Source organism: Pseudochaenichthys georgianus, chromosome 4, assembly GCF_902827115.2.
Source record: "Pseudochaenichthys georgianus chromosome 4, fPseGeo1.2, whole genome shotgun sequence".
Classification (NCBI taxonomy): Eukaryota; Metazoa; Chordata; class Actinopteri; order Perciformes; family Channichthyidae; genus Pseudochaenichthys; species Pseudochaenichthys georgianus.
This window is the reverse complement of record NC_047506.1, coordinates 36,382,619-36,670,976: the sequence shown is the minus strand read 5'-3', so window position 1 is coordinate 36,670,976 and position 288,358 is coordinate 36,382,619. Positions and strand designations below refer to the sequence as shown.

Sequence of the window (288,358 nt, the reverse complement as noted above, 5' to 3'; positions counted from 1 at the left end):
ACGATCATAAACGATGTGTTGGATGTGCAGCTAGGATAAGTAATAAGGGAGCTAGGAGTGATTTTTGGTGCAGTAATAGGTTAGCATTTTTTGCTCGGGGCTAATTCAGAGGCTCACTGTTAGCATTGTGCGTTTTTTTTGAAGAAAAAAATGAAAAAGATCAGTTAAATTAGTTTTTCCCCGTTATATGGATATAAAATATTCATAGTTTATTAAATATTAAGGTTCCTTAGACGTTGTTTCCTGAAAATAACGCGATTTCGGGTCCGTGGGGCCTAAGAGGATAACAGAGTATGTTTTTAATTTTTTTTACAGTGGTATTTGGATGGAATGAATACCTATAGTGATAATTCAAAGTAAGTCCGCCTGGACTTTATTTTTCTAAACTTCTTCCTCGGCTGACGAGTCCGAACTCAAATACTCCGCCATGTTTTCGTCGTGTGTTTACAAAGTGAACGCATAGATGATGTCACGACCTAGTTTTTCGGATCATGTGACTACTGAAAATGGCCAAAATGGCAGCTGCCTGATGGAATATACAGGTTTTGATTAAAAAAAAGAGCTATAAAATCATTATTTACCGGGGAATATCACTGATTTCTTCAGGGTATGGTTTAAACATAATGTTTCACTAAATACTGAAGTTTTGATTAACTATCTAATGACTGGAGCCTTCCTTTAATGATGCATACCAACTTAACGGGAAGAAACTCAGCTAACTAGAAGAAGAAACGTAACCTTAAATAAAAAATAAAACATTCACAAACTAAGGATTATCTAAATTAGTGTTGTCACGATATCAACATTTTGGTTTCGATACCGATACCAAGTCAAGAATTGCGATTCCGATTCTTTTTCGATACTTTTCTTAAAAAAAGGGAAACGCGGAATATCGGCTTTAAAATTAGGAATAACAGATGATTTTAGCAGTCAGAACAACTAAAGCAGCAGTGTTACTAAGAACAGAAACGCCAAAGAGTCACATCTAATATAAATATATATAAAAGCATTTATTTTAATTGTGTAGCAGTGAGTTTAACATTTTGGCAGCACTGTTGAGCATTTTGAAAATGTATTTGTATGCCTCTGTGCAAGGCTTAGTCTTTCTATCTTTATAGCCACTGGTGTAAAGTAACTAAATTCATAAACTCAAGTACTACTTGGGTACAATTTTGAGATACTTGTACTTTATTTAGGTATTTCAATGTTTATTTTGCTACTTTGTACTTCTAATCCACTACAGTTCAGAAATAATGGTGTACTTTTCCTCCCCTACATGTATTTAATCCCTTTAGTTACTTCACAGATCTGGATGAATGATGTGAAATATAATCAAGTGTTAAATCAGACTTTAGTTCCACCTGGAGTAAATCCTCAAGCTACCCTGCAGTATACAAAGTCATTCAAACTAGCTGCACATTTACCAGCTTTGAGAACACTTTCATGATCAATCATTATAAAACATAACATATATATTATTCTGAAATGGACCAATCTGCACAATGACTACTTTTACTGTCGCTACTTTAATACTTTTACTAGAGGAACATTTTGAATGCAGTACATTTACTGTAACAGAGTATTCCTACACTCTGGTGCTTCTAGTACAAGACCTGAGCACTTCTACTTTTACTGTCGCTACTTTAACTATATTTTGATGATAATACTTTTGTACTTTTATTTGAGGAACATTTTGATTGTTCCTACATTCTGGTACTTCTACTTTAACTCAAGTACAAGACCTGGGTACTTCTACTTTTACTCAAGTACAAGATACAATACTTATACCACCGCCGTTTATAGCCTATGAAAAAAACGAATAGAAAACGAAGGCTAAAGCTAACGTTAGCAGATAGTGATGCTAGTTTGCTAGTTAAGTTTGCTCAACGATAATATTGCGACAGAAAAACTTTTCAGTGCACATCACGCTCTGCTGCTCCGACAGGGAGCTCTGCTCTGAACACCTGAACGGCCCGTTCACAGACTTCTGGCGTCTTTTTTGTCAACAAGCCTAGGCGCAGCGGCAGTTGCACTCCCACTTGCAGCCATGCTTCTCGTTTTCTCACATGCTCTGGCAGCTAGCGCGTGGCCGCGTGCACGAGAGAGGGGAGGGACTTAGAACGTGCTTGAGAGGAGCGGGACTGCAGGCACGGCTGCAGTGCAGAGAGTGGAAGCAGAGCGCTGAACACACACGACTCTTATTAAAACGGCGCTTTTTCACGGGAGTAATTTTCCCTGTCATTCTTAAAGTACCGATAATAATGAAACGGAGGAATCGTACCGTTTTTAACGGCAGGGTATCGCGGTACCTTTCAAGTATCGGTACACCGTGCAACACTAATCTAAATACATGTTTAACTCCATTACAGTTGCAGGACTCACCAGATCTCAAGTCTTCTGTTCTTTGTTGACGTCCCGATGGTCCCGATGCTCATATTTAATGTGTAGATGTAAAACGATCCCGATATTAATCCATAAACTCCTGTAGCAGACATACAGACAGCTGTAGCTCCAGCAGGAGGAGACCCGCTCAAACTGACGTGAATGTTTCAAATGTGAACGACAGGCGCAGACAGTTCTCATTGGCGGGTTTCTTCGATTACGTTTATATTAACCAATCAGGAGTGTTGTGGACTCATTCCAAACATGCCTGACTTGTCTGCCATGTTTTGGCTGAATTCTATTTCAAGTGCCGTAGCTCTGGCTGTCGGCCAGAATCTGAAAACCATACATTATACTGTAAAACTAAGGTTAATTACTGTATACTGACCAATGGGGAAAAAAACACAGCAACATAAATAAAACAAGGATAACTGTGACTTATTGTTGAGTAAATAACAGTGTGTGTTTTAAACCTTGGTCCTCCCTGCAGAGATTTCTCCACTTTCTATGATTTTTATTTTTTTTAATGATATTGTCAACTGGAGATGTTTACAATATAGTAAGTTAGGAATTTCATGAAAACATATTTATTTACTTTTGTTTCAACATTGGATATTTTGTGTTTGTGGTGGATTCAATCGAATATTGAGAAAAATATTTTACTTACATTCTACGTTTTTTTTATTTGACACTTTTGTTACAGTTTTATGTTTACCTTAAAATTACAAAGAAAATCTTAAAGTCTTATAATGGTAATACACTTTTATATTACGAGTTACATATTTAATTACAGATAATACTTTTTATTTTACGTACATCTGCATGTATTTTCTGAAAGTGCAAAAATACTGTAAATATTATATAGTAAATTTACTGTAAAAAAAAGGAAATAAACGTTATTTGTTGTTGTCAAAATACTTAAAATAATGTTTTGGGTTGTTAATTTATAGTTAATATCTGTCATTTTACAGGATTTTGCAAGTTATTTAAAAAAACATGAAAAAAAACAGTTATTTCCTGTAAAATTACGATCTTTTTTACAGTGTATTCTCCAGGCTAATGAAGGAGGTTGAGAGGCTTTTTAGTTTCAGGACTCTAGAGAGGATGGACCAATCAGTGGGTGTTTCTCAATGTCGAGGAGAATTGCTTGGTAGCACATGTACCTCCGAGTCAGTTGCTTCAGAAACGAGGCAAGAATCCTTCCTAGCCTCGGAAAACGAATAATTGTGGGACAGGCTAACAGGTATGCAGGTGTGCATCATATGCGAGGCCCCGCCTTAAATGGAGCGTGATTTCCGCCAAAGATTTGGAAATTGGTCCGTGCGCAAAGTATTGTGGGGATTTTAAGACCGCGGAGTCTACTCATGTGCAGCCTCGAAATTTCCCGCAACGAAGTACGCCGGCCTGGGTAGAATTCCAAGTATCCTGGACATTGGAACAGTCCTTCGGCGGGACTCGATGACGTAGTATCCTTGAAATAGTGGCTCTGAGCAGCTTTCCTCGACATTGAGAAACACACAGGCCGTTTCTCAATGTCGAGTATACCTGCTGCAGAGCCACTATTGCAAGTATACTACGTCGTCGAGTGGCGCAGAATGCTGGGCATTTAACATGCATTTAAACAGTCCTTCGGCGCCACTCGATGACGTAGTATACTTGAAATAGTGGCTCTGCAGCAGCTTTACTCGACATTGAGAAACGGCCCCAGAGTTCATTACTTCCCCTGGTGTGTGTGTGTGTGTGTGTGTGTGTGTGTGTGTGTGTGTGTGTGTGTGTGTGTGTGTGTGTGTGTGTGTGTGTGTGTGTGTGTGTGTGTGTGTGTGTGTGTGTGTGTGTGTGTGTGTGTGTGTGTGTGTGTGTGTGTGTGTGTGTGTGTGTGTGTGTGTGTGTGTGTGTGTGTGTGTGTGTGTGTGTGTGGCCTAGCATTACTATACTTGTGGGGACCTAAATCTGTTTACACAGTCACGTGTGGGGACTCGCCTCCCTTATGCGGACAAATTGGAGGTCCCCATGAGGGGAATCATTAATTTTAGGGTGAAGACTTGGTTAGGTTTAGGGTACAGGTAAGGGTTAGGGTTAGGCATGTGTTGGTTATGGTTATGGTTAGGATAAGTCTCCAGGAAATGCATGTAAGTCAATGTAATGTCCCCTGAAGTGATGTATACATGGTGTGTGTGTGTGTGTGTGTGTGTGTGTGTGTGTGTGTGTGTGTGTGTGTGTGTGTGTGTGTGTGTGTGTGTGTGTGTGTGTGTGTGTGTGTGTGTGTGTGTGTGTGTGTGTGTGTGTGTGTGTGTGTGTGTGTGTGTGTGTGTGTGTGTGTGTGTGTGTGTGTGTGTGTGTGAAGAAAGCATTAACGGATTTGTTTGTTTTTATGCGCTTATCTTCATGCTATTGATCTATGATTTTAATAATGTCATCCAGTGTTGCTTGTTCATCATACTTTTAAAATAATTTTAGCAGGAATGGATTTGAAAAAAACAACAAGTTGAGCATTAAATTGGCAAGAATAGATTGAGCAGGTGATTCAGGTTTTAATTAAATTATTATCATCAATTAGTCATAACATTAGACCTAATTATCATCAATTATATTCAATCTGACAATTTAATGAAAAGAAAGCTTGTTCCATTTCCCTCTTTAAAGTAGAGACTATGCAAATACTTAGAAATAAAACATGTTTTATTTTAATGTTGCACAGAACAGGAACTGTTCATGAGATTTAAAATGATTAGAGTAAAAATTAACCACTCAGTGGGTGTTCAAAGACAGAATCAGGCCATGGGCTTAACATGTACAGTCCCACTGCTACAGAATATCTACAGGTTCATATTTAGATTTTATCACTCTACTGTGAAATGTTTCCATGCTTTAAGGTTGAAAAAGGTCTTTATTTTTCTCATACTGCCTGTGCTGCAGCAGCTCTTTTCACCCTCTGTCTGAAACCAGATGCTATAAATAGCTATGCTACTTTATTTTATTAAGTTAAAATGGCTTTATTGACATGATGTACATATTGCGATACCATATGGTATATGGAACAATACCAAGTTGACTGTCTTTCACTGTCACTCGGTTTTTATCAGCAATTTGTGTTTATTTAGCAAACCTTTGGTTTTTAAATATATGCTTTGAAATATTTCCAGCACATTTGATGAGTGAAATGCAGCTCTGTTTTAGTGTCACGAAAAAAACACTGCCAGGGAACATCAACCAGGCAGAAATGTTTCTTTTGTTTTCTAAATAGTATCTAAAATTCAAAAATCAAGATTGTTCCAAGTTATTGCATCACATTTATTTCCATTTATATTTCGGTCATTCTTCCCCTTACTTGTGTTCTCTCGCTCTCTATTCAATCTCCTCTCCTCTGCTACAACAGTTAGGTCAGCTAATATTTTTCTCTCTAAATAGGATTACAGATTCCACAGCAGCTTCCATCTGCAGCAGCCGCTTTTGATGCACCAGGTTCAGCCAAGGGTAATGATGTAAGAGTGCAAACATGCACTCACAGCAACACAAAAACTTGAATCATAAATACTGAACACGCTCAGTCCGTGCTGTTTGTGCGTCATACACTTTCCAGGCAGAGTGTTGTAATGTGTCCCTGTTGCAGATAGTCCTTGCTTTCCGGCTGTGGAACAGTTCAGAGGCTGTAAAAGGTCATAATGGTCCTGCTTGTTGAGGGTAAAAGAAATATCTCACCTTAAAAAAGACAGTTCTTTAAACTATTTTAACATTGGCACACTTTTGGGTCAATCATTTCCATGTCAATGCTATACAGAAACAATGCACCGACTGTAAAGTAAAGTGTCAACACTTCAAAGTTTCCTTGGGCAAGATACTCAACCCCACATTTCTGCTTTTGGCATGGCCAATGGTGACTGGGTGAATGCTGACTTGTACATTTATTTTATACTATTTAACTTCTATTCGACCAGGAAAGTCTCATTGATTAGAAATTTATTTTTGCAAAAGAGTCAGGGCCAAGATAGGCAGCAGCACAGTTACAGAACACAAATTAAAAACAATAACAGAGAACATAGATGATCAGAGCATCATCATAAGAATGATCTACAGACAGAGTTGTCTTCTTCTCTGTCATTAAGAAGTACTTTTTAGAGGAAGCGACTCCCTGAGTTTCAGTTTGTGTTGTAGCTGGTTCCGAGCAAATGGAGCAGTGTAACTGAATGCCCTTTTCCCCAGCTCAGTGTGGACAGTTAGCAGAAACAAGTCCTCAGATGTATATGTGAAAACTCTTTGAGGGGTAGCAAAGATTGACAAGTAGTAATTCAATTCAACACGTTTAGATTCAACTCTATTGTCATTGCAGAGAGAACAACGAAATGCAGCAATTTTTTGCAAATGCTCTTTTTATGACACATAGAAACTTCGGACATTCACCAGTTGGGTAATGACTGAAGCAATTGTACCTTGTAAAACAAAACGTGTACAGTCTCTTAAGCTTGTGTTAACCACAGACCTTATTTCAGGCTTCTGTATTTAGGACTCCTATACCACTTTATTATGCTTGAAACATTGTCCTGTACTTGGTAGCATAATATGTAATGATAATTGGCCACACTCTCCTAATTTGACAGTTGTAGGACGTTTTGCAAGAAATAAACTTCATTGCAAGAAAATGACATTAAATCTGGCAGAGTTTGCGTTACTTATAAGGAGAGCCATTTCAGGGAGGGAAACGCAGCAGAGGGGGTTTTGGGTATTCATCCTTTATGAACCCCCAGCTGGCATTCAGCCTCCTGCTCACAGAACGTATGGAGAGCTGCTACAGTGTGTTAGTCATCCACTTCTGTGGAAGGAGACAGTATTCATCTCCTAGCAAGCTCAGCCTTCTTCCCCTCATCTCATCCTATCTTACCTTTCCGTCAAATCCAAACACCTGACACCACTGACAGGAGAGAAGAGGAGAAATGTTCAGTTATTTTAAAAGTTAATTTGCAGTTTGGTGCGTCCATAGCTCTTTTTATCTGCTGTTGGCTTATATTTGTTTCATTGTTTGAGTTTTGTGTCAGGGTTTGGGAAAAATAGGACCCAAATGCAGTAAGAGGACTAAAAAAGGTCAAGTAACAAAAAGCGAGCTTTATTAAAAAGCTGAAAACGGGAAAAACAAGAAACTACTTAACATAAACAAAACCGTCCCGTAGCATAACTACGGCCAAAAGGGTGGGTGGAGGGGGTCTGGAGGACGGGTTTGTGGCGGACGGCCTGGGGACAAGGCAAATTTCGAGGAGGGGCGAACTCAGGGGGCCGGGCACGAGGGCGAAGGCAGCGGCTGGGAGAGTCAGGGGGCCGGGCTCGAGGACGAAAGCCGCGGCGGCGAAAGTCAGGGGTCCAGGCTCGAGGGCGAAAGCCACTTGGGAACTCAGGAGGCCGGGCAAAAGGACGGGAAAGAAGGCGGTGATGGGACAGATCCGGAGGACGGGCAGGACCCGGTGTCGGCCGGACGGGAACCGGAGCCGGCGGGACAGGCGTAGACGGGATCCTCGACAGAACATGGGCTGGTGTCAGTGGGATCCCCGACGGAACAGGACACGCTGTCAGCGGGGTAGTCACCGGTGTTGCCGGGACAGGTGTTCCTGACGAAACAAGGGCTGGTGTTGGCAGGAACCCCGGCAGAACAGGTGTCGACGGGACCTCCAACGGAACAGGACATGTTGTTGGCAGGACCCCCGACGAAACAGGTTTCTGTTTATGTTTATTAAGGATCCCAATTAGCTTTTGCTCTTGACAAAAGCTACTCTTCCTGGGGTCCGACACTTAAAACAATACAACAATAATACAACAACATTCAAGACATAATTCCTGACATCATTAACAACATCACCAATATCATCAACAATTTCCAACATCATCAACAATCTCATCCACTTTCAATATCAATCTCAGCCAAGGATGAGTGCACTAGACACCCACCAGTACAAAGCATGAGATCAAATTAAATTAGGGTTCACAGCTCACCAGGGTGCATGGTCATTAGTAGATGGCTCTTCAATCTCTTCTTGAAAGAGGCTCTGGACTCTATTTCAGCAAGGTAGTTTGGCAATGAGTTCCATTCCTTTATAGCTCTATAAGACACAGAAGATTTCAGAAGATTTGTCCTGGGTTTAGGTGCCAGTAGATGGCCTGATGTAGCTTGTCTAGTCTTACGGCCCGTCCACACAGTGGCGTGCGTTGACGCTTCCCCATTCAAAGTGAAAAGGTCACTTTTGTTAGGAATGGGTGAAGCAGGTAGGACTCAAATGCAGAATAACGAAAAGCGAGCTTTATTAAAATATATAAAGCTGTGGCCAAACAAGGCAGAATCCAAAATATCCAACACCAACGAGCAGCACAAGGAACACAGACCGTGGAATGACATGGAGGGGAAACAATGAACCGACATGGAACACAGGGGAAGACTAGACTAAATACACAGAAAGGTAATCACAGAACAAGACACAGCTGGGCAGGGGAGGAGAAACACAAGGAAAACAGGTGAACACAATCGGACAGAAAGCAGACAGGCAGGAAACGGGGGTGAACACTTTACACAATAAAACCCAAAGACAAGAAAAACACCAACACAGACAAAACTACAAACGTGACATAACATGAGAATCGTGACAGAACCCCCCCCTCAAGGGACGGATCCCAGACGTCCCAATAAAAGGTCCAGCAGGGTGGGTGGAGGGGGACCGGAGGGAGGACACATAACTAGGGCCAAGAAAGGGTGGGTGGAGGGGGTCTGGAGGACGGGTCTCGGGCGGACGGCCCGGGGGAAAGGCAGAGACCAAGGAGGGGGTCTCGGGCGGAAGGCCCGGGAGCAAGGCAGAGACCAAGGACGGGGTCTCGGGCGGAAGGCCCGGGGGGCAAGGCAGAGACCAAGGAGGAGGTCTCGGGTGGACGGCCTGGGGGCAAGGCAAAGTTCAAAAAGGGGCGAAGGCCACAGCGGGAAAACTCAAGGGGCCGAGCATGAGGGCAAAAGCAGCGGCAGGAAGCGTCAGGGGGCCGGGCCCGAGGACGAAGACCGCGGCACTCAGGGGGCCGGGCTCGAGGGAGAAGACCGTGGCTCTCAGGGGGCCGGGCTCGAGGGCGAAGACCAGACAGCTCCGGAGGCCGGGCAGGACCCGGTGTCGGCCGAACAGGAGAGCAGACGGCGGGACCTCCAACGGGACGGGACAAAGGGTTGGCAGGACCCCTGGCAGGAGAGTAGTCGGCGGGGCCTCCAACGGCACAGGACATAGGATTGGCAGGACCCCCGGCAGGAGAGTAGACGGCGGGACCTCCAACGAGACAGGACAAGAAGCTGGCAGGACCCCCGGCAGGAGAGTAGACGGCGGGACCTCCAACGGGACAGACATACGATTGGTAGGACCCCCGGCAGAGGAGTAGTCGACGGGGCCTCCGACGGGACAGGACATGGAGTTGGCAGGACCCCCAGCGGAACCCTCCAACGGACCAGGACATTGGGTAGGGACTTGAGACCTGACTCGAGAGGGGAACTAGAGACGGAACTCCAGAAGGGACTAGAGGAGAGACTAGAGGAGGAACAAGAGGAGGGACTAGAGGAGGAACTAGAGGAGGGAACTCGAGAGGGGACTTGAGAGGGGAACTAGAGAGGGGACTAGAGGAGGGACTAGAGAGGGGACTAGAGGAGGGACTAAAGGAGGGACTAGAGCAGGGACTAGAGGAGGGACCTTGAGAGGGAACTCGAGAGGGGACTGGAGAAGTGACTAGAGGAGGGACTACGGCAGCTGGGACCAGGACTGGGGCCGGAACCATGGCTGCTGGGACCGGCACTCGAGCCGGAGCCGCTGGAGTACGGGCTGGAATCCTGGCCTTGCATCTTCCAGAGACCTTTTGGAGGCTCCGTGGACCTCCAAACGGCAGACGGGTTCCTGAGAAAAGGTCTGAGGTTGGAACTGGAGCCGCTGGAACCGGAACAGAGGCCTGGACCATGGCTGTGTGGGCCAGGTAATCGAGCAAGGAAACATAGCTCTGCGGGCCGGTACTGGTGCATGGATCCATGGCTGTGGAAACCGGAACTGAAGCCGGGATCATGGCTGTTGGAGCACGGGCTGGAATCCTGGCCCTGCGTCTCCTAGAGGCTTTTTGGAGACTCTGTGGACCTTCAACAGGACAGTAGTTGGATCCCAGGAAAGGGTTAGAAGCTTGTGCCAATTCTTCAGGGCTACTTGAAAAGGTTTGTAGCCACTCCGGCAACAAGCTCCTGAGCCAGGGCTTGCGAGCAACCTCCCGGCGTGCCTCCTTCAAAGCAGCCTCTTTACCCCGTCTAGATGAGGCGTTCTTCCAGGTGTAAAAAATGTACTCCAGAGAATACCCAAGACATTCCGCCTGTGGGGCCAAAACATTGAAATCTGCTGAGTCCAAATTTGGTCGGTTCATTCTGTTAGGAATGGGTGAAGCAGGTAGGACTCAAATGCAGAATAACGAAAAGCGAGCTTTATTAAAATATATAAAGCTGTGGCCAAACAAGGCAGAATCCAAAATATCCAACACCAACGAGCAGCACAAGGAACACAGACCGTGGAATGACATGGAGGGGAAACAATGAACCGACATGGAACACAGGGGAAGACTAGACTAAATACACAGAAGGGTAATCACAGAACAAGACACAGCTGGGCAGGGGAGGAGAAACACAAGGAAAACAGGTGAACACAATCGGGTAATCAGGGAGGGAAACAGACAGAAAGCAGACAGGCAGGAAACGGGGGTGAACACTTTACACAATAAAACCCAAAGACAAGAAAAACACCAACACAGACAAAACTACAAACGTGACATAACATGAGAATCGTGACAACTTTTAGCCGAAATGCATCGTTGGAAGCGACGTGGAGCGTAGCTGGCGTGGCTCGCTGCAAAAGTTGAGCAATGTTCAACTTTTGACGCCAATCGAATCATATGCCAGTACAAGCTCTAGCCAATCAAACTGCTGCTTGTGTGTCAGGGGCGGGAGATTCATGTGATTGGTTGTTGGTCGAGTTTCAGACACGCCCGCCGGCAAGCGTCAGCGCACGCCGCTGTGTGGACGGGCCGTTATGGTCATGCTAGAGAAGGGGCTTGAGAGGGGACTAGAGAAGGGACTAGAGAAGGGACTTGAGAAGGGACTTGAGAAAGCCGGACCGCCAACAGGAGACAGGGAACTGTAGTCGGTCGGAACGCCGACAGGACACGGGGAACTGGTGTCGGTCGGGACACCGACAGGACACAAATCACAAATACTTGGTCGGCCTGAACGCTAACAGGACACGGGGAACTGGCATCGGTCGGAACGCCGACAGGACACGGGGGGCTGGCGTTGGCTGGAGAGCCAGTACTGGAGCCGAAACTGGAGCCGGAACCATGGCTGCTGGGGCCAGGACTGAGGCTGGAACCATGGCTGCTGGGGCTGAAACCATGGCTGCTGGGGCCAGAACTGGGGCTGGAACCATGGCTGCTGGGGCCAGAACTGGGCCTGGAACCACGACTGCTGGGGCCAGAACTGTGGCTGGAACCATGGCTGCTTGGGCTCGGGCTGGTTGCTTGGGTGGTGGGGCCGTAGCCGAAAGCTTGGCTGCTGGGGCACGGGGTTTGAGGCAGGCATGCAGACTGTCTGGGGAAGTCACAAATGTCCTCAACATTTCTGGCAGTGAGCTTCCCAGCCAGGGCTTATCTGCCACTTCCCGGCGTGCATGTGAAAGAGCGGCCTCCTGAGCCTCTTTACAAGGAGCCCTCCTCCATAATCCAAAAATATACAAAATCTTGTACGAAAGCTCATCAAGAGCATCCTCAAAATGTACTGCTGTGTCAATACTTGGTCTGTTCGTACTGTCAGGGTTGGGGGAAAATTAGGACCCAAATGCAGTAAGAGGATTAAAAAAGGTCAAGTAACAAAAGGCAAGCTTTATTAAAAAGCTGAAAACAGGAAAAACAAGAAACTACTTAAACAAAACCGGGGAGCATGACAAGAACAAACTTACAAGCAGCCAGGAACATGGACAAAAACGGGCAGTTAACATGGACTTCAAAAACAGCAGGTAACATGGACAAGCATAGACGATCAGGGAACAAGGACATGAAGAGACGACGAGCAGACAAGGAGCACAGGGTAAGACAAGACTAAATACACAGAAGGGTAATCACAGGACAATACACAGCTGGGCAAGGGAGGCAGAAACACAAGGGCAACAGGTGAACACAATCAGATACACCAGGGAAACTAAAGACAGGAAGGCAAACACAGGAAGTAGGATCAGACAAGACACAAGGAATACTACTTCCCTGATGGCTCCCACAGGATTGTTGACATCCTCGTGGATTCATCTTATTATTACAGACACATGCATTTCCTAACATTCGGTCTATATGCTGTAAAATGTATTATCTCTTCGATTTACACACAGCATCTATTGCACGTCTTTCCGTCCTGGGAGAGGGATCCCTCTTCTGTTGCTCTCCATGAGGTTTCTCCCATTTTCCCCTTTAAACTGTTTGTTTTTCTCTGGAAGTTTTTCCTTGTACGATGTGAGGGTTTAAGGACAGAGCGTGTCGTATTATGAAGGTAGATATGGTGCGAGAGCGAGTAAAACCTGATGTGAGCACTTGCAGAAAAGAAATCTGAGCTTGTGTACATACATTTACACTTGTATAAAATATCCACGTATCTGTGAACCAAATTTTAAGTCACAGAAGAAAAACAAAAGTTTTGTAGCTTGTAGAAAAAAAATGAACTTAGTGATGAAATGTTCACTTATTATTTTTAAAATATATTTTCCATTACAACTGCAACTTGGTTATTACAACCTCTCAAATCAGTCATTACAACTTCACAAATCTGCTCTGTGGCAGTATACATCAACGAATCTGCGGCCTTTGGACTGGCAGGGTTTCTTCATCAGGCCTGGTCCTCCTCCCAGAGAAAGACCTCTCCACCTCAGTCCTCTCCAGCCAAACCCACAGACAGGACATCCGTCACGCTGAGGTTTCTCCCAAAGTCTCTGCAGCTCTCTGGACTCCACGCTGTCTCAATTGATCCACACTGTGAATATGAGAGGGGAAAATGTGTGTAATAAATGCTTTAGACATTAAGAAGTTAACTGTTGAGTGGCTCATTATTTTTTAAATAGACAAAACTATTACTGTATTTCAATATCCCACGTCTGAAAGTTTAATTTAGAAGAAGAGGCCCCAAAAATAAAGATTGGTATATCAATAAATGTAGTTGATTTTGTCTTTTTAATTGTTTAAAGTAAAGTAGATAGAACTGGTGCTTAAGAGTTTGAATACAGTCTGGTCGCGGAGGAGGAACACAGGTAAGAGCACTAACTAGCTACCATCACATGTAACTAAGCTTGACTTGAATTTATTAAAAGTATAATTAAGTAACAGCAACAAATCAATAACTAAAATCATGCAAAAAATATGAATCTTTGCTGGATCCACTGTTGAATTTACCACATATTGTATATTTTAGAAACCTGAAGGCATTTATAGATAACGGTACGTCCACACAGCAGCTTTTCAAAGATCTTGAAAATCTTGAAGCTGGGCGTGTCTGAAAGCTTGGGGATTTTTTGCGAGCAACGCGACCAACAACCAATCACATGAATCTCCCGCCCCCGACATACAAAGCAAAAAACCCCGGGGATTTTAATGCGAGCAATATATATATATATATATAAACTCCCCAACCAGGCGAAAACCTACCAGTTTCACCCACTGTCTCTGCCACCTCCCTCCATGCCTGGTTCCTCCGGTTTGTATCCCGTTAATAGTTCTGGTCGTAAAGAACCGGGTGATTTTCTACCGTAATTTCTCGTTTGGAATATGAGGAAATGAACTGCGGTCTGGTTCTCCCTGCTTACACGCGGTTTTATTGGCTAGCGTTTGTACTGTCAGATTTGCATAAACGTGTTTGATTGGCTGACGCTTCCAGCTCAGCTTCAAAAGTTGAACATTGCTCAACTTTTGAATCCTGGAAATCCTGGAAATCTTCGCTTCGCTCCCCCACAATGCAGTTCGGCGAAAAGCGAGGCAAAGTGACATCATCCGCATTCAAATTCAATGGGCAGAGAAGCGGTGGAAGATTCGTCTAAAGCTGCTGTGTGGACGTACCGTAAGTATGCAAGTAATATCGAAAACTCAATACCTTAGATTATTATAGAAAGTTTTGCTTTGCGGCGGCGGGGGTGTCTACAGAAGGTCCAGTTGTGATAGACACGGTTCGCCACTGATTTCAGTAGTGTGTGTGCAAGGCCAGATGTTTTCAGTAGTGTGTGTGTGTGTGTGAGGTGTTCAGTAGTGAATGTGAGAGGATTTCAATAGTGTGTGTGTGAGGCTTAATTTTCAGTTGTGTGTATGTGCAACACGTTCTCACTCCCATCCCGTCACTCATTGACGGATGGTCAGGGCCCCTCCCCGTCGCTATATTACGTACAGGGTACCCCTTTCCCGTCATTTTTCTACGGGCAGGGCGTCCCATAGACCTTCATTGCGGACAGCGGACCCCTTTCCCGTCATTTTTCTACGGGCAGGGCGTCCCATAGACCTTCATTGCGGACACAGCGGACCCCTTGCCCGTCAGGCTTCTACGGGCAGGGCGTCCCATAGACCTTCATTGCGGACAGCGGACCCCTTGACCGTCAGGCTTCTACGGGCAGGGCGTCCCATAGACCTTCATAGACCACGTGATCAACAACGATGGCTGACCTTCGTGTTATTCTCGGTGGAAAATGCCTATTTTAAGGTTCATTTGGCCATTCAAATGTGTTTTGATGTCATTTTATGCAAGTAATGAGTTTTTTTATTTCTGATTAATTGTGCAGTACATGTACATGATGTTTAGTTTGCTAGTTATGACGAAGATTACTTCATGAATGTGTACACATTCATGGTTGCTAAGGTGGTTGCTATGGACGCTGCAACAGCTCCCAGACCACGTGATCAACAACAATGGCCGACCCTTCGTGTTATTCTCGGTGGAAAATGCCTATTTTAAGGTTCATTTGGCCATTAAAATGCGTTTTGATGTCATTTTATGCGAGTAATGAGTTTTTATTTCTGATTATTTGTGCAGTACATGTACATGATGTTTAGTTTGCTAGTTATGACGAAGATTACTTCATGAATGCTAACGTTTTTTTGGTGGAAATGTGTTTTTTCACAGCAAAGTCACCCTCTGTACTTGGACTTATTGGGAGAATCTAAAGGCAAGAACATCCCAAATATTCATTTAGGTCTTTATTTTAGACCTTTAGTGTTGTCGTCTGTGACGAAAATACATGGGGCTCAGAGCCTCGTATTTTTTAAATCTTTTTTTCCTTCTAATTTGTTATTCTTTTCAAAATAACACACTGTTATTTACTCACCAATAACACACAATTATCCTTGCTTTTATTTATTGGTTTAATTCCATAATCTCGGTCTTTTTTGGTGTTCGTCAGGAACTGAATTTCAAAATAAAAATAACCGGAAACAGACGTAGGCCTATAAGGGCCATTTCGAGCATCATTGCGATTGTCAACATTTTTGAGTTTAGGATGGCTGAAGACACTACACCACCCATAATCCCCAGCTATCGTTTAGGACTACAGTCCCCGTGATTACTCTTCAAGGTCTGGGATTGGATGTTGGAGTGGCAGTGCGCCAAGGTTACGCAGCGTCAAACAGCTGTTTGAAATGGAACGAAACCACGCCAGACTACCCAAAACTGGAATCGAACGCCCCCCAGAACTACACACTACACTATTGTGTTTCGCAAAATGTTCTATGGGACGTCTCTACTGAACGTTTTCGTTTTTCCCACAATTAGAAGTTGCCAGTATTAAACACATTGGTGTTATCAAATGTAAAACATATAATTAATACAGTAAATGGGTGAAAATCGCTGTCCATAATGCGCAGCATTAATATATAGCATTAATATTTACCCACATGACAGCTCATTGATACTTTGTAATTCTACTCCACTAAAATTCAGAGGTTAACCTGGTATTTTTACTCCACTACACTTATTTGAGTTACTTTGCAGATTCTGATTAATGATGTGAAATATAAACAACCCTTAAATCAGACTTTAGTTACACCTGAGTAAAATTAGATATTTGATAGTTGGTGCTTGAGAAGACTAAACATGTATCTGCAATTGACATTAATGGAAACGAGTAATAAAGTATATTAATTACTCGTTATTCTCTACTAATAGTTAATTAAAGACTATATATTATGGCTATTTTGCACATCCCTTTCAAGATTTCAAGATTTTAAAGGTTTATTGACATATCATATACACAACTACGGTGTAGTTATGCAATGAATGAACAACTTGGGTCACAGGTCCCTCAACAGTGCATTACAAGACATCTATCAATATGTGTGTACCTCCACCATTAAACTGTCATATTCTGCACATTTCTTATTCTATCTACATACATAAGAGTATAATCCATATGTATAATATCAGTTAAAATAAGTGCTTCAACATAGTTAACATTGCAGGAAAGCAAGACCTTAATCTGTTATTTAATGTTTAAATAAAGGTTAATTCGTTTTTCTGTTTTGCACCTCCTCCTATTAATATCTTTGTACATCATGCACTAAACTGTTTTATTTAAGAGATCACTTATAGTATCTTCTTGATTTTTTATATTCTATATTTCTATCACAGACCTTCTACTTTCCCCCTATGAAAGTATATGTACTCTTAATATTTTTTTAATCAAATATAACACATAAAAACAATAATCCAATAACGTGCTTTAACCACTAGGCTGTGCACACAAGGTACACACAGACACTTGTATATACAACATCTGAAGATGTGTAGTTTTATGCATGCTTTCACATAATTTTACAGCATATTGCTATACTATTTCAGACTCAGTATTTACATTCAAAATTCAATCCAATTCAAATCAGTAATATCTTTAAAAACTACAAGTCCTTTTATATCAGCTGTGCACCGTTATGGTGTAAATATAACCTATCTATGAATTATATCAAATGTAAAAGTCAGCCGAATTAGTGTTGATACTGCAAGGAGACGTATTGTGTGAAGAGAAATTGAAGATGTTTTTTAATTGTTGATATATTTATGATCCACGTCAAGTATTCAGTTTCGGCGGCATTTCTTCAGTTTTTCCAAAGGTCTTCTCATCAGGGCGCTATAAATAAAGAACTACGGCAGATCTGTAATATCTAATGCAGCCGAACCGTGTATTACAATGCCGTTATGTGATGACTTTCAAAGAGAAAAGCAAGAGCACTCGGAATTAAGTATTATTTTATTCTTTTAAAATGTTTTCCGGATTTCATATAATATAAACACCAAATCCCAGCATGCATTGCGGCTAAAAACATCCAATCAGCGAAGCTGAGAATCTTGGGTAATCGCTCGAAATGCTACGTCTATTTCCGGTTATTTTTATTTTGAAATTCAGTTCCTGACGAACACCAAAAAAGACCGAGATTATGGAATTAAACCAATAAATAAAAGCAAGGATAATTGTGTGTTATTGGTGAGTAAATAACAGTGTGTTATTTTGAAAAGAATAACAAATTAGAAGGAAAAAAATATTTTAAAAATACGAGGCTCTGAGCCCCATGTATTTTCGTCACAGACGGCAACACTAAAGGTCTACAATAAAGACCTAAATGAATATTTGGGATGTTCTTGCCTTTAGATTCTCCCAATAAGTCCAAGTACAGAGGGTGACTTTGCTGTGAAAAAACACATTTCCACCAAAAAAACGTTAGCATTCATGAAGTAATCTTCGTCATAACTAGCAAACTAAACATCATGTACATGTAGGCTACTGCACAAATAATCAGAAATAAAAACTCATTACTCGCATAAAATGATATCAAAACTCATTTTAATGGCCAAATGAACCTTAAAATAGGCATTTTCCACCGAGAATAACACGAAGGTCAGCCATCGTTGTTGATGACGTGGTCTATGAAGGTCTATGGAACGCCCTGCCCGTAGAAGCCCGACGGTCAAGGGGTCCTCTGTCCGCAATGAAGGTCTATGGGACGTCCTGCCCGTAGAAAAATGACGGGAAAGGGGTCCGCTGTCCGCAATGGAGGTCTATGGGACGCCCTGCCCGTAGAAGCGTGACGGGCAAGGGGTCCGCAGTCCGCAATGAAGGTCCATGGGACGCCCTGCCCGTAGAAGCCTGACGGGCAAGGGGTCCGCTGTGTCCGCAATGAAGGTCTATGGGACGCCCTGCCCGTAGAAAAATGACGGGAAAGGGGTACCCTGTACGTAATATAGCGACGGGGAGGGGCCCTGACCGTCCGTCAATATGTGACGGGATGGGAGTGAGAACGTGTTGTGTGAGGTGTTCAGTAGTGAATATGAGAGTATTTCAGTAGTGTGTGTGCAAGGCCAGATGTTTTCAGTAGTGTGTGTGAGAGGTGTTCAGTAGTGAATGTGAGAGGATTTCAATAGCATGTGTGTGAGGATAATTTTCAGTTGCGTGTGTGTGAGAGGTTAATTTTCAGTGGTGTATGTGTGATGCGTTCAGTAGTGTGTGTGCAAGGCCAGATGTTTTCAGTAGTGTGTGTGTGTAAGGTTGATTTTCAGTTGTGTGTGTGTGAGGTTAATTTTCAGTAATATGTGTGAGGTGTTCAGTAGTAAATGTGAGAGTATTTCAGTAGTGTATGTGCAAGGCCAGATGTTTTCAGTAGTGTGTGTGTGTGTGTGAGGTGTTCAGTAGTGAATGTGAGAGGATGTCAAGAGCATGTGTGTGAGGATAATTTTCAGTTGCGTGTGTGTGAGAGGTTAATTTTCAGTGGTGTGTGAGGTTAATTTTCAGTAGTGTGTGTGCGAGGTGTTCAGTAGTGTGTATGCAAGGCCAGATGTTTTCAGTAGTGTGAGTGTGTGTGAGGTTAATTTTCAGTTGTGTGTGTGTGAGGTTAATTTTCAGTAATATGTGTGAGGTGTTCAGTAGTGAATATGAGAGTATTTCAGTAGTGTATGTGCAAGGCCAGATGTTTTCAGTAGTGTGTGGGTGAGGTGTTCAGTAGTGAATGTGAGAGGATTTCAAGAACATGTGTGTGAGGATAATTTTCAGTTGCGTGTGTGTGAGAGGTTAATTTTCAGTGGTGTGTGTGTGAGGTGTTCAGTAGTGTGTGTGCAAGGCCAGATGTTTTCAGTAGTGTGTGTGAGGTTAATTTTCAGTTGTGTGTGTGTGAGGTGTTCAGTAGTGAATATGAGAGTATTTCAGTAGTGTGTGTGCAAGGCCAGATGTTTTCAGTTTTGTGTGTGTGAGGTATTCAGTAGTGAATGTGAGAGGATTTCAAGAGCATGTGTGTGAGGATAATTTTCAGTTGCGTGTGTGTGAGAGGTTAATTTTCAGTGGTGTGTGTGTGAGGTGTTCAGTAGTGTGTGTGCAAGGCCAGATGTTTTCAGTAGTGTGTGTGTGAGGTTAATTTTCAGTTGTGTGTGTGTGAGGTGTTCAGTAGTGAATATGAGAGTATTTCAGTAGTGTGTGTGCAAGGCCAGATGTTTTCAGTTTTGTGTGTGCGAGGTGCTCAGTAGTGAATGTGAGAGGATTTCAATAGCATGTGTGTGAGGATAATTTTCAGTTGCGTGTGTGTGAGAGGTTAATTTTCAGTGGTGTGTGTGTGAGGTGTTCAGTAGTGTGTGTGCAAGGCCAGATGTTGTCAGTAGTGTGTGTGTGTGTGTGTGTGTGTGTGTGTGTGTGTGTGTGTGTGTGTGTGTGTGTGTGTGTGTGTGTGTGTGTGTGTGTGTGTGTGTGTGTGTGTGTGTGTGTGTGTGTGTGTGTGTGTGTGTGTGTGTGTGTGTGTGTGTGTGTGTGTGTGTGTGTGTGTGTGTGTGTGTGTGTGTGTGTGTGTGTGTGTGTGTGTGTGTGTGTGTGTGTGTGTGTGTGTGTGTGTGTGTGTGGTTAATGTTCAGTTGTGTGTGTGTGAGGTTAATTTTCAGTAATATGTGTGAGGTGTTCAGTAGTAAATGTGAGAGTATTTCAGTAGTGTATGTGCAAGGCCAGATGTTTTCAGTAGTGTGTGCGTGAGGTGTTCAGTAGTGAATGTGAGAGGATTTCAAGAGCATGTGTGTGAGGATAATTTTCAGTTGCGTGTGTGTGCGAGGTTAATTTTTAGTGGTGTGTGTGTGAGGTTAATTTTCAGTAGTGTGTGTGCGAGGTGTTCAGTAGTGTGTGTGCAAGGCCAGATGTTTTCAGTAGTGTGTGTGAGGTTAATTTTAAGTTGTGTGTGTGTGAGGTTAATTTTCAGTAATATGTGTGAGGTGTTCAGTAGTACATGTGAGAGTATTTCAGTAGTGTGTGTGCAAGGCCAGATGTTTTCTATGAGGGGCCGTACAGGCCGTAATTCATACTGGTCCTCTCACGCACATATATTCTCCTTTCACACACATACATTTTCACTCTTACACACATACATTCTCCTTTCACATACATACATTTTCACTCTCACACATATATATATATATATATATATTTACACTCACACATTCATACATTTTGCTCTCATATTATCATATTTCAATGCACACATTCATATATTGTCACTCACACATTCATGCATTTTGTTCTCATATTCATATATTTTAATGCTCATATTTATACATTTTGCTCTCATGCACATTCATTCAATATTTACATTTAATATTATAAATAATATATGCATGTATGAAGACAATGTATGCATGCAAGAGAAGAATGTATGTATGTATGAAGACAATGTATGTATGCAAGAGAAGAATGTGTGTATGTATGAATGTTACAACCCGCTCCTGGGCTGCAAACAAAAAGCAGGAAGGCGAGACGAAAGGTAAGAAAATAACAATTTGTTTATTTCCTTATAAACAAATGAAGGAACAGGACCAGCCTCAGGTCCCCGAAGCTGGCACGGGGAGAGTGACCAGAGGAGTTCCCCCAACGTAACCGTCTGGCTCCTCCTATATCCTGTTTCAACAGGTGTAGCTCATCCGGCAGGTGCGCCTCATCAAACAGCTGCAACCTGCAATCACACACAAAACACACACACAACCAGACGGCACCCCACGCGGTGTGGAGGGGTCGTCACACTCCCCCCCATAAGTAAGGAGTTCCTCTAAGAACACCGTTAATTACCCAATTTGGCTCTTCTCTGATATTCCGGCGCAGATAGAAAACCACTCTGGCCAGTCCCTTGACCCAGCCCCTGGAGGAACCCGGAATGTCCCTCCAGAAACCGCAACCTAGCCCCCGGCAACAAACCCAAGACCTGACCCCCAGGTCGCTGCCAAACTGGCCCACCCGTCCGACACGCATGACATGACCCAACATGCCCGGACACATCTTTCCTCAACCCAGGCCAAAAGAAATACGGCAATAGGTAACCACATGTTCTACGGACACCCAGATGTCCCGACTGCCCATGCGCTTTTCTGAGGACCTTCTCGCGAAACCTGACAGGAACCACAATCTGATACACTGGCCCACCAATGAAGCCTTTCCCACGTGACCACCACTTTCTGACCAACACTCCCCCATGCAGCTGACAACCCCTGGTGACACCATTTCCATCCTCGGTGGAGAGAACCGCCTCAAAAAACGGACTGAGGGAGACATCCGCTTTCTGCTCCATCCCCAACTCACTGCGGGATACCGACAACAGCAAGTCAGGAATAACCACCAAATCTCTCGCACTGACCTCTTCACCCTGCTCAGATCCCTCCTGTGCACGGCTCACAGCCCGTGTCACAGAACAAGCCACCAACACTGCAGGAGAGCACTTGGCATTCTCCTCTGCCTTAACAATCACATTAGGTGAAGAGGACTGCATAGTAGGAGGTGGACCCTCAGCCCACACACAGCTGCCAGCCAGGCCGTTTCCCAGGATAACATCCACACCACCAATTGGCAGTACAGGACGGACCCCCATGGCGACCTCACCCTGCACCAGACCAGAGTTAAGCACAACAGAATGCAGAGGAACGGGCACAACATTCATTCCCATCCCTCGCATCCGGACAACATCCCCAGTTCCAGATTGGTCCGAAAACGGCAACACAGAGCTCAGAATGTATGAGTCATATGATGCAGTGTCTCTCAAAATCTTTACCGGCACGCTGATATCACTTCCCACCAATGACACGTATCCGGTTGACACAAATGCAGAAAACGGTGGGTCCTTCCACCCGCATGGCTCATTAAGCTGCTGACAGGGAGAGATGACACGTAACGGCACCACAGACACAGCACAAGCAGCAGAGTTAAACTGGCCTACACAGTTCCCCCTGCTAGCCTTAGCTTTGGGACAGTCAGCCTTCCAGTGCCCTCTCTCCCTGCAGTAATGACAGATTTCCGAATCACCCTGTGGCGGACCTCACATCTCACGCTCACCCTGTGGCTGACCTCGCATCTCACGCCCACCCCAGTGCGGATTAGCTTTCTCTTCCCATCTCCCTGCACGATACATACCCCCTTCATCCTGGACCCTGAAATCGCGACCGCCCCTGTGCGTTAGCACATAATCATCTGCCAGAACAGCAGCCTCTGCAGCAGTTTTCACCTTACGCTCGCTGATATAAACCGCAATGTGGCTGGGCACAGAATTTTTAAATTGCTCCAATACCATCAACTCACATAATGCGACATACGTATCCACTTTAAGAGTTACACCACCTACCGAAAGAGGTAACCAGCTCCCTGGCAAACTCAACATGTGTCTGCTTGTCAGACATCTCCCAGGACCGAAACCTCTGTCGATAGGCCTCAGGGACCAACTCGTAAGCCTTCAACACAGCAGTTTTAACCATCAGATACACTTTGCTGTCTGCCACCGTTAAAGCAGAATAAGCTTCCTGGGCCCTACCTGTTAGCACACACTGCAGCAATAAGGTGCTATTAGCATCTGACCACTCTCTGCTCTCAGCCACACGCTCAAACAGGGAGAAAAATGTATCTGGATCTCGTTCATTAAACTGAGGCACAACCCGCAAATTACTGCGAACGTCAAATGGAGTAGCTCTACCAGGGAAATTAGAGGTCTGACCTGCACCACCAGCAGGAAAACCCAACCTCCGCTCCTCTAACTCAAGCCTTTTAATTTCTACTCGTCTCTCTCGTTGTTCAAAAGTCAGGTCTGTATCACGGGAGCCAGACGTACTGACACCGTCTCTGCCCGGATCAACAGTATATTTTCCCCCTTTGAAAACACCTAACTCGAACAGATTTGCTCTAACAATTCCTCTTATGTTTTCCTTCATTCTCTTATCCCCAACATCTAAGCGAAAATGTTCAGCAACACTGGGGACTGCTCACGTGAGAAGCCCTCCAGTAGCTCCTCTGTAGGCGCTCTCACAAAGTCCTCCACACTCTCCATCATGCAAACACGGAGTGCACGTTCACGCTACCACACAACCTACACGCTACCGTGGCCTGTCCCTCTAACTGCTTTCAGAAACTAGCTAAACTCCCCGCTAGTCATCAGGTGCTAATTATGGCAGGTACTTATGCACTTTTCTACCGTAAGCTCGGCGAGGCGACCGGCAAACCGGCAACTCCACCTGCAGCCTCGGCGTGCTCCCGAGCTAATAGCTCTAACCACTTTCACACCGCACTAACAGCCCCCCCTACAACCTTCAAGGAAGACCGTACTATACCTAACAGGGACAGACACCACGGTAACCAACGATCTGCGCTCCCTTCGCTGCCAAACACTCACCCCCCGCAACACTACTGCAAAAACAACCAGCCGCACCCAGCGACAACAGCAGCTGCGCGAAACCCGTCCAGTTGCACACGCTTCTCAGATCCAAAACAACGAGCCCCCATCTGTTACAACCCGCTCCTGGGCTGCAAACAAAAAGCAGGGAGGCGAGACGAAAGGTAAGAAAATAACAATTTGTTTATTTCCTTATAAACAAATGAAGGAACAGGACCAGCCTCAGGTCCCCGAAGCTGGCACGGGGAGAGTGACCAGAGGAGTTCCCCCAACGTAACCGTCTGGCTCCTCCTATATCCTGTTTCAACAGGTGTAGCTCACCCGGCAGGTGCGCCTCATCAAACAGCTGCAACCTGCAATCACACACAAAACACACACACAACCAGACGGCACCCCACGCGGTGTGGAGGGGTCGTCACAATGAAGACAATATATGTATGTGTGAGAGAAAGTATAGTGGAAACGGAAAGAGTATGGTTGAAACGGAAGGCAGGTCATTATCGCGCTGTGATTGGCTCAGAAGGTCGAGCGGGGCGGGCTCATGTTCAGAACTTCGGATTCAAATCAACATGATGGAGGGAGATGAATCCGTGTATCTACGGACCATTTGTTTTTATTTATTAAACAAATAAACGGAAGAGCGTCTGAGAGGCGTTTTTGCCCTTTTGCTTTTTACCTTACTAAATGGTCTAATGGTCATTGGGGGAGGGGGCGCCGCGAAACTCGCGGAAGTGATTTCAAAAGAAAAAGCACTCGTTTGCTTGGAACGGTGATATTATAAACAAGGGGAAACTAGGGGAATTTAGCGATCACAACGAAAACGGCCAAGACACACATTGAGCCCAGAAAATGAATGTTATTAAGGGCTGTAAATATAATAAGCCTGTGTCTAAAATGGACAACATTGTTAGGAGATTTAAACTATACAGCGGTTCTGCACTGCGGTCACTCCCCAGATAACAAAGAGACACTGGGCCGGATCTGGGCCGCACCTAGCAGACGATCTGGCCCGGATCCGCCAAACGGACTCGGTCCGTTGTCGAAACGCACATCGGCCCGAAACTGGATCGGATCCGCAAAACGGATCTGCGTCAGATATGGGCCAGCACTGGTCCAGCTCCGTTTTAATATGGTTCTCCGCGTTCCAGATGCGATACGGATCCGCTTACCAGATCCGATACGGCTCTGTTTACCAGACTACTGCCAACTTAAATGTTTGCCTTATCTTCGGCATTTAAACCTTGCTAATATTGGCTATATTTAAGTCTTCATGGAAGTGTCGCCATTTTACTTTTCATCTAAAGTTAGTGGACCAGTCAAATGAAGGAGGTACATTCATAAACGTTAAGTACTTTTCAATAGCTTAGAGCTAGGCAAGCGAAATTAAGGAGGAACTGTGTAAATGATGAATAACATGTGATGGTGTTTAACACGTCTGCAGTTTACCAAGTACATCCTCAGATTATGTTTGGCATTAGGTAATGTGCTGTGACCATAGCAAACAAACTAACTATCATGGTGGTGGTATTTACTTCAGACACTGTTACTTTACTCAAGGTATCAGAAACATAAAATAACAATATACAAGTCGAGATGTTTGCTGTATACGTGAACATGAAACTTTATTAAAACATGAACTGTAAACTTAAAAACAAAAACAAAACAAAACAAAAACGATAAAATAATTAATATTGTCGATCGGGGACGGGCAGTGTATCCTGGCTTTGACGTCTCCTCTCCTGTCTCTCCTGGCGGCCCCCTTCCCTGTCGCTTGCCAAGTTAAACCAGCGAATGGTATGCTGGGATATGTCTGCATCCATCGCTGCACTCGTTATAGCGCATTTGCGCACTGCACCTATTGTAAAACAAACACACAAAATAAGTTCTTACACTGTTCTAATACTGCTAGACTGTAGTGCCATCTACAAAGAAAGGTGATTTAGCAATGGCCAACAGAGACCAGTGACAGCCAGTGGGTGAATGTAACCTTAAGACTTGCTGCACATGCAATGGGGACAGAGACCATAGAGGTGGCATTCAGAGTAGGCGTCAATGGCAGACAGTCAGGGGCCTGCTAAGCCAAAATTAAGACAAATATTGCATTCATACATAATATGTTAGTTTACTGTAAATGTCTGTTTTCCTTCTCATTATCCTTCCTTCCTCGTTTTCCTTCTCGCTTTGTTTGTTAAAAAAAATTAAATAATTAAAAATAAATAAAAATGTATGAATAGTTTTAAAATAAACAAATAGTTATTGAAAGAAATTAGCTTCCTGTTCATCCCCTCTCTTCTGGGGAGATAGAACATTTCCCAGTCAGTGCAGTAGAGCAGACAATTGCTGACCGTTGCAACACATGACACGCACAAATTAATTAATCATCTAATGTGATGCCAAAAAGGCACGAGCAGTTAATCAGTCAATCACAAGCAACCGCGAATTGTACAACAGAAAGGCTTGGCTACCTTGATACTGTCAGTCACGCACACATGGAGAATACGGCCAAGGCCTGCTAGGCAGAGTTAGCATCGAAGCGTAACTGGAGGAAGGCTACAGGATGGGTAAAGGATATGTCTTAAATAATTTACGACACGAACATTCAACATTATTATTCATATTAGCACCTGCCAATCATTTGAGTAACACTCGACGGCGAAATTAAACAAGAATACATGCAGCGTTCTGTCGAGCAGCGCATTTGTACTAAAGCTTATTGCTGCCACGCCAGGAAAAAAATATATCAGTATCACGTTATAACATACAAAGTGATGTTTTTCACGTTTTAACATTTTAAGTTTATAACGTGAAAAATATATTGTTATCACATGATAAACATCTTGTTATAACAATACACTTTTCATGTAATATTGTGATCCTGATCAGTGTTTCTTTCTGACTAGGCAGCAACAGGCTTCCGTACATTTGTATGTGCAACATGTTGCAAAATGTAAAACTTGGTTTGTGTTTAATTAAACTTGGTAGGGCTACCGAGTTTTAAATGTTGTGGCAAAATGCTTGAAAAGTGTGCGTTTAAATGCTAAAACGATACAATTGTTTTTTAGTCCTATAAAACATAAATCGTCATTGAAGGCCTAACCATAAAACCCCTGGCCCGCCAATGATGGGCATAGTGTAAAAAAAAATTGAAAAACTTTGCAGCACATGCAAACACATAGATGGAAAGTGAAAGACTTACAAGGTAGTGATTGACAGGCTAAGGGAGTCTTGTGAAACAAAGTGCTTACAAGATTAAGGTAATAGATTCAGTTCCAAGAGAACAAACTGTTGCTTAAACTGTACCTGTAGGATAGAAGTGTCTGTTAAATGAGAAGATGGAAATTGAGTGAATGCAATCTAATTCAACTAGGCCAATCTAATCTTTTTTTCATTTCATTTCATTTCAAACCTTTATTTAACCAGATTGGTCCCATTGAGATCATAGATCTCTTTTTCAAGGGAGACCTGCAGCATATAGGTTCCACATGAAACATAAAACAATAAAGGACATTATACATTATATTTACAGGATACATAGTTATAGACATTTACAAGTGCCCATTGTATCAGCAAGCATTTCATTTAGCCTAGCTTTAAAAACATGCAGAGGAATGAGATTGCTCAGTTTCAATTCTTGCTGAAGATTGTTCCAAGCAAGTGGAGCTGCGCACATAAAAGCTGTCTTACCTAAGACAGTCCTTGCTCTTGGCACATCTAACAAGACTACATCATGTGACCTCAGACAATAGCTGCTTGCAACTCTCTGTGTGATCAGAGAGCAGATATAATACGGGAGTTTACCCAACAAAGCTTTATAGATAAACGTGTACCAATGACTGAGCCTCCGTACAGAGAGTGATGGTAAACCTGCCTTGGTATACAGGGTACAGTGATGTGTAAGCGCTTTACAATTTGTGACAAATCTCAGAGCACTGTGATACGCAGCATCCAATTTGCTCAGGTAATTGGCAGGTGCATTCATATAGACCAGATCACCATAGCCCAGCACAGGTAAAAAGGTCACAGTGACTAGCCTTTTCCTGGCCTCAAGCGAGAAACAGGACTTGTTTCTGAAAAAGAACCCTAGCCTAACCCTCAGTTTTTTAAGCAGGTTATTGACATGAAGTTTAAAAGAGAGACAATCATCAAGCCAGATACCAAGGTATTTGTAACAGGCAACAACTTCAAGTTTTGTTCCTTGCGTAGTTACAATATCTAAAACAGGCTCTGGTGTCTTTTTAGCTTTTGAAAAGAGCATTACCTTGGTTTTATCCACATTTAAAAGAAGCTTTAATTCAGAGAGCTGAGTCTGAATAGTGTTAAAAACAGCTTGTAATTTAACAACAGCCTCTTTAATGGAAGGACCTGCACAATACATCACAGTATCATCCGCATAAAAATGTAAAGTAGCTTCATCCACATTATCACCTACACTGTTAATATATATGGAGAATAAAAGTGGTCCTAAAACAGAACCTTGTGGTACACCATTAGAAATGTTTAACCACTCAGAAGACAGCCCATCAAAGTGAACACATTGGGACCTTTCAGAGAGGTAGTTCACAAACCACCCCACTGCAAGGCTGGATAGGCCAATACTGAGTAGCCTCTGCTTTAAAATGCGATGATCAACGGTGTCAAATGCTTTGGAAAGGTTAATAAACAGAGCTGCACAACTCTGCTTATTATCTAAAATAGTAGTAATGTCATTTACCACTTTCATTGTCGCAGTGATGGTGCTGTGTTTCTTTCTGAATCCTGACTGATGTTTAGACAGGATATCATTTATACATAAAAACTCCTTTACTTGTTCACTCACTAAGCGTTCGAGCACCTTAGCCAGAACTGACAATTGAGAGATTGGCCTATAGTTATTTAAAATAGTTGCCTCCCCCCCTTTCAGTAAAGGCAAGAAATAAGCAGACTTCCATACTTTTGGAATTGTGTTCGTGCTGAGGGAGAGGTTAAAAAGAGAAGTAAGAGGTGGAGCAATAAAATCTGCAGCTATCTTTAAAAAGAAAGGTTCTACGTTGTCCGGGCCAGCCGGTTTCCTAGGATCTAACTTGGATAATGCTTCATGAACAATACCAATAGTTAAAGGAGTAAAACTGAAAGGGTTTTCCAGACCACATTGTTCAGAGTCAAGGATTGGAGCGTTCACAGGAGCCACACAGCCAAACAGAGAGCCACAAGACACAAAATGCTCATTAAAGCAATTTAGCATAGTAGCCCTGTCTGATATAGTGCCAGATGCTGTGGTAAGGCACGGAGGTAGCTCATTTGGGATATCACCAGTGGAAATCGATTTTATGGCTTTCCAAAATGTCCTAGGATTATTCAGGTTTTCTGTGGTAACCGACAAATAGTACTTTGATTTAGCACTTTTTATTTGAGATGTGAAGCTATTTCTTAGCTGCCTAAAATGTAGCCATTCTACCTCTGAGCCTGATTTCCTAGCCTTAGCCCAAGCATTATTTCTCTCATGAAGGAGACTGGACAGCTCAGCAGAAAACCAGGGATTGTTTCGTCCCTTCACTCTAAATTTACGCAGAGGTGCATGTCTATCTATAATTTTCATAAAACCAAGATAAAAATAAGACCATGCAGTTTCTACATCAGCACACAAATTGATTCTACCCCAATCAAAATCAAACAGATCATGTAAAAAACCCTGCTCCACAAAGTGTTTTTTGTCTCTCTTTGTGATGATACGTGGTTTAACCTTTTGGACCTTAGTGTCCCTAATTGTGGCTACAACACAGTGGTCACTCACATCATTAGCAAATACTCCCACAGATGAGTATTTATGTGGAACATTTGTTAAAATTAGATCAATTAAGTTGTGATAACAGTTTTGCCAATGACGATAAAGAGTCCTTGACAGCCGAAGGGGCTCTGTAGCAGCCCACCACCATGAGCTGTTGACCCTTTGTTACCTCAATATTCACGGCTAAAAATTCTAGCTGTTTACTAACAGATTTGGAAACCATATTAGTTACACAAAACTTATTTTTCACATAAATGGCAACGCCACCACCTTTTTTAGGCCGGTCAGTACGATATACACTGTAACCATTTATGTAAATGTCAGAGGCCAAAATGGATTATCTAGCCACGTTTCTGATAAGACAATGACATCAGCATCAGTCGAACTCGCCCAAATACGGACAAAATCTAATTTAGGTAACAGACTACGCACATTTAAATGAATTAAACCTAGCCCAGATCTAGATATAAAATCAGCAGGAGTAGCTATTTGACTAATACTGCTCGGTGGACCTGGATTTGGCTGTACATTTCCTGATAGTAACAACAATAAAAATACCAAGCACCTTTTCCTCTTAATCAACACACATACATTGTCAGCTGTTCTAGAGTCACCAGCAAACTTCGCGAAAGTGAGATTAGAGTTTCAAAAACAATTCTGAAGGACCATCGTGGCAGGCATGTGAGAAAGACAAACATTTTCCGAAATGAATGTCCGCGACAGTGCAACCAGCAATTGTTTGTGCAACACCTCCGAAACTGTACAGGGGATGTCCACTGCGGGCGGCAGAACATACCCGAATCCAGTAGATTGTTCAGGACGACTAGCGATCTTCTCCTTGTCCAGCACAGCCAAGAAAAGGCACAGCAGAAACACGACACCCGCCATTCTCCCAGTCCAGCACAACAGTATCCACGCTGTTCCCGGAGCAAGGTGGAACCAGGCCTCAGCTATAGTAGCACAGCAGAGTAGAGAAGGTAATCCCACTGCGTTACACCGGCTATTTAATCCACTTTACATCTCCGCCGGTAGGACAGGCGCGGAGAGGAGCGGCGATACGCGGTGTGAGGAGCGGCAAGAGGAGCGGCAAGAGGAGCGGCAAGAGGAGCGGCGTGAGGAGCGGCGTGAGGAGCGGCGTGAGGAGCGGCGTGAGGAGCGGCGAGAAGGGCGGCGAGAGGAGAGCCGGGACCACACTTCCGACTCTTTATCTCTGCAAGAGTTGCTCCCTCTCGTGCTAAATCCACTCGGCGGGCAAAAGTAGGATCCCAGAAGTGATTCACCCAGTGTGGAGTGGCTCCTGAAACCCTTCCCGGCGTGCCTTTAGTGGAACTCGGGTCCGCTGTGGTGGATGAGGTTGAACGTGGCTCTCATCCGGAACTCAGCAAAGGTGGATCACGTCTCAGCGCTGACGGCGTGTAACCTGTTCCTCAGGTGAGTTTCAGAGCACGAGCAGCAGCTGTGATGAGCAGCAGCTGTGATGAGCACCATTATGATGAAATAAACATTTGGAAAGACACTTACGGAAAAGAACGATTTTCATGGCCATTTTATTGAAGGCCCTTTTGCCGTTTACTCCCTTCCAATTGATCCTGCGTGCCACGGTGGAGGTAATCATTCTTGCCAGAATATTCCACACAACCCTCTTAGTGTCCACCCCTCCAACAGAGGAGAGCGAAGTCGCCTAGGTGGAGAATGGAAACTGAACTGAATATACATGTCAACCTTACTGCAACAAACTCAAAGACAAACAAGGCTAACATTTTGTATTGAGCATATGAAAACATGTCCCATAAAAATACTTACAAGATTTGTCTTCATTCTTTCATTTAGCAGGGTTGCGGAGCCCCTCTTTGAACCGCTCCAATTCCCCATCGCTGTCGAGGGGGAATTGGAACTCTTCGGGCATCTCGTAGGTTGGGGCATGCAGGCCTGATCCTACAGATGTAGCACTCCAGATCAGACTCAAATGGGTGTGTCCCAGTCAAAAGCCCAGCGGATGCCAGTGGCTGGGGGTGTTGCCAAATTGCTAGAGGGCGTTGCCCAATTTCCCCATTTGTTCTATTACAGGATTTAACCATGAGATGGCGCTTCATTCACAAAATACACAATGGGTGTTGTAGAAACATCAATATCTTAGATCAAATAAAGTATATAGTTTGCTTTATGCAGTATATTTCTTGTAATATTGTTCAGTAGATTGAAGTAAATCAACTTATACATTAAGATAAGATAAGATGGACCTTTATTAATCCCGTGGGGAAATTCAGTAGTTCAAACAGCAACAGGGTGAGAGTGAAAAACAGGACAGCACAGATTCACACAGATTAATAAAATCAAAAATAAGATGAGCGATAAAAATAATAATAATGAGAAACTATGAAATAAGAAATGAATAAAACTAAAATGTAATTATCATATCATATATTATAATGTATTGTATTATTAAGTAATATCATACATTAACCCCATTATAGCAGATGCCACATTAAATGGATGAACACATGTATGCATCAATAATTACAACAGAGTATTTCTAAATACAAGTTGTAAAAATACTTATATGTATTTAATATTAACCCTTTGGAGTCGACCGTCACGCCGGCGTGATCAGATCACATGACCTGTTCAAGCCGGTGCCGCATAAAAACAGTCCGGACAACATTGCCGTGTGTTTCTGTCGAAAGTACTGGCTTGAAACTATATCCCAGTCTTTGTTTCATGCAAAAAGACCCAGTAAACACGGACATATGATGATATAAAGTTAACACAGATATATTTCAGAAGTATGAATAATGGAAGCACATATTTGAATATCTTCGCCGTATTTTATCATTTTACGAAACGGAAAATACTGGAAACTGTAGATCCTGCTCAACAGGATGTATATGTGTATTTCTGTCGAAAGTACTGGCTTGAAACTATATTCCAGTCTTTGTTTCATGCAAAAATACCCAATAAACATGGACATACGATGATATAAAGTTAATACAGATATATTTCAGAAGTATGAATAATTGAAGCACATATTTTAATATCTTCGCCGCATTTTATCATTTTACGAAATGGAAAATACTGGAAACTGTAGATCCTGCTCAACAGGATGTATATGTGTATTTCTGTCGAAAGTACTGGCTTGAAACTATATGCCAGTCTTTGTTTCATGCAAAAATACCCAATAAACACGGACATACGATGATATAAAGTTAATACAGATATATACACATATTTTAATATCTTCGCCGTATTTTATCATTTTACGAAACGGAAAATACTGGAAACTGTAGATCCTGCTCAACAGGGTGTATTTACCATGGAGGGGGTGAGGTAATCAGGTAAACGGAGTGATACGAAACGAGACGAAGGGGGACGGCGGGAACCGAAGAGAGACGGCGGGAACCGAAGAGAGACGGCGGGAAATGGAGAGAGACGAAGATATACGAAGACAGGCGGCGGGAGACGAAGAGAGGCGGCGGGAGACTGCGATTGAAGTAAAGTGACAGATTTTGAGTTTTGAAGACTCAACTATGATGAAGAGAACTCTGAACGTGAGTCAAGCTTTAAGCTTGTTTTTTGACATGGAGGAGGAGGAATCTGTGATGTTGCCCTCTGTGTCGTAGTTGACAGAAACCGCTTTGAAGCGTGGCACAGATAAAGACAGAAAAAACTGATTTTTGTACATAATGTGTATATATTTGTATTATATTTATAATAACACTTTTGCCTTATCAGAATGAAATCCCATGCTACCTCAATCAAACTTTCACATTATCATAGTGACATCCCATGTATATATTTCCAGCTTTTAAATGGTTTCTTGTGTATGTTTGTGTTATGAAAAATGAAATCATTTTCAAAATCTGTTTTTACGTTTTTTTTTGTGATTTTGGGTCCAAAATGTTCATATAGTAGAAGATCACTGCTCTAAACAAAGTCAAAAATCCTACATCCAAACGAAATAAATATAATTAATTATGATGAATACGTTAAGTCTTGTTCATTGTTTTTCACTTTTATTAAATGTTTGATATTTCCGGTGGAAATGGTGGACTATCGGACATTCAAAATGCAGCATATTTTCACTCTTACACACATATATTTTCATTTGACATACATACATTTTCACTCTTACAGAAGAAGAGCGATCTCCCTGTGTCTCTCTGTGTGCGGGGGATCACAGGAGGGGGGGGGGGGAGAGCTGTGGAATGTGACTCCACACATTCCGATGGCCAATTAGTTTTAAACAAAGGGTCCCCAACATACAGTATAGGAAACATGGGGGGTTGCAACCAGGTGCAACAAGCAGTAAAGTGAAAAGTAATGTTCACAATCTACAGAATAAAATATATAATGAATTGAATGATGAATAAACAGTGAGGGGTATGAATACACTAGATATCAGCCTGTGAGCAGTATGAACAGTGTGTTAATCGTTAATGTCAGATATGTACTAAGTAAATAGCCTACATTCATTTCATGATGGATTAAACCACATTTATTTCGTTAAAAATAAACAAAATGATTAAATGTAGGGTGAATTGCCCTAATGTGGAACATTTTTGCATTTCAGACTTCGGGAATATATTGCGACAAGAAGCCGATACAATAAATCAAAATCCAGTAACATTCTGAAATCCCCAGGATGTGTCCTAATCAAACCAAAAGAGAACATGCAGATATTAAACTCATAAAAGAAAGGGTAGACATATTAGTACTCTTAGTTCCAAATTGTCTCAGACAATCTGTTTTCCTAATGTGGGACAGTTCTGTGCAAAATGTGGGACACTGAAAAGTCTATATTAAAAAGCCTCAGTCACCTTCATTCATGTAATAAAAAAATCTCAGGCCAGTAACACTCAAAGCTACAGTAAATGTTCAATACCATGCTATGTTACTATTTATAATGTTATTGTTGTTACAACAGAAGATGTTTTTATTTAAATTGAAGTTAAATGCATCAATCTGGTGCACTGAGGGAAAAATTAGGAGATTTGTGGATACGGCTCTCAACACTCATATGAAACAGAACTGTTCTTACAATGTGTGTTGGAAGGTATTAAATTACTATGCATATTTTATTGTGTAAACACACAGCTGATCACCTGAGAGCTGCCGTTTCATTCAGAGCGTTTAAAAAAAACGACGGTCTGATTTCAACAACTCAATGTGTGATTATTATAGCAGTAATATTAGACACTAATAATACAGTAAACTATGAACACTGTACATATTATTGTTTGCCCGTGGGATTAGGGTGATCGGTGAGAGCCGCTGCATTTTCCTCCGGTCGGATGTGATATAAAAACAAAGCGATTATTGTTGTTGTTGTAAACTCACGTGGATTACATTTAGTGCATTCATTTCAACTCGCGAACATAGATACATTAAATGAATGCGAGGATGACGATCGAAAATCGTTTGTTTGACCCTGGATGCATTTCCTGATCTAAAAACATAGCGATGGTTTTGTACTTACGCCAACGTGAATTAAACATTATTTTGTTAAATAAAAACATGGTGATGTTTAGTAAATGATTACATGTCTCTTACTTAGCACAGAATATGATCCTATCCGTGACATATGGATCTTAACAAATATCCCCTATATCAGATACCTGTAGATCAGCTGTTTATTTCACATGAGTTTCAGTGTGGCAGCTTTTCACGGCTCCCCCTGGTGGATCCATGATCCATTGCTGCTGGTTTCATTATAATTAAATGTATTTATCAAGGGGGCGTTTCAAGTCCTGCGGGGGGTTTTACTTTTCAGCAGGGGCCCACCCCGTGCCGATCACGGACCTGCACGGGTAGGCGTCTGAAACGAAGCGCTACATCTGTACTTTCGCCATCAAAATGTTTAAAGTTCCTGCTAACTGGTTGACCTGCTGCTTAATATGTTCTAGCAGCAACAGGCCATGCAGCTATATTTGTATATAAAATATACAAATTGAAACGTAAGATTTAATACGCATGTGGGGATGGAAACATACTCGCATAAGTCATTTATATCGACGTCTAAGTTTACTACAAGTTAAACATATTTTTGTGTGTTACCAAGTTTAATGCCGAATTGAGTCTTCAGCAAACCACTCTCCTGCCATCTGAGCCCGCCTTTAAAAGCACAATGCCTCCACTCACATTAACGTCACTATTCGAATAAAAGTTCAATATTAAAGTTATACGTTAATCCTGCTTTTTTTTTTTCGACATACTGTTCCACCGTTAAATTAATATTAACTCTTCAAGGCTGTAACTTGCTCGGCTATCCTATCCACTGGCTAACGCTAACGTTAGCTTATCTAAACTATGATCAACTAACAAGAGTTTTGACAAAAAAGTTCAGCATTTTGAGTCACTTGCGTATCAATCGACACATACATACACATATAATACATATATATACCAACCACAAATACAAAATTAGAACAAAAATGTTGGCTATACTTACTTGAGTTGATCATTCTTGAGTGAATTTGCCGCCTGTGAACGTTGGCTGTGAAAGCTCAGAGTAGGCTACTTGGATTGGATAGTGGGCATTAGCGTAATGAACAAATATTAATCTATCGTTTAATATTTAATTCAATCGTACAATGCCACATTACTGTAGGAGACTATTTTTGTGTTAAGTTTTTAGTTTTCAATGTTATATTTTATTTTATTTTAATGTTTCAATTCAATAATCAAAGAAATATATGAAGACGTTACATCCCCATATTATTTTTGATTTGTTCCATTCCAATGATTTCTGGCGCTTGCGGCTCAAATACGTATTACGGATCTGGGCCAAATCTGTAAACCAGCAAAAATACTGCACTGCTTGCAAATGGAATGTTTAGGCTGAAAGCTCTATCTGGTGCGGATCTGGCCCACAGTCAAAAAACGTGTGTGAGCTACAAACGGATCTAAAGGCTTTCGTGCGGATCCGGCCCAAAGGTAATTGCTATCTGGGTCAGCCATCTCTCGAGTTTTTTTATCAAATCAGCAGCTCTTTCCCTGCTATATTTGATGATCGATACAAATATTTGTTACCACAAGTTCTTAATAAAAGTGACACTGTTGGACTCGGTACTAGTTTGACTGCTACCAAAAAATAAAATTAATTACTTTTACTGTGTACTTTATGAGTAGCCTACCTGCCTACCAGGCCTACCTGCCTGTCAGCCTTCCATCTGTGCACAAACTTAATACTGTAAAAAGCACGACCAATCCGTTTAGCCGGCCCGGCTGTCTGCCTTCCATCTCGTGCACGCACAAATGTATCTCGTGCCCTCATTGTGCGTGCCGTAATTGGGCGTGTATTGCGCGTTCATGTGTGTTGGAGGAGGTGCTCTGTAAGCCCCTGTCACACTGTCCCGAAATTGACACCCGATGGACACACGATAAAGGAAATGTTAAAATTCGGCTGTGATCGTAGCAACATCGGGCCATTCGTGAGGGCATCTAAGCCATCGTATGACCGCCGGTGGAGTTTCTCAGGCTCCGGCAGCAACTTCGTGAGCGGCAACTTCGTAAGGCACTCGTGAGGGCATCTTGTCAAATCGTGTCATCTTCTTGTTATCATCGGTGCATTCAACCTCACTCTGATCGGGGCGAATGCCCGATGGCACCGATGATAACAAGATGCCCTCAAGATGGCCTTACGAAGGGCAAAATTGACACACGAATTTAACACGAAAATGAACCTTCGCAAGGTCCTTCGGCTATTTTTTGGCATGCCAAAGATTTTGCCACCGCTCACGAAGTTGCTGCCGGAGCCTGAGAAACTCCACCAGCGATCATACGATGGCTTAAGATGCCCTCACGAATGGCCCGATGTTGCCACGATCACAGCCGAATTTTAACATTTCCTTTATCGTGTGTCCATCGGGTTGTTTTATTGCACAACAAAATCATGTAAACATATTATGTAAATAACCCAATTTGTGTTCTGTGAAACTAAAAAGGATATAATATATTATTTTGAAGGAGAGTTGACAGGAAGTTGTTGTTTCTATGGAAACAACATTACAGAAAAAACGTAATATTTTCTACATATAAAGACGGATAAAGTAAAGAATAATATTCATTCAATAACATTCATTTTCTGGGCTCAATGTGTGTTTTGGCCGTTTTCGTTGTGATCGCTAAATTCCCCTAGTTTCCCCTTGTTTATAATATCACCGTTCCAAGCAAACGAGTGCTTTTTGTTTTGAAATCACTTCCGCGAGTGTGTGTGTAAATATATACGTGTGTGAGAGTGAAAATGTATGTATGTGAAAGGAGAATATATGTGTGTAAGAGTGAACATGTATGTATGTGAAAGGAGAATATATGTGTGTAAGACTGAAAATATATGTATGTATAAGGAGAATGTATGTGCGTGAGAGGACCAGTATGAATTACGGCCTGCACGGCCCCTCATAGTTTTCAGTAGTGTGTGTGCGAGGTGAGTTTGAATGTTGGCCTACACGGCCCCTCATAAGTCTCTGACAGTGTTACGTTATTATGAGAGTACTCTCATACTTGTTTGAATCTTAAATTGTATATATTTATTAGGGCTGTCAAGATAACGCGTTAATAACGTGTTAACGCCACTAATTTTTTTAACGTGCGATTAACGCATGTGTATTTGTCCTCGGCCCGCCCCGTAGTTTCAGAGCCCAAAGTCTTGACGTTGTTGTTGTTAGTTGGATGGTAAAAAAGGTAAAAAAGGTGTTTTAAACAGCAAGCCAAGCACACAGTTCCTGCCGCTCGCTTGCGGCAGAACACGCTTCAAAGTTTGCCGGGGAGACGCCTGGACACGGCGTCTACGAGCAGCAAGCTTTCAACAGCGATAGCTAAATGGGTGGCGGTAGCTACAGCTTGCAGGACAATTAACATTGTGGAGGACGAGGGACTGTGTGAGATAATTCGGATCGCATCCAACGTGTCGACTGCACATGATCACATCGCATTATTTTGACCCTAGGTGGGAACTTCAGTCTCATGCTTTGACTGTTATGAAGGCAGAGGAGCGGCATTTCGCCGACAACTGTAAACAGGCTTGTCTGTTTGAGCAACTGGCTCAGTGCAAAGAAGTAGACAGGGTTGGGAGAGAGTGTAAGAGAGAGAGAGGTTCCAGGTTGTTGTATTGAAAATATTCAGGAGAATATTTGTCATTATTCCAATGATGCAACCTGGCAGCCTTTTCGCTCTGGAACTTACATATCTGAACTGAGACCTAATCTGTATAGTTCCTATGCATGTGTGTGTGATAAATATCTTATCTTAAGTTTTATTTTCCAGACATATTTAATGTTCGCCCTAACCCAACCGACTCATTTATGCTTTAAATAACTCTACCTGTACAGGCTTGCATCTATCTTGTAGTCCAATACTAACTGCACAATATTTACTGACACTGAGCGGTGAACATATAACACTGTGCAGACGTGCAACATTCTACTGCAGTAGAATTCACTATTTGATATAACACTAACATTCCTGACAATAGACCTCAATAGTCGTCTTTTATGGTTTACATGCCTTTTAAATAACATTTTTGAATGTTATTTAAAAGGCATGTAAAAAATCAAAATAAATATAACTTAAATATACATGACCTCTTAAATTAAAATAAAGTGAACATTAACACCAATATTATCATTTATAAAATGCTATAACAAAAAAAATAACATAAGCAGTAGATTTTTTAATTAAATATACATACCAACTTCAAAATAAGCGGGTATTAAAGTGTAAACGGACAACAAAAGGGAAATGTAAATGAAAAGGCCTGATGGTGGTGCTAAATCAGAGCCTATTACCTGTTCTCAGTCTTTTTCTCATCATGCATCTTGTGTGTAGTGATCCAATATCGTTACCATAGCCTTGCCCTTTAACAGTTAAAGGCCGTTTTTGTTGTGATCGCTAAATTCCCCGAGTTTCCCCTTGTTTATAATATCACCGTTCCAAGCAAACGAGTGCTTTTTGTTTTGAAATCACTTCCGCGAGTTTCGCAGCTCATTGACCATTAGACCATTAGCAGTGAAATGAAAAACCTCAGAACTTTCTGTGAAGATATTAACAGTAACAGAAGATGTCTAACTTGCAGTGGCGACTGGTCATTAGGGGCAGGTGGGGCACAGCAGAAAGTATTAAAAATAATGATTACAAAAAAATGCAAAAAATAAAATATATTTAAAGATCATGTTTACTCATCTGATTCGTCTGTACATTGCTGTTTTAGTCTGTGTCCTTCTAATTAGTGTCTTCAGTGTGTGCCTATTGAGCTGTTTAGAGCCATGTGGGACAAAACCCGATCCTGCCCCTCCCTCTCACTGTCTAAGTGAACGGTGACTGTAAAAACTACACTGCGCATGCTCAGAGTATTATAATTATATAAAAAAATAATGACCATAGGGGCACTGAGCTGCCATCCCCACCATACGTCATCTCACATAATTCAGAGCTGATTGGCTGTAAGTATGTGTGCCGCGAAAAGTGTGGTGTGTGAAGAGGAGACGAGAGACGGGTCCTAAAACCCGGAAGTAAGCTGCGCATGGCTTCCGTCCACGAAAAAGCAATGAGATTTCTCCATAGGATTTTAGAAAATAGCTCAAAATAAGATCTGTGGGAAACGTACCTGTTAGATTAATGCACATTTTGTTCAGCCGGATAATATCCACATGACATGTCTACCCTAGTTTTATAATGTTCGAATCATAAATCTATCGATTACATTTATGATAGACTTTTGAAACTACAAGAAGATAAGGAGGACTTTTTCAAAAAGTAAGAGATTTTTGTCCAGAAGGATAGGCAAATGGACTTCATCTTCAAGTCAAGGTAAGACCACCATTTTATTGAAAATGGGATCTTACTAAGAGAGAACAATTCAATATTTAAATGACAAAATTAAATGTTTTGGGTATCCTTTTGTTGAACTGTCTGTTTAAAATTAATCGAAGCATCAGACAAAAAAAGCTCATGAAAATAATATTATATTTTGATTTAGATCAAAATATAATATTATATTTGTAAACCTGAAGAGTCAGTGCCAGTGACTCACCAGCCATGAACCTCACTGCAGAAGCTTATATATAGACATCTACATTTGTTGTGCCCCACCACTTTTGTACAAAACGCCACTGCTAACTTGTAACAGGGATTTCGCTTTAACCTGAGTGCGCTGCCTCCTGTCCAGCTCTGCGGTTTTAGTCTGAACTGTGAATTATTCAGTACTTTCCCAGCGAGCGGGTCACCGGGTTAAACTGGTTCTCTGAGTGATCTTCTGAAGGTGAGCTGCGGTTTTTAGCTCATCAAACACAGAGATTAACAGGGTGCCATCGGAGAGCTGTCCACACGGCTTTGTCGAAAGCTGTCTGCCGCTGTGTAGCTAACTGAACTGACTGAGTCTGAGTGAAACACCAGACTTCAAACCTGGTAATGGGATCAGTTCTGCCCTCTCGATCTGCCTCACCCATACATCTTTTACATGAAGCTCTTATTGGACAGTGACTCTAACTACAACATTTATAGTAAAATTGTTTGTATATGGAAGACATGTAAGATTATATTTGGCCTGAAGTAAACTGGTTTAAGATAGGATAATGGTTATGAAAATGAATCAGGCAAAACATTTTGACACCTTGACGTATGGCGGCCCACAGGGGCAAACGTGCTACGGTCATAGGCGGCGCGTGAGGCTCAGGTTTGGGAAGGCTAAATAACTTTTTTTACCTGACGCTGCCCTCCTCCGGTGTCTATAGAAAAGAGATCAACTCAGTGAAAGCACCGCCTGCTGACCAATCAGAGCTCAGTGTGCGGAGTTTAAAGCAATCAAGTCATATTACAGGATAAAGGAAATACAGTAGGGATGTCCCGATCACCTTTTTTTGCTCCCGATCCGATTTCGATCATTTGATTTTGACAATCTGCCGATACCGATTGTTCCCGATCCGATCTTTATGCAATGCATTAAGAGAAAAAAAAGGTAACAGGTAACGGTTGGTCATCCAACGCGATGAATTCAGCTATCTTGGCTGTTAGTTTGTTGGCCTTTTCACTGTTCTGGGGCAGTTTCTCTTTCCTTTTAAAAGTCTCTGAAAGTGTCGGTTGTTTCAGTGCCGTTACCTGAGTGGCCGCTGTGTACTCGTCGTGTTGTTGTTGGTGTTTGTTTCTCAGGTAGCGTATTAGATTGGTCGTGTTGAACGTAGCTCTGTTCTTTCCACCACGCGGAACCTCTGCCTTGCAAACATTGCATCTGGCTGTTACACTGCCTTCGCTTTCAATTTTATAATACTTCCAAACTCCTGACATTTTCTCTGTTCCGACTCCCGAGTCACCAGCTGAACGTAGCCTCTCGTTAGCGTGCTGCTACTATTAGACACTGCGCCCTGCCCACTCTGTTGCCAGATTTCAGAGAAATAAGCAACCAGGGGCCTATGCTACGAAGCTGGTTCAACCTAACCTGGATATGTTTGAGTTAGCCGGTTGGCCTAATCCAAAACATACGCGCTCTCGCTAAACTGTACTACGACGCTGGTTATCAAGTGGATCGCTCAAGCCAGCCGTGTCCTATCTAGTTTGGTGCGCGTTCACATGAAAGGGGTGGTATTTGGAGCATTCGACCAATCACAAACATGGAGAAGCGCACTGACAGCGCAGCGTCATACTTCCTGAATGAAAAGTGAACTTTAATACTAGTCAAAAATGAAGAAGTTAAACTTTAAACATCCATGAATTAAACACTTGATCCACCAGGATCAAAGCCACAGAGCTGCACCTGCAAGGTGAATACAGCTGGTAAAAGAAAAAGTGTTTGAATGCGTACATTAACAGGTTTATGATATCACTGCCCCGTCTAAAACACGATCTGACTTTAATTACATTTGTCTCGAGTGTTTCGTCAACTTAATGTGTTGCTTAAAATAATACTCCTGCATACAGTATGTGACACTGTGAGTGTTGCACGGCCAGATACGGCTCAGCTGACCCAGATCAGGAGATATATGATACATTATGAAGTGATATGCCGCGGACTGTACTTAATGTTACTCTGATCCGGTTACTTATGTTGTGGCCGATATTTAATTAAGCTTTCTTAACGCTAATGTTATAATAGTCAGATTGCTCTGAAGATGGGAGGTGATATTCTATTAATGTTCACGTTCACACAGTCGGTGATTTTTGCCGGCCGTCTTTCCTGCGACGGCAGCTTTTCTGTATTTCCTTTCTCCTGTAATATGACTCGATCGCTTTAAACTCCGCACACTGAGCTCTGATTGGGTCAGCAGGCAGTGCTTTCACTGAGTTGATCTCTTAGCCTGCAAACCTAACCTGGTCCCGACCAGGTTAGCTGCTTAGCATATATGTACCATGGAGATCTAGCCTGCTAAAAAGAGAACCAGCTTCGGATGACCGGAAAGCGGAGTTGCCCTGAATTTAGCCGGCTAAGCGAAATTCCTGCTTCGCAGTATACCCCCCTGGTCTATGAAAACAAGCCCAAAGAAAGCAACACATACATGATGTTGTGTAATTTTAAACCAAAACTAAGTCCTCAGGGATGACTTAAGACGTAACATGGTTCATTTTTGTTTTGTAACATTAAATAAAATAATAAAAATATTTATAAAAAAATAATTCCCGATCCCCCGATTTTGTTCTCCCGATTCCGATCTTTTGAAAATCACGTGATCGGCTTCCGATCCCCGATCACGTGATCGGATCGGGACATCTCTAAAATACAGTTTTAAACTGCCGTATACAAGAGAAGGACACCGGACGTGTCCGCACTTTCACTTCATATCACATCATCAATCAGATCATCGATATAATATCATAATATGTGACCCGCTCTAATCGAAATCAGGTCGGAAAGTCGCACGGCTCATTTCAGAATAAACGTGGATTTACGTAAAAAACCAATTTTTTCAGGGTTCGGGGGTGTTTGTTTGATTTTAAACAAACAAGTCTTGACTTTCAGAATATGAAAACTTGTATTTCCAAAATCACAACGATAAATACATTTTTTGAAGCTTGTAAAGGGACGAAGACAGGCACCTCTCACTCGCAATCTGCTCTTCCGCAGCGCCGTCCCCCCCCCTCCCTCCGGCTTGACATTATGAATGTAAGAGTATAGTAATCATAGATAACACGGCAGGGTCCCGTTACAGTTTGTTTTCATCTGATTTCAATTAAACAAAGTCTTGGCTTTCAGAATATTAAACTTGGTTTCGGCAAATTCAGATGATAAATACAACTTTGAAGCTTTTAACGGCACAATTACAAGCGGAGAACGGAGTAACTTGGACGTCACAAGCAGGCATAACAACAGCAGTGTTTCTCGTGAGTGTTTTCCCCGGGAAACAAACACAATACACACAAACACAAAATTACACAAACACATACCCACACGTGTACACACACACTCGCGAGCATCCCCTCCAAATGAAAATATCTTCCCTCCGTAGTATTTTGATCATTTGCTTTGGGCCTCGTCATGCTGCTTCCCTGATGGCTTCCACAGGATTGTAGCTGACATCCTTGTGGATTCATCTTCTTATTACAGACACATGCATTTCCTAACATTCGGTCTATATGCTGAAAAATGTATTATCTCTTCGATTTACACACAGCATCTATTGCACGTATGTCCGTCCTGGGAGAGGGATCCCTCCTCTGTTGCTCTCCCTGAGGTTTCTCCCCTTTTTTCCCCTTAAACTGTGGGTTTTCTCTGGAGGTTTTTCCTTGTACGATGTGAGGGTCTAAGGACAGAGGGTGTCGTTTTTCTCAAACTGATATTCTGAACAATCTGTGCTGTTGTATTTGCTGTAAAGTGTCTCTACAGTAGGCTATTTTATTTTATGTACAGCACTTTGGCTCGACCAAAAATCGTTTATAAATGTGCTATATAAATAAAACTTGATTTGATTTGGTCAAATGTAGCTAACCCCGCCCCTTTCACGTGAACGCGCTCTCAGCCGGACAGAGAAACCCTGGCTTGATTCACCGAGTTGATAACCAGCGTCGTAGGACCGCTTAGCGAGATCTCGTTTGTTAGGGTTAGTGAAGATAACTCAAACATATCCAGGATCTGTTGAACTGGCTTCATAGTACAGGGCACAGGTGGCTGCATAGCAGCGCTAATGTCAAAGACACAAACATTATAGGCTACATTATATTTTCATTTTACCAGGATGCAGTGACAAAAATATTTGGGAAGGCTTAGCCTTCCCTAGCCTACAGTACCCGCCGCCCCTGGCTACGGCCCTAAACACTAACAATAGAAGAAATGTGCCAAAACACATGCAAATGAAGTAACATCTTCATCATTTTCACAAAACTGTCACTGTTTGACAAGTCTGTTTCACAATTGTAAATGTTTTGTCAGTACATTTGCAATTAATAGTTTAGCTACGTTAGCTAGCTAGCTTACGGCAGATCTACATCGGAAAGAAGGATGGGATCACATTTATGCAGCGCTTTATGTAAACGCTGCTCATGTTTCATCAAGTTGGTGAAGATGCTTCTTCATTTGCATGTGTTGGCAAATCAGTGTTTTTATAATTGCATCCGTTTTGAAGCTGCAGTGTATTCCTCCTAATTAAAATGTTTTGGGCCATTATAGCACCTTTGCACCTGTCGGCCACCGTACAATCCCTCTGTTTCACACCATTAATCATGGTTAAGGATTATTTAGTTTGATCAGGGTTTTTGTGGCCTGCACCAACAAGTAATGAAACCAGAAGATCAAAAAAGGTTAAAATATTTAAAATATAACATTCAATACTATGTAATATTGCTCACACCAAACATAACTGCAAGATACCGTAGTTCTCCTCTTCTGGTCACACAATGATCAGTGTGTTTGTGTCCCGCCTTAGCTGACTATGACAGTGTACCCAGTGCTTACAAGAACCAACTGATCATTACAGAACTTTACAAAAGCAGGACAATCACAGCTATGATGCTGTGGACCCTTAAGGGGAGACAACAGTGTAGTATCATGAGATGGATTTAACAAGGTAGCTGCCTTCGTTACAGTGCCTGCAGCTGTCACACTACAAATAACAAGGGAAAAAGGTACAACACTCCCTGAGGTGTAAGCCTTCAATCTGCCTAGTTTCAGCAAGATGCCATTCACAGCAACACTCTGCGGTGGGAAAATGTGCTAATGAGGCATTTCAATATCTGAACACAGACCATCTAAGGGGCAGGGATGAAATGTTATGGGGGAACCTCTTTAAAGTGGTTTGGGCAATATGATTGCATGCCAACATAGTGCACCTCCCATTAAACTGGATTACAGTTTAATGGGAGGTGCAGTATTTAAAATAACCCTATATAGTCATAGTCAGACATTAGACAATTTAGATGCTGCAAAGCTAGCACACATGCAGATATGATATTTGCATCAATCTAAATTAATAGATTTTTCAAAATGTCTAACTTTATCATTGCTTCATTGTTGTGTTACGTTACTGAGTTTGTAAACCAATTTTACTTCTAGAGAATTGTATTGCTGTGTTGGTGTGGAGAGACAACTCCCTTCCATGAGCTCACAGGTTGGGGATAGTACATGATCCCCATATATTGAGGTCAGATGCAAATAACTAATAAACAGTGCCAGTGGGCATAGAGATGTAGCAATTACTTATGAGCGGTCCCCGATGATGTAGTGAATGCCTGTTTTACTTGTAACGCCCCTTTAGTGGATTATTTTGAAACCAACTATAACAGGTAGGTAATGGTTAATCTATCCACCACGTGAAGCAGTGATGGGAGCTGACGCAGTGCACCTCAAATCAAACACCTGCTTAGCCACCCTTGCTGCGGATACAGGGGAATCTGCGAGCAGTAGCGTAGCAGATGTACCTTTTCAGCGCATGAGTCAATTATCAACCAACAGTAATGATGTCATGGTGCTACATAAGATCCCACGATCAATAGCTAGGATAATTAAGTCCAGGAATAGGATTACTACCAGGAACCTAGATGTGGCGTGTGACGTTCATTATTTCATCTATCGCACAGATTTCTGGACTTCAGCCACACAGCGACCATGATGATAAGCATTAACCATGCTGGAGTTGTCACAGTAGTCACAGAGGCTGCTGTCCTGTTGCATGGTTAGGTATTTTGAAACAGATGTGCTCATCAGGAGCAGCTGTTTGCATGGGCGACATGTTAGCATATGCAGTTAGCGTGAACAGTCAAATCCTCATGGGCAGACATTTACATTCCACTGGCAGATTTGCAGCATCATTCCTCACTTAAAGGTGGGGTAGGTAAGTTTCAGAAACCGGCTCGAGATACACTTTTTGTTATATTCCATGGAATGCTCTTAACATCCCGATAGCAATGAATATCTGAAGTGCTTTGACAAAAAATCCATAACAAAATGTCAAAATGTCATCTGTGGAAGCCGTAATACTGTAAAAAGCATCTTGTGCATGCACAAATGTATCTCTTGCCGTTATTGGGCGTGCATTGCCGCAGTACTTCAATGACTCGCCAGAAACAGGCGGCCACTTTCACCAGTCTGCTGACGTCATGTGCGCGTTCATGTGTGTTGGAGGAGGTGCTCTGTAAGGAAGTCTGAAGGAAGGGGCGGATTCTTTTCGGCTGTGTACTTTCAAATTTTAGTGCACTTGAGCCGGTTTCTGAAACTTACCTACAGTACCCCACCTTTAACCATTTAAAGTGACTAATTGGGACACAATCCATAGTCCTTAATCTGAGTGAAAGTGTTTTCTAAAGTTTAACTCTGCTAATTTGAGGCTTCAGTGGTTACTTAGACAAATCAAGTGGAGGAAAATTTATTTTTTTATGCTAAAAGATCGGACTGCAAAAGCCAACCTGTTAAGCCCCGAGCCTGTTTTCCAGGTCTCAGGCTATAACTTCACTTATAAAAGGGGTAAATTAATAATCTTTTTTCTCAAAGCAATGATGAACCTGTGAGTTGGATGTAGAAAAGTCAGAGTCAATATAGATTTTTTTTATTTTAAAGTAAATTCAGATTGAACATAGTAAAAAAAACATAAATTATAGTGTCCGTCCAAAAAAAAAACATTACTTATAGTGAAAACCACCCTTGAATGATGGGATAGTAGACTAGAAGCTTTAGGGATCCAAACGATAACATATAAGAAGTACCCTGTATCAAGAAAGATTGATGCAAAACAAGTGACATTTGACCTTTTTAGAGAGGTTTAGCAAACATTTGCAATATGGTCTAGCTGCAGCCGCAGCAAGTACACGACACGCCCCCTACACGACACGCCCACCTGACACGACACTACGGTGGCTGAGAGACATTGATACCGTACATGGCAGATTAAAAACGAATTGCAAATGTTATTGTAGCATTTTAAGCAACTATTAGGCAAATTAATTAATATCCGTTTGAGACACAACAGTATTTGACTTTAAGCACAAATCATTTTGTCTAATTAATAAATTAAAACAAAAAGGTGGCTTAGAAAACTTTTTAGTACATTTTTTAGCACATATAAAATAGGTAATAATGAGATCATCTATTAATTATGGTTGTCTAAATGCTACACATGTATTTATACATAAATATAGATATTTATGAACATCCAAATATAGTTGTTAAAGGTTTTAAGATATACATAATCACATCATGGGGTCATTAAGGTTTCAAACAGGTGCATGTAAGGTAGGCCTACTATAACATGAAAAGGTGATTTCTAAAACTAATTTCTGAATTTCACATTAGCCTGTAGTTTGGTATGTTATTGATATGGGCTGACACCCCTTCACACCCCTTTTTTAGACCAAATTAGGAGGTATGTATTATGACTTTATAAATTAAGAGTACTAGGGGTCTATTACAAAACCTTTTAAGGAATCGTCATGCATTCTGAATGTTTCCGTACTTTAAAAACAGGCATCATGGTTCAAGATCCTGTTCTTGTTTAAGATTATTCATACTAATTTGTGAATTTAACATCCATATTCACTCTTCAAAACTGAAACACCAAAATATTTTTTTTAAAGCATTGCAGGCCTAAAGCTCCACATCAGTGACCTATATTTAATTTCTTCAATCAAACTTTAAAAATGTCAAACAGCATGTTTTTAAAGATTTAATCTTTTAAGAAACAAAATATCAACTTTGAACAGAAGGGTTTAAAAACATATTTTCAATGCAAATAAACTTGAAATATAAAGTTATTTGTCATTTAAAAATTCACTTTTATTGTCTGCGTGAAAGGCACTATGAGCGAATACATATAAACATTCAAAAATTACAAAGTCGTACATTATACCATGTGCTACTGTCTAGTATTAAGTATGGTGAGACTTTTCAGCCCGCGACCCCCAAAATAACAGTGCCAGAGACCGGCGACCCCCGACGGGATAGTGATCTCCAGTGTGCTGGGCAGTGTGGCGGCGGAGGGAGCCGAGGGCACCACCGGAGGAGAAGCGAGCGATGACAGCAGCATCACCGTGGTGCAGATAGGGCAGAACGGGGAGTACCTGGGCCACCTGTCCTCCCCGCACAGACTGAGGGGACTTGTTATACCTCATTCACACCAACGCAACTCCGGTTCAAGCTCCGTGCTAGAGCTTTTCAGGTTCAGAACCGGTTCTTCGGTTTAGCTCCGACTCTTTTCACACCGCCCAGAGTCCGACTGGTGCTGCGTCATTGCGTCATCGTTTGCGTCATGACGTAACCTGCTTCATAAAGCCAAACAGCGCGGAAACCCCTCACAGCTGACACCGACAACAACAACAATGGCTGATTGTGCTCCAGCTTCCTCTGTACCTCTTCGGAAGATCAGATTCCCAGTAGGTAGCTGGTCTCTTCAGTGGACCACTGCTGCTTGTTAAGTTTCTCCATCGTTGTGTACAAACTGGATAAAACGCGGGCTTCTTGTTGTTGTTCAGGAGTTTATCCCGCCCCTGCCCCCGCCTCGACGTAAGCGTGACGTATGCGGTGCTTTTGCTCTAGCCGGACAATTTTTTGGTGCTTGAAACAAACCGGATTCCGGAGCTAAGAGGCTGCTCCGCTGCGGTGTGAACAAGAAAACCCGGTGCTTTTCAAGCTCCAGCTCCGAACCGTTAATTACCTGTACTCGGCGCACCATATTGTCTGTTCTCTGTAAACCTCCATGTCTGATTAAATATCCTTGCGTCAGCCTCTCACGTGTTGGGCACGCTCACTTCTGACCATATTTGGAAGTACTACTTCACACCCCTAATAATCACCACCGGACAAGTTAGGAATCAGCTCTCGAAGATCAACGTGAGGAAGGCAAGGGGGCCAGACAACACCAACCCCCGAGTGCTCAAGGCGTCTGCAGGTCAATTAAAAGGAGTTTTTCAGCACCTCTCCAGTCTCTCCTACTGAAGCTGATGAAGGTGCTGGACATCTGGAAGACCTCCTGCATTGTCCCGGTGCCCAAAAAGACACGCCCCAGCACTCCAGGAGACTACAGGCCTGTTGCTCTGACTTCACACGTCATGAAGATCCTTGAGAGACTGATTCTGCAGCACCTCAAACCCTCGTGTGTGACTCCATGGACCCTACAGTTTGCCTACCAGGAAAACATTGGTGTAGAGCAGGGGTCGGCAACAGGCGGAACGCGGTCCGGATCCGGACGCCGACCTATACGTACCCGGACCTATAATCAATACATTAATAGGGGATTTCAATTTTGACGGGGCGATTCTATTTTAACCGCCGCCGACAGGGGGCGAAAGAGACGAGTGAGCGATACAGGGAGAGAAACACAGAAGAAGAGATGAGAGCGTGGCAGAGAGAAGCGGAGAGGAGAGTGAGTGAAGAGAAGAGTTAGTGATACAGGGAGAGAAGACGGAGAGGAGAGCGAACAGGTGTGTTAGCGGCAGACAGGGAGAGACAAATAATTACACATGGCGCTCTCCAAGAAGAGGAAAGTGGACAGTGAGAACAGCGCTTTTAACCCTGAGTGGACTCGTTCATGTTCATCCTGCCCACTGGGAGCACAGAACCAGTGTGTCTCATTTGTTCAGAGACCGTGGTGCTCATTAAAAGTGCCAAAACGCCACTATGAGACAAAACACAGTGTTTGACCAAACATTACCTCTCAAGTCAGAACTGAGGTCACAAAAAATAAGCAGTCTCAAAGCCCAATATGATCAGTCCACCAGGATCAAAATTAAAACTAAATATCGTTCCAGGGCAGGCTAACCGGGGCTAACCAATGAGCACCTGCATGTGTGTATGAGAATGGCCCTGACACCATTTCAGCCCAGATTTAAACTCCTGGCAGGACAAGCTCGAGCTCAATTCTCGCACTGAATTAAAAAAAAGTGAGTGAGGGACTGCAATATAAGAGGGAAAGAAAGAGAAACTTTAAAACTGTGCAATTGTTATGATGTGTAAACTAAGACTGATATTGTTCTATAATCGGCTCGAACTGTTAAGTCATGATGTGAAACGGTTAACAAAGAAAAAGGGAAACTCAAGTTGCTGCTACACTTTATTTTATTTATCTAAAATTAAGCACTTTTAAGATGCACACATTTTCAAAAGCTATTTTATTTATTTTCTCTATTTTATTTTTAGATGCAGCCAGAGAGGAACATTACACATATCCACAGTATTTACTATATATCTGTATAGTTCAATGTTAATTGACAATACATATTGTTGTTTTTGAATTGTACTTTCTTTATTTGATTGGCAGTCAGTTGTTGATTACATGTGTGGCATACAGAGCCATCAGTGGGTTGATATACCTACATTATTAGTTAACATGTTAACATGATTTGCATTTAGTATAGCTCATGTTCAGAGTGTGGTGAGAATTGTCTGTGTGTTTTCTGATAAGGAATGATTGGTTTATTGTTTGAAAAATGTAGTGTTATCTAGCAGTATGTAGTGTCTAACTCCGACCAGCAGAGGGCGCGTTCGCTACACTGTGTTGGGGACAAAGAGAAGTCTCGCGTGAATACGTTCAGAGAACGTAAACACACACTTGAGTGAAGTCACGGGCACTTTCTCATTTCATCAAATCCCCCTCCTCGACTCCTCGATCCCTCTGTCCTCTGGTAGTGACCCGGAAATGAATTTCAGTGCGCCATGTTTAAGGACATCTCATTTCTCTAAATCAGGGGTCTCCAACACGTCGATCACGAGCTACCGGTAGCTCGCGGGCAGCTTTTCAGTAGCTCGCCGCTCGATTATCGATTATAGCGTAGTAACGTTGCTGCTTGATTTTCGGCCGCGGCCGGACAATAAAGTGTTTTTATTTTAGAATTGTTTCTGTCACACAAATATAAAATTGGTCGGTGACGCAGAGATCAAGGAACATACGTGACAGCGGCACAGCGACACCACACACGGACCAGTCTGCTTTATCCAGCAGCACCAGTCAAACCAACGGCAGAATGACCCGCTCTGAATCAGTCCGCGTCGCTGCGGCTCAGAGACACACAGGGAGAGATTTGTGTTTTTTGAAAAACACTCGTTATCGTAATGTCAGGTTTTTGGTGGATTTAATCAAGTCTTGGATCGCAGAGTATGAATGTCCTCTTGCTATTTTCAGTTGATAAATACGCGTGTAAAGTTTGTGAAGGCAGGAGGAAAGCTTCCGCAATCACCGTCTCCTCTCTATTCCTCCAAGCCCCGCCCCCTCCTGAAAAATAACTACTAATAAGAGTGACAGGCTGATAGTGACCTGATAGAAACTTTATTATTCACTTAATCACTGATTGAGATGATGAAGCTAACTTAGTCTCATACATTCATGGGATTCATGTAACAGTAAGACAGAGAATGTAAGTGTGCACCCACATGCACTATTTTTGCTTTGATATGCTGTTGTAAATACTCCTGTTGTCTGCTGTGTTCAGACTCAAGTCATGTTTGTGTTGCCACATTCAGGACATTCAGTGTCCTTTTTTTAACAGAAGACCGTTGCTTGAAGCTGCAGCTAGACTGCAGAAGTATTAGTTTTTTGTTTTTGAGGATGGAAAAATGTCACACAGATATAGGGAGGCTAGACCTATAGAATTGATTAATCATGGTTTATAATTTCATGTCAATACGAAGAAGAAGAAAAGATGGCTGCACTGCAGTGTCAATCCTGTGGAGTTGGAGGTTATAAATCTCCAAAATAATGTTCAGCAAAACTCTCAACATTTCTGGAGCCTTGTAGACCCAGAAAACTATAAGAACATTCACCAAGCAGCACTGAACATGTCTGCTTTATTTGGTTCTGTATACATCCCTTTGTGAAGCAGCTTTTTCTGCATGTCATGAAATCTAAATACAGAACAAGACCGACTGATGAACATGTAAATGACTGTATTAGAGTGCACCTAAGTGGGTCCAGCATACACCTCTATGGTAGACTCCATGCAGCGCCAGTTATCTCACTAACTGTAAAAAAGAGTGAATGCACTTATTTTACACGTGCCATAAGATGCTTGCAAGGTGGTGATTAAGGCAATGTATTTACTATGTGGGCCATAATAATATGTGAGAAATTGTTGTTTTCTTGGACCTTGATGTGAAGTTAAGATTTTAGATAAGCTTTAGGTATTTCAATTTCACACAAAAGTAGCTTAATTCAACTGATGAGTGCTATGTGAATAAATGTAAGCGATGCGATGCAAGTAGCTCTTGGCCACTTTAATTTTTTCAAAGTAGCTCTCAGGTGGAGAAAGGTTGGAGACCCCTGCTCTAAATGCACTTCGAGGACCGAGGATCGAGCGTCGAGGAGGCTCTCTGGAGGAGCTATAACCGAGGATACACTGATGGGTCCTCCACGGCTCCTTCATGGATGCATTTCCGGGAACAGAGATGTGACGCACGGCCGGACTTATCTCAGCCAATGACAGCTCAGCATGCATCCCCTGGATATTATTTTATTAACTGCTTGTGAGGTCCGTGCAGAAAGCAGAGCAGTGTGTATAATATATATCACTCAGTATAACAGGCCTACTCTTTTTATTTGTTTTAGTTTAGTAGATATCTACAAAGAGTCGATATTTAAAAAAATTCTAAAACCATTTAGTGCTTCACATAATAAAATACACAACGGCTGTAGCCTGTTTTAGGAACTGTATGTGCGTGTGTGTGGTGTGTATGTGGTACAGTGTGTAGGTGTGTGTTGTACAGTGCGTGGATGCAGCGGACAGACAGGTCTCAGTTGGTTTGGTGTCCTCTGCTTACTTTTCATACTTGTAAATAAAACTTTTGGCCCGTAATTTATTTTCCTCATTGTAGCGACCAGAGAGAGGGGGGGGGGGGTATATCCAGTCTCCGATAGTGTTACGTTATTATTAGAGCCGGGACTCGATTAAAAAAATTAATCTAATTAATTAGAGGCTTTGTAATTAATTAATCGAAATTAATCGCATTTTTAAGCACAGGGCCATCTAAGCTAATTTACAGATGGCCCTGAGCCCAATAGAGATTGCCCTGAAAAATGCACGCGGACGAAATGGCACGAAGGGTTTGGGGGGCCTCCCCCTAGACATTTTTTAATTTTTGCAGGTCTTAGATGCTGTCTGGTGCATTCTCTAGACTGAATTATAAGATGAACCACCACAATATTATATTGTACAATTTCAATTTTATTCTTCATTTCACTTGTTTGTTTGTTCTTGTTTGTGTTTGCTCGCTTGTATGCCCTGCATAGCTTTAAGAAATACTTAAGTTGTTGGTCAAAACACTTTCCATCTGATGAAGGCAAATGCCTTCCCAGATGGAAAAAAGTAGAAAACATTACATTCAGTTATAACTGCCAAAACAAACATTATTTACACTATTATGGCCCCTGTTAAAAATGTTTGTAATGTTAACTACTGTAAATTGGTCGAACGAATGCCTCCTCATCCGGAAGCTGACAGAGCAGACCCGAGCAGCAGTCGAGAGGAGCCGAGCGCATCCGCGAAGCACACGTCAGAGTTCCCGTTCAAAATAATTTCCCTTTAGAGCAATACCGCTTCAGTTGCGCCACTTATGTGACAGACAAGAAGAGTATGTGACAGACAAGAATAGTCAACTCTAATGTCTAACACTTAATGTGGAGAAAGAGATGTCCTGTATGGGTTGATTGTGCGTTGATCTGTTGGTACTGCCTCGTGGCCCCCGTGGGCATGTAAACAAATGCATAATGCTGCGCTATACTTTGTGGCCTCATCCAGTTGCATAGCGACACTTATTGTGTAGTTGTCTTTTAATAAGCAGGTAGTCCTATCATTAGCTAGAACTAGCTGGATCTGATCGATATGGACATAAACGCGAGTGAAGTCTAATCTGACGGGAGAGACATCAGCTGCTGCTGCTGACGAGTCGAGACTCGACACGCAGCTCTGCATAAGCACATGCAGCCGTGAGCGGAACAAAACACACAGGTTAGAATATCACACGTAGCTATTTTAATTACCTCTCAAACTACCTAAACTAGTTATAGATATGTTTAGTTTTACTGTCGGGTCACTCATTACTAGATCCGCGAGCTGCATGATACTGGCATAATAGATTGCCCGATCGGGCAACCAGCAGGTGAGGCTTCATTGCCCGAGCTAAATGCTAGATGGCCCCGGGCCATCGGGCAGTCCTTAATGTCGAGCCCAGTGACAATCCAGTGAGCTGGTTATTTTCTCAGACGTGGACTTACTTATCCTGGCCCTGAAACCAGTCATCTGGTTGGGTCAGGGTGTGGTTCCTTGCACTCGGAGTCGGGCTAACGTCCACGCTAGCTGCTACATGCTTTGCATTTAGGTGATACTTTAGGCTTGATGTGCTGCTGTGATATGCAAATTCCTTTTTTGCATAATTTGCACACAACCGTGCTCTTATCGACGCTTCCATCCGTCCGTTTTTTAAAACAAAATGTCCCATCCACGGGGCCGACCAAAGCGGTCTCATCAGCTTGTTCGTTCATGTTTGACTATTGTTCACCGTGGTTTGTTGTTGTTTGAAGTCCCATGCTGAAGTCATGAACGTTAGTTGGTGCTCCAGTATAATCGGTACGCCTGAAACTCATCCAGTGAGAAACGTTCCGCTGTGCAAAAATAAGTGCGATTAAAATGCGTTAATTTTTTTAATGCGTTAATTTTTGTGTAATTAATTAATCTTAATTAACGCGTTAAAGTCCCGGCCCTAGTTATTATGAGAGTGCTCTGTTTGATTCTGAAATTGTATATATTTATATAAAAATATATGTGTGTGTGTGTCCGCATCTGTAGCCTGTTATTGTCTCATTATACCGCACTGTGAATGAATCAAAGTAAATATAGAAGTGGTCATGAACACATCTGTCCATCAGACAGAGGGCTGCTGTGCCTCCTGTCATCATTAATGGACGTCTCTTTAAAATGACCGCTCAGAGGAGAGGAGTTCTCATTTCTCTAACCGCCTGCTGCTTCCCCTCCTCTCTCCTCGGTTCCCCTCCTCGGCTCCTCCGCTCGCATCTCCTGTGGGCGGGACTAAGTATCGAGGATAGGAGTCGAGGAGGGGAGTTGTGGCGAACTGTGATAATAAGATATATATTTGTGCTCTTTGCAGGTAAGAACGGAGAGTTGGAATTGTGTGTGAATATGTTATGTGTGAGTTTATGATCCCGGTTGGACTTTATGTAGTGGTGTTTATGAACGTTACTTGTTCAGCAAACGTAACGTACTGAAAATGGCTAGTCAGTAGTTAGCACTGGTGGCCTAGTTAGCTTGAGCGAGCGTGAGGCGGGAGAGTAGAACTATGAGCCGGTCTAAAGAGCCCGGACTGCTCGTGTATAGTTAATAAATAAATAAATAACTTAAAAGAGATACATAATTGATTTGGTTAATGTGACAATATTCGAGACATGATTGGCTGACTGTGTATCGGAGCAACAAATTGATATTGAATGTACAAGATGAAACTGGTCTGCAATAGCAATGCAACAGACATGATTATTGTTTGGATGTTGATGCAGATGTTCATTATGTTTCTGTGTTAGTATAGTAAATACGTGCAGAGAGAACGTAAACACACACTTGAGTGAAGTGTGTGTGTGTGTGTGTGTGTGTGTGTGTGTGTGTGTGTGTGTGTGTGTGTGTGTGTGTGTGTGTGTGTGTGTGTGTGTGTGTGTGTGTGTGTGTGTGTGTGTGTGTGTGTGTGTGTGTGTGTGTGTGTGTGTGTGTGTGTGTGTGTGTGTGTGTGTGGCGAACTGTGATAATAAGATATATATTTCTGCTCTTTGCAGAACAAAATAAAAGACTTTCAAATGAAATGTGTAGTGGAGGGCTACTTCACTCTGTACCACGGTATATAGGATGGTTAGATTCAGCCCCACGCCCAGCCGCATAGAAGCATAGACGGACGAGCAGAGGAGGACCATGGAGGAAGCAAGGGATGAAGTAAGCAGGATACTGCTGACGCTGGAGGAGAGGGAGCTAATTTCCCTGTTGGGGGGTTTTCCAGCAAAACAAGACGCACCCTCAACAGGTTGGTGGAGACGACGTTAGTTGAAATCGAGGAGGATGAAGAGTCCGCAGAGTCGTATCAGCAGTATCTGCAGCATGTGCTGTCCTACCTGGCCTCTCTGAAGCCGACACCGGGGGAAACAGAGGCTGAGATTGTAATTCAGGAGACAAGTGAGTTAGAGAAGTTGAAAATGCAGTACCAGAAGTTACAGCAGCAGATGGAAGAGGAAATCGGGGCATTGGAGGAAAAGATCAAGCGGAAGACACAAGCAGCAGGAGGAGACACTTCGCCTGCCAGCGTGACCGCAAAGGTAGAGGACACAAGGACTGCCACCACAGCACCAATCAGACTGCCCGAGGTGACGCTGAGGCGGGAGTTCCGGATAATTGGACAGATTGGTGAAGCGGGGCAAAAGGACAAATTGTCCTACACAAGCCTCATCAACCAGATCGAGTCTGGACAGCGGAAAGGACATGGAGGAGCGGAGATCATTGAAGCAGTCACACGTGCTGTGAGCCCAGGTCTTCATCTGCGGGAGATGTTGGAAATAAAGCGAGAGCTGACGCTGCACACCCTCAAGACCATACTCAAGGGTCACTACAAAGTGGACTCCTCCTCCGACCTACTGCATCGCCTGATGAACATGACACAAGATCCAAAGGAGTCAGCGCATAATTTCTTATTCAGAGCAATAGAACTGAAAGAGAAGCTAATGAGAAAAGCCAGTGATGATGATGCAGGTGAGGAAGGTGAGCAGTTTAGCCCAGCTCTAATTCAGAAAAAATTCCTCCGCTCCATAGAGACTGGTCTTTACTGTGATGCGGTTACGTTCCAGTTCAAGCCGTATCTCAGTGACCATACTGTCACAGATGAGGTGTTAATTGAGCGAATCAGTGAGGCTGCAAACTTAGAACAAGAAAGACAAATAAAACTGAGAAAGTCAGTCATAAACAAGCCCCCAAAAGTCAGTGAAGTGCAGGCGGAGGTGTATCCACCTGACGCCTCAGCGGCAGCAGTTGACACTGTTACTCACCGTGAAGCAGGGGGGAAGAGTAATAAAAGTCAGGGACCCAAGACAGAGACAGACCCAATAGGAGCGCTCAGGGCAGAGGTTCTAGAAATTAAGAAGTTGATGTTACAGACAGTGGAGGCCCCACAAGCTAGACCGACAGAGAAAACGTTCACACCCAGCCGTAGTCGGCCCAGGGGTTGTAGGGCGTGTCAGGAAGCTCAGATAGTTGACTCCTGCAGACATTGCTTTAAGTGTGGGCAAGAGGGGCATCTCTCCAGAGGATGTCGACGGGCCAGAGAGCAGCAGGGAAACGAGACCGGGCTGCCGAGCCGGGACCCTCGGTAGCCCGTGAATCATCCAGTCTCAACATGCAGCAACCTGTCCCCCCTCCCGCACCGCCTCAAATCTCATCAGTCAACTACCTCCCATCACGACTCATCAACTTGATTGCGAAGAGACACATTGTCCACTGCACACTGGATACGGTTCCAGTAGTAGCATTATGGGACTCAGGCGCGCAGGCGACCATCATTAATGAAGAATGGAGAAAGCTGTACTTACCACACAGCACGGTGCGACCTCTCAGTGAATTGTTAGGCTCAGACATTTTGTTGGGAGTGGCAGCCAACCAGACTGAGATTCCCTTCATGGGCTGGGTGGAGGTAGAGTTTAGACTAGGGAAAGAATCCGCCAGGACAAAGCCACTTCTAGTACCTATTTTAGTGTCAAGTGACCCACACGTAGCAGCGGAGCCCATAATTGGCTACAACGTGATAGAGGAAATAACAGGAGAGGGTAGTCATACAACAAAGACAGAGACCATCCATACTGTGTGTCAAGCCTTCCAGATAACAGTCAAGACAGCACAAGCAGTGCTTCAGCTTATCCATGCCCCTATTAGTGAGGAAGATGTAGGAATGGTACATACAGGAAAAAGAACAATCACTCTGGGCGCTGAACAGATCACCACAGTGTATGTTAAAGGAATGGTATGCTCATGACACTCATTTTTAAATAATTATCATCCGATAAAACAGACCAGTCTCTGCCAGTCTCTCTTTTTTTTTTTTTAATCCGATGACATTATCAGTGATTTTAAACTGATTAATTACCGAAATAACATCAACACTGTGGGCGCCGCCATTTTCCGGACGTGACGTAAACCATGCGTTTGGTTTTCAAAGACACGTTGATCTCCATGTTATTTACTGTAGTTTCTCTCTTCAAATATGCCTCACTGTATCGCGAAATATTGCCACAATTCTGATAGGAACAATCCACGGAATGCTCGGTTCCATCTGTTAGGCGTAAGAAGTACATTCGGAGGCAGTGGCTAGCGAAATGTGGCCGGCCCGAACCGAAAGATTTACAGGCTCATGTATGCAGCCAACATTTCAAATTTCCGGACGACTACTCTGAGAGTATGATAAAACATAACATGGGATTTAAAGAACAACCATTACTCAATGGAGATGCAGTACCATCGGTCTTTCTGGTGTCATCACCGACCAGGACACCAGTTCGGCCAGTAGAGAAATCGCCCTCTGCAAGTGTGAAGCGACGGAGGAGCAGAAGTAGTGCTCGGAGTAAGAATAAGGTATGTTATAGCGCATTTCCATTGCAGCGGCTAGCCCCGTTTTAACGTCCTTTAGCGTCCAGGCCAGGACAGTTTTTGGTGGCCTTTCCATATAGCGTAGTACCGGCTAGTGTGTATTTTAACCCAGTTTTTTCCGGCCCCATAAAATCGTGATTCTATGGCCAGGGACAACGAAGCTGAGTATGCTAAACTAGAGAGGGAATCGCTAGCAAGGGTGGTACTACATGCATACATATAGTATCTTATATCATCTTCCTATTATACACACATGCATTTCCAAACATTTGGACTACCTATGTTGCAAATGTATTATCTTTTCAATTTACACACGGCATCTATTGCACGTCTGTCCGTCCTGGGAGAGGGATCCCTCCTCTGTTGCTCTCCCTGAGGTTTCTCCCATGTTCCCTTTAAACTGTGGGTTTTCTTCGGAAGTTTTTCCTTGTACGATGTGAGGGTCTTAGGACAGAGGGTGGCGTATTGTCATACTGATATGTATGGCTGAATTCCCCCATCCAATCTCTTCACATTGGTCAAAACTTGTTCCTCTGCTGACGAGTCCGAACTGAAATACTCCGTGTGTTGACAAAGTGAACGCATGGATGACGTCACGACCATCACGTGACTACTGAAAATGGCAAACATGGCGGCGGCCAGACGGAATATACAGGTCTTGATAAAAAAGAGCTATAAAATCATTATTTACCGGGGAATATCGCTGATTTCTTCAGGGTATGGTTTAAACATAACGTTTCACTAAATACTGAAGTTTTGATTAATTATCTAATGAGTGGACCATTCCTTTAATGTCAACACTGGGGCTCAGTATCATGGCCAAGACCTGCTTCTAGTCCCAAGTGAAGGGCCGACATTGCCAGAGGGGGTGGTGATTAGGGTTGGGTACCGAGAACCGGTTCCGGGTCGGAACCGGTTCCAACATTTCGATTCCAACGGCATCATTTAGAAATGTGAATTTCGGTTCCGCTTTTCGATGCCTGAGGAAATGTTTCTCGCTCTCCGTAGCCTAGACTGCGGCGGGGCGGGAAATGTAGCGTTGTACCTACACTTCCTACAGCATAACCTGAGACCAGGGCCGGCCCGTCGCACTGGCGTTATAGATGTTCGCCTAGGGCGCCAGATCTGTGGAGGCGCTGCGCTGACAGCTCTGGGAGGGAAAACAAATGTTTTGAACGTTGGTGCTCATCCTAATTTTCTACCTTGATGTAACAACATTCACAATTAAGTAAATGTAACACCCTTTTCACCCCGGTTACACGTTTCATTCGCCCTGTACGATGGGCGCTGCAAGTGATGAAAATGGGGGATGTTGGCTTATCTGGCGCCCGCAGCTCACAGCCAAAGTGCGAGTGAGCGAGGGAGAAAGGGAGGGTGCACTGGAACCGGCGCTGTTGTTATTAGCATCTGGTGCTAGCTGCTCTAACGGAAGAAGAAGATGTTTCTACAATGATGTGGAGGGAGAGTCCTCTCCAGTCAGACTGAGAGGCTGATAACTACAGCTCAGTGAGGTAAAGGACTCTTGAGTGTTTAGATAGTTCACTTTAGTTTAGTCCAAGTTATCTCAGTGGGTCTCAAACGTTTTGATCACAATTTATGGAAACACATTTCCAAGGCTATAGGACAGTAAACCATATCAACATATCGTTTTAAACTGGAGATAAAAAAATATGCATAAATAAAATAGTAAAATAAGATACGAATAAAATACTTTACATGTATTTGTTATTGGCTATTGGTTATGCTCACATACATATTTAATTATTCAAATGTCAACCGATCTTTTTCATATTGGTATTTAGAGTTGTACCCCCTAGATCGAGTCTCTAGTAATTCTACTTAAAGTGCACCAGATTGAAGCATTTTGCTTTAAAATGTTCAAACATTTCTTCCCAGTATGTCTGAGAAGGCAGATATGCTTGTTTTTCTCAACAAGAACATAATCATTTTTTTTACCCTGCCCCTCAAAGAATCGGAATTGAGAACCGTTAAGAACCGGAATCGAAAAGTAGAATCGGAATCAGAATCGTGGAAATTCAAACGATACCCAACCCTAGTGGTGATAGAGGAGGGTCTAGTCAGGGTCCCCAAAAAAAGGTCAAGTTATGTACCAGTCCCCATCGCCAACACAAACAAATATAGTGTAACCCTGACTCAGCGCACTGTTGTTGGTCACCTGCAAACAGTCAAAACCGCCTATGCGGCCAGTGTTGAGCAGATAACCGGAGAAGAGGGATTAAAATCACCAAACAACACCGCATCAGACCCAGGTGACAACTCAAAAAAACATAAACCCGCCTGGACCTTAGTCACTTAAACGAGGAGCAAAAGAGGATCACAAAACAGCTGCTGAGAGAGGAGTGTCACGCGTTCGCATACGACGATGACGACATCGGCTCAATCCCCTCACTGAAACTCCACATCACGCTGCACGACACTACCCCAGTAAGAAAAACGTACATGGCAGTCCCAAAGCCACTACACGAGGAGGTGAAAGAGTATATCCAGGATTTATTAAATCGGGGCTGGATTACTCCTTCACGCTCTCCGTACGCCTCACCGGTCGTGTGCGTACGGAAGAAGGATGGGACTTTAAGACTGTGTTGTGACTACAGAGAACTGAACAAAAAGTCAGTCCCTGATCGCCACCTGTGACGGAGTGGGTCACAGAGTGACTGACTCCGCCACTGAGAGCCGACACACACACCACACAAACACCAAACATGTCCTGCTCTCTTCCGTCAAATGAACCATGCAATTTCTTATTTATTTTTACTTTTGTTAATTATGGGGAATGATTGTGTTAAGAGGTAGTTAACCTGTTTATGTTTGGGTTGGATTTTTATGTTGAAATGTGGTTTTGAGTTGATTGTGTCACCTGTTGACGGTGAGCCTGTGGGAGGGGCCATGGGTTCAAAAGGGACGGTGTTGGTTCCTTGTTTGTTTTTTAGACTGTGTCACTCGGAAGAATGTTGCAGTAAAGGCAACAGCTGGGACATGTTTGGGAGTTTGTTGCAGAGAAGGCAACAACAGAACATGTTTTCTCTGAATGAGTGATGGACGGCCTGTTTTGGTCTTTTATTTTGTTTGTTTAAGGTGTGCTGTTTCGTTATCGGTTAATAACCTGCAGAGCTCGCGGCATTCCTCTGTCCGAGATACGCCTCCTACACACGGTCATAATAAACCCATGAGCGCCGTTATAACGACATGTGGGCAGCACTGCACACACCTCCATCCATCCCCTGAGCGTGTACGTGCCTCATGATGAGAGTCGGAGTGAGACGCAGCGTGTGGAGGCCCCGCGCAGCCCGTTCGGTCCCAGCCCACCTGGGGTTGCCTCACGCCTTGTGTAAACCAGCTGCCTATAACCTGTCGGTTAATAGCCAGCAGGGCTTGTTGCTAAAGCCATGAGCGCCGTTTTAACGCCTCATGTGGACAGCACTGCACACACACCTCCACTCATCCCCTGAGCGTGTACACGCCTCATGATGACAGCCGGAGTGAAACGCAGTGTGTGGAGCCTTCCTCGCAGCCCTTTCGCCTCACGGGCAGTGGCGGCGAGGGCAATGGTGTGGCTCGTCACCATGACGACCATTACGGCACATCACAGAGAAGCCAGAACGGGGGAAGGAGCAGTATTCCAGGCTGAGTGACCCAGCGGCAGCGCCACGGCGTCAGGGCTCGCTGCAGAATTCTGCTGGTTTTAACCTATCGGTTATTAAAATCAATGTTGATATGGCGTAATTTGAATTAAATACACTATTTAATTTAAATCAGTTTTATTCTGAAAAACCTGAAGTTCACTAACTATTAACTTAATACTTTTATTCTGAAAATGCTTCACTTCCAGTTAGCATTAGCATGTGGCGAAATGCTGCATTTTCAAACCATGAATCAACGGTGAAATGACATGTGATGTTGTACACTGAGCACACTGGGTTTAGCACTCATGTATTGCCGCTGAATAACGTTTATTAGGGAATGTTTAAATAACCACAGACACCAGAATGATGTAATTTAACAATACAACAAGGCAGGAATTGCATTGGACCCGCCCCCGACGACGTCGGCCAATAGGAGAAGACCTCAGATGACAACAGGAAGAGCAAGCCAAGGGCCCTTTCTCATTTCTCGAACTCCCCTCCTCGACTCCTATCCTCGATACTTAGTCCCGCCCACAGGAGATGCGAGCGGAGGAGCCGAGGAGGGGAACCGAGGAGAGAGGAGGGGAAGCAGCAGGCGGTTAGAGAAATGAGAACTCCTCTCCTCTGAGCGGTCATTTTAAAGAGACGTCCATTAATGATGACAGAAGGCACAGCAGCCTCTGTCTGATGGACAGATGTGTTCATGATGACTTATATATTTACTTTGATTAATTCACAGTGCGGTATAATGAGACAATAACAGGCTACAGATGCGGACACGCACACACACATATATATGTGTATATATTTATATAAATAAATACAATTTCAGAATCAAACAGAGCACTCTCATAACTCGTAACACTATCAGAGACTGGATATATCCCCCCCCCCCCCTCTCCCCTTTGGTCGCTACAATGAGGAAAATAAATTACGGGCCAAAAGTTGTATTTACAAGTATTAAAAGTAAGCAGAGGACACCAAACCAACAGACCTGTCTGTCCGCTGCATCTACGCACACACTGTACCACACACACCTACACACTGTACCACACGCACACACACACGCACGCACGCACATACAGCTCCTAAAACAGGCTACAGCCGTTGTGTATTTTATTGTGAAGCACTGAATGGTTTTAGAAAAATATCGACTCTTTGTTTGTAGATATCTACTACTAAACTAAAGCAAATAATGATGAGTGATATATATTATACACACTGCTCTGCTTTCTGCAAGGACCTCACAGCTGTTCTCTCTGTGAACATCGCGTCGCGATGAAAGCAGTTTCTAAAATAATATCCAGGGGATGCATGCAGAGCTGTCATTGGCTGAGATAAGTCCGGCCGTGCGTCACGACTCTTTGAAACATCTCTGTTCCCGGAAATGCATCCGCGAAGGAGCCGTGGAGGACCATGGAGGACCCATCAGTGTATCCTCGGTTAGAGCTCCTCCAGAGAGCCTCCTCGATGCTCGGTCCTCGACGTGCATTTAGAGAAATGGGATGTCCTTCAACATGGCGCGCTAAAATTCATTTCCGGGTCACTACCGGAGGACAGAGGAGTCGAGGAGAGGGATTTGATGAAATGAGAAAGGGCCAAGGATTGACTCTCCTCATCCGCCCGAGTTAGCATTAGCAGCATTAGTTAGCATTATTAGTGGTGAAATAGTTCGAGTAAAGATACAACCGGTAACTACTGATTGAATACACAGGGATGGTGTAGATTAACGTTGAGAGTAGATTGAGTTGTTTTGTTTTTCATGCTTTTCAAAGAAAGTAATTTGAACTTTATATTTTGAGGAAATAAACAGGAAGTAGGTTTATGAACCGGAAGTACTAGTTGATACATTTGAGAGGAGTTACAAATAAAACAGCTCCCCTAGCGGACATACTAAGTATTACAGTTAATACATTCTTCACCACACAGATAAAGATTACATGTGGTTTCTTTGAATTGAAGTATTGTAGTTAACACATTTTATGACATTTGCATAATTTCATAAACTTTAGTATACACTGTAGGCCTACACGGTTTATTTGGATTTGCACCATATTCCTATTTTCATATTACAAAGTAAAAACCATACACTGTTCATTTTCATTTATTTATTTAGATTTTAGAAATTTGCATAATTTTAATTTTGTCTAATTTTGATTTTCTAATCTCAGTTTTACAACATTTACATTTATTTTTCCAAATTCAAATAAAAAAATTAAAAATTACCAGATTTTAAAGTTAAGCTCAGATGACAACAGGAAGAGCATGCCAAAGATTGACCTCTTCCTCCGGCTGACTCGGAGTGAGCGGGCGGATGAGGAGAGAGCCTCCACTCGCACATTTCATGTTGTACACCACCGAATCTTTTGTGTAATTAAATGCTGTTAACTTTTATAAGCTTCCCTTGACTCTTTTCAGTCTCTCCTGCCTTCAGGGCTCTAGAATTCACTAACAGTTAATAAACTGCAGAGCTCGCTAATTAAGCCGGCTGCCACTAATCTGTTGATTAAGTAGACAGCAGGGCTCGCTGCAGAAGACTGCCGGTTTTAACCCCTGTTAATAACCTGCAGAGCTCGCAGCATTCCTCTGTCCGAAATACGCCTCGTACACACGGCCTTAATAAACCCATGAGCGCCGTTATAACGCCTCATGTGGGCAGCACTGCACACACCTCCATCCATCCCCTGAGCGTGTATGCGCCTCATGATGAGAGTCGGAGTGAGACGCAGCGTGTGGAAGCCCCCGCGCAGCCCTTTCGGTCCAAGCTCACCTTGGGTTGCCTCACGGGCAGCGGCAGCAGGGGCTCTGGCGTGGCTCGTCACCATGACGACCAAAAAAACACATCTCGAGCACGTGCGCCCGCTCTCAGAGGTTTTCTCAGAGTGGCAGCGCGTGGGTCTGATGGACAGATGGATGAGCAGGCTGATCAGCAAAGGATGCGCCCTGCAGTTCGCCTCCCCCCCCCCCACAGTTCAATGGGATACAGGAAACACTCCTGTCCTCCCAGAAGCTATGTCTTGCGCTCCAATCTGAGCCGCTGGAACTCCTGTTGAAAGAGGATATTTCCAGGGTTCCTCAAAGGGAGAAAAATCAGGGGTTTTCACTCCCATTATTTTTCTAATCCCGAAAAAGACTGGGGCAATGAGACATCCTCGATCTGTCAGTATTCCACATGCTGACGATCAAACAGGTGCTGGAATGTGTTCACCAGGACGACTGGTTCACTTCCACCTGAAGGATGCATATACTTCCACGTACCCATCATCCCGAAACACAGGAAATTCCTGCGTTTTCTCATTTCAGGGAATATCAGACCAGACAATCGTCTGCCGTTCGGATATTTCCTGGCTCCTCCCATTTTTGTGTAGAGAAGGCTGGAGCCACTACACAGAGGAGGGATGAGAGGGTGGTTTCCTCTGGACGACCTGCTATTTGCTGGCTCGCTCCAGGGAGGAAGTTGCTTTACAGACGGTACATCTCGTATCGCATCTGTCAAAGCCTGGGTTTCATAATAAATTGGAAGAAGAGCTGTCCTCTTCCCTCTCAGACAAATGTTTATCTGGAGTGGAATTCAACTCAGCCAGCAGAGCGCGGCTCTCGCGGGCAGCGAGTGGAGAAACTGACAGCTCTCCTCCGGCATGTCACAACCCACACAGCCCTCTCCGTGACGCAGCTGCTCGGCGTTGGCGTCAGCTGGTCACGTGGTGATCCCCCTGGGTCTCTTCCAACAGGGGGACACTCCAGAGGTGGTTCATTCGCTGCAGAAGCCTGCTGTTTTAACCTATGGTTTGTAAACTGCATTCCTCTGTCCCAGATATGCCTCCTACACATGGTCATAATAAATCCACGAGCACCGTTATAACGCCTCGTGTGGACAGCGTACACACACCTCTCATCCTCTGGGCGTGTACGCGCCTCATGATGAGAGACGGAGTGAAATGCAGCGTGTGGAAACTCCCTCGCAGCCCTTTTGCCTCACGGGCAGCGGTGGCAATGGCGTGGCTCGTCACCATGACGACCATTACGGCACATCACAGAGAAGCCTCTCCCCCCAGCAGTTCCATGGGATACAAGAAACACTCCCGTTATCCCAGGAACAGTGTCTTGCGCGGTTTACTCCCGCTATTTTTCTAAATCTCGGAAAAGAACGGGAGAGTCGCCCCGTTGCTGTACAATGAAACATGTGTTGATTCGCACAGACAACAGGCCACGGCTATGGAAGCAGCCTACCTCAATCGCCAGGGAGGAGTACGATCCGCGCAGCTTCTGAACGCAGCCAGGCGGCTGCTGTGCTGGGCGCGCACACACATTGCTCTCCATCAGAGCAATGTATATTCCAGGTGAACTTTACAGAGGGGCTCGCAGAACGCAGCAGCCGTTGTATGCGAGGAGTATGGAGACTCAGACCTGTGTCACGCACACTGGCGCCTCAGTGGGATTTGGCTTTGGTGTTACGCGCACTAAAGCAAAGCCCCATTTGAACCTGATCAGGTTCCCCTTAAACTGTTATCAGCCAAAGTAGTACTGCTTTTGGCTCCATCAGAGAAAAGGGTGAGTGATTTGTCTGCTCTCTCTGTGGCTCTCCGGATCCAAGGAGATGGCAGTTCAGCTGTTTTACGCCCTAACCCGGCTTCATGCCTAAGGTCATCACAACTCTTTTAGAGTCGAGAGTGATCACCCTGGCTGGCTTATTCCCCCCTCCTTACAGGAGTCTGTACCAGTGGGTCCGAATCCCGTTCGGGTTGAGTGCGGCGCCCGCGGAATTCCAGAGGAACATGGAAGATTGTTTGCGTGGCTTGAGAGATGAAATGTGTCAACCGTATCTGGACGACAATCTGGTCCATAGCCCCAGCTTTGAGGACCACATTGAGCACCTGAGAACTGTGTTACAGAGATATCAGGGGCACAGGGTTAAAGTCAGCCCCCGCAAGTGTGAGGTGTTGAAGAGGACGGTGAGATTTCTGGGACAGATGGTGTCTGGACAGGGCTACACTATGGACCCATCTGAGGTGGCTCCAGTCCAAGCCTTAAAGGAGAAAGCGCCTACAACAGTGAGAGAGTTGAGAAGAGTAATGGGATTCCTCTCATACTACCGAACATACATCCCAAACTTTTCCAGAATAGCCCAGCCTCTCTACCAGCTGCTCTCAACAACACCTGATCAAATGAACAGAGAGAAGGTCAGGGCCACTACCAGGAAGAAAGGGAACCTCCCACCTAACACTCCTATACAATGGACAGATAACCACCAAAGGACATTGAACTCTCTCATAGACAAGCTGGTAGAGCCTCCCCTTCTGGGGTACCAGAGATAACCCAACCATTCGTTCTCCACACAGACGCATCCCAGGAGGGATTGGGAGCAGTACTGTATCAGAGACAGAATGGTAAGATGGTAGTTATAGGCTATGGTTCCAGGACTCTAACACCACCGGAAAAGAACTATCACATGCACTCTGGAACATTTTTAGCACTAAAATGGGCAATATGTGAACGGTTTCGGGATTATCTTTATCATGCCCCACACTTTGTAGTATATACAGATAACAATCCCTTAACCTATATCCTCTCAACAGCTAAGCTTAATGCTACAGGTCATAGGTGGGTGGGGGAGATGTCCGAGTTTGACTTTTTCATTAAGTATAGGCCGGGAAAGAGTAACGCAGATGCGGATGGCCTATCCCGCATGCCATTAGACATTAATGCGTTGATGACACAGTGTACAGAGGAGGTGGGTCAGGAGGTGTTCAGTGCATCAGTGCAGGGAGTCAGTGTGCAGGGAGACACCCCCTCGATCTGGGTAGCAACAGTTCCCATAGAGACACTAGACTTAGTGAGAGATGCGAGTGCACACCCTCAATCCAAGTCCCTGACACCAGAACAGATACGAGACAGTCAGGAGAGAGATCCTGTCATAGGCCAAGTTCTGCATTATAAGAGGGACAATCAGCACCCGTCCAGGAGAGCTCTGAAAGCAGAACCGGCGGACGTCAGAGTATTAATGAGACAGTGGGCAAAGTTTAATGTCAATGAGGAGGGAATTCTCTTTAGGAAAGTAGGAGATAAACAACAGCTTATCCTCCCAAAAGAGCATCGTCAAACAGTATTCCACGAGCTTCATAGAGAAATGGGACACCTCGGGGTCGAGAGAACTTTGAACCTGATCCAAGATCGATTCTATTGGGCCCGTATGTACTCTGACATAGAACAGTTTGTCACCCAAGAGTGTGAGTGTCTCAAGGCAAAGCGACCTCACAAAGCAACCAGGGCTCCCATGACAACGATTGTCACAACACGCCCAGGTGAGCTAGTATGCATTGACTTTTTACACTTAGAGACATGCAAACAGGAGTTTGAGTACATTCTCATTGTGATCGATCATTTCACTGGTTTCGCCCAAGCCTACGCCACGAAAAACAAATCTGCTAAAACTGTTGTTGACAAGCTATTCAATGAGTTTGCACTCCGCGTCGGATTTCCAGAGAGAATTCACCACGACATGGGGAGAGAGTTTGACAACCAGTTGATGGACCAACTACAGAAGAGCTGTGACGTGCGGGGGTCCCACACAACATGTTACCACCCCCAAGGCAACGGGAAGTGTGAACGGTTCAATAGAACTATCTTATCAATGCTCCGCGCCCTCACAAGTGAACAGAAGGCTGATTGGAAGAGCTCATTGACAAAACTGGTGCAGGCGTACAACTGCACCCGCAGTGGGGTCACAGGGTTCTCTCCCTACTACTTGCTCTACGGAATGTCACCTCGTTTCCCAGTTGGACCTGCTTTTCAACCTACAGCCCAGAGAGGCAAAAGAGACTTACACTGAATATGTACAGAACTGGCAAAACCGAATGCGACAAGCCTATGAGATCGCATCGAAAACAGGGGACCGGGAAGCTCTACGGGGCAAGAAAGGCTATGACAAAAGAGCACATGGAGCCGACCTGCAACCTGGTGGACGGGTGCTCGTGCGTAACCTGTCAGAGAGAGGCGGCCCTGGTAAACTGCGGTCCTACTGGGAAACTAAAGTGCATGTGGTGGTGAAGAGAAGGAGCAGTGACAGCCCGGTGTATGAAGTAGCACCAGGGGGAGGAGGTAAGAGTTGCGTATTGCACAGGAACCTCCTACTCCCATGTGACAGTCTGCCCTTGGGGAAACCGGAACCCACCCCTGCAAACAAGAGAGGAAAATACAGACACGGACAAGAACAAGACAACACCAAACCGGCGAACCAGAGGAAGATTCAGACCGCGAAAGCAGTGATGAAGTTGAGCTGGTGTGCCGTTTCCCTTACGACCAAGAACTAAGTCAGAGAGCTGCAGAGTTGAATCCAGCTGCAGATTTGAATCCAGAGGCAGAGCCATTTGCACCAGCTCTGACGAGGCAAGACGGAGCTTCAGATCTGGAAGATGCAACGGTTGCTCAAGAGGAGACAGAGCTGATGGAGATGGTGAGAACCGCACGGCAGAGCCTGGGAAAAGTTTACAAGATTCATCAGAGGAAGATGATCCTGACCCTCCGCCAGCGACCAGCTACCCGCAGCGACACAGGCACCGTCCCCGAAAGCTGACCTACAACGCTTTGGGTGAGCCGACGTGGGAGGAAGCGGGGGCTGAGAGTCTGCACGTCGTGAGTATGTCACCAGCCTGCAACCCACCGGTCATGTGGCGACCGTGGGCATCACTAGATGTTGAGGTAATGGGTTGAACTCACATTACACGAACATTACCGTAGTTCGGAGAAAATGGACTCTGAAAAGTAGAATGGTGAAATGATATGGACTGTGAAGAAGAGACAATTCAGGTAAAACATATTGCACTGATACTGTACAAAAGAAGAGACTGGTAATAGACTAAAAGGACTGAGGCCGATATGAGTTCTGTTACATTTGAGAGTTGATCTGATTGGGATCCAGAGTACAGTAACTGATGTTTAGTGGTATAGGTCTAAATGGGTCAGATACTTGGATAAATGGGTACTAATTGAATTGAATGTCAAGTGCCACTTTAAAATAACTGAAATCTGAAATGTCTGGAGACATTTATTATTGGGGGGGGGAGTGTGGCATACAGAGCCATCAGTGGGTTGATATACCTACATTATTAGTTAACATGTTAACATGATTTTCATTTAGTATAGCTCATGTTCAGAGTGTGGTGAGAATTGTCTGTGTGTTTTCTGATAAGGAATGATTGGTTTATTGTTTGAAAAATGTAGTGTTATCTAACAGTATATCGTGTCTAACTCCGACCAGCAGAGGGCGCGTTCGCTACACTGTGCTGGGGACAAAGAGAAGTCTCATGTGAATACGTTCAGAGAACGTAAACACACACTTGAGTGAAGTCACGGGGTGTGTGTGTGTGTGTGTGTGTGTGTGTGTGTGTGTGTGTGTGTGTGTGTGTGTGTGTGTGTGTGTGTGTGTGTGTGTGTGTGTGTGTGTGTGTGTGTGTGTGTGTGTGTGTGTGTGTGTGTGTGTGTGTGTGTGTGTGTGTGTGTGTGTGTGTGTGTGTGTGTGTGTGTGTGTGTGTGTGTGTGTGTGTGTGTGTGTGCGTGCGTGCGTGCGTGCGGCGAACTGTGATAATAAGATATATATTTTTGCTCTTTGCAGGTAAGAACGGAGAGTTGGAATTGTGTAATTGATGAGTGAATATGTTATGTGTGAGTTTATGATCCCGGTTGGACTTTATGTAGTGGTGTTTATGAACGTTACTTGTTCAGCAAACGTAACGTACTGAAAATGGCTAGTCAGTAGTTAGCACTGGTGGCCTAGTTAGCTTGAGCGAGCGTGAGGCGGGAGAGTAGAACTATGAGCCGGTCTAAAGAGCCCGGACTGCTCGTGTATAGTTAATAGATAAATAAATAAGTTAAAAGAGATACATAATTGATTTGGTTAATGTGACAATATTCGGTAGACATGATTGGCTGACTGTGTATCGGAGCAACAAATTGATATTGAATGTACAAGATGAAACTGGTCTGGAATAGCAATGCAACAGACATGATTATTGTTTGGATGTTGATGCAGATGTTCATTATGTTTCTGTGTTAGTATAGTAAATACGTGCAGAGAGAACGTAAACACACACTTGAGTGAAGTCACGGTGTGTGTGTGTGTGTGTGTGTGTGTGTGTGTGTGTGTGTGTGTGTGTGTGTGTGTGTGTGTGTGTGTGTGTGTGTGTGTGTGTGTGTGTGTGTGTGTGTGTGTGTGTGTGTGTGTGTGTGTGTGTGTGTGTGTGTGTGTGTGTGTGTGTGTGTGTGTGTGTGTGTGTGTGTGTGTGTGTGTGTGTGGCGAACTGTGATAATAAGATATATATTTGTGCTCTTTGCAGAACAAAATAAAAGACTTTCAAATTAAATGTGTAGTGGAGGGCTACTTCACTCTGTACCACGGTACACATGCAGACGTTGATAAAGCTGCAGGCTACTTCAATATATATCACACTAATTCATAAAGCAAGTTAGACATTTTGATGTTCCGGACCTTTGCATTGGGAGATTTTCTCTAACTGGACCTCGTTGAATTTTAGTTGAATACCCCTGGTGGAGAGGATGCTATCATCTATGCTCCACAGAGCCTACTCACAGCTGGAGAAGCCGCACAGCTCACTAAGAATTCTGTTCTTCGACTTCTGCAGCGCCTTCAACACGATCCAGCCACACCTGCTAGCAGAGAAGCTGTCAAGCATGGTGGTCACACTTTTACATGCACAATCATACTCTCTTTCACACACTTTTGTCTGGGCCATAAATCAAACTTACTTACATACCAAACTGTATTTTCTTAGAAACACTATTATTCCCACTTACATACAACATCATACTACAATATAATACTCTAGTAGTAGTGTATGCAAGATGGGAAACTTTGTGTGTGAGTAAGAATGATAGTGTATGTGAGAGAGGAATTGTAGTATGTATGAGGGTATAGTAGTGTGTGTGTGAGAGAATGATAGTGTATGTGAGAGAGGAATTATAGTATGTATGAGGGACGGTATAGTAATGTGTGTGTGTGTGAGAGAGAATGATAGTGTCTGTGAAAGACAATGCAGGGTTGCGGTCGAATAGTCCGTTTCTCTTAGGAACCTTCCTAACGTAGTGAAATGACCCGGAAGTATCTCAGTGGCAGCCATGATAAGAGCCGTTCGAATTCTCTAGATCAGTCTTTCTCAAAGAGTGGTCCGCGAGTATATTAGTAAAATGCCACATTTGAAATTCATATGTATTATAAGTTTAAAGTGTTTCTCAAACTGTTAAAAAATTACTAGTATAGACTGTATCATAGATGTAGCGTATGTATGTAGGTACGTACGTTTGTTTTACGTCTTATGTCATAAATGATCTGCGCGGTCAATTTGAGCGGTCAACTAAAAAAAATAAACAAAAGAACGGTCAACTGACAAGATGGATCGATGGCTAAAGACAGGGTCAGTTAAAAGAAAATTAAATGAAAAATCTGATGCGACAGTCAAGGTGCATCGTCCTGATGCAGGTGATTCAGCAGCAACAAGTGCTTTTGTGTGCGTTACTGAGTCCCAGGAGAGTGGTTCACTGTCCACCCGGCTGAAAGCTGTGAAACTCGGCTTGAATGCAGAAAGTCCAGCGCTAAAGTGAAGAGAAAATATAACAGCGACTACATCAAATTTGGCTTTTTTTGGACTGGAGATGAAGAGGATCCCAATCCCCAATGTGTTTTGTGCTACGAGTCGTTGGCGAACGAGTCTATGAAACCTGCCAAGCTCAAGCGACATTTTGAAAATAAACACAAGGATTACATTGGGAAACCTTTGGGAGTTTTTGAGAGAAAACTTGATGAATTTAAGAAACACATGACGAAGGCGCCCTCACAGTTTTTTGTACCGGGGGAAAATGCGAAGGCTACAGAAGCATCCCTTCTAATTGCAAAATCAGGTAAATCTCATTCGATAGGTGAGAATTTAGTCAAACCAGCTGCCAAAGTTATGACTAACATATTGTTTGGGGAGACCGCAAGTGACAAAATTAACAGGGTCCCACTCTCTAATGACACTGTCCAGCGGCGAATAACAGCCATGGCTGAAGATGTGAAAAATCAGCTGATCACACGTTTACGCCAAAGCCAGTTTTTCACACTGCAGCTGGACGAGTCAACTGATATCGGGAATGAGGCAAACCTGCTGTGTTTTGTAAGGTATATTCATAATGGCGATGTGCACGATGAATTTCTTTTTTGTGGTTCCCTGCCGACCAACACCACAGGGGAAGCCATTTTTGACTCGGTCAACAATTTCATCGTGCAGAATCATATCGACTGGACACGATGTGTTGGTATTTGCACAGATGGTGCGACTGCAATGACTGGAAAACATAAGGGACTGGCAACGCGTATACGCGCAGTTGCACCTTGTGCCACAGCAACACACTGTTGCATTCACAGAGAACAGCTGGGTGTGAAGAAAATGCCACCATGCCTCAAATCAGTACTGGACCAGTCTGTGAAAATTGTGAATACAATAAAAACCAAAGCACTGAACACACGTCTTTTTAAAGCTCTGTGTGAAGAAATGGGAAGTGAACACACAAAACTGCTTTTTCATACTGAAGTTCGCTGGTTGTTGCGTGGGAAAGTTCTCACCCGTCTATTTGAACTGCGCGATGAGGTGATGTTATTCTTGCATCATACTGATTAACTGTATGACAGACTGCATGACTTCCAGTGGCTCTCAAAATTGGCATACCTGGCCGATGCCTTTAGCGTTCTCAATGCTCTGAACTTAGCGCTGCAGGGGAAAGCTGTTACTGTTTTCAATGTGCAGGACAAAATTAAAGCTGCACGCCTCAAGATGGAATTGTGGTGTGTCCGTCTGGATCGCCAGGAGTTTGACTGTTTTCCGACGCTGGCGGATTTTCTCCTCGCTGCAGAAGAAGAGCTGGACGGCGGCACAGTTGCAGCCTTCAAGGAACATCTGCAAGGCTTTCACTTTCAGCTGGGAAGATATTTCCCAGAACTAGATGCAGGCTTTGAGTGGATCAGGAATCCATTTGGGGACAAAACACACATTGAACACGTCAGTTCCAAGCTCCCACCGAGACAGGTTGACAGCCTTGTGGACATCGCATCTGATGGGACACTGAGGACGACTTTCAGAGAGAAAAGCTTGACAGACTTTTGGGTCCATGTCCAGCCTGAGCACCCAGAGCTGGCTGACGCTGCTCTGAAACAGTTGATGCCATTTCCAACCACCTACAACTGTGAAGCTGGTTTTTCTGCACTTGTTGGTCTGAAAACAAAGCAGCGTAACAGGATCAATGTGGACTGTGATATGAGACTAAAACTCTCCAGTTTGGATCCCGACATTGTTTCACTGATGTCTCAGCACAAGCAGCACCATTCCTCCCATTAGTTGGCAACAGAGACACGCAGTGTATGAGTGAGTAAACAATGCTATTTGTAAATGTAACAATTGTAATATTAACGGATTTTGACCATTTTTGTTGCATTTTTCTCCTCTCCTCTCACTGATCGAATGGCAAACGCGACCCACTGTCGGAGGGCCTCCGCGCCGGCCGATATGAAGCGTGACCAAGATGCACCGTCCAGGGGTCCCACGGGTCCCGCAGCGGGGTGGAGGTTCCCAGCTGGAACCTCCCCACCTCCGCCGCGGTGCACCCGGCAAACACGGTTGTTTCTCGAACCTTCCACTGTTGTCTAGCGGGTGTAACTAAAATACAAGATGTCGTATTTATATAGATATAAATATATCTATATAGATATATATCTATATAATAAGTGTCAGTGCTATTTTATGTTGTATTAGCGTGCATTTCCGGTTCGGAAAGTGGTGCTTTACTGAGAGTAAACAATACAAGGTGTCCCTATTTTTATATATATCTATATATACTTTATGTATATAATAAGTGTCAGTACGATTTTATTTTGTATTTGCGTGCATTTCCTGTTCGGAAAGTGGCGCTGCGGCTGTACTGATAGTAACTACAATACGAGGTGTCCGTATATATCTATATATATATATATATATATAGATATATACATATGTATATAATAAGTGTCACGATCCGTCACGATCCGATTTTATTTTGTATTTGCGTGCATTTCCTGTTTGGAAAGTGGCACTGTACTGATAGTGGTGATTTTATTTTGGAATTCTTAGCGTGCACTTCCTGTACTGACAGTGGAGGTGTCCTGCGAGTGGAGGTCTGCACCGGAACTGTCCTGAGAGTGGAGGTCTGCAGGCAGACCCCTCTCATGGATTTGGACATAAACACGAGTGAAGTATAACCGGACGCGAGAGAGAGAGAGATCAGCACCTGCAGCTCTGCCCGCTGTGAGGGACCGGTGAGCGGAGCAAAACACACCTTTAGACGTCAACTAACACATTTAGCTATGGCACTGTCGTATATATATATATACATTGAATTATTCAATTTGATAATATGTAATCAATTTAGGCATCCCTCCAAAAAAAAAAAATTCGAATTAGGGCTGTCAGACGATTATAATTTTTAATCAGATTAATCACAGCTTAAAAATTAATTAATCATGATTAATCACCATTCGAACTATGTCCAAAATATGCCATTTATTTATGTATATTGTTGTGGGAATGGAAAGATAAATGAAAGAAGGCGGATATATCCATTTAACATACAGTATCTATGTTAATTATAACATTTTTCTGCATGTCAAAATGAAAGACAACCCACACACCTATCAATCATCAAATCGTGGGGTCTTAATTCATTACGTGTTGATTTCTATCAACGGGGGAGTACTTCAGGAAAGTCACAGGGAGGGGGGGGCTAGTGGAGTACTTCGTGACCACAGAGTGTGCACGTTGTGATCAGCTGTTTTAGCGCAGTTCTCCAGGGGGGAGTCTCCCTCCGCAGCCTGGCGTAGTTTTGGCACAGTTCCGTTGTACAGACCGACGTTAACAGCAGCCTGTCTGTGCACACGGAGACCGACTCTGTCGTCCGGTGATCTAACCGCCTTCTGGAAAAGCTTCACAAGTACGTCGGTACGCAAATGGACTTTGTGACACAAGTGACGGTACGCATTTCAGATTACGCACATAACCTGCGTACCAGTTATGTGCACCCCTGTACCAGAGCCATATTATTACTATTATATGGCTCTGCCCTGTACTACAGCAAGAGTATTCTCCGTCGGGACTTCCTGCAACAACACCACGCCGTTATCAAAGATGTTCTATTGAGAAGACGATCACTACGTGACAAAAGTTTTCAAAACCGTGGCTACTGAAATCAATCTTACTAACTGCTGTCTGTGCAATTTACTCCGCGCGAGTTGGCAGACTTTATTTTGCTTACTTTAACATCATTTTTCATGGTGGGGCTAAGCCATTTCTTGGTATGGGTGTAGCCTACCCCAGCCATACCCTGGCGCTGCCACTGGTGGCACGTATGGGGCGGGCCATTCTGCACATGCGTTAAATGCGTTAAATATTTTAACGCAATTAATTCAAAAAATTAATTACCGCCGTTAACGCGATAATTTTGAGAGCACTAAGTCGAATACATGAATTCATGAATAATTATTTGAATACCTGAATAATTTCGAATATTCGAATATTCGATTAATCGTACCCATCCCTAGTTCAGACAAAAGCTACTGAATTCCATTAGAAAAAACATAATGCACCAGCTGTTTTACTCGCTATTAAAACATATTGGCATCTGTCTCAAACAACCCATATCTGTCAAACACACACACACACACACACACACACACACACACACACACACACACACACACACACACACACACACACACACACACACACACACACACACACACACACACACACACACACACACACGTACTGTGTATTTTTGTTGTCTAACAGCCCTTTTCTCTACAGCTGGATACAAATCCATGTCATGGGGATGTTAAAATGTCTTGTTTACCTTGATAGAAACCATTTGTTTTATTAGTGACTGCAGCTTGCTCTGTTGTCATGGTCACGGTGCATCTGTCGTCACATGACCTAAGTATAAATCACCAGATAACAGGTGGTTTATGGGTTTGTGTGAGCACAGTGTGTCTCTGAATGAATGTCAGATTTCTCCTTTGCCACACAGAGTTTCTATAGAAGAACATGCGTCAGAGTGAGGAATAATCTAAAAAAAAAATGATAACAGTATAAATCTATACTAAATGTACTTTAGAAAATAATATATTTTAAAGGGGCCCTATTATGCTTTTTGTAGTTTTTCATATCCTGTAGTATGTTATATACTGTAGGTTTTTGTGCATGTAAATGGTCTGCATAGGCTAACATCTCAAAGTTCCCTCCCACAAACCAAAACAATGAGCATAACAAAATGGGTTGCATACAGTCCTAATAGGTTTAACAGTATTTCTGGTGAAATTATTATTACTCGCCCAAAATATTAAGTTACAAATCCAGAACTGAGAATAATATGTTGTGTATTTTTTGATTAATGGATAGATTTTTGTATTAAATCTGAGTTAATATATGAAATTTAATTAGTGTATAATTTATTGTACGACACCAGCATTGTGTCCATTAAGAAACCTCAGAGTAGGCTCAACAAAATAAAACCTCAAAGACCAAAAATGCTCTTTGTTGAACACATCTCAGAGCCAGCAAAACAAGCCAGCAACTGTAGACTTTCTTCATGGAAAACTACTGTAGAACAAAAAAAAAATATATGTTATATATAAAATATATTTTGTTGCCGATCTACAGCAGTCAAATATGTAAGAAAATAAGTTGAAAAGGAAATATTGTGTGTAATAAACAACAACAAAACAACCTTTATTGTGAGAGAAAAATATACTTTTATTTTGAAAATGTGGAAAGCATACTGCAAGGATTTAGCTGCACTACCACTGTTATGTGAAATATTACTTTGTTTTACTACTTTAGTAATCCTGGCTGTTAAACCAATGTTGAGAAATACAAAAATATATTTTTTTTTACAAAGTATACATGTTATCACTGGCCGCTGCTTCACCTTCTTTTATATGTTCACCTTCATAATGCTGCTAACATTTTTATGACCAGGGATGTTCACTTAATTTTTTTTATTATTGTGTGCTTGCCTTTTTATGTAACATGTTTGTCTGGTAATTTTATTGTTGCCTTAGATCTGCACTGTGCCTCTGCTTTAACAATTTAAATGTTCCCTACTGTGGTAGGAATAAAGGATTTTCTCTGGTCCATGCAGTACAACCACATTTATGTGGAACAAATAGTTTAAACAGATGCAAAACCAGAATAAAACACAATTGTATAGTATGACTTAATGGCCTATTTAACATTTCTCACACCATTAAACACAGGTAATAATCTGACTGGGTATTTAACTGTTTTCATAAAACTTGCTGTTATACTGCCCAGTTCCCCATTTGTACGCACTGTTAATTTGGGTAGTTAGAGATCTTCTGCCAAGCATGTGGTCCTGCTGATTTAATTTCAATCAGAAAGGACTTTGAGTTTGTTTGGTGCGATACACATATTTCATATTCAACTTTAGCAATTAGACCCCATCATGCTGGGATGGATTTAGGGGGGGAGGCCGACAAGGGAAGGTGAAGCCCCCCGGGGTCTAGACACTGGTGGTGGTGAGGAGCTGGACGGAGTGATGAAGATCCAGAGTGATGAAGGGTGCTTGACTGGGCCCTGGATCGGATGAACTGGAGGTGAAAGGGGGAGGGAGGGCTGCGTCGATTCTCCTGAAATGACAGCTGACAGGGGAGAAGAGAGCAGACTTAAAAGTTTGCAGGATGTGCTTTGATTGGCTTGTGGGAGATAGGACTGGTCTGATTGGTTTAGCTGAGGGAGTGATACGCCCATGCTTATGGAAAGAAAGGGCGAGTGAGAGAGAGAGCGAATTTGTGAATGAGAGTGTACGAGACAGTCTTCCTAAAAGAAACTTGGCGAAGCTTCATGTGTTGTAATGCCTTCAAAAAGATCCTTCACTTCCCTAAACACTTTTTTTGAGTAGGTAACACCCCCCCTGAGTCATTATTTACGGTTGTCAACAAGTGAAAATGCGCTAATGTTTTCTAAATGCTGCACAAGTTAGTGAAGATGTTTTTTTCATTGCATGTGATTTAGCACATTTGTGTTTTAATATTTGCATTGTTTCTGAAGCTTCAGCATGTTGGGACATTGTAGCGTGTTTGCACCTGTTGGCCACCATAAATATCAGTGTGAGAATGGATCACTCATTTGGCCTAATGGTCTAAATTCAGAAGTAAAATAATTAAATCCTATTCCTTATGACTTCCAGTCACGTATTGTTTTATTCAGCAGCAGTCAGCACTTCAGCTTTGGACCTTTGTGTTTCTGCAATACATCTACAGACACACACACACACACACACACACACACACACACACACACACACACACACACACACACACACACACACACACACACACACACACACACACACACACACACACACACACACACACACACACACACACACACACACACACACACACACACACACACAGCAGGGCAGCAGACAGAATGTGATCTCAGGAGAGGGTCTGGGTTTTTCCTGTTTTCTCGGCCTGCTCTGCTGTTATTGTGCCTGTGTGGATGGCTGTCTGCTGGGCGAAGATACTGCTGACGTGCCCTCAGGCCTGGAAACCAAAGACACTCTTTGTGTGTCAAATTGGATCGGAGATAAAAGTCCAGAGCAGGAAGAAGAGGATTAATAGCTGCCATAGAGAAACAAGAAGCTGTGCCAGTGTTTAGCACGAGACCTCGTATAACCCATTCAAAAAATGCTTTCATAGTCTTATGTATATATTGTGAACTAGTCACTCATGCAATCATTTAAAAATACTGAAATTAGACCAGTTTATGGTCAGAGTTGGCCTAGGGCTGGTTCTAAAACCACTAGATACTCATACTCATACAAACACAGTTACACCTGAAGGCAATTTAAACAGTCGATTAGCTTTGAACAGTGGTTCAGAGAATTATCCCAAACCAAACCATCTTTTACCAAAGTCACAACACTTTGATTATTTCAGGTATTTCTGAATTCTCTGAGCTCTTCTCAGTGGTTGGAAGGGGACGGGGCTTAGTTTTGTCAAGCTGAATCGGGGCATCAATCGCAATTAAAGAATTGAATCAGATCAGTTGACAGTTGTTTTGATAGAGGTAATCAAATAATTGGTGTGTCATAATTTTTCGTTATTTTTCTTATTAAAAAAGCTAAAGCTGATTACTATCTGAGCTTAACCACTGATTGTTTTAATGACCATTCTAAGTTCTGGAAAACAATTAAATCACTTCAGAACAAGAAGGTTTCTAGTTTTCCACAAAAACTGAAGGTCAGTGATTCTTTTATTTCAGATTCAGATTACATTACATTGCATTTAGCTGACACTTTTATCCAAAGCGACTTACAATAGGTACATTCGACCAGGAAGACACAACCTTGAAGAAAACAGAATCATATAAGTACATCAGGTTTCATAGAGCCAAACATTTCAAGTGCTACTCAACTGGCTTTAGATAAGCCAGTCCTTTATTAGTATATAAGTGCTTTGTTAGCAGTTCTCTGTTAGTAATTATATCGCTCGAGGTGGAGTCGAAAGAGATGAGTTTTCAGTCTGCGCCGGAAGGTGTGTAAGCTTTCTGCTGTCCTGATTTCAATGGGGAGCTCATTCCACCATTTTGGAGCCAGGATAGCAAACCCACGTGTTTTTGCTGATGGGAACTTGGGTCCCCCTCGCAGCGAGGGTGCAGCGAGTCGTTTGGCTGATGCAGAGCGTAGTGCACGCGCTGGGGTGTACAGTTTAACCATGTCCTGGATGTAGGAAGGGCCAGATCCATTCGCAGCATGGTACGCAAGTACCATTGTCTTGAAGTGGATTCTAGCAGTTACCGGAAGCCAGTGGAGGGAGTGGAGGAGCGGCGTGGTGTGGGAAAATGTAGGAAGGTTGAAGACCAGACGAGCCGCTGCATTCTGAATGAGCTGCAGAGGTCGGATGGCACATGCAGGTAGACCAGCCAGGAGGGAGTTGCAGTAGTCTAGGCGTGAGATGACGAGAGCCTGGACCAGAACCTGCGTCGCTTTCTGGGTCAGCTGGGGACGTATCCTCCTGATGTTGTAAAGAGTGTATCTGCAGCAACGGGTTGTAGCAGCGATGTTTGCAGTGAAGGACAGGTTGTTATCTAGGATCACATTGGATAGGATTCCTTGCAGTCTGAGTCGGGGAAACAACAGAGGTGCCGATGTTGATAGTCAGGTCAAGAGATGGTATGTCTAATGCTTTCAATGCTCACTTCAAAAAGGCTGGTCACATTTTTGATGAGCAAAGTCATGACTCTCTAAATGGTCGTACTCACAGCCCTAGTCAAGAGATGAACTCCTCTGTTTTTGATTTAGCATATTTCTCGGTCAATCAATTGATCCTAAAAAGTCTGCCGGGCCTGACGGCCTTGGCCTGTTCTTTTTAAAAATTGCAGCTCAGATTATAGCACAACTGATATTTGTAATCTCTCCCTGTCCACTCACACACTGCCAGCTGTGTGGAAGCAAGCTCTGGTATCGCCCCTCTTGAAAGCTGGTGATCCCATGGAGTTGAATAACTATCGTCCTATCTCAAATCTTTCTGTGTTATCAAAGATTCTTGAATCCCTAGTTTCTACCCTATGCAATCTGGATTCAGATCAAAGCACAGTACTGTGACTGCCAGTCTGAAAGTCTTAGACCAGGGGTACTCAAATACAAATCTTAAAGGTCCAAAATAAATGTTTCAATAAGACAAAGGTCCGTTTATTACGGTCATTCAAACTTTTAAACAATTGCAACAAGATTCTTAACACGAGGTTGCAAAATCAAAAATAATCTGTATGCAGCAGTTTTCATTGTTGTTGTGTCTGTGCTTGACCCCTCAGAGTCGCAGTGTAAGAGCTGCAGTTATGAATAAAGGCAGCTGCACTCTCTTTCATTCAGCATTCCCATTATTGCTTTATAAATGTCTTGCCCCCTTGTGTGTCCACTGAGGTTCGTCAGGCCCAACACATCTTCAACAAACTCCCCCTTTGCCTCATCATAAAAACTCACAAAGACCAGCAACTGAGCATTGTCAGCAGTGTCAGTGGACTCATCCACAGCTAAGGAAATGCACTGTGCATTTTGTATTCCATCACAAAGCTGATTAATCAAATCACCAGCAAGTATTTATGTTCTTCTGGTTGCTGTGGAATCTGAGAGGGGGATTTGCTTGATTTGACCTGTTATTTCCTCTTTTTGTTTGCCTTCAAACATGGTCTCCATCACTTCAGTCCTGCATTCTTTTATACTTCAGTTGTTATCCAGTGGAAAGTCCTTACCTACTAACCTAGTTAAATCAAAGTGGTTACTTTTTTTTGGCTGGGCAGTGTAGTTTTACACAACGTCTTATTTGACTTTCTCAGGACTTAAAACTGTTTTTGGGGGGCAGACCCCCTCAAAGAAAAAAATATATTTACACACGTAAGGTCATCATCTTAATAGTTTTGTATGCTCATCCGTGAGCAGAGCATCAAGTTGACGTGTATTACAGCTGAATGCGGCGATTACCATTTTGTTCAGCAAAACGCCTCACAAACGTATTAAGATCAACAGCTTTAGTGCGTTTTGATTCAATGCTGAGTACAGCCAAACTGACAGTCTCTTCTCTGTCAGTGTAGACCGCAAATACCTCATTCCTTCAGTGCTTGGTCCGAATGCTTCTCGTTTTGCACCGTCCAGTTCAAATGAAATCGCCGCCAATCATATGTCCACGCTCGCGCTAGGACCGGGGGAGGGGTTACATGACGTGCATCTTGTGCTGCATTCACTTGCACTCGGACATTAGAGACTTTCTCTCATAAATGTCCGACGAGCGCTGTTTGCAGTCTATGGACATAGCGGATCATTTTGACTCGTTGCGTTGTGGCGATGTCTCGCAGATAACACGGATAATACATATGAAAAGTATAATTTGCTCAGAGTCCAGAGACAGTTGTGGTTCGGTCCGGATCCGGACCGGAGTCCGTACTTTGAGGATGCCTGTCTTAGACGATATTAAGGCTGCTTTGGATAAAAAATCTGTTTGTGTTGCATTGTTTATTGACCTAGCCTAAGCATTTGACACTGTAGATCACCACATTATGTATAATGTTATGTTGGTGTCTCGTTTCGGTCATAATGCCATTTGCCGGTTTCAGAGTTATCTAACCGACCGTACTCAATGCGTCAGGTTGGGTAGTACTGTCTCTGACCCTGTCACCTTGAAGAAGGGAGTTCCACAGTGCTCTATTTTGGGGCCTTTGCTCTTTTTATTATATGTAATCAATATTTGTAATCAGATGCAATTTTCTACCTATCATATGTATGCTGATGACACTATTGTATACTCATGTGCTCCTTCTCTGGATATGGCCGTTTCCAATTTAAAATCAGATTTTATCACGCTGCATCATGCACTTCTTGATTCCAAACTGCTTTTGAACAGTAAGAAAACCAAAGCAATGCTTTTTGCTCCCAAGTCAGCATCCTCTTGCCTCTACATTGACACCCTTGATGGCGTCTCTTTTGAGTTTGTCGATACCTACACATATCTTGGCTTTTGGTTGGACAGTAATCTGAACTTCAAACACCATATTGAAGTTCTAACACAGAATGTATTAATGTATAAAGCCATTTTAGGTAAGCTTCCACTCTATATATGTGCCAGATTTGCTCCAGTTTGTGACTCTTACAACCTCAGATCCAGTGCCTGGATACGGTTCCAGGTACCTGCCGTGCGGGCTGAGGCTGGAAAAAGGAGTCTTTTTTTATTATAGTCCTTGGTCTTGGAATGACCTTCAATCACGCCTCAAATTGACGGCACTTGTCTCAATAGCCTCTTTTAAATTGTAGTTGTCTGAAGTCCTTACCACTAGCTGCTCTTGCAGTAATAAGTAGTGCACCTTTCTTACTGTCCTAATGTGCACAATGTAGTGACTGCTTTTTTGTCTTTTGTTTTCTTAGTTATGTTCTCTGTATTTTATATGTTTGTGTTATGTGTTATGTGTAACGTTGCTGCCTTCTTGGCCAGGTCAGCATTGCAAATAAGATTCTATCTCAATGCTTTTATCTGGTTAAATTAAAAAAAAATATAAATATATATATATATAGTCACTCGTTAGCAACCGCCATTTTTAACATGATACACAGATGGGGTATTTACTGAAACATTTTATGTTGTAGAACATTAGGTTGAATCTCTTTAGCTTGTGTTAACGACAGACCTTATTTCAGGCAACTAACGAAAAATACATTAGAAAAAAACCTCTATGTCTCTGCTGCTTTGATAATGCGATTCTATTTAACTTTAAGGAAGTCGAATAATAGCCCTTATTTAGTTTGGGCTACTTAAGATACTTCTCCTACAGCTACCGTTTCATTTACTTTAATGATAAAAGTATGAACACATGTAAAGGTTTTTAAAGCTGCACTTATATTTTAACATTCAAAATGAATTAAATGACAATGTGTAATTTGGAAAAGCTCACTAGTAATGCTATACCTACAGAATTATCACCAACTTTGCATTTATTATTAAGATTTTGTTAATTAAGCTGATTGCACTGTTCGGGTTGAGTCTCACAGCTCTCATCAACCTGGTCTCTAGTAGCAGGTGCTGTTTTCAGAGGGATAAGATTGGATAAAGATCATTTAGCAGTTAGAGACAGATATTTTTCTCAGGAGTTGGTGGATTGTGCTCATGTGTTAGCAGTTATAACAGCATTTGAATGGGTTATTATGTCAATGTTGTTTACAGTGTGTTCTGCTGCCCCAAGTGGCCAAAAATCAATCAATGTTAACCCTTTTAAAATCCGAGGAGTTATTCGTTCTTATGGAAATTTATAAAGCTAGAGTCCAGATACTGATATCATACGAAACAAAACAAAAAAATTAGAGCTCTGTGTGATATATACTTTTGAATTTGTATCTCACCTGAAGGACCTTTGTCCCACACCCCTAACAAAGAGGTGGGGGAGTTAGACTGCTGAATGTTGTTGTGTGTGTGACTGGTGATGAAATAATTTGCAAAGGATCCGAAAAATACTGTTTTCTCAAAATAAAAAGATAAAAACATGCAAAATCGTTTTAATTTGTAATCCAAATTACACATATACAAGGATTCAGGATATTAGCATGTCATTTTCCGAGACAACAGCCAAAAGAACAACAAGAGAAAACAATACAATCTGTACATATTTTAGTTTACAGTGAATAGCCAGTTGGAGACTACCAGAGAACACTAAGGCAAACCATCAGCAGACAAAAGAAACATTGCCTTTTTTTGTATTTAATCCACCACAGCAGAGTAAGAACAATTTTTGCTACAAAAACAAGGACTGAAGTCTCCCTTTATTAGCGATCAGCTGCATAAGTTACATTGTGATAAAAGCAAAACAAAAAACAGAAGTTCTATCTAAAGTCTAGCATCACTGTACATGTCTTCTCACAAGCTTTTGAACACCAAACTGGCAAAAATATGTGGCTCTTCTGTACGGCTCTGGGTTTCACCAGTCTGCCTCAAAATCTAAATAAATGTCCATTACTTAAGGATGGTAAAAGAAAATATATCTGGCTTCAGGCCTCCACAGAGGACACACATACAGTCCCTCAATACTGTACGTCTGTGGGAAAAACGTCATAATTAAAGGATGCTGAGGTCAACGTCAAAGTAAACCGTTGTAATGTTAAAAGTCAAAGTAGTGAATGTAAATGCTGCATTAGCATTGCAAGTATGAAATACTGACAAGTAAAGCAAATCCCAAGTGTTTAAATGCTGCCTGCCACTGGTCCACTGGCAGACTGACAGGACATTGATCCCCTTTTGCTATTAATTTTACCATATTAATGCCAATGAACAATCCCAAATGACATTGTGTAATTGCCTGCCTCACCGTAGTTGTTGCTTGTTATGCAAATGATTTTGTATCTGACTGGTGGAAGTACTCAGCATCTTTATTTACCTCAAGTCAAATGTTAGCTGGTATTTGGTTAGCACCCCAACAGGGGCGTGGCCATAATGTAGAAGGAACGTACCAGGATGGGTTGCTCTCGTATAAATAAACCATTACCCCTGATCAAATACTCCTTGGCCAATTTGAAGACCAGTGCAGCTATAATGATGATGAGTTGATACTGTTTTTGTTACCTGCACATATTGCATGTTACAGCAGTAGGCTTTGGCAGACATGTGTTGTTTACATTTGGTAATATAGAGCTGGAGATGGAGTTGTGTGCTCGTTTATTCCTTAGGTGTATTGACTACAGAAATCAATGTAAACAAACCTTCCAGCTGTGTTGATCATGACACAGATGCTCTGTATTAGTCACTTGAAGTCGTTCTGTGAGATTACCTCACAATGTGTGCAACTCTGTGCTTTTGCGTGGCAACTTAACATGGATGTGTCTTTATGTGATATCGACAGCCATACCATGCTTGTGAGAAAAAGTCAGGGTTCATACTAACAGATTTAGAAGCACCTATAGTGGTTATTTGCACAGTACATGTATATGAAATCAATGTGATTCAACTTGTTGTGTATTTCTTTTATGGAAGTTGAGGTCGGCCAAACACTACTCTTACTCTCTTTCTGCAAAGAGAGGTTTGTCTTTCTTTTATCTGCACAACATAAATGGAAATCATATGTCATCACTTTATCTTGCACCACTTTGCTTTTCTACTTTATCATCTGGCAAATAGGCTCCAATACATCCTATTAACATTTCCCATTTGTGAAAGTGCTGCAAGGACATAACCACAATATTTAAACTGCACTAAAAATACCTTTCGCTGCTTGTAATAACCTCCTAGGTTTGTAAATAATTGAATTTGTTGTGCAACTAAATGTGCAGGATTATCTGAGAAGAGAGATATAAAAACAGGGGAGGCATTCTTCAGAGCACTTCCATCAAAGCTTAGACATGATGTTGGAGGAGGAACATCAGTGTGGGGGACGCGGAGAGGATATCAAATATTCAGATTTTGGCCGGCTTTGTTAACACGGGCAGTCAGTCACATTAACTCCAGGGCAGAACGCTGTTTATGCTGGCAGGAAAAGGTGGAAAGGTGTTCCATCGCGTTATACTTGGAACAGCCAAGATTAAGCTTCAGCGATCGTGAGTACGTAACTAAATGATGTAGAATATGTACACTTCATTGAGAGCTGCACACCCAGAGCTGTACAGTAGAGCCATGTTTTTGCTGGCAGGATCCTCCATTGTCTCATAACATAACCTTTTATAGTGTCCATCCAGTGTGTTTGTGGAAATGACTCACACACTCTTACACACATACAGGTAACGGGGTGCAATGCAAACACACACACGGTCATTATCATGGCAAAGTGCTCCTCCAGCTGCCGTCGCAAAACATCGGGAGCTTTAAAGCAGAGTCGAGACTGAACACAATCGAAAAAGAAAAAATGTACAAAAAGGCACATTTGACCCCAGTGCTCCTGTACTGTGAGATTCAAGTGTTAAGTGAGCGTCTGTAGCATGGCTGTTGTAGCTCTTTAGAGACAGCATCCCTCTCTGAGCGCACTCGTCTGGCTGCTCACATTGTGTTAGCATAAGGGATAACATCATACTGTCTGTTAGCCTGAATGCTATCCGGTGCCAGGCCTTGCTCGGCAAGGAGTCAGAATGGTCCCTAGTGTCGCCCACCTTCGTCAGCGAGCTGTCTCTTGGTAATACTGAAGTGCAGATCCATAACTCATGTTCACCGATTATCCTCTTTCCTTTAACCCCACCCACCCAACCTGAGCTTAGGATGGGGTGTGGAGGGTGCTTGTTTGGGGTGCTAATACTCCCCTCCGCCATAGAGGTCGGCCAGTTTGCGGAAGCGGGGCCCCCAGTCTCCGAGGTAGTCATAGTCCTGGTCGCTGCAGCTGGAGGAGGAGTGCAGGGAGCTGAGGGAGCCGGCGGTGGAGCCGCTGCCCTCGTAGTCAAACACCAGCAGGGAGTCGTATGGGGGGGCGGTGGGGTCGTTGTCTGCCGCCTTCAGGCCCTGGAGAGAAACAACAGGGTTAGGAGGGTTACTTTAAAACATGTATTGAATTGCAACGGCTCCCGCAGCGTCAGGTCTGAAAGCACCAGACTCAGGGACAGCTTCACCCCACAGGCCATGAGACTATTAAACACCTGGACTCTTTAAAGAACATCCATAAACATTCATCTGTTTGCATCTATCTAATACATCATATTCCATTTACTTATATAGACTCTTCTGCATGCTGGCTCTCATCTGTGTCACAAGTGATCAAGCCATCAGCCTGATGAGCCACACCTGGGTGGCTTGGATAAAGAGCCCAAAACCATCCCACACTGTGGCTCTCACTTTAGAACACAGCTGCTGTTTTGGTACACATATCCCACACCCCACAGTACATGCAAACACACCTGATGACTGACATCCACATTTGTTTTAGGTTTGCTAAGTGTTGTTATATTGTGAATAAATAAGTATTTTGTTACATGTAAACTGGTCTTCCATCTGTGTGCCGCCTATGAGCCGAGCTGAAACAAATGGGACGATCCCGGACGAGCGCCCATCTGTTACTTTTGGGTTACCTCAATATCAAATGCAATGCAAATAAATAAAAGAGATAAGAAATATCAATAGGATGGCTTTAACTCAGAATAATGTAACCTTAGAAAAGAAGAAACAACATATTCAAGACCAAAAATGTGTCCTCTGCTGAGAGATTGTATTGATAGGAAAAGGTGCCTTTCATTGAGCATATACTACAGTTGAAAAAAGCAGAAATAACATCTGAGCTGACAGAGAAAAGCTCTGTTTTAGTTTAATTCATACAGTTAAGCTCACCCACTTATTGTATGAACATATAGGTTCACCTACTGAATAAAAAAAGGACTAAGCAGATTCAAGCAGTAGGCTTATATATGTACACAAAGCATCAGCCTACAGAACAGTACAGTTTACAAAGAATACATTATACTTTTTTTTTTTAACTATAAGTAAAACTGTCACCCTGCTAGCAATGCACACTTTAGAAATATAACAGTAATCTGATAACGTCTTTTTTGCATGTAACTGTAAGGGAATACAGTAAATATTTTTGGCATCCTGATTATGTAATCCAGTTACATGTAATCTGATAATCCCTAGTTTGGAAAATAAGGCCACTGTTGGTTACGGTGACTGCACATCACCAGCTGTTCAAAGTGCTGCAGATGAAAGATTCACACACATCCTGCGTTTGATGTGTGATAGAGCATTCACAGCAGACTTCTGTTATTCTGTGAGTTCCATCCTCATCACTTCGTTTTTTTTTTTTTAAATCAATATGTGATTCTTCAAAAAATCACATACATAAAATGAAAACACAGAACCAAAAGCAATACATACATACACAGAGAACAACTACATTACATTAAAGAAAAATCACAATAATACATTAAATTGGTACATACATACAACAAGGGCACTTGAATACATCACCAACCATCCAGTTCTCCAGTAATAAGACCGTATTTCTGCAGAGGATATCAGTCATTTGAACATATTACCCTGCCCCAGGTTCGTTCAGTAATTGAGATAGGTTGTTGTTCTTGGTATAAAACGTCCCCAGACCTTCTGGAACAGCTTTTGTTTGTCTTTGAGAATGGAAGTAATCTTTTCTAAAGGCAGACATTCCGTAAAAAGTTCCGTAAACCACTGTGCAATAAATGTTAAAGTAATCACTCTTTTTTAGGGATGTCCCGATCACCTTTTTTTGCTCCCGATCCGATTCCGATCATTTGATTTTGACAATCTGCCGATACAGATTTTTCCCACTCTTGACCTGACCATCAACATCGGCACCTCTGTTGTTTCCCCGACTCAGACTGCAAGGAATCTGGGTGTGATCCTAGATAACAAACTGTCCTTCACTGCAAACATCGCTGCTACAACCCGCTGCTGCAGATACACGCTTTACAACATCAGGAGGATACGTCCCCAGCTGACCCAGAAAGTGATGCAGGTTCTGGTCCAGGCTCTCGTCACCTCACGCCTAGACTACTGCACCTCCCTCCTGGCTGGTCTACCTGCATGTGCCATCCGACCTCTGCAGCTCATCCAGAATGCAGCGGCTCGTCTGGTCTTCAACCTTCCTACATTTTCCCACACCACGCCGCTCCTCCGCTCCCTCCACTGGCTTCCGGTAACTGCTAGAATCCACTTCAAGACACTGGTACTTGCCTACCATTTTTTAACCTCCTGCCAGACACCAATCTTATTTTTAACCATAGGGTTGGATGTCTTTTTTTTAGGGTTTTTAGGGTTGTCAGAATATAGATAAGTGGGAAGTGGGAGCTTTAAGGAGCAAGATTCAACATCCCTCCACGCCGGAGGCCCCTCCTCTGTGTAGTAAAACATCAATGTTCTCAGTTGAGCTGCCCAGTAGAAGGTTTGACCATCTATCAACTGATTTGGAAATAGACGCTATAATCGGGTTGTAGTTAGAGTTCACAATATCTTCCAATTTGGGAACAGTCTGAATACCTAAATAAGTAAAAGTATTTACTGTTCTAAAATGACCAGCATGTTTGGGTGGGTTAGACCTTTCCTCCGAGTTAAGGAGCATTATGGAGGATTTTGAATTATTTACTTTGTAACCAGATATACGGTTAAACCCTTTAATCAGATCCATAAGGGCTGGTACAGAATTCTCCAGATTTCTAAGGAAGAGAATCGCGTCATCTGCGTAAAGAGCTATTCGATGGTCAAACCCTCTCACATTTATGCCTGTAATCATTGTATGCTCTCTCACAGCAATAGCAAATGGTTCAATTGCGATTAAAAATAGAAAGGGGGATAAAGGACAACCTTGTCTACAGCCCCTACCGATCCTTATCGGCTTTGATATGATGTTATTGGTAATTAGTTCTACATACGGGTCATTGTATACAAGTTTTACCCAGTTACAAAAATTCTCCCTAAAACCAAAACGGTCAAGAAGTTCAAACAAATAGGACCATTCCACCCTGTCGAAAGCTTTCTCAGCATCTAATGCCAAGAGAGCTGTATCTGGCGCCCCCTTTTGGTCATGTAAAATGTTCAAAACCCGTCTCACATTGTGAAATCCCTGACGTCCAGCGCCATATAGATAGAAGAGTTGCGACAGCGGAAGTCCAAAATACTTGATCGTCACATGGTTCATGGTCTCAATGTCGAGTAAAGCTGCTGCAGAGCCACTATTTCAAGTATACTACGTCATCGAGTGGCGCCGAAGGACTGTTTAAATGCCCAGTATTCGGCGCCACTCGATGACTTGAAATAGTGGCTCTGCAGCAGCTTTACTCGACATTAGGTGCATCTCACTTCGGTTAAATGGATTCCTTGCGTCCCTCACTTGCGTCGTTTCCCTGCAACTTCCTCCCACCAGGGAAGCATGGAGAGACGCAAGGAAACCACGAGAAGCAGGGAAATGAGTTTTAAGAGCAATGGGACGTTGTTTCCTCCGGAGTGTCACGTGAAGCGACGTCTGTTTGTGATGACGCCGCACAGCTGATGTCTGACAGCAGCCAGATCAGTGCACATCCTGCATCGTCCAATCAGTGAGCGATACGCAGTAAGGGGGCGGGGCGAGTGTCTGAGGATTTCACCGGAGGATGGTCTGGTAGTTCCTCGATTATCGCTCCTCCGTTATCACTCCTCGATCCTCCGGCAAAAATAAGGCCACTGGGACGGTACTCAAGATGGCGCAGACAAATACACTTCCGGTGATACAGAGCCCGAGGAGCGAGGAAATGAAAAATAACCGAAGTGAGACGCACCCATTGAGAAATGGCCCCTGATCGTTCCCGGAAGTTCATGGCGGGCCATTTGAATGCATTAATAACAGGAGATAGAACTGTGATTTTTTTTAGTGGTCAATAAAGGTTTTGATTTGCAATATTTATACAACATATCGATATGTGTATGTAGTTACATCAATAACTTTTTTTTTTTTAAATGTAAAAGTCGCTAATATTTGAGGTTTAAGATAAAATAAGAAGTACTTTATTGATACCATTTGGGGAAATGTTTGCATTGCAGCAGCAAAAGACAAGGCATTGTACATTAGAGAAGTTAAAAGACTAGAATTAAACAATCGAAAATGTAAACATCTTAAATAGAAATAAAATAGCATTAAAAAAGTAGAAAATATACATAGATAGTGTGAACAGCTATCTTACCTGCCTTGTTAACATATACATGTTAGGCTAAAGTTGCCTTGGTTAAAGAGCCTATTGCTGTTTATTGCTTTGAATTCTTTCAAACTAATATTTTCTTCTTAAACTTGTATGGTAGTCAGGAGCATCACATCCTAATGTTTATTGATATATTTAGAGGCAGGAGATGGGAAGGAATGTTTCAAAATTCAGATTAGATTCATTTCTACCATTTCTTTAATTCATGGTGGTTTCAGTAATCCCATGGTAATTGAGGACATAAGTAATCTAAATGACTAATGTAATCGTTATGACTTTCAGAAAGGAAAGGAGACCGACAGGCCAATCAATGATTGTCAACTGACAGCAGAATGAGTTAGCAGTTAGCTGCTGCTTTAGAGGCTGAGATTTCATTATATTGTGCTCTTAATAGTAACAATTATTGGTGTAATTTAGGACAGGGATTTCTAAAATTAATGTTTTCCATGACTTTAATTTTTGACTCTAATAAGAATATTTGTTGTTGTTTTTTTTTAGATTTGGCACTCATAAAATTAATAATCTGACCGCTAATATAAGCCTTAAACGCTTCCCACCTGGTGCTTGCAGAGGTTTCAGAAGTATTAAGCGTAAAATATAGATCAATTTGTTTTCCCAGAAAAGCTATTAGGTCTGAGTCCTGTCACCATTTGTGCCGACATTTCCATTTGGGGGGGATCCCTCAACAGCCCTGGATCTGCATAAACCATACTGTTCGGGGCATGATCCGAAATCAGAACATGCATACATGTATCATACATACAATCCTTAACTTTACAAACCCAACTTGCAGAAACTAAAAAGTAATCAATTCGGGAGTATGTTTTATGAGTATTAGAAAAACAGGAATACATTGACAATCCAGGGCATCCATCCCTCCATATGTCCCTCAAATGTAACTCTTCAATGGATTGGTGAATAATTTCTCTACTTTTGTTGAGAGTCTTGTCTATATGTGAAGATCTATCTTTACCAGGGTCTGAAGTACAATTAAAGTCTCCAGCTATAATGTATTGGCCTTCGAGAGATGCCAAGATAAAAAAACAAGTCATTGAAAACATGTGGGTCATCCTTATTTGGTGCATAAATATTAACCAGATTAAGACATTCTGTATAAAGAGTACCCTGAATTATCAAATACCTTCCCATTTTATCTGCGATTACCTTTGTGACATTTAGTGGAATGGACCTATGTATAAGAGTCATGACCCCTCTCGCTTGGGTAGTAAAAGGAGCTGATTACCTTGCTCAACTCAGATCAGAACGTAGCAGCTAAGAAAAGGATACCAAGAGTGGCCGTATTTTAATGTTCTGTTCCTTGTAGCCCCGTACGCTAATGGGAGCTGGCATGCTAGCCCGTTCTTCGGCCTCATGGCCCTGTTCAACCCGTCATCTCCTCCTCAATTCGCCTGATAAAGGCCTCCACGTCCGCTGGTTTCTCGAAAGTTTGTGTTTTGTCTTTATGTGTCACCAGCAATTTGGCAGGAAGAAGCATGCCGTATCGAATCCCCATGGAGTGAAGTTTCTGCCTCACGGCATCAAATTCCTTCTGCTTCTTGTGTATCCCGGTCGCCAGGTCTGGGTAGAACCGGACCGGCCTATCTTTGTAGAGTAGTTGCTTTTTGGCTCTGACCACTTTCAGCACCGTCATCTTGTCTCTGTCATTCAGAAATGTCATGATCAGTGTTCTCGGGGGAGCATTTGGATCGCTTCTCTGACCAATTGTGTGTGCGCGTATCAGGATTAGCTTGGAGTTTGGCGAGTAGATGTCAAGGGCCTCCGGGATCCACTTTTCCAGAATTAAGCAGGCGTTGTCTCCTTCCGCCTTCTCTGGCATATTTACCAGCCTTAAGTTAAAACTTCCGGACCTTGCTTCCAAGTCGATAACTTTGTCCTCCATTTCTTTGTTTTTACTTTCGAGGCTCTGTACCTTAGCCTGTAGGTGGACGATAGTGTCCTCGGTGCCAGAAATGCGCAACTCTGCACTGTTAACACGTTCCATACATTCTCCGACCTCCTTCCTCAGTCCAGCAATTGCAGCCAATACTCCATCCTGTCTGTTTTTAAGTCTTTGATAGCTTCGAGAATTGGCAAGTTACTTGCTGCTTCATCTCCGGCGTTCCCAACATTCCCTTCCGCCATTGTGTTAGCGTTAGCATTAGCTGTAGCTTCTTCACCCTGTTTGGACAGGCCAAAATCAATTTTCAAGCCATCAGGGTATTCTTAGCAAATGTATTGCTCTCTTTGTCGTAGTAGTTAGTTTGGTTTTATATCAGGATTAATAAGATTGTGCGGAGGAGAAAGAAACACGTCTGTCTAGCGCGCCGCCATACCGGAAGTCCCATCCTCATCACTTCTAAACCAGAGGACATTGTATCAAATATTTGCCAGGCAGGCCACTCGATTTAAAAATGGACACGGCGGGAGATTTTCCACATGACAGCGCAGGATCCAGCACTCTAAGAGTATGTCTGAGAAAAGCAGAATTTATGGTCGAGCGAGCTACAAGAGTCTGACGATATCTTGTGCAGGATTACAGTAATCCTATCATATTTCTATAGGAACTGTATAGTAAAGCTCAGGGTTTATAGAAACCTGTGTTCATGCTTTCATTCCAAAGCAGAGCAGAGTTAGACTTATGTTAAACCCTGAAAACCCGCCTGACCCATCAGAACTTCTGAAAGCAGTTCACTTCCCCAAAGGAACTCAAAATGTCAACCCTCCAATCGGAAGCCAGTCTCTGTAACCTTTACGTTTCTCCTTACTGCAGCCCTCCCTGCACAGGCACAAGTGTGCAGCGATGAGGTTTTTACAGGCTGGTTTAAAGTTCTGCATTTAAAGGACATATTATGCTCTTTTTTTCAGGTTCATACACTACATAAGAATAAATGGCAAAGAAAAAACTGTGTAGAATATGATGTATGCCTACGTGCAACTATAAATAAGAGTTAAGCAAAGAGGGTGTGTGTGTGTGTGTGTGTGTGTGTGTGTGTGTGTGTGTGTGTGTGTGTGTGTGTGTGTGTGTGTGTGTGTGTGTGTGTGTGTGTGTGTGTGTGTGTGTGTGTGTGTGTGTGTGTGTGTGTGTGTGTGTAGGAGTTAGATGGACAGTAGGGAGTTCTGGGGAGAAGGAGGATTATGGAGGAGCATACTGTGAAAGAGAAGAGGATTTGGGTCACATGCTGCCTCTCCAGGAGGAGATTCTGCAGATTACAGCAGAAAACCACTACCAACACACACCGACATACACACACACACACACACACACACATACTCCTTAAAAGTACTAACTCATTTTACAGACGCATACACACAGACGTTTAAGACAGGGTTACACAACAGCTGTGGCCTAGAATGTATAATGTTTTTCCACAATGGACAGGTCAGGGGCCCTGTGTGGGTGGCCCCTAATAAGGAATATTCTGCCACCAGTGTATATATTACAGAATATGTGCATGAATGGACTGCCTACTGATGGAAGTGCTTTGAGTTGTTTCAAAGACAAAAACAAAATCTTAAAAATCCTGCTGTGTGTGTTTTATGCCTCTCGTCTGTGCTGAAAATGGTAAACGGAAATGTTTTGTGGGCAGCGTCTCTTGTCAGAGTGAAGACACTCCTGTCACTCAGAGGGAGGAAGGAATTAACAAGGAGCATCAGCTTGTCATGTCTGCAGGATTAAGCTGTCTCGATCAGCATGCCATGTCTGACAGCTCCCACTCATTATTCATAGCTCTGCTTGGCAGATGTCTTTATGCAGCCTGACCAAAAGACACACACACACATGCATCGGCTGCATGTACAATAATAAGTGTAATGCTTTACACAAGCTTTGAACAGCACTGATGAAAAGCACTGACACGTATTCTAATACAGGCTGAACCCATGTGTGGGAGCATTACTGGAATTTTAGACACAATTATGTCAGTTTGGCCAATTTTCTACATGAACTTTCCCACAAACTCACCAACAGTACCAGCAACTGGACAGATGTGTGGAGTTTCTTTAATATCAGAAGCAGAATGATGAATACTTCATTTATACTATATTTATTTAATTTTAGAATGAAATAAAAAAATATATATACAAAAGAAGTAAGAATGTACAATAAAAGATAAAATAAAATATTCTATAAAAACATATGATTTAAATTAAATGTCCAATAATTGAACAAAGATTGTCCGCTGTTATTTTTATCTCTACAATGCACCGCATCAAAACCACAAAGAGCTGATGAGAAGAGATGAGAGCCAGGTGGAGGCCTCAGACGTGGTGTGATCACATGTCTTACAACATGTGAATGATCCTTAATGACCCCTGCTATGTAATCATTTTGGATATATTTTTTCTTTCAGGAATCTGCGCCCACTTGTTTAACAGCATTTCACAATATGCTTAAATGTAAAGACGTAAAACAATGCCAACAGATATCAGGTTTTGGCTGCCCATAATATTACAACAGCCAAAGTACTGACACTCCAAATAAACACTCATGTTCTCCCTAGAAAAATGATAGCAGCATTCCTGCATTCAAATGTCTGACTAGGACCTTTATTAACATGTTAAACAGAGCTGTTCCTGATAGTTCATTGTAAATCTCTGTTTCTGTTTATCTTTTTTATTTTGGTTCCGAACCTAAACGAAGTAGTTTGGTTAAAGAAAACAGAGGCCGTCCACCCAAACCCAATGTATCGAATAACTAATGTGAAAAGTGAAAAGATTTTTGGTAACCAACCTACATTTTAACCAACTCTGTGGTTCACCCAAGCCTTACAACTGATTTAAGTCCTCTCAACATGATCTTTACACAGGGCATGCCTATGTTCAGCACCAACAGACGACAAAGTAAGCAAGTAGCTTGTGAACTTACAAATGTTGCTAAAATGCATATAGTTAATAATGCTGTTTGCTAACACATTCAAAACATCAGTGAATGCAGCTTAGTTTTTCACCTCGATTGATTCTCGTCTGTTGGCACAAACTTTATATCATTTCCTGTTCCGGCACAACATGTTTTACTTTATTGGGACGGGTGGCGCAGTGGTCTGTGCATCTGATCATCAGATCAAGGGGGGTGCTGGGGAACTCCAGTTCGAAACCCGCCACTGCGTCAGGCCGTTGTGTCCTTGGGCAAGACACTTCACCCGGATTTGCTCCTGTGGGTATTGTCCACAGTACATGTATAATACCAATGTGTACTTGTAAAAGTGCCTCGATGACTTCGAGGCGTGAAGATGGACGGTGTGGCGCAGTGCGCTGTGCAATGATCATCAGATCAAGGGGTGAAACCCGCCGCTGCTGCGTCTGTAAAGCCGTTGTGTCCTTGGGCAAGACACTTCACCTGAACTTGCTCCTGTGGGTATTGTCCACAGTGACCATTGCATGTATAAAAAAATATGTGTAATGTGTATTTTTAAAGCGCTTTGAGCACTGGAAAAGCGCTATAATAAATGCAAGGAAGTATTATTAATTGTCTGTGCAATGTGAACCAACAACACTAGGAAATAGTATTTACTGTAAACTATCGCGTAAGACAAATGGAACACAGTGACACACTGTCCCTTTAAGGAGCTGGTGACTGTTGGATTAACTAAACTCAAAGGATTTACCTCCAGGCAGGTAGCCCGGCTGTGCCAAGCTAATCCTGACCGCTGGCAAAGCTAATTAAGAATTACAGACTCTGCCTCTCACTCCCTCATGTCAGTTTGTTAAACAAAATAGTGTCTGCTGTTAGCGGGCAACCCCCTACCAACCACACATATATCACTGATACCACCCTGATACTGTTTTATTTCATACCAGGGAAACATGTGCCAACAACAGAATGTAATCTGGGCCAACAGATTGTATCTCAGTTATTGAGGATAGACACCATCCTCTTTCCGGTTCAGAACAATGTTTTACTCAAATATATCACCACATAGGTTTAAATTAGGGCCGGGACTTTAACGCGTTAATTAAGATTAATTAATTACACAAAAATTAACGCGTTAAAAACGCATTTTAATCGCACTTTAATCGCACTTATTTTTGCACAGCGGAACGTTTCTCACTGGATGAGTTTCAGGCGTACCGATTATACTGGAGCACCAACTAACGTTCATGACTTAAGCATGGGACTTCAAACAACAACAAACCACGGTGATCAATAGTCAAACATGAACGAACAAGCTGATGAGAACGCTTTGGTCGGCCCCGTGGATGGGACATTTTGTTTTAAAAAACCCGGGGCCATCTAGTATTTAGCTCGGGCAATGAAGCCTCACCTGCTGGTTGCCCGATCGGGCAATCTATTATGCCAGTCTCATGCAGCTCGCGGATCTGGTAATGAGTGACCCGACAGTAAAACTAAACATATCTATAACTAGTTTAGGTAGTTTGAGAGGTCATTAAAATAGCTACGTGTGATATTCTAACCTGAAGTGTGTGTTTTGTTCCGCTCACCGCGGCATGTGATTATGCAGAGCTGCGTCTCGACTCGTCAGCAGCAGCTGATCTCTCTCTCCCGTCAGATTAGACTTCACTCGCGTTTATGTCCATATCGATCAGATCCAGCTAGTTCTAGCTAATGATAGGACTACCTGCTTATTAAAAGACAACTACACAATAAGTGTCGCTATGCAACCGGATGAGGCCACAAAGTATAGCACAGCATTATGCATTTGTTTACATGCCCACCGGAACCCCGAGGCATTACCAACAGATCAACGCACAATCAACCCATACAGGACATCTCTTTCTCCACATTAAGTGTTAGACATTAGAGTTGACTATTCTTGTCTGTCACATACTCTTCTTGTCTGTCACATAAGTGGCGCAACTGAAGCGGTATTGCTCTAAAGGGAAATTATTTTGACCGAAGATATTTAGATTTGCTGGCTAACGGGAACTCTGACGTGTGCTTCGCGGATGCGCTCGGCTCCTCTCGACTGCTGCTCGGGTCTGCTCGGTCAGCTTCCGGATGAGGAGGCATTCGTTCAACCAATTTACAGTAATTAACATTACAAACATTTTTAACAGGGGCCATAATAGTGTAAATAATGTTTGTTTTGGCAGTTATAACTGAATGTAATGTTTTCTACTTTTTTCCATCTGGGAAGGCATTTGCCTTCATCAGATGGAAAGTGTTTTGACCAACAACTTAAGTATTTCTTAAAGCTATGCAGGGCATGCAAGCGAGCAAACACAAACAAGAACAAACAAACAAGTGAAATGAAGAATACAATTGAAATTGTACAATATAATATTGTGGTGATTCATCTTATAATTCAGTCTAGAGAATGCACCAGACAGCATCTAAGACCTGCAAAAATTAAAAAATGTCTAGGGGGAGGCCCCCCAAACCCTTCGTGCCGTTTCGTCCGCATGCATTTTTCAGGGCAATCTCTATTGGGCTCAGGGCCATCTGTAAATTAGCTTAGATGACCCTGTGCTTAAAAATGCGATTTTTAAAAATGCGATTAATTTCGATTAATTAATTACAAAGCCTCTAATTAATTAGATACATTTTTTTAATCGAGTCCCGGCTCTAGTTTAAATTGAGATCAGTCCCACACAAACAGAGACAGTCTGGTCTTTACCTCATGGATGAAGTCTCCAATATCTCCTGGGTGGGGGGCAGCAGAGCGGATGGGGTACTGGTGGTCATGGTGGAGAGGCCTCTCATCCAGTCGTCTGATTCCCACCTTGATGCACTCTGGCTCCAGGGCATCAGGCTGCTGAAGCTGACTCAGGTCGTAGTCCTAAACACACACACAACCAATCATTTACATGTTTCTATTACAGTCAGCAAGTTAAGGTAATGTTATTTATACAGCCACATATCAAAAAGAGTATGTACAGCCCTTCAATTAAATATGAGGACATCTTTCTTGCCTTCCTGTTTGTTACTCAGTAGCAATGTTTTTCAGTGTAGCTGGAAAAAATATCATGATGGAAAACAACTGATTAATGGTAAGAAAAAACTCCTTCAAGGTGAAGCATACTAGCAACATTAAGAGTCTCCCGCATGGTTTAATAATGTGAGACTTCACTTCTATGCAGTGTTCTGAATGCCAATATCAGCCTGCTACCATGCTCACAATGAAACTGTAAGCAGCCTAACATGCACAAGATGACACTATTTGTATGCTTACACAACCCAGTCTCACGGCATTTCGTGTTCACCAACACGATTTTTAATCTATTGATTCGTGTTCACCAACACGATTTGCCCCTTTTTTTCGTGTTGCACAGCACGATTTTAAAAGCAATGTATTTCTACTGCCTGCAGCACGTCTTTTTGTCCGGTCGGGTCGAGGAAGACCGGAAGCTGTGTGGTTCATAAAAACATGTTCTTACTCAATATCAAGCCACAATTATTGATTTTATTTTAAATCATATAATTTCGGACTTTTGTTGCCGCCTGTGAGGAAAATAAATGGGGCTCAGACAATAAATGGGGCTCAGAGCCTCAGAATACGGAAATCTGTATTTTTAAATATTTTTTTCCTTCTAATTCGTTATTCTTTTCAAAATAACACACTGTTATTTACTCACCAATAACACACGCTTTTATTTATTGGTTTAATTCCATAATCTCGGGCTTTTTTGGTGTCCGTCAGGAACTGAATTTCAAAATAAAAATAACCGGAAACAGACGTAGGCCTATAAGGGACATTTCGAGCATCATTGCGATTGTCAACATTTCTGAGTTTAGGATGGCCGAAGACACTACACTACCCATAATCCCCAGCTATCGTTTAGGACTACAGTTCCCGTAAGGTTACGCAGAGCGTCAAACAGCTGTGTGAAATGGAACGAAACCACGCCAGACTATCCAAAACTGGAATCGAACGCCCCCCCAGAACTACACATGCTGGCTATTGTGTTTCGCAAAATGTTCTATGGGACGTCTCTACTGAACGTTTTCGTTTTTCCCACAATTCGAAGTTGCCAGTATTAAACACATTGGTGTTATCAAATGTAAAACATATAATTAATAAATGGGTGAAAATCACTGTCCATAATGCGCAGCATTAATATATAGCATTAATATATACCCACATGACAGCTCATTGATACTTTGTAATTCTACTCCACGACAATTCAGAGGTTAACCTGGTATTTTTACTCCACTGCATTTATTTGAGTTACTTTGCAGATTCTGATTAATGATGTGAAATATAAACAACCCTTAAATCAGACTTTAGTTACACCTGAGTAAAATTCAGGTAAGGTGATTGTCAAGTGCCAACAATCAGGAGAGATATTTGATAGTTGGTGCTTGAGAAGACTAAACATGTATCTGCAATTGACAGAAACGAGTAATAAAGTATATTCATTACTCGTTATTCTCTACTAATAGTTAATTAAAGACTATATATTATGGCTATTTTGCACATCCCTTTCAAGATTTTCAAAGGTTTATTGACATATCATACACAACTACGGTGTAGTTATGCAATGAATGAAACACTTGGGTCACAGGTTCCTCAACAGTGCATTACAAGACATCTATCAATATGTGTGTATACCTCCACCATTAAACTGTCATATTCTGCACATTTCTTATACTATCTACATACATAAGAGTATAATTAATGTGTATAATATCAGTTAAAATAAGTGCTTCAACATAGTTAACATTGCAGGAAAGCAATATATTAGACGTTAAGTACTTTGTCAGGCTTAATATTTATCTGTAGATAGATACCCCCTTTATTTAATGTTTAAATAAAGGTTAATTCGTTTTTCTGTTTTGCACATCCTCCTATTAATATCTTTGTACATCCTTCACTAAACTGTTTTATTGTAGAGATCACTTACAGTATCTTCTTGATTTTTTATATTCTATATTTCTATCACAGACCTTCTACTTTCCCCCTATGAAAGTATGTACTCTTCATATTTTTATTCAAATATTCAAATAATATTTGATGAAAAAAATATTAAGAGTACATTATTGTTTTTATGTGTTATATTATAACACATAAAAACAATAATTCAATAACGTGCTTTAACCACTAGGCGGTGCACACAAGGTACACACAGCCATAATAACTTTGTATTATTAGTGTAGGACACGTTTTATTCATGCTTTCACATAATTTTACAGCGTATTGCTATACTATTTCAGACTCAGTATTTACATTCTTACATTCAAAGAAAATCAGTAATATCTTTAAAAACTACAGTCCTATTCTATCAGCTGTGCACCGTTATGGTGTAAATATAACCTGTGAATTAGATCAAATGTAAAAGTCAGCCGAATTAGTGTTGATACTGCAAGGAGACTTATTGTGTGAAGAGAAATTGAAGATGTTGTTTAATTGTTGAATATATTTATGATCCACGTCAAGTATTCAGTTTCGGCGGCATTTTCTCAGTTCTTCCAAAGGTCTTCTCATCAGGGCTCTCTAAATAAAGAACTACGGCAGATCTGTAATATGTAATGCAGCCGAACCGTGTATTACAATGCCGTTATGTGATGACTTTCAAAGAGAAAAGCAAGAGCACTCGGAATTAAGTATTATTTTATTCTTTTAAAATGTTTTCCGGATTTCATATCATATAAACACCAAATCCCAGCATGCATTGCGGCTAACACATCCAATAAGCGAGCTTAAAACCATAGTTGAGGATCTTGGGTAATCGCTCGAAATGCCTACGTCTGTTTCCGGTTATTTTTATTTTGAAATTCAGTTCCTGACGGACGCCGAAAAAACGCCTAGATTATGGAATTAAACCAATAAATACAAGCAAGGATAATTGAGTGTTATTGGTGAGTAAATAACAGTGTGTTATTTTGAAAAGAATAACAAATTAGAAGGAAAAAAAGATTTAAAAAATACAGATTTCAGTATCCTGAGGCTCTGAGCCCCATTTATTTTCCTCACAGACGGCAACAAAAGTCCGAAATTATACGATTTAAAATAAAAGCAATAACTGTGGCTTGATATTGAGTAAGAACATGTTTTTATGAACCACACAGCTTCCGGTCTTCCTCGACCCGACCGGAGAAAAAGACGTGCTGCAGGCAGTAGACATACATTGCTTTTAAAATCGTGCTGTGCAACACGAAAAAAAGGGGCAAATCGTGATGGTGAACACGAATCAATAGATTAAAAATCGTGTTGGTGAACACGAAATGCCGTGAGACTGGGTTGGCTTACATGCACCGAATGACACTGTTAGCATCATTATGCTCTCACAATGACACCGTTAACATTGAAAGTATGCTAACATGCTGGCAATGACTGTATTAGCATGCTAACCTGCTCACAATGATGCGGAAAGCATGCTAACATGCTCACAATGACACTGAGAGTAGGCTAACATGCATAAAGTCATAAAGAAATGACCTGACTGTAGCGCAATAGGAAATGTCAGTGGATTGATTGATAATTGGAAACAACTGATAATAATCCTACATTCTTCATGACTTCCTATTAATAACGACAATTAATAGTTAACGGCAGGATTTACTAATTATTTGCCTTTATTTCTACATCTTACTGATTATAAATTCAATAATTACTTGATTAATAACAATAACTGAAAACGTAGATATTTCATGGACGATGTGAGTATTATGCACGGGGGCCCCGCACTTTCCTGAACCATTGCTTAAACTTCACACATTACAACATGAAAAAACATTGGGATGCTGTAAATTCAAATGTCAAGCTCAAATACAAATTAATAAAAGCTTTCCAAATCCGAAAAAACCTTTATACTGTAAAAATAACAGGACGGCACCAAAGCTCTTAACACAAAACGTAACTAGGACCACTTGGAACAACATACAAAGACTGACAGTAACTACGTATCCCCCTCTGCTGTAACAACTACCATTTCTCCAACACCTTCTGTTCTAGGAAAGGAATAAACCCCCTCAAATGCTTTTTATTTACCATCCACTTACACCACAGTGCCTCTTTCCCTTTCTCTCACAGTGAGCCTGCCGAGGGGAAGTGTGTGTGTCACGGCCTCTGATCTCTTTGTGTTGAATGAGTCTGGTAGCGTCTGAGTCATTGCAGCAACCATCCAGAAACCTTTTTCTTGCTCTCTGGTCTCCAGGGAAATCGACTAAAGCAGCCTTTTCAAGACATTAACAGCCTGCTGGGGACTGACCTTGGGCTTTGTTCACAACAATGGCGCCCAACAAAATACTTCTCTCACAAGAAAGGATGAGGGCCCTGCAGAGAAAATAAATGCTGCGTGTGTCTTCTTGTATTTCTATACTTACAAAGACCTGATAGAATGATGTTCTTTCAGTCAGGACTTTTTTTACTTCTTTAAGGACTTGATTTAAATAACTACACCAGGAGTAATGCATGTTTGGCCTTTAAAATATTGTTATGTTTGAGAGCATGTTGTAGCGTCTTGAAAAGTATTTCCTTCCACGAGGTAAAGCTATTCAATGAATTCAATTATTTTATTGTTAACTGTATATGATTAGACAAAAGTACTAATTGAATAAGTCTGCACTGCATTACCGTATGACTGTTTATTAACAGCTAAGTGGATGGATTACTAAAATCAGAATCTATTTTCTGCAAGTGGGGTTTCATTATTTATGGCAATTATTGGAAATTAAAGACTCAGGCATGTAGGAAAAGGCGGTTTCATAATTGAAAGCAATGTGGCATGACATGTTAAAGAGGAAATACAGTATCAATTGTCAGGTTCATATTTGTATTGTGTTCCTCTACTGTGACATGCTTAAATGTTCAAAAAAGTTCTTTATTTTTCTCAGCACCTCTTTTCACCCTCTGTCTGGAACCAGAGACCAGTCTAATTGGTCAGTTTGCCAGTTCTGCTGTTATTGGTCAACCACTTAGAGAGGTCCCCTTAGCCTATGACGTGTAATGTGTGTGTCAGCCAATAGTGCGAGTGTTACATTAGGATGTCACTAAGTAAAGGAGACCAACAGAGGCGTTTCAGGCAGGGGGGAGTGTGTAGGGAGAGAAACTCCAGGATTGTAGCCTTTGCAGATCATTTACATGCCCAAAAACCTACATAACACACTACAGGAGAGGGAAAACCCCAAAAAGCCTAATAGGGCCTATTTTGGTGTTCATAGTTGAACGTGCAAAGGACTGCTTTGAACGTTGGAGTTAAAGCACACAACTACTGGACCTCTGCAATACGACACTTGATGGACGCTTGTCTCTGATGGAAAACAATACTTTGAGAGACTTCCTTCTTATTTACATATAGAGATATTAAATGGCCGCCTGTCAGGTGTGTTCAGCTTTAAGCACCTCAGACTCGGCTCTGCTATATTAACACATTGCACAGGTGTGGAAGGTCTTACATTCTCTATGTCAGAGGTCGCGTTAACCGAATATCTTCCGTCTATGACGGATTTTTTTAAACAATGACGGAAAACTCTGAAAGCAGTCCGTCATTATGACGGATTAGAACAAACTCGGAACAGCGCCAAAGTTTCCCCGCAGCGAGTCTCCGGTGATATGCATGCCTGCCAACAAGGAAATTATACCGTTTCCAAACCCAACTTCGCCCTACAAATCATTGAAATGTCTGAGTTTTGGCTGAGTGTAAAGGCCGACGGGTAATACTGAAGTTTGACGGAAATTTTACGATCCTGTCCGTCAAAATGACGGGCAGTGAAAAAGTCTAGCGCAACCTCTGGTCTGATTAGATTTTCATGATTCTTCTACGGGTAGCCTGTCTGTGTTGGTCTGGATTCAAGCTTTAGGTTAAAGACAGACTCAGTTCTCAGACCTTCATTGACAGAAGTTGTTGCCTTGGTTTAATCATAACCTATAACTAATACTACTATATGCTTAGATGCTTATTATAGGTTACATAATGCAATGAAGGTTATGTGGTGGTTCTCCTGCAGCATAATATAGCTAATGAATATCACAAAGGTGTCTCATCTGTGGAGATCACCAGTGAACGCTACATTTCAAAGCAGAGGAGGGTGGGTCATACTAACCTTGATGTGCTACCTTGCAGCGTCATGTCATGTCACACTGATTGGTTCAATGAAAGTAAAAAAAAAATACATGCAATCGCAAATCAATGCAAATCTATGAATGCAACTTTAGCACAGTCTCAAATAAGCTTTTTCAAAAGTGGTGCTTAGTGTAGTATATTAATTTATTTTATCTATGTGTATTGCCAGTGTATTATGATTATGATGTGTACACAGTTTTACCTTGAATCTGGTAACATTATGTGGCCATATAACCACTTAGTTCAGCCTTCTTTGTATAGTAACACTAAATGGAGATTTGTGTATCAGCAGGTCGTCTTTCTGAATGTTTAACCTCAGTTTAACCTTAAATGTAATTTGGATAAGAGTATCAATACAAATGTGACTATATTTGGAGAAATCTTCATTTCTTACCAACTATTATAGGATATATGAGACAGATTAATTAAATCCTACATTACAAATTGAAGAAACACTGTCAAAGGTTAAATAATTTCTTGAAAGAAAAGTTTGTAATTCATGTTTTTGACTAACAATGTTTATTCTAAGTTTAACCAAGAAAATAGGTGCTTTTGGGTCCCCATTTGAGCTCCAAAATGTTAATCATTCCAAGCTAAGTAATAATCTTAGCCCATAAAATGTAATGACAAAAAGTTATTTGTGTACCTAGAACACAAATAACGAATTACAGACTCTGATGGTTGCAATTAAAATTCATAGAGGTTAACGGCGTCAGTACTTGCAGGAACAGTTGTGTATGGTTACAAATATACAGTCTAACTCCTTTCCTTTTTACAGCCACCGTAACAAGCAAAAGTAAACCATGTCGTCTAGTCTGCTGGAGATATGAGGGTTAAGCATTGTTCACGTTTGAAGCAGCTTATGTGCTTGGCACCCACCGAGGAGTTGAGTGGAGGGACACAGGAAATTGTTCTCCAACAGAAAGCAATTAATCCTGTTTCTAGGTCCTCTTTTGTAGTACACTTAATCTTAGCCGGAGGACATATGATTTAAAACTGAACAGAGGCAGAGTGTGTGTCTGTGTGGCAACATTATGTGTATTTACTGTTTGCATTGTTACTGCTTGAGGACAATTCCTGTAACAAACCTCACTGGCTTTAAAATAAACCCCAAAAACCCCAGCTGTTTTTAAAAATGTTTAGTGTGTGTGTTTTGTACCTGGTCCTCCTCTCCCCCTCCCTCCTCGTCATATTTCAGGATGTTGTCGCGGACGTCGTCCTCTGGGTCGATGAGGAGCTGCTTGGCCTGGCGCTCCTTATCCCTCCTCTTCATCCACATCACAAACATCAGCACCAGCACTGCAAGAAAAGACAAGCACAGTCTTTAATGCCAGCCTTACTCGACACAATCGACCCCCCGCTGGGTCTTGACAGGCTTCCAGAGGGGCCTGAGAAAGAACAAAACCAAACATCCCACAGCTCTAATAGCAACACAACAAAAAGCCAAATATGTTCTGTGCACGTCAACATAAGAGGAAACAACACTGGACTTCTCTTGGGGCTTTTTAGGAGTCCAGAATCTTCATCTGAGTTTAGATTATTAACAGCACACTGCAGTCAATGTGGCCATTACTCAGCAAGTTACCTGGTTCTACATTCAATGACTACACAGCTTAGTTAAATACTCAATTCTGATTGGTCAATTTGGACATACAGACGTCTGTTATTTTGGACATACAGAGGTCTGTTATTATATGAATGTGCATTCATATCAATCCACAAAAAGACGTCGGATCAATTAAATGTCAGTTGTGGCAAAAACACAATAGTTTTCATTCATGAAAAACACTTTGGAATACTTCTAATTTTTATATTTATGGATAGCATAAAACGTTGGATAAATTGTCCCTAATAAAGAAAAGAAAAAAATAAGAAGAACAAGAAAAAAGGAGAAGGAAAGAAGTTCAAGACACAGAGAGCGATGCCAAAGAAATCAGTAGAAGAAGACAGACAGGAAGTATACACCAACAAAAACACAGCATGGGCTCTGGTGGGGTTTTAAAGACTGGTTAATGGAAAAGAAAAAGTCAACAGACTTGGATGGTTACAGAAAGCCTCCATCAGTGATGCCGTTATGTTAAGTTATGTTGCTGTCCCCTCAGTTACAACCGTTGATAGTCATAAGTAGTGTAAGTAATATGATCAATATCACATAAAATAAAAACATTTAAAATATTTGTGTAAGTTATCGTGTAAAAAGCAGGATAATGTGTAGCGGACCGGACATTATGCTGAATGGATGAGACGGATTAATTGGTGGACAGCCATTGGTTGCCATTGCATTTTTCAAGATTAACCTGAAGAATTGACAGATGATTAAAGTGAAATAAATAAAGAACACTTTAACAATTCATGTTCATTCATTCTTTTTTTGGTTATTTGTCTTGAAAAGGGCTAGACCACTCCAATTCAGGTCCAAAAAAGTCGATTAAACAAGCTGAGGTTTGAAAATCCCACTTTGATGGAACCACTCCTAACTCGTCATGCCAAGTTAAACACCACCAAATGTAGCATTTCACTGTGTAATGGCAAACATATCTATACATTGTTCAACTTCTGAACACTTGAAACACTGCTCACTTATTAAATCACAACGTTGACCAATTTTGAATTCAGCAAAAATATTTTAAGAATATGCTCTACAATGATTAATGCTAAATCTGTATCACAACTTATATGCCACATTTATCCCCTCAACAGTAGACAGACATAGTTTGAAACGGAATAAAAACTTAAATCTTATGATATGGGATTGTGTATTTTAAAGAACGGAAACACACAGCTCTTCAAAGACAACTGGTGAATTTAATAACTTGAAATGCATCTTTGATGGCAATAACATGATTTATGAAAGACATAATCTGAGGGTGTGCATGTGTTTGGTATCTGTTGTACCTAAAGGACACAGTGTTACATTCTTAGTAAAACCAGTGAAACCAAAAGGGGAGTCAACAGTTAACTCATCTTTCTAAAATAACAGCGTGTGCCAGACACCATAACAGCCTGCTAATGAGCCTGGTCTGAGGGCTTCGGTTGTCTCTGTTCCTCCTCCTCTTTCTTCAAACTATCCATGAACTAACATTTCCAACATTTGACACGCCTGCTGATAGTGGTGACATAGCAACTGTCAAACATTTGAATAAAAAAGTCCCAGTAAATCATTTATTAACCTGTTAAGCCCCAAGCCTGTTTTTCAGGTCTCAGGCTCGAAAATGACATTCCCAGAACAAATGACCATAACTATACTTCTAAAAGGAGAAAATTAATAATCTTTTTTCTCAAAGTAATGATAAACCTGTGAGTTGGATGTAGAAGAGTCAGAATCAATACAGATGTTTTTTATTTTAAAGAAAATTCAGATTGAACATAGTAAAAAAATGTAGATTATAGTGTCCGTCCAAAGATTCTGAAAATGGGCGTTTTTGCCATTTCTCTGGAACCCATTGGTCGATTTTGATGATTGACATCTCTTTTGAACCGTTAGAGCCAATATAATCGAAGGGGAATTTCCACATACACACCAACGTTACCATTGAGAAGTGGGGGCTATGCGCACGCAGTTTGCCTAAAGCGAAATCTTACGCTCTGAAATCTGAAACTTAAAACTAGGTTTATTGCTGATGGATTTTCAGAAATCCTTTCAAAGTGACACAGACACATTGGATTAACCTATGGATTAACCTTCAGCAGCGTTTTTATCATTTTAATGCCATTGAAGACCACTTTTGACCAGACAACAACGAAGGTAAGACATATTGCCGAGTGATGATACATATACCTATCGATTCTGTATTCTTACGACTGAGTTATGTGCTAACGGTGTTAGCCTTTTTTCGCCCAGGGCTAATTTAGAGGCTCAGCGTTAGTCTTGTGTTGTTTTGCTAAAAATGGTTCATATCATCAGTTAGCTGAGTTTCTTCCCGTTACATGGATATGAAACATTCATAGTTTATTAAATATTAAGAAGCCCTCAGACGCTGTTTCCTGCAGATGATGCGTTTTTTACGCCCGCCAGCGGTCGGATGGGGTTCAACAGGTTAAAGAAACATGCTACTTTATAGATTTCAAGAAATGTGGACCAAACAAAGAAGAGTGTTCTGAACACTGCACGTTTCATACACATGAATCACTCAGAAATCTTTTTAAATCATTTTAAAACCTTTAAAAAAATGTCTTCCAATTGAAGGTAGGATCTGAACAACAAAAATGTTTCTGATCAGAATTGACACGGTAAGTGCCACTGTATAAGTTATCTTTCATTTTTAAAATAGTACTATGCCTAGCCTGTACAATTTCAACGGATACTTCAACTTCTGTAGGCACTCACTTTTTAACTGACAATTCAACTGCATCAGAAATTCCATTTAATCTACACTTGACCTCTTTAGCACAGTTGGACTTCATCACTATTCTACATTTTCATTCCTGAGTGTTGCCGAGCTTCTGGCACTGGGTCCGTTTTTAAAAAAGTTCAGTAACTAAAAGTGCTTTAATTGCAATAGACTTATCAAACATCTTTGATTTGATCTATAAAAACAACCCTGTATGAGTCAGAGCTCCATTCTGAGAGCTTTTCCTTGTTTTTAAGTATGTGATGCAATCCTTGCATGCATCCGGCTGAGGCTGTACTTCTTTTGGTACTTAACCACTCATCAAATCTCTAAGGACACAGGGTGCTGTCTGCTGTACAGATTGTGAAGCCCACTGCAGTACATTTGTAATAGTGACATTGGGCTATGAATACCACATTTGATTTGATTTCCTTTGTTAAACAGTCCCTTGCTGATGCACTTCGAATTAAATGTCTGATACAGTAACCCTAGTGCATGATTACTTTCTCCAAATGAACACTCAGAAGGAGCCGAGTTCCTCTGTTTGTCCACTCCGTTGTCACCTTGAAGCATTACAGTGAGGAAGCAACTTTAAAAGGCTCTGCACAGTGTCCAAACACATCAAGTGCGACTTGTTAACAGGCACACACTTCATGAAAAACTGCAACCGGCCAGACATTCACACTTGGGAGTAGAGCTGGGACCTCTGCCATGGCAAACCTATGCTTAACCAAACACTCAGTGACTGATGCTAGATGGAATGGAACACAATGTGCTGATTATTCGCCCTTAATACCAACTGCCAACAATGGCTTGAGTAAAAGTATTCCTCTTCTTTCCTGCGGCTACATTAAGGTATTCTGGGCAAGATTCACCGTAACGGAGCCTGCAGGCAACTGCTGTGTTAGGGTTCTCACTGAGTTCACACCCTCCCCTTTCGCACTTCCAGTGCGATTGCTCGTTCACATGGAGCCAGCAAACACATTAAGTGCTGTTCATAGCCAACTGGTGGGGGACTGGAAGTGGGTAACTGAACCCTCCAACTGCAAGTCTGCATCAACCAAGCCCTCAGGAAGTACGCCAGAAGTTGAAGCAACATTTGTGTAGTGGCCAAAAGGTGGTACTAAAATGTATCTATCAGTCCGTGACTTCATTAGGCCCAACAATACATTTTCCCATTGACTCACATTGGGAAGAGCCATCTTGACTTCATTTGCCACTGAACAAATGTCATAGGAATGAACGGGGTCGTCCCTTTCACTGACGGGAGACGGGAGTCTGCCCTGTCTTTATTTACACCCTCCACTTTAAAGGATCATAATTGGGTTGAGTCTAACTACAGACTGAGTTCACTTCATCAGAGAGTGTGGTAGGGCCATCATAATTGTTGACTCTGAATCAACTTTGTGCTCAATTTTGTGGCTACAGTGGTAATTTGAATTCTTGTACACCTCTTTTTACATTTAAAACCAGGCTCTAGCCCAGTGGGTTCCCACTTTACAATGATGCGGCGCCATGGAGCAGTTGGGCGTTTGGCTCCTTGGGTTAGGTTTAGGGGGTGGGGAGCATTTGGGGGTTTGGTTTCTTGCTCAAGGGCACATCAGCATTGCCCAGTTGGCGTACTGGCACCTCTCCATCTAAAAATCCATATTTTGGTCAAAAACTGTGGCCCTTTGGTTCCCAAGCCAATTCCCTACAGACTGATCCACTGATGTTGTGGGCAGCATGGAACCTGCTACACCCAGTATGTTTTATAATGTTAATATAGTCACCGAAGATGTCAGCTTTATAATTATAAACATGTTTTATTCATATGTTGTGCATGTTGGAGACTCACCTAACAGTATGATGATACAGATGAGGATGGCGATGATGGCACCGGTGCAAGACCAGCAGCGATGATTCGCTCCATGTCCACACAGTCTCCATGGAGATCGCACTGGCAGACCTTGACCCTCAGGTAGGTAGGACGTGTTGGACATGGGCAGGTTCCCAGAGTCTGTGATCATGATGGGAACCTCGTAGATCCCGCTGGCCAGAGTGCCGATCCTCAGTCGGAGCTGGGCGTACTCGCCTACATGATGGAAGGGTGGACAGACGGTTACCAGGTTTTTTCCTGGCTAACTTACATATTTCATCATTTGTATCCTCATCCCCTTCCAATACATTTTACTTGGAGCTGCCTTGGTCGTAACTGGAGAAATTGGGGTTACCTTACATTCCAAACATAATTCAATGATATCTACTCACGGATAGATGAGTCTTGAGATACTCACTAACATACAAACAGATATAGAAAGATAATTCTCAACCAAACTCTACACCAGGTAACTAAGGGGTAACATCCAAAACTACTGAAGTGACATTTCTATTTCCTAAATAGCTACTTCAACCAAATGCTACTTTTGCCCAGCATGTCCACCAGCCTCAGATGTACCTTATAACTTATCTTTGAAATAAAATAAGTCAATGGATCTTTTATTGGTCTTGAATACAAGTCCATGAAATCTATTGTTCCCAGACTTTTCTTAAAGAAACGGACACACTGTCTCATACTGACCGTTGATGCGGTGCAGCGTCCAGTTGCGGCGTACATCTGATGGACGACTGGCAAGCTCGAAGGCGAAGGGTCCGCCATTAGGGGCCAGGTCGGGGTCACTGGCTGTGATGTTGATGGCGTTGGGATGAGGCTTCTCACACATGTCCACCTCAGGGGGGAACACGTGGGGGGAGTTGTCATTTATGTCGATCAGGTACATCTGAAGGGTGCCTGTGCCACTGGCAGGCGGGATACCTGGAAATACAGAATTAACAGGTTCAAGAATAAACACTGACAAATACACAATCTTTTTTAAACCAGGTATAAGCTAATCACAATATGTGGTCTGTGCAGAAGCCATCAGTGATGCTAGTCAGCCCAAGTGAATTCAATCTATGAATAAATTCCACTTCACACCAAGATCTGGATGACACTGGCTCAGGGGATTAATGCACTGAACTACCATTCAGAGGATCATTAGTTCAATTCCACCCAATGCATTCAAAATGTTGGGCACGATACCTAACCCTAAACTTAGACATGTATCTGATGTAATGTAATGTAAAAGACCAGAATCCTGTTTTTGCATTTACAGGGAATTTGCTTTGATGTATATTGTGCATACATTAGTACAATAAGAGGAATTAAGTTGTACACATATCTTTTTTTAAAAAGCAAAACATCTATCAATCTAAAAAAAAAAAAATAATGTTATTAAGAAAGATACATGAACAATATAAAGACAATCTACTCTGATTCCACCGGGTCAGTCCGATCCGCAGGGATCGCGGTCACTCTAGTCAATGGGTGCTATTCCACCAGACGCGCCGCGTTACGGTTCTGAACGGCCCGTTCACACAGTGGCGTGCGTTGACGCTTCACCATTCACTTTCAATGGGGTGACGTCACTTTTCGCCGAATTGCATTGTGGGAAGCGACGCGGAGCGTTGCTAGCGTTGCTGGCGTTGCTACCGTTGCTGGCGTTGCTCGCTGCAAAAGTTGAGCAATGTTCAACTTTTGGCGTCAAAGCAGAAGCGTCAGCCAATCAAATCCCATTTATGCAAATCTACCAGTACAAGTGCTAGCCAATCAAACCGCGTGTATGCTGGGAGAGACTACGCAGGTCATTTCCGGAGAAATTAATTATATTATTATATTATTTTATATGATCAGTCTCTGTTCACCTACCGGGATACAAACCGGAGGAGCCAGGCATGGAGGGAGACAATGGGTGGAACTGGTAGGTTTTCGCCTGTTTGGGGAGTTTATATTATATTATATATGATTCTGAACAAACTGTGCTGTTTATTAGCTGTTAAGTGTCTCTACTGTAGGCTATTTTTATTATATGTGCAGCACTTTGGCTCGACCAAAAATCTTTATAAATGTGCTATATGAATAAAACTTGATTTGATTTGCACGGGAGAGTCATGTGATTGGTTGTTGGTCTCGTTGCTCGCATAAACTCCCCAAGCTTCAGATACGCCCACCGCCAACGCACGCCGCTGTGTGGACGGGCCGGGAGTGTCCCAGAAGCGTATCGCCGCTGGGCTCCGCTCGAAATAGGATTGAAGTCTATTTTTCGACGCGAGGCGTTGCAGGGGGGGCAGGAAGTGGACCGGTCAGAGCATCCAGCCCATCCCCAAAATAAACACATTTGCAGACCCTATCCCTCCGTAGTCTTTCAAGTAGCCGCGCCGCGTTACGGCTGCGCCGTGTTACGGCTGCGCCGTGACGGTCGTATAGATTGCGGCCACTCTAGTCAATGGGTGCTATTCCACCACACGCACCGCGTTACGGCTCAGACGCGTCCCGGCGCAGCGGCTCGGCCCCCCTCCTTCATCACAACACCTCCACTACGATATGCACAATGGACGACGAGGTTTTCATCATGGAAGTGGACTAGTACAATTATTATTAACTGTGTCTGTAGACTACAACACAACAAAATAGGAAATTTATAACAACAATAAACACAATTTAAACAGACACAAAAATAAAACATTTAACTACCTAGCCTACTTACTTTCTTGTAGAAATACAAATGTCCAGGATGCCCGAATCAATAACAAAACTGCGAGCCTGCACGCACGACGCTACGCTTCTAAAACGCTTCTGGGACAAGTCCGGTGGGTTATGGCGCTAGAGGAGGTCGGACCAAAACCGCGGCGCAGCCGTGACGCGGCGCAGCACGGCGCAGACGGACCCAGTGGAAACTGGGGCTAACGCGGCCGTAACGCGGCCGTAACGCGGCCGTAACGCGGCCGTAACGCGGCGCAGGCGGGCCCGGTGGAATCTAGGGGTTAGTATGCCGACGTTCGTGAACTGTCAACGGGGGGGGGGAGCCTCGCTGCGGGGAAGCTGTGGACCTATGTCGTCTGTCAGCGCAACTTACATGATGCAGTTTAAACAGTTAAATAAATAAAGGGTGGTTGCCGGTCGTCAACATCCCAGCATTGCATTGCGGCTAACACATCCAATAAGCGAGCTTAAAACCATAGTTGAGGATCTTGGGTAATCGCTCGAAATGCCTACGTCTGTTTCCGGTTATTTTTATTTTGAAATTCAGTTCCTGACGGACGCCGAAAAAACGCCTAGATTATGGAATTAAACCAATAAATACAAGCAAGGATAATTGAGTGTTATTGGTGAGTAAATAACAGTGTGTTATTTTGAAAAGAATAACAAATTAGAAGGAAAAAAAGATTTAAAAAATACAGATTTCAGTATCCTGAGGCTCTGAGCCCCATTTATTTTCCTCACAGACGGCAACAAAAGTCCGAAATTATACGATTTAAAATAAAAGCAATAACTGTGGCTTGATATTGAGTAAGAACATGTTTTTATGAACCACACAGCTTCCGGTCTTCCTCGACCCGACCGGAGAAAAAGACGTGCTGCAGGCAGTAGACATACATTGCTTTTAAAATCGTGCTGTGCAACACGAAAAAAAAGGGGCAAATCGTGTTGGTGAACACGAATCAATAGATTAAAAATCGTGTTGGTGAACACGAAATGCCGTGAGACTGGGTTGGCTTACATGCACCGAATGACACTGTTAGCATCATTATGCTCTCACAATGACACCGTTAACATTGAAAGTATGCTAACATGCTGGCAATGACTGTATTAGCATGCTAACCTGCTCACAATGATGCGGAAAGCATGCTAACATGCTCACAATGACACTGAGAGTAGGCTAACATGCATAAAGTCATAAAGAAATGACCTGACTGTAGCGCAATAGGAAATGTCAGTGGATTGATTGATAATTGGAAACAACTGATAATAATCCTACATTCTTCATGACTTCCTATTAATAACGACAATTAATAGTTAACGGCAGGATTTACTAATTATTTGCCTTTATTTCTACATCTTACTGATTATAAATTCAATAATTACTTGATTAATAACAATAACTGAAAACGTAGATATTTCATGGACGATGTGAGTATTATGCACGGGGGCCCCGCACTTTCCTGAACCATTGCTTAAACTTCACACATTACAACATGAAAAAACATTGGGATGCTGTAAATTCAAATGTCAAGCTCAAATACAAATTAATAAAAGCTTTCCAAATCCGAAAAAACCTTTATACTGTAAAAATAACAGGACGGCACCAAAGCTCTTAACACAAAACGTAACTAGGACCACTTGGAACAACATACAAAGACTGACAGTAACTACGTATCCCCCTCTGCTGTAACAACTACCATTTCTCCAACACCTTCTGTTCTAGGAAAGGATAAACCCCCTCAAATGCTTTTTATTTACCATCCACTTACACCACAGTGCCTCTTTCCCTTTCTCTCACAGTGAGCCTGCCGAGGGGAAGTGTGTGTGTCACGGCCTCTGATCTCTTTGTGTTGAATGAGTCTGGTAGCGTCTGAGTCATTGCAGCAACCATCCAGAAACCTTTTTCTTGCTCTCTGGTCTCCAGGGAAATCGACTAAAGCAGCCTTTTCAAGACATTAACAGCCTGCTGGGGACTGACCTTGGGCTTTGTTCACAACAATGGCCGCCCAACAAAATACTTCTCTCACAAGAAAGGATGAGGGCCCTGCAGAGAAAATAAATGCTGCGTGTGTCTTCTTGTATTTCTATACTTACAAAGACCTGATAGAATGATGTTCTTTCAGTCAGGACTTTTTTTACTTCTTTAAGGACTTGATTTAAATAACTACACCAGGAGTAATGCATGTTTGGCCTTTAAAATATTGTTATGTTTGAGAGCATGTTGTAGAGTCTTGAAAAGTATTTCCTTCCACGAGGTAAAGCTATTCAATGAATTCAATTATTTTATTGTTAACTGTATATGATTAGACAAAAGTACTAATTGAATAAGTCTGCACTGCATTACCGTATGACTGTTTATTAACAGCTAAGTGGATGGATTACTAAAATCAGAATCTTTTCTGCAAGTGGGTTTCATTATTTATGGCAATTATTGGAAATTAAAGACTCAGGCATGTAGGAAAAGGCGGTTTCATAATTGAAAGCAATGTGGCATGACATGTTAAAGAGGAAATACAGTATCAATTGTCAGGTTCATATTTGTATTGTGTTCCTCTACTGTGACATGCTTAAATGTTCAAAAAAGTTCTTTATTTTTCTCAGCACCTCTTTTCACCCTCTGTCTGGAACCAGAGACCAGTCTAATTGGTCAGTTTGCCAGTTCTGCTGTTATTGGTCAACCACTTAGAGAGGTCCCCTTAGCCTATGACGTGTAATGTGTGTGTCAGCCAATAGTGCGAGTGTTACATTAGGATGTCACTAAGTAAAGGAGACCAACAGAGGCGTTTCAGGCAGGGGGGTGTGTGTAGGGAGAGAAACTCCAGGATTGTAGCCTTTGCAGATCATTTACATGCCCAAAAACCTACATAACACACTACAGGAGAGGGAAAACCCCAAAAAGCCTAATAGGGCCTATTTTGGTGTTCATAGTTGAACGTGCAAAGGACTGCTTTGAACGTTGGAGTTAAAGCACACAACTACTGGACCTCTGCAATACGACACTTGATGGACGCTTGTCTCTGATGGAAAACAATACTTTGAGAGACTTCCTTCTTATTTACATATAGAGATATTAAATGGCCGCCTGTCAGGTGTGTTCAGCTTTAAGCACCTCAGACTCGGCTCTGCTATATTAACACATTGCACAGGTGTGGAAGGTCTTACATTCTCTATGTCAGAGGTCGCGTTAACCGAATATCTTCCGTCTATGACGGATTTTTTTAAACAATGACGGAAAACTCTGAAAGCAGTCCGTCATTATGACGGATTAGAACAAACTCGGAACAGCGCCAAAGTTTCCCCGCAGCGAGTCTCCGGTGATATGCATGCCTGCCAACAAGGAAATTATACCGTTTCCAAACCCAACTTCGCCCTACAAATCATTGAAATGTCTGAGTTTTGGCTGAGTGTAAAGGCCGACGGGTAATACTGAAGTTTGACGGAAATTTTACGATCCTGTCCGTCAAAATGACGGGCAGTGAAAAAGTCTAGCGCAACCTCTGGTCTGATTAGATTTCATGATTCTTCTACGGGTAGCCTGTCTGTGTTGGTCTGGATTCAAGCTTTAGGTTAAAGACAGACTCAGTTCTCAGACCTTCATTGACAGAAGTTGTTGCCTTGGTTTAATCATAACCTATAACTAATACTACTATATGCTTAGATGCTTATTATAGGTTACATAATGCAATGAAGGTTATGTGGTGGTTCTCCTGCAGCATAATATAGCTAATGAATATCACAAAGGTGTCTCATCTGTGGAGATCACCAGTGAACGCTACATTTCAAAGCAGAGGAGGGTGGGTCATACTAACCTTGATGTGCTACCTTGCAGCGTCATGTCATGTCACACTGATTGGTTCAATGAAAGTAAAAAAAAAATACATGCAATCGCAAATCAATGCAAATCTATGAATGCAACTTTAGCACAGTCTCAAATAAGCTTTTTCAAAAGTGGTGCTTAGTGTAGTATATTAATTTATTTTATCTATGTGTATTGCCAGTGTATTATGATTATGATGTGTACACAGTTTTACCTTGAATCTGGTAACATTATGTGGCCATATAACCACTTAGTTCAGCCTTCTTTGTATAGTAACACTAAATGGAGATTTGTGTATCAGCAGGTCGTCTTTCTGAATGTTTAACCTCAGTTTAACCTTAAATGTAATTTGGATAAGAGTATCAATACAAATGTGACTATTTTGGAGAAATCTTCATTTCTTACCAACTATTATAGGATATGAGACAGATTAATTAAATCCTACATTACAAATTGAAGAAACACTGTCAAAGGTTAAATAATTTCTTGAAAGAAAAGTTTGTAATTCATGTTTTTGACTAACAATGTTTATTCTAAGTTTAACCAAGAAAATAGGTGCTTTTGGGTCCCCATTTGAGCTCCAAAATGTTAATCATTCCAAGCTAAGTAATAATCTTAGCCCATAAAATGTAATGACAAAAAGTTATTTGTGTACCTAGAACACAAATAACGAATTACAGACTCTGATGGTTGCAATTAAAATTCATAGAGGTTAACGGCGTCAGTACTTGCAGGAACAGTTGTGTATGGTTACAAATATACAGTCTAACTCCTTTCCTTTTTACAGCCACCGTAACAAGCAAAAGTAAACCATGTCGTCTAGTCTGCTGGAGATTATGAGGGTTAAGCATTGTTCACGTTTGAAGCAGCTTATGTGCTTGGCACCCACCGAGGAGTTGAGTGGAGGGACACAGGAAATTGTTCTCCAACAGAAAGCAATTAATCCTGTTTCTAGGTCCTCTTTTGTAGTACACTTAATCTTAGCCGGAGGACATATGATTTAAAACTGAACAGAGGCAGAGTGTGTGTCTGTGTGGCAACATTATGTGTATTTACTGTTTGCATTGTTACTGCTTGAGGACAATTCCTGTAACAAACCTCACTGGGCTTTAAAATAAACCCCAAAAACCCCAGCTGTTTTTAAAAATGTTTAGTGTGTGTGTTTTGTACCTGGTCCTCCTCTCCCCCTCCCTCCTCGTCATATTTCAGGATGTTGTCGCGGACGTCGTCCTCTGGGTCGATGAGGAGCTGCTTGGCCTGGCGCTCCTTATCCCTCCTCTCATCCACATCACAAACATCAGCACCAGCACTGCAAGAAAAGACAAGCACAGTCTTTAATGCCAGCCTTACTCGACACAATCGACCCCCGCTGGGTCTTGACAGGCTTCCAGAGGGGCCTGAGAAAGAACAAAACCAAACATCCCACAGCTCTAATAGCAACACAACAAAAAGCCAAATATGTTCTGTGCACGTCAACATAAGAGGAAACAACACTGGACTTCTCTTGGGGCTTTTTAGGAGTCCAGAATCTTCATCTGAGTTTAGATTATTAACAGCACACTGCAGTCAATGTGGCCATTACTCAGCAAGTTACCTGGTTCTACATTCAATGACTACACAGCTTAGTTAAATACTCAATTCTGATTGGTCAATTTGGACATACAGACGTCTGTTATTTTGGACATACAGAGGTCTGTTATTATATGAATGTGCATTCATATCAATCCACAAAAAGACGTCGGATCAATTAAATGTCAGTTGTGGCAAAAACACAATAGTTTTCATTCATGAAAAACACTTTGGAATACTTCTAATTTTTATATTTATGGATAGCATAAAACGTTGGATAAATTGTCCCTAATAAAGAAAAGAAAAAAATAAGAAGAACAAGAAAAAAGGAGAAGGAAAGAAGTTCAAGACACAGAGAGCGATGCCAAAGAAATCAGTAGAAGAAGACAGACAGGAAGTATACACCAACAAAAAACACAGCATGGGCTCTGGTGGGGTTTAAAGACTGGTTAATGGAAAAGAAAAAGTCAACAGACTTGGATGGTTACAGAAAGCCTCCATCAGTGATGCCGTTATGTTAAGTTATGTTGCTGTCCCCTCAGTTACAACCGTTGATAGTCATAAGTAGTGTAAGTAATATGATCAATATCACATAAAATAAAAACATTTAAAATATTTGTGTAAGTTATCGTGTAAAAAGCAGGATAATGTGTAGCGGACCGGACATTATGCTGAATGGATGAGACGGATTAATTGGTGGACAGCCATTGGTTGCCATTGCATTTTTCAAGATTAACCTGAAGAATTGACAGATGATTAAAGTGAAATAAATAAAGAACACTTTAACAATTCATGTTCATTCATTCTTTTTTTGGTTATTTGTCTTGAAAAGGGCTAGACCACTCCAATTCAGGTCCAAAAAAGTCGATTAAACAAGCTGAGGTTTGAAAATCCCACTTTGATGGAACCACTCCTAACTCGTCATGCCAAGTTAAACACCACCAAATGTAGCATTTCACTGTGTAATGGCAAACATATCTATACATTGTTCAACTTCTGAACACTTGAAACACTGCTCACTTATTAAATCACAACGTTGACCAATTTTGAATTCAGCAAAAATATTTTAAGAATATGCTCTACAATGATTAATGCTAAATCTGTATCACAACTTATATGCCACATTTATCCCCTCAACAGTAGACAGACATAGTTTGAAACGGAATAAAAACTTAAATCTTATGATATGGGATTGTGTATTTTAAAGAACGGAAACACACAGCTCTTCAAAGACAACTGGTGAATTTAATAACTTGAAATGCATCTTTGATGGCAATAACATGATTTATGAAAGACATAATCTGAGGGTGTGCATGTGTTTGGTATCTGTTGTACCTAAAGGACACAGTGTTACATTCTTAGTAAAACCAGTGAAACCAAAAGGGGAGTCAACAGTTAACTCATCTTTCTAAAATAACAGCGTGTGCCAGACACCATAACAGCCTGCTAATGAGCCTGGTCTGAGGGCTTCGGTTGTCTCTGTTCCTCCTCCTCTTTCTTCAAACTATCCATGAACTAACATTTCCAACATTTGACACGCCTGCTGATAGTGGTGACATAGCAACTGTCAAACATTTGAATAAAAAAGTCCCAGTAAATCATTTATTAACCTGTTAAGCCCCAAGCCTGTTTTTCAGGTCTCAGGCTCGAAAATGACATTCCCAGAACAAATGACCATAACTATACTTCTAAAAGGAGAAAATTAATAATCTTTTTTCTCAAAGTAATGATAAACCTGTGAGTTGGATGTAGAAGAGTCAGAATCAATACAGATGTTTTTTATTTTAAAGAAAATTCAGATTGAACATAGTAAAAAAATGTAGATTATAGTGTCCGTCCAAAGATTCTGAAAATGGGCGTTTTTGCCATTTCTCTGGAACCCATTGGTCGATTTTGATGATTGACATCTCTTTTGAACCGTTAGAGCCAATATAATCGAAGGGGAATTTCCACATACACACCAACGTTACCATTGAGAAGTGGGGGCTATGCGCACGCAGTTTGCCTAAAGCGAAATCTTACGCTCTGAAATCTGAAAACTTAAAACTAGGTTTATTGCTGATGGATTTTCAGAAATCCTTTCAAAGTGACACAGACACATTGGATTAACCTATGGATTAACCTTCAGCAGCGTTTTTATCATTTTAATGCCATTGAAGACCACTTTTGACCAGACAACAACGAAGGTAAGACATATTGCCGAGTGATGATACATATACCTATCGATTCTGTATTCTTACGACTGAGTTATGTGCTAACGGTGTTAGCCTTTTTTCGCCCAGGGCTAATTTAGAGGCTCAGCGTTAGTCTTGTGTTGTTTTGCTAAAAATGGTTCATATCATCAGTTAGCTGAGTTTCTTCCCGTTACATGGATATGAAACATTCATAGTTTATTAAATATTAAGAAGCCCTCAGACGCTGTTTCCTGCAGATGATGCGTTTTTACGCCCGCCAGCGGTCGGATGGGGTTCAACAGGTTAAAGAAACATGCTACTTTATAGATTTCAAGAAATGTGGACCAAACAAAGAAGAGTGTTCTGAACACTGCACGTTTCATACACATGAATCACTCAGAAATCTTTTTAAATCATTTTAAAACCTTTAAAAAAATGTCTTCCAATTGAAGGTAGGATCTGAACAACAAAAATGTTTCTGATCAGAATTGACACGGTAAGTGCCACTGTATAAGTTATCTTTCATTTTTAAAATAGTACTATGCCTAGCCTGTACAATTTCAACGGATACTTCAACTTCTGTAGGCACTCACTTTTTAACTGACAATTCAACTGCATTCAGAAATTCCATTTAATCTACACTTGACCTCTTTAGCACAGTTGGACTTCATCACTATTCTACATTTTCATTCCTGAGTGTTGCCGAGCTCTGGCACTGGGTCCGTTTTTAAAAAAAGTTCAGTAACTAAAAGTGCTTTAATTGCAATAGACTTATCAAACATCTTTGATTTGATCTATAAAACAACCCTGTATGAGTCAGAGCTCCATTCTGAGAGCTTTTCCTTGTTTTAAGTATGTGATGCAATCCTTGCATGCATCCGGCTGAGGCTGTACTTCTTTTGTACTTAACCACTCATCAAATCTCTAAGGACACAGGGTGCTGTCTGCTGTACAGATTGTGAAGCCCACTGCAGTACATTTGTAATAGTGACATTGGGCTATGAATACCACATTTGATTTGATTTCCTTTGTTAAACAGTCCTTGCTGATGCACTTCGAATTAAATGTCTGATACAGTAAACCCTAGTGCATGATTACTTTCTCCAAATGAACACTCAGAAGGAGCCGAGTTCCTCTGTTTGTCCACTCCGTTGTCACCTTGAAGCATTACAGTGAGGAAGCAACTTTAAAAGGCTCTGCACAGTGTCCAAACACATCAAGTGCGACTTGTTAACAGGCACACACTTCATGAAAAACTGCAACCGGCCAGACATTCACACTTGGGAGTAGAGCTGGGACCTCTGCCATGGCAAACCTATGCTTAACCAAACACTCAGTGACTGATGCTAGATGGAATGGAACAAATGTGCTGATTTATTCGCCTTTAATACCAACTGCCAACAATGGCTTGAGTAAAAGTATTCCTCTTCTTTCCTGCGGCTACATTAAGGTATTCTGGGGCAAGATTTCACCGTAAGGAGCCTGCAGGCTGTGTTAGGGTTCTCACTGAGTTCACACCCTCCCCTTTCGCACTTCCAGTGCGATTGCTCGTTCACATGGAGCAGCAAACACATTAAGTGCTGTTCATAGCCAACTGGTGGGGACTGGAAGTGGGTAACTGAACCCTCCAACTGCAAGTCTGCATCAACCAAGCCCTCAGGAAGTACGCCAGAAGTTGAAGCAACATTTGTGTAGTGGCCAAAAGGTGGTACTAAAATGTATCTATCAGTCCGTGACTTCATTAGGCCCAACAATACATTTTCCCATTGACTCACATTGGGAAGAGCCATCTTGACTTCATTTGCCACTGAACAAATGTCATAGGAATGAACGGGGTCGTCCCTTTCACTGACGGGAGACGGGAGTCTGCCCTGTCTTTATTTACACCCTCCACTTTAAAGGATCATAATTGGGTTGAGTCTAACTACAGACTGAGTTCACTTCATCAGAGAGTGTGTGTAGGGCCATCATAATTGTTGACTCTGAATCAACTTTGTGCTCAATTTTGTGGCTACAGTGGTAATTTGAATTCTTGTACACCTCTTTTTACATTTAAAACCAGGCTCTAGCCCAGTGGGTTCCCACTTTACAATGATGCGGCGCCATGGAGCAGTTGGGCGTTTGGCTCCTTGGGTTAGGTTTAGGGGGTGGGGAGCATTTGGGGGTTTGGTTTCTTGCTCAAGGGCACATCAGCATTGCCCAGTTGGCGTACTGGCACCTCTCCATCTAAAAATCCATATTTTGGTCAAAAACTGTGGCCCTTTGGTTCCCAAGCCAATTCCCTACAGACTGATCCACTGATGTTGTGGGCAGCATGGAACCTGCTACACCCAGTATGTTTTATAATGTTAATATAGTCACCGAAGATGTCAGCTTTATAATTATAAACATGTTTTATTCATATGTTGTGCATGTTGGAGACTCACCTAACAGTATGATGATACAGATGAGGATGGCGATGATGGCACCGGTGCCAAGACCAGCAGCGATGATTCGCTCCATGTCCACACAGTCTCCATGGAGATCGCACTGGCAGACCTTGACCCTCAGGTAGGACGTGTTGGACATGGGCAGGTTCCCAGAGTCTGTGATCATGATGGGAACCTCGTAGATCCCGCTGGCCAGAGTGCCGATCCTCAGTCGGAGCTGGGCGTACTCGCCTACATGATGGAAGGGTGGACAGACGGTTACCAAGGTTTTTTCCTGGCTAACTTACATATTTCATCATTTGTATCCTCATCCCCTTCCAATACATTTTACTTGGAGCTGCCTTGGTCGTAACTGGAGAAATTGGGGTTACCTTACATTCCAAACATAATTCAATGATATCTACTCACGGATAGATGAGTCTTGAGATACTCACTAACATACAAACAGATATAGAAAGATAATTCTCAACCAAACTCTACACCAGGTAACTAAGGGGTAACATCCAAAACTACTGAAGTGACATTTCTATTTCCTAAATAGCTACTTCAACCAAATGCTACTTTTGCCCAGCATGTCCACCAGCCTCAGATGTACCTTATAACTTATCTTTGAAATAAAATAAGTCAATGGATCTTTTATTGGTCTTGAATACAAGTCCATGAAATCTATTGTTCCCAGACTTTTCTTAAAGAAACGGACACACTGTCTCATACTGACCGTTGATGCGGTGCAGCGTCCAGTTGCGGCGTACATCTGATGGACGACTGGCAAGCTCGAAGGCGAAGGGTCCGCCATTAGGGGCCAGGTCGGGGTCACTGGCTGTGATGTTGATGGCGTTGGGATGAGGCTTCTCACACATGTCCACCTCAGGGGGGAACACGTGGGGGGAGTTGTCATTTATGTCGATCAGGTACATCTGAAGGGTGCCTGTGCCACTGGCAGGCGGGATACCTGGAAATACAGAATTAACAGGTTCAAGAATAAACACTGACAAATACACAATCTTTTTTAAACCAGGTATAAGCTAATCACAATATGTGGTCTGTGCAGAAGCCATCAGTGATGCTAGTCAGCCCAAGTGAATTCAATCTATGAATAAATTCCACTTCACACCAAGATCTGGATGACACTGGCTCAGGGGATTAATGCACTGAACTACCATTCAGAGGATCATTAGTTCAATTCCACCCAATGCATTCAAAATGTTGGGCACGATACCTAACCCTAAACTTAGACATGTATCTGATGTAATGTAATGTAAAAGACCAGAATCCTGTTTTTGCATTTACAGGGAATTTGCTTTGATGTATATTGTGCATACATTAGTACAATAAGAGGAATTAAGTTGTACACATATCTTTTTTTAAAAAGCAAAACATCTATCAATCTAAAAAAAAAAAAATAATGTTATTAAGAAAGATACATGAACAATATAAAGACAATCTACTCTGATTCCACCGGGTCAGTCCGATCCGCAGGGATCGCGGTCACTCTAGTCAATGGGTGCTATTCCACCAGACGCGCCGCGTTACGGTTCTGAACGGCCCGTTCACACAGTGGCGTGCGTTGACGCTTCACCATTCACTTTCAATGGGGTGACGTCACTTTTCGCCGAATTGCATTGTGGGAAGCGACGCGGAGCGTTGCTAGCGTTGCTGGCGTTGCTACCGTTGCTGGCGTTGCTCGCTGCAAAAGTTGAGCAATGTTCAACTTTTGGCGTCAAAGCAGAAGCGTCAGCCAATCAAATCCCATTTATGCAAATCTACCAGTACAAGTGCTAGCCAATCAAACCGCGTGTATGCTGGGAGAGACTACGCAGGTCATTTCCGGAGAAATTAATTATATTATTATATTATTATTATATGATCAGTCTCTGTTCACCTACCGGGATACAAACCGGAGGAGCCAGGCATGGAGGGAGACAATGGGTGGAACTGGTAGGTTTTCGCCTGTTTGGGGAGTTTATATTATATTATATATGATATTCTGAACAAACTGTGCTGTTTATTAGCTGTTAAGTGTCTCTACTGTAGGCTATTTTTATTATATGTGCAGCACTTTGGCTCGACCAAAAATCTTTATAAATGTGCTATATGAATAAAACTTGATTTGATTTGCACGGGAGAGTCATGTGATTGGTTGTTGGTCTCGTTGCTCGCATAAACTCCCCAAGCTTCAGATACGCCCACCGCCAACGCACGCCGCTGTGTGGACGGGCCGGGAGTGTCCCAGAAGCGTATCGCCGCTGGGCTCCGCTCGAAATAGGATTGAAGTCTATTTTTCGACGCGAGGCGTTGCAGAGGCGGCGGGCAGGAAGTGGACCGGTCAGAGCATCCAGCCCATCCCCAAAATAAACACATTTGCAGACCCTATCCCTCCGTAGTCTTTCAAGTAGCCGCGCCGCGTTACGGCTGCGCCGTGTTACGGCTGCGCCGTGACGGTCGTATAGATTGCGGCCACTCTAGTCAATGGGTGCTATTCCACCACACGCACCGCGTTACGGCTCAGACGCGTCCCGGCGCAGCGGCTCGGCCCCCCTCCTTCATCACAACACCTCCACTACGATATGCACAATGGACGACGAGGTTTTCATCATGGAAGTGGACTAGTACAATTATTATTAACTGTGTCTGTAGACTACAACACAACAAAATAGGAAATTTATAACAACAATAAACACAATTTAAACAGACACAAAAATAAAACATTTAACTACCTAGCCTACTTACTTTCTTGTAGAAATACAAATGTCCAGGATGCCCGAATCAATAACAAAACTGCGAGCCTGCACGCACGACGCTACGCTTCTAAAACGCTTCTGGGACAAGTCCGGTGGGTTATGGCGCTAGAGGAGGTCGGACCAAAACCGCGGCGCAGCCGTGACGCGGCGCAGCACGGCGCAGACGGACCCAGTGGAAACTGGGGCTAACGCGGCCGTAACGCGGCCGTAACGCGGCCGTAACGCGGCCGTAACGCGGCCGTAACGCGGCGCAGGCGGGCCCGGTGGAATCTAGGGGTTAGTATGCCGACGTTCGTGAACTGTCAACGGGGGGGGGAGCCTCGCTGCGGGGAAGCTGTGGACCTATGTCGTCTGTCAGCGCAACTTACATGATGCAGTTTAAACAGTTAAATAAATAAAGGGTGGTGCCGGTCGTCAACGGCCCGGTTCGTTGACGGCCGGACGTACTGTGATTCTCCAGAACACGCAGTTGGCCAGTCTGCCCCTGTGTAGCATATTATATTCGATGACAGATGAGCAGATCGCCACTGGGCTTTCAACTAAAGACTAAAAAACTGCGGCATGTAAAGCTCCTTATGGGTACTGCAATGTGTGAAGTTACACCCGCTACACCCCTGGTCATTTCACCACGGAGGAAAGCAGCAAAAAGTCGACTGGAGTTAAAGAGAGCGGGGCCTAGAAGTTATCCTTCTGCGCTGCGTTGCTTACATGGCTTCCTTCTGCAGGAGGAGACGCGCTCTGCCGGCGGTCTCGTTCAGGATCCGAAAATACAATTTAAATATTTTGCACACTTATTCCTAGCGTGCTACTGGTTATGGTCCCGCGTGCCACCACTGGTTGCCGACCCCTGTTCTAAATGTAACCACATCTGCCTTTTCAGGTGATGCTTTTCTGGAGGTCTGTAAAGACATTCAAAATTCAAATGTTTCCCATTTTGAACAATTAAAATGTATAATTAAATGATATACTAAATCACAGCATCTGTAGGGAAGTCAGAGAACACACACACACACACACACACACACACACACACACACACACACACACACACACACACACACACACACACACACACACACACACACACACACACACACACACACACACACACACACACACACACACACACACACACACACACACACACACACACACACACACACACACACACACTGCTTTGGTTTGAATCTTTGTTGACAGTTAAAAACTGATTATCACCAAATCTATCCTTTAAGGGAATGTTTAATTTCAGTACGCCTTATGTCAGAATTATACAGCACAATCATTCTCAGTAGATTGTTGGATGCACCATATGCAGAATAATCAAGAGAGTAGTTACTGAAAATGAATGCATGGAGCTGACTAAAGAGTGTGCACATTCGTTCAGCTTGCATATTGTTACAGTGACGTGGATACTACATCACTTGGAAGTGAATGCTAATTCTCTGTATTGTTCATGGTCACAGAATAAAGTGAAGCATGCTCAGTAATAGTTAGTGACCGGTGCCCATATGGTCACGGCTGAGAAACTGCAGACTTGTAACCTTTAGCAAAAGCCTGCGTGTGTTTGTCCTCAGTGTGTTTTTTATCAGCAAGTATGTGTGTGCTGGACAGAAATGTGCAAAGACAGTCACTTAGGCACAGCGGGGTCACTATATGTAGAGGGTGCAGAGCGGATGGAGAGAGCCGCTGAATGACATTCCTCTTGAACAATTTCCCACTCTAAACAGAGAATCCTCTTTACCATGGCTATAAAGCACAAGTGTGACCAAGACAAGAGCAAGACTTTGGGAATGATTTACTCAATAGCCAGGAAAAAAGCTCAATTAGAAATCAATGGGTGTACTGTGTCTGCGTAATCCTCCCCGATCGAGACATTTGATTGCGGGAATAAAGAATTTAAATGTAATTAAAGGTAGACAGCACAATCTGTTGTCTAGAGAATAACTCTTCCTCTTTCTATTATGTGAAATAAGAGCTTTACTTCAGGCTTGATAAGTTGGAAAATAAACTAAGCCTAAAATGTTGTATTTAACTGGGTTGTGTGACACAGCATTGTTAATAATAATAATAATTCCTTACATTTATTATAGCGCATTATCAATGACTCAAAGCACTTTACATATACACACATTGCACATCATACATGCAATGGTCAGAAACTGTGGACAATACCCACAGGAGCAAGTTCAGGTGAAGGGTCTTGCCCAAGGACCCACCGGCTTTACAGACGCAGAGGCGGCGGGTTTCACCCCTTGATCTGATGATCACACCGTCCATCTTCACGCCTCGAGGTCATCGAGGCGCTTTTACAAGTATACATTGGTATTATACTGTACTGTGGACAACACCCACAGGAGCAAATCCGGGTGAAGTGTCTTGCCCAAGGACACAACGGCCTGACGCAGTGGCGGCGGGAGCGGGTTTCGAACTGGAGTTCCCCAGCACCCCCCCTTGATCTGATGATCGGATGCACAGACCACTGCGCCACCCGTCCCGGTATTGTTGTCCAACTACAGTGTTGTGACATCACGATGTAACTCTGCAATACTTAATTTAAACAATTTCAAAAATCATAATGGTCAATCTTAGTAAGGGTAGCTTTTTTCAAAGTCATGTTCAAAGCAGTGAACCTTTTAGGCAGATAAAGCGACTAAATACTACAAATGTAAATAACTATTTTATTTTCTCTTGGAAGGAGCCAAATGCTTGGAAATGAATATATCTATTATATAATTGTATAATAATAATAAATAATAAAATAGTGATGAGTTCAATTATTTATTATATTTCTAAATAACTAGCATTGTACCTTTTCACTTGTAGCTGCATTGCTGGTTAATGGTGTGATCGGAAAGTAGCATTTATTATTTATTTTCTGTAATTTATAAAACTGTGACAGGACAAATGAAACAATATGAAACACTGGGAAGGGGGGGGGGAGTGCACTGCTGTGAAGGAAAAGGGGGGCACAACACAAGAGCTTCATTGCAAATGCACAATAATCGTTTTCTCTTGAGTGTCTTCTTTCCATAATCATTGCAACGTTGGACTGAAAAAAAAGTGATGAATCACCAAGGCACTGTGTTTGTACTGATGACGCACTTATAGCTACAAGCTACAGTTTCCAAGTCACACTGCTCTCATCTGCAGAGGCTAGTGTGTGTGTGTGTGTGGTGTGTGTGTGTGTGTGTGTGTGTGTGTGTGTGTGTGTGTGTGTGTGTGTGTGTGTGTGTGTGTGTGTGTGTGTGTGTGTGTGTGTGTGTGTGTGTGTGTGTGTGTGTGTGTGTGTGTGTGTGTGTGGGGGGGGGGGTTACTGCACGACAATGTTGTCTCACCGTTATCAGAGGCCATGAAGGTAACGTTGTACAGGTTGTTTTTGACGTAAGGAGACTCTCGGTCGAGGATGGCGATGGTGGAAATCCGACCGTTAACGGGGTCGATCTCCAGCCAGTTGGCAGGGTCGTACATCTTGGAGTACCTGGATGCAGAGGGAGAGAGACGGCATGAGAAGGCAGCACAGAGAGGCTTCTTTATCTGCGTCCCTGGCCCCGGGCCAAGCAGCTACTGGGAAGCTGATATATGGAGGCTGCAGAACTCTCACCAGGCAAACACAATTCATCTGTTTATTCTCACTGGAAATGTTTCTACCTTTAACTTACATTCTAATATGTTTGTTGGTTAAAATATGTGTGTTTGAGACTTGTTAACAACCCATAAGCAGCATAAAGCTTTGCAAATCCCCTTGACTTGCTGATGAAATGTATTTGTCTAGCAGAATGTACTCGTACACAGTAAAATAGCACAAAGGCGAGCACATCTTTCAATACGCCACAATAAACTCTCATGAATAGGAAAGATTGTACATTTGTTTTATTTTTAATAGATGAGATAAAGAAAAGAAAGGCGCAGTTGTGAATAAATGTAGGAGCAGCCCCAACAACAGCGCACTACAGTGCACAATACACTCGCTTTATAGTGTGTGCAATTTTTTCTAATCAAAGTGTGCGTCCACCATTGGCTGTTGCTAGGAGACAAAGACTTGAGCTCCACATTTAGAAACAAATAGTGGGCTGTAAAATAAAAGAAGGCAGGGGACAAAAAAGCTGCCGTAATGCAGGCTCTGCGCTCAGTCTGGTTGTCGGTGGCTAAGTGCCGCAGTGGCAGGGAAAGACATACATTTGGCTGAATGAGAACAGCATGCTGCCATCGCTAAATGAGGAAGCAAAACTTTACCTTGCTGCAAATTAAACTGCGTAGTTTAATATGGTCACTGAAGGAGTATCTCAACAAAGAAAACCTAAAACTCCTGCTCATTATGAGAGGGAAACTTTCAAACACTGAAATAATTGTTAAGGTTCATAATAGGATTAAATGATTGGCATAGATCTTTAAGAATCTGAGCTGCCAATAGCAAACACTAACTCATGTTGCCTTCACCTTGCTAGTTATTCTCATATTGCCTTTGCTTATATTACCCTCCTCTACTATCAACAGGAACTGAATCATTCAGCTTCACTAAATATAAGCGTTTGTGCAACCAAGGCCGACATAGCGATGACCATTAAATGTTGTCGAAGCACTGACAGACTGCTTAGAGCATTTGCTTCTAAGACAGGGTTGACACCTTTCCCAACATCTTGCTACCAGTCTCAAACATTGCCTGGCGAACCAGACACACCACCAAATAATCCTCCAACCAATGAACAAATTAACCAAACTACCCACCAATCAACCCATATACCTTGCCAACCAGCTAACCAACAAACGAACCAACCCACCAAGCAAACTAAACAAAAAAATATACCTACCAATCAACCCCTTAACTAACCAATTAACCAATCTATCCACTAATCAACCCACAACCAACCAACCAAATTCAGGAATAATCCACAAATCAATCGACCGACCGACCGACCGACCGACCGACCAATCTACCAACCAACCAACCAACCAACCAACCAACCAACCAACCAACCAACCAACCAACCAACCAACCTACCCACCAACCAACCAACATTTGTCGATACCCCTTTATCCTTTGCAGGGTTGAGGGGAGTTGAAGCCTATCACAGTTCATATTTAAGTGAAAATATCACTGGACAACTTTCTAAAACATTCTTTAAGACAAACAAGTCGTTTTAGGGTCAAATAGACAAGGTTTTTCAGTCCACTATTGAACATTTATCTGAAGTCAAAAGCAAGTCAAGCAATAAGGCTGGCGTCACACTGTCCCGAAATTGACACCAGATGGACACACGAATATGGAATTGTGAATTTCGCACGAAGATGGCCCCGAACTTGGTCAACAGCCAAGCAACAGCCGAAGCAAGTATGAGGCCTACAGAAGGCCAACACGAAGATGTACATTTTTATAGTAGTTTATACCCGCAGGACACACGAAGGCCACACAATGGCTACACGACATCGTATTGAGAGTACGATGCGTTCAAACTAGCTCATGAAGGCGTAGATATTGAAACCCTAGAGGGGCTCATTATGGTCTAAAATCACTACCAATCATGATGTTCTTTTTTCTCAGATGTCAACACTATGCTCTTGATATGATCATTAGTAAAGTGGATGTATTATTCTATTATATTCTCTTATGAGTTTCCCAGTCTCTGCAAGGCCACAGCTGTTTCAGTGAGCTTCCTGCCGCGCTTTCAGATGTGCCATACTCACTCTGGGCAGCTCACAGATATGACGTAGGGTTAATGTCCACGTTCACGTACCGTACCCATTGAAACGTGAAGCTGTTGATGGCCAGTGTTTACCTCTCTGCTTAAACAAGGGGTCATTATTCCGTGTAACGATTCCAGTGTTTCCTGTCAAAAAGATCAGAGACAAACCTCCTGACGAGTGGAGATTTGTCCAGGATTTACGATGTAAATGCAGCTGTGCATGCACGCTCGTCCGGAATTCTTATCTGATTACTCCAAAAGTTCCAGCCTCTGCAACATATTTACTGCCATAGATGTCTCAAATGTTTTTTTCCAGTGTTCCGGTACACAAAGACAGTACATTTTTGTTCACATTTGAATATAATGGTAAACCTTACACATTCACACGTTTGTGTTAAGGCTAAATGTTAAAAAAGTCACTAAGCAACAGATGATGTCATTCTTGCGTATGTGTTCATAACACACGGCTGTCGTTATGCTTGCTGTGATGTTACCTCAGTCCGTTCTCTGCTTGTAATTATGCCGTTACAAGCTTCAAAGTTGTATTTATCATCTGAATTTGCCGAAACAAGTTTAATATTCTGAAAGCCAATACTTTGAAGATGTATAAGTGAGGTGTCTTGAGTAGTCAAAATTACCTACAAATCATTGTACACACGTGTACATATTATTCTATTTTTATGCAGCTCTGTGTGATTTTGTAGCTATAATTCAGACTAATACACTACCAGAAGTGGAATAAGTACTCAGATATTGTAGTGAAATTAGAAGTACTCAGATATTGTATTTGAGTAAAGGAATAAGTACTCAGATCTTGTACTTGAGTAAAAGTAGAAATACCAGAGTGTTACAGTAACAGTCCTGCATTCAAAATGTTCTTCAAGTAAAAGTAGAAAAGTATTATCAGAATATAGTGAAAGTAAAGACAGTAAAAGTAGTCGTTGTGCAGATTGGTCCATTTCAGAATAATATATGTGATATGTTTTATAATGATTGATCATGAAAGTGTTCTCAAAGCTGGTGAAGGTGCAGCTAGTCTGAAGTACTTTGTAGACTGCAGGGTAGCTTGTGGATTTACTCCAGGTGGAACTAAAGTCTGATTTAACACTTGATTATATTTCACATCATTCATCCACATCTGTGAAGTAACTAAAGGTATTAATACATGAAGTGAAGGAAAAGTACACCATGTACCTATGACTTATGTTCACTTCCAACCTAAAAGGACCTAAAAAATAGTAATCAATAATGTATTGAAAAGTTATTTGCTGATTGGTTTTTATATCGGCTCAGCCAGGTTATATGGGAGGCCCAGTCTACGTACACTCTAACAACAAATGCCTTGGCTAAACAAAGAAAATCAAGGCAATAGGTTGCATCGATGGTTATTGAGTTAAGACAACTTCTATTGAAATGTTGTTAAAGCAACAAAGTTATTTGGGTTAGGGGAGAAGGCTTTTCCTCTGCAATCAGAGATGTTTTCAATTACCACTCACTTAATAATTGGTAGCATAAACACACGTTTTTAAGTTGATTACTCCAAAGTTCCAACTTGTTTTACCGTATGATTTAAATCTAATCTTAAATTGTATGTACTTAATTACCACATGTTGAACATGAACACATGTTTTTAAGTTGACAACTATTTATAAATTAAGTTGCTCCAAATAATATTGTATCAATAGGGTTTTTCTCTTAGCTTTTTCATGTTTTTGCCTTTAAAGAAAGAAATTAATTGATTCCACAACAAAAATATTATTCATTTTGTTTTTTTTTGAACTGCAGGTGTTTATTTCAACACATGATGTTTCAAAAGGAGAGACTTCATTTAGTTTGCATATTGCCTGAAGACGGTTGACGTAATTTCCATTGTGTGCACACCTAGACCGGACTTAAAGACAGACAGGTTTTTATTGTTTGGACTTAAAAGACGTTCCTCTGACCAACGCTGACCTCATTTTGTATGTTGATGGGTCTGCCTCTCGCGACCAAGGGGGCACTAATTTATTTGTTTGTTTTTTTCTATTGTGTTTTTTTTGTTTTTGTTTTTTTCTGTTGTTTCAGATTCTGCTGTACTCCGTTCTGGACCGCTTCCATGTCACCTCTCAGCACAGGCAGCAGAGCTCATCGCACTAACTGAAGCCTGCACGTTTGCAGAAGGCAAAACCGTGACTATTTACACTGACTCATGCTTTCGGGGTAGTACACGATTTTGGGGCTATTTGGAAGTGTAGACAATTCCTGAAATCTGATGGCAAACCAGTACTTAACCATGCACTGGTTGCAGGCTTACTAGACGCCATTCTGCTCCCATCTGAGGTTGCAGTCTGTAAATGTGCCGCACACGCAAGCAGTACAGACCCAGTTTCCCTAGGAAATGCGTCTGCTGACTCAGCCGCAAAGGCAGCTGCCCTGATTCCTCTCGCACCTCACACACACTCATTTGTTAAAATCCCTGTCTCCTCCTTTACTGACAAAATGTCATCACTAACTTCCATGCAGCAGCTAGCTACGCCAGTTGAGAAAGCTCAATGGAAGGCTGCTGGGGCTGTTTTTTGGGTTGGCCCAAATTCCAATCCATGTCTTCCCAGACATTTTTTTTCCCTCATTTCGCTAAGTTGACACATGGGTGGGATCATGTGTCAAAAGGGGGGATGTTAGAGTCTATAAATCAGGAGTGGTTCACAAGGGGGTTCACAGTAACAGCTCAAAAGCACTGTGAAGAATGCTAATCTGCATTATGCAAAATTACAGACACAGGTCTGTCATGGACACAAGCTCTGCCCATTGTGCTGATGTACATGAGGATGCGGAAAAGAACACGGAGTCAACTCAGCCCATTTGAAATCCTATGCTAATCCAGATTGGACTCAAGGCGCCAGGATGTCCTCCTCCCTCCACAACTGTGTGTGAGGATGCTATGTTGTCATATTGTGTTAACCTATCATCCACTTTAGCGACTGCCACTGGTCCGCTTCACCGCCTTCAACCGGGCGACTTCGTGCTGGTCAAGGATTTCCGGAGAAAGAGCTGGAAATCCAATCGTTGGCAAGGTCCCTACCAGGTGCTTCTCGTCACCCAGACAGCGGTCAAGGTCGCCGAGAGAGCTACATGGGTCCACGCCAGCCACTGCAAGGTCGTGGTCACAGGAAAGGAGAAACGATAGAAACAGATGACAACAAGTGACATGTCCAAGTCACCAACAGATGACAACAAGTGACATGTCCAAGTCACCAACAGATGACAACAAGTGACATGTCCAAGTCACCAACAGATGACAACAAGTGATGTATCCAAGTCACCAACAGATGACAACAAGTGACATGTCCAAGTCACCAACAGATGACAACAAGTGACATGTCCAAGTAACCAACAGATGACAACAAGTGACATGTCCAAGTCACCAACAGATGACAACAAGTGACGTGTCCTAGTCACCACCAGCACCACACTTGCACTACATACACCAAAACACACTACACACAAGGTGTCACGAGCGAGTGCCAGCTGAGCGGTTCCATATGCTCTCTGGTTCCTCGTTTGTGTTATCAGTGTGCGAAGTCTGACGGTCCGTGTCACGAAATCGACCGAGAGAATACACTCACACACACCATGGAACATTTCCCCCTCGTGATGAGGGCTCGCCTGGAGAGACGACAACGCAACCGTGAGCAATGTGAATGCTACTGGAGAGCCTGGACAATCATAGAATGGTTCCTCTGCATACTTGCCATGATAGTTGTGTTAGGACTAGTCCTATATGTTATGTATCCATTTCAGCATACAGCATGTCAGCCAACATCGAGGTATCTAAGAGGTACATGGGGAAAGCAGGGCGAACCACATTTATTTTATTTTGTTGTCTGTATGTATGTATCCGGCGCCGACCCGTGTGGCACATTTTACATAGACATCGCGCCCAAAACTCAGACCCGGAAAAGCGTAAGCAACCTTTGACGCCACTGTTGACATCCATAGGTACATCTACATTTAATCTATACATAGGCGACCATAGCAACATTGATGTGGGTCAGACCAGTAATGGGATCACCGGTAACGTCTGGTGGCACACTCTGAGATCATTCTTGCAGGGCGCAGGACAACATGGGTCATGTTATGCATGCACTCTTTTCCCCCAGGACTCATCAATGTCCGTGCCAGTTCGTCCGCGCTCTCTGACCCAGGTTGAACACCTCTGCGCGTTTATGGCTCTGACAAGGCCCATCAAGGGTGAAGACAGCGTAACCGAGTGGCGTTATGCTAGGCAGCTTCCCCCACCATGCAGCAATCGGTCTGACTCCTCTTTGCGTGCATCCACGCTTGACACCACATACGCAAAGTACCAACCCGTCAGCCATGTGCACCCTAGTCATTTGAGAGGGATGAAACACAACCTCTGCATCCAGAGAGTTTACCACAAAACGTCTCTTACAACACCTTATCTTTCCCTAGGCACTACTACTGGTTGTACCCGTATCCTACGGAACACGTGCGGTGACGGTGCTTACAAAATTTCGTATTGTCACATATCTGGTGCCCCTGAGAGAATCCTTTCTAACGTAGCATTCCCTGATGTTAAACATATTTCCCTCCAACTGGCCTGGCCCAGTGATGCTGGGTTTAGCGCGCCAGAAGATTACGTTTGGTTGTGCGGCAACAAGCTCTATCAAGTTCTGGCTCCCCTTTGGATAGGGACATGCACTTTAGTGGATTTGAATCCAGCAGTCACTGTACTCACGTCCTTAATGCACACGACACATCATTACCCAGAGTTCCAACACCCCGACCACCACAAGGTAAAAATAGAGATGACGTCCGCTGGGGCTAAATTCATGGGTGGCCTGTTCCCATGGTGGGGTACAGTAAACAATGCCCATAAAATAGATACCTTACACGTCCGGCTAGAGAACCTCACTTAGGAGAGGACGCAAGGCTTCCAGGCTTTGACCCCATTCATAATAGCCTCTAGGAACATGCTCATGCAGCACCAATTCGCTCTTGACCTTTTGTTCGCCTCAAAGGGTGGCCTGTGTCATGTGATCGGTGACTCCTGTTGCACTTACATTCCCGACGCCACCAAGAACACCACTGACACCGTGCTGCATCTTAACAACCTGTTAGCTGACATGAAAGCTGATGACATATCCAACGCAGGGGGCTGGGACTGGTGGGCCTGGCTTACATCAGGCGGGTGGAAAGCATGGCTGGCTAGTATAGTTACACCCCTGGCGATCATTTTTGGCCTATTAATCAGTTGTACCTGTTTGATTATCCCAATACTGAAGAAATGCGTTTCCAGCATGGTGTCCTCAGCTTTCGTTCAGTATACTACTATTCCATTACAAGACAATCCTTTGCGCCACAGTGAGATAGACCAGCTAGAATCAGAAGAGTCTGGTTCCGACACTACAATATAATCATGCGTACCCTCTTCTCTTATTCTCTTATGCTTACATTATATTGGAGTCTGTCCTCCACAAAAACAGCCAGTTTTCTATGATATATGTGTGATGTGTTTACTTAAACCAGCGATGGAGTGTATTCATTGATGTGTTATATCAGTCTATCCTATCATTTGTTTTTTTCTATTGATCAAGTATGATCAAAAGGGGGGAATGTAGTGGGAATTTTTATTATTATCATCCTTATTATTATCCTTATTATGTCTTTCATATGTTTAAACCAAATGCTTCTTATTTCCTCTTGTTGTGCTTTTACCATTATTATTCTATTATATTCTCTTATGAGTTTCCCAGTCTCTGCAAGGCCACAGCTGTTTCAGCAGACTGGGAGACTCATACACAGTCAGACACATCACGAACTTCCCTGCTCTGAGAACCGTTATGCTATCTCCCTTTGAAGGCCAGGTGTCTAATAACAATATGTGACTGTGTGAACCCAGATTTCTCACGTTCCCACTGGGGTTCTATATAACCTTTGCTTTACCATTGTTCTGCGCACTCTCGCGCAGACTATCTTATACTCTGTGCGACTTGTGACATTATTCAATCATTATATCGTGTATTTGAAGCTTCAAATAAATAACCAAAAGACAGCTTTTCTCGATTCACCATTTATTTGTTATGATCATTTGACTTGTACTCTCCAGCTGTGTTGGGCCCTAGATTTCCATAACACGTCTCAGCAGGTAGATACAATAACTGCTTTCATTTAACACTGAGCTCAAGAACTTTGATTCTTTATAAAAAAAAAAATGTATTTTCAGATTTGGAACTTTCTCACACTTTCGACATTTCAAAAGAAGTTCCACAGGTTTTGACATCCAACTTAAACAAATATAAAAATGTAATGAAGATTTGAGATTCGGCCAGCACAAATGATTTCCTAATAAAAGTCAAGAATGGGCTATGACAAGTCTTGCAGCCTCAGAAAAGTCTTTATGCTAATTCTGACCTTTATCTAATCACAGTGTTCCAGCTACATGAATATGTGCACTGGTGTGAATAGAAAACAATATGGTGACTGAGTCAGAGGTGGCACTATACACATAATAAAACATTTAAAATTTCCTTTCAAGCATTCTATGTCGATAACAGTCATTGACAGGGACTTCAGAAATGATTTTAATAAGTGCAAGGCTAATTTCAAATATAAAGAGGCTACAGATATTCAAAGGCTCCTCTTATCAAAAGGTAGTGAAAGATCCATTCAGGACTCTACTTAGACCTGCTGAACCTTTCTATAGTTAAATTAAATGAATGCATTAAACATGTAATTAAATTACACCTTTTAATTTGACTCATTACTTAAATATAATTACATTTTGACCCACAGCTGGAACCCTGTATAACTTACTATCTAACTCAAATGAAAGCCATTAAAGTCAGAGCCTCCATCTGTGAACCTACCGGATAGTTTGTCTCAGGAAGCGGTCGGGGTCTTGAGCTGTGAAAGTGGTAAGCAGGGACCCCGCAGGCAGACCCTCCTCTAGTTTGATGGACTTCGGGTTGGGGCTGAACTCTGGACTCTCGTTGATGTCCAGGATTCGTACGGAGACGGTTGCCGTGGACTGACGAGGCAGGTGCATGCCACGGGCCAGCGGGACCTCGTTCTCTGCTTCCACCGTCAGCATGAAGGAGCGGGTCAGCTCGAAGTCGATTGGCTGGACAGAAGAAAGGAAGGATTGGATGATAGTGACATGAAAGTTGAAGCACAAATCACAATAACTGCTCTATTGTTTTATTCTCATAGTTTTTGCCCTAGGAGGCTAAGAGTTCCTACGGAGGTCAAGTATTGGTGTGCGTTGGTTTTAATGCATGAATGTGTGAATTCATATGCTTATGTACTTGCAGTTATACTTGCAAGTGTTTTAGATTTTCATTGTTCAAATCACACAAATGTGCTTCTATCTATGAACTTATTTACTGTAATTATTCGATTGCTCAAGGTCACTAGTTGCACTCTGAGTTTTCACTTTAGGAGCATAAATGAGTGGGTAAAAAAAAATGAAAAAATACATTAAAATGAGAAGAATATACATTTTAGTGGTCCCTGAGGCGGTGAAAACTGACCAATATAAAAGGTCAATAATTCACTTTTACACTCCAAATAATGCACATTTCTTCTAAATCGAAAACTAACTTTCCATTTAATTTCTCATGAGCTGTGATGACAATGACCAGCTTGGAGTGTACAATTAATTTCCATTAACGGCCATTTTAAAACAATATTTTCAAGCCTTGCAGGTATATCAGTATAAAATCAACGTCTGACATTCATTTATTTCTATACAAGCCAACACTGTTCTCAGTTTGAATTTTTTCCATTTTCTATCAACTGCAAAATTAAATGTGGTTCTCTCTGGTGGAAACTGTAGAGTTGTATGTCTTTCTGATATTATCACTCGGCCTGGGCTCACCTTTAGTTAGTTGTACAGTAAGTCTATAGAGATGACATCTCCCTGTAGACTCCCTTCAAATTCAAAAGTCCCTTTTATTGGTTTCTATAAATGATTGATTCATGGACTAGCACCAATTACTGTCTATGATCTGATCCTCACATCTTTCGCACAATTACTTCTCTCCACTCCATGGTTCATTTTAAAGTCTGCAGGGGGATTTTAGTATTTTTTCCTCCAAGGACAACTTAACCTGAATGTTAATGTTTACTATAACGTTTTTTCCATTCAGTTATTATTTGTTCGTATAGTAGAGTTCATTGTTACTGGAGGGATCTGTGACTCCCCTATCATATTGAAATGATCCCACTGATATCTGATTAATATTTACTGTTCACTCTCCTCCATCAGCATACTGTACGAAGATGCTGCTGTTGCAAACAATACAATAACTACCACTGCTGCTTCCCATTAATAGTATAAAACGTGCAGACCCCAGGATGTATTTTATTGTGAAGCAATCACAGGTGTGTCGAATAAATAAAATATTTTCTTGTGTTTTTCAGTTGAAAAATGGAAGTGGAGCTGAGGCTAACAGGCTCATGCTGCGGCCAGTGAGAGGCAGCACATCTCCCTGACTGTGAGCAACAGCCTTCTGTCAGTGTGATGGTAAACACTCAATGATTGTCTTTAACCTTTCTTAATACAATGTGACACTTTGTCAGTGCTGTCAACATGAACGCCCATTGTTGTTCTTGGTGATTCAGAGAAGCCACTGACAGTCATGACACAGCCCCCAGTGGTGGGTGTCTTTCCAACTGTAGTTATAAAACACCACCAGTAACCACTGGAACCACCACATCAAACACAACTGAAAGCGTTAAGGTACTTTTCAAAGTCATGTGTATATCAGCTAACCCTGTGACATTTCATTCTTAAAGAACACATTGTTTTCCTGCATGCTTAAAAAAGGAAAGTCTTGATGAATTGAAGTAAATGGTTGCCAACCTTTATTAAAACAGCCTCTAACAAACTCTCATACACCTAAAGGGCCTATATTATAATCCACGATTGTTGTGTGGGTTTGAGAACAGAGGTTTTCATTGTACTGCTATTGCTGAAGGGGGCCCTTCAATTCATTACGACTGTTCCAGTAAAATAAAGTATTTCCTGAATCACGGATACACAAACAGTTATTTTTGTGGGTGAAATATTTATTATGCTTCTCAAAATCACGTACTTCTGTACTTACACTTGCTGTTTTGAGTGCATAAGTGCATCCAAAGGCGAAATATGGCAAAATGCAAAGCTGGACAATTCTCACACTTAACAACCGCCTTCTTGGCTACGTAACGGAAGCTATGCCACCAGCTACGACAGCAATATATAATAAGAGTTATAGATGCAGGGGTTTTTTCACTTTTGAAGTAACATACCACTATACTGGTGTCAAAGAAAGGTATAGGGTTCATTCAAAAGTCTGTAATGATTTGGCTAGCTAGCTAATAGGAGCGATTGTCACTTTCAGCACACTAGCCATGTGAGATTTGTTCACAGTGCACAACACCGTGCACAACATGGCATTGTACTAAGGAAATTCCCAAATTGAGACACAGTTTTAGAGGCATTTTCAAACAGCACGTGAACCAAAGCAACAACATAATACAGGAGATGGTTTAATTCTCTCAGTCCACAGAGAGCAGTGACTCCTCAGTATTTGCTCATTCAGGTATGTGTGTGTTAGTGTGTGTGTGGAGACTAAATCCCACCTTGACCACAGTGAGCAGGCCTTCGTTGGTGGTGGGGTCAGTGGGGATGGAGAAGCGCCCGGTGGGGTCTCCGGCGATGATGCGGTACACAGCAGCCCATGCTGTGGTGTGAGGCTGGTCCTTATCTGTCACCGTCAGGTTCGCTACGATCACATTCACCCGGTTCTCATGAACTTCCCCAAAGAACTGGAAGACAGACAGAAATACATACATTGAACCCTTAGTAGAATGACCCTTAAGTTATGTGACCAAAGTGTCTTATTAGAGAACTAACTGGTCCACCTTTACTGAGGAGGCTAAACACGTTGGACGTTTCATTGGCTTTTGACTTTTCCGCCATCTGCCACTGCTAATCAAAGCTTGGAGGGCTTCAGGAAATATCAGTGTTGATGGCGTGCGTGGACCTACTGTGTCTGTGGTGAACTCGGGGGGGTTGTCGTTGACATCAGTGACCCTGATGACAGTGGTGGCGGTGTTGGACAGGCCGTAGGTGGGGTTTCCCTCCATGTCTGTCGCCTGGATGATCAGTGTGTACTGGGTGACTTTCTGGAAACAAACAGAGATAACAGCTGGACCTCAGATTCTTTCTACCTTCTTTATCATAATATTATTTATTATTATATTATTAAACATATATTAAAAATGTTGAGTATTATTGCGCACATTATAGTTATATGTCTAATTATTTGACAATAGTGGAATCTCTTTCTGCCAAAGCATCATTATTGCTTTATACTGCTAACAATTAACGTTCAGCTCCTTTAACAATTGAAGAAACCTATTATTTAATTGACGTCATGCGGTTCCCGGAACTAAACTGGACCAATCGGCGGAGCTCCTCACACACCAGGACCTTTAGCTTACATTTTCAACTAACAGGGAGTCCCCATTGACTGGCATAGAGCTCCCTGGTTGGTAATAGACAAGTTGGGATCGCGGAGAAATGCTCTGCAGACCCATTCTCACAGCGTTTAAAAACCTTTTTCTTACTCAATATCAAGCCACACTTATTGTTTTTACTTCGGCTGAGTGTTTGTGTGTGCTCAGGATGAGTTTCGCGCTGTCCCGCTGTATCGCCGACCCGGAAACCACACCAGTAAGCCAGCTCACTGAGCAGCGAGCCTCGCAATGTCCCGACCAATCAGAGCACACTGGGCCCAGTCCGTGAACTCGCCTCACAGGTGCACATGCCAGGATAGGGGACATCAGACTCCAGAGAAAACTTGCTCAAGTCCGAGTCAAAGTCGGAGCGTCAATGTACAAGTCGAGTCCGAGTCATCGTGGGGGAGAAAATGCACGAGTCCGAGTCCAAATCATTGTGCACGAGAATTCACGAGTCCAAGTCCGAGTCGCGTCAATCAGTGCGCGAGTCCGAGTCGAGTCACGAGTCCCGAAAATCGGCACTCGAGTCCGAGTCCAGGACTTGAGTAGGCCTACTCCATCTCTGGTTGTTAGTAAGGTTAAGTTTGGCTACATGACATGGCCTTCATCTTACTTTCATTCTGAGCTCTGTCTGGTTACAATCCTAACTTTAAAAAGCATGAAATGTTGAGCTTAACTGTTGGAGCCAACCAAAAGCCATTAATGTCCACCTGCTGTCGTGTTACCAAAGACCTAAAATAGCTACCATGACAAAAACGAATTGATATCCATGACAACTATCAAACTCTATCTGCAGAATAAGACCGTGGCATGTAGTTGACATCTCAAGCAAACAATGGTGAGTTGACTCAGTGTACTTAGCAAAAATACGAGGAAATTACTCCTTGTGGGTACAATGTTTGATGAATATATCAGGGTATACGCAGGAATCTTGAAGTCAAATGTAAGACCTATTAAGACCTTTTTAAGACCCTTTCCATACATTTGAAGACCTCCTCGCCACTTCGAGTTTTAACCGGTTACATTGGCGCAACATTTACTATCTACCGTATTGATTGTCCTTCCTCCTTATCTTCCAACCATTTGGACGCAGACTTGCATTTCCCCATAACGATGCTGTTTAACAACCGGCGTAAACGGACCTTCGCGCGCTATCAAGCAGTGAGTGTGCGATGTCCTGTTCTGATGACGTCAAATCCAACGGGATGCCATCAATAAACTACACAGAATCTCACTACACACCTACGCAATGACTACATTCAGGCAGTCTGTAGAATACACCTCTTTGGACAATTTATATACTTATTGAAAACAAGTTACAAAATGTAATACCTTGGAAAATGCCGTTTAATACTTTTTAATAGCCTTAATTTTCGCAAAATTGATTTATCAACTTTTAATACTTTTTAAGACCCCACGGACACCCTGTGTATACACATCTGACATGTTTCAAAGTGTGTCAGTATGTAAACATTTATTAGATTGAAGTTTAGGATCAGCTGATGCCAGAATATGTATCAACAACTCGAGCTGGGGTTTACACTGCAGGGACACACAGACTCAGGCTGAGAAGCAGCTGCTCCACCCACAAAACACACACACACACACACACACACACACACACACACACACACACACACACACACACACACACACACACACACACACACACACACACACACACACACACACACACACACACACACACACACACCACACACACACACACACACACACACACACACACACACACACACACACACACACACACACACACACACACACACACAACCTCACGATCAAGGCCTGCTGCCACAGTGATGATGTCACCGGTCTTGTTGTTAATGGTGAACATGTTGGTGGAGGGGCTCTGGGGATTCTGGGAGAGGATCTTATATCGCAGCATCCCATTGGCAGTTTTTGGATCATCCTTGTCCACAGATGTCACTGTCATCACAAAAGATCCTGCAGGGAAACACGCAGCAAGTCAACACAGATATATCAGGGGTGTGTGTGTGTGTGTGTGTGTGTGTGTTGTGTGTGTTGTGTGTGTGTGTGTGTGTGTGTGTGTGGTGTGGTGTGTGTGTGTGTGTGTGTGTGTGTGTGTGTGTGTGTGTGTGTGTGTGTGCGTGTGTGTGTACCAGGCTTGGATCCCTCTGGTACGGTGCCGTTGAAGATGGTGTGTGTGAACTCTGGTCTGTTGTCGTTCTGGTCGATGACGTTAATGACGATGTCAATGGGGTTCTCCACCTGATTCCCATTCAGGTCCACAGCGTGGGCTCGCAACTGTACGCACACACACACATAAAACAAACATAGAACTTGAATGAAGATAAGATTCCATCAATTAAGATCTATAACATAAGTACACATACGGTACTTAACAGAACCAGCACAACGGCGAGGCTGTGCTTACAATGCTAACGAAAATATGTAACGTTTACCATAGTTTTGCTGAATGTAGCATAATCAGCACCGTTACTTATGGGAATGTCAGTAACTGTGCAGGTATTGGCTCATCAAACAAAGTATTTGGACCTGCTGGTGTTAAATGCAATACAATCAAGCAGGAGTTGTCCTCTGGTAAACTTATATTTTAACATTTTAGAGCAGTGGTCGCCAACCAGTCGATCGCGAGTGTGGTGCGGGTAGATCGCGGACAGTTAAAAATAAAAGTAACAAAAGAAAGAAAAATAAAATAAAAATAATAATGTTTGAAAAATACGTTTTTAGATGTAAACCTATCATCCAGCAGGTGCCACTTGATTGACGTATATTTGAGAGTGAGACACCTCAATAATATAATACATTAACCGTGCTATACGTGAACCTCATCCTGACACAAGAGAGGACGGTAGGACTGCAATTTCCCGTGTTCAGTGAATGTAACAGAGGCAAGTCACCAGACCAATCAGAGAGTTGCATGGAAATACACGTGTGCTTGTGTCATTCAAGCTCGGCTCTGTGTGTGTGTGGCAATAGCGCATTTCGTGTGATAGAGAGAGGGAGGGAGAGAGGGAGAGAGGGAGAGAGGGAAAGAGAGGGGACCGGTGCTAGCGGGGACCGTGATGTTAGCATCTGGTTAGCTAGCTGCACTAATGGACAGAAGGAGCTGTTTCCACAACAGGCTGGAGGAGAGTCCTCCCCTGTCAGACTGAGGGGCTCAGGTGAGCTAAAGGACTCTGAGTGTTTAGAACGGTTTTGTCACAAATTATTCAAAAGATTATTTCCGCGGCACAACTTCAAATGATCATTATAGTTATACAAACAATAAGAGAATACATCAAAAACAGGTATGAAATACTATATGGCAGTAAAACAAGAATACAGTTTAAAAGGAGAGTGATTTGTAAAATATCCAAAAAGAAAAAGAAAATCTGTTTACAGTTCTGTTTCATATGGGTGCTGAGAGAGGTATCCATAGATCTCTTCACGTTGCTCTCAAAGTGCACCAGATTGATGCTTTCAACTTCAATATTTAAAAAAAAATCTTCTCGGGGGAGCATCCACCCGGACCCCCCTAGAGGAGGTGAGGTCCGCCCCCCACTCATAAAAAATAGCATTTTACCCCTGCCTATATGCCGTGAGCTGATTGTGGAGCCTTCATTGTAACAGTAATTCAGATGCAATTAGCATATAAAAGGCCTCAAATTGGAAGCACTGTCTGGGCCGTCTTTTTCACTCAATTCTGCAATAGGTAGATCTCGCCTTTCACCTAGGCCGAGGTCGGTGATCTTAGGCTTAAAAAGGTTGGTGATCACTGTTTTAGAGTAATGCAAAGAATATCTGAGTATTGTGGGTGAAAATAGAACTATATAAGAAGTAGTCCTTTCATGTAGTAGGTTTGGTATGGAAGCTCTATTTATTGTGATCAATGCAAAGCTTAATTGATCATATGCACAATAGCTTCAGTGTAGTTTTGGAAATTAAAATCTTAAGCCTTTTAAATCAACACAAATTGGATTATTACATTAATTCAAACGACTGCAAAAGAAAAAAACTAAAGAGTAATGAAAACTACACGGAACTACTAAAGGTCTTATTTTGATTATAGCTTATTTTGAGATTTTTGAAATAAAGCTTTGAATGTCTGTCATCGTGTTATGACGTCATCAACCTTAAATAAAAATGCTCAAAACAAAATCATTGATTTGCATAAGTGATTATTGGGTTTCAATGAGTTTGTCTTTTATCTCAATAAATAAACTTCCTCCAATTAATAAAACTCGGCAGTGCGTGCCTCGCTTTGTGTGATGATAGCTGGAGCAAACAACTTTTTGGGATGCAGTTTATATTTTGTCTTTCAAAGACTAAACAGCAACAAAAATGAATTGACGCAGAGTATTTTGTTAAATAAAAAAAAATGTTGAACAATTTTGTCCATAAATGATGTTCTTGGACTTTAGAACAGACTGGAGTTATTAGACTGGAGTTATTAGAAATGTTTTGAACAGAAGTCTTATTAGTAGTATATAAGTGTAGTTTAATCTATATCTGAAACGTCGAATGAATATTTAAAAAGAAATGAATTGACATGCAGAACATTTTAATGTGCAGCACTAACATTTTGAATTTGGAAATCAACGTTATAAAGTTTGAGAAGAGAGAACATGTTAAGAACATTCGCTATCATCAATTATTTATATTGTTCAAAATAATTTGAACAATAATTGTTCAAATTATTATTTTTTTCTTCTCCATGTCCCCTAGGGGGCTCCGTATGAGAAAGCTTCGGTGTAATTTAAAAAAATATATATTTTAATTTTTTTTAATTATTTTACTATTATTATAAAAAAATGTATTCACCCATTGAGAATATCCAAGCATTCAAAGTGAAATTCAAGTGAACAAATATCGAGTTTAATTAATGTTGTATGTGTTTTGTCCTCTGAACCGAACTCATTTACGGTAAAAACTGATTGCTGGTTCCGGCGCGCGCCATAATAACGTGAGAGAGGCAGAGAGCTGCCTGCAAAATAAATGATGGCTCAAAGTTCACTAATGAACTTTGTTTTTTTTTTAAAAAGCCAGACTCCAAGAAGACCCCCCACTGCCCTCATCTAGCAGCGATCTCTACGATCATTTTCTGATAACGATGAAATAGCTCTCTCCCTCTCCCCACCTCTCCTGCTGCTGGGCTGTCAGAAGAAAAAAAAATGTTAACGGAAACACTGCCGCACGGTTCCCTCGTCCCTGGGAAGAGGCGGAGAGGTGGGTGTTTTTCATCTGCTGGTGGACAGTCCGGAGAGATATACACAGGGTTGGGTTGTAACGGAATACATGTAACGGCGTTACGTAATCAGAATACAAAAATCAAGTGTATTCAGCTGGCGTTAGATTTGAAAAACGAGTAATCTGATTACAGTTACATTCGTAAACCTGAAGTGAATACATTTTGGAATACTTCTTGGAATTATTGGTGGAAAAGTTTCCTCACAACATGTAATATTCATTACCGGCAGACCTGTGTGCACACTACACAGCGCTGCAGCGTGTCTGTGAGGCCCCGCCCCCGCACGCAGATGAGAGAGAGAGATCTCTTTTTAAATATATTGAAAGTTAGAAACGGAGATGGTTAGATAAAATGTGCAAGATAACATTTATGTAGCATTTCTTTATTGTCGAAATGATTACATTTATAACGGGATAAAATCAAAGTGAGTGGCCTGCTGCTGCTGAATGCATGGGGCAAGTGACTGGAAAAAGTTTCAGATAATAATAATAAATAATAATTATGATAATTCATTCTCTTTAGGGGCGCCTTTCAAAGCACCCAAGGACACCTTACAATTCGTAACATATTCCAAGGAAAGGTTTTAAGACAGTACAAAGAATGCAGTCCGGGTGATGTTTTTTATGTGGGGTGCAGATGAGAGAGCTTTCCAGAATGACACCAAGATGTTGTGTTTGAGTTCTTGATAAGCCATTAAAACAGTTTATTACATGGCTTAGTTGAATACTCGATTCTGATTGGTCAATTCAGAACACAGACCGCTGTCAAGGACTTATTGACCGTTGTTAAGGACGCTCACATCTTCAGAAAGAAGTCCGGTCGATTTAACTGTATACAGTTGGGCAGTTTGCTTTTCGAACTGGGACATGAAAAACAGCGGGGTTAGAAACCCTCCTTTTTACATCAAACGGCGACACATATTCAGTTGCCAGTTACTTTGGCATTAGGGCAGGGATATCTAGATACTTTCCAAGGTTTGACATCATGAATTGTGCTACTTTTAAAGCAAGGAGCGATGTTTTCAAATCTGTAATCAAAAAGCTCCTCAAAAACGCTATCGAAGCAGTTCCTGCCGTTGGCTTTTCAAACTGACAAGAGACGCTCTAACTGTTTTTCAAATGTAACAGTTTGAAAAGCAAGCAAACTGTCTGATTGTCTTTAGTTTTCCGCTGGCGTGTGATAGCAACATGGAGGATTTTAACATTCATTTTAATATATTTGGAGAGCACAGTAATTTGGAGGAATTGTTAGTGGCTGATGAGTCCCCAGTGAAGAAAAGAAAAAGAAAACAGCGGAGAAGTAACGGGCAGAAACCCTCCTTTTTACGCAGCGGTCCAGACATATAGCGACACATATTCAGTGTGCAGTTCCTTTGGCATTAGGGCAGGGATATCTAGATACTTTCAAAGGTTTGACATCATGAATTGTGCTACTTTTAAAGCAAGCAGCGATGTTTTCAAATCTGTAATCAGAAAGCTCCTCAAAACCGCTATCGAAGCAGTTCCTGCCGCCCGTTGCTACGCTAGTTCAAACGGTAACAACGGACTATTTTTCTTAGCGGATGCATGTCAATTTAAATCAATACATACAACTATTTTTTAAATCAATAAAATCATTTTCTAAATCCATAAAAGCATTTCAATTAATATTGGGAGTCATTTCGTTACTTTGTTGAGAATGTGGCCATGTAATAAGCGGGATAATGTGCAGCGACTTGGTCATTATGGGGAAAAGAACACCCTCATGCCGATCTAGATCCCTCCGCTTCGCGTCGGGCTCCTGATCAGCCTGTCGGTGTTCTTTTCCCCATAATGACCGCGTCGCAGCACATTATCCCTTACAAAATACGTGTCTCCTGTTCACCAAAACATACCCATCTGTTATGGAAAAATAAAGTATTCCAAAAGTAATCTGCCACCGGTACCGGCGGGGATTGTTGTTGGCTTCTGATGCGCAGAAGAAAAATCTGGCCCACCCTATTTTTTACAGGCCCACCCTAAAGTACATTTCTGCCTACGCTACTGGTGTGTGTGTGCACTCAGGCTGAGCTCCGCGGTGTCTCGCTGTCTCGCAGCAACCAGGAAAAGACACCAGTAATCCAGCTCACACTGTCCGCTCCGAGCCTCAAAGGGCGGAGCAGCGAGCCCCGCAACGTCCCGCCAACACGGCACCCAGACCCCACGCAGCATTCTCATATGTTTGTCATTACTGGTGTCATTTTCTGGTTGCTAACAAATGCCATTGTAACACATAAACACGGATGTTCAGCTGTAACGGTGGTGGACTCATCAGAACAGAGTGGGCCAGCTGACCAATCAGAGCACAGGGGGCTCATAGGGAGGGGGGTCAGGAGCTCCAACAAGGCGTGTAGGACAGAGAGTGAATACACAGACTATACAGAGATGCTGTATGAGAAAACCAATGTGATTTTGGAGAATTGAACAATGTAAATCTATTCGAGTAGACCTGAACAATGGAATTATGCTCAGTAGAAATGGCCATGACATGGGAATTTTAATGTTTAAAGCAATAGGTGGCCAAAGTTGCTGAATAAAGCTATTGATTGGCCTTGGACCCTCGCTAAATCATTCCTTCACAGCCTACGTAGCATCTGTATGAGGCTCTCAGTGAGCCAAAGGCTCCCTCATGAATAAACATGCACCAATCCCAGCTCCCAGCTCTGACAACTACATCCAATCACATGAATATTCATCAGCTTAAATGCAAATCACCCTGCTGCGACTCCAGATTTCCACCCCTGAGTTGTGTGTGTGCATTCCTCCAGATCAAAAGGTTAGACTCTGCTCTGAGAGGTGTGTGTGACTATATTAGATATAGTGAGCAAACACCACAAGTCGTTTTTAAAGAACTTCCTCTTCATCTCTGTGCATGAGAGAGAATAAATCCAGATAGAGTGACAGCAAGGATGAAAATAAAAATGAGGGTGGGGTGGTGTTGCAAGCAGATTAACATCAAGTGAAGCACAAAGTAAATCATAGGAACAAGTAAATAGTCTGTATTAGTGTTACAGTTGGTGTTATTGCGTGCTTTAGCTGATTTGAACCAAATTCAAATTCCTTTTTTTACACAAATCTAGCTAGCATGCTAACTAACTAACTAGCCAAATGACTAAATAACTAACTAACTTACTAGCTACCAAGCTAACTAATTAAATGAATGTCTTGGGATGGGTATTTTACTTTGGACTGGGCCAGGCTAGCTACTTTCAGTCTTTGTTCCATGCTAGGCTAACAACATTGTGGCTCAAGCTAATACGTATGGTATCAATCTTTTCATTTAACTTAATGAAAAGTGATTTCCTTAAATGTTGACATTTTCAAGTCAAAAACTATAGCAGTTGTGTGAAGCTAGCATGCTGTGCCCCTTACGTGACTCCAAAGTCCCTGTTTTTTCCAACAAGATAATTTTTAGAATCACCTACTGTATAGGACATAGGATACATTTGATTGTTTAGCCATCAAGTACATATTTTAATTTATTTTCCTCAATGTGCTTTGCAAAAATTCAAATTCAAGCTTCTTTCCTGTTGTTCTGCCCTCCACCAAAGACTATGGTTCTTTGTGTTCTTTGTTTAAGGTGAAGAAAAAGAATGACTGAAAAAAACCAAAGTGAAGGTCTCTTTTAGTACAAATGTAATATTAAATGTGTCCCTGCTGTTGACCTTAGCTGTGTGTGAAAAGTCTTACATGGAAGTTGGAGATGTGCTCTCTGTCCAGAGGCTTGGTGACAGACAGCTCGCCTGAGATTGGGCTGATGATGAAGATGCCGGTCGGAGGCTGGTCAGCCCCGGGGCCCGTCACACTGTAACGCAGCATCCTGTTGTTATCTCTGTCTGAGCGAATCTGAAACACAGGCAAACGGGAGAAGAGCAGGGGAGGATTTACAATTAATTTCCTACACAGGGTGGAGTTGGAACAATGGATGTGGTTAATAATAGATAGTACAGTCATTGTAAAAGTCCCTGCTTTGACTGCTGTCAGAGTTGTGTGGGAGACTTTTCCTCCCAGTTAGAATGACTGCCTGTTTAATGGTAAGAATACAAATATACACGAGTGAAACTAAACTTTATGATTGTGGCCTGGATGTGTCTCATATGTCGGTATGATTTTAGGATTGTAAAAGCAACACTCGGCCAATGCTCGAGGCTGCTGCATCATAACTACAGAAAATCTGATTGGAGCTGAAGTCAAAGTAAACTATGATGCGTCCATTTATATCCTGCTCGCTGTCCATATGATCAGAACCACGAAGAGGAAGGCAGCTCTGCAAAGACAACGCTCAGCATAAACTCAAGCATGTTTACAAAACACAAAAAATACAGGTTTTACTGCAACGCCATTTAATCCACGAAAAAATCTGCAATGTTATTTGTACGATTATATAGAAATGGATGGGGAAGAATATATTATGTGGACATATTCCTCAACATACTACTGTACTCATAGTAACAAGATCACTCACACATTAGTCCCATGAGCTTATCAACACTTGTGACATGTAAAGGATAGGCTATACAGTAAGTGTTAAGTAAAATGTGCCATAACATCTCATCCAATAAAAAATCAATTGAAATATATAATTAGTATTTTCATAACAAATCAATCTGACACTGACAACACTTTCCCATTCCCAAACCGCCCCCTACACCCTACCCCTCTGTTTGCGCGTTCATGCGGAGGGTCCGCCATGTCGAGGGCTGTTCCAAACCAACGAGTGTGGAGCGGTGTGGAGGGGGAGTGGGCTATCGAGCCCTCAAACAGCGAGTCTGCAGCGGTGCTGACTGGAGACCGGTCTCTACCTGACCGGAGTCACGCTGTGTGTGTCCGTCAGGAAACAAGCTGTTTAAAAGTAGTTCCAGCAAACATCCACTGATACAGTGATGTTAACAACCTCATGATGACCTCATATGTTTTTAACTTAGGATCAAACCTGTGTTTAGTCTAGAAAAAGGTAAATGTGTGCATTTTATTATAAAGTTGTGTATATTTACAGACTGTTGCAAAAACTAAGAAGCTTATAAACATCAGGTTTAAAACTAAAAGAGAACACAATGAAAGATGTTTGGAGTTTTATTTGAGTTATTAATTTAAACTTTGTGTCTAAGAGATGCTGATTTGAAACCGTTGTTACACAGTTACGGCATTTCCTGTCTCTGCCGGAGAGAGGGGAGGCCGTCCCAAAGCTTGCTGCTGTGTTTACTCCCTCCATCTGACAGGAGGGAGCCTCGTTGAGCTGCGAGTGTGGCTACAGACGGAGTTCACTCCGTCACGGAGGGGTAGGGTCGAGGGAGTGGTTTGGGATTGGGCCTTAATCTTAATGGAGTGTTAGCCTTAGCTCGAGCTAGCTTTTAGCCGTAGAACCCAACATAAAGTGTTTGCAGCTGAGACTGCTTCAAAGGAGATAGTACAACTGATGTGAGTAAGTTTACTTAGCTTTTGGTGAAGTTTAGTTAACATAATGTAAACTGAAGAGTCTGATCTATTTGTGCACCCTTTTAACTTAGAAGTTAACCATAACTCAACATCAGAGACCATTGTTGTATATGTCACTCCCTCATTTACAGCCATCTCTCTCCGTCTCTGATGAAGGCTTACAAATGGCCCAAAACCTTACTAACTAGCTTTAGGAGCTTTCAGCAGAATCTTAAGTTCCAGACTGCGGTCAGGTGATGACACCTGAGCCAGCTCTATTTGCCAAATAAACGCTGTGACATGCAGTCAAAATCTTGGACAGCTGGTTGCATATTTTGTTACATATGCTGCTCGCCTTGGACCACAATGAGATTCCTTTCTCAAATATCACAAAGGTATTTCATGTGTAATGTATCAGTCCCAACTACATGGCTGGAAGCAAGTAAGAGAAGAAAGAAAAAATGCTGCTGTCGCTTTCACAAAGAAAGGTCTGAGAATCGAGATGTGTCTGGGTCAGGGCTTGCTTGTGTTATATTCGACCTAAAGATACAACATCAGGTATTTGTACAGCCTTTATATACTATATAACTTAAGAATTAAACATGATTTAAAAGGACTCCTCCAGGGCTAAATTCTGGGTCCTCTGCTTTATCTTTGTAATTTCTTCCTAAAAGTATTATTATTAATTAATCATAATTCCTATCTCATTGAAGCCAGAATTGACTGCATTAACATCATAAAAAACAGCAACATTATCAAATATATGTTGTTAATCGTCCATAAGGTGCATGTAAAGCAGCTGATAATGATCTTACTTTGTAGGCCTTATAATGCATCTAAATGAAGAGGCTTTTGTCCCAGCTGGATGAAAGTTAGTCTCTGCTTTTATCTCCAGTTGCTTATTGCAACGGCCTGACGCAGTGGGGCGGGAGCGGGTTTCGAACTGGAGTTCCCCAACGCCCCCTTGATCTGATGATCAAATGCACAGACCACTGCGCCACCACATTTGTTTTAATATGAATGTCCTATGTAACTGTTGTTTTCGTGTTTCCTTGCTACAGGGCTCGTCAGCGAAGAGTCCTCACTGCTACGGTTAGACAGGCCTTCTTCTTTGTGTGTGCAAGTGTGTGTGTGTGTATACGCGTATGTCTTACTCTGACGAGGTCCTCAGGGAACTGTCCTCGTGAGTTTTCGGCAACGTTGATAGGCGGAATGACCCAGTCCCTCTTCACCCGCCTCAGAGTGCCATCACCCCTGACAACCATGCTGCGCCATGGAAACACGATCTCTGGTACCCGCTGAGTCAGTGTTGCATCATCAAGCTTTACCTGCAGAGACAGTAAACAAGTGTCGTGTACTGGTGTACTGGGCTGCACACACACACACATACACACACATACACACACAGCTGAGCTTCAGGGGAGGATTGGTGACTCAGGGTATTTCTGACCTCGTTCCAGTAGCTTGGATTAATGCTCTCATTATAGTTTGTCTGATAAACGACCACCACCTGTCAGTGTGTGTGTGTGTGTGTGTGTGTGTGTGTGTGCGTGTGCGTGTGCGTGTGTGTGTGTGTGTGTGTGTGTGTGTGTGTGTGTGTGTGTGTGTGTGTGTGTGTGTGTGTGTGTGTGTTTGTGTGTGTAGCTACACTGCAGGATCTACAGTGGATAATAAGTCAAAGAAAAGCTTCTCATGGCCCCTCAGCCCAAAGATTACCTGCTGCTTATGTATTACATTGTAAAACCTACAAAAACAAAAGAAGATTAAAAACAATGTCATTACGTAAGAGCGAGGTTATCAAGTCAATTACTAACTCCAACAAAAAAACAAAACAAGAGAAGTAGAGAAGAAACAGTGCAGTTCAAAGAGTAAAGGAGTTTATATTTCTTTGTGATTGAATTATATTCATTATAGTTTTATCTACAGTGAACAAGAATGATCGGACTAGGAACTGCACGAGAATAAAAGAGTAGGTTATTAATGACAGTCTTGTCTCAAAGTAAGATGATTTGATCTGCATCTTCAGTTGTATCCGTCACATTCAGTGTTCCTTACAGTTCCTTGGAGCTTCTGTCTAAATCATTGCAATTCTTTCAAATGATCTTTTTTTTCCTGATTTCCGTTGGGCTAGAGTCAACGTAATGCAACACTATTTCAAATGAAAAGCCTTCCAGGAAAGTGGAAGACGTTGGAAGACTTTACAAAGAGAATATCATAACAGTAATTGAAAAATGGCAAAGTCCTATATGCTGAATGAAAACAATAACTCGGTAAATGGAGAAAGAGCAGGAAGAGAAGTAGAATGTGACAATTTGTGTAATAATACTTCACCCTATCAAAAGGGGGAATAAGAGGCAAAGGCTGTTGTAGTATGTTTATGATAAAAGCCTTTTTCCACTGCAGTTGAAGTTAATACATATTGGGGAATTACATATTTGAGAACAAAGAATTTAGATGTAGAGGACGGAGATGTAAAACTTGATATAACTAAATTGTTGTATTCTGATGTAATCTGTCAGGCATATACTAAATTGACTGACATATTGAGCATGCTGACTGCCATGGCTGCTCTCTGTGAGTTCTCCTCATAAAGGATTGTTGACAGCTGATTCTCTTCCTCCCTGATAGCAGCTACAGCGTATGGCAGCCGGCTATTTCTGGGCTTTGTTTAGAAGAATAGCCAATCAAGACAAGTGTCTGGTCTAAATACATGCAGAGGGCCTTATTATCGCTGTGGTACATGAGACAAACCAACAGATGGCTGTTTGACTCACTTTGTCTCTGCAATCAGCACTTGGCCAAAGTCGGACGCCTGCTGAGCTGGAGCGCTGCTATTATATGTGTACACTTCATTCAACATTACTGAGGCCCATAGCGCTCATTGTGCTTCACACATCCCCACACTGTGACTCAGGTACCATGTGTTAATGATTAGATCTGTATGTGCTGTATATTCACTGAGACACAGTGAGAGAGGAAAACAAGCATTGGATGAGCAGTGTTCTCCATTGAATATGATAGTGTATTGATAGCCTATATGCAAGCTTCATGAATGACTAAATAAGTTTGTGTGGGTTACATCCGACGTCAAGATACATCATTAGGTATTTCGACATCTATTAAGAACTTTGTATACACTGCAGGGACTTATATCTTATATACTTGGACCAGAATATATGTTGCAAAATGATATTGTTAAATATTCCTGTCCCGTTGAAACCTGCATTGAGTGCATTAACAGCATCATTTAGTGACCAGAATGTAGGCCTAAAAAAGTTTGGACACCCCTGATCTAAAGAAAAAATAGGCTTTTTTTTTAATAACTTGATGAAAAAGTATTAATGCTTTTATCTCCAGTTGCTTGTTGCACTGTACTCTCCACTTGGCCTCACTTTGCTCCATAGTACATCTCCCTGAAAGGCTCGTCAGACTTTGAAAATCATCTGGTACGGACCTTTTGTGTTGCAAAGGTTAAATGCAAAGTTGGTCAAGCTTCTTTTGGTTGATATGCACCCAGCTGCTGGAATATTGTGTAAGACTGAATAAGGTCTGCCTCGTGGTTAAATGTATAAGTAGACAAACAGCACTTTTAGGAGAAGAAACTATTTGTTTAGCAAACAGTTAAGTTGGACACATGTATCATGTTGGATGGTTAAGAAGCGATTAGAAATAAACATTTTTAAGCTCAACAGGGTCAAATAAAAATACATTTCTGGGCCTTGTGACATCTAAAAGAGGGTCGACATGCAAACACTGCTTCTGTTGTACCTGCAGAGGTCCCGTGCTGTTGGCCTGTGGATGAAGGTGGAGGTGCACTCTGGTCTTCCACACCTGTTTGGACTGCAGGTCTCGAGCGTAGATCACCTCCAGAGCTTCTTCATTCCCCCCCAGGCTGAGGCGGCGCAGGGCAAAGACAACACCGTCCCCGCTCACCCCGAAATCAGACGAATCTCCAACCTCCATCCACACCTTCCCTCGACCGCAGTCCATGAAGCTCACTAAGAGAGAAAAAGAGAGGGAAACAGTCGTCAGCATCAGGGGGAAAACAGCAATCAGCTGTGTGCTGCTCTGGGAGGAAAAACATCCACCAGTGGGGTCATGTTCATATATAGTCATTTATTTTTCTTAAAGATGACACTAAGCCCGTCACGATAATTAATTTTGTTGGACGATACATTTTCCTGGAAATTATTGCAATAAACGATAATATTGTCGGCACCGTTGTAAGACCATTTTAGACCACTGACATAATGATAATATATAATAATAATTCAAGTACATCCTTTCAAACAGAACCTTTTATTGAACATTCAACATTGCAAATGAAATGTGAAATAATATTCAAATATATAAATTATATATAAATAAAACAAATTTATTCAATTATAAAAAAAGTAAACTCCTCCCACAGCAGACTGGGGAAACCACTTCCTGTGGGTTTAGTTGTGTAGATGGGAGAATGTTGATACATGATGATGTCATTTTGAAATACTCTATGTTTTTATCTGGCTGTTAAATATTCAACCATCGTCGAACAAACAGATACAGATGATATGTGAAGCTGTCAAACAGAGCAGGATTTGAACCTTTAAACAGCCTAAGAGGACATTTAAGGAGGCTTATAAGAGGTTGAGGAAAAAAGAGTAGATGCTTGAGTAACAAAAGAAAGAAGTGATATAAAACCGGACTTAGAGGAAAGATCGATGGACCTGTCCAGGGAGAGTAGCCAGCCCGTAAACCCCAAATCTGAAGATGGGATTTGCCAAGGTAAAACCATAAATGGGCAGAAACAGGAGCAATTTTCAGCAGCAATAGCAGGCTTTTTCTATCCCAGCAATTTTCTCCTCTCTATTTGTACGCCAAGTTTAGCCTACTTCAGAGAGGAAACAGATTTGTGATGCCTGAGGGGGGAGGTGCGCGGCCCTGTGACTGCATTACCAGAAATCATTGCAAGTTTGTCCGTAGTGTGATGTGAGCAGACACAGCACACTCATGCAGAACAAAACTGTCAACGGCAAATGTCAGCTCATCACAGTCGGCATATTAACACCAAGCCAGTGCCTCCAGAACAGCTTCCTTCTCAGCGTGGGGACACACGGAGGATCAGAGCACGAAAGGCAGCATGGAAATGAGGAATAGATTTCCACAGAAATGTGAAATGTTTTGATGCTTACATTTTCAACACAGCCTCAGACAACTCTGCAGAAAAGTGGATTCTAGGACACAGCTAAGGTTATTTCATTATAAATAAATCTGTACATCAATTAAAATAGCCCATGGGACATCTATAAATGGCTTGTTTTGTCCATCTTTAACCAAATACATTACATTTACAGGAATACAAAACCAGCAATTGTTTGCTTTGACACTGAATGGATTATTAAAATAACTAATACAGGGTCCAAGCAGTAGGGTTAGGGTTCAAATTCATGGGCAAATCTGGCTTCTTTCCAATATCTGTTCAAACCTAAGTTCATGTATTTATGCTTAATTAAGCTTAAGGCCTTAACATTTGAAAGTAACCAAAGTTATGAAAGATTTACACTCAAAGAAGCCATTAAGATCTGCAATATATGTTGTATCCCTGAAAAAATACTGCAATTGTAAGTCTATTATGAGTTCAATTGTGTAGACAGCATATTGATGCCACATGTAGGCTATGACATGTGAAAGTGGACACAGCTCATCTTTAAAAGGAGGTCCCAGTTCCAGACTGTTATGATTAGAAGCTTAAAGTACTGATATTAGAAAGAAAAAAGGAGAGGTCTGCGAACATAACCTGAACAATAATGCACATTCTTTGCCAATAAACAGCCTAATGGTGGCTTTGTGATGCTGGACTTGCGCACTGTCCATAAATCATTGAAGCCTGTTGTTTCACTTAACCCAACCCCAGCAGACAGAGAGTCTTGAGAGGGTAATAATTCATGAATTTCAATTAAATTAAGATGACTCCAGGGCCAGCATGGTTATATAAGAAGAACAAAAATATAATTTCAACGACTGCGTTGGCCCTCATCATGGTCATTGTACTTCAGTAATGCATTCTGGCATATCACATCATCATCAACTAGCAGAGTTTTCCCCCACAGGATGGCTAGTGCTGTGTTCACACTTCATATAGAAGGGACGTTAGCGATTCCCCTGTATACTTTAGTGATTCCCCTGTATACTATACATATGAGTTAATTTACCTTGAAGAACATCCCTTTGTTTGCCTTTTTTAAAAAGCTGCCATATTACTTAGTAGCAGGTCAAGTTTTTATGTCACAAGAACAGTATGGATGCTAATAGAGTGCTTTAGTGATGAAGCCAGGCTTCCCTTGAACGAAAGAAGCATTGATTTTCTTATTCTGGAATGTTGGAAAAAAAATTATATTTGGCAAGCACACATTTACTTTTCACGTTTTGAAAAAAAAGTCATAAGCTAACGTTAGGCTTAAAGCTTAGCAAATAGATATTTTGCCTACAAGGGACGAGTCCCAAATGAAACAGGTTGTAACCCAACCCTAGTCTGCACTAGTTGTAAAACATAACAAAAAAAGGATAATGTCCATATTTTGTTTGGCGCTGTTACAACCCGCCTCCCTACTTAAGAGTAGTGGCTCGTGAGGCAGTCCGCAACATAAAACAAAAATACACAACACGTAGGCACTAAACTGTGATCGTACATTTATTGCCACAATCATAAAACATTACACTGGAGGACAGGTAAAACAAACAAAAAGACGGAGGGGACTTGGGCCAACCACACCACGGGCCGTAGGATCCAGAGCCTTCCTCCGCTACCCAAAATCACACAGAACGGGAGAAATAAAGCCGCGAAAACCTAACTCTAACACGTCCTCCAGGAAACCCAACAAAAAGCAAAAGAGCTCTGCCACAGCAGAGACATCCCGAGTAGTGATCGGCCTCCTCCTTCTCCTTCAGTCTCCTCTTTTATGCTCGGCTGATTGACAACTGGGAACACCTGGGGAAGGCGGAGCCAGGTGTTCCTGCACAGCAGAGAGAACAAAGAGGACAACAAAAGGGGGGGGAGTACGTAACAGGCGCTAAAAACTCACTTATTCATATGTTATGTCTTTAATGGCTATTTTCCCGTATTCAGAATGCTAATTTATGTCGGCTGGTAGAAACACACTTTATTCAGTTTATTTTTAGTTGGGTTGTGAAAGTCCATTTGGAATGTGTTTGACGGCTGGATGGAAATAGCACTTATGAGAAAAGACAGACAGGAAGAGGGAGAGGGAAACTAAGAGGGGGTGACCACGGAAAACTAACCACTAAGCACTGCAGAGATTCCCTGAAGTGTGTGTGTGTGTGTGTGTGTGTGTGTGTGTGTGTGTGTGTGTGTGTGTGTGTGTGTGTGTGTGTGTGTGTGTGTGTGTGTGTGTGTGTGTGTGTGTGTGTGTGTGTGTGTGTGTGTGTGTGTGTGTGTGTGTGTGTGTGTGTGTGTGTGTGTGTGTGTGTGTGTGTGTGTGTGTGTGTGTGTGTGTTGACTCTCCATATTCATGCTTTCCATATTTTATTGTATCCGAGTACAGTGTGAATCGAATTGTTTCAACACAATAATGCATGAGCAGCTTTTTATTACATGACTCCCATGAGTTCTCTTTGTGGCCCTAATCGATAACCCGATGAAACAAATGCAAAATGCATCTCTAACATTTTCAGGAAATGTGAAATAAATACCAAGATGAGGGAGAATGTTGCTGTGCTGAAAGATCCTTCTTAATTTCTGATTATTTCAGTCTGTGCTTAAAAATATAAAACTGCTGTCTGATGTCAGATTTTCTGTATGAATAAGATATTAAAGGGGACATATTATATTATGCTTATTTTCAGGTTTATATTTGTATTGTGTGCCTGTAATGTGACATGTCTCCATGCTTTAACTTTCAAAAAGCTCTTTATTTTCCTCATACTACTTCTTTTCACCCTCTGTCTGAAACCAGAGCCCAGTTTGCTCTGATTAGTTAGGTGGCCGGCTCTGTTGTGATTGGTCAACCACTTGGAGATGACCCGCCCCTTAGCCTATCACGTACAATGTGTTGGCATTTCCATAGACCCCCATGTTAAAATGCCCAACTTTACAGCAGAAAAAAACATGTTTCTACCTATGGATGCAATAAATATTATCATGAATATAGTTAGGTTCCACCTTCATGATTATGGATCTGTGAGTGAATTGTTTTCTAACACGACCCTTTTATTTTTATTAGGTCTTAAAGTGTTTGCATAAATTAGGGCGTGGTCACATTGAGTGACGGCTCTGTCAAGTGACTGCTGCTGCTAGCTTCTTGTCTCTCTGCTAGCTGCTCCGTGAAGCTACAGGGACTCTGCCTGCTCAGCTCATCCAGGGAACACAACTTGACCCCGGCCGTGTTTGTTTGTTCTTCATGCTTATATATCGGACTATTGTGACTCGCTCTGCGGTTAAAACAGACGGTGCATGCATGCGGTTTTGCGGTAAGTGAAAATCGAGTACTTATTTATGTGTTAATGATTTTAATCGGCTACGTAATGAATGTTAAGGCTTGGTTTAGTGTGTAAGCGAGTGGTAGCTACATTGGTGCTAACGATGTTAATCGTAGCCTATAAGTTAAAATCATAGACTGTATATATAAAGGTTAAAACGAAATAGACAAGTGTTAAGCGTTAATCTTGTGGACCCCATTATCTTCATCATATGAACACCAGACAATTAGGTGTTTGAGTAAACTTTCTGCTGCATTTGTTGAGGGATAAATAAGACCCAGAATTGGCCCATCAAGGCGCCAAAGCAATGAGGAAACACCATATTTCATTGCACTTCCGTAAAAGCATGGGACGTACATGTGAAATATTTTGAAAAGGATTGTTTAAATCAAAGCAGCAGTGTTGAAGGTATCCTGATTATATCCCAATCTAGCAATTCCTTTGCCCTTTGTGGAAAGGTTTTTGTTATAAAAAGGTAGGTTAAGCCCAAGCTGAAATATCCATAATGACATCAGGGCTATCATTTCTGGTTTTATTTCAGTTTACGTTTCCTTTAAACTGTCTTATATTTCTTTAAAATGTGTTTCTATTTTAGTTCTACTTTAACCTATTGCTATATTTTATTGGTTTTAACCACCAAATTGTTCTGTTTTCTTTAAAAATTGATGACTTATGAATCGCCATGACTTTGTAACTTGGATTTTGAAATGTTTTTGATAAATAAAGATTATTGTTACGGTTATTACTATAGTCTTAACTTGGAAATCTGTCCCCAGAGCCTCAGAATTTATAATTAAAAGGTCTCAAAATGTGTAGAGTGGCCCATAATTATGACATGTCAAGCAGCCCGCTTATTGTTCGCTGCTTAACATAGTTGATGGCCATGAAGAAGAAACACCAACAACATCCCATCGTGATCCGACCAACGATGCATTGCATTTATTGCAGAAAGTGAAGATGTATTGGCGCACCTGAATAAAAAAAGTGAGCCGCACCAATGAAACTCAAAAGTAGGTCTCAAGATAAATGAATGTAATCACATAAATGGGTCTGATAGAGTGAGACTGCTGGTGGAGGCGTGTTTTCCAAGAAACCCAAACCTGAATGTGCCACACAAGAGCAGCTGATCAATACAACACCGGGATCAGATCAATATCCTCACTGGGGGAAAAAGGGCCCGTAAGAGTGGACACACACACACACAGCACACACACACAGCACACCCACGCACACACACACACACGCTTCAGGCCTTATATCATGAAGGGGAAGATGGGATAGAGAAACAGGACAGGGCAATAGATACAAACAAGTGATATGAGCACAGTGTTTTCCTCAGTGTTGGTGAGAACATGGCACTAATGTAACATTAGCCGCGTTCACACTGCGGTACTTTTCCCACAAAGGTTCATGCGAACTTAGTTCATGATCGCGTTCACACCAAAAAGAGCCGGTACTAAAAGTAGTTCATGCGAACCTTTTTACTCCCTCGAAAGTCCCTGCTAGAGAGCAGGGACTTTCGAGCGGCTCTTTTTTGAGAAAAGAGCTATATTCCTGATTGGCTGGGCGAATTGCAAACCACGCCCCGTAAAACTCCCAAAACGTCTTGTGAAGCCGCCATTTTATTATCCTCGCATTAGCATTATTAGCATTAGCATTAGCCCAGCGCAGAAACGCAGAGAGACTAACTTATGGCAACACAAAATAAAACATGGGAGCGGTGGAGATGAGGAGGTGTCGGCGTTCTGGCGATTTACTCGGAAGGCTTCAGTAGAAGCTGCTGGGAGTCCCAGCAGCTTCTACTGAATCCAGTCCCCAACTCCGGGGACTTCCGGCCGGGGACTTTGGGCGGCAGTATACGCCGTGAAGTGGTTTGCGGCCTGCCAGTAAACCCAAAGCAGAAGAAGTGACGTCAGCGGCTTCATTTGCCTAATCCACCCCCAGGGACTTTTTCTGGTGTGAACGCGATCTGTACTTAGTTCATGAACTAAAGAGTTTGCATGAACTAAGTTCGCATGAACCTTTGTGGGAAAAGTACCGCAGTGTGAACGCGGCTGTAGTGTCAGAGCCTCAGGGTGTTTCACTGCTCCCACAGCACTGACATCTTTACACTGGTCAGAAGTTTGATAGGAAAACACATCTGAGCAAAAAATCCTAGCAAACTCACTAATCCTAGCAAAGTCACTAAGTACAATATGTGATTACATATTTATAATTAGATATATTATTTTTGGTTTACCAGAAACAATCATTTCTGTGAGTCATAGTTTGTGGTTTAACAAGCGGTCAGCTTCTCTCTATATGTGCTAAAAACAAGATACCAAGTAGAAGCTAAGCGCTAACAAGTTGAGTCCATGGCACTTTCCAAGGCCACGTCTAGGGTTGGGTACCGAGAACCGGTAACACCCTTTTCATCCCGGTTACACTTTTCATTTGCCCTGTACGATGGGTGCCGTAAGTGATGAAAATGGGGGATGTTGGCTTATCTGGCGCCCGCAGCTCACAGCCAAAGTGAGAGTGAGCGTGGGAGCGAGCGAGGGAGAAAGGGAGGGCGCTGTTGTTATTAGCATCTGCTGGTGCTAGCTGATCTAACGGAAGAAGAAGATGTTTCTACAATGATGTGGAGGGAGAGTCCTCTCCAGTCAGACTGAGAGGCTGATAACTACAGCTCAGTGAGGTAAAGGACTCTGAGAGTTTAGATAGTTCACTTTAGTCTAAGTTATCTCAGTGGGTCTCAAACGTTTTGATCACAATTCACAAACAGATTGAAGCATTTTACTTTAAAATGTTCAAACATTTCTTCCCGGTATGCCTGAGAAGGCAGATATGCTTGTTTTTCTCAACAAGAACTGTTCCTTTAAAAGTTCGACTGTTGCACTGTTGTAGCTTCAGTGGTTCTCAGGTTACAGTTACATAGCAGTGAATATAAACAGACTGATTAATGTGAATATTACTGTAAACTAACCTGTGTAAAAGTTTCTCGAATAAATTAAAAAAAATTGGTGGAAGAAGCATGTATAATTTGTTTACCCTGCCCCTCAAAGAATCGGAATTGAGAACCGTTAACAACCGGAATCGTAAAGTAGAATCAGAATCGGAATCAGAATCGTGGAAATTCAAACGATACCCAACCCTAGCCACGTCTAACAAAGCTACATCAACTCAGTCCTGCTTTTTTTTATCCAGTTGCGTCGGCCGTCTTTGTGCGGCCGCTCCGAGTGCTTCCAGTTAAAATATCTTGTCTTCAGGAAAAAGCATTGGTGATGTCACAGAAGACATAAGAGCAGATCTAGCTAGTTCTAGCTAATGATATGACTACCTGCTTATTAGGGGTGTAACGGTTCACAAACATTTCGGTTCGGTACGTACCTCGGTTTTTAGGTCACGGTTCGGTTCGGTACGTTTTCGGTACAGCAGAAAAAATTATCACAAAACATAACATATTTTTTAAAAATTATTATTAAACTGTGAATAATGTATTCACTCAAATAAATACAAAATATAATAAAATAAACATTAAGGTGCAGCATTTCGATGAACTGAAATAATCTGTATTTGAACTTTACTGTACTAGTACTCACAAAACAAACTATTAGTTTTGGGTTTTTAATTATTATTAAACTATGAATATTCACTCAAATAAATATAAAATATAATAAAATAAACATTAAGGTGCAGCTTTTCGATGAACTGAAATAATCTGTATTTGTACTGTACTGTACTAGTACCTAAGCAGCCAGTTTGACATTAGGACTTGCTTGTCATTTCATGTTTTTTTAAAGAAAGATGAACTTGTCCACATTGCTTGCCGAAAGGGCAGATCTGCTGGCACTAGCAATGTCTCCTGCCGTGGAGAACACCCTCTCGCTAGGGACAGAGGTAGTAGCAGATACAGCCAGGTAGCGCTTTGCTAACATGGCAACATAAGGATATTTGCCGTTTGTAATAGCTTTGGCTCGGTCTGAAGTTTTTGCGAGTGGTGGAGGCTTACATGCTAGTGGGAGTTGGGTTTGCACTTCAGTCTTTTGGTACCGGTGATATTCACGTTCGGGTGATGCCTTTTCAAACCAATGTTAGTTGAACAATGCCGACAAACAGTCGGTCCACCTATCCTTGTACGTAACTGCGAAACCAAAATGTTCCCCAACCGGAGACTTCAATGATGCTGGAGGATTTTCGAGCTCAACTTTATCTGCGTTCGCCATTTCGACAGTTCCTTAAATTACTGACTACATTTGAACGCATCCCTCTGACCAGCTCGTCCAATGAAATGACTTGCTCGCTCTATGACGCGTTGAACACAATGGGAGCAAATTACTCTGAATGCTGCGACGCAGCACCTGAGATTACTTCCAAGAAGTTGTTCACGTTCTCAATTTTTTACGTTTAAAGTTATATTTGTTCGGTACACACGTGTACCGAACCGAAGGGCCCGTACCGAATAATTTCGGTACGGGTACGTGTACCGTTACACCCCTACTGCTTATTAAAAGACACCTAAACAATAAATGTCGCTATGCAACTGGGTGAGGCCACAAAGTATAGTATATAGCATTATGCATTTGTTTACATGCCCACGGGAACCCCGAGGCATTACCAACAGATCAACGCACAATCAACCCATACAGGACATCTCTTTCTCCACATTAAGTGTTAGACATTATAATTGACTATTCTTGTCTGTCACATACTCTTCTTGTCTGTCACATAAGTGGCGCAACTGAAGCGGTATTGCGCTAAAGGGAAATTATTTTGACCGGACGTTTTGACCGAAGAGATTTAGATTTGCCGGCTAACGGGAACTCTGACGTCGCCATTTTGTGTGCTTCGCGGATGCGCTCGGCTCCTCTCGACTGCTGCTCGGGTCTGCTCGGTCAGCTTCCGGATGAGGAGGCATTCGTTCGACCAACTTACAGTAGATAACATTACAAACATTTTTGGCAGGGGTCATAATAGTGTAAATAATGTTTGTTTTGGCAGTTATAACTGAATGTGATGTTTTCTACTTTTCTACATCTGGGAAGGCATTTGCCTTCATCAGATGGAAAGTGTCTTGACCAACAACTTAAGTATTTCTTATAGTTATGCAGGGCATGAAGCAAGCAAACACAAACAAGAACAAACAAACGAAATGAAGAATACAATTGAAAAGTATAATATTGTGGTGGTTCATCTTATAATTCAGTCTAGAGAATGCACCAGACAGCATCTAAGACCTGCAAAAATCTAAATGTTCTAGGGGGAGGCCCCCCAAGTCCTTCGTGAGTCATTTCGTCCTCGCGCATTTTTCAGGGCAACCTCTAAATTAGCTTAGATGGCCAAAATCCTTAATGTCATGCACTGTAGATCTTTTTAATTTTAAAGTAAATTCAGATTGAACATAGTAAAAACAAATGTAAATTAGCGTCCGTCCAAAAAAAAAAAAAATACTTGAATACCACCCTTGAATGATGGAATAATAGACAAAAAGCTTTAGCAATACAAACTATAACATAAGTACCCTGTATCAAGATTGATGCAAAACAAGTGAAAGTTGACCTTTTTAGAGAGATTTAGAAGAAAAAAAACACTTCTGGGGTCATTTGGGTGCATTTTCCATATCTCTGGCCCCCCTTGTTTTATTTTGATGATTGACATCTCTTTTTAACTATTAGAGCCAATAGAATCGAGGGGAAGTTCCTAAAATCCATCTAAACATTACCCATTGGTGAATGAGTGATGCGCAGCCAGAATGCCCCGGAACTGGAAGCTGCGTTACACTCTGGTGGCTATCATTAGCAGCTAATATGAAATCTCCGTTTTTTACATAAAAATGGAAGGATGGATTATCAGTAATAATTTCAAAGTGACACAGACACATTGGATTAACCATTGGATTAACCTTCAGCAGTGTTTTTATCGTTGTAATGCCATTGAACACGACTTTTGATCAGAATAAAAGCTAAGGTGAGACGATCTCCCGTGAATGCTCCGTAATGCTACGTGTTGTGATGTCTGTGTTTGCTTCCCCTGTCCCGAGTTCTGATCGCTAAGTGATGATACTAATACCTATGGAATCTCAGCTTTAATCTGATATCCAAGGGTATTTTTTTACCTTGAGTTCTGTGCTAAGTGCATTAGCATCTTTTCGCTCAGGGGTCATTTAGACGCTTCTTTTGAGACTTGTGTTTTGTTTCGTAAAAATGGTTTGTATCGTCAGATAGCTGAGTTTCTTCCCGTTAAATGGGTATGACACATTAATAGGTTGTTAAATATTAAGAAGCCCTGACACACAGTTTCGTGAAAAAACACCCCGCTTGCCCCGGATTAGGGGCCTCTTGGGCTTAACAGGTTAAAAGTATATAGATATATATATCTATATATATATAGATATATATATAGATACACAAATAACACCATACTTTTTTTGCAAATACCCAAGTAGCAGGCCCTAGATGTTTGGATTTAAGGAGATCGATTGGCTGGATCTTCAATAAAGTGTACGACGTGATATCTCAAAGCAGTTGACCAATCACAACAGAGCCAGCCAGCAATCCAATCAGAACAGACTGGGTTCTGGTTTCAGACAGAGGGTAAAAAGAGGTGCTGCAGCACAGGCAGAATGAGAAAAATAAAGAGCCTTTTGAACATTGAAGCATCGAAACATGTCACAGTAGTTTTGAACATTAAAGGAATGGTCCACTCATTAGATAATTAATCAAAACTTCAGTATTTAGTGAAACGTTATGTTTAAACCATACCCTGAAGAAATCAGCGATATTCCCCGGTAAATAATGATTTTATAGCTCTTTTTTATCAAGACCTGTATATTCCGTCTGGCCGCCGCCATGTTTGCCATTTTCAGTAGTCACGTGATGGTCGTGACGTCATCCATGCGTTCACTTTGTCAACACACGGAAACATGGTGGAGTATTTCAGTTCGGACTTGTCAGCAGAGGAACAAGTTTTGACCAATGTGAAGAGATTGGATGGGGGAATTCAGCCATACATATGAGTATGACAATACGACACCCTCTGTCCTTAGACCCTCACATCGTACAAGGAAAAACTTCCGAAGAAAACCACAGTTTAAAGGGAACATGGGAGAAACCTCAGGGAGAGCAGCAGAGGAGGGATCCCTCTCCCAGGACGGACAGACGTGCAATAGATGCCGTGTGTAAATTGAAAAGATAATACATTTGCAACATAGGTAGTCCAAATGTTTGGAAATGCATGTGTGTATAATGGGAAGATGATATAAGATACTATATGTATGCATGTAGTACCACCCTTGCTAGCGATTCCCTCTCTAGTTTAGCATACTCAGCTTCGTTGTCCCTGGCCATAGAATCACGATTTTATGGGGCCGGAAAAACTGGGGGGAAATACACACTAGCCGGTACTACGCTATATGGAAAGGCCACCAAAAACTGTCCTGGCCTGGACGTTAAAACGGGGCTAGCCGCTGCAATGGAAATGCGCTATAACATACCTTATTCTTACTCCGAGCACTACTTCTGCTCCTCCGTCGCTTCACACTTGCAGAGGGCGATTTCTCTACTGGCCGAACTGGTGTCCTGGTCGGTGATGACACCAGAAAGACCGATGGTACTGCATCTCCATTGAGTAATGGTTGTTCTTTAAATCCCATGTTATGTTTGATCATACTCTCAGAGTAGTCGTCCGGAAATGTGAAATGTTCGCTGCATACATGAGCCTGTAAATCTCTCGGTTCGGGCCGGCCACATTTCGCTAGCCACTGCCTCCGAATGTACTTCTTATGCTTACCTTTTGGCAACAGATGGAACCGAGCATTCCGTGGATTGTTCCTATCCGAATTATGGCAATATTTCGCGATACAGTGAGGCATATTTGAATAGAGAAACTACAGTAAATAACATGGAGATCAACGTGTCTTCGAAAACCAAACGCATGGATTACGTCACGTCCGGGAAATGGCGGCGCCCACAGTGTTGATGTTATTTCGGTATATAATCAGTTTAAAATCACTGATAATGTCATCGGATTAAAAAAAAAAAAGAGAGACTGGCAGAGACTGGTCTGTTTTATCGGATGATAATTTTTAAAAAATGAGTGTCATGAGCATACCATTCCTTTAAATAAATAATTGGACACAAGTTTTGAACTGATGAAAAATAAAAGAGGATACTTAAATATAATTAATACATAAATGTTTCCCTCATGTTGAAATACTGTCTAAAAAGTACACATGTTTTGTTAGGCTTCATGTTTTCAGTGAGCTATTCAAGGATAAACATTGTGATTGTCCACACAGAGTGACAAACGTCAACTATGGCCATGAGAGTAAAGCAAACAGTGTTGATCCTGTGTGATTAAACTGTAGACTTTGACCTGAGGGATTTATCCTGTCTAATCTGAGAACAAGACACACAAGTCATCAAACATTCTGCCAGTCAATATGTGGGCTTTGGGAGACCAGTCTATATTTTAAACTCAATATCACCGCATTAGTGGAAACATGTTAAGCACTCCTGTGACATGGTGCAGCAGTGTTGTGATACATACAAGCAGGTAGAAAGACACACATCTACATAAATAAACACACATGGATGAAGTCAACCACATACACAAACAGAATCAAGCAAAGATTAAAAGTCGACAAAGAGAAACGAACAGGATTAAAGCCTCTCAAGGGATTCTTCTTAAACTATTTTCTGTCTGCTAAATACTCACAAACACTGCTGAACATGGCATTCTTAATTATCTGTGTGTGTGTGTACCTGTGTGTGTGTGTGAGAGAGTCTTGTGGTGACAGCTGGGTGTTGCTAGATAAACTGTGTCTAGGAGCAAAGCCAGAGGCCAACTTCTTCTTCGCTCTGTCAACCCAACCCCAGCAGACAGGGAGTTAAGGAGATGATAATATTTCATGAATTTAAATTAAATTAAGATGTTGCCAGAGCCAGTATGGTTAGAAGAACAACAACATGTCATTTGAATGACTGCGTTGGCCCTCATCTTGGTCATTGTACTTCAATAATGCAATCTGGCATATCATATCATCATCAACTAGCAGAGTGTTCCGCTCATGAGGGGAAAAGTGCTGTTTTCATATCATAAGGATGCATATGCATACAGTATGAAAGATTCACATATGTTGGGAACATTGAGAATATACACATACAATCCCATGTGGATGTATTTACCTGCAACAACATCTGTGTTTTCCTTTTCAAAAAAGTTCATATGGCTAATTGGCTGTATTATGAACCATTACAATGACAGCATGGATGTTTATAAAGAAGTCCAGTAATTACGTATTTTGTAGATAGACTGACTCGGAAATTAGGCAAATAATAATAAGGGCAAAGCAATGGGCTTTTTCCATTGCATTTTGGAATAATGACGACAAATAGGATCTGTGGCAAACTCATGTCTACGTTATTAACAGGTTTTGTTCGGCAGGATATATTCCACATATTAAACCTCACCATATGAGGAGACTATTTAAGTCAGAGACAAGTCACTTTGGTAACTTCCATATGAAAACCACTAAAGCACCACTGAGTTTACAATGTCAAGTCAAAACCCAACAGACTGATATGTGTAATGTGTAAATCCACACAACATCAGCACTGGAATGTAAATGGTCTGTCTTTAGTGTTCAATCCAGTCTTTACGTCCCCTGAAAGCACTTTACATTCTACAAGTCTGACTCATCCATTCATCATTCATACGGAACAATGTGCCACTTGCTTGAGGAAGCTAACATTCACACAAATGCACACATCGTAGGCAATCGGGAGCAACTCAGGGTTAAGTATCTTCCCCAAGGATATGTTGACATGTTGACTGCAAGGGCCAGGAGAGAACCCACAACCTTCCAATTGGAAGACGACCGCACTACCTGGCAGCCACAGTGTGTGTGAGCCTAGAACACACACTGCTGGGCACACTATAGCCTACATGTCAAAAATGATTAGCCAGCAAGTTGCCAACAAATCTCTGAGCGTAAAGACCTGCCAACACTATCAGGAGGACAGAAGTTTCAAGATACTGTGTAGAGTAACTGCAACGTAATAAAAGCCACGCCCAACACTAACTGCTCCTGAAGCTCGAACACGTTTTTATTTCTATATTAAATAAGATACAACAGCTGCCAGGCCAGCACTCTGTCTATCTTTCCAATTATATGTTTGTGTCTACTAAGGTAAAAGTTGTAGCTGAATGAACATCTTTGCTTTTCCTTGCAATTTGTATTTGTCTTCTGAATTAGTATTGAAACACCAGGAAAGGTCATTATATACCAAGATTTTCAAAACAAATGACCTAAAATATTAAGTATGTAGTGTTCCCCCACCCTAAACTTAAAACCTCTCGGTCAAAAATAATCCTCCCTCACTAGTGGAATGCACAGGGCTTTTATCGCTACTACGGTTCGCCCCTGGCAACTTTCCCCGCCATCACCTAGCAACTGCCCCCTGTTCAGAAAGTCCCTCAGTGAGCCAGCCTGTCCCCACCTCCTGAAAGAGATAACACTGTGAAGCATGCAAAATCAATCAGCGCGGCCCTGAAAGGCCAATATGTTGCTAATAAACACACACACGGCGGAGGGGGTGCTGAGCTGGCAGTCAGCTCTGCAGTCCATATCTGCATTTCACACAGCGTCAGGGTATTACCATGTGAAGATAGATGGATAAGAGCAAGGCCGCGGCTCCACCTCTATCATCGCTGCTGTTCACACATCTGTCCGTTTTCTGACACGCCCGGCCTTCCTGCTCAGCAGCCAGCAGCACTAATGCTCTGCCATATACAGTATGTTGCAGGGTAACACACTTGACACATGGCTGCAGTCCAGCACAGCTAGGAAAATAAACCAGCTTGTTTTTGTATGTATATACTTAAATCATTTTAGAGAACATTCAAGACTGCTGATGTTTCATTTGTGTTAGTTAAAAGGAAAGGAGGGGCTTTTTCTTCTCTTATTGGCACAAGTTGTAATGTGTTATTGCTTTAAACAGGGACATTATTTTGACAAATAAAAGTGTTTTAAAGTGTCAGAATTTCAGAGAAAAGTCTGACTTGTCATAAATGCCTTCTGCTTATTATATCATTCAAACCTTGAATTGTCTTATTGTGGATCAGGACAACCAACATATTATTGTGGAATATCGAGAGTTAACTTACTTAGTTTAGTAAGTTAAAGCAAATGTTGCCTCTGTATAATTTCAGGGTTCCATCATCCTAAACGCATGAATAGAAAAGGAAAGGAACATCTGTCACAATACCAAATTGTTTTTAGGCACTGGGCATCAGTAAGCAGCCATCACTACCTCAATGTATCGGCACAACTGATTGATGACAAAAGGCAACTGTGCTCTTTCATAAGTGTGTTGAAAACGGAGGAAAGGCATTTTGCTAAAAATGCTAAAAATTCAGAAAACTTGTTATTATTAAGTAAAACACCCTCTGATTTATTTGTTCAGTAATAAGCTGATTGCAACACCACACATATTCGCTTTATCTCCCCCCATAAAAACATGTAAATGCTAGTATTTTGAACATGCGATTAATCATCAGATTATAGCGTTTTCTATGGCTGTGCAGTGTATCTTTCTGCGTCATGTTGGTGCATCAACGTAAATGAACACAATCTCAGCAAATCGCTGACTCGCTCCGAGATATAAATCTGCTTTATGATTGTGATATAAATCTGCTTTATGAATGTGATATAAATCTGCTTTATGAATGTGATATAAATCTGCTTCTACAGTGGATTTTACATTTAACACACACACACACACACACACACACACACACACACACACACACACACACACACACACACACACACACACACACACACACACACACACACACACACACACACACACACACACACACACACACACACACACACACACACACACACACACACACACACACACACACACACACACACACACACACACACACACACACACACACACACACACACACACACACACACACACACACACACACACACACACACACACACACAGAGAGTGAGTGCTGGTGAGTTGGCAGCCAGAGTACACCGTGAAGTGGTTTAAGGAGAGCCTCATCTGTTTCTCCAACAGTGCTGGACAGACAATCGATATCTGTAGCGCAGATCTGCGACTACTGCTGATTGTCCTGCTGGTCTCTCACAGCTAAATGAGATTTACTTCATTATACTGCTTTATCTAATTGTAGCAGCGCCAGTACGGAACCACAAAATAGCCTCTGGAGAAATCAGACTGGCCACTGGACCTGCGCTCGCAAAGTATGTTTCCAATTCATTTTTAATAGAGCCATTCCACAAACTGTCCATGTATAACAGCACAGCAGAGATGGGCATATACTCTGATGGTCGAAAATACCTGTGAAATACTGTCTGGTATGACTAGGTGTTGGGACCGCAGTTATTTAGTTAAAGGCCCTGAGTCCCTAAACAATATTCTTCTTAGTGGATGTGACACAGCCTTCCACTGTATGCACTCCTAAGACCTATATCCATTTATTATCTATTAAACAAACAGCCAACATGACTCCTCACTAAAGCCTGTCACACTGTCCCGAAATTGACACCAGATGGACACACGAATATGGAATTGTGAATTTCGCACAAAGATGGTCCCGAACTTGGTCAACAGCCAAGCAACAACCGAAGTAAGTACGATGCCTACTGAAGGCCACGCGATGACACCCGAACCACACATGGAAATACACATATACATACTCTATACTTGGGGCGGCAGTAGGGAGTAGGAATGGGAACCGGAAGGTGAATTGTTACTGAATTGTTACTAAGTATTGACTTCCATTCATGTTGGAAAGATTTGCAGAAACACTTTCTTAAATTGGGTAATAATTCAAGTAGTCTGTTGTGCTGGATATCACATCTCTGTATTATTTGGTTCCTGAAAGAATGTGTCTGTAAGCCAGGGCTGCCCGATAAAGACATTTTATATTTATTGGCATAATATGCGGTATAAGTGGTATTCATTTAATTGTTGAATATTACTAAATGTTTTCTGACTAAGTGATATTTATAGAGGTTCATTGCTTCATTGTTAAAGGGGCCCTATTTTGCTTTTTGAGGTTTTCCACTACCTGTCGTGTGTTATATAGGTTGTTATATAGGTTTTTGGGCATGTAAATAGTCTGTAAAGGCTAAAGCCCAAAGTTCCCTCCAGAGGGAGTTTCTCGCGCTCCGACACATTGTACTATCTATCTATCGATCGATTAAGGGGTGGGACATCTCTAAGCAGTTGAACAATCACAACAGAGCCGGCCAGCTAACCAATCAGAGCAGACTGGGCTCTGGTTTCAGACAGAGGGTGAAAAGAGGTGCTGCAGCACAGGCAGTATGAGAGAAATAAAGAGCTTTTTGAACATTAAAACATGGAGACATGTCGCAGTAGAGGCACAAAATACAAATATGAACATGAAATGAGCATGTGTGAATTATGAAACGTAAAATATATGTTTTGGCCATGGTAACACTATTTTCTTGAAAATATAAAAAAGCCTGCATACTGTACTGCAGCCAGTCTTCTTCCCGTTCTGCAGGACCCTGCTTCAAGCCAAATACCAGTTAAAATTCGGCACACAATTATCTGTAGCCCCCATAATAGAGACAAAGAGTATTACACCGTAGAGCAAAAGAAAGGAGAGCAATAAGGCAAAACAAAATGAAAGAGAGGAGACACACAGACAGCTGCCAGGGGGACTGGGATCTCAAAGCCAATGAGACAGTGAAGATCTCCACTTTTAGATCTGAGCCTGAACAAACATGAGACTACTACCAATTATCACCTACTACAAACACACACACACACATACACACGCACGTTTGCCCCTCTACCGGTGGGGCTCTCCTCCCTGCAGGGCTGCTGGGTGTGAATTAACTCATCTCGTCCGTGGTAATGAAGCCATTCACAGGTCTGTGCCCTCCTCCTGCTCCTCTGATCCCTTCAAAATCATCCACAGCCACCTCCTGAATGTCTACATGGCCCTGTATAAAGAGCATCAATCTGTGGACTAAGAGGAGCTTTATGCGGAATAAGCCTTTTATCCAGTACATGAAGAGCCATTTACACTTGTCACACATATCTGCATGCATCAGACATCCCTAGGGGCAGCGCTGCAGGGACATATTTCAGGTAGAGATGATTATGCAACCTACCTTACATTGGGTTAAATGATGCAAACATAGATGTATAAAAATAACTGTTTACAACATTGGAGGTGGGGCTTCGTTCGTTACTATAAAAGTGATTTAAATGAGCCAAGTTAATTTTGGAAGTTAATTTGCAGTAAACTCAAACAATCTACTAAATAGAAATACTTGTTTTGTTTACATCACTTGCATTCTGCAGGTCTCCCTTGAAAAAGAGATCGATGATCTCAATGGGATTCACCTGGTTAAATAAAGGTTTGAAATGAAAATACTTTTCAAACCACATTTATTAGAACTGATATATGAAAAATTATAATGTAGTTAATCCCAAACTAAATGAGATTCCCAAATATAATTGCATGTGTTTTAATTGAATGTATCTGATTTAAAGTGTGTACTTTGTGCTGGCATGTCTTAAATCAAAGTAGATAGTCGTGTAAAGCAGATTCCCTTCCAAATCTAGGTTAGTGTGACACACTGTCTTCACTTATAATATCTGCCCCGAAACTCTGACTGAGATGGAGCTCAGTCACCCTCAACAAAATATAAGTTAACTTGCACACAACCCATTCAGCACTGAGCCAGCAAAAGCTTTAGGCTCAACTTCTACAACAGTGTCAGACACAATATTATAGACCACATGAGATACAAATGAGAACAGATAAAAAATGTAGTTTGGGTAAGACAATGCTCAGGTGTTCTGAGATGATAAACACGTCAGGGAGGCTTTGTTTTCAATGACTAGAAAATGTAGTTCCACAGGTGTATACAAAAATGGTTAAATTCTTCTTTTTACTCTTTAGCTAACTTTAATACAGCTGTCTTTCTTTAAAGAAGCCCTATTGTGCTTTATTTCCCTTTCCTGTAGTGTGTTGTATAGGTTTGTGTGTATGTAAATGGTCTGCAAAGGCTAAACCTTTTTTGAATAAATCCATCTATTAACTATTTGGCTAACTTTGACACCACTGAAAAAGGCAAGCTGTGACAGTGAACGCCACACATTCATTGATGCTGCCTATTTGGACATCAATCTAAAGGAAATACATGTACAGAAGCATGAGAGGAGAGCAGGAGGAATCCGAGTCAAAGTATGCTATGTATACAGAGTTAACCTCATCTGTACAGCCACCCACCATCACCAGAACATGCATTTAACTCTCCACCTCACTACTTTATGATTTCATCCAAGGTTGTTTCTATACTTGGCGCTATAGTTCTGCTTAAATGGCAGGTTGTGAGTCACACTTTATGAGTGTACTTGAGACTGTAAGGCTCGAGTGTTTAGGGTCAACATCTGAGTGAGTGCTTGTGAGTAATTATGACCCAAATCTGGAGGCTAAGATTAGAGAGTTAGTCTGTAGCTATGGAGTGTGTATATGTAGAGCGGACTAAAGTCAGGACATGCACAGTGCACTCTATAGACAGACACAGCCTAATCCTCAGAGGACAGCTGTCACCCTGTCCTGATTGATCTGACACACACACACACACACACACACACACACACACACACACACACACACACACACACACACACACACACACACACACACACACACACACACACACACACACACACACACACACACACACACACACACACACACACACACACACACACACACACACACACACACACACACACACACACACACACACACACACACACACACACACACACACACACACACACACACACACACACACACACACACAATGTGGGTGCGGCCTGTTTCCAGCCATATAGCATACAGTTGGATTATGTTTGTATTGAATGCTGGCTTTGAGATTGCATCATCTTAAGATCAACAACGACCCCAACCAGTCCCCACCAACTCACTTCTACACATCCCATAATCCTCCCTGAGCTAGGCCCCCCCACGGGAGCCCACCTCTCCGCATTGGGACAAAATATGTGCGTATTTGAAACTTGCAGCACTTTAACCTCCACTAGCATGTATTGCATCACATCAAATCAAAGCAGTTTGGTGGCTTTAGCTTTGGAGTTGGATTAGATATCCCTATTATTATATTTAGAGGTGCAGACAAATGAGTATGGCACTGAAAAGTCCCACACTGAAGCACATATTGATTTTACAAAATGCAGCACAGATGCCATGTCTACCAAAATGATTGAGGAGTGTGTGTTTGTGAGGCAGGACAGTGACTGGAATGGTGGCAGAAGAGCCATAATAGACCGTGACAGGTCCCACGATTACATTACCCCACTATTATACAGAAACACACTCACTTACACACAGGAGCGCACACACACACACAGTTGTATCGGGTTTACAAGGGAGCAAAGAATGCATACACACACATGGGTAAAAACAGTCAGAGCAAAGAGCAGTCTCAATACAAGTCTAATCAATTATTCCTCTCTTTCTAACACCATCCACCATATAAAGTCATACCGCTAAATGATCAGTACATTCAGGTGAGTCCATTACAGCAGCCAATACCTTTAGTGCAGCTATTTAAAGAGTTATTTGAAGCAAAACCACAAAAAAACAATACTTTTGTATAGGGATGCACGATATTGGGTTTTTGAAACCGATACCGATAACTTTCTGCTTCTCAAGACCGATACCGATAACCGATAATAAAAAATGATTTACGCCACTAATTATTTTAACGCGATTAACGCATGTGTATTTTTTTTCCTTGGCCGCCCCGTAGTTTCAGAGCGCATCGAGTTTAAAATACCATCTACAAGCTGATGCTGACAGCCCCCCTCCCGGCCATCTGGAGGACCGGGAGGGTGTGTGTATGTGTGGCCCGAGCGAACGAAAGAGAGACCTTACGTGCATTGTTGTTGTTAGCATCTGGTGCTAGCTAGCTGCGCTAACGGATATAAGGAGCTGTTTAAATGAAAACAGAGGAGCGACATTTCGCCACAACTGCGCCGAGCACTTGACTTTATGCAGGAAGCCAGACAGCAGGACATTGTACGAACAGTCAGCACGGATAGTGCAACATGATTGCAGCGTCCAGGCAGCTCCGGTTCGAGCATATGCCTTGAGTTGCACATAGCTCCAGCGCGCGCGCACACACACACACACACACACACACACACACACACACACACACACACACACACACACACACACACACACACACACACACACACACACACACACACACACACACACACACACACACACACACACACACACACACACACACACACACACACACACACACACACACACACACACACACACACACACACACACACACACACACACACACACACACTTTGTATTGCATTATTGTCTTCGTACGCTTTTAACACACCATCGTAGCGATGGCGATGTTTCAGGTGACTGATCAGGTTCGAAGTATTAGGGGGCGCTGGATTTGTGAAGAACTCCCCTTTTCCTAAACCACTAATACCACAGTACTGGCAAAACGGGAGGAGCCGAGTGAAAAACAAGCGCCCCTCATCCCAATCCACCCACACAGCAGTATTTTTTTCTTTTTTTTTTACCCAAAAAATATATTGTATATTATCGGGGCTATTAATACTGGTATCGGGTCTATCGGGATGACGTCATAATTCCTAATATCGGACCGATAATTATCGTGCATCCCTACTTTTGTACCTTAAAGTGGTTTAATGAGCCCTTTTTTTAATATTAAAGAAATAAATACCTGCACTTTTAGCCTTCATCTAGGATTGCTTTCGAAAGCTGTATTATGTAAGACACAATATATGAAAAATAAAACTTAAAATAAAACACTGCAGACAAACTGGCAGGGTTGGGTTGTAACGGAATACATGTAACGGCGTTACGTAATCAGAATACAAAAATCAAGTAACTGTATTCAGCTCGCGTTACATTTGAAAAACGAGTAATCTGATTACAGTTACTTTCGTAAACCTGAAGTGAATACATTTTGGAATACTTATTGGAATTATTGGTGGAATGATTTCCTCACAACATTTAATATTCATTACTAAAAGGTACAGCCAAATCATCACAGCCCACAAAACCTATTACCGCTGCAGATAGACCAGTGTGTGTGTGTGTGTGTGTGTGTGTGTGTGTGTGTGTGTGTGTGTGTGTGTGTGTGTGTGTGTGTGTGTGTGTGTGTGTGTGTGTGTGTGTGTGTGTGTGTGTGTGTTGTTAAAACACCCTGCGGTCGCTCTTTAGCCTTACTAATGATTCTGAAGGTAAACACAGTGAAGGCGGTGCGTGAAAGGCGGTGCGTGAAAGGCGGTGCGTGAAAGGCGGTGCGTGAAAGGCACTGCGCGCTCCTCTTCTCAGAGGCTGAGTTAACCCTCCCGCTGCCTCCTGGTGCTGCAGAGATGTCATGAAGTGAAGGAGGTTTTCCTTCTATAAAACAGCTGTGGGCAGCAGATACTGTGAGTGTCACGGACATGAATTCATAGATCAAGGCAGACCGGTGCACACTCTCCTGTTTTGCCAATCCGGTGCTTAAACAAATATAGCTCTAAACCCCTGGCCGAAATGTCCTTAAAATGAAGTCCGAGTTTGACATTTTAATTCATGTCCTGCCAACACTGGCAGGACAGAAGGCGACACGCCCGTTCTAAGCCGTGTCCCTCACTCCTCACATCTCAAGCTGCATCCCCAAAGAGTTTATTATGTTGTTACATCGTTTCAGATGTTATGTTTCAGTTGTGCTCTTGATACGCCATTAAAACGGTAATAACACGTTCAGTTTCCTTTTGCTTTTTGTGTCTCTTGTTCACCAAAACATACCCATCTGTGATGGAAAAAGAAAGTAATCCAAAAGTAATCTAAAAGTAATCTGATTAAGTTAACTGTAACTGTATTCGGATTACTTTCAGAGCCATGTATTCAGTAATCAGTAACTGATTACATTTACAAAGTAACCCTCCCAACCCTGTGAACTGGAAATACTGATGCTGCATTCTGTGTCAGACTGGCAGTTGTCTGACTATGACTAAGGGCAGGTGATATGATTTTATTTTTATATCGTAGTTTACTTTTTTTTTACTGTATTGACGGTATAATGTTTAAGGATTGAATCCTAAAACCTGCAAATGAGTCAGCATTTTAGTGCTTACTGTTCCCTCGTCTTGTAAGATATAGAATACATCAGTAAATACCCCACTGGTGAATGTCTGAAGCTTCTATGTGTCATAAAAACGGTGATTGCTAACATATGACTAAACAAAGCTGCTAAACAGCACGATGAACATTAGCCGCCTTTAGCTTAGCGGTGATAAAGTCAAGCCAGACTACAGTGTTGTAGTTTGTTTATAGCCTGATGTTAGCTTTCTACTTCTGGCGCTCAGTTATAAAAGTCAGTGCCAATTGTAGAGACTATCCTGCTGATCAAAAAATCGAGGTACATTTGTTTGCCACAATCCGCTATGATTCAAAAGCCAATGTCAAAATCCCATTGGCTTTTTGTCTAGGAAGTCCTTACAATGCTAACATCTAGGTCGGCGAACTACATTGAATCGAGTTATTGAAAAGGTATATTCAATTCAACAAACATTCCCAATTGTGTTTAGTACCAAACCATAGCCATGGATCTTAAGGCCCTGACACACCAAGCAGTCACCAGAGGACTAGCCGACGCTGAAGTCGGCTGTTGCCTGGCCGTGTTCTCCTGCGTTTTGGCCATGTGTCGCACGGGAACACACCGCACCGACTTCAGTGCATGAGTGGCAATAACTCTCCTTACCAGCAGGCGGCGGTAGTGTGTATTCGTCATTCAAAAGAGGCAACAACCAGAAGACAGAGAAGAAGAAGAGTATCTTTTCTCCGTAATATCATACAGAGCTGGCCTCTCCTGGATCAAGGTGATGAGCAGGTCTTCGTTTGCATCATTCCAGATCGCCATGATGAGATGAAAATGAATAGCAGTGTGTGCCTTCTTAAATCGTTTGTTTACGTCCCTCACTTCCGCTTCGCTTCTCATGCACTGATTTGCTAGCTGAACAGCCAATCAGAGTGATTATTTGGTCCGACTGCCAGACCCGATGCATGGCCGATTCAACATGTTGAATCGGCCATGCATCGGGTCTGGCAGTCCAAATAAGGCGTGTCACGGTCGACGGTGCGGGACACACCAACCTGACTACGGCGCCGCGAATGCCCGACAGCCTCTGACGGCCTCTGACTCCCAAAATCGGGTTGGTGTGTCAGGGCCTTAAGAGCCCTAACCCTAACACCACTTGTGAGGCTAAACACTGATAACATGTAGCCTTAGTGGCAGTGTTACATAGTGTTAACTGATACTGCAGTATACTGTACTGCTGCATGCTATTTGAATTCAGAACACACGAGTCGGTCATCAGTCAATGTTAGGAAGTTCTACTAAATCCTGTTATTCCACTAAAATGTTCAAGCGGTGGGAGACTCAACCCTTTCTGCAAACAGCTCCACAACTCATACGTGCACAGTCACACACCCATACACATACACTCACTCAAACACACACACACAGATTCATTAGTCAGATGTCTGGTCAGGCATGCAGCCATCATTCATTTACCAGAAAATGGCTGAGAGATAGAGATGGAGAGGGAGGGAGGCAGAGAGAGACGAATGGGAGGACAGGATTTAGTGGAACATGAAGAACCACAACTGGAAGAGCACCCGTGGGAGTACACACACAAACACACACACACACACACACACACACACACACACACACACACACACACACACACACACACACACATTCCAGCCATATCTGTGGGGCTGAGAGTGGCACTGCCTGGGTTTTGTCAGTTTATCATATGGACGTTATAATGAGAAGCAGAGCCGAAATCTCCTCCTCCACACACACAAACACAAGCAGGGCGAGTTTTTAGAGAAAGTAGGCCTCCCTCTGTCTACACAGCATGGTTAGTCTGTGGTCCAGAGCTGTCTCAAAGTGGCTTTTCAGACTTCTTATGCGAGTTATGATGAATAGAATTTGAAAAAGCAGCGAGAATGATCTGATCCGCAACATCAGCAAAAAATGCTGAGGAAAATCATTGAGGAAATCTGACTGGCAGTGGCAAGTAGATAGTGCCAGAGATGTAGTTTAGGAGGAAAAGCATAGTAAGTGGGTTGCCTGACATGTCTGTGAAAAATTGAAATGCAGAAATACCACAACTTTTCTCACGTCTCCACTACGATACAGGCATTTATTACAATGTTATAAATGAAGCAGCATTATTTTTCTATAGTTTTTTTTTCTCCAGCATTTATCCATTCAGCAGAAACAGAGCAACATTCGTCATGTTTGTGTCCTCCTGATGGATATAGAGCCAATATTATGTCTCCTTTTACCTCCGCGTTGGTCTCCACTAACTCTCGAAGAACAAACTTGGCCCCTAAGCTGTTTAATGTTCCACTTTTTTCACCAGCTAATGATGACTGAGCTGCAAAAGGCTAAGGAGCTCTGTGGGTGTCCCCTCTGTGACCCCTTTCACACCATATACAGTCACTCAATATTTCTCATGTAGAATTATGAGAAGCACATTTCAAATGTTTTGTTGCAACATCGAATCAGATCAACGGTTGTTAAGACTTTTACAAATTCCATATGTATATAGAGTATATGCTAGGGGTGTAACGGTTCACAGAAGTCACGGTTTGGTCCGTACCTCGGTTCGGTACGGGTTCGGTACAACAAGGAAAAGCAAAAAAAAGTCCCAAATGCATTTTTTTTTTGCTGTTATTTATTTTTAACAGTAGTGCAAGTTTTGGTATGAAAATAAGGAACTCTAACATTTGGAATCATTAACTGTATTACACAGTTAAAAACAAACCACAAACAGTAACACACTCTTATAATGGCTGATGTCAAACTAAAAGGTTAAATACGCTGTACAACTAAAAAGTGTCTTGAAAATATTAAAATCAATAATAAGAAAGTGTTTCAATCACAATCAATAAAAGGCAATACAGAACTGTATAACTTCTCCTGATGTCAAAATATAAAATAAATACAATGATAAATATACAATACAAAATACAATCTGTACCTTTAGGAGCAATGTCTAACATGTGCAATTAACTTGTGAGTGTGTGAGGCCATTATGCCTAAATAAAGGTACTCAAACTTTACTCTATTTTCAAGTTTTTCTTCAAAAAGATGCGTTTGTCTACGTTGTCAGTCGTGAGGGCAGATCTGTTGGCGGTAACTATGTCACCTGCCGTCGAGAAAACCCTCTCGCTGGGGACTGAGACTGAGACTGACTCGGATGTGATTGAGCATGTTTGACGTGTTACCACCAGCATACCGCACCGCACCGCTGTCGAACAACGCCGACACACCGTCCTCGTCCGATCCCATCATTGTTGTAGTCCACAGAGAACCCGAAATGTTCCCACACAGCTGATTTAAAAGAAGCAGGTGGGTCTTCTAGCTCCTGTGTGTTGTGTGAACTCGCCATAGCTACTAACTGTTCTTCTTCATGTATTGTGTTCGTTTTGTTCTTGTTCTTCATTTGTTATTTACGGGCGGCTGGCTTTTAGGCGCAATACCGCCCCCTGGATTATATCTAGTGTAATACTGCCCTGAGTGAGAGACTTTTTTCCCACTCGTAAAAAAAAGGTGTATTTGCCGTGTGACTGCATGTGCCGAACCGTGACGTCCGAACCGTGACGGTACGGGACGAATACGGATACCGTTACACCCCTAGTATATGCTAATAAAATGTAAAGATGATGTATTATGAAGCTAACTAATTTTAACCTAAAAAAATTCTGCATTTCAAAAATCTTTAATGTATCTCAGTACACACAAAAGGAATGAAATTATCCAGCGTCCTCCAACCACCAGGAGGACGCACACTTGAGAAGGCGGTGAAACTAAAGGTGTGTTGGACTGAGTGTGAGGAAAAAAGCCTTCATAGAGTTTTGTAGCAGCAGATGGTTGGACTAAAAAAGACAGATGGCAACTTCCAACAGGTTTATCCTCTGCCAGTGGGCGGGAAGAAATACATGCTTCAAGATAAAAACCTGCACTTTGGTCTCATTTGCTGGTGGTTAGTTCACCAAAGTCCATCTGACAGAGGTGTACTGATGTTAGCGGGAGGCTGTGGCGCAGTGGATTATTGCGTTGGTGTTCGGATCAGTGGAGGGCAGGTTCAAACCCCACTGCAGTCAGCATGTCGTTGTGTCCCTGGGCAAGACACTTCACTGCCCACAGTATTGAGTATGTAAGTGTCTTTGGATAAAAGCGTCTAACAAGAAACATGTAATGTTACAATTATACACAGAACTTCAAATATGTGTGTACTGGTACACACACACACACACACACACACACACACTCCTCCAGCTCCACCCCACACACATATTCTGCTCCTCTGACTCACTCCTCACACTGCGATTTTTAACAGCCAGTGAAATCAGAAGGGCATTTAACTCATTTAGACCCGCTCTCAGTAATTTCATCATGCTTTGGCAGAAGCGATTTATTGTGGCTCCATCTACACATTTTGGCTGAGAAACACACACAAATTAATGACGAACAGTGGTGACGAGCATGAAACAAGATGTCAGATTGTAGTTTCAACGGCCAGAGAACAAATAGAAGAATAATCCTCCTCATAAAAAATAGTTTAGTTTAAATCTACTACCCACACATGAACATATGGAAATGGGTTACTATTTAAAAAAATAAATGTATTTATAAATGTATTTAGGAACCTATCCATGTGATTTTTAGTGGGGGTCGATCTGAAATCCACTAGGGGGGTCCAGGGGCATGCTTTGAGGCAGCAGCAAAGACTAGTTTTCTCTCAACAAGTTTTAAAAGTGTATCTTACCTTTTTTCACCGAGTTAACTTTTTATTTATTTATGCATGCATATTTTACTAATCACATTACATTTCATTCCAAAGCGACTTATAATGACCGATTACATGGACATTCTCCCTGGAGTAACTATGGGCTAAGTTCCTTACTCAAGGGCACACTAGTGGTGGTGTTCCTGGCGGGATTTGAATTCACAGCCTTCCGATCTTCAGCCCACCTCACTATCCATTAGACCAGGGGTCTGCAACCTTTTTGACCAAAAGAGCCATTTTGCTCCTTTTTCCAAAACCTATTTTTGTTTGGAGCCGCAAAACATATTTCATAGTTTTTTATTGTTATATCAGACAAAAACTACAGTTTTTTTGCATTTATTAGGCTATTTATTACATGATATAAAACTGTTAACCTCTAATAAGAAACAAAGAACTCTTATAAGGAGAATTAAAAATAATACACAGGCCTACTTTAAAATAAATTAAACACAGCACTTGGGGAGTCCTCTGCACATTTGAAGGAAAAACATTTTTGTATTAAAATGGGCCCACTTTGAAATAAATAAAACATATAGCTGCACCCTAAAAAGAGTTAAAGGTAGGGTAGGTAAGAATGGAGAAACCAGCTCGAGTGCGCTAGAATTTGAAAGTACACAACCGGAAAAAATATGCCTCTTCCTTCAGACTTCCTTACAGAGCCCCTCCTCCAACACACACGAACGCGCACATGACCAATGAGGGCACGAGATAAGTTTGTGCACAGATGGAAGGCTGACAGGCAGGTAGGCCATCCAGTTACTTTAGCCGGGCCGGCTCAGATGATTGGTCGTGCTTTTTACAGTACTACGGCTTCCAGAGATTAATTTTTGTATGTATTTATTGTCAAAGCATTTAATATATTCATTGCTATCGGGACGTTAAGAGCATTCCATGGAATATAACAAAGTGTTTTCTGAAATAAATGAAATACCCCATTGAATTATGACTGAAGATCGTCAGCCGCCTTCCTCTCCCTTGTTGTTCCTCGATACGTAAAGGCTGCACCACCGTTGACAACTTCTCTCTACATATCAAACATACCGGTAAACCAGCATCGTTTGCTGTGAAAGCAGATAACTCTGTCCACACAGAATTAAATCCTGTGTTCCTGTGTACTTTTCTCTGATTTATCCATAGTTCGCTCATCGAGCCGGGGGTCAGGTTATTCGCCTCCAAGAAAAGGCGCTCGCGCGGGACCGTAGCAGGATGTGACGCATATTTTAGTTGACCTAATTAAAACCGTTTTGTTTTTTCTTTGTGTCACAGTATCACCTCAAAATACAAGATACGAAACATTTTCAACCATGCAACAAAATATAAATAGTCCAACAAATACTTTTATTTTATTTCCTTCTTATTTTTGTCTAAGCTCAAGGGAGCCAGAGCAGAGGGCTTAAAGGGCCGCGGGTTGCCGACCCCTGCATTAGACCAATCACTACCCTCTCAAATGGAAATATGTGTTTACATAAATGGTGACCACACCGTTTGAGACCCACTGAGAACTTAGACTAAGTTAACTATCTAAACACTCAGAGAGTCCTTTACCTCACCTGAGCTGAGCTTATCCCGAGCTTGAATGACACACAGAGACCAATCAAGGGCTTTGATTTATGATCTGTATGACAGTGGCCATGTCGGCAGGCCACATCATGTGGACAGCCAGTCACCCTGTGTGAGGCAGGCCACTTAACAGGCCAGAAGGAAGCGAGATCAGAGCAAGGGAACGAGGGATCATTGTCCACAAGTTAATCGATCGCAGATGGCGTCGTGGTCACGGATGAATAAAAAATAAAAAAAATTATAAAAAAATAACAAAAACACCTAAATGGGTCGCGAAATATACTTGGGCGGCCGTTAATATACCTGGGCGGCCCGCCCAAGTATAGTCTATGTGTGGGAAACCCTGTATTCCTATGAAATCTTTCAATTTCAGTTGGTTTATTACATGTTCAAGATATCAAATATATATGTTCTGGTCGATCCAGGTCTTAATTTATATACAACAAATCTGCATTAGTCTTGTTTGGAAAACGCAGATTCTGATGGATTTTAGTGGTAAGCTAACATTTTAAAGTTTCCAGTTTTTAACCACCATTATTCCACTTACATATAAACACCGTTCTGGTTCCCATGACCGATTGTAATTGATGATGATGATGGGAGACGACAGATTGCTTTTAGCCAGTAATGGCATGAATGAACCCTGATTGGCTGTGACAGGAGGCACCCTCCTCCCTCCTCCTTTCTTACTGACCACTGGTAGTGAAATAAAAGGCTCCTGATTGGTGCTGACAGCAGCCTCCCACCTCCCTGTCAGTGGCCCGCTCGTCTACATTTAGCAATCTAAGCGACTCTTTGATCCAGAGGAATTTTCCAGTGAGTGCACCAGTAGAAGAAGCTTTCTTCCTGGATCACCTGATGCCAAAATGATATGCCAAATTTGATGGAAGGTTAGTTAGAATTTAAACACATGATTGAATAAGGAATACATAAGCTAGCAAAACAGGTTACTGAATGCACCATAATGTAACAATACTACTCAAGGATGTTCAATATATAAAATGTAGTGTACTGATCACTTTGAAATGTACCGAATGTCCAAAAGCTCTTATTTGAACTCAAAGGAAAAAGATAATCTACAGATGGCTTGGTTGAAAAAGGTTGAAATTGACTAATTTCACTAGTATTGTAAACGGCAAAAATATTGTTGGTATTGTGACATCCCTATAATCAAACAATATAATTATTCCAACAAAAAGAAGATTGATTCGAGAAAACCCATACAGTTCCCATGTATTCAAAACCTTGACTTGATGAGGGTCATTGTAGTCAGTGACTTCATCACACTGGGCATATAGTCCTCAGATTTTTGTATAACCTTTGCACAATGTTGAAACATTTACCTCCAAGTAGTGCTTGAACTTCATCTTGGAAGGCAGTAAGGTACGGAAATACCACAGTATATAACAGTAATCTGTCAAATGGTGAAGATTTATTCTCTTTCTACTGAACTTGCTATCCGTGTAATATATTTAAGGACGTTGCAGGCAATGTCAGAAACCAATGAGATGGACTATTTCATGACACTGGATTTACAGCATCAGTTTGATTAAGTACCTATCGATCGGATATGATGTCCATCTGGTTATTGTATCTATAAATCAACAGAATATCCATACTATTTATGATGGCTTTCAGTCATGCTGCCCACCACCTATGTGTTAAGATATTGTAATGTGAAAGTGCTGCTGGTGTAGGGGAAAGTCAAGCTATATATTTAACATAAAATGAATAATTTATATCTTGGAGTGGTACAAATTGAGTACTTTCTATAACAAACTAAGTAAAAAACACTACATTAGATTGTATGCATAAGGAAAGCAATAAACATCCCATTGCTTTGACTCTAATATGCCTATTCAAGAAACAACTATGCAAGAGCAGTAGTCAAAATCAGAGGGGAAAAGACGCGTGGGACTGATTCAGATACAGAGAGCGCTCTCATTCTCTATCTCCAAGCCCTTCCTGAATCCGTCTGCGAGGGGAGACGGTGATATATGAGGCTGGAATAAAGTAGGGCAATCCCCTGCATGGAAAGAGAAGAGAAAGAATCGGGAAAAGAAAAGGGAGGAAAAACAAGAAAAGAGAGTGGGATTTAGAGGGAGGATGTGGAGGAGATAAATGTGCTCAGTGTGTGCTGGGGGGGTTTCCACGGCTGACCAGCAGAGCTATCGCTGACTAACACTCGCTGCCTTAATAGGGAGGATGGGTGGGAAAATGCGAAGGTCAGAGCAGTGAGCCCTGCTGCGCTCCACAGGAAGTACAGGACACACACGTACACATACTGTACACACATGCAGACACAGCAGAACCACTGGAGCGCTATTGTACACTCACACAGTATGCACAAAATCCAGCAACAAACATGGACACATGCAAACACACACATATTAAATATAACATTAACCATTTTATTGTTTGAACTCAAGTAATATTGCCTGGAAGGAACCTGAGTTTCAGTACTAAAGAGTTGTCAATTACACCCTCCAGAAAAACGCGATTCTGCGATCGCAGAATTTTCCGCATAATCAGCAAAATGGCGCAGATTTTTAAAAAGCCGCATATTTTTCAAAAGGCCGCATAATCCCCGCATTTTTCCACACAAAGTTGAAAAAAACAGTTAACTCATCTTGACGTGAAGTGATGATGATGCGCGACGTCATCAGCTTGCGCATCACAGAAGGTAAACAACACCGTAGAGTGAACGTGTGGAGCTCACACGATGAAAAAATCGAATCCATCTCATTTACCGACGAACATTTCTGCTAAAGACCGGGCAAAGCAGTACCCCGATGTCTTGCATGAAAGTGGGGGGAAACTATTCTGCACCCCGTGCAACTGTGTGTTGGAGCATAAGAGAACATCGACGGTGATGACCCACTTTGATTCATTCAAAGATTCGAAAATGCTTTCTGCTGCTGCGGACAAGAAAGCCAAACAACTCGCGTTCACCGAGGCATCAACTTCCAAAACCCTTTCGAGGGCTACAAGAAACGAAGTGAGTAGCCTACAAGATTGAAGCTGGTCGTATATAACGAACGAGTAGCCCAATTGCTTTTACAATAAATAAACATTGAATGTGTTTAATTGAATAGTAAAGGGGATTAACGTTAGTGGCAGGTTGTGTGTGAGAGAGAATAAATAAATAAGACAGCCCAATATTGATTTTTTCCGCATATTTCGCAACTTTCCCCATATTTTGCAACTTCCCGCAATTTCACCGCATAAAATCACATAAAACCCCGCATGTTTGATCGCATAATCAAGGATTTTAGCCGGCATAATCAAGGATTTTTGCCCGCGTTTTTCTGGAGGGTCTAGTCAATGCTTTGTCATAGAAATATAATGCAAATTAATATATTTGCTTCGATTTTTTAAGCAAAAACTTTAACTGTAATCATCTTAACATAAATTCCCCTTATGCTTTACCGGCTCTAGGGCGAATTCACATCGCCGTATAATGTCTCGACACTTCCAGTTAGAGATTAATTGCTATAACTTTGTATAGTGACGCCAGGTTTATCAAGCTTTACTTGCCAAAGAAGCTTATTTTAAGTAGTTGAAATAACCGTTATTCAGTAATAACACTTATTCAGGCGGGAAACAAATATTTCAACTACCAATATGTGATTACTTTATCCCCAAAAATGTTGGAGGTGTGAGGAGCTGATGGCTGTATGAGAGTGTCCGGTCTGCTAAAAAAAAAAAACACGTCAAAAAATGTTTTATAATTACTTTCACTGCTTGAACGGTAGACACTATAAATCCAACCATATCGTATTAAGGCGAGACACGGCAAGCAAAAACATTGTTTTTCATACACTGGTCAATTTTGAGATGTTGTGCTATTTTGATTCCATAACATGTTTTCTTTCAGGATTTTGGAAGTAAAACGTACAAAATACACCATTTAGGTGTTTATTTTACTATAGTGTGTTTATTTGCGTCTGTAGATTTCACCAAAAGTTAGCATTCTAATGTAACATAAAGTACTGCGACCACTGTTTGCACCATGTAATCAGAGGTATCGTTGGAAATCTCCGTCTCTCCTGCACAATCTCATCGGATCCAAATATGGTCATTTCCTTTGTATCAGCAACCAATCGTGAAAGTACAAAGGGGTCTTAAACCAAAAAACGAAATCTCATTGGCTGGTGTACATTTCTGACAACGTGATTCGTTCAGATGCGTCACGTGGTGTGCAAAAACACTTCCTGGTTAGCTTTCCGCTGGAAATTTTAATCTCAAAATGGCAAAAAAAGAGCGAAAAAAACGTTCACATAGATGACGACAACAATTGTCACTTGCACGAAGCAAGGCTAGACAAACAACAAATGACCCTGACCATGAAATGCCTTCTCGGAGTGCGTCGAGGCGCAAGCTATCATCCAAAGAACAAGAGAGTTTAAGTAGCGCCACACAGCAATCTTTAACCTCTTCTACACCGCACCCCCTATACCGGGGGGGGAAAACGCGTCATCTGCAGGAAACAGCGTCTGAGGGCATCTAAAATAATTATTAAATAAACTATGAATGTTTTATATCCATGTAACGGGAAGAAACTCAGCTAACTGATCTTTTTTTTTTTTTTAAACACAAAGCTAGCTTGCTCTTGCTACACTGATGGATATACTTATTGGATCTGCACAAACAAGCTTAGATAACATCCTGAGAGTCCACAGATTATAGAAATATAAGGATCATCACTGAGCGATCAGAACTCGTGACAGGGGAAGCAAATACACACAACACACGAGTAGCTTTAGGTAACAAAACACAGAGATATGCTCACCTTAGCTGTTATTCTGATAAAAAAAATGGTGTTCAATGGCATTAAAACGAGAAAAAACGCGGCTGAAGGTTAATTCATAGGTTATAGCAATGTGTCTGTCACTTTGAAAAAAGTATTGACAATCCATAAAACCATTTGTATGCAAAAATCGGAGAAGAAAAATTAGCTGCTAATGGTAGCGCAGCTTCCGGTTTTTCTATGCGTCTCTCTCTCCTTATTTGGTAAGCTGTGTGTGTATGGAGAACTTTCCCTCGATTCCATTGGCTCTGACGGTTAAAAAGAGATGTCAATCAGCAAAATTGACCAAGGGGGCCAGAGATACGGAAAATCCACCCAAATGACCCCAGTGTTTTTTTTTTGCTAAACCTCTCTAAAAAGGTCAAATGTCACTGGTTTTTCATCAATCTTGATACAGAGTACTTATTATATGTTGTACTTTGGATTCCTAAAGCTTTTAGTCTACCTTACCATCATCCAAGGGTAGTTTTCACTATAAGTAAAAAAGAATTTTTGGACGTACAATATAATTTACGGGTTTTTTACTATGTTCAATCTGAATTTTCTTTAAAATAGAAAACATCTATATTGATTCTGAGTTTTCGGCATCCAACTCACAGGTTTATCATTACTTTGAGAAAAAAGATTATTAAGCCCCGAGCCTGTTTTTTAGGTCTCAGGCTCGAAAATGACATTCCCAGAACAAATGACCATATCTTCCCTTCTAAAAAGGGTTAAATTAATAATATTTTTTCTCAAAGCAAGGTTACACCTGTGAGTTGGATGTAGAAAACTCAGAATCAATATAGATGTTTTTATTTTAAGGTAAATTCAGATTGAACACAAAAATGTAAATGATTGTGTCCGTCCAAAAAAAAAAGATTACTTATAGTGAAAACCACCCTTGAATGAAGGGATGGTAGACTAAAAGCTTCAGTACGGAGCCCTGGAGGGTTCATTGAGAGAAAAATAAATAAAACGTGGCCACGTTTTACTTTCTCGTTCGCACGAGTTAATAAAGCGTGGGCATGAGTTAATAAAGCGTGCGCACGAGTTAATAAAGCGTGCGCACGAGTTAGTAAAGCATGGCCTCGTTTTATTTAAATTGAGGGATTCCTGTCCGTGACTCACAGAATCTGCTGCCCACAGCTGTTTTATAGAAGGAAAACATCCTTCACTTTATGAAATCTCTGTGGCACCAGTGGCCTGTACTACGAAGCAGGATTTGCTATTTACACTATTCATTCATGAAGTATGACGCTGCGCTGTCAGCACGCGTCTCCATGTTTGTGATTGGTCAAATGTTGGTAACCCCGTCCCTTTCACGTGAACGCACTCTCAACCGGACAGAGAAACCCTGGTTGATTTGCTGAGTTGATAACCAGCTTCGTAGGACCGCTTAGCGACATCGCGTTTGTTAGGGTTAGTTAAGCCGGGTAAATCAAACATATCCAGGGTCTGTTGAACTGGCTTCGTCGTACAGGGCACTGGAGGCAGTAACGTGTAATTCAGCAGAATCTGAGAAGAGCAGCACCAGCTGCAAAGAGCGGTGCCTTTTACGAAGGAGATGTCCTGTCACCGGGGCGTGTGATGTGTGTGTGTGTGTGTGTGTGTGTGTGTTCAGCTCCGCTCTGTGTGTGCGTGTTCGGTGTGTTTGTGTGTCCCCGACACCCCCGACATTTGTTTTCAAATTACCACGAACAGTAATTTACACAAATCTGGTTCTCCATAGTTATATGTGTATTCCCAAGTGAAAGAAATTCGTTTAATCTTAATCTCGATGTGCTATAGTCCTGCCGGAGTGCACCGGAACGAACGATACTATCATAAACAAATGCCCACACACACACAAAACGAGGCCACGCTTTATTAACTCGTGCGCACGCTTTAGTAACTCGTGCGCACGCTTTAGTAACTCGTGCGCACGCTTTAGTAACTCGTGCGCACGCTTTATTAACTCGTGCGCACGCTTTAGTAACTCGTGCGCACGCTTTATTTATTTTTCTCTCTATGAACCCTCCAGGGCTCCGTACTCCAGGAATCCAAACTACAACATATAATATGTACCCTGTATCAAGATTGATGCAAAACAAGTTACATTTGACCTTTTTAGAGAGATTTAGCAAAAACAAACCACTTCTGGGGTCATTTGGGTGGATTTGACCTACCTCTGGCACCCCTTGCTCGATTTTGCTGATTGACATCTCTTTCTAACCGTCAGAGCCAATGAAATCGAGGGGAACTCCCACAAACTGCTTATTTGGTAATGTGTGTGTGTGTGTGATATTGCTGCATAGCCAAGACCGGAAGCTGCGATAACTCTGGTGGCTACCATTAGCAGCTAACTTTTACTCTCCGATTTTTACATAAAAATGGAATTATGGATTATAAATGAAAAAAATGATTACACAGAAACATTATCAACCTATGGATTAACCGATTCAGCAGCATTTTTTCTTGTTTTAATGTCATTGAACAAGTCTTTTGATCAGATTGACAGCTACGGTGAGACGATCTCCCGTAAAGGTACGTGTTGTGATGTCTGTGTTTGCTTACCCTGTCGCGAGTTCGGATCAGTTAGTGATGATACTATACATAAATCATCTTTGGAACCTCAGCTTTAATCGGATATCTTGTATGTGCAGCTACGATAAGTAATAAGGGTATCTTTTATCTTGAGTTCTGTGCCAAAGTGCGTTAGCATTTTTCGCTCAGGGGTCATTTAGATGCTTCTTATGAGACTTGTGTTTTGTTTTGGTAAAAATGGTTTGTAACGTCAGTTAGCTGAGATTATTCCCGTTAATCTGGTATAACACATTAATAGGTTCTTAAATATTAAGATCCCCTGAGACACAGTGTCGTTAAAAAAAAAAAAAAAAGGACCCGCCGAGGGGGACCTTGGGGCTTAACCGGTTAACAGGTTAAAGGTTGTTTTCTCAAAATGAGTTTTTTCTCATATTCTGAGTGAGAAATGTCCACTTCAGTAGCACTTGCATACACTAAACCTTCCAGTTATATTCCTATCAATATTCTGAAGGTTTTTACAGAAGGGTTTGTTCATATATCATTCATAGTCTGAATTATATAACATTTTATACCTAAAAACATGGCGAAAATTGATATGTTAGGGCTGTTGACAGTATTTTCTGATTTATGGAATGATAAAAAGAGATATCCAAAATCCCTTCAGTAAACACTTTAGATTCTAATATGACTACAAAATGAAACAAGAATGCTTTATCCAATGTTCAGAATTGTGTTCCTGAAATGTATTAAAGGTCATGTCATGCTTTTCCGGTTATGACCCGTCCCTTTGTGTGTTATAAAGGTTTTTATGCATGTAAACGGTCTGAGTCAAAAACCCTCAAAGTACACCCTGTTGCGAGTAAAACTCTAACACAGAAAATACATGTCTATGCTGCCCCAGAACGCCTCGTTGGAGATTTCTCTTTTTCCAAATGGACCAATCCGTGGAGCCCAGCTCACACTGTCCGCTCCTCGCAGCAGCGAGCCGCGCAACGTCCCGCCAACACGGCACCAAGACCCCACGCAGCATTCTCATCTGTTTGTCATTACTGGTGTAATTTTCTGGTCGCTTACGCCATTGTAACACATAATCACTGATGGTCCGCTGTAACGGTGGTGGACTCATCATACAGAGTGGGCGAGCTGACCAATCAGAGTGGGCTCACAGGGAGGGGGGACAGGAGCTCCAACAAGAATACACACACTATACAGAGATGCTGTATGAGAAAACCAATGTGAGTTTGGAAAATTGCACAATGTAAATCTATTCTAGTAGACACCAACAATGGAATTATGATCAGTAGAAATGGCCATGACAATGGACCTTTAAAATATGCGCATATTTAATGATATGATGGCTCATTTGCATATTTAAACTTTCTATTTCATAGAACTTGTAATACAAAAAACAATTGTTGTAATGTAAGTAATTAACTGAAGAAATGTCTAGCTGATATCTTTAAGTTAAACAAATGACCCTATTCACCTGTAGTGTCTCGCCTTAACTAATAATAACTAATTTGCGACCGTTAGCTAGCTACATGGATGAATGGATCGATTGAAGAAAGTACATTTTAAGATTCAGACACTTCACTCAAAAAGTAATGAGGTTCCATACCCAAAACTACATTTTTTGTGTTCGGCAAATTACTTTGAGCCAGATCCAGTGAACCGACTGACTTTTTTGGAGTTTTGTTCGAAGCAAGAGATGGATAGAGAAATACACTTTTTAAAGTACTGAAAACAACGGTCTTTGTAATATATAATCAATCAAAGCTACTATCTTTTTTTCCTGTCTCGCACTCTAACCTCCTTTCCTCCACGACCCATCCCCCAGACACTCTGTCTATCTGTAATGATCTATCTCCCCCTCCATCCTCTCATTAATAATGCAGCCTTCCTTTGCTCCAATTAAATAATTAACAGCGCCCAGAGCCATCAGATTGTACCCCAGCAAAGACCCCCTACACAGGTCCTCCAATGATCTTCCAAAGAGCCCCAGCTACAGAGAGAGCAACACTATCAAAACATAGGCTGAAAAAAAAGAAACCTTTTTCATTTGAAAACATGTATTAGAAAAAAAGCTAGTTTTCAGAACTGTCTAATAATTGATTATCATGCTCTAAGAACTGCAGACACTCATTCCTTACAGGGCTGTGAAACTTTGAAAAAAGAATTAAGTGTGATTCTTTTTTGACTGATATTGCAATGGCGATGTTGATTACGATATAAGAGGGAACGATAATTAAAAAACATTATTCACATTATAATTGGAAAATATGAATGAGGATCTTTTTTTATACAGTATACAACAGGCATGAAAACGGGTCAGGGGTGAAAAAGGTGAGAAGGATATTATCCCTCTAGGGGGGTCCGGGGGCATGCTCCCCCGGAAGAAAATGTTGAATATTCCATATTTTAAAGCATCAATCTGATGCATTTTGAGATGCATTTTTTTTGCCAACCTGGGGAGAGCTGGAGAAGCTTAACTTCAGCCATGAGTCAAAAATATTATGGCCTCCTTACTAAGTATTATCAGGGATGCAAACTCATCAGGTATGGAACAGGTGACAAGGACCCGAGCCCCCCGACCCCACGGAATATCGGCTTTAAAATGAGGAATAACAGAGAATGTTAGCAGTCAAAACAACTAAAGCAGCAGTGTTAATAATAACAGAAACGCTAAAGAGTCACATCTAATAGAAATATATAAAAGCATTTATTTGAATTGTGTAGCAGTCAGTTTATAATTTTGGCAGCACTGTTGAGCATTTTGAAAATCTATTGTCATGCCTCTGTGCAAGGCTGAGTATTTCTATCTTTATGGCATCTGGTGTAAAGTAACTAAATTCATAAACTCAAGTACTATACTTGGGTACAATTTTGAGATACTTGTACTTTATTTAAGTATTTCAATGTGTTGCAACTTTGTTCTTCTTCTCCTCTACAGTTCAGAGGTAAATGGTGTACTTTGACTCCACTACATGTATTAATACCTTTAGTTACTTTACAGATGTGGATGAATGATGTGAAATCTAATCAAGTGTTGAATCAGACTTTAGTTCCACCTGGAGTAAATCCACAAGCGACCCTGCAGTATACAAAGTCATTCAAACTAGCTGCACCTTTACCAGCTTTGAGAACACTTTCATGATCAATCATTATAAAACATATCATATATATTATTCTGAAATGGACCAATCTGCACAACGACTACTTTTACAGTGTGAGAAAAAGTTTTTAGAGAGTACTTGTCCATGGACAAGTGAGTTTGGCAATTTACTTGTCCGAATACATTCTTCACTTGTCCAGAATGGACAAAAATTGGGGCCACTGGAATCTTCTTCTTCGTCATCGTATTTTACACTTTCCCACGGTTTTTACAACACCGCTAACGTAAGTGAGCGGTAAGATGTTACTGCATCACACATAGGGATGGGTATCGTTTGGATTTTAACGATTCCGGTTCTGCTTTTCGATTCCGGTTATTTTCGGTTCTCGATTCCGGTTCTTTGAGAGGGTAAATAAGTCCCATGACAAACTGGGAGAAAAATATATTTATGAAAACATTAAGTCAAATCTGTATTCCTATTTACAAATCACTTCATACTGTTGAATTTCTTACGGTTATTGAATACAATTATATAAAAATAATCTCTGCATTATTTAGTTAGTTCTAAGTGGTGCAGTTTAAGAATGTACAATTGGCCCAGTCTCCTCTGATGTTACACTGCAACCTGCCTGTGAGACAGAGTCCAACCACACATCTCCAACACATAGGCCTAATAATAATAATAATAATAATAATAATAATAATAATAATAATAATAATAATAATAAATTATTATTATCTCAAAAAGAGAGATGCTAACAAATAATCTAGGAAGTTTAACCACTTGGATTAAACCGGAGGTGACAAGTCTCGGTGTCATCCTGGACTCAGATTTGAACTTTAACGCCCATTTAAACAAAGTGACCAAAATAGCTTTCTTTCATCTCAGAAACATAGCGAAGTTAAGACCATTCATAAATCACAATGATGCAGAGAAGATAATTCATGCTTTTATATCTAGCCGACTGCAATGCACTATTCACTGGTCTCCCCAAGAAAGCTAGACTCCAGCTCATTCAAAACTCTGCAGCTAGACTACTGACGAATACCAAAAGGAGGGAACACGTTAGTCCTGCAGTGTGCGAAAAAGTACACGTCCCACCGTCCGGGACGTGTTATTTACAATATCGGACAAGTAGATCTTTCAATTGACTTGTCCGGCGGACAAGTGACGTTTTTCGGCCTGATTTATTGACAAATTATTGATACATTCAGTTTACAAAAGGCAGAACTCATTCGCAAATGGTCCGTGTCCGCCATTGTTCGTTTAGAAGTGTTAGTTTCGGTTCTGCTTGTAGATTCCTAAGGAAATGCATCTCGCCGTTTTCTGTACAGTTAGACGGGGGTGGGGCGGGGCGGGGTGGGAAGTGTAGCACAGTGGCCGGGTTCAAACTAGGTTCCGAGTAGGAACAAATAACAATTGTCCGGTACCGGGATTAATAAGAGTTGTGAGGACAGGAGGCGAGGCCGAGCCCCGCGGACTGCAGCTCTCTCATATGCTCCGTATCAGCTGATCGCTGCACGGTGCAGCTCAGCGTCTCTCTCTCTTTCTACACACAGCGCATCCGCTGCCTATTTGACAGCCTCATCTTTGTCAAATTTTCTTATGTTCTTTCTCTAACACGTAATGAAGGTTATTAAGCGTTTTAGCTCCTATGTTGTTAATATTGACCGCCATTTCCTTTATGAAGTGAAGCAGCCTCCCTGTCTGTGTCCTCGCGCTGTCCTCACATCCCCGGACCCCCAGACTCGGAGGAGCACAGGGATGTCAGTATTGTTTATGAAGCAGGGTGTAGAAAGTACATTATTGAAATGGAAATTCTATTTATTTACTTTTACAAACAGTGAGCAGCTGGGCAGCTGCAGCATGTGTATTGCAGGACATGTGTAAGCGTGCAAGCGTCTTTGAGTTGTAGAAAAGCGCTAGGCCTATACTGTAGGCTATACATATAATGTATTATTATTATTAGGTTATGTCCTATGTGTTGGACATGTGTGGTTGGACTCTGTCTCACAGGCAGGTTGCAGTGTAACATCAGAGGAGACTGGGCCAATTGTACATTCTCAAACTGCACCACTTGGAACTAACTAAACAATGCAGTGATTATTTTTATAGAATTGTATTCAATAACCGTAAGAAATTCAACAGTATGAAGTGATTTGTAAATCGGAATACAGATTTGACTTAATGTTTTCATAAATATATTTTTCTCCCAGTTTGACTTATTTTTACCCTCTCAAAGAACCGGAATCGAGAACCGAAAATAACCGGAATCGAAAAGCAGAACCGGAATCGTTAAAATCCAAACGATACCCAACCCTATGTGTAATGCAGTAAAATCTTACCGCTTACTTACGTTGAGCGGTGTCGTAAAAACCGTGGGAAAATGTAAAATACGATGACGAAGAAGAAGATTCCAGTGGCCCCAATTTTTGTCCATTCTGGACAAGTGAAAAATGTATTCGGACAAGTAAATTGCCAAACTCACTTGTCCATGGACAAGTACTCTCTAAAAACTTTTTCTCACACTGTCCTGTCTCAGCTACTCTACACTGGCTTCCTGTAACTTTCAGAACTGATTTGAAGGTGCTTCTCCTTACATACAAAGCTCTAAATGGACAAGGACCCAGCTACATTGCTGACTCTCTAATAAACTACACACCCGCCAGAACACTGCGATCATCAGATGCAGGTCTATTAGAGGTCATCTCTTTACCAAAGCATTTTTACACTATTATACTGCACTATTCCCTGTGATTGACATTGCACTATTTCTCTATGTTTTATTCCCCATGTTTTTATTTTTAATTATTTTATCCCACTTTTTGCTCTTGCTGCTTGTTTTACACTGATTTGATGTCTTGTTTTTTACTGATGTAAAGCACTTTGAACTGCAATCCCCTGCATGAAAGGTGCTATAGAAATAAAGTTATTATTATTATTATATTTATAGCCTATAGGCCTAGCGCTTTTCTACAACTCAAAGCGCATACACATGTCCTGCAATACACATGCTGCAGCTGCCCAGCTAATCACTGTTTGTAAAAGTAAATAAATAGTATTTTCATTTCAATAATGTACTTTCTATACCCTGCTTCATAAACAATACTAACATGACATCCCTGTGCTCCTCCGAGTCTGGGGGTCCGGGGATGTGAGGACAGCGCGAGGACAGACAGGGAGGCTGCTTCACTTCATAAAGGAAATGGCGGTCAACATTAACGACACAGGAGCTAAAACGCTTAATAACCTTCATTACGTGTTAGAAAGAACATAAGAAAGTTTGACAACGATGAGGCTGTTAAACGGGCAGCGGATCCGCTGTGTGTAGAAAGAGAGAGATAGAGAGACGCTGAGCTGCAACGTGCAGTGATCAGCTGATACGGAGCATAGAGAGAGAGAGCTGCGGTCCGCGGGGCTCCGCCTCCTGTCCTCACAACTCTTATTAATCCCGGTACCGGACAATTGTTATTTGTTCCTACTCGAAACCGAATTTTGCTTCCCAACCCTGCCACTGTGCTACACTTCCCACCCCGCTCCGCCCCGCCCCCGTCTAACTGTACAGAAAACGGCGAGATGCATTTCCTTATGAATCGACAAGCAGAACCGAAACTAACATTTCTAAACGAACAATGGCGGACACAGACAATTTGCGAATGAGTTCTGCCTTTTGTAAACTGAATTTATCAATAATTTGTCAATAAATCGGGGCGAAAAACGTCACTTGTCCACCGGACAAGTCAATTAAAAGATCTACTTGTCCGATATTGTAAATAACACGTCCCGGACGGTGGGACGTGTACTTTTTCGCACACTGCTTTTACTGTCACTACTTTCACTATATTTTGATGAGAATACTATTCTACTTTTACTTGAGGAACATTTTGAATGCAGTACGTTTACTAACGGAGTATTCCTACACTCTGGTACTTCTACTTTTACTCAAGTACAAGACCTGAGTACTTCTACTCAAGTACAATATATGAGTATTTCTGCTTTTAATCAAGTACAAGATCTGAGTACATCTACTTCTACTCAAGGACAAGATCTGAGTACTTCTACTTTTAATCAAGTACAATATCTGAGTATTTCTGCTTTTAATCATGTACAAGATCTGAGTACTTCTACTTTTACTCTAGTACAAGATCTGAGTGCTTCTACTTTTACTCAAGTACAAGATCTATACTTATACCACCTCCGTTTATAGCCTATGAAAAAAAAACTATTAGAAAACTAAGGCTAAAGCTAACGTTAGCAGATAGTGACAATGTATGCTAGCTAGCTAGCTCAACGATAATATTGCGACAGAAAAACTTTTCAGTGCACATCACGCTCTGCGCTCCGACAGGGAGCTCTGCTCTGAACACCTGAACGGCCCGTTCTAACAGCTGTTCACCAGCGGTCCAGTCTGTACCACAGTGACTCCGGACCGCACAGTTAATATTAACGACCGCACCCGTAGGTAATGTGGCTGCTGAAGCTAGACCATCATCGCGGAGCAGCAGAGCTGACAGGCAGGAAGACTCGAGCACACAGCTCGCGCTGCATTATAATATATAAAAAAATAACACCATGCGTGTCATGATGGCACATAACAGCTCGCGGCCGCAGATTACTCCGGGTCCCAGACCCCCCCCCCATACCCCAAAAATATTTGTATTGCAGATCTATATGAATCACACAAACTACCTATTTTGGATTCAAAACGGCGAATTTCGCCGAAAGGTGAGTGATTTACATGCATGATACAAGGTTACTGTACTCCCAATAAGTTACATTAACCCTCTGGAGTCTAAGGGTATTTTCTCGATTTGTAGATGTTTCCTTAAATCACCTTTTAAATGTACTTCTAATAACATGGCACCCCATGTGTTAAGTATCAAAATGTGCAGGACAATCCATGGTATTGCTATACATGCAAATTACTCACCTTAGAGCACTGTGTGATGAGATAAGTAGCTCTAAAGCTTAACATTTGACAAAACTCTTGTGAAAACACAAATGTACTAATTCCATCCAATTGTTTTGGTGTTTTAGATTTGGTTACCAAAGTCTTAGGATCACAAAAGTAGTGAAATATTACACTGTATATAAATGTGTAATTCGTGTCTGAAATGAAAAAAAATGCATTCTAATTTTTAGTAAAATAGGTGTTTATCACTCTACTTTCACCACAGCAGGGACTGAGATACATTAGGACTGAATCATGACTTCATATTACATACCAAGGTTCATGTGTTGTGTACAAATACAAATTGAGCATTCAAACTTTTTTTTTCAACCAACAATTTATTATAAATATAAGAAACTAGAAAATCTCACTATTTACAATATTGAACATCAGAACATTCAACCAACTATTCATTATAAATGTCAAGACAGTGTCAAGGTCTTTGTCTGTCTTCCAAGACAGTGGGTCTGGCTGCTGTGAAGATGGGGGTGATGGTGCATGGGCTGCTGTGTAGATGGGGGGTACAAGTGCTATACGAGACCTCCACGAGACCTCCTTGCTGGCTGGGTTGATGGTGAAGGCTGTGGTGGAGCCTTTGTGCTGAGGTGTATCTTGACCTGGTGGCAGCCGCAGATGGAGGTGGAGGCAGCTGTAGTGAAGCTGGTCCTCTGGTCCTTCGTGGTGATGGCTCTGGTGAAGGCCCTTGAGCCACAGTAGATCTTGACCTGGGGGCCGGCACAGATGGATGTTCTGGCTGCTGAATAAACTGTGAAACATCCCTGTAAAACAAATTAAAATGTAGGACAATAATTACAACTAATTTCATTGAAATAAAGTTCAAGTAAAATGTTGCTCAAAGTTTGAGAGGTAGGACAGGAGTCACTCACTCACTCTCACACAGGTATTTCCAGTTACTTTACATTCAGTATAAAATCACAGACACACATATACATACATCTGATAACAAAGTCACATCTGTACAGTACGGTAAAATAATCACAGGCACACATATAAATAAATCTATGACAAAGTCTCATCTGTACAGAACAGTATGATAAAATAATCGATGGCAAAAACATGTCTATAGCCACTGTAAATGTGTCCGTTGTGGGACGAATAAATGATTAATTGAATCATCTACACATGTAATCTCACTTTTAGACACCAAAATAACGTTAACACAGAGTAAACGTTTGCTAAGGGAGAGTCTGTTTTGTGCCACGAATTACACATATGATGTTTGTCAATTTAAAAGATAATTTTGCAAGTTAAAAAAAAAAAAATGTGTCGTAAAACTGTGAAGTTACACATTTGTTTGTGAAATGCAAAATGTCATGCAAAGCTGCCTGCCTGCCTTCCTTTGATTCTCTCTGAACTGCCTGGTCTTTTTAATGTTTAATGTCAACCATTTGTGCAGATAGCATGAAGTAGAAAAGATTGGCGATCGCCGATGCTAGCATTAGCATTTCTCCCCCGGGCTTAAATTGTGTATTATAGAATGATAACACCGGTGACAGTACTCTTCAAAGGGTTCACAAAATATGAACATACATATTAACATGTTGGGTTACTTAATGTTACTTAAAAATGACAAGGCTGTAATGCTAACTAACGCGCTAGTCCTAGGTAGCTAACTTGATCCAGCCACTCCTGGTCCTTTCATCAGACGGGAAGCGAAAGAACGAGCAAGACCCATTGCTGGTATGATAACAACCTGGTACTAAGCACACAGGCATCTTGTTAAAGTTATCTTATCTTAGCCAGCGGCATATAGATAGATTATATCTATATGGCGCTGATCTTAGCTATCTCTTAGTGGAGGAAAACATTGTGACATCACTTACGCGACTCTGGGATTTGTAGTCTTTCTAGTTGCGTATTTTTCATAGTCTTATATTTCAACAGTTTTACGACAAACTGTGACTTTTTTGACATGGAAATTATTTTTTAGATTGACAAACTTCATATGTGTAATTCATGGCAAAATTCAAACGGGATCGAAAGATACGTTTTCTCTCTCCATTGACTTCAATGCATTATTTTTACGAAATAAGGTCCCATGGACCGGAAGTAGGTGGGCGTGACTTCGCCACTCTATTGTTCATTTTCGCGGTATTCCCCACACATTGCCAGTACACTATTACTGTAATATTTACACTTACCCATGTCTGAATGGATCCTTGTTGTTGTCTTTGTATTCTTCTTCTTCTGAAGAGTCGAAGGCTTCAGGTTCTGAGGCTCTATCTTCACTGCTGCTAGCGAAAACAATCTCTAGCGAAGTCGGCAACTGTAACATTTTTTTTTTAGGCATTTTCTCTGTCTCTCTCTCTCTCTCTCCTCACAGACGTAAGCTGATGGGAGACACGTGGTTTATGTTTTTTTTTACTTGGTGGGTAGGTCCTTAGTGATTTCTCGATGTCCATTGGTCATTTCAGACCATCATGGCTGCCGGCCGAGATTTACTTGACGGACACAAGAATCCACCAATCTCACACAGTGTAAAGTCAAGCTACTTTGAGCGGCCATATTGGCTGCTGTGCCCTGGTTACAGTCTCACAGGAGGTACAGCTGGAAAGTTACTCTTCCAGCGATTCTGCGGATATCTGAATCATATTTCCACCCCTTATAATCGAAAATATATGATTAATTACGTAGATGATGCGCACCTGGACACGCCGGGGCATCCACCGACTCCAGAGGGAGAAGACCTAATCAAATTATTGGAACATTTAAAAAAATGTTAGGATTACTAGCAGTTATTATATTATTATTATGTTATGTTATTATGTTATTATAAAACCAAAAAAGAGCACATTTTTATAAAAGGGGCAGATTTCAATTCATCTTTCTTCTCATTTGTTCCTTTCTTTTTTGCATTTGATCTTGTGGAAATCCAAAAGTAACGGAAAGTAATGAAGTTACATTACTTCTATATTTTGAAACTCAGATCAGGTTACAGATTAAAAATGTTTACAGTTACCTCGTACTTGTAACGGAATACATTTTAAAGTAACCCTCCCAACCCTGCACACACACACACACACACACACACACACACACACACACACACACACACACACACACACACACACACACACACACACACACACACACACACACACACACACACACACACACACACACACACACACACACACACACACACACACACACACACACACACACACACACACACACACACACACACACACACACACACACACACACACACACACACACACACACACACACACACACACACACACACACACCGATTTGAAGCTCTCTCTTGTTTCCCTCGCCGCTCTGTCAGCTTCAGTCACTGTTGCCTTGTTACACTTCTCATACAAGTCCAATGAAGCACACAGACATGTGATCACACACTCACACACACTTTCTCAGCGCTGCTACAGATGGAGCACTCCAGATAGGACTCCAATGGGTGTGTCCCAACCAAAGGCCCAGCGGATCCCAGTGGCTGGGGGTGTTGCCAAATTGCTAGAGGGCGTTGCCCAAACATCAATATTTTGGATCAAATAAAGTATATAGCTTGCTTTATGCAGTATACTTATTGTAATATTGTTGGGGTATTTTTACACTAGTGTCCATCTTGTCTGTCAAAATGCATCCTACGTCTGCTCTTCACTCCAGAAGAGTGATTTTCCTGTGTCTCTCTGTGGGGGGGGGGGGGGGGGGGGGGGAGAGCTGTGGAATGTGACTATCCCCCTTGGGAGACTTTCTCCACACATTCCGATGGCCAATTAGTTTTAAACAAAGAGTTCCCAACATACAGCATAGGCAACATGGGGGGTGTGGGCTGGTGAACGGTATGGTCAATCTTTGTAAACACAATCCTCAGGATGTGTCCTAATCAAACCAAAAGAGAGAATGCAGATATCATTCTGTCTCTCGACTCGCTGGTATCTCGAGCTGGGCGCTCATTGGTGGTTTTTACCCCGTGCTGCTGATGAAACTCTCCATTGGCTCGGCAAAAGTTTGTTGTTGTTTTGTGTCAGTTTTACCTCGCCACTTCCATTCACATTTTTCATCATTGTTCCACAATGTTTATCATGAAATTAATATCTATATATGTTATACTATACTTGCACTGCTTACCGTTTTCATACTTTATATATCTTAGCATATTAATACACACTGTTAATATACTGTTCATACTGCTCACAGGCTGGGCTACTGTGTATATATAGTCTAGTGTATTCATACTGTACCCCTCCTCACTCTTTATTCATCATTTAATTCATTCTATATTTTATTCTGTAGATTCCTGGTTAGAAGCTAAACTGCATTGCGTTGTCTCAGTACCTGTAATATGTGCTATAACAATACAGTTGAATCTAATATTGAGCAGGAACAAATGTATTTACTTAGTACATATCTGACATTAACGATTAAACACATATGTGCATTCTTTATGAATTCAAGCCGACTCTGGAGGAAATCATATTTCGTTTATTTTTAACGAAATAAATGTGGTTTAATCCACATAATTTACTGTGTTCATTGTTTACTGTAGTATTGTTTAACTTGAAGGTGCCTGATGTGAACATTTCCAGAAGAACCTTTATTTAATGACCTTTGTATGTATACAGTACAGTATAGCCCAACCATTTACACCTTCCTTTTTTCCCGTCAAGAGTTTGAATTGGAGAAAGGTAATGGTTATTGATGGTGCTTTTAAAGCCTATTGCATAATAACTGTGTGATTTATATTGCTTTTCAAATGCATATGGCCACCCATTTACATTGCTCTTCCCGTCAAGAATATGAATAGCCCTAATGTGGGATATTTTTGCATTTCAGACTTTGGGAATATATTGCGATATGAAGCCGGTACAATACATCAAAATCCAGTACCATTCTGAAATTCCCAGGATGTGTCCTAATCAAACCAAAAGAGAAAATGTAGATATTACACTCATAAAAAAAAATGGTATACATATTAGTACCAAGTTGTCTCTCCTAAGTTGTCTTTCCTAATGTGGGACAGTTCTGTGCAAAATGTGGGACACTGAAAGATCTGTTAAAAAGCCTCAGTCACCTTAATTCATGAAATAAAAAAATCTCAGGCCAGTAACACTCAAAGCTAAATGTGCAATACCATGCTATGTTACTATTTATAATGTTATTGTTGTTACAACAGAAGATGTTTTTATTTAAATTGAAGTTAAATGCATCAATCTGGTGCACTTTGAGGGCAAAATTAAGAGATTTGTGGATACAGCTCTCAACACTCATATGAAACAGAACTGTTCTTACAATGTGTGTTGGAAGGATTTATTAAATTACTATGCATATTTTATTGTGTAAACACACAGCTGATCACCTGAGAGCTGCCGTTTCATTCAGAGCGTTTAAAAAAAAAAACGGTCTGATTTCAACAACTCAATGTGTGATTGTTATAGCAGTAATATTAGACACTAATAATACAGCAAACTATTAACACTGTACATATTATTGTTTGCCAGTGGGATTGGGATTATCGGTAGTGAGAGCCGTGCTGCATTTTCCTCCGGTCGGATGTGATATAAAAACAAAGCGATTATTTTTGTTGTTGTAAACTCAAGTTGATTAAACTACATGTATTAGTGCATTCATTTCAATTTGCGAACATATGATACATTAAATGATCGTGAGGATGATGAAAATCGTTTGAGCCGGGCTGCATTTCCTGATGAAAAAACATAGCGATGGTTTTGTACTTACGCCAACGTGAACAACATTATTTTGTTAAATAAAAACATGGTGATGTTTTGTAAATGATTACATGTCTCATATTTAGCACAGAATATGATCATATCCGTGACATATGGATCTTAACAAATATCCGCTATATCAGATACCTGTAGATCTATCAGCTGTTTATTTCACATGAGTTCCACTGTGGCAGCTTTTTAATCACGGCTCCCCCTGGTGGATCCATGATCCATTGCAGCTGGTTTCATTATAATTAAATGTATTTATCAAGGGGGCGTATCAAGTCCTGCGGGGGGTTTTCCTTTTCAGCAGGGGCCCACCCCGTGCAGATCCAGATCACGGACCCGCACGGGTAGGCGTCTGAAATGAAGCGTTACATCTGTATACTAGGGTTTTTGCCTGGTACTTTGATGTGGTAAGCAAAAGCCTGTTTGGCTGGTCAGCTGTTTCACACATTCCTTCAGAATACATTTTTTAAAAATCATAAAAAAGTGATTTATTTCCAGCAAAGGAGTCATTTCCTGACCTTGATTTCTTCCGACAGCAAAACCTGTTTCATATTCATGGAGTTTCACATGTTCACAGTGGGATCTGCCCTGTACAACCACATGCTTCTTCTGTTCTTCTAAACAGCAGATCGGCACTACATGTACACATCTCTACGGTCCATGAGACCGGCAGCCGTGGAAACGACGCTCAGCAGAACCAAAGTAAACTATCTGTGAACTAACTGTTCCTGGTGCGGAAGAGAGTCTGTAACACTGTGTCATTCAAACTCAATGCCTGCAATTTCCCTTTAAAAGCAGTGTGCTCTGTGCAGTGACGTGCTCTTTCACAGACATCAATAACAAACATACTTCCTGTATGGAGAGAATAAGCAGACAGCTGTGTGGACATATTGACTCAACACACATCTCTCAATGCAGACAAAAGGCTGGAAAACATGACAGTAGGGAACATGTTTTAGTCGGATTATTCATTGCCATATGTAGCACCTGTTTTAAACTATATCCGAGATTACTTTATCAAGTTTTTCTCAGACTGAACTGCTGTTTAAATTAGTAAAGGAAGGTTTCTTTAAAGACTACTTACAATGTTATATCCATACACACTACATGACCGCACACCATGTGAGGCATTCCTCATACTGCATTCTGGGAAACTTGCAAATTCCTATAAATATTTGGAACAGTTCTGTTCCAAATAGTTCACTAAATCTATTAAAACAGCACAGCATTTCCATTTTAAATTCTGATATATTGCACATATTTTCTTTTTCATTGTAATTTGTTATTTTCCTATTGTACTCACTACTCAAAAACTAATATAAAATATATATATATTTTAATAATATTATTATAAAATCATACAGATTTAGCAATAAATAGAAATGTACAAAACATATTAAATTAAAAAACAATTCAGTTGTATAACTTACAAACATAATTAATTAATAATTAATTAATTTCTTAGTTTTACATATTCCTAAATTCCCTCCTTTTTTAAACCTTTTTTCCTTCAATTATGTTTATGTATGCATGCACCAATATACACTAGACGGTGTGATTCTTAAAAACAAAACTAATAAATGAAATGCCACAGGGTAAATTAAATCCAGAGTTTTGTTTAAAACAAATACATCCAAAGCAGCAACCCACGTGTGTGGAGAGAGCAGAGCTCTCACACTCCCCTCTCGCCCCCCCTCTACCAATACACACTGTGCATTGATCAGCGTGCTGCTGAGGCTTGGTCAATGACACTGATCACTGCAGCCTCTGACTCACAGCACAGAGACATATTATGCTGATTGATCCGGTTTGGTCGGGTAAACCACAGGCAGAGAAGAGTTTGACCCAGATGTGTTTCTGAACGCCCGCAAGCATGTTTTCAAACTGAATATGAAAGTATTTAAATATACTCTGCAGGCTTGGAATTTCGTCATTTTAGGGGCAAGGCCATTTGGCCTTTGGTGTCACACATGTTTTTAGGGCACAAAGGCCATTGAGGGAAACATTTGGATTTGGAGCTTACAGATAAATAACTTCACTTTATGATAAGAAAAACACACGAATGACATGGAAAACAAATCACTTTTTTAATATCAATAATGTCAAACATTATAATCATATAGGCCTATGCCTCCTTAGTATTACCGTATATAAAATGAAATACTCTACTTTGAATAATTAGTGTTTGGTATGTTTTCTATCTACAAAAAATCTAAAATTCTACAAACAAACAAATATATTCAATTTCAGGGCAGAGGAAACCGCCTTCAAGGGTCAAACTCTGCACATACATCATTCAGCAGTGCACAGTCAAGCTCCAACATTCAACTGTATGAACAAGCAATACTTTGAAATGCAAAAGTCTGTGTGTGCGTGTGCGTGAGTCTCTTTAATCAATTTTTTCAACTCGAGCGTCAAATTTGCGTAACGCGTTCTCGCGGTAGCCAATTAGCAGTGAGGATCTCAGCCACTGACGTTGAATCAGAAAACCAAAACATCAGCCGTTAGCTGTTAGCACACAGAGCTCACAGCTCCTCATATCTGTTCAGAAACTGGACAAAAGTTAAACATGTACAAACCACAGACTGTCTGTGTCATGGGGAATACAGTCGCTGCTTTATTTCTGTCTTTAGGACGTTGTTGTGAGTTTGGACGGAGCATATACAGGTTAGTTTAGACTGATCGATCCGACATTCAAAAAACACGCATTTTAAAAGATTTGTTTGACTGTTTGAATGACAGGAGTATACACAGCTGACAGCCGCGGTGAAACTCCATCGATTAGAGCAATGCGAATATTCGTTGTGAAAGCAGCATAATGCAGTTCAGAAACCACTGTTCTGACGCTTTTAAAGCAACTTCGAGATTTTAACAGTGTGAGGCGCACACAGGCCATTGTGGCCGTAGGACGTGCAATTATTTGTGGGGCATAACGGCCAGACCGAGGAGCAACGACGGCCATGGCCGCCATGAAATTCCTACCCTGATACTCTGGTGGTTTGTTTAATAATCTGTCTCACCCAGACCCGGCGTCATGGGCGGGCCCCATGGCCCATCCAGGATTTGGGCCCGCTGTTTTAATCAGGGCTGAATACGATATTTTAATTGTTTTATTATTATGTTTATTGTTGTTATTTGTAGGGCTTTGTCCTAATATTTATTTTTGTTTTAAATTATGTTGAAAGATTAGTTTAATATCTTTTTAAAATGTTGCTATGAAATTCTGAATGAAATTCTGAATGAAAGGCTGCGCGCGAGACTGGTTTTTCACTGGGTTGAGTCGTGTGGGTTTTTGAGTGAGATGCGTTACAGCAGCCTGTCAGTTTACTCTTACTAGGTTAGTTTGGCTATTATCATTTATATTTATCTGCAACAATGGATATCAGGAAGTGGTTCATGAAAGGAATATGGCAACTCAGCGCCAGATGCAGGCACATTAGAAGACATCACTTACGTTACCAACAAGCTAGCAAGCCAGCCAGGGACAAGGGAGGCTGGCAATCAATTATATTTTGAAGAGAAATTGACTCAAGCCGGTTCTCTCAAAAACTCCGGCTCTGTGCGCAAGCAGACCGCTGTACACACTAGAGGCTTCTCAATACTCAAATTTCCCCTCCTCGACTCCTCGACTCCTCGGTCCTCCGGTAGTGACCCGGAAATGAATTTCAGCGCGCCATTTTGAAGGACGTCTCATTTCTCTAAATGCACACCGAGGACCAAGGATCGAGCGTCGAGGAGGCTCTCTGGAGGAGCTATAACCGAGGATACACTGATGGTTCCTCCACGGCTCCTCCGCGGATGCATTTCCGGGAACGGTGGAGGCGTGACACACGGCCGGACTTATCTCAGCCAATGAAAGCTCTGCATGCATCCCCTGGATATTATTTTAGAAACTGCTCTCATCGCAACGCGATGTTTACAGTGAGAACAGCTGTGAGGTCCTGCAGAAAGCAGAGCAGTGTGTAAAATATATCACTCAGTATAACAGGCCTACATTATTCTCTTTATTTGCTTTAGTTTAGTAGATATATACAAACAAAGAGTCCATATTTTTCTAAAACCATTTAGTGCTTCGCATAATAAAATACACAACGGCTGTAGCCTGATTATGCTTTAGGAGCTGTAGGTGTGTGTGGTACAGTGTGTAGGTGTGTGTGTGGTACAGTGTGTAGGTGTGTGTTGTACAGTGCGCAGATGCGGCGGACAGACAGGTCTTAGTTGGTTTGGTGTCCTCTGCTTACTTTTAATACAACTTTTGGCCCGTAATTTCAATTCCCCATTTCAGCCACCAGAGAGAGTGGGGGGGGATATATCCAGTCTCTGATTGTGTTACGTTATTATGAGAGTGCTCTCATACTTTAAATTGCATATATTTATATAAATATATTTGTGTGTGTGTGTCCGCATCTGTAGCCTGTTATTGTCTCATTATACCGCACTCTCAATGAATTCAAGGTAAATATCTGGGGGAACAATGTTCAGATGATCTAACAGAGATTATAAAATATGACAAAACACTCGACAGCTGATGCAGCTGTTGCCACGTAATAATGAACGGACGTCGCTTTAATATGACCACTCAGAGGAGAGGAGTTCTCATTTCTTTAAACGTCTGCTGCTTCCCCTCCTCTCTCCTCGGTTCCCCTCCTCGGTCCTCCGCTCGCATCTCCTGTGGGCGGGACTAAGTCTCGAGGAGGGGAGTCGAGGAGGGGAAATTTGAGTATTGAGAAGCCTCTACTCTCTGCCTCGCTCAATCTCTCTCTCTCCCTCTCTCTCCATCGCTCAACCTCACCCCACCTCTCTACCCTGTGTGCGCTCCTCTAGTCTGTCTGTCTGTCTGTCTGTCTGTCTGTCTGTCTGTCTGTCTGTCTGTCTGTCTGTCTGTCTGTCTGTCTGTCTGTCTGTCTGTGTGTGTGGGCGTGTGTGTGTGTGTGTGTGTGTGTGTGTGTGTGGTGTGTGTGTGTGTGTGTGTGTGTGGGCCCGCCCTGGTAAATCAAATGCCCGCCCAGAGCCGTATGTCTGCCGCCGGGTCTGGTCTCACTACTCCTATTTGTTGCCCCGATCTTTTTTGTGATTACAATGCTTCTTTCACAGATATGAAAGTTGAAACTCAGGAAATACATTAAGGAACATTACTCACCAGTGTGAGAAAAAGTTTTTAGAGAGTACGTGTCCATGGACAAGTGAGTTTGGCAATTTACTTGTCCGAATACATTTTTCACTTGTCCAGAATGGACAAAAATTGGGGCCACTGGAATCTTCTTCTTCGTCATCGTATTTTACATTTTCCCACGTTTTTTACGACACCGCTAACGTAAGTGAGCGGTAAGATTTTACTGCATCACACATAGGGTTGGGTATCGTTTGGATTTTAACGATTTCGGTTCTGCTTTTCGATTCCGGCTATTTTCGGTTCTCGATTCCGGTTCTTTGAGAGGGTAAATCAGTCCCATGACAAACTGGGAGAAAAATATATTTATGAAAAAATTAAGTCAAATCTGTATTCCTACTTACAAATCACTTCATACTGTTTAATTTCTTATGGTTATTGAATAAAATTATATAAAAATAATCTCTGCATTGTTTAGTTAGTTCTAAGTGGTGCAGTTTGAGAATGTACAATTGGCCCAGTGTCCTCTGATGTTACACTGCAACCTGCCTGTGAGACTAGTGTTGTCACGATACCAACATTTTGGTTTCAATACCGATACCAAGTCAAGAATTGCGATTCCGATTCTTTTTCGATACTTTTCTTAAAAAAAGGGAAACACGGAATATCGGCTTTAAAATGAGGAATAAGAGATGATTTTAGCAGTCAGAACAACTAAAGCAGCAGTGTTACTAAGAACAGAAATGCCAAAGAGTCACATATAATATAAATATATATAAAAGCATTTATTTTAATTGTGTAGCAGTGAGTTTAACATTTTGGCAGCACTGTTGAGCATTTTGAAAATGTATTTTCATGCCTCTGTGCAAGGCTTAGTCTTTCTATCTTTATAGCCACTGGTGTAACTAAGTTCATAAACTCAAGTACTACTTGGGTACAATTTTGAGATACTTGTACTTTATTTAAGTATTTCAATGTTTCTTTTGCTACTTTGTACTTCTACTCCACTACAGTTCAGAGGTACATGGTGTACTTTTCCTCCACTACATGTATTTAATCCCTTTAGTTACTCTACAGATCTGGATGAATGATGTGAGATATAATCAAGTGTTAAATCAGACTTTAGTTCCACCTGGAGTAAATCCACCAGCTACCCTGCAGTCTACAAAGTACTTCAGACTAGCTGCACCTTAACCAGCTTTGAGAACACTTTCATGATCAATCATTATAAAACATATAATATATATTATTCTGAAATGGACCAATCTGCACAATGACTACTTTTACTGTCGCTACTTTAATACTTTTACTTGAGGAACATTTTGAATGCAGTACTTTTACTGTAACAGAGTATTCCTACACTCTGGTGCTTCTACTTTTACTGTCGCTACTTTAACTATATTTTGATGATAATACTTTTGTACTTTTATTTGAGGAACATTTTGATTGCAGGATTGTTCCTACATTCTGGTACTTCTACTTTTACTCAAGTACAAGATATATACTTATACCACCTCCGTTTATAGCCTATGAAAAAAACTAATAGAAAACGAAGGCTAAAGCTAACGTTAGCAGATTGTGATGCTAGTTTGCTAGTTAAGTTTGCTCAACGATAATATTGCGACAGAAAAACTTTTCAGTGCACATCACGCTCTGCCGCTCCGACCGGGAGCTCTGCTCTGAACACCTGAACGGCCCGTTCACAGACTTCTGGCATCTTTTTTGTCAACAAGCCGAGGCGCAGCGGCAGTTGCACTCCCACTTGCAGCCATGCTTCTCGTTTTCTCACATGCTCTGGCAGCTAGCGCGTGGCCGCGTGCACGAGAGAGGGGAGGGACTTAGAACGTGCTTGCAGCTTGAGAGGAGCAGGACTGCAGGCACGGCTGCAGTGCAGGGAGTGGAAGCAGAGCGCTGAACACACACGGCTCTTATTAAAACGGCACTTTTTCACGGGAGTACTTTTCCCCGTCATTCTTAAAGTACCGATACTAATGAAACGGAGGAATCGTACCGTTTTTAACGGCAGGGTATCGCGGTACCTTTCAAGTATCGGTACACCGTGCAATACTATGTGAGACACAGTCCAACCACACATGTCCAACACATAGGCCTAATAATAATAATAATAATAATAATAATAATAATACATTATATTTATTAGGGCTGTGCATCTTCACTGGTCTCACGATTCGATTCGATTACGATTATCCTGTCAACGATTCGATTCGGTTCGATATCCCGGTGCATCACGGTGCATCACGATTCATACCAATGCGTTGCATCCTCAATTTTCTATATTACTGCACATGGCTTATTTTTCATCAATGCATACATGCAGTAAATACATATGAACTCTCTTTTTATTATTTAGAAAGTGCTTCAGAAATCAATTACATAAATGTCTTGACGTTAATTTATAAACCAAAATAAATTAATTGTATAGGTCTAGCCTCCGTGTGTGAAGTTGTTCCATTCTCAATGTCCTGAATGTGGCATCACACACAGGACTTGAGTCTGAACACAGCAGACAACAGGAGTATTTACAACAGCATATACAAACACAAATACTGCATGTGGGTGCACACTTACATTCTCTGTCTTACTGTTACATAAATCCCATGAATGTATGAGATTAAATTAGCTTCATTATATCTCAGTGATTAAGTGAATAACAACGTTTCTATCGGGTCACTATCAGCCTGTCACTCATTATTTTCAGGGAGGGGGCGGGGCTTGGAGTAACGGAGAGGAGACGGTGATCGCGGAAGCTTTTTTCCTCCTGCCTTCACAAACTTTACACACGTAGGCCTATATATCGTCTGCAAATTGCTAGAGGACATTCATACTTTGCAATCCAAGACTTAATTAAATCCACCAAAAACCTGACATGATTGTAACGCGATTATTTTTGAAAAACATAAATCCCTCCCTGTGTCTCTGAGCCGCAGCGACATGCACGGAGTGATTCAGAGCGGGTCCTGCTGTTGTCGGTTCTGGACTGGTGTTCTTGTGTTGGTGGATAAAGCAGACTGCTCCGTGTTGCTGTGCCGCTGTCACGTATGTTCCCTGATCTCTGCGTCACCGACCGATTTGATATTAAAGTGACAGAAAAAACGTTATAGTAAAGCCGCGGCCGGAAAATCAGGAAGCAACGTTACTACTCTGTAACCGATTATCTTCCGTCACTGCATCGAGACCGAATCGTCCACGTCCGCATCGCAATGCATCGTAGAAACGATTATTTTCAACACCCCTAATATTTATAGCCTTTAGGCCTAGTGCTTTTCTACAACTCAAAGACGCTTGCACGCATTTATTTACTTTGACAAACTGTTTTTTTTTTTTTAAAGGCAAAATCAAGTGTCCTATTCACAAATTAGGCAAAGTATTTCCACAGGCCTCTCCAAAGTACTGGATTTTGTTTTAAACCAGTACTCTACGACAGTCCTTTTAGAGTCTGTGATGGTCTGCACGGCTCTTCCCAGAATCCACGAGCTCCAAGGGGCGTTGTCGTCCAGGATCATAACAATGTGCCCAGGTGCTAGATTCTGCTTCACTTTAGTCTAGGCATCCAAAACATAGTCCAGATTTCCATATAAAATCCTTGTCTTTATGAGGATTTTCTGCAATCAATAGTGCGTGAACAAACATGGCTTCATGAAGGCAACATTATTTGATGTCCTGCTATTCACTGTCAGAGGTTTGCAATTATCTTCCTCTGTTGATGTGGTCACACTGGTTGCAAAGATGCTTCCTTTAATCCTTTCACTCCCGGTATTTTTCCCCATTTGTAAAACGTTCCTGCTTTTCGCTTCAGCAGCAGATCCCTGCAGGTCACCAAAGAGAGGGTCAGCCAGGATTTTGGCTTGTCTATCCACAAAGTCGACCAGGTCTTTGAATCTCACTCTTCTTTGGCTCTTTTCTTGGATCTTGAATGCCAGCACCCTCCATCTTTCTATGAATTTATAGGGAAACTTTGAGACGATAACTCTCATATTTGTAGGGTTATCCAGCTCCTCCATGTAATCCACATCCTCCAGGGCATTTCTGCAACTTAAAAGGAATAGGGAAAACTTGTTGAGTGCTTGTGAGTCCTCTGGTTTTATTTGCAGCCATTTTAGCACCTTTTCCATCAAAAGCGGTGGCAATTTTCAGTGGGTTGCCGTAGCAGTCTTCCAACCAAGCCCGCCTTAACCTGCCATCAGGCCCTGGGGGTTTTGTAGGCCCCCTATTTAAACAACAGATCAAAGTCATTTATAGCTTCGGCAGGCTCTGTGATCACACACACACACACACACACACACACACACACACACACACACACACACACACACACACACACACACACACACACACCACACACACCACACACACACACACACACACCACACACACACACACACACACACACACACACAACACACACACACACACACACACACACACACACACACACACACACACACACACACACACACACACACACACTCACACACACACACACACACACAACACACACACACACAACACACACACACACACACACACACACACACACACACAACTAATTCAGCACCATGAACAGCAACATATGTCCTCAATGCCAGGCATCAGTAGATGAGAATGATCATTATCTCCGGTGGATTAACACAAACCTAGTTATGTAAAACGATGCACATGTAAACCTGCAGGCTCCTCGGAATCAATGAATAGTGCAGCATTGCCTTACCTCTTTAGCAGTGCTTCCGAAAAAGCCTTTATGATGTTCTTAAAATCCATCTCACGAAGAATGTCATGCTCAATTGACATCAGTGTTAGGATTCCTTTTCCGAGCGCCACTCTCAAACTTTTTCTTCTCCAAAATGTTCTCCTAAACAACAGTCATCTGTCACTCAATCACTCGCAATTTGAATAAGTCACATGTGAAACATAACCTCATTCTGATTGGCTGTTAAGTGGTGCCCACTGACTGTTACGGAGTCATCATTTTTGAGAAAAATCTATCGATCTGATTGATTAACGGAGCAAATGATCAAAATAGTATAGAGGGAAGATATCTTCGTTTGGATTACTGGTCTGGGGGAAGCTCGCGTGTATACGTGTGTGTGTTTGTGTATTTTTGCATTTGTGTGTATTGTGTTTGTTTCCCGGGGAAACCACTCACGAGAAACACCGGCTGTTGTTATGCCTGCTGTGACGTCAAGTTACTCCGTTCTCCGCTTGTAATTATGCCGTTACAAGCTTCAAAGCTGTATTTATCATCTGAATTTGCCGAAACAAGTTTAATATTCTGAAAGCCAAGACTTTGTTTATTTGAAATCAGATGAAAACAAACTGTAACAGACCCTGCCGTGTTATCTATGATTACTATACGCCTTACATTCATAATTTCAGCGGAGGGAGGGGAATCGGTGCTGCGGAAGAGCAGAGTGGCGAGGGAGAGCTCTAATCTTCCCTTTACAAGCTTCAAAAATGTATTTACCGTGTGATTTTGGAAATAAAAGTTTCATATTCTGAAAGCCAAGACTTTGTTTATTAAAAATAAAAATAAAACACCGGAAAAAAATGTATTGGCTCATGATAGGCCCCCAATCTCCGTAGGCCCCTGGGCTTCAGCCCAGGTCAGCCCGTGCATTAAGGCGACCCTGCTTCCAACATGTCCATGGCCCGAATTTAAAATGTTAGTTTTTCTACATTATCATTAGTTAAAATCATTCAAAGTGTCCTTTAACATAAATAAAACATCATACAAATCATTAGATGATAATTAGGGATGCACGATATTGGTTATTTGAAACCGATAACTTCCTGCTTCTCAAGACCGATACCGATAATAATATAATATATATATATTAAATGTACCTGTAGTTTTTGCACACCTGGTGGGAAAAAAAAGACTAGTAGTGAGCAAATGACATGAGCATTACTACTATGAACAAAACTAACCCTGGGGTCGTCTCTTGGCAAACTTCTTGCCTTTTTCAAAAGCCTCGTCGATAGGTAAAAGCCCCGGTGCCTTTGCAGCTGGCTTTGGATTCGCCGCTAGTTTAGCAGCGCAGGCGTCTTCGTACGCTTATAACACACCATCGTATCGATGGCAATGTTTCAGGTGACTAATCAGGTTGGCAGTATTATAGCTCGTTGCCTTTTTCCCTCCTCGTGGAACTTCTGCATTGCATGTGTTAATACAAATAGCAAGTGAACTATCTAACTCTGAAACTTTGAAATAGTCCCATACTACCGACGACATGTTTGTTTACTGTCCTGCCTTCACGGCCGCACACCATTTACGTCACAGCCAGGCATGAGTTAGGGAGCGCTGGATTTGTGAAAAACTCTCCTCTTCCTAAACCACAATACCACAGTACTGGCAAAACGGGAAGAGCCGAGGGAAAAACAAGCGCCCCTCATCCCAATCCACCCACACCGCAGTATATTTTTCTTTTTTTTAACCAAAATATATATTTTATATTATCGGGCTATTAATACTGTTATCAGGTTTATCGGGATGATGTCATAATTCCTAATATCGGACCGATAATTATCGGGCCGATAATTATCGTGCACCACTAATGATAATTCATCAACCTTTTTATTTGAGTAAATCATTCAATCACATAAACAACGATCAACTATATTTAAACAAACACACAAACGAGAAAATTACTCTAATATTGAATCCAATCAAGTCCCATCCAATTAACAAAAAAATCCAACACTGTGTCCTGAAGACAGAACCCAGAGTAACCACTAACCAGGATGACAGTCTGTAACACAGTCAGGAGACCTTTACAAACGGCCCCGCCCCCTCGCACCGAGGCGCAGCATATTGCTAAGGACTAAATACGATGGAGAGTTCTCTTCTCAGCCTTATTACCCATAGGGGATGAAGAGGAGTAAGTAAATAAAGAGGCCGGCGCTCCAGGGTCTGGTTCTGCTGTGCGTTTTTGTGATGTAATGGTAAAACATTTCATAATTCCTCCACGGGATGCCATTGTACATCACTCAACCCCGCGAAATACACACACTCAGTACATAGCTAGACCCGCGAATTTGCGGGCCAGGAATTCGCGGGCACAGCTGTAGTTACATGTGTGTGTATTTTGCGGGTTTCTAAATGTTTTGTGCGCGTGTGTTTATGTTGACAAGGAGGTTTAATAACTGTGTGCTACACAAAACGTGCAGTCGGTTTCATTTTCATCGCCGTTTGTAGTAGAGTTAACAGGGTATTTTTATTTTAACTCTCGTCCCAAATTCGTCCCAAAATTCGTCCCAAAATTATTTTTTATCCTCCGCGACACAATTTTTTTCGGCCCCGGGACGTCGGGACGTCCTTAAGCTCGAGCCCTGGCTGTGGGAGAAGGGCGAGCTGTTGATGTTTCACAAGCATTTCTGTTATATCAGTCTGCTTCTTGATAACTTTGCATATGTCCTTTTCATAGTCACTTTGTCGCCACTGTACTTGAGTCCAGAGCCTTTGGTGCTTTAGGTCTAGCTCCAAGTGCTGAAATAGACCTATCTGAGGGGTTTACATGACTGCTTGGGATTAGTGGATGGCTGTGTCCTGCTTGCTCTTGTGTGTCTTCTTTCTGCCGTGTGTTTGCATTGTCCAAATGCGTGTTCATTGCATCACTCTTATCCTGTGCGTCGTACTCTTCATACATTTTAATTTTAGCGTTTGACACTGCTAAAGCGGTTTTAATTTTCAGTTCTTCTTTCTCAGCCCGAAGAAGTACCTCCTTAACTGCCAAGGCTTGACTTTGCTTTAGCGAAGCAGCCTTGGCTTCCAAAGCTGCACGCTTTACTTCCTCTCTTAGTCGTGCTGAGGATGCTGTTGAAGCGGATGAAGCCCTGCTAGCTCTACTGGATCTTGACACCACAGATACACTGTCCATATGAGAAACATCATCGTTGAGTCAATTAATCCACACATCAGCTTCATTAATAAAGTCCTGAAACCTCTGAGATTTAGGCTCAAACCAGCTCTCTTGATCATGGCTCTTTTCTTCTTCATTCATAAAAAGCACAACTGAGCAGTTACAGTCTTTAAACTCTTCAAGATTGCCTTGAAAAGTTTCATCTTTGAGATAACTTCCATCAAGTTACAGGTGTTGCCCATTAAAGGCTCAACTTCATTCATTTTGGCAGTGAGTTGTCTTAATTTACTTCTCCTTGCATTGATGCAGAGCTGTAGCCGCTGCTCCATGGCCTTTTCCGTTGGTTTTGCTGCCCTCTTGTGGGCTTCGACCATAAACGCACCCTCAGTGGCGCTGTCCTCCGACATTATTAAGCCGGTTTGGCTGAACAAAAGACAACAGCTGTTTTACCAATTGGCTCGAACTCCAACGGAAAGGCATGCAGAGTGGCGTGACAGCCTGCAGTCCATGTCCACACGTAGCCACGATCAGATCCACTTCGTTTCTGCCGCGGCTCCAGTAGCCACGATCAGATCCACATCCGACAATTCCAGTGATAGTAGGTTCCTACACGCTAGTAATCCTCACGACGTTGTCGGAAGTTTTTGACTTAATGTAGTGGCCAATTGTCCAAAAGAAAGTTAAAGTTCAAAGGCCACTTAGTCTAGGAGGCGAGTTTGAGTATTGACTCGCGTATATTCAAGAAATCAGATTTGAAGAACAGACTTGCTCGTTCCATTCAGGCGCTTTATTGAGAGGTTCAATAGATCAGCTGGCGGCCCACTGCCAACGTGCAACATTTGCACGGTATTTAAACAAATAAACAAACAAGATCCCTCGGTCTTACAGATGTGTGTGGTCAAAACATTTTTCCAACTTCCTCCAAAACCATTTTACATTACATTGCATTTAGCTGACGCTTTTATCCAAAGCGACTTACAATAAGTGCGTTCGACCAACAAGATACAAACTTGAAGAAAACAGCCATAATTCATTACCATAAAATAATGTGCCTAAATGGCTCTTACACATAGGCACAGTAGATGATGCCTGGACACAAACATATTTGAGTGTTTGTTTTAAATATCTGATTTTGAGAAAGAAATATTATTTACTGATGCCTGAACTTGGCCTTAGTGTCATGAAAGCAACTGCAGTGTTTCCCCTATATACAAATTAGGGATGTCCCGATCACCTTTTTTTGCTCCCGATCCGATTCCGATCATTTGATTTTGACAATCTGCCGATACCGATTTTTCCCGATCCGATCTTTATGCAATGCATTAAGAGAAAAAAAAGGTAACAGATAACGGCTGGTCATCCAACGCAATGAATTCAGCTATCTTGGCTGTTATTGTGTTGGCCTTTTCACTGTTCTGGGGCAGTTTCTCTTTCCTTTTAAAAGTCTCTGAAAGTGTCGGTTGCTTCAGTGCAGTTACCTGAGTGGCCGCTGTGTACTCGCCGTGTTGTTGTTGGTGTTTGTTTCTCAGGTAGCGTATTAGATTGGTCGTGTTGAACGTAGCTCTGTTCTTTCCACCTCGCAGAACCTCTGCCTTCCAAGCATTGCATCTGGCTGTTACACTGCCTTCGCTTTCAATTTTATAATACTTCCAAACTCCTGACATTTTCTCTGTCCCGACTCCCGAGTCACCAGCTGAACGTAGACTCTCGTTAGCTTACTGCTACTATTAGACACTGTGCCCACTCTGTTGCCAGATTTGAGAGAAAAAGCAACCAGGTCTGAAAACAAGCCCAGAGAAAGCAACACATACATGACGTTGTGTAATTTTAAACCAAAACTAAGTCCTCAGGATGACTTTAAGACGTGAAGATGGTCATTTTCGTTTTGTAACATTAAATTAAAAAAAAAAAAAATCCCGATCCCCGATTTTTTTCTCCCGATCCCCGATTTTTTGAAAATCACGAGATCGGCTCCGATCCCCGATCACGTGATCGGATCGGGACATCTCTAATACAAATAGCAGCGGTACAGCCAGGTACGCCAGCCAGGTACCCAAAAAGAAAAACATGTTCATACAATACTGAATACATTTGAAGCCATTTTGACGTATATGACCTATGTCAATAAGTTTCTGTTTTTGTAGTGTATTTTGTATAGATTTTTCATTTATTCTTTATACATGTATATAAAATCTCGCCTAGGGCAGCAAATTGGCTAGAACCGGCTCTGGTACTAGGCCTCAAGAACCTTTCTTGTGCTGGCAGAAACATAGAAACAAATTGGCGGGGCGCACTTCGCACGCGCACACACTAAAAAATTCCACGCGTTCCGCGTTCACATTATGCTTGGCCCACGTGCCTTAGCACCGCTGCTATGACTCCATCCTAGGGGAAACACTGAACTGCATGACTTTTGAATCAGGTTCAGCCTTCCCAAAGCATACACCAAAGTTTACTTTATTTACTATAATTCTATTATGTATCATTACTTTCTAACCCTTCTAAGAAAAGTAGACTCATACATGAATCAATGAAATAGAAGATTAGGCCCGATATGTGTATCACCATCATCATAAAATGTTAAGTGCAGTCATCAGACTGCACAGCATTTATCCTGACAGAAGGACAGTATGGGCTGAGTCTTAACAAAGGTCCTCCATTATGGTTCAAATGTCAGCAGGACTCTGAAACAACCCCCACCCAACGGCTGGGGATTATTACTGGAGCCGTGTGTGTGTGTGTGTGTGTGTGTGTGTGTGTGTGTGTGTGTGTGTGGTGTGTGTGTGTGTGTGTGTGTGTGTGTGTGTGGTGTGTGTGTGTGTGTGTGTGTGTGTGTGTGTGTGTGTGTGTGTGTGTGTGTGTGTGTGTGTGTGTGTGTGCGTGTGCGTGTGCGTGTGTGTGTGTGTGTGTGTGTGTGTGTGCGCGCGCACTCACCGTTGAAGACAGCCTGTCCCTTTGCCAGCTCTTGGTCTGTTTGGATGATGTATTCCTCCTGAGTAAAACCCCTCCTGCATGGCAACGACCCCGGCTTGCTGGACAACAGCCGCTCGGCCTCCCCACCCAGAACCACAACCTGGAGAAGAGAAAAAAGAGATATTTTTAAAACATTTCAAATAAAAATAAATATTCTTATATTTGTATGAATTGTAGATGTTTATACAGTTTGGTAACTTTTAAATGATTGTTCTCCTGTATGCCACAAAAGTATTCCATCAGCATTTATAATAATAATAATATATTTTATTTCTATAGCGCTTTTCTTGAACCCAAAGACGCTTTACTTATAATTAAAATCACAACATGGACTAGTGCAATATTCAAATCACATAAGGCCTTATTATTAGGCCTCTCTATTTTTATAGGGATACTTTATGTTGATATCAGGGTTTTGTCTAAATCGGGTAACAGGGGAGCTGCTCCCTCTTACTTTCGGCATGCGCCCTCATAACAAAATGCAAATTTTCCTCCTAACATTTTTAAAGTGATGCCAGAAAACAATATTTTTGTTCGTCAAATTCTCAGGAGAATTTGGATATCATTCTGAATAAAGTATTGGTGCTGCAAAGATGTCCCAGACTACAAATTGTATTCGACGGACTGAATACATATACCTTTGTTTGGGACAGATCCTCTTAAAAGAAAATCACACAATGATAATTTTAAACATATCCTTCAATGATATGCAACAATTATCCATCCCTACAAATTGTGAATCATCCCAATAATAAAATCAGTCAAAATAACCGCAATCAGTTATTTATTCCAAATCTCATAGCTCAAGCCTCAACAAAACTACATTTTTTAAATAAAAGCCAATACATTTTGCAAATCATAACCAGGGAGTGTGATTGAAGCCATATGAACTGCTTTGGGTGTGTGCTGTTGTTGTCAGAATATGATCATGGGGAACAGGAGAGAAGCCCTAGACCACTGATTTAGTTTTGTCCAAACAATGAAGCAGGAGCAGAATGTTGTGCGCCAAAGGGGAAATAAATGGAGTTCAGCACCCGTCCAAACCAAGAGAGCATTATTAATGACAAGCAGACAACTGGGTCAATTTATTTTGATGATAATTAGCATCTAGACTTCTGTCTCTCCTGTTGTTTGAGCCCAGGCCAAACCCCCCCCCCCACATATACGCCCACTGCTTTGTAGAGCAACATAGTTTCCGTTTCTCCCTTTCTATAAACCTGAACATTTTGCACATATTTTACATATTGTCCTTACAATACCTCATTACATTTACATTTAAAAAATGCAGCTACTTTGCACATGTAATGTTTAAGGTATGCTATGTCCATATTTATCTTTGTTGTAGATTGTTCTATTACTTTTATTCAAACTGTATTCCCTTCTTATCATGTAGCCTACACTTCTTCCTTTCATTGATACATTTAAATCACCTGACTACAGCATATAACATACCTGCTGCAACCCTGTGCTGCTGCTGCTGCTGCTTCTCTCTGCCTCATCCTCTATTGCTGGAGGCAGCTCCACCTCATCTGATCTCTGATATGAAAGCAATCGTGTTATGATCATATTGAGCTATTGGTGTGAGTCTAACATTAAACAAGCAGTCTGCTTGTCATACATTGCTGACGATACATTTTAAGAGGCAATTTGTTGAGTCACTGCCGCTAAATGCCGGTAGCATCAAGCTAGCAAATCCTGCATTAGCCTCACATCAACAGGTGTAGACAGAACATCCATCCTGAGCTAATTTACTGAATAAACCAACTCACATCTCCTGTCTTTTTTTTCACCCAACTCATTAGACTATTCTTCTGCAGGCGTTTCATTGTTGTTTTCTGTCAAATTCAATACTGTAGTTCAAAACCGCGGTACCTGCTCACCATCTGTGAGTTATTTTTAGAATGCACGCTACATTCGTTGTCGAGTTCGCGCGCGTCCACCTGGGCAGGCTGTGGGTCCTTCTCAGGTCGATTAAATGGAATCCTTGCGTCCCTCATTTGCGTCGTTTCCCTGTGACTAGTCCCTCCCACCAGAGAAGCATGGAGAGACGCAAGGAAACCACGAGAAGCAGGGAAATTAGGCTGCAGTCGGATAGTTTAAAAATCAGCTCCTAAGTTCTAACCCTATCGTCTATTCCTTGACCTCTGAGTGAAACGTCACGGGGTTAAGGGATAGTGGATAGGAGAATTAAAAAGGACTTAGGAGAAGAGACTGCGGTGCTTTAGAGAATCGACTGCACTTTCACTATCCGACGTGTTTATGATGCGCCAGCGGACGTCATTTTGTGCGTCTGCTGCTGTGGGGAAACTATGGAAACTACAGTTTCCTATACAGCGGACTACAACATGGATGTTTAATAAGAACGAGGGACTACTGTGAACTCATCTAGAGACTCTGCACCGTGCTCTGATGCTGCTGCTTTGCTTTATGAATGTGGACAACAGAGAAACAGATTCTTCATGACCAAAGTTGGAATTGAAATAAAAAAGGAAAGTGAAACTTATGCTCGTCACCCTCTCCCTCCGGTCCACATTAATACAAATGATCCCAATACGTATGATTGTATGAACTAAAGATCTTAAAATCAATACAGATGTATTTATTATAAACGTTAGTCCCTAACATCTATCACTGTGTATATCACCATTCAAACATCTTTTAAAAGTTGAACAAACCCCACACAGCTCAGTGAAGACTGAAATGTTGACTTTATTTGATCATTTCAGTGAAAACTAACGTTCATATTTCTCTCTTTATTATAATACTGATGAACGTTCAAAACAAAGCACTTTGGCAACTTACCACCTATGTTTTAAAATGCTTAATAAGCACCGTAACTTTCATGATATCATTTCTCGGTCATAATCGGTTGTTTCCGTGAACGGCCGACTGTTGAGTGACGGCAAATGCTGCGGCTGCAAGGCATTGTGGGGCAGCATTTTCGCTTCTCCTGTCGGTTAGGGAGGTCCAGTGGTTCCTAAGCTAAAGGAGGTTATAAAGGAAGTTTGAAACCTCCTTTCCTATCATTCTCATCATTCTAGAGAATTCGAACGGCACTTATCATGGCTGCCACTGAGGGACTTCCGGGTCATTTCACTCCTTTAGGAAGGTTCCTAAGCTAAATGGACTATTCGACTTCAGCCTTAGTTTTAAGAGCAATGGGACGTCCTTTCCTCCGGAGCGTCACGTGAAGCGACGTCCGTTTGTGATGACGCCGCACAGCTGATCGTCTGACAGCAGCTCTGTCCCCGTTATTTTCACACACACTCCCGCCTCTGTTAGTACACATTTACTGACACAAACATTTGTATCATCTGTTGTAGACCCAAATACATTACATAAAATTAGAACTCATTCTCAAAAAAGATAAACGCCATTCTTAAAATGTATAAACGAAAAATCATGAAAATGTTTCCAATAAATGAATAAAATAATTGTTGGCCACTTTGTTGTTCAGATATATCACATATTTGTAACTAAATGATACATTAATTGAAACAAAACACAGTATAGACTGAGGAGTGACTCTCGTGAGTTTCATGTATTTTCTTCACTCCGCTGGCAAACTGCTCTCATGTTAAGCATCAGATCAGTGCATGCCCCGCATCGTCCAATCAGTGAGCGATACACAGTAAGGGGGCGGAGCGAGTATCTGAGGATTTCATCGGAGGATGGTCTGGTGGTTCCTCGGTTATCGCTCCTCCATTATCGCTCCTCGCTCCTCGATCGTCGGTCCTCCGGCAGAAATAAGCGCCATGGGACGGTACTCAAGATGGCGCAGACAAATCAACTTCCGGTGATACAGAGGAGCGAGGAAATGAAAATAATCTACCTGAGAAGGACCCTGTGTGTGTCCTTCTCCTCCGTGACGATTACGGCTTGAGGTTAAAAAATAATAATAAACAAATTTGAAACTTGGGGGAGGGGGACACAAACGGGCAGACAGCAGAGCTCGGGGCAATAATGCAGATTTATTTGACTTTTTTACACTTTGTTGTTCTCCTCCTTTTCTCCGCTCTTGTCTCTGACTGTGTGTGTGTGTGTGTGTGTGTGTGTGTGTGTGTGTGTGTGTGTGTGTGTGTGTGTGTGTGTGTGTGTGTGGTGTGTGTGTGTGTGTGTGTGTGTGTGTGTGTGTGTGTGTGTGTGTGTGTGTGTGTGTGTGTGTGTGTGTGTGTGTGTGTGTTGTGTGTGTGTGTGTGTGTGTGTGTGTGTTTGGGGGGGATTAAAGTAATGAAGGCAAGACGGCTGCTGGATTTGCTTCCACTTAACCTAAAAACTTTAAACCCTGACGTCTTCGCTGCCCATCCTGAAATGCTTGGAGGAAGGGGCATCCGGGGGGGGGGGGGTTGCCTTCATCTCCTCCCTCATTAGCTTAAGGAGTAGGGATGGGTATCGTTAAGGTTTTAACGGTACTACTACTTTTATCGATACCGTTTATCGGTCCGGTCTTTTAACAGTACTCTTATCGTTTCTTTTGGAGAAAAAAACAAGGTAAACTAACTAAACAAATTGTGAACAAAACTAACATTGCTTTTTATTTAAATTAAATATATAATATTTCACATCAAAAGAAACAACAATGTTTTAACAAATCGTATTAAATAATGTGATGACAGAACTGTAAACAGAATAGCTGAAACTTTAACAAAATAAATAACTCGGGTCAGGGTGCACTTTAAAAAATGTAGTGGTGATTGTGGAAGGTGCAATCTATGTACTCAATTAGTTACTTGTAAAGGGGGTAACACAAGCAACTTAATGAAGCATTTGCAAACGAGACACTCATTGAATCTAAAACGGTGCAGCATATTTGACAGCCTAAACAATGTGGCTGCTAGCGATACTGCTAGTGCTAATAGTGCTAGCGGGCTTCAGCCACGCCGTGTGTAAATGTGACCTGAGCGAAGGCTCGCAGGCAGGTTAGCAGGTTAAAAGGTAAGCATGAAAAATCCATTGTTAGGCTTGGAAATAAAATAATCTCACCATCTAGTTGAGTTTCTATCCCACACCCCCCCATACTGACATCACCAAGTAACACTAACGCTCCAATTAGCAAGCGCTCAAGGGCGAGGGATGTCCCGATCACCTTTTTTTGCTCCCGATCCGATTCCGATCATTTGATTTTGACAATCTGCCGATACCGATTTTTCCCGATCCGATCTTTATGCAATGCATTAAGAGAAAAAAAAGGTAACAGATAACGGCTGGTTATCCAACGCGATGAATTCAGCGATCTTGGCTGTTATTTGTTTGGCCTTTTCACTGTTCTGGGGTAGGGCTGCAACAAACGACTAATTTGATAATCGATTAATCTATCGATTAATGAAATGATTAATCGACTATTCGGACTATTACTGTATGCCTTGCACAATTTCTCAAACGCTCTTATTTAGCCATCAACTTTTAGATTTAGCTTGAGGTTGTTTTAGGCATGTGGAAACATGAAGACAATAAAGATGAATACTTGATTCCAAAATACATATATTATTGAAATAAATTAAATTGTGAACAAAACTAACATTGCTTTTTATTCAAATTAAATAAATAATATTTCACATCAAAAGAAACAACAGTGTTTTAACAAATCGTATTAAATAATCTGACAGAACTGTAAACAGAATAGCTGAAACTTTAACAAACTAAATAATAATAATTAAAACTGCGGTCGCACTTGTGCGCGCAGTGATGAGCGGGCCCTCGCGTCCGTGCGCCTGTCGGGGAGGGTTGCTGGTCCCCCCCCCTCAGTCCTCCGAAATGAGCCGTTTGTCATCCCTCTAAATTGTTAACCTGACTTTGCGTTCCTTTGTTTCTGACCAGGAAATCTTAGGCATGTGCGCCAGTTCTGTCGGTACCATTTTTCCTGCATCAACCAGTTAGCGATATGCCAACAGTGAAGAATAAACATATTTATAACTAGTTTAGCTAGCTCCAGAGGTAGATGGAATAACTAAGTGTGTTTGGTCTAACTGTTAGTGTGTGTTTTGCTCAGCTCCGCAGTCCGTCACAGCAAACATTTAAATGTAAACCTAAGACGCAAAGAAGTCCAAGATAACAGATACATATAAACAACCATAATGTAGATTCAATGATATGAGAGAAGTTGTAGATTAAGTGTAGACAGTATTTAAAAAAAGACAATGTTAACAGCAATGTAATAAGTATATACAGTATTATGCAAAATGACAAGTACTACATGGCACACAGATGCAATTTTTTAATTATAAGTAAAAGTATGTAAGGCTGAAGTGACAGCAGTGATGAGCATTTAGATTAATGACGGGCATATTTATCGACTGAACATGCTCATTGTCTACAGTAATGTGTCTGACCCTCCACTGATGCTGTATACTAAGTTTGGCGTTGAAAAAGAAAACATGGAAATTTAAGTGAATATTTCACTGTTTTTAACATTATGGTAATTTTAAAAAAATGAAGAGGTTGGAGCTTTGGGGTTCCAGGACATAATATGTAGAGTAGGTCCAACCGAATAAGTGGGCAAAATGTCAGGTCGTTCGGAGTTACGGTGCCACTTTGTAAAGGTTTCCAAAAATGGAAATGTAGTAGTTTGGATGAATTTGTGACATGTAAATCGTCAAAAATGGTGTATTCGCTGTTAGCTTACGACCTCCACGAGTAATTTTTCAAAAATGTGCTCCTCAATTAAGTATCATATGGGATAGGGGCTGAACCTGTCCTGCATTGGAATTTTTCCGATCATTCCCCTAGGAGGAGTTTGCAAGAACGTGCGTAAAATGGCAGAAAAACGCACATTTTTCAAAATGGCCGACTTTCTGGGGGGCGGGGCTAATGGAAGGCAACTTGAAATATGTGTGCAATCATAATAGCAATATGTATACAGAGTTTCGTGAATATCGGAATAACTATATCCGAGTAGTTTAGAGTAATTTGCGACATGTAAATCGTCAACAATGGTGTATTCGCTGTTAGCTTACGACCTCCACGAGTAATTTTTCAAAAATGTGCTCCTCAATTAAGTATCATATGGGATAGGGGCTAAACCTGTCCTGCATTGGAATTTTTCCGATCATTCCCCTAGGAGGAGTTCGCAAGAACGTGAGTAAAATGGCTGAAAAACGCACATATTTCAAAATGGCCGACTTTTTGTGGGGCGGGGCTAATGGAATGTATGTACAAATATATCCGCAATTCCATGAGAAATGTCTGTGCCAAAATTCGTGAAGTTTTGAGAAACTATATGTGACTACCACACAATAGGGGGCGCTAGTGAGCAGTCTTTCTGAAAATGTACGTTTTTTTTTTACATTTTCGAAAAGGTCCTGGGCTCTGACGTGTGTCCCAAGTTTTGCGTCCGAAGCTCATTTTATGCTATCGCAATTTAAAAATAATGTATAGGCCACGCCCACATTCTAAATTTGTTGCGACACTTTGAATCTAAGTTCGTAGTCGCCCCGAGAGTATGTGTAAACAAAAAACAAAAAGAATAGTCCATCCGCTCTTGAGTTATAAATTGGCGGTGTTTTTGGCGCCCCCTATAGTCCAACATGAAAATACTTTGGTGTGCCTATTCCCCAAGACAGACTCAACGTGTCCACCAAAATCTGTGATGTTTGGATACATTGTTAATGAATTATGATCATTTCTTTCTAAGCCCCGCCTTTTTGCGAGAACGTTTTAATTCATGGCGGAAATAATTATCGTTTGAACATGCTCATCTCCTAGGGTAATGTGTATGACCCTCCGGCAATACTGTATACGAAGTTTGGTGTTGATAAACAAAAAATTGAAATTTAAGTGAATATTTAAGTGTTTTGAAAATTATGCTAATTTAAAAAAAAATAAAGTAGGCGGAGCTAAAGATTCCATTTGGATTATTTGTAGAGCAGGTCCACCCGGATATGTTTGCAAAATGTCAGGTCATTCGGAGTTACGGTGGGACTTTGTGAATTTTTCCAAAATGGAATAGAAATAGGTGGCGCTAGCGAGCAGGTTGGACAATTTGAACTCATTGACTCCAGAATATCACATTTTTCACCGGTCCTGGCGTCCGTGCAAAATTATACAACTTTTTCAGCATCCTAAAGGCCTGAAGTAGCGGACAAATAAACCTATTAAACTAACTATACAGTGGGGAAAGCCTTGGTAAAAAGGTGCGTTTTGAGGGCTTTTTTGAAAATGTCCAGGGTTGGGGCGCTGCGGATTTCGGGGGGGAGAGAGTTCCAGAGGGTGGGGGATGCCACACTGAAGGCTCTGTCACAAAAAGTCCGCAAATAACTCTGTTACCTCTAATCATTATGTTTGTATAATGTAGTTAGCTCCGTGTGTTGCTGCTAGCATACATAACACCTGACGTGGAAACGTTACTCGTGGACGGGGCTACAGAGCTACTAGAAAGACAGTCGAACCCGGTGCATTCCTCCGTCTGGATGTGGAGCACTTTTGATAAATGTTTAGACAAATTGCTCGTGTTACCGCCCTTACATGTTAAACTCTTATTCCACTTTTGATAACGAGCATTCTCCACATCGAGACGGGTAAAGTTTAACCACCTCGGAGCGCGTTCTCTCCGCCATCTCCCACGTGTGTGTGTTGCTGCATGTTGCAGCTGCCCGTGTGTAAACTGCCCCGCCCCCTCGCAAGCAGGCGGGGGAGAGAAAGATCGAAAATACATCATAGACGCATTTGTTTGTCTTTTTGCATATTAGAAACGAGTTGGCGACACTAAGACTGCGATATAATGTCTTTGTAGCAATAATACATGACATATCTTTTTTAAATGTCTCCAGTACCGATACAAAGACCAATAAAGTTAGAGCTTAACGGGGCGTAAAACACACGTGATGACGTCACCAACGAATCGACGACTGAATTAGTTGGCAACTAATTTGGTAATCGATTTTAATCGATTAAGTCGATTAGTTGTTGCACCCCTATTCTGGGGCAGTTTCTCTTTCCTCTTAAAAGTCTCTGAAAGTGTCGGTTGTTTCAGTGCCGTTACCTGAGTGGCCGCTGTGTACTCGCCGTGTTGTTGTTGCTGTTTGTTTCTCAGGTGGCGTATTAGATTGGTCGTGTTGAACGTAGCTCTGTTCTTTCCACCACGCGGAACCTCCGCCTTGCAAACATTGCATTTGGCTGTTACACTGCCTTCGCTTTCAATTTTATAATACTTCCAAACTCCTGACCTTTCTCTGTCCCGACTCCCGAGTCACCAGCTGAACGTAGCCTCTTGTTAGCTTACTGCTACTGTGACGACCCCTGCCTCACTATCTCTGGTGGTGGGTATGTGTGTGTGTGGCCCTTTAATGTCCTGTCAAAGGACTGGACCGGATCTCGCTCCCTCTCTCTCTCTCTCTCTGGCAGGAGGACGCAACGTGAAGGGCAGCCACGACCAGCTGACCTCTTGTTTCGCCTGTTTGTGTCCTTCAGCAGCAGCCAAATAAACTCTCTTCTTCTATTCACGCCCTCGTTTCTGTTGCGCGTTTGTTGTGGCTGAGAGCCATGACAGCACTATTAGACACTGCGCCCTGCCCACTATATTGCCAGATTTGAGAGAAATAAGCAACCAGGTCTATGAAAACAAGCCCAAAAGAAGCAACACATACATGATGTTGTGTACTTTTAAACCAAAACTAAGGCCTCAGGATGACTTTAAGACGTGAACATGGTCATTTTTGTTTTGTAACATTAAATAAAATAAAAATATTTTATAAAACTTTTTTTTTTAAATAAAAAAAAAAAAAAAAGATTCCCAATCCCCGATTTTTTTCTCCCGATTCCGATCTTTTGAAAATCACGTGATCGGCTCCGATCCCCGATCACGTGATCGGATCGGGACATCTCTAGCTCATGAGCATAATACGTCCTCTTTAAAGCCCTACTCAATTAATCAATTAAAAAAAAAAAAATTTAATTAATTGGATTAGAACATTTGACCAGTTCCACCTTAACCTGTAATGTAACACTAAGTATGCAGATGATTTGGATGAATAGGCAGATTAATTGATAACACAAAGGAAAGAAAATGATTAAGTGGATACAAATTCTTTCCTCAGCATGTTTTTTGAAGTCACAAGATGGATTATACAGTAATTCCAACTGCAGTAGCTCTGTGACAAGGCCTTCACTTTTTGAAACATATGTCTAGATACTGAGTACAGTGTTTCTAACCTGACCTCAAAGAGGTAAGGATCCACTTGAATCACACATATCTCCACAGTGCGAACCACAAAGATAGTTCAACAGAGCCCGTGCTTCACTAAACCTGACAACTGTGATTTGGAATGATGGTGGTTATCAACTCAATAAGTCAACCAAGGGTTTCTAAGGCTATGAGAGCATTCATATAAAAAGGGGCAGAGTTAGCAGTATATGACCAACTAAAAACAAGAACAGGTGTACTAACAACAGCTGCATATTTCACAAATAAGAGCAAACGGTTGTATTAATATGAAGGTATGTATTGTATGATTTAGAATATAAAATACTGTATTTATCAAGGTATAATATGTCCCATTCCTACAGCTGCAACTTTGATTTGGTTACTTATGCTATAGTTTACTATACATAAAGTCATATTTTTTAATAGTGCTTTTTATATTAGTTTCTTTATTTGGACCCAAGTTTATTTCTAGGGGTTGCGGCTGACCGCATAAGACTACACTTGTATACATGATCATCACATAATTTATTAAAACAATAGAAGTCATCTGATATGATCATAAGAGACCAGTACAATAACTTCTTAACGGAGAACTCTTGTTGTTGCTTTTTTTTGTAACCACCCGCCACGACATATTTTAGCTCTGGTTAGCTCATATGACATATTCAAGTTAAAAACAGCAGCCACAGTGAAAACACTCACACTGAGCACACCCAGCTACAGGAACTGACAAATAACCTGTGTGACTAAAACCATCAACAGGCAGCAGAATGCCCCTCTCACACACCAGCTTTAGCATGAAAAAAAAAACCTTCTAGGAGCGTGTTATTTCAATAGTGGTCATATACTGTATTCCACAATCATCACTACCGTCAGCAGTCGCCTGAAATAATGTCATCAATTCAATTCAAATTCAAAACCTTTATTTATCCAGGTAAAATCCCATTGAGATCAATGATCTCTTTTTCAAGGGAGAACTGCAGAAATCTACTAGAAGTCCTGCACGTTGGGTATTTGAATAAAACAAAGTGTATTGTGTATAGAAAGCAGCCAGTGTGTGTTGAAATAAAAAAGAAGGCAGAGTTGGGATGAGAACCGATAAGAAAATGCCGGGTACCGGGTATCCATACAAAATACACAATTTCGGTTCTGCTTAACGGTTCTGCTTAACAGTTCCTAAACGCGGTAGACCCTGTATTCCACCGGGTCCGTCTGCGCCGTGGCGCTGCGGTGACCCGGTAGAATACATAGCGGTATTAGCGGACTGGCCATCTGCGTGTTCTGGAGAATCACAGAACGACCGGTCGTCAGCGGGCCGTTGACGGCCGGCTCGGTTTGCTGGCGGCCGGCACCGCCCTTAATGTTTTTTAAACGGCATCATGTAAGTTGCAGCGACAGAGGTCCACAGTTGCCCCGCAGCGAGGCTCCCCCCGCCCTCCAGTAGACAGTTCACAAGCTCAGTCACTTCATAACACCAAAGATGGGTCACGGTTAGAGATGTCCCGATCCGATCACGTGATCGGGGATCGGAGCCGATCACGTGATTTTTAAAAGATCGGAATCGGGAGAAAAAGATCGGGATCGGGAATCCTTAAAAAAAAATTTTTATTTAATGTTACAAAACAAAAATGACCATGTTCACGTCTTAAAGTCATCCTGAGGCCTTAGTTTTGGTTTAAAATAACACAACATCATGTATGTGCTGCTTCTTTTGGGCTTGTTTTCATAGACCTGGACCTGGTTGCTTATTTCTCTCAAATCTGGCAACAGAGTGGGTGCAGTGTCTAATAGTAGCAGTAAGCTAACGAGAGGCTACGTTCAGCTGGGGAGTCGGGACAGAGCAAATGTCAGGAGTTTGGAAGTATTATAAAATTGAAAGCGAAAGCAGTGTAATGCAATGCAGATGCAATGTTTGCAAGAAGGAGGTTCCGCGCCGTGGTGGAAAGAACAGAGCTACGTTCAACACAACTAATCTAATACGATTGTTTGTGTTTTCAATTTTTCCCCCGTTTTTTTTCAAATTGAATTTATTGAAATCTCCAATATCAACGTAAGAGCTTGTGCCTCTTCGGGGGTGCTAACACTTAACCTTAAACGTTATCGTTTACTTTCTCCGTCTTTATATGTAGATATTACTTTTCTCCGTTAATCTCCGTCACGTTGTTTCCAAAGCAACAACAACTTCCTGTCAACAGCGCTACCTCTCCTTCAAAATAAAAGCATGTCCACAAATAGGAAGCCAAGCCAAATTACACTTAAGACATATACAACTGCAATGAAAGTAACAAACACAATGCGATAGCCTTTTCAATTAGAAAGAACACAAATTGGGTTACATTAACAAATAACTATAAAACAACAATACTGTAGAATAACAAAATGAATGCCATGAATACACCGAAACACACGTGTTGAAGTGGTTCGCTGCTGATTACTATTGAAATGTGTTACCCCAGTAAGATGGCAATATAATGCTTTGTTTATTCATGTTATGTGAAGCTGCTGTTGTTCATTGCATTATTACTTGACTAGTTAGTCTTAAGGCTAGAATTCTGCACTAAGCCACATTTTTATTTTATTTTATTATTTGTGACTGAATGTGAACTTGTGAAGCAAGTCAAGCTACCTCTTTCCAGTAGAGTTATTTTAGTTTTGTTACTGCACTATCTGCACTCAATTTGTTTACATGGTTATTTTGTGGTGGACCACTGATAAGCTTTATTTTGTTTTGATCCAATGCTGCACAACTGAACTGATCCAATACTGCTGTGAAAAAAAGAAGCTATATCCTTGTTGGGTACTGTCATTTAAATAAAAAAATAACCTTAAGGGACAACTTCAATGCTTTTTTCCTTTTTTTTCTCTTAATGCATTGCATAAAGATCGGATCGGGAAAAATCGGTATCGGCAGATTGTCAAAATCAAATGATCGGAATCGGATCGGGAGCAAAAAAAGGTGATCGGGACATCCCTAGTCGCGGTAAATGCTCTGAAGTGAGGCTCCACTACACTAAAAAAGAAAAAGACAAGGCACAGTGCAATGCCTGTTAATAGCTTGCCAAAGGCATAGCTCAGTTAAAATAAAGCACAGCTATTGTGCAATACATTTGTATTGCATGTATATTTTTTTATTTGTAAAAATATCAGTTAAAGCTTAAAAGAATAAAGATATTTTTGTTATCTAAATGTTTGACCTCTTTCTTTTACAATCTTGGAATCGAAACGGGGAATCGATAAGAACCGGAATCGATAAGCAGAACCGGAATCGGAATCTGATCAATTTCAAACGATACCCATCCCTATTTGGGAGGTTGGGCGCTGCAGGGAAATGCCAATCACCAGTCCAGATTGCCTGTTCAGTCCAAATACATCACTACAACCATTTTCAAAATTGTTGGAGATTTAGTGTGAGCTGATCACCTAATCTTTGAATGGCAGGCAAACAGATTTTCCTTCAAACCATAAGAATGTTATCCATGATGCAGGCAGTGAGTTAAGCCAGGCTGGAGTTTAAATCCAAACCCATTTAGACAGTTACCAGGTTTGCACACATGAGGAGATACTCCTCAGATGTTATCCTAATCTCAAACTAATGGCACTTTATACAATACAGGATATTATAAATATTATTGTGAATGATCAGCAATGCATGACAATGTGATCTTGTATGATCTCATGGGGAAGCAGAAGGAAACAAGATGGAGACTGACGTGGTTCAATAGGTTGTTTTAGAAATACTTTGGAGAGAAAAAACAAAAGCAGAAAGTTGTACGAGTCTCCATGAGAAAATCTGCCAGCTAACGTTACTCTCAATGGCTAGTATGTTTGCCGCTGCTTGGGAACACTGTTGGCTGCTCTAACTTGTCTCTATCATTGACTATTGTGGTCTTCAACTGAAATATTTACATAGTAGATATAAATGTATTTATAGGTATAAAATATAAGATTCTTGATTTATAATTTTAAGGAAATTATGGTATTTTAATTCCTACAGCTGCAACTTTGCTTTTTTGTCCCACAATTGTCCCTATGATCACCTTATTTATAAAAAAAATAGAAGTCATCCGATTCATCTGACAAGAAACCAGTAAAAGTACATTTTACAGGAAAAGTTGTTTGTTGGCAACCTCAGATTTGCTGAAATGGCTAGTATGTTGACTGTTGCTTGGCAATACTGTCAGCTGTGCTTACATGTCTCTATCATTGGCTATTGTGGACCTAAACTTAATACCAACATTATATTTGTCTTGCTTACTTACATAAATACTAGGGCTGTCAAGTTAACACGTTAATAACGCGTTAACGCAAAAATTAACGCCACTAATTATTTTAACGCGATTAACGCATGTGTATTTTTTTTCCTCGGCCGCCCTGTAGTTTCAGAGCGCATCGAGTTTAAAATACCATCTACAAGCTGATGCTGACAGCCCTGCTCCTGCCGCCCGCTTGTGGCAGACCACACTTCCACTAGGGGTGTTGAAAATAATCGTTTCTACGATGCATTGCGATGCGGACGTGGACGATTCTGTCTCGATGCAGTGACGGAAGATAATCGGTTATAGCGTAGTAACGTTGCTTCCTGATTTTCCGGCCGCGGCTTTACTATAACGTTTTTTCTGTCACTTTAATATCAAATCGGTCGGTGACGCAGAGATCAGGGAACAGACGTGACAGCGGCACAGCAACACCAAACACGGAGCAGTCTGCTTTATCCACCAACACAAGAACACCAGTCCAGAACCAACAGCAGAAGGACCCGCTCTGAATCACTCCGTGTCGCTGCGGCTCAGAGACACAGGAGTGTGACAGGGATTTATGTTTTTCAAAAATAATCGCGTTACAATCATGTCAGGTTTTTGGTGGATTTAATTAAGTCTTGGATTGCAGAGTATGAATGTCCTCTAGCAATTTTCAGACGATATATACGTGTGTAAAGTTTGTGAAGGCAGGAGGAAAAAAGCTTCCGCGATCACCGTCTCCTCTCCGTTCCTCCAAACCCCGCCCCCTCCCTGAAAATAATGAGTGACAGGCTGACAGTGACCCGATAGAAACTTTATTATTCACTTCATCACTGAGATATAATGAAGCTAATTTAATCTCATACATTCATGGGATTTATGTAACAGTAAAACAGAGAATGTAAGTGTGCACCCACATGCACTATTTTAGTTGTTATATGCTGTTGTAAATACTCCTGTTGTCTGCTGTGTTCAGACTCACGTCCTGTGTGCGATGCCACATTCAGGACATTCAGAGTCCTTTTTTAACAGAAGACCGTTGCTAGAAGCTGCAGCTCGACTGCAGAAGCATTAGCTTTTTTTTTTGAGGATGGAACAACTTCACACACGGAGGCTAGACCTATACAATTCATTTATTTTGGTTTATAAATTAATGTCAAGACATTTATGTTATTGATTTCTGAAGCACTTTCTAAATAATAAAAAGAGAGTTCATATGTATTTACTGCATGTATGCATTGATGAAAAATAAGCCATGTGCAGTAATATAGAAAATTGAGGATGCAACGCATTGGTATGAAATGTGATGCACCGTGATGCACCGGGATATCGAACCGAATCGAATCGTTGACAGGATAATCGTAATCGAATCGAATCGTGAGACCAGTGAAGATGCACAGCCCTAACTTCCACGCTCACCGGCAGGCACCGACTGGCTATTGGGAGGACCGGGAGGGTGTGTGTATTAGGGGTGTTGAAAATAATCGTTTCTAAGATGCATTGCGATGCGGACGTGGACGATTCGGTATAAATGCAGTGACGGAAGATAATCGGTTATAGCGTAGTAACGTTGCTTCCTGATTTTCCGGCCGCAGCTTTACTATAACGTTTTTTTTTTTTCGGTCACTTTAATATCAAATCGGTCGGTGACGCAGAGATCAGGGAACAGACGTGACAGCAGCACAGCTGTGTCGGTGCGGCGCAGAGACACAGGGATTTATGTTTTTCAAAGATAATTGCGTTACATTCATGTCAGGTTTTTGGTGGATTTAATTAAGTCTTGGATTGCAAAGTATGAATGCCCTCTAGCAATTTTCAGACGATATACACGTGTGTAAAGTTTGTAAAGGCAGGAGGAAAAAAAGCTTCCGCGATCACCGTCTCCTCTGTTCCTCCAAACCCCGCCCTGAAAATAATGAGTGACAGGCTGATAGTGACCCGTTAGAAACTGTATTATTCACTTAATCACTGAGATATAATGAAGCTAATTTAATCTCATACATGCATGGGATTTATGTAACAGTAAGACAGAGAATGTAAGTGTGCACCCACATGCACTATTTTTGTTTGTATATGCCAGGGGTGGCCAACCAGTCAGAGGTTAAGAGCCACATTTGTTCTCTGTTACTGCAAAGAGCCACATCAAACACACAGTCACTGATACCGCTCGTTTCCTTTTTTTTGTTTTCTGGAGACACGATTTCAACCACGTCACCAGTCACCACGTTAGTTAGTTAGTCCCACGTCAAAGTAACGCGTTACTGTAACGCCGTTATTTTTGGCAGTGACTAGTACTCTAACGCATTACTTTTTAAATTCAGTAACTCAGTTACCGTTACTACATGGTGCGTTACTCCATTACTGCGTTAGTTTTTTTATATAGTCAACAGCCGGGCGAACAGAGATGAGAACTGTACTTAAGTACAGTAGGCCTACTTGAGTAGATGTACTTAAATACTTCCTGTGTCACATGCGGAGACGGGCTGTGGGCGTGTTTGTGTTGTTTACTAACAAGACTGTCATGGCGGCGGCGGAGCTCAAGTCTAGTTTCTCCACCTGGAGATATTCTCCACTATTTCACTTTTGTCGAGCACAAAGAAAAGAACGTTTTAGTTAAATGTAAGTTGTGTCCTGGCGGGTCAAAGAGCCTATCTACTGCCCAAACCAGTCATTCAAATCTCTTAAAACATCTGCAGAAACAACATGCTGGGACGAAGCTAGTAGCTAAGACCACAGAGACTCAGCCGACGCCACTCCACCTCCACCTGCACCTAAGCAACAGCGGCTGGATTTTAACCAAGGGACTGCTAGCCAGGGAAAAGTCGATAAAGCCATTGCACGGTATGTTGTAGAACACATGCAGGCTATTGCTACAGTGGAGTCACCCGCTTCCAGGGAGCTAGTTAGCATGATAGCATGTCCGGGCGGCACACGGCATATGAAACGGAAAACTTTTTCCAACTACCTGGAGAAAGAATATACAAAAATGTAAAGCCAGCTAATATCGATGCTATCCAGATTGCATATAATGCATTGTCAAGTTGATCAACAGATTGTATTATTCTCCAATGCAATAACAGTACTGAAATGAAGGCTATAAGGGCATTAATATAATGGGAGCCCTTTTTTAAGTAACTAAAACGTTACTTTTCACAGTAACGCATTACTTTTTGGTGTAAGTAATCAGTAAGGTAACTGAGTTACTTTTGAAATGAAGTAACTAGTAATGGTAACTAGTTACTGGTTTTCAGTAACTAGCACAACACTGCACGTCACTGATGCATTTTTGTGGCATTGTGATATATATTTTTTAAATCCTCTGGAGCAGAGAGAGGAGCTGTGGATTATTGTTATTGATTAATGCATCAGTGTTTCTTAGGGTCAAAACACTAAACTCACAACTTAAAATGAAAGCGTTTGGTTTATTTAATAAAAGAGCACATGTTCAATGTGAAAAGTGACAGTAGTTATAGATTATTTGCAATTTGGTGCTATATACATTTAAAAAAAAAAAATGATATATATTTTTTAAACACCTTGAATTTCAGGGGGGGCGCGGGGCTCCGTTGGCGGGGCGCAGCGCCCCTCCAAGACAATGGTAGGGGGGAAACACTGGATAGTGTTTAATCAACGATAGGTCCCCCCCCCTCAAAGGTGATTGGTTCACTGCATCGCAGGTATTATTGTGATTGGCTCTTGGGCCACATCAAAATTAGACGCTGACACCACACATACACACCGGGAGCCGGAACGAACGTAATACGAAACGAAAGTAACGGAGCGATTTTATCCGGGCCCAAACAACTTTGACCAGCCAAATTACGTTAATACTTAACAGACCTACTAAATATCAGGTTTAACTGTGAGGAGAAGCTTTGTTGTCACGATACCAACATTTTGGTTTCGATACCAAGTCAATAATTGCGATGCCGATTCTTTTTCGATACTTTTCTTAAAAAAAGGGAAACAGTCTTAAATGTAATTATTGTGCTTTATTTCACACCAGAACCATAACACAAACTTTTAAACAATGAGAACAATAAATAAAATAAATGACAAGATTTCCTATTAAATACAATTAATACATTTCTCACAGACAGGCCTCGTGGTGTCCGTAGGCTTGCCCTCACTGTCAGAGATATACTGTAGCTAAAATACTTCCAAATTTCGCTTCTGGCGTCTTTTTTGTCAACAAGCCGAGGCGCAGCGGCAGTGGCACTCCCACTTGCAGCCATGCTTCTCTTTTCTCACATGCTCTGGCAGCTAGCGCGTGCACGAGAGAGGGGAGGCACTTAGAGCGTGCTTGAGAGGGGGCGGGACTGCAGGCACAGCTGCAGTGCAGGGAGTGGAAGCAGAGCGCTGAACACACACGGCTCTTATTAAAACGACGCTTTCTCACCGGAGTACTTTTCCCCGTCATTCTTAAAGTACCGATACTAATGAAACGGAGGAATCGAAACGTTTTTAACGTTAGGGTATCGCGGTATCGGTACACCGTCAACACTAGTCAGGAGTCAGTGTCTCTCCCCCAAACTCACACATATACAATTCGATATGAACTGAAGAGCCGCATGAAACTAGGCAAAGAGCCGCATGCGGCTCGAGAGCCGCGGGTTGGCCACCCCTGGTATATGCTATTGTAAATACTCCTGTTGTCCTGTGTGTGATGCCACATTCAGGACATTCGGTGTCCTTTTTTAAGAGAAGACCATTGCCAGAAGCTGCAGCTCGACTGCAGAAGCATTATTTTTTTGTTTTTGAGGATGGAACAACTTCACACACAGATATAGGGAAGCTAGACCTATTTTGATTTATAACTTAATGTCAAGACATTTATGTTATTGATTTCTGAAGCACTTTCTAAATAATAAAAAGAGAGTTCATATGTATTTACTGCACGTATGCATTGATGAAAAATAAGCCATGTGCAGTAATATAGAAAATTGAGGATGCAACGCATTGGTATGAATCGTGATGCATCGGGATATCGAATTGAATCGAATCGTTGACAGGATAATCGTAATCGAATCGTGAGACCAGTGAAGATGCACAGCCCTCGTGTGTATGTGTGGCCCGAGCGAGCGAGAGAGAGACCTTACGTGCATTGTTGTTGTTAGCATCTGGTGCTAGCTAGCTGCGCTAACGGATATAAGGAGCTGTTTAAATGAAAACAGAGGAGCGACATTTCGCCACAACTGCGCCGAGCACTTTATGCAGGAAGCCAGACAGTGGGACATTGTACGAAAAGTCAGCACACTCAGCACGGATAGTGTGCAACATGATTGCAGCGTCCAGGCAACTCCCGTTCGAGCATATGCCTTGAGTTGCACATAGCCACACACTAGGGCTGAACGATTAATCGATTTTAAATCGAAATCGCGATTCGAGATGATGTGATTATCAAATCGCAAAGCCTGCGATTTTTTTTTACTTCTTTTTTTTTTTTTTTGGTGTGTCAGTCATCCACATCAATCAGAAGTGCTGTGCTCCACATGTACCAGCCATTGTTAATCAATCAGAAGTGGCCCATGATAGACAGATTGATCCAATCACCTGCCAAGTGCTTTTGAAAGTGCCTGCCCTTTCCAAATGGCTTCCAATGGAGCTTTCCTAGATAGTTTGGTGAAACAAACCATCTGAGTCAGGTTAGTAATGCTCCGTCACATGTTCTACATCTAAAACGGTGAATCTTAAACTGAAGCTTGAATTTAAAGCAACCCAACGGAAGTTTCATGTAAGTTTAGTTATTTCACTCGTAGCTCGGGGTGCTAGAGACGGGAGTATGTTGATACGACCTTCCTAGCCGGAGTTATGGCCGCATTTTACAATAAACTTCCGTTGGGTCGCTTAAAAATAAATATCGCAATTCGAATCGCAATCGCAATATTTGTCAGAAAAATCGCAATTAGATTTTTTTCCCAAAATCGTGCAGCCCTACCACACACACACACGCACACACACACAGACACACACACACACACACACACACACACACACACACACACACATTTGTATTGTATTATTGTATGAGAGAGGTTCCAGGTTGAATTGAGGCGAATATTTGTAATGTTCAGAGGTTGTTGTGTTTAATATTCATGAGAATATTTGTCATTGTTCAAATGATAGTAAACATTAGCATAAAGCATATTTGTCCACTCATATGTTGATAAGAGTATTAAAAACTAAAAAATATTCCTCTAAGGTACATTTAGAACAGATCAAAAATGTGCGATTAATTTGCGATTAATCGCGATTAACTATGGACCAATCATGCGATTAATCGCGGATTAAATATTTAATCGACTGACAGCCCTATATAAATACACATTACAATCTATTGTTATAAAGCTTCCAGTGAGCTGAATAACTGGCAAAATAGATCTGCATAATTTTCATTATCCAAGTAAAAGATTGACAAAGGTTTGTATTTACCACCCCTCTTTGAGAACAAGGCTAGCAGACGGGGCTGTAATCAGAAGGAAGGATAGTATAAATTGAACCTTTATCTACTTCCAGTATCCATCCTTGATTTTTAACTACAGGCTCTGGGAAACAGGGGGATTATCTCTAGCAACTTAAACAATATTCTTGCCACCAGTGATTTGACTCAATGAGATGCAAGAGATACGTAGAAGGAATTAAATCACCATTACATGTTTTTTCAAACAGAAGCATATGGCAGAGTGCCTTCAGGTATCATTTCAAACACATGAGCAACTCCTTAAAAGGTTGCAGCTAGTACTACAAAGAAACTAAGCTAATTCAATACTCGCTGCCAGGCTTTTAAGAAAAGAGAGCATATTACTTTTTCATTGGCTTTCCATATATTTTAGAATTGATTTAAAAATACTTATTCTGGTTACAAAGCGAATGGTCTGGCACTTCATATCTCCGCTGTTTTATGTCTTTGGACAAGCCCTAACGACCCCAGTTGGCTTTTTAAATAAACGTCAAGTCCCCCGGAATAACACCCTACCAGGAAATATTAGAAGGGCAACTGTTTGGGAAGACAACTGATTTTTTTAGATTAGCGATTAATTACAAGTATCCCCCTTTATATTGGTATTAATTATTACTTTATTATTCTATATATTCTTAAATTGTTATATTGTTTTGTAAAAAAATGTTGGTCTTAATATTTTATTGTATTTATAATTTTGTCTTGGTGTTTTTGTTTTGGCTTATTATTCATTACATGTTTTATTACCATACCTTGTTTACCTATTTGTATTCCTTGAACTCAAGCAAAAGGTTTACATGTTGAATTGAGTCACCTGAATTAAGAAACCTGTTTATGTGTATCTTATGTTGTGTGCTATATTGCACAAAGCTTTTGTTATTATTATTCTTTTTAAGCAATAAAATCCAATTATATGGAAGGTTTTTTTGGGATGTAAGGCAAGCCCTTGAGAGTGCTGACCCCTGCTGTTTTGGAGGTTAGGGCATCATAGGATTATTTTAGGACCTGTCCTTTGGCCCCTTGGCACAGCACTGTCCTCCCTATGATTTGTCAACACAGTCACCTCTTTTATGTACTCATTAAATCATGTTCGAGGTGCCTTTACATGCATTTGAGGCTCACAAATGTATGCAATAAAAATACTAGTAGAAATAAAAACATGTTAACATTGCTACTCATCACTTTTTAACCATACCGTTTTTAAGTCTTAGATTCATTTAATGAAATCACATTTTCAGAGTCCAGCAGAAATGTCCCTCATCAAAAGTTATAGTCTGAACATTTGCATTGTAACCCCCCGTCAGCCCAACTCTACTAAATAGTGACAATTAATCTTGCCAAATGCCCAACCATTCTTTGAGATGGTGGGAAAATCGTGTTATGGTGCAACAATTTATCTCAATCTCAGAATGTGCACTTTCACAATGGGTTCATAACCACAGGCCAAAACACAGAATGTAGCTGAGTGTGAGCACAGTACAGCAAGATGATGGGAACAGGCTTTAGGGCCAAAATTCTGCATACAATGTGGAATCGTTGCAGGACGAACAGACAGGATGTGCTACTGACGAGCATAGACAGAATGGATGCCAAATGTATTTATAAGAGGACACATAAAACTGCCATCTTTTTAAATGGATATCGGCGTATGCTGACCACAATAAATTGTATCTGGGTCTAGATTCACTCACTGGATTACAGCCCAACTAAAGGCAAGCAGTTGATATCAGACAGAAACAGGGATTGTGTGATAGATGAGAAACTGTCACCCCAGGGTGTTTACACGCGTATTAATGCCCCTCTCTGTGTATCTCTTCTTCTCTGCTATTCACACGCATTTGATCTGAAACTCATGTTTGATCGTGCAGAGGAGCATCCCGGATACAGTGCGCTCCTCCTGGTTGTTTGATTAAATGTCTCATCGCAGCAAGGTCTGGGATCCGTCTGTATTGTAGTGTCTATAATAAAAGCGGATTTCTCGGCTTTATTTACAGTTAACGCTGTTATGCAATTACTTATTTACAAAAATAAACTGAAGATGAAAGCAAGCATACGCAGATGCATTGTCTCCCTTCCCTATCTGTGTCTCTCTAAGGGCACCTCTCCGTCTGTTTTGCTGTATGCTGCCCTCCGCCAGTGGAGCTGACTCCGTGTAAAATTATAGTTTACCTGCACAGCCGCCATCAGCATCCAAATCCCCAAAAGATGCATTTTGTTGGGTTATAATTCCTCTTCCGGAACCGACAGAGTCCGCCGGACGGTAGATAATTTAATTCCCGGTAAAGCCCTGCGGCACGAGGCAGCCCTGTTCCCTCCACCAGCTCCGCTCGGTGTCTGCTGCTCTGCCCGGCTCCGCGGCGCTCATAGGCGGCCGCCCCCCGCACTCTTTGCCGCCCTCTAACGGACACCAGGAGCACTGCGCCCGGGTACACAGATGGGGATGCTTCCACTCGTTTTCTGGATTGACATTAAGATTTAATTAAGGACACAAAATATAAAGTTTAAACAACACGGCTACTTTAGTGATAAAGCAAAAGGTGCAGGAATGTTAGCTGGAATGTTACCACTTCCGGTCCACTGGTCTTAACCCTAAAGGTGTTTTACTTTTTTTCTCCTTGTTTTTGGTAAAATGCTTGAAACGTTTTTTAAGTTCTGGTAAACAACTTAAAATACTTTACTTAACACTCCAATTGTGAATGTCAGACACTTTCATATCCAAAAAGCAGCGAATGCCATCAAATGACTGCTAATTATTTATCTTTTACTTTTTTTTATTAATTATTAATCTAGACAGGGCTGCCCCTGGCCAATTTGTGGCCCCACGCAAAGGTGTTTCATGAGGCCCCCCTTATGTGTCACGTTGACGGGGGGGTCAACTGTTAGCAGCGGGATAACCGCGGAGCGCATAATTGCGCCGCATTTGCGCATAAGATGAGGCACCACGCACTCTGCGTGATCTGCGTGTAGGAAGGGGCGGCACTGAATCTAGAGTAATTTACAATGTTTTAATGCACTCATTTTCAGCTAACAGCATTACATAGTGAAAATGTGACCCGCTCTATCGAAATCAGTCGGAAGTCGCAACGGCTCATTTCAAAATAAATGTACATTTGCGTAAAAATTCGGGTGTTTTGTTTGATTTAAAATAAACAAAGTCTTGGCTTTCAGAATATGAAACTTTTATTTCAAAATCACACGATAAATACATTTTTGAAGCTTGTAAAGGGAAGATGACAGCTCTCACTCGCCACACTGTAAGACCGAACAGTACAGGCTTCTTGAAGAATATGGGTTGTTTTAACCCAAACATTTATAAAAGTTAATTCACCGCTAATTTTCTGATGACTATGAACTGATTTGTAATATTGTGTATACAGTATTCATCCACTTTGGGTCATATTGGGGATTGTACTCAAATGTTTTTACTGAATCTGTCTGACACGTATGTGCTCCGCCCCCAACGTGCCCTCACTGCTCTCACCCATGCGTTCATTTGAGTCCGCTATTATAGCCTCTCGGATGAAATCACTCAAACTTTCAGAAGTATACTTTGCCCACCGTGCTCTCGAGTCTCACTGCCGGAATTTGACCGCGCTACTCTGGTAAGCAGATTTGATTTATGTTACGGTTGCTGTTTGTCTGCTCCTTAATCTCTGAGTGTTTTCAGCTGTGTGTGTGTTTATGCAAATGAGCTGTGTGGTTGCTCCAACATCCTTGGCTGCCCATCTCCTGGTCCGCCTCTGAAGATGGTGATTGGATCGACGTCGTCCAATCGCAGCGCACAGCCGGCGCACACCTGCTGGGGAGGAGTACAAAGGCTGCGGACTATCACCACTCTGGAGGCTCTGTTGAGTGAACAGACGCCTCTCGCATTTTGCTCTTCATTCTGTGGTTAACCTTGTGTGTTTATCTCCGTGTGATATTGGGTGTTAGTAGAGTGTAGAGTAGGTTAGTTAGGGTTTAGAATATCATTAGGATTTGTGACTGTTGCCTTTAGGTTAGCTGTGTGTTTTGTGTAGACTCCCTTTTGTTAGTTGTACCACTCTTGAAGTGAGGTTTTGTTTTGTTCTCTATTTAGTATATTCTTATGTATTTTCCCTGTATGCCTTTAGACTCCTTTTGAGTCCTCCCTTAGTTTGGTTATCTGTCAACCTGTGCCCTTTTGGCCCTTTTGTTTGTTTCAGGCTGCCTGCCTGCCATTTTGTTACACCTTGCTTTATAATAAAACCACTTATAATTAATACCAATACCACTCTGGTCGTGTCGCTTCCCTTTGGTTCCCCTAGCCCAATAGGGAACGTAACAATTTATTTCAGCAACAAAATTGTACTGTTAACATTATTTTCTGAATTTCACTTGATTTAATACACAATGAGTCAATAATGTTTTTAAGTCGTGCCTGTCTTTCACTTATTTACAGGAAGTATGTGGTGGGACACGAGAGGCTGGGACTGAACTTCGTACAACTCCAAACACATCGGGACAAGATGGTACCTTTCTATGTATTGTTTTTTCCATACATTGGCGTGTGCGTGTCGCGTGGACTGGTATAGATTGAAGCTGTTTTTACCAGGACTATCGTCTTGGTAAGGGGCTCCGTTTCCCCATACGTGGGTCAAATTGAAACGGGTTAAATGTGTATACACAAAGATAGTAGCTTGATAGTGCTTGTAGGGACAGCAGTCCTTGTAAGGACAGATGATTTTTAACAGAAGTTAAAAATGACAACATGAAAGGTTTTTGTATAATGTCATACTACACCAGAAAGATAATGGCCGTCTGGTCACAGGGTGTCTTGTAGGGACAGCAGTCCTTGTAAGGACAGATGATTTACAACCTGTTGACATGACTAGACATTAGATCATTGCCTTCATCCAGCATGTGCACACCTCCAACTGTTAAACCTTTGCAGCACACAAGTCAGATCAAACCACTACCAAGGTCACAAGTGTCTTTTATTTGTGTTACAATGTCAGGCTCCCTTTGAAGTAGCTTGTAACCCTGAGCCCGACAGAGATCCTCCGTCCTCCCCACCAACCAAAATGGCAAGTTGTATTTCATATCACAATCACTTTGTGTTGGGCTGTAGAGGGAAACAATACGGGGCTGTGACAGTATTGTACTTTTCTTAATGCTGTGAAAGATTAGTCACATTCCAGAAACTGAAACATATGTGTCTGTTATTTAAGCCATAGTTTGAAGACTGTTGTTTGCTGCACCATGAAAAGATATATGCTCAGAGTAAGAGTTAGGAGAAGTCGTATTTGGAACAGAGGAGCAGCGCTACCATGGCATTCATGAAACAAAATTAGGATGCCAACTTGTAATATGGTTAACATTACAGTCCTACTGTGCTCATCAGCTTTCTTCCTTGGATGAGATATGCTGATGGCTGCTGCACACATGGCATGCTAACAGTCAATGTGTTAGTAGATTGTTATCAATTATTGCTCTGTGATCAATTGCTTTTAGGCCCTAACATGTAATATAGGGGCCAATAATGTCTTTATTTTCATAATGAATTGAATAAAGTTGTGTTAATGTTCAGATTTGTGTCACATTGATAGATGAATGGAAATCAGTCAATAATGTTTTAAAGTCGTGCCTGTCTTTCACTTATTTACAGGAAGTATGTGGTGGGACACGAGAGGCTGGGACTGAACTTCGTACAACTCCAAACACATCGGGACAAGATGGTACATTTCAATGCCTTGTTTTTCCACACATTGGCGCGTTGCGTGTCGCTGACTGGTATAGATTGAAGCTGTTTTACCAGGACTATCGTCTTGGTAAGGGGCTCCGTTTCCCCATACGTTGGGTCAAATTTAAACGGGTTAAATGTTATACACAGAAAGATAAAAGCCGTCTGGTCACAGGGTGTCTTGTAGGGACAGCAGTCCTTGTAAGGACAGATGATTTACAACCTGTTGACATGACTAGACATTAGATCAGCGGTGCCCAACCAGTCGGTCGAGGAGATTCCCAGTCGATAGCGAGATGTGTCTAAAAATAGAACAACAATATTCTGTTTTATCGTTAATGTCCTATAACATAATCTTCCTGTGCTAGAATAATGCACTTGAACGCATCAAAGCTTTGTGATTGGCCGGCGTGACCCCATGTGTCGGGGCGTGGCTGGTGGGCAGTGGGCACTATTTCGCTGACGTTGTCCGTGACAACAGGAGTGACAGTCCGCACACACACAAGACCGCAATTATGGCAGAAGCAAAAAAGCCCAAAATATATAATTTCACTCCGAGTGGGAGGATGATTATTTTTGTATCTATTCCAATTCATAGTCCATCGGTCTCATCTACAATGCGAGCGTGGCTTTATCGAAGAAGGGTAATTTAGGAGCGGCATTTCAAAACGGTGCACAAATGCTACGAGACGGAATTCCCTCCTACATTTCTGTCCTACGCTCCAAAAGGGGAGGGGCCTGAAAGGACAGCTAAATGCACAGCAGTCCATTTTCACCAGGCCCAACAACAAGAGCAAGGCTGCTACCAGAGCATCTTATCGTGTCAGTCACGTTCTTGCGATACACATGAAGTCTTTCAAAGACGGCGAAGTTGTGAAAGAAGCATTCTTGGAGGCTGCCGACGTGCTTTTGGGGGACAGTAAAAATAACAGCAGCATTTCAACAGGTTTTTGATATAATAAAAACTCAAGTTAGATACCGTTATTAATCAGCTGTAAGTTTTAGTTTGAACTTATTCATTATAATTATTGTACAAAATGGTATAAGAATGCAAACTTAAATTGATTATAGTCTATTATCAATTCAGGTTAAGAAACTAGTGTTGCTTGCATCCTATTTTAAAGGCATTTATTTTTATACTAAAATGCTACAAAAAAGGGTTTGATTCTATTAATGTTGTCTTTTTTTATTTCACTTTGGCAGCAGATTCCTGAGTAGCTTCAGATCTGAGTTGTCTTATTAGTAAGCCTCATTTATACTTTTGTAGCAACACTATTTTTATATAATGGCAAAGAAAGGGTTCAGAGTCTTTTCTTTTTTCCTGTGTCATATGTGGCAGCACTGTTCAATGTGTCTTGAAAACATTACCCACTGTAGTGTGACGTGTGAATAAACTCCAACTCTGTATCAACAACACTGTTGTGTAACTTCAGTTAAATACTTGTATGTGTGTAGATTAGAAAGAGGTGAGCTAAAGGATCTGCAGTATTTTATGAAGTATTAATCGTACAAAGGTCAGTTTTATACAAGTAGAAGTGTGTATTTACCTGGTAGTAGGCTGTCAGTAATTGCTACGCCTCTCTATTTGGACTGGTAGATCTCGGCAGACTGGCAACTTTAAAAGTAGCTCTCGGTTCAAAAAAGGTTGGGCACACTTGCATTAGATCATTGCCTTCATCCAGCATGTGCACACCTCCAACTGTTAAACCTTTGCAGCACACAAGTCAGATCAAACCACTACCAAGGTCACAACAGTGTCTTTTTTTTGTGTTACAATTTCAGGCTCCCTGTGAAGTAGCTTGTAACCCTGAGCCCGACAGAGATCCTCCGTCCTCCCCACCAACCAAAATGGCAAGTTGTATTTCATATCACAATCACTTTGTGTTGGGCTGTAGAGGGAAACAATACGGGGCTGTGACAGTATTGTACTTTTCTTAATGCTGTGAAAGATTAGTCACATTCCAGAAACTGAAACATATGTGTCTCTGTTATTTAAGCCATAGTTTGAAGACTGTTGTTTGCTGCACCATGAAAAGATATATGCTCAGAGTAAGAGTTAGGAGAAGTCGTATTTGGAACAGAGGAGCAGCGCTACCATGGCATTCATGAAACAAAATGAGGATGCCAACTTGTAATATGGTTAACATTACAGTCCTACTGTGCTCATCAGCTTTCTTCCTTGGATGAGATATGCTGATGGCTGCTGCACATATGGCATGCTAACAGTCAATGTGTTAGTAGATTGTTATCAATTATTGCTCTGTGATCAATTGCTTTTAGGCCCTAACATGTAATATAGGGGCTAATAATGTCTTTATTTTCATTGCTGGCTAATGAATTGAATAAAGTTGTGTTAATGTTCAGATTTGTGTCACATTGATAGATGAATGGAAATCAGTCAATAATGTTTTAAAGTCGTGCCTGTCTTTCACTTATTTACAGGAAGTATGTGGTGGGACACGAGAGGCTGGGACTGAACTTCGTACAACTCCAAACACATCGGGACAAGATGGTACGTTTCAATGCATTGTTTTTCCACACATTGGCGTGTTGCGTGTCGCTGACTGGTATAGATTGAAGCTGTTTTACCAGGACTATCGTCTTGGTAAGGGGCTCCGTTTCCCCATACGTTGGGTCAAATTTAAACGGGTTAAATGTTATACACAGAAATAAAATGGCCGTCTGGTCAAAGGGTGTCTTGTAGGGACAGCAGTCCTTGTAAGGACAGATTATTTTAACAGGAGTTAAAAATGACAACATTGAAAGGTTTTTGTATAATGTCATTCTACACAGAAAGATAAAGGCCGTCTGGTCACAGGGTGTCTTGTAGGGACAGCAGTCCTTGTAAGGACAGATTAATTTAACAGGAGTTAAAAATGACAACATTGAAAGGTTTTTGTATAATACAACCTGTTGACATGACTAGACATTAGATCATTGCCTTCATCCAGCTTGTGCACACCTCCATAACTGTTAACGGTCCCATGACATGGCCATTTCCACAGATCATAATTCCATTGTTGAGGTCTACTAGAATAGATTTATATTGTTACATTTTCCAAACTCACATTGGTTTCTCATAGAGCATCTCTGTATAGTATGTGTATTCACTCTCTGTCCTAAACGGCTTGTTGGAGCTCCTGCCCCCCCCCCCTCCCTGTGAAACACAGCGAAACCCAGCCCGAAACACACACCCGCAGCCTGCCTGGGAGTTTGTGTGTGTGCTCAGGCTGAGTTCCGCGGTGTCTCGCCGACCGCGTGATCAACAACGATGTCTGACCTTCGTGTTATTCTCGGTGGAAAATGCCTATTTTAAGGTTCATTTGGCCATTAAAATGCGTTTTGATGTCATTTTATGCGAGTAATGAGTTTTTATTTCTGATTATTTGTGCAGTACATGTACATGATGTTTAGTTTGCTAGTTATGATGAAGATTACTTCATGAATGTGTACACAGGTTATTTTTATTTTGAAATTCAGTTCCTGACGAACGCCAAAAAAGACCGAGATTATGGAATTAAACCAATAAATTAAAGCAAGGATAATTATGTGTTATTGGTGAGTAAATAACAGTGTGTTATTTTGAAAAGAATAACAAATTAGAAAGAAAAAAAGATTTTAAAAATACGAGGCTCTGAGCCCCGTGTATTTTCCTCACAGACGGCAACACTAAAGGTCTAAAATAAAGACCTAAATTAATATTTGGGATGTTCTTGCCTTTAGATTCTCCCAATAAGTCCAAGTACAGAGGGTGACTTTGCTGTGAAAAAACACATTTCCACCAAAAAAACGTTAGCATTCATGAAGTAATCTTCGTCATAACTAGCAAACTAAACATCATGTACATGTAGGCTACTGCACAAATAATCAGAAATAAAAACTCATTACTCGCATACAATGACATCAAAACGCATTTTAATGGCCAAATGAACCTTAAAATAGGCATTTTCCACCGAGAATAACACGAAGGCCAGCCATTGTTGTTGATCACGTGGTCTGGGAGCTGTTGCAGCATCCATAGCAACCACCTTAGCAACCATGAATGTGTACACATTCATGAAGTAATCTTCGTCATAACTAGCAAACTAAACATCATGTACATGTACTGCACAAATAATCAGAAATAAAAACTCATTACTCGCATAAAATGACATCAAAACGCATTTTAATGGCCAAATGAACCTTAAAATAGGCATTTTCCACCGAGAATAACACGAAGGTCAGCCATCGTTATTGATCGCGTGGTCTATGAAGATCTTTAGGACGCACTGCCCGTAGAAGCCTGACGGTCAAGGGGTCCGCTGTCCGCAATGAAGATATATGGGACGCCCTGCCCGTAGAAGCCTGACGGGCAAGGGGTGTGTGTGTGTGTGTGTGTGTGTGTGTGTGTGTGTGTGTGTGTGTGTGTGTGTGTGTGTGTGTGTGTGTGTGTGTTGTGTGTGCGTGTGTGTGTGGTGTGTGTGTGTGTGTGTGTGTGTGTGTGTGTGTGGTGTGTGTGTGTGTGTGTGTGTGTGTGTGTGTGTGTGTGTGTGTGTGTGTGTGTGTGTGTGTGTGTGTGTGTGTGTGTGTGTGTGTGTGTGTGTGTGTGTGTGTGTGTGTGTGTGTGTGTGTGTGTGTGTGTGTGTGTGTGTGTGTGTGTGTGTGTGTGTGTGTGTGTGTGGTGTGTGTGTGTGTGTGTGTGTGTGTGTGTGTGTGTGTGTGTGTGTGTGTGTGTGTGTGTGTGTGTGTGTGTCGCGGACGTAATGTAATGGCACCCCCCCCTTATGAGCCCACTGTGCTCTGATGTGTGTTTATGTGTAACAATGGCGTTTATTAGCAACCAGAAAATGACAAACAGATGAGAATGCTGCGTCATGGGGTCTGGGTCTGGTTTCAAAAACTTAACTAAAATTCAATTTGACTTACTTTCTTCTTTGTTATAGAGAGGTGAAGTCACGCCCATCTACTTCCGGCCCATGGGACCCCGGAAGTGAAAAATGTACATTGAATTCAATGGAGAGAGAACACGTATCTTTTGATCCAGTTTGAATTGTGCCACGAACTACACATATGATGTTTGTCAATCTTAAACAATCATTTCCATGTCAAAAAAGTCACATTTTGTCGTAAAACTGTTGAAATATAAGACTATGAAAAATACGCGACTACAAATCCCAAATCCCATTCTGGCTCGCGTAAGTGATGTCACAGGCGATAATGCTCCAAGTGGTTGCGACTCGTAATTGAAGAAGAAGAAGAGATTTTTAAAACAAATTTTATTTGCATTTGTTTTAAACATACACCCACCCTGCAACAGAGTCGGAACAAAACTAAAACATTACACAATCAAATAAATAAACAGATTTTCATGACTACCAAATAAATATCATTTGAAAAGCGTTTTACCCATTTAAAAACATCCTCTTTTACACACTTTAAAAACAAAAACTACACCTATCCTTTAAAACTTCAATATGAGAGAGTCATTCTCCCCCAGCGAGCACAGAACCCGCCCCACAGCCCACACATCCAGAAACCCCTGCAGGTGATTGATCAGCGTATAGTACGCATGCTCCACCCTCAGACGCGCTGCCACCAGCCCCCTCAGACAGAGCACTGCATCCGTCCATCCCACTCCAGCAAGTTGGTTCTTCCTACTTTTCCAGATCGCTAATTTTGCATTAGCAAACAAGAAATTCATCAACAGTAGGGTTTCCTTCTTTTTCAGGATGTATTTGGGGCCATGGACAAAAAGTGGTATGGAGAAAACCTCCCCGAACCCTTCCACCCACCCCTGTAACATTTTTTTAAGACCAGCCAATCTGGGACAGGACACGACTAAATGCTCCAATGTTTCTGCCATAAAACAGAACGGACAGCCTCCCCTTGTGCCTGGGTCAAAATGAGCTCTGTATTTGTTAGTGGCTATTGCACCGTGTATAATTCTCCATTGGATGTCAGCCATCCGTTTTTCAACCAGAGATTTATACAGGATCCGCCAGCTGCCCTGAGGGGAAGAGCCCAAGCCAAACACATCCGTCCACCTCGACTCTCTGACGCCTGCAAGCGAGCTGAGGTTTAACACCTTTACGCAGCTAAGGTATAGCTTCTTCCCATTGCAGGCGCTGAACGTTCCAGGTGTTAGAGTCCCCAGTGATAGCAGGAGACCCTCCTCCTCTCTCCATTCCCCCACCGCAGGACCCACACTCAAGGCAGGAAAGACATACTCATGTCCCTTTCTCCACTGGTCAGCCAGATCTGCATCCAGAGCAAAGGTCAGGTGGGATGGCGACAGCGACTGCCACACCTCATCTACCAGGTTCTCCAGAACTCGGGTTGATCGAATGCCCGTCACCTCAGCCAGTGTTTCCATGGAGACCCCCGTCAAATGGCCAAGTTTTACCACTCCCGCTTCAATGAACGCGTTATTTAGGGTGGCTGAAGAGAAAAGGGTTCCAGAAAGAAAACCAGTGTCAAACAGTGGCTCCTCAAACAGCCACATCCCAGGCCGGGGGTCGGGTGGTCTGGTAAAACTCAGAATCTTCCAGGCATTGATGACTGAGCAGTAAAAAGGTGTAAGTCCAGTTATCTTGTACGCAGGGGCCTTCAGCAGAAACAGGTGTTTATCAAAACCAAAGCCCCCCGCCCTCCAGAGCAACAGCCGGGCCATAGCCAGCCAGCAGGGAGAGGCACCATACAGCAGCCGCTGAGCTGCCTGCAGTCTAAAAGCAGCAGTCCTTGCAGTAATGTCCACGAGGCCCTGCCCCCCCTCCGCCACAGGCAGGTACAGGACCGATGCTGGCACCCAGTGATGACCCGACCAGAAGAAATCCACGAGGAGCCGCTGCAGTTGTTTCATGAGGCCCGGCGGTGGGGTTAACACCTGCAGTCTGTGCCACAGAGACGAGGCAACCAGATTGTTGGCGACAAGAACTCTTCCCCTGTAGGACAGCTGGGGGAGCAGCCATTTCCATTTGGCTAATTTTGCTTGCACCTTTTCCAGCAATCCCTCCCAGTTCTGTGCCACCATGTCCTCGGACCCCAACCAAACTCCCAGGACCTTTAAACCCTTGTTTCCCCAGCTAAGGTTACCAGGAAGACTGGGCCTATTTTCAAGACTCCACTGACCTACCAAAACTGCCTCACTCTTCTCCCAATTAACTTTGGCTGAAGCAGCCTTCCTGTACAAAGCTAGACTGTCCTGTAGCTCCTGGATATCTCGCTGACCCTGGACAAAAACACTGACATCATCAGCATAAGCTGATACAACCACCGGGGGGGCCTGAGCTGACTCTGGCAGACACAGGCCCCTCAGCCGGTTTCTAAGTCTGCACAAAAGCGGCTCGATGGCAATACTATACAATAGGCCTGAGATAGGGCAGCCCTGCCTGATCCCCCTTTTAACTGGTACAGGTCTGCTCAGCCCTCCCCCCACCTTCACAACACAACATGCATCACTGTACAAACACTTCACCCAGGACAGAAAATGCTCCCCAACACCAAAAGCCTGCAATGTGGCCGCCAGAAAGGTGTGATCCACACGATCAAACGCCTTCTCCTGGTCAATAGAAATAATACCAACATTTATATTATACAGTTTACAAACATCAAAAGTGTCTCTTCAAAAACAAATTGTCCACAATTGATCTGCCAGGGATGCAATATGTCTGATCAGGACCGATAAGAAGTTCGATAAAAACCTTCAGTCTGTTAGCTAAGACCTTTGACAGTATCTTATAGTCCGTACATAGGAGAGCCACAGGTCTCCAGTTCTTCAGCAGGGTTAGATCTCCTTTCTTAGGCAACAGTGAAATCACTGCACGCCTACAGGAAGCTGGAAGAGTCCCTTTCCCAAAGGACTCCATCAACACTTCTAGCAAGTCATGTCCCAGAATACTCCAGAAATGTTTAAAAAAGTCTGCAGGTAAACCGTCTATGTCGGGAGCCTTGCCGGAGGCCATCTGTGTCACCGCAGAGGTCAGTTCCTCCAGCGTAATGTCAGAGCCCAGGGTGTCACTTTCGGCTGGACTCAGCTGTGGAAGACCCTGAAGAAGTTCATCAGCAGCTTCCACGTCACAACCTTCAGCTTTGAACAGGTCCGTGTAGAAGGACACTGCATGCCTCCTCATCTCAGCAGGCTCAGAGGTTACCTGTCCATCGGGGAGACGCAGACATACCATCTGCTTCCTTTGGCCCACAGACCTCTCCAGGTTGAAGAAGAAGGTGGTTGGTGCATCAATGTCTCTCATGGAAGTGAAACGGGCTCTGATCAGGGCTCCCTTGGCCTTCTCCTGAAGAAAACAGTTAAGCTGTTGTTGTTTTAGGAGGGACTGTTCTATATTTCGAGCAGACACTCTCTAACTCTCTGATCTCCCTCTCTAACTGCTCTATAGCTCTCCTAATGTTTGCAGTGGAGTAGGCTGTATACTGTTGGCAGAACACTCTAATCTGAGCCTTTCCTACCTCCCACCACTGACTCAGGGAGGGAAAAGACTCTTTCTTTGATTTCCAGTTGATCCAAAATAATTTAAAATTCTCACAAAAAGTCAAATCTTGTAAAATTTTAACATTAAACTGCCAGAACGATCTCGGCTTCTCTGTGTTGGATAAAACTAAATCTAAAGAAACTAGCTGATGGTCTGTGAAACCAACCGGTTGGATGTGACAGTTCACTGCACGAGTAATGGAAGAAGCAGACATGTAAAATCTGTCTAGCCTGGCTGCACTGACGCCCCCATCTAGCATTCTCATCCAGGTGTATTGTTTAACAGAGGGGTGTTTCGTCCTCCACACATCCACTAAGTCAGCCTCTCTCATCACCTGTGACAGTAAAAGGGACGACTGAGGATGCGGCTCCCGTCCTATTCTGTCTAAAGTGACATTAGTGCAAGCGTTCCAGTCCCCCCCCAGTATCACACACTCCCCCTGTACACTAGTGTCCAACTCATCTTTTAATAACTGAAACACAGATACACGTGCAGGGCCCTGATTGGGTGCATAAACATTAATAAAAGTGAAAAAGAACTCTAACAGTTCCACCTTCACCATCAAGGCTCTACCTGCCACTATCTCTGTGCTGGATACAATCTTAACATTTAGAGAGGGGGAGAAAAAAACAGCTACTCCAGCACTGAGGTTTGAGCCATGACTGAGTACATACTGACCCCCCCACCACATCCCCCAGTCCGTCTCATTCAGGCTATCACTGTGCGTTTCCTGCAGAAATATCACATCTAATTTTTTCTGATTAAAGACCTCCAGCACTAAAGCTCTTTTCTGTGCACTTCTACCCCCGTTAATGTTTAAAGAAGCAACCCTTAAAGCCTGCATCAGAGGAAGGAGATAGAGAAAGATAACAGACAGGTACACACAGCAGAGAGGAGACACCCAGTGTTGCATGATCATGTTGACATTATTTAGACCTTTTCAGTTTCCCCCCTTTTTTGCTTCCTTTCGGAACTTTTCTCATATTAGTCACATGCTTCCTGAGACAATAGCGTTTCTTTTCATCCAGCAGGTCTAACCCTACAACTTTCTGAAGAGTGCTCACCGTGTGAAGAAACTTGTTAGTGTCAGGGAAAAACTCTCTCACTTCCACTGCCTTGCCAAAGGACTCATCTAAAAAGACATTAATTTCTTCCAAAGAATATATCTCTGCGTTATGAGAGAGACTATCTGCAATTGAAACAGTCAGAATCCCCCTCACCGTCTGTGTCCATCTCTGTCACCTCATTAATGTCTGCAGCCTGTTGAAGCTCTTTTTGCCTCCCAGAGCCAGACGGCAGCTCCTGCTGCGTGCCAACAGCCTCCACCTGTCCCACAGCCCCGGTCCTCACCTGTCCCGCTACATCATCTCCCACCCGTTTACCTGTTTCCACATGTTCTCCTCTCACACTCACCACATTCTCTACAATCCCCGTTTCATCTCTCCCGATATTCATCTCTACTTCATCCGCAGCCCCTGGGGCCCCGGCGGGTGCAACAGCAGCCCCCGCGACACCGGGCTCCGCGGCCGCCGACCCAGCGGCCCCGGCCGCCCCAGCGACTGGCTCGGCGGCCACGGGCTCGGCGGCCACGGGCTCCGCCGCCACGGGCTCCACCGCCCCGGGCTCGGCGGCCTCGGGCTCGGCCGCACCCGGCGGAGCGGCGTGCCGTCTCTGTGGACATGCAACACGTTTGTGACCCGACTCCCCACACTCAAAACACTTTACGTTCCCTGAGCTCGCATAAACCATATAAAACCCCTCTTCATGCCTCACCCGGAAAGACACATCCAGTGTCTGAGTGGGACAAGTCAGAAACATGAACACCTGTCTCCGTAGAGATTGGACATGTTTTAACTTTTCATCTTTACACCCCAGAGCAACAGTGCGGAGATTACTGGCAAACTTACCGAACCGCTTCAGCTCCCGTTCCAGCGCCTCATTCGGGATGAATGGAGGAACACCAGACACAGTGATCCGCGTGGACGGTGTCGCCAACGGCGAAACTTGGATATATTCCTCGTTTACCATTAATCCGCTCTCAATAAGTTCGGTTACATATTTCTGGTCTTTCAAAAAGATCACGACCGCTTTGTTCATGCGGGAAGCATAGGAGATGTTTACATGGCCTACCTGCTCCCCCACAGCCAGCAGCACCTGCTCCACTGTGCTTGCGGCCTGAGCCACCAAACGCACTCCGTGTCTCAGAGACACCGGCGGCGCCCCGAAGGACGCCATCCCAGCCACGAGGCACGGAAAAACAAATTAACCGTACTTGGAAAGAGTACAAATATCCCCACGTAAGATCATACAGTGAAAGAAAACGATTGAAACAGAAACAAACGAACTAAAAATGAAAATCCCTCTTCCCTCTTCAAAAACACACCTCCACCACAGAAGAAGAAGAAGAAGAAGAAGAAGAAGAAGAAGAAGAAGAAGAAGAAGAAGAAGAAGAAGAAGAAGAAGAAGAAGAAGAAGAAGAAGAAGAAGAAGAAGAAGAAGAAGAAGAAGAAGAGATTTATTCCCTCCAATAAATAAGAGATTGCTAAAAATAAATTCACTTTTACAAGATGCATGTGTGCTTTGTACCAGGTTGTAATCACATAAGTGATCAAACCACTTGCTCGTTCTATCGATTGCCGTCTGATGAAAGGACCAGGAGTCGCTGGATCAGACATATCAGGTAATATACATGTTGTGCATGATGGAACATAGTCAAGTTAGCTACCTAGCTAGTAGCGACGAGTAGCGAGCACGTTAGTTAGCATTACATTACTTAGCCTTGTCATTTTTAGTAGCCTTACCATGAAGTTATTATTTTATTACATGAAGTAAGAGTAAGAGTAGATGGTAAGTATTTCGTGAAACATTTGAAGAGTAGCCTACTGCGCCATCCACCGGGTGCTATTGAAGCAGTCAGGGAGAGTCGAAGGCAGGCAGGGAGCTTTGCATGACATTCTTCTGGACGTGTTTCATTGTGATTGTCAATCTGTTTGTTGGAAAGACAGTAGTTGAGTGATTACTGAGAGAAAATTATTAGAAGAGATAATTATTCAAAGTGTTGTTACTTTAAAGTGTTGTTACTGACCCTTTTCTCTTTTATTTCCTTTCCCTCACCTGTAACTGCTGAGACCCTGAGGAACATGCACACTGGACAGATGTCCTTATAACTAAGGTATTGTTAGGGTAGTGTGTGTGTATAAAATGCCCAGTTATACCAGATGTCCTTATAACTAAGGTATTGTTAGGGTAGTGTGTGTGTGTATAAAATGTCCAGTTATACCAGATGTCCTTATAACTAAGGTATTATTAGGCTAGTGTGTGTGTATAAAATGTCCAGTTATACCAGATGTCCTTATAACTAAGGTATTATTAGTAGAGCCGGGACTCGATTAAAAAAATTAATCTAATTAATTAGAGGCTTTGTAATTAATTAATCGAAATTAATCGCATTTTTAATCAAATATACATATTTGACCTGAGAACAGTGAGAAGCAATTTTCACATGGATTTACTCCAAGTGGTCTACAGTCCAAGTGCATGACATTAAGGATTTTGGGAGATGGCCCTGTGAAATTTTTGATTTTTGCAGATCTTAGATGCTGTCTGGTGCATTCTCTAGACTGAATTATAAGATGAACCACCACAATATTATATTGTACAATTTCAATTTTATTCTTCATTTCACTTGTTTGTTTGTTCTTGTTTGTGTTTGCTCGCTTGCATGCCCTGCATAGCTATAAGAAATACTTAAGTTGTTGGTCAAGACACTTTCCATCTGATGAAGGCAAATGCCTTCCCAGATGGAAAAAAGTAGAAAACATTACATTCAGTTATAACTGCCAAAACAAACATTAGTTACACTATTATGGCCCCTGTTAAAAATGTTTGTAATGTTAACTACTGTAAATTGGTCGAACGAATGCCTCCTCATCCGGAAGCTGACAGAGCAGACCCGAGCAGCAGTCGAGAGGAGCCGAGCGCATCCGCGAAGCACACGTCAGAGTTCCCGTTAGCCGGCAAATCTAAATATCTTCGGTCAAAATAATTTCCCTTTAGAGCAATACCGCTTCAGTTGCGCCACTTATGTGACAGACAAGAAGAGTATGTGACAGACATGAATAGTCAACTCCAGAGGCGGCGCTAGGGGGTGGCTACTTGGGCTCAAGCCCCGGATGTTTTCTGAAAAGCCCCGGATGTTTCACTTAAAAAAAAAAAAATGTAATTTATTTTTTTAAATGTCTCGGGAGTAATGTGCAGTACCGGAGTCCACCAGAGAGGCAGCCGCTGTGGGACATTAGCCTGCGTACTGCGTAGCCTTCCCTGCCCTAAAGAAGAAGTGATCCTTCCTAGTGCCTGACAAGTTTTAAGCTAATAGCCTATAAAGTTATGGATATTAGAAAGTTATTTTCATCGAAGCAGGCGCCACAAGCTGCAGCAGCAGCAGCAGTATCAGCAGCTGACAACAATGTCATCACCAGCAGTGAAGAAATGGATGATGTTTCAGGTTTGTGAATCTAATGGTGATATCTGCACTCTGGCTGACAGAGTAAGAAGTGAAAAAGAGTGATGTACTGTAACATTAATCTTATAGCTAGTAAACATGGAGTAACCAAGGCAAGGCAAGTTTATTTATATAGCACCTTTCAACACAAGTCAATTCAAGGTGCTTTACAAAAATGAAAGACATTCAGACAAAGGCATTTAAAAACAGTAAAAGATAATAAAAGAAACATTAAAAGAAAAAATACATGAATAAAAAGTTACAGTGCAGTTTAAGATATGAATAGTTCACACAGAAGTTCCACTTTACTGATGAACATAACAGCTCAGTTTAAATTAAAAGCAGCGACAAAAAGATAAACCACACTAAGTCAATACCCTTATATGTTAGTATGTATACAGAACACGACTAAAAATTATCCTAAGATGTAACGTTAACCCTTCATACCTCAGTCTACTTTTAAGACACTAAAATAACGTATTCCAATTTTTATTTTATTTTCGCGCGTGGAATTATACCGACTCTCGTTTCAGTACACATAACAACGGAACCATAGCAACGGAACTGACAGGCAACGGAACTGACAGGCAACACTCTGAATCCGATTGGCTGTGACTGCATCCACTCAGAGTGCCCGATTCAGAAACGTGACTCTTACACTCTTTACGTCACAAACAAAGATGGTGGATGAGAATAGATCTATAAAACGATAAGCAATGCGCAGTGGATCGGAAGAGGACGGTGTATCTGCGTTGTTCGATAGCGGTGCGGTATGCTAATGGAAACACATGCCAAACATGCTAAATCACATCAGAAGGCATCACACGACTTTGCGCTCTGGAAACACTTTCTTATAATTTATGATGTCATATTTTCAAGACATTCTTTTTAGTTTTACAGCTTGATGAAATCTTTTTGTTTGACATCAGCCATTATAGATAATATGGCCATCTGAGTGTGTGTGGTGCTGTTTGTGGTTTGTTTTTAACTGTTTAATACAGTTAATTATTCAAAATGTCAGAATTCCTTATTTTTAAACTGAAACTTGCATTACTGTTCAAAAGTAAATAACAACAAACCTGGAATTATGCACTTGGGACTTTTATTTGCTTTTTCTTGTTGTACCGAACCGTGACCCCAAACCGAGGTACGAACCGCACCGTGACTTCTGTGAACCGTTACACCCCTAGTCCCCGGTGTTCCAGGGAACTCACCAAGTGTCAGAAAACGCAACCCTCTCTCTTTTCCTCCATACCCAAATCTCTAAAAACGGGGCTGCAACGGATCTGATACAGACTGATCTTGAATTATTTTCTACGTCACAGAAGTGGTGCTCCGCTTATTGGTCAATTCTCCACCTATCAGGGGAATGTGGGGTTGGGCCACGGCCGGCCATTGCGCTGGAGACGCTGTAGTACATATGCCAGGCCTGTAAGTGGCGCTGTAGTCTGCCACAAAAGTAGCGAAGAAGACTTCCCGCGCATGGTTGCCCTTTCTACTCTGCTCTGGCTCTTTTTCTCCCTCCCCGAGGGAAGCGTTTGCTCCCGCTGCTGTAATTCAATGCAATCCCTCCCTCGCTGTAATTTTCTCCGGTAGTCCACCAGTAGATGACAAACACCTTCCTCTCCGGCTCTTCCAAGGAACGAGGTCTGTTAAAGTTGAAATCTTCCGGACAAAATTAGAAAAGTGCCGGTCAAAGGTCTTCTTTGTTATTTATTGAGCTTTAAAACAAATGAATAACGACTCTATATAATAATAATAATATAAGAATAAAACACGGAGGACGGAGATCTCTTTTTCTCCCCCTCTTCTCCCCGCTGCAGCCCAGCAGCTGATCTCAAAGCACGCTCCCCTCTCCTGCAGGGGGGTGTGGTCAGGTGCAGCTCACAGAATCAGCCCCCTGCAAAAACAGCGCTGGAAGGAGCAAATAGAGTGAAATGAGGCATGGCTAAAATGCAGGATCTGTTTGGTATTTTGAAAGAAAAACTATTTATATACTTTATATAGGTATGGCCCTACAATATATTGTTCAAATATAGCATGATATGTCCCCTTTAAGGTATTATTAAGGTAGGGTTAATGTTGCTCTCAAAGTGCACCAGATTGATGCTTTTAACTTCAATATTTAAAAAAATATATTTTTGGTCCCCCCCCACCAACAACTCCTGGGCTAAGCCCCGGATCTCCTACAATCCTAAATCCGCCTCTGGTCAACTCTAATGTCTAACACTTAATGTGGAGAAAGAGATGTCCTGTATGGGTTGATTGTGCGTTGATCTGTTGGTAATGCCTCGGGGTTCCGGTGGGCATGTAAACAAATGCATAATGCTGCGCTATACTTTGTGGCCTCATCCAGTTGCATAGCGACACTTATTGTGTAGTTGTCTTTTAATAAGCAGGTAGTCATATCATTAGCTAGAACTAGCTGGATCTGATCGATATGGACATAAACGCGAGTGAAGTCTAATCTGACGGGAGAGAGAGATCAGCTGCTGCTGACGAGTCGAGACTCGACACCATAGACTGTATATATAAATGGACGTAGGGTCCGTGACGTCACCCATAGGAATCTGCAGAGTTGCCGTGAAGCCCTTAGTAGGCGGAGTCGGCCACTAACGGCTCGACAGTGACGTCAGAGTTCAACTCCCGCCTGTTCCAGCCTGCTCCAAATAAGGGCAAAGAGGCGGAGCCGAGGCGGGACCTGCTGCCACCGAGCTGGAAGTTCCAGAGCTAGCTGAAGCTACCAAGCTAAGCTAACATGCTCCCCATCTGCACACCGCCGTCGCATTTTACGTTTCTAAGGTAAGCGGACATAAAACTATTCAGCAAAACTATAAATAATAATCTAAGTTATTGAGTTTTTAGCATAATACTTCAGAATCTTAAAACCCCTTAATGTTTGTATGCAATTGTGCTAAATTCAACACTGGAATCAAGCAAATATTAATATGTTTGCATGACATTAGTTATTTGTATTTTGATATCACTTAATTATACGTTTAAGTCAAGCTAAGGTACATGTGATGGTAGCTAGTTAGTGCTCTTACCTGAGAGGCCTCCTCCAAACAGCATAATAACCAGACTGTATCATTAAAACTAAGTACCAGTTCTAGATCCTTGACTTTAGACAAACAATTCAAAAGACAACATGTATTTAAAGACCAATCTTTATTTGAATGTGCCTCTTAACCTGATATATTAGTTATACAGTAATAGTATTGACAATCTAAAAAAACTGAGCAACTCAACAGTCAACTTTATGTTTCTTATTGTCTAAAGCATTTATTATTTTCATTTTCCCCCTCTCATATTCAGTGTGGACGGATTGAGACAGCATGTTGTCCAGAGAGCTGCAGAGACTTCAGGGAGAAACCTCCGTGTGATGGACGTCCAGTCTGTTGGTGTGGAGAGGACTGAGGGTCTTTCCTCAGCGAGGAGGACCAGGCCTGATAGAGGAGCCCATGCTGGGCACAGCTCATACCAACTGCACAGGCCTAGTCTGTCACGTTATTTGACTAAATGTGTTTACTTATAAATGTAATAGGTTTACACCTTCTGTCCATATGTGCTTTTTATTTAAAACATTTGATTAACTTTTGGTTCACATTTCAATAAATTGTATTTGTATTTGCACTCCTTTCGTCCATTATTCTTACTGAAAATGTTAGATTACACATTCACATCTGACTGAAGATTGGCCCCATTTATTTGTGATGTTGCAAACTCTGCGGTATAAGGCACAAGCAATGTAAAGCTCATAAAGTGAGGCAAATAGAAATAATCAGCTGATGGAGTGTCTCATAACATCAGCTTTTAATGTTCCTCTTGGATGCTCTTCTTGACCCTCAGAGAAGGAGAAAATGTCGTGTCTTTCAGGCATGTCCTTTCCTAACAAAAATGACAGGAAACATAAAACATATTATTGCAGAACAAGTGTGTTATTTATGAAAGCGTTGTGTTTGTGTGTTTAGGGGCTGTAGATATAATTATTTTGTAATTGTAATGGTTTTTTTTAACAGTGAGCAATCAGATTATGAATGAACAGTATGAAGTTCATCAACATTGAAATATATGTTATTATCAAAATAATATTTAACTGTTACAAAACGTAGTGCAACTGTAGAAGCTTGCTCTGTTGTCTCACTGAAAGAATAAACTTTTACCACGTTTTTACAGACAATATTGAGAGATAAATAGTAGCAGTTCTCACTGTGTTAATATCTTTGCCTTCAATACATTAAATTAGAAAGCTGACAAAGTCATATTGCTAAATATCTAAAATGTAACTTTTTGCATGGAATAAACCCTCAACTTAACTGATGTGTAGGTGATCTGGTATTTAGTATTGTGTATTGGAATGTATATCAGTGTATTCAAGTCAATACTTCATTCATTTAAACCAATATCTTTCTTGATTCTTGTACAGTATGACAAAAGAGTCTTTGTACCTGAGCTGAAGTTCACTGCTGTGAGGAGTCCAGTTCTGTTTCTCACTCTCTGGTCCAGCCTGTCTGCATCACCTGGACACCTTAAACAAACAGATATATATATGTAAAGTACCATGTGTACAAACAATATGACTGATTCTCTTCTGTTGAACATGTTGGATAGTGTATTGTCCGAGTCAGGGTCCTTTTTATTTTACTGTAACTTTGGAAGTTGTGTTACCAATGCTTACTGTTTATTTGATACCCATTTGGTAATGCAATTAATAAAAACAATAAGGTTTGGGTTCGTTCTTCAGATGACTATGACGTTAACGTGTAAGCTCGATAATGAACTCCAGCTCAATCAACCATATTGTAATATCTAAGTAATCATCTTGAAATATGACATTAATAATTGTAATATACACACATCTTATTGTGAGGTTGATTTCACATACACGACATTAGCTTGTCTACATACTTGAGCATAGCCAATTTAAATTAACCTTAGATGCATACAGTTCTACCTACATAATAAAATATCTCTAAATTACAAGGATGTAACCTTATTTTATCAACCTCAAACAGAAGCCGTTTATTTCAACAGTATTATCCCACTTAACACTTGTCTATTTCGTTTTAACCTTTATATATACAGTCTATGATTTTAACTTGGAGGCTACGATTACAATCGTTAGCACCGATGTAGCTACCACTAGCTTACATGCTAACCCAAGGCTTACCATTCATTACGTAGCTGATTAAAATCATTAACACATAAATAAAGGACTCAAATGTTACTTACCGCATTCATGCACCGTCTGTTTTAAAAAACCGCAGAGCGAGTCACAATAGTCCGATATATAAGCATGAAGAACAACAACCACGGCCGGCTACAAGTTGTGTTTCCTGGATGAGCTGAGCAGGCAGAGTCCCTGTATCTAGCTTCACGGAGCAGCTAGCAGAGAGACAAGAAGCTAACAGCGGCAGGCACTTGACAAAGCCGTCACTCATGTGACCACGCCCTAATTGATGCACAAACTTTAAGACCTAATATAAATAAAAGGGTCGCGTTAGAAAACAATTCACTCACAGATCCATAATCATGAAGGTGGAATCTAACTATATCGATAATAAAATGTATGGAGCCAGGGGTAGAAACAGGTTTTTTCTGCTGTAAAATTGGGCATTTTAACATGGGGGTCTATGGAAATTGCTCCTTTCTGCAGCCATCGCCTATCGGCCAATATATGAACTGCAGTGTGTGGCACTTCCGTATTGGCTTTCCCGGCTCTTCCCAGAGTTTGCCGCTTGCTCGACACGCAGCTCTGCATAACCAAATGCAGCGGTGTGAGCGGAACAAAACACACACTTCAGGTTAGAATATTCACACGTAGCTATTTTAATTACCTCTCAAACTACCTAAACGAGTTATAGATATGTTTAGTTTTACTTTTTGCATAATTTGCAGCACAACCGTGCTCTTGTCGACGCTTCCATGCCGTCCGTTTTTTAAAACAAAATTTCCCATCCACGGGGCCGACCAAAGCGGTCTCATCACAGCTTGTTCGTTCATGTTTGACTATTGTTCACCGTGGTTTGTTGTTGTTTGAAGTCCCATGCGGAAGTCATGAACGTTAGTTGGTGCTCCAGTATAATCGTACGCCTGAAACTCATCCAGTGAGAAACGTTCCGCTGTGCAAAAATAAGTGCGTTTTAAAGTGCGATTAAAAATGCGTTAATTTTTTAACGCTTTAATTTTTGTGTAATTAATTAATCTTAATTAACGCGTTAAAAGTCCCGGCCCTAATTATTAGGCTAGTGTGTGTGTGTATAAAATGTTCAGTTATACTAGATTTCCTCATAGCTTAGGTTTTGTTAGGTTTGTTTAAGAATTATAACCATTATCCCTTTTGAGCTCATCATAACAATGGCCTCTGTGTTTGTGTGTGTATAGGTGAACTCCAAATAGTGGTGCAGGAATGAGTCCTAAAACCAGGAAGTGAGTCAGCATTTCACCACTTCCTGTTCCCTCGTCTCAGAGCCAATGGGATTTCTCTATAGGAATTAGGGAAATATCTGGAAATAAGGTCTGTGGTTGAGACACATTTAAGAGACGGTCACGTTTTGTTCTAGGACATTAAATCATCAGCAGTGACCCCACTGGTGATTTCTGAAGAGTGACGTGTCTGAAAAACGATGGTTGTTACCAAGTGGCTGAATAGGACTACAGAAGTTGTCGAGGCCGTGTACGTCATTACGCCGAACACGTAAAACACTCCTCTAAATTGTGTTTGCCCCTGTTCTGCTTGAAAGCAAGTCCCTGCCTCCTGCAAACTGTTAAAACAAACGCTTCAACTTGTTCCATTTAGAGTCTGTAGCTTTGAATATGGATCTTAAGTTGGCGAGACGTGGAAGCAGCGACCCTGCTGTAGTTCGTTTATAGCATAACGTTACTGCAACTCAATCAACTTAATATTCACTTGTCCACTAAAAAGACAGCATTTCTCAATATTTCACTTCCTTCCATGATCATTTTAGGCTGCGCAGGTTCTATCATATGTCGAAGTCTCTGTCAGAATAAAATCCTCTGTCACTTTTCAATGACAGCCGACTGGTAAAGAGATGTCAGAAATACTTGTATTGTCCATCGCAAAATCCCTGCATATGGTTATTAAAAACAGGTGTTTGTCATCAAAGCAACAAGAAAAAAGCTGCATATCTTGATGTTCAGGTCTCTGAACTCTGAGGTCTGTGAACATGAGAAAGTGGTCTGCTCTTTGTACCATTGCTCTCCTAAGTTAAACTTTTTTCTGTTCAACATGTCAAACAAACGGAAGTATTGGGCTACTTTTTCAATAACAAAATATTGCGCAACACATGTTTGAGGATAATGTCCAGTGAAACCATTATTGTCCTCATGAGTACAGGTTTTCTACAATTCTGTGTGTGTGTATATTGTCCAGATATACCATTGTGGTCCTCATAACTCAGGGACTTGCTTTGTGTATGGGTAATGTCCAGCTAATCCAGAGGGGTTCTCATAAGTCATAATGTGTCAGGAAACGCCCAGTCCCGCCCCCGCCCCCGTCCTCACAGTCCTGTAGAATTTCAGGTCTTCAGATCTCTACACTCTTTTACCAAAACTGAATTCTAAATAGCCAGAAATGTAGCTGATTTTTTGATCAGTTCAAGCACTCTGCTGTCTCTCTACGGCAAAGGGAAAGGTGGGTCCCCATAAGTCAGTGTTTGAACTGGTACGAGGAAAAAGTCCTGACAAACCATACCCGTGTGTGTGTGTGTGTGTGTGTGTGTGTGTGTGTGTGTGTGTGTGTGTGTGGTGTGTGTGTGTGTGTGTGTGTGTGTGTGTGTGTGTGTGTGTGTGTGTGTGTGTGTGTGTGTGTGTGTGTGTGTGTGTGTGTGTGTGTGTGTGTGTGTGTGTGTGTGTGTGTGTAGCAGGGTATCTGGGTCATTGAGTGAGAAGGTTTATATATATAGGATTACTTTAAAACAGTCCCAAATAACATGTTCACTTCAATACAGTTTCAAGATAATACCCGTTTAATTTAATCCCCCTTCAGAGATCAACTTATACACAGCATTTGAAACATAACCACTGTCATTCTTTTCTACTGTATGTTCCCCAACATTTATATAAATCCATCAGACGCTGGGATTTAGAGCACTTTAAATCTTTAGGAACAGTCCACCAACAACTTCTTATGACAGTGGAGGGAGACCAAAATATGTTAAAAAAAATGGTCCTTGTCGGCTGAGTCATCGTGCTCGTCCTCCTCCGACGCGTAAGCCAACAAGGGCATTTGGTACGAAGGGGCAGCTTCTCCCTCAAAAAATGGGTTATTAAAACAAAGTTCCTCAAAAAATGGGATATTAAAACAAAGTTCCTCAAAAAATGGGATATTAAAACAAACTCCACACCGGCTATATCAACCTGTTTCAGCGGAGAGTGTAGTCCCCTGTGCCGTCTTGGCTTGCCGTGTCTTTGTCCCCCCGATCCGCTGACGGCGGCTTCTGGGCTGCCTGCTAGAGAAATGTCTTCTGGATCCTCCTCCTCCGGCCCGCTGATGGCGGCTTCCGGGTCGATGCTGGAGAGATGTCTTCCCGATCCTCCTTCTCCGGTCCGCTGATGGCTGCTTCCGAGTCGACCTCCTCTGCGAGGGTCACGTCCGTCCTGATGTCGTCCCGGTCCTAGCAGGTGGTTTCCACCAGCACACTAGCACCAGCTGTCCCCCTTTCCTCCTAGGCGGACGGCATGAGAGGTCCGCTGGGTCACTCGGTCGGAGCCGGAGAACCTGGGGTTGAGCCACGTGGGCCTGATGACCTTCAGCCAGACGAACTCCGCTGTGTCGGCTTCCTGCTCCTCAGGTCCCCCTTTTGGCGTCACCAACCTGTGTGGAGAAATCTGATACCCCTTAAGCCTACGCTCAGGGCTCCTGGGCCCCCAGCTGTTTGACCCACCACTGCGTAGGCCGCTTGGAGCCGGTTGGTGGGTCTGTGAACAGGTTTTCTAAATTAACTGTAGACCTCTTATCTGCCAGTGCAGCTTCAGAATCTTAATACTTGGACTGTGCCAACAAAACAAACCCCAACATCTTTAGGTGAACTAAATAACATATTTCAATAGCTCTGAATTTCTGACAAGCATCTGTGTTATTCTTAAATGAAATCCTTGAGATCCTATTTAAAATCTAAATATAATATGAACTGCTAATGTTTCTGGTAAAGAAACACACTAATGTATGGATTCAAAAACAACCAAAATCATGATACTGACAAAGTGAATGATTTCCTGGTGATCCTGCTTTACCTGTCAGTGCTTAGATATTATCAAGCTGAAAAAATGAATACAGAATTCCAACAAACTGTCATCAAATGTCTTTCTATTATGAATTTAGATTAAATGTATATCCCCATAATGACCTAAACAATAACGTCTATGGCTTTTACTTCTTTACCAGGCTAGTTACATGATGTTGTCTAAATTTAATTATGTCTCATTACATTACTATGTTTTAGCTTTAACTGTAATATGTTCTTTCTACATTCAAACCTCAGTTACTTTAATACCTGTTGAAATATTACAACATTGTTTCATCATCACAGGTCAACTTATTCAGTATTCCATTCTGGACTTACATCTCTCACAGTAGCCCCTTGGCCACTGATTCTGCATCTGTGTTACCTGTTATAACTCAATCAATATTAGAAACATGTCAACATTCATCAAACAGTAGCTTATCCCCATATATGGAGCAGCTTAATTCTAAAACTGTCAATCAATGGTCAGATTGAAAAATGTAGATTGTGAAGTTTACACTCCCCCTTTTTACACATGAACTCATTGTAACAAATCCTGTATGGGAAGAAAACCTTCAGGTAATAATGGATTATAAGAAAATACCAAACATCATTCACAAATGTACATCCATCATTTCCCACAGAGCCCCAGAATAATGTGTTAGTCCAAAAACATGCTTGATTAGTCATTGTTTTAAATCATGCAGTTGCACTGATCACATGCAGACATACACTCACATTCACTCACACTGTCAGGTTGTAAAGTCTTGGTCAGGTTCACCCCAGAGTCAGTCATTGACAGTGCCTTCTCAAGTTACACTGTCAGTCAGGGTCAAAGGTCAGTTGGTCTCAGCTTTTTGGCCATGTGTCGTGCTCTGCAGAGACTTTGATATTTCAGCATCCAAGTGTCAGAAAACGCAACCCTCTCTCTTTCCTCCATACCCAAATCTCTAAAAACGGGCTGCAACGGATCTGATACAGACTGATCTTGAATTATTTTCTACGTCACAGAAGTGGTGCTCCGCTTATTGGTCAATTCTCCACCTATCAGGGGAATGTGGGGTTGGGCCACGGCCGGCCATTGCGCTGGAGACGCTGTAGTACATATGCCAGGCCTGTAAGTGGCGCTGTAGTCTGCCACAAAAGTAGCGAAGAAGACTTCCCGCGCATGGTTGCCCTTTCTACTCTGCTCTGGCTCTTTTTCTCCCTCCCCGAGGGAAGCGTTTGCTCCCGCTGCTGTAATTCAATGCAATCCCTCCCTCGCTGTAATTTTCTCCGGTAGTCCACCAGTAGATGACAAACACCTTCCTCTCCGGCTCTTCCAAGGAACGAGGTCTGTTAAAGTTGAAATCTTCCGGACAAATTAGAAAAAGTGCCGGTCAAAGGTCTTCTTTGTTATTTATTGAGCTTTAAAACAAATGAATAACGACTCATAATAATAATAATATAAGAATAAAACACGGAGGACGGAGATCTCTTTTTTCCCCCTCTTCTCCCGCTGCAGCCCAGCAGCTGATCTCAAAGCACGCTCCCCTCTCCTGCAGGGGGTGTGGTCAGGTGCAGCTCACAGAATCAGCCCCCTGCAAAAACAGCGCTGGAAGGAGCAAATAGAGTGAAATGAGGCATGGCTAAAATGCAGGATCTGTTTGGTATTTTGAAAGAAAAACTATTTATATACTTTATATAGTATGGCCCTACAATATTGTTCAATATAGCATGATATGTCCCCCTTTAAGGTATTATTAAGGTAGGGTTAATGTGCTCTCAAAGTGCACCAGATTGATGCTTTTAACTTCAATATTTAAAAAAATATATTTTTGGTCCCCCCCCACCAACAACTCCTGGGCTAAGCCCCGGATCTCCTACAATCCTAAATCCGCCTCTGGTCAACTCTAATGTCTAACACTTAATGTGGAGAAAGAGATGTCCTGTATGGGTTGATTGTGCGTTGATCTGTTGGTAATGCCTCGGGGGTTCCGGTGGGCATGTAACAAATGCATAATGCTGCGCTATACTTTGTGCCTCATCCAGTTGCATAGCGACACTTATTGTGTAGTTGTCTTTTATAAGCAGGTAGTCATATCATTAGCTAGAACTAGCTGGATCTGATCGATATGGACATAAACGCGAGTGAAGTCTAATCTGACGGGAGAGAGAGATCAGCTGCTGCTGACGAGTCGAGACTCGACACCATAGACTGTATATATAAATGGACGTAGGGTCCGTGACGTCACCCATAGGAATCTGCAGAGTTGCCGTGAAGCCCTTAGTAGGCGGATCGGCCACTAACGGCTCGACAGTGACGTCAGAGTTCAACTCCCGCCTGTTCCAGCCTGCTCCAAATAAGGGCAAAGGGCGGAGCCGAGGCGGGACCTGCTGCCACCGAGCTGGAAGTTCCAGAGCTAGCTGAAGCTACCAAGCTAAGCTAACATGCTCCCCATCTGCACACCGCCGTCGCATTTTACGTTTCTAAGGTAAGCGGACATAAAACTATTCAGGCCAAACTATAAATAATAATCTAAGTTATTGAGTTTTTAGCATAATACTTCAGAATCTTAAAACCCTAATGTTTGTATGCAATTGTGCTAAATCAACACTGGAATCAAGCAAATATTAATATGTTTGCATGACATTAGTTATTTGTATTTTGATATCACTTAATTATACGTTTAAGTCAAGCTAAGGTACATGTGATGGTAGCTAGTTAGTGCTCTTACCTGAGAGGCCTCCTCCAAACAGCATAATAACCAGACTGTATCATTAAAACTAAGTACCAGTTCTAGATCCTTGACTTTAGACAAACAATTCAAAAGACAACATGTATTTAAAGACCAATCTTATTTGAATGTGCCTCTTAACCTGATATATTAGTTATACAGTAATAGTATTGACAATCTAAAAAAACTGAGCAACTCAACAGTCAACTTTATGTTTCTTATTGTCTAAAGCATTTATTATTTTCATTTTCCCCTCTCATATTCAGTGTGGACGGATGAGACAGCATGTTGTCCAGAGAGCTGCAGAGACTTCAGGGAGAAACCTCCGTGTGATGGACGTCCAGTCTGTTGGTGTGGAGAGGACTGAGGGTCTTTCCTCAGCGAGGAGGACCAGGCATGATAGAGGAGCCCATGCTGGGCACAGCTCATACCAACTGCACAGGCCTAGTCTGTCACGTTATTTGACTAATGGTTTACTTATAATGTAATAGGTTTACACCTTCTGTCCATATGTGCTTTTTTATTTAAAACATTTGATTAACTTTTGGTTCACATTTCAATAAATTGTATTTGTATTTGCACTCCTTTCGTCCATTATTCTTACTGAAAATGTTAGATTACACATTCACATCTGACTGAAGATTGGCCCCATTTATTTGTGATGTTGCAAACTCTGCGTATAAGGCACAAGCAATGTAAAGCTCATAAAGTGAGGCAAATAGAATAATCAGCTGATGGAGTGTCTCATAACATCAGCTTTTAATGTTCCTCTTGGATGCTCTTCTTGACCCTCAGAGAAGGAGAAAATGTCGTGTCTTTCAGGCATGTCCTTTCCTAACAAAAAATGACAGGAAACATAAAACATATTATTGCAGAACAAGTGTGTTATTTATGAAAGCGTTGTGTTGTGTGTTTAGGGGCTGTAGATATAATTATTTTGTAATTGTAATGGTTTTTTTAACAGTGAGCAATCAGATTATGAATGAACAGTATGAAGTTCATCAACATTGAAATATATGTTATTATCAAAATAATATTTAACTGTTACAAAACGTAGTGCAACTGTAGAAGCTTGCTCTGTTGTCTCACTGAAAGAATAACTTTTACCACGTTTTTACAGACAATATTGAGAGATAAATAGTAGCAGTTCTCACTGTGTTAAATATCTTTGCCTCAATACATTAAATTAGAAAGCTGACAAAGTCATATTGCTAAATATCTAAAATGTAACTTTTTGCATGGAATAAACCCTCAACTTAACTGATGTGTAGGTGATCTGGTATTTAGTATTGTGTATTGGAATGTATATCAGTGTATTCAAGTCAATACTTCATTCATTTAAACCAATATCTTTCTTGATTCTTTGTACAGTATGACAAAAGAGTCTTTGTACCTGAGCTGAAGTTCACTGCTGTGAGGAGTCCAGTTCTGTTTCTCACTCTCTGGTCCAGCCTGTCTGCAATCACCTGGACACCTTAAACAAACAGATATATATATGTAAGTACCATGTGTACAACAATATGACTGATTCTCTTCTGTTGAACATGTTGGATAGTGTATTGTTCCGAGTCAGGGTCCTTTTTATTTTACTGTAACTTGGAAGTTGTGTTACCAATGCTTACTGTTTATTTGATACCCATTTGGTAATGCATTAATAAAAACAATAAGGTTTGGGTTCGTTCTTCAGATGACTATGACGTTAACGTGTAGCTCGATAATGAACTCCAGCTCAATCAACCATATTGTAATATCTAAGTAATCATCTTGAAATATGACATTAATAATTGTAATATACAACATCTTATTGTGAGGTTGATTTCACATACCGACATTAGCTTGTCTACATACTTGAGCATAGCCAATTTAAATTAACCTTAGATGCATACAGTTCTACCTACATAATAAAATATCTCTAAATTACAAGGATGTAACCTTATTTTATCAACCTCAAACAGAAGCCGTTTATTCAACAGTATTATCCCACTTAACACTTGTCTATTTCGTTTTAACCTTTATATATACAGTCTATGATTTTAACTTGGAGGCTACGATTACAATCGTTAGCACCGATGTAGCTACCACTAGCTTACATGCTAACCCAAGGCTTACCATTCATTACGTAGCTGATTAAAATCATTAACACATAAATAAAGGACTCAAATGTTACTTACCGCATTCATGCACCGTCTGTTTTAACCGCAGAGCGAGTCACAATAGTCCGATATATAAGCATGAAGAACAAACAACCACGGCCGGCTACAAGTTGTGTTTCCTGGATGAGCTGAGCAGGCAGAGTCCCTGTATCTAGCTTCACGGAGCAGCTAGCAGAGAGACAAGAAGCTAACAGCGGCAGGCACTTGACAAAGCCGTCACTCAATGTGACCACGCCCTAATTGATGCACAAACTTTAAGACCTAATATAAATAAAAGGGTCGCGTTAGAAAACAATTCACTCACAGATCCATAATCATGAAGGTGGAATCTAACTATATCGATAATAAAATGTATGGAGCCAGGGGTAGAAACATGTTTTTTTCTGCTGTAAAATTGGGCATTTTAACATGGGGGTCTATGGAAATTGCTCCTTTCTGCAGCCATCGCCTATCGGCCAATATATGAACTGCAGTGTGTGGCACTTCCGTATTGGCTTCCCGGCTCTTCCCCAGAGTTTGCCGCTTGCTCGACACGCAGCTCTGCATAACCACATGCAGCGGTGAGCGGAACAAAACACACACTTCAGGTTAGAATATCACACGTAGCTATTTTAATTACCTCTCAAACTACCTAAACGAGTTATAGATATGTTTAGTTTTACTTTTTGCATAATTTGCACACAACCGTGCTCTTGTCGACGCTTCCATCCGTCCGTTTTTTTAAAACAAAATTTCCCATCCACGGGGCCGACCAAAGCGGTCTCATCAGCTTGTTCGTTCATGTTTGACTATTGTTCACCGTGGTTTGTTGTTGTTTGAAGTCCCATGCTGAAGTCATGAACGTTAGTTGGTGCTCCAGTATAATCGGTACGCCTGAAACTCATCCAGTGAGAAACGTTCCGCTGTGCAAAAATAAGTGCGTTTAAAGTGCGATTAAAATGCGTTAATTTTTTTAACGCGTTAATTTTTGTGTAATTAATTAATCTTAATTAACGCGTTAAAGTCCCGGCCCTAATTATTAGGCTAGTGTGTGTGTGTATAAAATGTTCAGTTATACTAGATTTCCTCATAGCTTAGGTTTTGTTAGGTTTGTTTAAGAATTATAACCATTATCCCTTTTGAGCTCATCATAACAATGGCCTCTGTGTTTGTGTGTGTATAGGTGAACTCCAAATAGTGGTGCAGGAATGAGTCCTAAAACCAGGAAGTGAGTCAGAATTTCACCACTTCCTGTTCCCTCGTCTCAGAGCCAATGGGATTTATCTATAGGACTTAGGGAAATATCTGGAAATAAGGTCTGTGGTTGAGACACATTTAAGAGACGGATCACGTTTTGTTCTAGGACATTAAATCATCAGCAGTGACCCCACTGGTGATTTCTGAAGAGTTGACGTGTCTGAAAAACGATGGTTGTTACCAAGTGGCTGAATAGGACTACAGAAGTTGTCGAGGCCGTTGTACGTCATTACGCCGAACGTAAAACACTCCTCTAAATGTGTTTGCCCCTGTTCTGCTTGAAAGCAAGTCCCTGCCTCCTACAAACTGTTAAAACAAATGCTTCAACTTGTTCCATTTAGAGTCTGTAGCTTTGAATATGGATCTTAAGTTGGCGAGACGTGGAAGCAGCGACCCTGCTGTAGTTCTTTTATAGCATAACGTTACTGCAACTCAATCAACTTAATATTCACTTGTCCACTAAAAAGACAGCATTTCTCAATATTTCACTTCCTTCATGATCATTTTAGGCTGCGCAGGTTCTATCATATGTCGAAGTCTCTGTCAGAATAAAATCCTCTGTCACTTTTCAATGGCAGCCGACTGGTAAAGAGATTGTCAGAAATACTTGTATTGTCCATCGCAAAATCCCTGCATATGGTTATTAAAAACAGGTGTTTGTCATCAAAGCAACAAGAAAAAAGCTGCATATCTTGATGTTCAGGTCTCTGAACACTGAGGTCTGTGAACATGAGAAAGTGGTCTGCTCTTTGTACCATTGCTCTCCTAAGTTAAATACTTTTTTCTGTTCAACATTTAAAATAAATGGAAGTATTGGGCTACTTTTTCAGTAACAAAATATTGCGCAACACATGTTTGAGGATAATGTCCAGTGAAACCATTATTGTCCTCATGAGTACAGGTTTTCTACAATTCTGTGTGTGTGTATATTGTCCAGATATACCATTGTGGTCCTCATAACTCAGGGACTTGCTTTGTGTATGGGTGTGTATGGGTAATGTCCAGCTAATCCAGAGGGGTTCTCATAAGTCATAATTGTGTCAGGAAACGCCCACTCCCGCCCAGTTCCGCCCCCGTCCTCACAGTCCTGTAGAATTTCAGGTCTTCAGATCTCTACACTCTTTTACCAAAACTGAATTCTAAATAGCCAGAAATGTAGCTGGATTTTTTATGATCAGTTCAAACACTCTGCTGTCTCTCTACGGCAAAGGGAAAGGTGGGTCCCCATAAGTCAGTGTTTGAACTGGTACGAGGAAAAAGTCCTGACAAACCACCCGTGTGTGTGTGTGTGTGTGTGTGTGTGTGTGTGTGTGTGTGTGTGTGTGTGTGTGTGTGTGTGTGTGTGTGTGTGTGTGTGTGTGTGTGTGTGTGTGTGTGTGTGTGTGTGTGTGTGTGTGTGTGTGTGTGTGTGTGTGTGTGTGTGTGTGTGTGTGTGTGTGTGTGTGTATGTGTGTGTAGCAGGGTATCTGGGTCATTGAGTGAGAAGGTTTATATATATAGGATTACTTTAAAACAGTCCCAAATAATACATGTTCACTTCAATACAGTTTCAAGATAATACCCGTTTAATTTAATCCCCCTTCAGAGATCAACTTATACACAGCATTTGAAACATAACCACTGTCATTCTTTTCTACTGTATGTTCCCCAACATTTATATAAATCCATCAGACGCTGGGATTTAGAGCACTTTAAATCTTTAGGAACAGTCCACCAACAACTTCTTATGACAGTGGAGGGAGACCAAAATATGTTAAAAAAAAATGGTCCTTGTCGGCTGAGTCATCGTGCTCGTCCTCCTCCGACGCGTAAGCCAACAAGGGCATTTGGTACGAAGGGGCAGCTTCTCCCTCAAAAAAATGGGTTATTAAAACAAAGTTCCTCAAAAAATGGGATATTAAAACAAAGTTCCTCAAAAAATGGGATATTAAAACAAACTCCACACCGGCTATATCAACCTGTTTCAGCGGAGAGTGTAGTCCCCTGTGCCGTCTTGGCTTGCCGTGTCTTTGTCCCCCCGATCCGCTGACGGCGGCTTCTGGGCTGCCTGCTAGAGAAATGTCTTCTGGATCCTCCTCCTCCGGCCCGCTGATGGCGGCTTCCGGGTCGATGCTGGAGAGATGTCTTCCCGATCCTCCTTCTCCGGTCCGCTGATGGCTGCTTCCGAGTCGACCTCCTCTGCGAGGGTCACGTCCGTCCTGATGTCGTCCCCGGTCCTAGCAGGTGGTTTCCACCCGCACACTAGCACCAGCTGTCCCCCTTTCCTCCTAGGCGGACGGCATGAGAGGTCCGCTGGGTCACTCGGTCGGAGCCGGAGAGCCTGGGGTTGAGCCACTTTGGCCTGATGACCTTCAGCCAGACGAACTCCGCTGTGTCGGCTTCCTGCTCCTCAGGTCCCCCTTTTGGCGTTAGCAACCTGTGTGGAGAAATCTGATACCTATCCCTTAAGCCTACGCTCAGGGCTCCTGGGCCCTCAGCTGTTTGACCCACCACTGCGTAGGCCGCTTGGAGCCTGTTGGTGGGTCTGTGAACAGGTTTTCTAAATTAACTGTAGACCTCTTATCTGCCAGTGCAGCTTCAGAATCTTAATACTTGGACTGTGCCAACAAAACAAAACCCCAACATCTTTAGGTGAACTAAATAACATATTTCAATAGCTCTGAATTTCTGACAAGCATCTGTGTTATTCTTAAATGAAATCCTTGAGATCCTATTTAAAATCTAAATATAATATGAACTGCTAATGTTTCTGGTAAAGAAACACACTAATGCTATGGATTCAAAAACAACCAAAATCATGATACTGACAAAGTGAATGATTTCCTGGTGATCCTGCTTTTACCTGTCAGTGCTTAGATATTATCAAGCTGAAAAAATGAATACAGAATTCCAACAAACTGTCATCAAATGTCTTTCTATTATGAATTTAGATTAAATGTATATCCCCATAATGACCTAAACAATAACGTCTATGGCTTTTACTTCTTTACCAGGCTAGTTACATGATGTTGTCTAAATTTAATTATGTCTCATTACATTACTATGTTTTAGCTTTAACTGTAATATGTTCTTTCTACATTTCAAACCTCAGTTACTTTAATACCTGTTGAAATATTACAACATTGTTTCATCATCACAGGTCAACTTATTCAGTATTCCATTCTGGACTTACATCTCTCACAGTAGCCCCTTGGCCACTGATTCTGCATCTGTGTTACCTGTTATAACTCAATCAATATTAGAAACATGTCAACATTCATCAAACAGTAGCTTATCCCCATATATGGAGCAGCTTAATTCTAAAACTGTCAATCAATGGTCAGATTGAAAAATGTAGATTGTGAAGTTTACACTCCCCCTTTTTACACATGAACTCATTTGTAACAAAATCCTGTATGGGAAGAAAACCTTCAGGTAATAATGGATTATAAGAAAATACCAAACATCATTCACAAATGTACATCCATCATTTCCCACAGAGCCCCAGAATAATGTGTTAGTCCAAAAACATGCTTGATTAGTCATTGTTTTAAATCATGCAGTTGCACTGATCACATGCAGACATACACTCACATTCACACTCACACTGTCAGGTTGTAAAGTCTTGGTCAGGTTCACCCCAGAGTCAGTCATTGACAGTGCCTTCTCAAGTTACACTGTCAGTCAGGGTCAAAGGTCAGTTGGTCTCAGTCTTTTTGGCCATGTGTCGTGCTCTGCAGAGACTTTGATATTTCAGCATAGGCCAGTATCCTTTGTCTACAAAAATCAGTCATATATGGAGCGCCATGGGCGGTGGTGGCGAAGTCGATAGGGACTTGGCTTGGCAACTGGAAGGTCACCAGTTCAAGTCCCTGCAAGACCAAGTGCTACCGAGGTGTCCCTGAGCAAGGCACCGTTCCCCACACTGCTCCCCGGGCGCCGTTCAAAATGGCAGCACACTGCTCCTAACACTAGGATGGGTCAAATGCAGAGAAACAATTTCCCCACGAGGGATTAATAAAAGTCCATCTTAATCATTTATTAATTCATGATTACAACTATAATTTTCAAGATATCTCTAACTTTTCTTTGGACAGCTGTTTCCCACATTCCCTGAAATGTGTTGACCAAAAATGTCCCTTCCTTATAGTACTACTAATGAAGCTTAGCGCAAGTTCAGACAGGAAGACCTAACACTCCGTATTGCTCGTCATGGCAATACTTGCTCCCTGCATCTAAATGACAGGGAGCGCCTTTCCTCAGCTAAACCTATCACACCCCTCCATTTACAAGCCTAATCATCGCACCTGTTAACCCCTCTATATATGCTCTCCCTTTTCCTATCAGCTGTCTTCCAGGTGTCAACGCGCAAAGCTGGTAGTTTACACTCCTCTTACACCTTAAAAACACTGGATACAACAAACAAAACAAACGCTCAAACATGTCTAATTCAGACTCTTCAGAGGACTTACCTTTTTCGAAGGATCTCGATCCCATCTCCGATACCCTTTCAGAGGAAGCATCCAGCTCTGTAAATCATCGTCGCTCCAGCTCTCGCCTGAGCGCCCGCAGTGGCTCTCGCTCAGCAGAAACAGAATTCCTCGTCACCCGCCTCCAGAAGCAGGGCATCACTCCAGCCCCAGATCTCCTGCTTTCTCAGCTCCGTGAACTGGCGGACCAAGCCTCCGGCGCGGTCTCCCAACCCAGGCCAGCAGCCCCAGCCAGCCCCTCCGGAAGAGGGCGAGGGCGCGCTCGCGGCCGCGGGGGCAAAAGGCTTAAAAAAGCGAGTCCTCCAGGAGCTCGCCCGGCCAAATCCCCCACTCTTCAGGTTCACTCCAGCGGGGCTCAGCAGCCCAGCACCGCTCAGCCCGGGAGCTCCGGCACTCAGCCCCCGTTCGACAGTAGACTAGCCAATACTCTGCAATCTTTGGCAAGTTCCATGCTATTAATAGACGCTCGCCTCCAGTCCATGGAGAAAAGTCAGGCCGGAGCTTCAACCTCTCTGGCGGCCCCGCCGGGTCAGGATTTTACAACCGGCACGATAGCTCCTTCTTACACTCTGACTTCCGCCCTCCCGGTTCATCTCCCAGGTAGGCCCTATATCCCCCAAGCCGCTAACATCTCCTCACGGCTCCGGGCAAAAATCCTTGATGGGAAAGACATCAATTTGGTCAGCCTCATCCTGCCTTCCCCGGAGTGCGACAAAGCCATCGCCACGGGAGGAAGCATTACTGCGGTATTTAAATCCGCAGACCCCCGGCTCCTCAAAGACCTTTCTATAGGACAATTTCTGGTAGCGTTTAGCATTTTCCGCGATGTTCTCTGCACAGTTTACCCTGGAAGGAGAGTGGAGTTAAACGCCTATTTGGCCATGATCGGAGATCTGCACATAAAATATGGGAAAATAGTTTTCTACCAATACCATAAAAGCTTCTCCAGCAAAGCAGCGCTACACTTAGCTCACAGCAACATCCGCTTGGACTGGTCCGTGCTGGATACCGAGCTGCTCGTTATGGCTACCGGCGGGCAACAAGTAGTTTCATGCATTAGCTGCGGAGCGCAGGGCCACACCTCTCCGCTCTGCCCTTCAGTACCTCTCTCCGGGTCTAGTTTTGTCCCCACGCAGTATCCTGGGAACATTAAAACAAACCGTCAGGTGATTAAGCAAAGGGACACAGGGACACAGGGATTTGCAGTGCTTTTAATGAGAACGTGTGTTCTTACCAGTATTGTACTTTTCTCCACATTTGCAGTACTTGCAGGGAGGCCCACCCGAGGTCAGTTTGCCCCAGGCGCCGGCTCCTTTTCCCGCGCCAGAATCAACGTGGTGGAAAAACCTTTTAAAACATCACCCCTCGACTCCCATTAACACCACACAATTAGCAGCTGCACTTTCAACTCACCCAAATCCCGTGTTCGTTGACTATCTGTTGTCAGGGCTCTCTCAAGGGTTCAGGGTAGGGGTTCTCTCTCCCCCCTCAGTGACTCTAGTGGCAAAAAACATGCAGTCAGCCGCCAAAGAACCCACTATAGTCTCTCAGCTCATAAAAAAAGAGCTCAACAAAGGATATTTAATCGGTCCTTTCCATTCCTCTCCGTTCCCAGTGTTCCGGACAAGCCCAATAGGGGTCGCTACACGCAAATACTCCGAGAAGAAAAGGCTCATTTTCGATCTGTCCGCTCCTCGCGCTGGGCCGTTCTGCAGCATCAATAGCCTTATTCCCCCCGAGTATTTTTCACTTCACTACGCTTCAGTCGATAACGCCATCAAGCTTATCA

The 288,358-nt window shown here is 41.9% G+C and overlaps 1 protein-coding gene across 2 annotated transcripts; it reads right to left on the bottom strand.

Annotated features, from left to right (window-relative positions):
* Positions 1–86,609: 86,609 nt before the first annotated feature.
* Positions 86,610–250,413, bottom strand: LOC117445615 (cadherin-2-like). Of its 2 annotated transcripts, XM_034081380.1 has the most exons (16): positions 250,252–250,413; positions 227,208–227,346; positions 159,955–160,184; positions 157,341–157,514; positions 154,462–154,617; positions 147,663–147,807; positions 147,314–147,486; positions 145,048–145,185; positions 144,640–144,825; positions 141,882–142,135; positions 132,667–132,809; positions 127,306–127,539; positions 126,585–126,818; positions 108,866–109,005; positions 101,319–101,480; positions 86,610–89,554 (listed from the first exon to the last, which is right to left on the bottom strand). In XM_034081380.1, the coding sequence occupies exons 1-16, from the start codon at positions 250,291–250,293 to the stop codon at positions 89,348–89,350; spliced, it is 2,757 nt and encodes a 918-aa protein (XP_033937271.1). In that variant the 5' UTR covers positions 250,294–250,413; the 3' UTR covers positions 86,610–89,347. The 2 variants fall into 2 exon arrangements, with proteins under 2 accessions (XP_033937271.1, XP_033937270.1); XM_034081379.2 differs by lacking the exons at positions 86,610–89,554; positions 101,319–101,480; positions 108,866–109,005 and adding an exon at positions 121,598–121,724.
* Positions 250,414–288,358: the final 37,945 nt, after the last annotated feature.

What these genes read in the sequence shown, in the direction of transcription:
- LOC117445615 (XM_034081380.1), bottom strand. Translation starts at nt 250,293, where the DNA reads ATGCATCTTTTGGGGATTTGGATGCTGATGGCGGCTGTGCAG. An exon ending in ACAGCACGGGACCTCTGCAG is followed by an intron (nt 157,515 to 159,954) that starts GTACAACAGAAG and finishes CTGTCTCTGCAG; the next exon opens with GTAAAGCTTGATGATGCAAC. An exon ending in AGCACATCTCCAACTTCCAT is followed by an intron (nt 147,808 to 154,461) that starts GTAAGACTTTTC and finishes GTGTGCGTACAG; the next exon opens with TTGCGAGCCCACGCTGTGGA.